Below are 288,358 nucleotides of genomic sequence, written 5' to 3' on the forward strand. Positions count from 1 at the left end.
ATGCTGCTAAGTACAGGTCCAGAAATGAGAAAGATAAACATGGTAGATGAGGAGTTTTGCACACTGACAAAGTGGATAGCACGAAAAGCAATAAAAAGCGCCTGGGCCATATTCCTGAATTATAATTTGTTTGATAAAATGCTAGAAGGACAGACATCTTGGCTAGGTGTATTCTATTTTATTCACTCTTCAAATAAAAGAGTCTTTCCAGCCCAGTGATATGTCATGGGATTGTACAAATTGGCATTTGCGGATATCAAAAGGATGCCTGCCACCTAGAGAGACACGGGAGTTTGCTGTCAGCTGCTGGCTGTCAGCGGCCTTTCTGATCTTGTTTCCATGGAAATTGACATTAGATCGGTGAGGGAGAGGGGAGAGTTATGGGTTGCATTTTTATTTCATTATTTCAAATAAGATGTTTGAATCCTTTACCTTCTTTGCACCCATCTGAAACCGGTTTCCCTGACAACGGCATCAGGGATGCTGCCCTCCCAAGAACTGAGAGCAAGAACTCTTACTTCGCTGGTCTCAGACGACAGCATTGAAGAGGACAATCAGCCCAGGCTGCAACTCCCTCAATCAGCAGAAGGGGGGGTCAAGAAGAAAAGGAATTGGAAGTGACCTGAAACTTTCTAAGAAGGTTAAAAGAAATACAAGGTTTCCTTTATTTCAAAAACTAGTCTTTCAAGTAAAACAAATACACAGGTAGCGAGGCCTGGCTCAGACCTTAAAAACTGCCATCATGTGGATAACTACCTAATCCAGCTGGTTCACACAGCTCCTCTCTCTGTGGCTTGGACCACTTGATTGTGTGCTGTCTAAGACATCATGCTCACTTTTCTTAGATAGAAAAAAGAAAGGAAAATTCCAGACAAGGGCTCATCAGGTCATTTTCTTTCCCCACCAATCAATGTTCTTCACACTGAGGGATTTGCTTTCCAGGAACTACGGTTGTTTTTCAAGGATTTTCACTGCAGAGGGTATGCTAAATGCAGAATGTGGTGGCACTACAATGGCTGTCTGCTTAAAAAAATAATACTATACAAGAAACCATAAGGGAAAGAAAAGAGTGGCCATTAAAGTAAACTATTAAGAATGGTTGCACTCTACATTCCAAATGTGAAGTTATGTATCAGGGCTATTACAATGGCAGAGAGCTGTGCAGTGGATTCAGTAGAATGGCCATGTAAATTGAAAAGCAAACTAATGTCTCTTAAAGCCTGGAAACCACAGAAGGAATTTGCTCCCAAGTGGAAAACTCCAGGCAATCAACCAATGAATCACTCACGCAAAGAATAAGAGCTTTGTCTTTCTCGACTGTCTTTTATGCAGGACATGGGTCACTTCACACAACATCAGAAGAAATCTAGAAGGGCACAGGCTTTGGCATAGGCCGTACTTGGGTGTTGATGGTTTCTATAATGAAAAGGGAAACAGTTTGTTCCTTTTCTTTAATTTTGCCGTATAAAACATTCTTAGGAAAGGCTATACCAAAAATGCTTGATAAATAGAAAACTCTTGATTGAGATGCTTGTGTCGGGTAGAGGTAACAAATTTTACTTCTACGTAAGCCAACAACAGAAATGGAAAATAGGCTTATGATATAGTCACACTCAATGATGTAGCAAGCCCATTCTTGTGATTAAATGCAAGGTAATAGTTCAAGAGAATAAAAAGAAAGTCCTATATATGGAGACTTTAATACAGTATTAGTTATTAGAGTTAAAATAACCATGCAAGGCCAAGCACAGTGGCTCGCGCCTGTAATCCCAGCACTTTGGGAGGCCAAGATGGGTGGATGTCTTGAACCCACGAGTTCAAGACCAGCTTGGCCAACATGGTAAAACCCTGTCTCTACTAAAAATACAAAAAACTTAGCCAGCCATGATGGTGTGCACCTTATAGTCCCAGCTACCCAGGAGGCTGACATGGGAGGATCACTTGAGCCTAGAAAGCTGAGGCTGCAATGAGCTGAGATTGTGCCACTGCACTCCAGCCTGGGTAACAGAGTGAGACCATCTCAAGGAAAAAACAAAACAAAACCATGCAAAATGGCAGTAGTCTAATAAATGGCATTGTATTATTTGATGGGGTCAATAAAAAGTACAGAAGACTATGCAGAAATAAAAGGGGAAATTTTGTGATAGCAAATGGAATGGGTGTTGTGCTTATATATGTATGCATGTATGAAGAAACAAATGTAAGGGAAATACACCAAAAATAGAAATACTAGGATGGAAGAGTTTTGTTTTTGTTTTTGTTTTGAAACAGGATCTCACTCTGTCACCCAGGCTGGAGTATGGTGGCGCAATCTTGGCTCACTGCAACTTCCACCTCCCAGGCACAAGCAATCCTCCCACCTCAGCCTCCTTAAGAGCTGGGACTACAGGTACCCACTACCACGTCCGGCTAATTTTTGTAGAGATGGGGTTTCACCATGGTGCCCAGGCTGGTCTCAAACTCCTGAGTTCAAGCAATCCGCCCACCTTGGCCTCCCAAAATGCTGGGATTACAGGCATGAGCCAAAAAACTATGCAGAAATAAAGGGGCAAAAATTTGTGATAGCTAGTGAGAGCAGAACACAAAATGGTGGTGTGTTTACACATGTCTGCATGCATCTACAAATAAATCTAAGGGAAATGCACCAAAAATAGAGATTTTTTGCCTGGCAGTTTTGTTTTTTAATGCTTTGTAGCCTTTTCCTCCAACAATATATAAAATAAGGCAGTAAACTCAATGTTTGGGCCCTTCTTGCCTCACTTTTGCAAGTGGATTTGCACGTTGGCCGTTGTTTACTTCATCAGTTCGTGGCATGTAAGGTGGGTCATTACCCTGGTTACTTCTCTAACTAGACTTAGCGTAAGGAAAACAGGATAAATAGTAGCATATCCTATTCACAGCAAAGGAAATGACCACTTACATCAAGAAATTGCTGTCATATCCAATTTATATTTTTTTATTTCCAGTTGTAACTAGATATGTAGTAAAGTCTCAAAAGACTTTACGATAGATAATAACATGCAGTTTTATCAGCACCAAAGAATGTTGTCCAAAAGAAACTTTTTAATACCTGTCTATTTATAACCATTTGAATATTTTCATTCTTATATTAAGAATTTTGATAAGTAGGTTGAATTTAGTATGAGTACTATTTTCTTATATATAACACAATGGCAAACATGTATTATAAATCATATTTTTGTCTTACCAATTTTAATATATGAGGGATTTTAGAAAAAAAAAAAAAAAAAAAAAAAAAAAAAAAGAATTGCTGAAAACCTAACAATTAACAGGAACATACAACAGATGGAAACTGTGCAAGCCTTAATAGAGCTCACTCATTTTGAGGGAAATTAATATAAGTAAGTATAGCCTTTAAATTGCAAGAGATAAATGCCACTTACACTTTAAGGGGTATTGAAACATGCATTTTCTTTCTATGGAAAATGGTCTGAACAATCACTGTTCTAGGATAATGAGGGATACTCTCAAAACCTAGTAACTTACTAGGTAACCCATTTAATCACACCATCAGCATCTTTTTTTAGAGTTGAGAGAAGCTATCCACAGATTGGGCAAACATAAGTTGATCATATCAGGACTCACACAAATGGGCTGTAGCCCTACAATCCAGGCATGCTGCAAAGCATTACAAGTTTCTTCAAACATCACCTTTTCCGAAGGTAACATTTGAATTTGGTTTTTTCCAGGAAAAGACACCAGTTCAGAAGGTCCTGGGTATCGAGGCCTGACTTCCCAGTCACCACCCATGCCCTTAAACAAACTAAACAAGAGTTGCTGACTGTGTTAGTTACGCTTTGTACAAGCTTTTGTTAAAGTCTACCCATTTATTCACCACTCAAGGCAGTCCCAAGTAACAACTAGCTGGGGAGGTCCAGTGGCCAGTCAAACTGGGCCCAATGTGGCAACTTCTCAAGGAAATACATGACTAGCCCCCATGTTAAATTCTCAAAATGCAGTCCCTTGTTTAATTCTGTTAACAGCTCTGTGAGGTATACACTTTTATTCCAATCTTGCAGCTGAAGATCCTGAGAAGGGCTGAGGAAGTCGCTCAAGGATATACAAAAAAGGTAACTTTGTATACCTGCCATCTGTGCCTGGTCTGGAGTTGATTACAAATGCAGTGTCCTTCTTAACACACCACAGTGCCCATGGCATATTACTCAGACAACTACAGAAGATCTTTTTAAATAATACTAATGCAGGAGTAGGTTATAGATCCCCGCTCTTACCTTATTAAGGTTTATCATCATGAGGGTTTCTAAATTACCCCTTTGCAGCAAGCAAATGGTAACAATGAAAAATAATTATCATGATCCTGGAAAACTACAGATTCTTAATATTGAAAATAGAACACACAAGTATATACGATAGAAACCGATCAAGAAAACTAGGCATTCACATTGTCTAAAAGAAGCTATCAAGAGTCTATGAAAGCTTTTCTAGGAATTGTTAACAGGACAGACATCCACTGTTCTTAAGGATGGTGTTAGACAGCCTATGAACTGACTTCAGGATCCTTTAGAAAATAACGAATGGAAGCGAGAACAAAACTAGATGGGAACATGAGATATTTATTGCCTATTGTTAGGAAATACTTTCTTAGAGTAAGAACATTAATGAGGTTGACCTGAGAAAAGCAGCCATTGCCATGCTTTACTAGAGACAGTATACACAAGCCCAATATTTCTGGAAAGCAATTTGGCAGTTTATAATAACAAAGATCTGAAATATCTTATCTTTTGATGTGGTAATTCAACTTCTTAGGATTAATTCCAAGGAAAGGAGCAGAAATTAGGAGAGAAAATTATATATGAACATTTTCTTTATAAGGATTATAATATCTTAATGTTTAAAATGGCCTACATACCTAACAAATGAGAAATAGGCAAATTATAATATACCCAACACTGTAAATTTTAAGTAATAAAAAAAAGTGAGAAGCAGGTTATAAAACCTCATGGACAAGACGGTAGAACAGAATTTAAACTTTGGAGTCTGAACATCTGAGTTAAAATGTAATGCCACAATCTGCTGTGTGATCTCAATCAAGTTAATCTCTGTGCCTTGGTTTCCTCATCTGTTAAATAAGCATGAACCCAGTAACGACCTCACTGGGCTTTTGTGAAGGTTCAGTGAGATAACACAAAGTGCTTACCTGTCCTTTGGTAAGTAGCAAACACATTATTAATCATCTGTATTATATTTGGCATGACTGGCATAAAAAAGAGTACTTCCAGCCGGGCGTGGTGGCTCACGCCTGTAATCCCAGTGCTTTGGGAGGCCAAGGTAGGTGGATCACTTGAGGTCAGGAGTTTGAGATCAGCCCGGCCAATATAGCGAAACCCCATCTCTACTAAAAATACAAAAATTAGCTGGGTGTGGTGGCACACTCCTGTAATCCCAGCTACTGGAAAGGCTGAGGCACGAGAATCACTTGAACCTGGGAGGCGGAGATTGCAGTGAGCCTAGATCATGCCACTGCAGTCTAGCCTGGGAGACAGAGTAAGACTTTGTCACAAAAAAAAAAAAAAAAAAAAAAAACAACAGCCAGGTGCAGTGGCTCGTGCCTCTAATCCCCGCACTTTGGGAGGCCGAGGCAGGCGGATCACGAGGTCAGGAGATGGAGAACATCCTGGCTAACACGGTGAAACCCCGTCTCTACTAAAAACACACACACACACACACACACAAAATTAGCCGGGCGTGGTGGCGGGCCCCTGTAGTCCCAGTGACTCGGGAGACTGAGGCAGGAGAATGGCATGAACCTGGGAGTCAGAGCTTGCAGTGAGTCGAGATCGCACCACTGCACTCCAGCCTGGGCGACAGAGCGAGACTCTCTCAAAAAAAAAAAAAAAAAAAAAAAAAAAAAAAAACCCAGAACAGTTTCTAGGTGAAACAATTACAGTGGGTTTTAATTTTCTTCTTTTCCAGATTGATAATCAGGTGTGTGAACTTTTTGATTTTCTTAAAAGTATCAATAAAAACAAAGCGTACTGTTTTTTATTATGTATATGAGCACATTCAGTAATTACATGCAAGAACATCTGGAAGCCCTTGGCACATTGCCTGGCATACAATAGTGCTTCCACTTGTTGGAATAGCACCATTGGGTGTTCTAACCAAGGGTCAGCAATGCCAAAGTGTAATTCACAACCAAGACTGCTGAGAGCTGCCTGCCCATCATTCCTGTTGGTTTCCTTAGGGCCATGCCTCACCACATCCCCTCTATCACCATCAGCAGATTCTTCCCCAGCTTCCCTCTTTGGAATAACTCCATCTTAGTCACCAGCCCAGTGACCACCCTGCTGAGGTCAAATGGTTGACTGAATCTAATATATGTTGAAGGACAACACTCTGTAAAGTCAGCAGCTTACTGTTTTACACAGTTATGTATTCCGGTTTTCAAGGAATGATTTCTAACTCTGCATCACCACTCCAGTTAAACACCATGTACATTCTTGTGGCCTCCACATTGGGTCCTTGCGATACGTCTTCCAAACCTTTGCAGACTCACACTGATTTATGTCTAAGCAAGAAGCAACATTTTTAAGAGCTCAGTTATTGTAGGGTTATCACGGTACTCTGCTTCAAAAGTTAGTTTTGGGCAAAGATACTAATCAAGAAAGAACTCAAAGAACAGATGTCAAGCAACTTCAAAACAGTAAGCCTTCCACTTTATTGCCATCTTCCTTTTAATCTTCAGCCTCAAACTCTCAAATACTGCGAGGGCTCCAGTCTTTAGGAAATTATTAATATGCTCTCACAGTTTATTAAATTGATGGCTCTGTTGAAAAGATTATGCCAGATCAGTAGTTCTCAAAGTGTGGTCCCCAGTCCAGCAGTCTCAGGACCACCTGGGAACTCACTTTAGAAATGCAAATTCTCGGGTTCCAACATGGCCTACTGAATCAGAAACTCTGAGACCGGGGTCCAGAAATCTGAATTTTAACTAGTGATGCTGATGCAGACAAACGTTTGACGACTTCTCCAGAAACGTGAACCTGATTAAGAACAAAATATTTAACTGTTTATTAAGTGCTGGTTTAAAATATGCAGGCAAAAAAGTTTTGGATATCTGGATAGTAAACTCCCCAGGTTAGAAAAAGACCCTTATAGGCCGGGCGCGGTGGCTCAAGCCTGTAATCCCAGCACTTTGGGAGGCCGAGACGGGCGGATCACGAGGTCAGGAGATCGAGACCATCCTGGCTAACACGGTGAAACCCCGTCTCTACTAAAAAATACAAAAAACTAGCCGGGCGCGGGGGCGGGCGCCTGTAGTCCCAGCTACTCGGGAGGCTGAGGCAGGAGAATGGCGTGAACCCGGGAGGCGGAGCTTGCAGTGAGCTGAGATCCGGCCACTGCACTCCAGCCTGGGCGGCAGAGCGAGACTCCGTCACAAAAAAAAAAAAAAAAAAAAAAAAAAAGAAAAAGACCCTTATATGAGCTTCATCTTGCTCAGGGAAGCCTGAAAGTGTGGTGATTTGATGATGTCACTGCCACGTGAAGAGCGGACATCCTTGAGACGTAAACAATCCACACACCCGAGCAGAGAGTATGAAATGTCACCACTCAACTTCCTCGCCATGGTGACAGAGGCAGCAGTCTCTTGATGGAATTAAACAACATGCTGAAATTAAGAATCTGATACCTTTCTCTGATCTGTTGGAAAATCTGGGTAAAGTCAAAACTATTAGCAAAAGTGCAATCAAAAAAATCCCCATATGGGCTGGGCATGGTGGCTCACTCCTGAAATCCCAGCACTTTGGGAGGCCAAGGGAGGAAGATTACCTTGGTCAGGAGTTCAAGACCAGCCTGGCCAATATGGTGAAACCCCACCTCTACAAAAAATATAATAAAAATAAAACTCCCTGTGTGAATGTTCTCAGCTTTGGGGCAGCTGCTATTTAGCAGTCATATCTTAAAAGAGGTGGTCCATCAAAATCCCATCAGCCACCACAAAAATTAGAATTTATGTCAAACCCCTACCCTACCACCTCACAAATAACAGAAACTTAATAAGTGGTAATTATATTGAGGCAATATTTTGTCCTTATTATAAAATAGGTGCTAGAAACATCTAGCTATGAAAAAAGTATTACAAAACCAATCTCACTAGGATTTTGATTTTTCAAGCCAATTCCATAGAAGAGTCACATGGTAGAAACGTACATGCAAGGTATGAGTAAAGACTGTGAGTGATTTTAAAAACCAAGATTAAATACATACGATTTGTTGGTAAAGAACGAGGAAAACAAATATTTGTACAAATTAGGTTATAAATTAGTGAACACAAACATATCTATACACCTAACATTACATAGGAGTTCTACTTAAGGGAACTGTGCAAATTATAAATCTTTAAAATGAAATGAGGAGGGAATTTGGAGAACTAGGGGGGAAAACAAAAGTCACAGCCCACTCAGCCGGGCGCGGCGGCTCACACTTGTAATCCCAGCACTTTGGGAGGCCGAGGCGGGCGGATCACAAGGTCAGGAGATAGAGACCATCCTGGCTAACACCGTGAAACCCTGTCTCTACTAAAAAACACAAAAAAATTAGCCAGGCGTGGCAGTGAGCACCTGTAGTCCCAGCTACTCAGGAGGCTGAGGCAGGAGAATGGAGTGAACCCGGGAGGCAGCAGTGAGCCAAGATCACACCACCGCACTCCAGCCTGGGCGACACAGCAAGACTTCGTCTCAAAAAAAAAAAAAAAAAAAAAAAAATTCACAGCCCACTCTACGAAATGTGAAAGAACACAGACAAGGCTCAGGGCAGAACCTGCATTTGGTCTGCCCTGTGAGGCCATGGGGACACAGCTTCCCTGACCCTTGGTTATATGAGGATAATGATAACCACCTTCTGACATTTTTCTATGCGAAATTGCCACATAGCTCTTGGCACATGGTGACCGAAGAATCTGAATTTGTTGAAACTTACTTTGTAACCCATATTCAGGGCAGAAGGTATATAAATATTTGGCTTACTGGGTCTCAACAATCACACGATTACAATCTCCTGAGGGACAGGAGTGGTGACTCCTACGGTCACAGCGTAGGAAGAAATTGCTCTCCCACTTGTACTCGCATTTGTGAGACAGTCGCCACTCACAACCCTGTTCTCATACCTACCGCCATCCTCCAGACCCTGAAAGGTAGACACAAGTTTTACTGCTCCCATTTTCCAAGTGGGAAACACTGAATTGTCCTGGCAATTTTCCTAAGACTCTAACCCTTCTGCAGCTGGGCTTGCACGAGTCATCTCCAGGACTCTTGCCACCAACACAGTCGGAGTCTTTTCCAAAGTCAAATAGAAGTGGTTTCATCAGATTCAAGACGATCTATGAGTTGATAAAGTTTCAGAAAAATCCCATTACAGAAAGAATGTCAGAAGTTTGGGAACTATAAAGTATGAGGGAAAATGAAGGGAGAAAATCCACTAACAGAAAACAGGAGTATCTCTTTAAGCCACACACATGCATCCCCCTTTTCCACAGGCATATGGCTGCAAAGCAAGACATCGCATTTCCAGTCTCCCTTGTGGCCACCAGGTGACAAACTCCCTGCCGATGGACTGGCAAATAAAAGTGATGGAACAAATTCTAGTCATCTGCTTAAAAGCACATCCCTTTCCCTGGACTTCTGCCCTTTCCCAGCCGCTGGCTGGAAGTGGTGGCAACTAGAGAGGCCTTACAGGTGCACAGCCGCATTGTGGCCTGGGTCCCTGGGTCGCAGGTGGGAGGGAGACAAACTCTTATGGTCTTTAAGCTACTTCATTGTTGGTATTAGAGAAAATAGGAAAGTAAGGTGGGGAGGGAGAGAGAACAGAAAAGATAAACAATCCATTAACAAGTCATCTGAGTCCATCAGACAGAAACCTATTTTGTTATACTAGGAAGGGATGATAGCAACATCAGCTTCAATAATTGGGGGTTTGCCATTCACTTAATGAGAAGTGAAAATATTTAACTCAGTACATAAACTTTTTTTTTTTTTTTTGGCAAAAAGCAAACAAAGTAATGTTTTTGAATATATAAAGAACAAGGTCTTGGTAACAAATGGAAAATATTAAGACAAACTGCCAACAACTCGCTGGATCATAAGAAAACAAGAACATTAAAAATTCCTTAGGTGCTATTTTTAAACAGCCAGGAACGCTGCCTTAAAATTATTAGCTATTATTTTATAAAATAATAGAAAATAATAGTATATAAAAAATGAGCCGTGTAGCTTTTCCAGAAGGAAACGTGGATGGTAACTTATTAAAAGCCCAGGGTTACAGATTTCATCTAATCAAATTAGTAAAAGCATGTCCACAAAGATAAAGACCAAAGATTAATGACAGATAATAATGGCTAGAGCTACAGGGAGGGCCTTAATGAGAAGAATGGGGAGAAGTGCTGGGTATGGTTGGCTTAACTAAATTTGTATAATAGACCAAATAAGTACTAATGAAGACAAAACCAGCTGGCTTTCCACGTTTTACAGGTGAATGAACTCTGCAGCTTTCTATGTATCATCGATCATAACACAAAACCCAAGTGAAGCTTGTGAAGAGAGAGAATACAGATTTGAAACGATTGGGGCCGGCATGTAGTTGGTCACGCCTTTAACCTAGCACTTTGGGAGACCAAGGCAGGAGGATCACTTGAGGCCAGGAGGTCGAGACCGGCCTGGGCAACAAAGTGAGACTCTGCCTCTACAAAAAATGAAAATTAAAAAAAAAAAAAAAAAAAAATTAGCCCGGCTATTCAGGAGGCTGAAGTGGGAGGATTGCTTAAGCCCAGGAGCTCAAGGCTGCAGTGAGATGTGATCATGCACTCCAACCTGGGTAACAAACAGAGTGTGAACCCAAATCTTTAAACAAAAAAAGAGAGGGAGAGAACGAAAGAAAGAAAAAGAGAAAGGGAAAGAGAAAGGGAAAAGAAAGAAAAGATTGGGCCTTCCTAGAAAAAGGAATATTTTGCCTTCCAATGAATCACCAGAAAAAAGCAGAGTTTTAATTTGTGACCTTGAATCACAACAGTATCATAACAAAAGAACAAATCTTGATGAAGTAATTTTACCTTCCTAAAGAAAACTGTCATTAGTAAACCTTCAATGACTCACAATTCCTAGTCTTGAGCTCCCAGTAACTCAGGCTTGTGAAGGATTAGGTTCTAATGCAACAGGAGCCTACCACCAAATATATTTATAAAATAAGCAGTGCAATTCAAAACTTCCTCTACAAATGTATAATCTTTGCTTACAAAACCCACATTGATGATCCCAAAGCTGTAATAAAAAACAATAAAGAAAGAAAAGGAAAACCACTTATTGGTACTAAAGCCTTTACTGTAATAAACCAAATATATTTACAATTTATACAAATGTTTAACCTTCAACAAAAATACAAAAAAACATTTCACAAGATGCAAAACCAGGAAACAAGTTCATTGGAGACACCACTGCTCTACAAACGACAGAAAGTGAGGTGAACTGCAAGGAATAGGAAAGGTAATCTCACACTTGGGCAAGGCGTGATCCCCAGATCACCCAGAAAGAAAGAATGGGCTGTCACGTGAGTCGGCCGATTCCGTTCCTCAATCCCACAACCCATGGCCCCTCTGTCTGCTTGGCCTTGGTGCTCCATTTGGTCTATGTCGACAGGTGACTTTCTGCTGATGGACTTGTCGCCTCCTCTTTGTAGACTCAAAGTAGTTTCGTGTCAAGGTTTGGAAACAGGTGTTTGTATGTTTTTTTCTCTTTTAAAGTTACAACTTTTCTATTTCTACAAATTCGAAACATTTTGGCCCAATTCAACTATCAACGTTAAACCACATCATGTTTTCAGTAGATGACTTCATAGACTGTAGCCTTCTTGTCCCCTGAGCCAGTGACTATGTACTTATCATCCACAGAGATGTCACAGCTAAGCACTGACGAGGACTCTTTGGACTGGAAGAGAAAACAATGAACACGTGTTTAATGTGGAACAACGGTACTCAGAGGCCCCGCTCCCTCTGAGGCGCCTTCACTCCTGGTTTCAAAGGCAACACTGTGGTGAAATTGTGGATCTAGGTGAGGAGCACTTACTCACCTGGAATATGCTGGCTCCATAGGGGGTCCGCCAAGCATTGAGGAGGTTATCTTTTCCAGTACTTACAAACCATTTACCTAGAATTAGCAAAGGAATATCTCGTTTTCACAAGGTTAAAATTCCTACTTATACAATTAGCAACTGGGACTGAATCAAACTAAGAACATTTTTAATGTATGAACTATCATGCCCTAAGGGACTGGTCCGTGACATGAACAGTGGTTTTAAATCTGGGCTCCTCAGTGATTTATCAGTGTGATCTTGGGTATAATCTAAGAGGTGTCAGCCTCCTTAGTCACTGGATACAGGACTAGTAGCATCATATCCAACACACGGTAACCCTCAAATATAGAATCAATAAAGAATGTCTTCTATTTTAGTCAGTCTTCCCATGATAAAATGGGACTAGACAGGATTAAACATCTAACTTAAGTAAAATGCCAGTCACATCATATAGCACGAAGAAAAATGCTCAATAAGTGATAGGCATCCATCCATCCATCCATCCATCCCCGTCCGTCCGTCCGTCCGTCCGTCCACCTCTGCATCCTGTGAACAGGTATCTGCCCATCTGCAGTGCACAAGAAGGGTCTCCACATGAACTTCTTCCGTCTTCAACCTCACTGTAGAGTGTAACTAAGTGTCTGGGTACACCTAAATATCCGCTTCTCTGACCCTGGATTCCTCATCACGGACAGCTCATGACTTCCACTGCCCCTGCCCCATTCTTCAGTAAATTCCCACCCACCCCTCTACAAAGTGGAAACTCATTGTCATCTCCCAACCCCCACTGAAACAAACCTGTGTCCAAACCTTGTATTAGGCAATCACATCATTGCCTGCTGACTTTTCTCAAATTAGCAAAACAAACTGAAACAGACATTGCTGTGCTCTGAAGGGCATATTAAAACAATGGAATTATTGCATCCAGCTGCTCAAAGAACAACACTGTTTCCAGATATGATCTCTACCATATTTTTTTAAGAAGCATTTTCCATTTGGGCCATCAACGACCGCCAGTTTCCTTTCGGCTGAACTCACCACAGTAAGCAAATTTCAGGGACAGCACGCAGCTCTCGTGCAGGTGCAACTGGTACTTGTCGGGCTTGTTCACGTGCAGCACCTCCACGTTGCTGCTCTCCATGCCCACTGCCAGCCACTCCCCTGTGGGGCAGTAGCCCAGGGAGAAGATCTGCAAGGAGCAGGACAGGTTCACTCATGATTCCGCCTGATACACTTAGGAAGGGAAGACGCAATGTGAAAGCGGGGGAAAGAGCAAGAATAGGTGGAGGTAATCATCCGAGTCCAGACTGTGGGGAGGGCCACAGGGCAAGTGATCTAACGCAGATGAACCAAGTGTCAAAACCTTTAGGAAACTGGAAACATTTGAACCCCTCTGTCCTTTGGGATAAAATTAAGAAATGATTCCTAATAATAATGGCATTCATATCTACATTTTAAAGCAGGCCTTACCTTTTCGAGACAGTAACTGAAATACAATCATATATCACCTATCGAGGCAGATGTGTTCTGAGAAATGTGTCGTTAGGTGACTTTATTTTGTTTTTTATTTATTTTTATATTTTTATTTTTTTATTTTTTTCGAGATGGAGTTTTGCTCTGTCGCCCAGGCCAGAGTGCAGTGGCACGATCTCAGCTCACTGCAACCCCTGCCTCCTGGGTTCAAGTGATTCTCCTGCCTCAGCCTCCTGACTAGCTGGGACTCCAGGCATGAGCCACCACGCCTGGCTAATTTTTGTATTTTTAGTAGAGACGGGGTTTCACCATATTGGCCAGGCTGGTCTCGAACTCCTGACCCCTGGATCCAACTACCTCTGCCTCCCAGAGTGCTGGGATTACAGGCATGAGCCACTGCGCCCAGTCTTTTAATTTCTTTATTTTTTGAGACGGAGTCTCGCTCTGTCACCCAGACTGGAGTGCAGTGACGAGATCTCGGCTCACTACAAGCTCTGCCTCCCACGTTCACGCCATTCTCCTGCCTCAGCCTCCTGAGTTGCTGGGACTACAGGCGCCCGCCACCACGCCCGGCTAATTTTTTGTATTTTTAGTAGAGACGGAGTTTCACCGTGTTAGCCAGGATGGTCTCGATCTCCTGACCTCGTGATCCGTCCGCCTCGGCATCCCAAAGTGTTGGGATTGTAGGCGTGAGCCACTGCGCCTGGCCTCATTAGGTTACTTTATTGTGTGAACTTCACAGAGTGCACTTACACACACCTAGATGGGGGAGCCTATCACTCGTAGGCTACAAGCCTGCACAGCAGCTACTGTACTGAGTACTGTAGGCAACTGTAGCATAATGGGAAGTATTTGTACACTCAGATATATCTAAACATTGAAAAGGTACAGAAAAATATGGTATTATAATCTTAAGGGATCACTGTCACATTTGAGGTCTGTCCTTGGCCAAAAGGTTATATGGTGCATGACTGTGCTTATGGATAAAATGATATGCTGTCTGGAATTTACTTTAAAATAATCCAGTGTTTGGGGATGGCGACAAGAGTTATCACACGGCCAAATAACGTAAAGCTGAGTGATGGGCATGTGGCGTTTATTGTACAATTCTCTGTACTCTCATAACTGCTTGGACATTTGCTGTACTCATATGTATTTGAGAATTTCTCTAAGAAGTTTAAAAAAAAACAAAAAAGGCAGACCAAAAATTGTATCCTACTTATGTTAGGAAAGAGGGAAAACAGCAAGACTCTAAGAAACTCAACAAAATGTTAACCAGAATATGAAATTTAGAAGTATATATGCTTGTTTTCTGTTTCTGTCCTAGTTTTCTGAGTAGGATTATTTTTATTACAAAACAAGGTAAAAAAAAAAAAAATTGCCAAGTCATGATCAAAGCAACAATTCTACCACCAGAAAGCATTTAAAACGGCAAACACTGTTTTTTCCAAAACAAGTCTACACTCAGACACTGGACATCAAAATACTTTTCACAATCTACAAAGCTGCCATTTATATATTATTTCAAAAGTCTGCAAATCTAGTCAGCCACGAGTTCATTTTTTAAAGGATGAGGAATAAAATGCATATCACTGAGGTATTTCTGCATTTTTTTAAGCTCTCTGGTGCAGGGGAAATAAATGAACTTTCAGAGGGGCTGTGACTTCTCTCCACTCCTAGTGACATTCTGCAGATTTCTCAAGCTCTATTTATTTGGGAATCAAAAAAATCATCTCCTACTCCTACATTAGATGGTGAGAATACGTGCCACCGATCAAACACTGCTGAAGGAAAACTATATATTCCTCACCGTACAAATCCCTTAAACAAACTCATATATAAATATAACAGCGAACACCCCTTAATCTACAGGATTCTAAAAACCACTCTAGGAGTTTTGGGGAAGGTAGTGGGGAGGGTCGTGAAGGAGGAGGTGGTGGTCGTTGTTTTTAAATTAGTTATCTCAAATTCGGCCCTGATCTGTTTGTTCAGCCACTAACATCCTAGGGTAAGCGGGGAGGGTATGAGGAGGAAGACACACCCCAGCACCTCCCAGACTCTGGGGCAAGCGGAAGTCACTCAGTCACCTGGGAGGTGAAGTCATGCTGCTGTAGCTGCCGCCCTTCGCGCAGGTCCCAGGACCTGACCGTGTTGTCCAAACCACCCGTCCAGAGCTTGGTGCCATCATTAGAAATGTCAATACAGCTGGCTCCGTCTGTGTGGCCCTGGAATTGCCTGATAAAACAAACCAGATTGAATAATGATTTCCTGCCAGAGCTCAAGGTAAACACTGTTGTGTTGTTAGTTTTGGACCCTGTGTGTGCATGTGTGTGTGTCATCCCACCAGTGTCTGCTGATGTGCAAGATCAAACTAACCTTCCCCCGAGGAGGAGGGGACACAGCACCTGCTGATTGTCTTTCCTTTTTTTTCACGATCCAAGTGCTAAAGAAATGGAATATGCCAGTGCAGGTCACTACCCAGAAGTTAAATACACTACTCTGACAAATCCATCTGCAAGGTACAATTCTTGCCAGCTCTGGAAAAGTGTTGAATTGTTAAATAGAAAATAAAAGACAAACACACAAAATCCCAATTGTATTCCTTATGGAAAGATAAAGGTCTGTTCTTTAATCGTGCAGGCCTGAATCCATGAGAGAAAGAAACGGGGACGTTACAAGCAGACTGGACAGAAGCATTGCTGTTTCCATGAGTGGATCAACACAGCAATGCTCTACGTGCCAACAGAGCATGAGCTCATGTATTTACTCAACCTTGCTTTCTGTTAGAAAGAGCCCTGCATTAGGAAATCTGGACTCCCAGAGACAAAGGGTCACGCATACCAGCCTCCTGACCTCAGAGGCATTGGGCAGAGACAGAGGTAATTGCCATGGGCACCTCAGAAAGACTCTGCCTCCAAGCTGAGCACAAGGTTGTTCTTTAAAGCAGAACCTTGTGCTTCATTCAAAAATCGCCACCAGAAACCATCAGCTAACAGGGATCTGCTGAGCACAGATGCTGTGCAAGGCAATGAGCAGAGCGGCTGAGGGGAGGTCATTGTAAGCCCCAGCAGGGATGGCGACCATCCTGGACTCAGTTCTGCATGCTGAGAGGGAGCTGGTGGGGGAGCAGCCAGAAAAGGTGAACAAAGTCTAGACCCACCCTCGGAACCAGGCGGGATCCAGTAAAGAACTGCGTGAGAATTTCAACACCGAGAGGAAAGTTTCCACGCTGCTTCTTCCTCCAGGATCCCCACACCTTATCATTCCCATAGAGCTCCAAACTTTTAACCTGAGCTTGGATTTTAAAGAGTGCAAGGGAAGGAAAAAGCACCACTACTGTCCTAAATTCTAAGCCAAGATGTGAACCATCACTTTAAACATCTTCTCTCTGCAAGCCATTCCCAACTTCTGCACTTTAGGATCCAGGCTTGGTCCTCTCTCCTCTACTGCGGCCGTGCAGGTGGACCTCAAGTGTTTCTGCTCGCTTCCCAGACATCCCCACAGAACACCCAGGCCTGGAGCAGTCGCTGCGCCTCTTGCTGAAAGTGTTGCTTTTCTTCCCTTCAAACCGCTCTGGAAATCCAGTGATCTCTTGACCCTCTGACTTCTTTGGACCTTTCTAACTCATTAAACGCTGTTCCTCCTTGACTGAAAACACCTTCCTCTGCTGACATATGGTACCTGACGGCTGCCTCCCATCCCGCTGCCCTCCCTCCATCCATATACTTCAGCATGACTCTCAGGCACATCCTATGACTGTTCAGAATGTGCTGGGTTACGATGGATACAAAGACATGCAATAGGCTGTGCATGGCCCTGTTACAGGCGGCAGCCACTAGCCACCAGTGGGCGGTCCAGAGATAGATTTGTAAGATGCTACCCCATCCTATCCAACAGGTATTTACTCCCCAGGAGCCGGCATGGAGCAAGGGATCACAGCACAGAGAAGACAGCAGAATGCCTGGGCCCCAGCTTGACTCCACCACATCCGACTGTGCAACCTGAAGCCAGTAACTTACCCTCTCTGAGCCTCAGGCACTTCATCTATAAAATGGGACAAATAGCAGGACAGTGTCATGAGGACTAAGTGGAGGAATATCTGAAAAGTGCTTGGAATTGATATTTTGAAAGTGCTACTTACGGAGTTTTAAAAAAAGAAAAAACAAGTCACTTTGCTAGGATAAAAGGTTGAGAGGGCGTTCGGCTCTGGCTCCATTATTCCGTTTTGCTCACCTACACTACTCAGCAAACGGAAGAGGAAAATAACTGCCGCACTGTCGCCCACACGCAGGGACCGGGCCCAGCTCAATGACACTTAATGGATTTCTACAGCGGAGGTTTGAAGAGAGTGAGCTGTCATGATGATTTCTGGAGCCCGTGCCTTCTCTGGGCAGCACAAGAGGGGACTTACCAAACAAGCCATGGACCCCAAACTGCACCATCCGCAGGGATGGCTTCCCAGTGAAGATGAAACAAGAGTAAAACACGTGCTTCATTTTACCTTTCATGTTTCATTCGTGCTTACTTTAAAAAGACTTTGTGAGAACAGTTCTGGTGTGAGCACTGACTTCTGAAGGGGGCATTTGGTGGGGGAGCTGAGGAGAGACACAAGGGTACCAGAACTGCAGCTGCTGCTAAGGGGACAGGGCCAATGCCAGGACGCGAGGCAAAACCCTGCGGGCTCCTGAGTGGAACCACCCCTGGGCAGGTCTCCTATTTCATTATTGAGATACTTTAAAACCATTTTGTGGGTGAAATTCATGGAATCTGCTCTTCTCATGTCTCCTTGTTGATTTTCTGTTATCTTTTATCAGTTGGCTCTTGTCTGCACCAAGTTCTAGCCAAAGCCCAAAACATCTAGTAGGAAGGGCCCTTTGTGCTGCCGTGTAATTCAGATTAGGCCACCCCTTGGCAAAAGCCAGAAATATTTTTTGAACAACTTTGGAGTCTGTATGCGGGCTGACATACAGACTATAGGATATACAGACTATCTATAAGGAGATAGAACGTCTCGGTGACCCCAGGCATGGTAGCAAGACTGTAAGCCCCCCAAAGGCAGCAACACGGTTGTCTTTGTTCCCCCATCATCTAACCCCATGCCTGGCATTCAAGAGGCTCTTACTGTGCAGGCTGCGGGCAGCCAGAGAGAAGCAGAGGTGATAGGCCCAGCTGCTCAAGAAGGGAACCCCTCCTTAGACGACCATCTTTGCTCACCTCACTAGTGTCTGGTTGTGCAGATCCCACACAGCGATGTTGCCGTCGCTGCAGCATGAGAAGCAGACCTTGGAATCGGGGCTGATGGCCAGGGCGTAGCAGGCGGGGGCCGAGGATGTCAGCTCCGCCTTGATGCGTGGGGTCGGAGCCGCCAGGTCCCAAATGGACAAAGTACTGGCTTCCCCTCCCACTATGAGAGTGCAGCCATCAGGTAGCAATTTACAGGAACGGATATAATTGTCTCTGTTCTGTAAAATAAACAGAATTCATTGCTACAATGAATTACCGAGCAATCATAGCACCATGTTCTCTAATGGCTGTCTTGGTTTTTTGAGTTAAAGAGTGACATTTCACGGACACTCTAACAGAGCAAGAGATCTCTAGTCAAGATTGGGGTCCAAGCACAACTGTCTCCTTCAAAACAGTAAACAAAACAAATTCACAGGAGCTTAGATAACTGTTTCTGGTGTCCTGCATCACAGAGCTGAAACTATCTAGGTATGAGGTCCAGGTGTACACACAGTTCCCTGAGAAGAAACCACTTTTCCAAGCTCGTTTATACATCTGCCTCATCACCCTGCATCATTTACTGCTTGGACACTGCAGGCCCCCGTCTATGTTTTGGTCTTCGTTATGCTGAGCACATTACTTCATTAGTCAGAGGGATTCTTGCTAATAACTTACCAAAGCTGCTTTCTCAAGTTGTCATGTGGCTGCTATTATATCTAAGCCCCTCAATGCAAAGGCCAAAGAACCTGATAAAAGCAGGCACCTTGCCATCAAAACCAACACATATGAAGGGGGTGGGGGTGGGGGGCCCTCATATGATCAACCCCTGAAAGATGCAGATATGGCTAAAGTTTGCTTAAGTGCTTTTCACGATGGACTGTCTTTCAAAGATTAAAGAAACCTTAGACACGTGACTTCAACAAAGGATATTCCCACTGCTATAGAATGTTGGGCCATATTTAAATATAAGTTTCATGAATGAAGACATTTTGAAGTTATTTGTTTTTTTAAAAAAGGCACTAATAACTACTCTAAACACAAGTCTGTGTTTCAAAAACACTGCCACTCAGCTTTCTGGAAACACTCTCTCCGGAATCCTTACAATTTTCCAGGCAGGCAGTGGTACACGGCACCATCTGCAACCGCAGAGCGCAGGCAGACCCCATGCCAGGGCATGGCAGGGCAGGGCAGTTCGGAGTCTGCTTAAGGCCAGCGGTATGTGCTCTGTAAATCCTGGGGTTATGGTTTAGAGACTGGAACATGTCCCAACATGTTTTATGTCCCTGAAAAATGCAAAATGGTATTCTCAGGCTCTGAGCGGACATGGCTTAGGAACTCTGGGAACGCATTCTCACCGCTCTATTTTGTTGATGGCTGGCCCCGGTCTTTGCAGTGACAGCCTTTAACACTTTCCTGAAGTGAAGGTCATAAAACCTAACCAGCTCTCTCAGGTCTCCCTTAAAAACACAGACCTTACCCTGTTCAGAATGGTTTTTATGCCATGTTATCAAATATTTACTATTCGGCCGGGCGCGGTGGCTCATGCCTGTAATCCCAGCACTTTAGGAGGCCGAGATGGGCGGATCACGAGGTCAGGAGATCGAGACCATCCTGGCTAACACGGTGAAACCCCGTCTCTACTAAAAATACAAAAAATTAGCCGGGCGAGGCGGCGGGCGCCTGTAGTCCCAGCTACTCGGGAGGCTGAGGCAGGAGAATGGCGTGAACCCGGGAGGCGGAGCTTGCAGTGAGCTGAGATCCGGCCACTGCACTCCAGCCTGGGCGATAGAAAGAGACTCCGTCTCAAAAAAAAAAAAAAAAAAAATTTACTATTCTATATTTATCTAAAGGCTATAGGGAAATTAAAAACTGAGTGGATGGCAGGGACCAGAGTCCAGGCCAAGTTGTGCTTTTGTCCATTAAATGGGAAACCCCCTTTTGTAATGTACATCCATACACAAGGAGAGCCTCTGTAAACCAGTGTAAAATATTTTATAAAAAGAAATCCATCAACTCTGGGATTTAGCCAGTGCAACAGCAACAAATGAAACCTTCGCATTTAAACGGGGGGCCGAGGGGGTTAAATACCCAACACAGGAAACAGAAGGGGCTTCTATTTCCTCATAATGGGAATAAAACCCAGGCCCACACAGCTATTTCCTTATTGAATCTCCAGGGAGAAATTGCCCTTGTGCACCAGTTCCTGTCCACTCACCAGACAGTCGAGCTGGGAGACAGGACTCTTATTGCCAGGGTGGCTGATGTCCCAGACCTTGACGCAGCCCTTCCCGCCTGTGTACACGTGTCTCGTGGGGTTGCTGATGGTCACCGCGCACACCACCTCCCCGTGGTTGAGGGTGTTGATCTGGCGAGCATGCCGGGGGATTCCGGGTCCGATGAGGGCGTCGGGGGGAAAAGGGACAGGCTGCATCTGACCGTCTGCGGTAACGTGGAAGGAGTACGCACTTTTGGAAAAACGAATGGAGAGAAGACAGAAAACACATTGACAGAGGAAGCAGTCATTACCTCGGCAACATGCTACGACTACGAAAACGATGAAAAAAAGGAAAGATTCTCTTGTATATTTTCCTTTCAAAACAATACAAGTTGAAGTATTTACTGATGGTGCAAATTTAAAATAATTAATAGCAGAAATCTAGCGTGTACCAAATGACATATACATAGAACTGTATTTAAAATTTTTTAAGGTATTTAAATCGTTCTTATCCATTCTATAAAGCATTCCCTCAAATCTCCTTATAAAACACTTAACGCGCTTCCAAATGAACATAAAATACCTCCTTCCATGTATCTTGTGTAATTTTATGATTTCTTAGTATAATTTTAAATGATTATTTTCCCTGCTAAAGATGAAGCCCTTAAGAACTAATAATAATTAAACAGAGTAGATAGTGTATTTTAATAGCAAAAACAACCCCCCCCACCCCAAAAAACAGCTTTCTAAAAATACCAGTTTATGGTTTGGACTTCAACTTTCTTTTGCTTAAGGAAGAGAAAATAAGAGATTATCTTATATGGCTTTAAACAGGATTTTAGGTTTCCTACTCAACAATCTTCCTTGCCTATGTTGGTCAGGAACGCCATTATATAAGGCAGCAAAGTGCCCAGCTAAAAAAACTACTCTTCCCCACTCTCCTTTAGCCCAGCGTGCCTCTGTTCTGACCAATAAGGTCTAAGAAGAAGCTGCTGGATGGCATTGAGGAAGTTCTGAACTTGAAAGAGAGGAGAGGGATGGGGAATATGGGAACTCTTCTGTAACTTTCCACTCTATTTTGCCTGGAACCCATAACTGCTCTAAAAAAATAAATAGGGAGGGAGCATACCTGCCCTCTTCTCTTCTTCCTTCCCACTGCCTGAGCTAAGAGGGATGACTGGTGCTCCTATGGCCCAGAGGTTGATTTCAAAGACAGAAATCAATTGCTGGATAGCAAAGATGTGGAACCAACCCAAATGTCCATCAATGATAGACTGGATAAAGAAAATGTTACACATATACACCATGGAATACTATACAGCCATAAAAAAAAAAAAAAGGATGAGTTCATGTCCTTTGCAGGGACATGGATGAAACTAGAAACCATCATTCTCAGCAAACTAACATAGGAACAGAAAACCAAACACCGTATGTTCTCACTCATAAGTGGGAGTTGAACAATGAGAACACATGGACACAGGGAGGGGAATATCACACACTGGGGCCTGTCAGGAGGTCGGGGGCTAGGGGAAGGATAGCATTAGGAGAAATACCTAACGTAGGTGATGGGTTGATGGGTGCAGCAAACCACCATGGCAGGTGTATACCTATGTAACAAACTTGCACATTCTGCACATGTATCCCAGAACTTAAAATGGAAGGAAGGAAGGGAGGGATGGAGGGGGGGGGGAGGGGAAGGGAAGGGAAGGGAGGGGAGGGGAGGGGAGGGGAGGGGAAGGGAAGGGGGGAGGGAGGGAGGGAGGGAGGGAGGGAGGGAAGGGAAGGAAGGGAAGGAAGGGAAGGGAAGGAAGGAAGGAAGGAAGGAAGGAAGGAAGGAAGGAAGGAAGGAAGGAAGGAAGGAAGGAAGGAAGGAAGGAATTAATTGCTGGGGGAGACAGAACAGAAAGACAGGATGCAGAGGCCCTGGTGACACTATGGGGCTGTCATACCTGCCCTGAGCCGCTGAGAGCCAGTGTCTTTTATGTGAGAGAGTAATAAACTTCCACATTATTTAAGCTACCATTTTCTTCCCCTGTTAAATACAAACAAACCTAATCCTGATTACCCACTTCTACTTCTACACCAAAATTCAAAGCATATTTTTTCCTCCAACGAATTTAATTTAAACTCCAAGAGCTAAGATCCTAGGGACATGATAAAACATAAACAAAGAAAAGACACTTTAGAGGATAGAAGAAAGAGAAGTGCTAATGTTTTCACTCTATGTCAACTGATAAAATGATGCACATTCGGCTGGGCGCGGCGGCTCACGCCTGTAATCCTAGCACTTTGGGAGGCAGAGGGGGGCGGATCACAAGGTCAGGAGTTCAAGACCAGCCTGACCAACATGGTGAAATCCCGTCTCTACTAAAAATACAAAAAATAGCTGGGCGTGGTGGCACATGCCTGTAATCCCAGCTACTTGGGAGGCTGAGGCAGGAGAATCACTTGAACCTGGGAAATGGAGGTTGCAGTGAGCCAAGATCACGCCACTGCACTCCACCCTGGGCGACAGAGCAAGACTCTGTCTAAAAAAAAAAAAGTATGCACATTCTACTTTGAAGACCACTATTTCCACTTTCTTAACTTGAAATCACTAGAAGCGCTAAAAGTTCAAACCATCAACAATAAGTGAAGTAGGCACTGCTTCCTCCTGCCAATAACCCTTGAAAAAGTGTGCCTTTCTGGAGCCTGTCATTGGCAGCTTTATACATAATGTAAACACCATGAGTACTAACACAGTGCTTAAATTTTCATTTTAATACAAACTCAAATTTTGTAAAGTAACTTAGCAAGCACAAAACTGAAAACGATTATGCCAGGTCTCTACCACCCTGCACTTAAAACCCACATACATTTGTTTGAAAATAAAATGCATGCTATTATCTTCCCTCCATAAAAGCAAAACATCAAACACATGAAGACTTTTAAACTTCCCCCCCACTCAACCACAGGACACAATCTCAATCTGTTACCTGTTGGCAAATTGGTACCAGTAACTAATAGTAAAATAGCTATTTGGCCCAAATCCTTAATGTTACTCTTAATTTTAATGAATAAGCACATATAATGGGAACCATGGAGACTGTCCTGGGAAATAAATACACGTATAAAAACAATATAGCTCTAGGGGCCGGGCGCGGTGGCTCAAGCCTGTAATCCCAGCACTTTGGGAGGCCGAGACGGGCGGATCACGAGGTCAGGAGATCGAGACCATCCTGGCTAACACGGTGAAACCCCGTCTCTACTAAAAAATACAAAAAACTAGCCAGGCGAGGTGGCGGGCGCCTGTAGTCCCAGCTACTGGGGAGGCTGAGGCAGGAGAATGGCGTAAACCCGGGAGGCGGAGCTTGCAGTGAGCTGAGATCCGGTCACTGCACTCCAGCCTGGGCGACAGAGCGAGACTCCGTCTCAAAAAAAAAAAAAAAAAAAAAAAAATATATATATATATATATATATATAGCTCTAAGCCCTCACATCACCAAACCACTCAATCTCATTTTTCATCCAACAGGATTATTTGGTGTCCTTAGCAATATATCGAGCCCACATCATAGTTAAACAGGAACCTATGCCGTTTATTATGGGATATTTGGATTAATAATCAAATAGCATTTTGTTGCCCTTAAAGATTGCCACAGAACTGTGAGAGTTTAAGTCTATTCATGTCCTACAAGAATTCTAGGCTTTGAAGAATGCTCAACGAACAACGTCCAGTAGCCAAGTTCTATGACTCAGAATCAGGCTCCATGCTCTGGGTCCAAAAACAACAACAAAAAAGCCAGGTGATACTGAAGAAATGACAAGTAAATTTCCATAAAATAAAACAACTGAGGTCTGGTGCTGTGGCTCGCTCTTGTAATCCCAGCACTTTGGGAGGCTGAGGCAGGCGGATCACGAGATCAGGAGATCAAGACCATCCTGGCTAACAGAGTGAAATCCCGTCTCTACTAAAAATACAAAAAAATTAGCTGAGTGTGGTGGCGGGCACCTGTAGTCCCAGCTACTCGGGAGGCTGAGGCAGGAGAATGGCGTGAACCCGGGAGGCAGAGCTTGCCCTGAGCCAAGATCGCACCACGGCACTCCAGCCTGGGCAACAGAGCAAGACTCCATTTCAAAAAAAATAATAAAATAATAATTTAAAAAATAAAAATAAAAGTAAAACAATTGAGTTGCACATGATTTATAAGGATGGTGGTTAAGGTGGGGAAACTGCTTCTCAAAGATCTCGGTGCTATGAGAGAAATAACACGTGAGGATTAGTGTCTCTCTGTGTACCACAAATCAAGCTGGGCGCCTCGAGGTAAGGCCGGGTTTCCCTCAGGCACCCTTTCAGCAATCCCACGTTTTTCAGCGAAAGGAAATTTTATCTTCCTTCAACCGGAAGCCTGCTTATCATAGAGTTAAATGTTCCCGATTAAATAGATGCACCGAGTAACAGACGGGAGATCTGTCTGATCTTTGGAAGACACCCACTTCTCTCCCAGGTGTCCTCTTCTTTAAAATGCACAGGAGGCCCGCGATCATCATACGGAGGCAATTTAAAATTGATTCACAATGCAGTGAGCTGCTGTCAGAAGCTGTGAACACTCATCCGTCCCAGGGGAAACCCATATGGATGTTAATACATCAGTCACAGGGGGCCCCGCAGGAAGCTGGTGCTGCCTGCTGGGCTGCGGAGCCAAATCAAATGAACACACCAGAGCAACGCAAAGGGCAGATGGGTCTTTAGGAGGGATCAACTGGAAGGAAAAAACCAGGGGAGGAAATTATTCACCTACAATAATAACAGAGCTTTTTCGATAAAAGGCCACACTGAGGGCTCATCGTGACAATGGTGAAGGGATCCCAGGAGGAAACTTAACTTTCTCTACTGGTTGAGGAACTAGAAAAGTAAAACCAATCAGAAAGAGGAATGTATAAACAGATAGTGAGTATTCATGAATATCGCTCACACCTGAATTCCGAATGCAGCCAGCTACAAAAGAACGGACATGGAAATGACTGCATTTCTAGAATTTCGAACACAGGCAAAATTTATCTGCAGTACTGAAAGTCAAGGTGGTAGTTAACCTTGGTGACTGCAAGGGGCATGGGACGGGTTTCTGGGCAATGATCCTGCTCTGTTCCTTGATCCAAGGGCTGGTTACACAGGTGGCTGCCTTTGGTGAAAAGTCGCTGAGCTAGACACATGGGATTCATGAACTTTCTGTATGTGTATGGTATTTCAATGTTTAAAGTTTAGATTCTTTTAGTTATTTAGAGGAAGTCGAGGGGAAGGCTCTTAACCAGTTAACACATTAGATTAGGTCCACAGCCAAATCAAGTGCCCAAACTTTGCTGTTAAATGAACCTCTCTCTGGGTCTCTGGCCACATCAACCGTGGTCTTGCCAATCAGCCAGCCTGCAGTCTAGAATGTGTCCGTTTCGTGATCCATAAGGCAGGAATAACAATAAAATATAGAGGTCGCAGGGGTTGCTGTAAGGATTAAAGTGGTAACAGCTGCAAAACACTTAACACCGCACTTGACCCCTGCAGTGAGTCTTCAGGAAATGACAGTATTGTTATCGAACCACCACGACTGAAAATGCCAAGTGAAGATACGTTGAATTGAGGGCTTTATCTCAACCAGTGGACAAGTATGTGGGTCAGGGAATGCGGAAAGGGAGGAAGACGCGGGGTGGGAAATCAGGAAAGCACAAGGGCAGTGACGAGGCAACGAAAAACACAAAATTCACAAATCATCCAAGGTGAGAGTGGAGGAAATGGCATTCAGCAAAGACTAGAACGAACGCCCAAAGAGTAGAGATGGACGTTTGGATAGAATTGTGGCAAACTGCAGGGCAGAAAGTCAGTCCTGGATCCCTCACTAGGGGCCACACAGAGAAGCCCACCCGCATCTCAGAAAGCCTCAGAACTGAGCCCCAGCCCCCACCTAGCTTTCTGAATCAAGCTCCTACAGATTAGGATCGTGTCTGATTCTGAAGTCTGGTGTCAGAATCAAAAAGAATAAAGCCCACTCGACTTCACAGATTCAAAAATTGAATGAAATAAAAACCCATTAAGAGCGAGGGGCTTTTCATTTACTGGGCACACAGCAGAGGTGAAGGAACTAAAAGCAGAGAGTCCCCACTGGGCTCCTTCGCGGCCGCGGTGAACTGGAAAACAAGACTGTGTTCCAAGGGCGCAGGTTGTTTTTTCCTAGCAGACCAGGCTCCTCTTAATAAAACTACGCTGTGCTCTGTGGTCAAAGGAAAACAGGTGTTTACAGGGTTGTTGGTTTGCTGGAAATAGGAACTGCAGTGGCAGCATCAAGTAAACAATAGTGAAGAACCACAGACCCCAGAGATGACGGCTGTGGTCAAGCCCCGCTGCCTATGGATTCGGCACTCTGGATGTGACATTGTTAGCTGTATTAACAAGGCTCAAAAATCCGATCGTGTCAAAAACCTTCATTCGCTCTTCAAGCTCTTTAGGGCTCATGAAGCCCTTTACAATTTAGTGTCAACAAGTCTTACTTCATGTGACCTTAAACTCCCGGCCACGTGGGACAACAGGCCAGTCCCCTAAAATATCACATGCTGTCACATCTCCAAGTTGCGCACAAACTTCCCTCCTGCTAGAACAGCACTGCCTCCCTCCCAAGTACACGCCGCTGCCTCCCTCCCTCTGACTGCCACAACCTCCCAAGTACACGCCGCTGCCTCCCTCCCTCTGACTGCCACAACCTCCCAAGTACATGCCGCTGCCTCCCTCCCTCCGACTGCCACGACCTCCCCAGCCTTGATGATTCTTTCCCAGGGTCCTAACCTTTCCTACTAACCTCTCTAAGAGTATTTCTCACACGGTGAACATTTCTGTCTTTCCCATTCCAGAGTTCTTCAGGGGTAGGCAGAGGATTTCACCGGCCGGCACTCTCCACAGATCAGAACACAAGTTGTCTACTGTTACCTAATCACTTATATATTGAGACAGGAAAAGTTGCCCTGGTAAGGAAAATCTGCTAAAACAAGGTGGGCATTCCTCTCTAAGGCCCTGGGTGATGCCAGCCAACTTTTCCCAGGCAATGTCTAGCAATTATACCAAATGTCACTAAGAGATGGTAACAGTTTTCCTAAGGGGCAAAGGCAGTCCCTACAGAGCTGACTTAGACCACAAAAAAGACAATGAAAGCAATGACAATAATGAAGTGAAATCCATAGCTTTACCCTAAGTCAGCTAAATCCAGTGGACACTGGGCCCTTCCCAAGCAAGCTGTGGCAGAAGCAACCACAGGTCACATGGAACAAGCTCCATCCTGCCTCCAGGCCCTGGAAAGCAGGACCCACATGGTCAAGTGCAAGAAGTCAGGAGGCACAAGCAATTGCTTCAGTTTAATGACTAGTAACCTGCGGGCACCATGCCTAACTAACTTGAGCCTCATTTCCCCATTTTTACAAAGCGCCCTGACAAAACTTAGCCTATAAACAGGACCACTGAGGTGTGAAGTAATGAAGCCACATGGGAAAGTACTTCAAGAAAACGAAGCGCAATATAGTCAACCTTTGCTTGCCACATCACAGGAGGGGCTCACTATCCCTTACTGTTTAGAGATGAGGGAAGGTGGCACAGGAGACTCTAAGTAACTCGCCCATAACTACCCAGCTAGCAAGCGGTAGAGCCAACTCCAACTCAGCCCAGCTGCAAAAGTGGAGCTGTTAATCTTTACCTTAGCTTCCACGTCAGCACTACCTGTGACGTTATCCCCTCAAGAGGGATAACGTGGGACCCACCAGGACAAAGACACTCACCCCACACATTGTGAGCAACATGAGGCATGTCCACATTGTGAGCGTGACTGTGGGGGCTGCGGGAACCAGGCTCCTTAAGGATAGAATGGATGAGAATAATGTAATTTATGATTCCGGAGGATACTCTTAGCCTGAAAACTAATAAAGGTGGTGGCTGAGGGGAATAGTGACATGGAGCTCATAAGAAAATCAGAGTCTTATTATTCTAAGATTTTAGAAGAAAGTATAATTTACCTGCTATAGGTAAAACCTCCCTCTGTCAAATTTTTTTAAGGGTCTGCACATCTAACCCATAACATCTACAAAATTTTTCCAGTTTGGCCATTCGCGTATTCTTCCAAATAGAAAATATGCAGAACGGGTATAATTTCTACCTTACTTAGAAGACAGCATTTCTATGTTAACGGAGGGCTTTATTACCAACTAACTTGTAAGTAGCAAACTTCAAAGCATTAGGTTGGGAGACTCTTTGTTTCCTTGTTTAGATGCATACACTCGATTTTCATTTATTTTTTTAAAGGCAAATACAAAACTTCTTAAAATGGATATGTAAAAGATTACAAGCAAAGAAAACAAGAAACAGATGACCTAAGTTGATAAACAAGGAGGTATTCCAGCCAAAGTCAACATTTAAGATTCTGAGTTCTAGGACCTAACTTTCTCTATCAATTATACATTTCCAAACTTCTCAGTGTGCTGGAGCAGGAACAAGGCTCCTCAATAGGACAAAGATACAAATGGAGAAACTCTTGGATGAAAAGTAAAACAAAAAGAGGCTTAATATATCGCTATTTCAAAGCTAAACTAAAACATTCCAGCAAAGGAACTATCACTACAGACAAAAACGAGCATCATCCAAGCAAGAAATATACACACTATATTTATATCCCATAAACCAAACGTCATTTCTGACAAGGTGAAGAGGGAGAGAGAGAAGTCCAGTGAGGAATTATTGTAGCTAAACACAACTGACATCAAAAGGAAGGTCCTCCCAGCTACTCAGGAGACTGGGTCAGGAGGATCCCCTGAGCTCAGGAGTTTGAGGTCACCCTGGACATCCCCATCTCATTTTTCTTTTTAAAAAGGACGGGCCTCACCTCAACTTAATCTCAAAAAATTAAACTACATATTCCTATATTATCAGAAGGTAGAAAAACAGAAACTAAACTAATACTAATATGGCAAAAATAAGGAACAGAATGGGCATGTTATTTTTAGCATTTAATAGATCCAAAAAAAAAAAAAAAACCTACCCAAATATCACTGTGATGGTCAACTTTATATGTCAACTTGATTAAATTGACTAAGGGACACCAGAGTGGCTGATAAAACTTTATTTCTAGGTGCGTCTCTGAGGCTAATTTCTAGAAGAAATTAGCATTTGAATAGGTAACCTGAGTAAAGAAGGTCCCCTCACCAATGCAGGTGGGCATCACTGAGGGCCTGGACAGGACAGAAAGTTAGAGGAGTAGCAAATGTGCCCTTTGCTTGAGCTGGAACATCTACCTGCTGCTGCTCTCGATCATCAGTGCTCCTGGTTCTCGAGCCTCAGCTTGGAGTAGAACTACACCGGCTTTCCCGGGCCTCCAGCTTGCAGACAATAAATCATGGGATTTCTCAGTCTACACAGTCATGTGAGTCAACCCCTCCAAATAACTCCTTCTCCATATCCATATCTATAGTTTATTCATTTTGTTTCTCTGGAGAACCCAGAGTAATACAACCCCGTCAAATAAAAAGAGGGCTGAATCAATGTTCAAGTCCACTAAATAAGCGAGCTGTGGAATCTAGACAAAAACAGAGAAACCAGAAGACCAGAAACAGAAAAAGTGGGGTGAAAGGGGGAAGCCCCTGGCCACTGAAACTTTTTCTTGGCGAAAAGCCTGGAAAGGGTCTCTAATCACTGCTGCAAATGTTTTCCTATGAGGCAATTTTACCCCAAATGTAGTTAAGATTTTTCTTTTCCCTTTAGGCTCTAAACCAAAAAGGTACTTTAAAGATTTATTTAAACACTAAACAAGTGGGTAGAAGATTTCTAAATTACATGTCTGGCATTAAAACACAGGGTGAAAGGACCCGTAACTACCCTAGACTCTTAAGCCAAACTATGATTAGCCTGAGTTATTACTGACCTCTAGGTGCTAATATATAAGGCAGGTAGAGCACAGCCCCCAGGTATTTTTAGGGAGAACAGCAGTGCTACAGTGCCAGAAAAAAAAAAAAGTCTAACTAAACTTTGGAATTTCTCTTACCAATGATCTCCAAAGAGCTCAGGGGAATAAATGTCCTAAAACCAAAAATGAATTCAAGTTATGCTGAACTAAACAATACCAATTAAATCCAGCCTTGAGGGTGTGAAAACAAGCTCAGGGTTACCTCTTATAAACCAACACTACTTAATAATTCGAAAATGCGAACCAAGGATCTCCTTGAGAAAAGAATGAATCACAGGGTCTTACATAATCCTGGACCTGTCTCCCACCTATTCAAGGCAATGAACATTTGTTTCCTGGGTGTCTGTGCTCAAGGGACAAGACTTCGGGAGCTTCCATCCTCCTGGGGAGGAAGTAGTTAGAAACACGGTCTGTACATGATTATAAGATGTTTCATGGTGCAACTGGAGGGGGACCAGAGATGGGAAGGCATCCATGAAGGCTTCATGAAGGAGGCAGCAACTCAAGCGGGCTTTGAAGGACAGAAAATACTTCAACAGGAAGAGACCAGTGAGAAGGGAAGCTGCTCCAGGGAGCAGGGGCTGGAGTCATCAGGGAACAGAGACTCATCCCATTGGGTTAGCACAGGATATAAAGCACACAGAACATGACACCGGAAAAGCAGGCTGGGGCGATATTACCCACGGGCCTTGAATGGCATGTCGGTTTATACAGGTCGAACATCCCGTATCCAAAATGCTTCAGAACCAGAAGTGTTCCCAATCTTGGATTAGACTTGGAGTTCTTGGAGTAGAACTACACCGGCTTCAGAATATTTACATAAACATAAATGAGTTATCTTGGGGATGGAACCCAATCTAAACACAAGATTCATTTCTGTTTCATACAGACCTTATGCACATAGCCTGAAGGTGATTTTAGTTTTCCCTTGGGGATGCCAAATAAACTGTGTGTTGTGTGTTTTGACTGCACCTTGTCACATGAGGTCAGGTGTGGAATTTTCCATGTGTGGCATCATGTCGGTACTCAAAAAGTTTCAGATTTTGAAGCATTTTGGATTTTGAATTTTTGAATTAAGATGCTGAATCTGTAACTTTTGAAGACCTCTGTGCAACACACGGCCCTGACAAGTGCTTTACAATAAAGAATAAACTGACAGCAATTTGGTGAGGAAGAAAGATAACCCTCATCTAGGACCTTACTGACAAAACGGGGCATGAGAAAGGTGAGAATTTTAACAAAGAATAAGACTGTTAAAAAAAACAAAAGTTAAATAGGGAAGAATCTAACACTAAAATTTGGGCTCAGATGTCAGAGGGAATGGGTATGATGCTTTAACAAAAAGAAGTTAGGGGAGACTGGAATGGGTATGAGAGAGGAGGGAAGGTGACCAGGGTGGTTGGGAAACCCTACTGAGATCTTGTCATCTTAACACTGGAAACAGGAGTGTGGAATGCTAGCACTGCAAGTCATCTTGCTCTGTTCCACTCTCACTGACAACCATGTGAAGCCACAGGGCCTCTGCACATGCTGGTCTCTCCACCTAGAGGTTCAGCCCCTGCCCCTGTTGGGTTAGTGCAGCTCTGAAAACCCTTCGGCAGGGAATCCCTGCTTGACCCTCCCCAGTGGGATCAGTCCCCCATGCCCTGTCACAGGCTTTCTAGAACAGTGCTCCTCTGTGATAGCTCTGTGGTAGCCTGGGGGTCTACAATTCTGCCTCTGATTTTGTGATTATTTAACTCATGTTCCCCTTGAAGGAGTTCGGGATATGCCACAACCAAATATGCCCCTTTGGTATACTGGTTATTTTGAGCTGAAAACACTTGAGAAATGAGAGATCCAGGAAAGACTTCCCGACCGCTTTCTATACAAACACAGGCCATACAATTTCCCAGGAGAAAGGTGCCCTCCCTCTACCAGAAACAGAAGAACAGCCTCATCACCAGAGTCTGGGAAGCAACACTAAAAGGGATGTGTACAAATAAACTTACCAAAACAACCTTTGTCTCCCACAAGTTTTCCGCCAATATATCTATCTCTTAGTTACCTAACCACAATTTACTGCCTCCATCCCAAAACTCTTTCTTGTCATGTCTTCACAAATTTGTCATTTCTTTGTATAAAAGTGATACAAGGCCAGGCGTGGTGGCTCATGCCTGTAATCCCAGCACTTTGGGAGGTCAAGGCAGGTGGATCACCTGAGGTTAGGAATTCAAGACCAGCTTGGCCAACATGGTGAAACCCCACCTCTACCCAAAAATACAAAAATTAGCCAGACATGGTAGTGTACGCTTGTAATTCCAGCTACTCGGGAGACTGAGGCAGGAGAATCGCTTGAACCTGGGAGGTAGAGGTTGCAGTGAGCCAAGATTGGGCCACTACACTCCAGTCTGAAAAGTGATACAAGCTGCCTGCTCTGGACACTTCTTTGGGTCTTCATTTCCTTGTGAAGACTCCCATGTACATCAAAATCCTTAGTAAGACTTGCGTGCATTTCTCCTGTTAATCTATCTTATATCAGTTTGATTCTCAGGCCCAGCTGCAGACTCAGAGGGCAAAGGAGAATTTTTCCTTCCCTGCACCCCATCCAAGGCTGTGAGCTCCCAGTGGGGCCCCTTATGCCTATGCAGGAGGTCTCAATAAAATCCGTGAAAGTGTGGATGGAAAGGAAGTGACAGGGTCTGGATCTTAGTGAGCAGATGATGTGGGAACCCGAAATCACAGCCCACAAGAGAGGGCTGAAGCGCCAGACAAATTCTAGCCAGAAGAGAAGCCTCAGGGTGGTGTGGGGGTCTCTCAACACTGAAGAGCTGCCATGGGGATGACGGATTAGCAGTGTGCTGTGTGGTCTCGGGGGGTAGGAAAAAGCCAGAATTGATGGGTCAAAGTTCCAGGGAGACAGATTCAGCTCAAGGGCTAGAAGAGTTTCCACAGAGCCATGGAAAATGCATTGCTCTGGGCAGCAGCGGGTCCCCTGTCCTTGGACAAACGACACGCACGGTCAGAGGCATATAGTCACTGCACAGGTTATCTTAGCAGGCTTGAACCATGCATGAGCATTTATACTAAAGGGATGTTAAAGTCCCTCCTGCCCCAACTGAACTCTTTTGGTGGTAACAGTCAGGAGGCACTCATCCATCTGCAAGCTCTCTCTCTCATCCCTCAAGCTCTCTCTCTGTGCGCGCCGCAGACTGTCCCTCCCCAGTTCCCTGGGAAACTTAATCCTTCCTGCACGTGCTTCAGCGTCAGCTTCATCCCACGGAAGTCTTTCTGACTCTAATTTTGGTCACTTATTTACATGTCTGCCTATCACCCACTGCTCTGCCTCAAGAGCACGTATCACAAGTTAAACTAGGATATTTACTCTTCTTTTAATGACATCATCAAGCCCCCACGGGCAGAGAAGGCTGAGAGCACCCTCTTTCCTGAAGCATGCCTGGCATCGCACATAAAGCCTGACAGTTCACACTCAGTCTATGAATGGCAACTGTGCCTTCTGTCTGCCTCACCCAAGCATTCTTTCCATGGGTATTTTTCAGAGAATTATTTGTATAACCTTTAACGCCTTGTTCACTCTACCCTGGACACACGAGTTTGTCCTCATTTCTCTTAAGTGCCTCAGACCAGCCCTACTCAACGTGTGGTCAGCAAACACTGGCTACTGTTTGCAGTGAGATGAGTGCAGTCATCAAGAGTGAGCACAGCAACCTGAGGACTTAGGGCTGTTGAGGCTTGTAACAACAAAAAATGGACTTGGATTTTGTATCTTTTTCTTCCTATTCACTTGTATTGTAGGTTACAAATGTCTCCATCTTTGATTTACTCAGGAAAAAAACTGGTCACCATAAATGGTTTGAGCAGCACTGCCTCAGGCAATATTACCTTACTAAATAGTAAGAACAGCAAGTTCTCTCATACTAATTAATAGATAAATATGGGCAGTCATATGTAGAAAGCTGAAACTGAATCCCTTCCTTACACCTTATACAAAAATTAATTCAAGATGGATTAAAATTTGAAATGTTAGACCTAAAACCATAAAAACCCTAGAAGAAAACCTAGGCAATACCATTCAGGACACAGGCATGGGTAAGGACTTCATGACTAAAACACCAAAAGCAATGGCAACAAAAGCCAAAATAGACAAATGGGATCTAATTAAACTAAAGAGCTTCTGCACAGCAAAAGAAACTACCATCAGAGTGAACAGGCAACCTACAGAATGGGAGAAAAATTTTGCAATCTACTCATCTGACAAAGGACTAATATCCAGAACCTACAAAGAACTTAAATTTACAAGAAAAAAAAAACAACCCCATCAAAAAGTGGGCAAAGGATATGAAGAGACACTTCTAAAAAGAAGACATTTATGCAGCCAACAGACACATGAAAAAATGCTCATCATCACTGGTCATCAGAGAAATGCCAATCAAAACCATAATGAGATACCATCTCACACCAGTTAGAATGGAGATCATTAAAAAGTCAGGAAACAACAGGTGCTGGAGAGTATGTGGAGAAATAGGAACGTTTTTACACTGTTGGTGGGAGTGTAAATTAGTTCAACCATTGTGCAAGAGAGTGTGGCAATTCCTCAAAGATCTAGAACTAGAAATACCATTTGACCCAACCATCCAATTACTGGGTATATACCCAAAGGATTATAAATCATGCTGCTATAAAGATACATGCACACATATGTTTATTGTAGCACTATTCACAATAGCAAAGACTTGGAACCAACCCAAATGTCCATCAGTGACAGACTGGATTAAGAAAATGTGGCACATATACACCATGGAATACTATGCAGCCATAAAAAAAGGATGAGTTCATGTTCCTTTGCAGGGACATGGATGAAGCTGGAAACCATCATTCTCAGCAAAGGACAGAAAACCAAACACCACATGTTTTCAATCATAGGTGGGAGCTGAACAATGAGAACACTTGGACACAGGGTGGGGAACATCACACACGGGGCCTGTCAGCAGGCTGGGGGCTGGGGGAGGGATAGCATTAGGAGAAATACCTACTGTAAATGATGAGTTGATGGGTGCAGCAAACCAACATGTCACATGTATACATATGTAACAAACCTGTACATTGTACACATATACCCTAGAACTTAAAGTATAATATATATGTTATATATATTATATATATATGTTATATATATATAAATTATATATATGTTATATATATATAAATTATATATATGTTATATATATATAAATTATATATATGTTATATATATATAAAAAATACATACACACATAGAGAGAGAAAGAGAGAAAGAGAGAGAGACACAGTAAGATTGTATATAGCCCAGACCCTGGCAACAATGGCAAAGCTCATTTTTCCTTCTGATATTAAGTCTATCTTCCTCACATAATATGGCTCAAACATGAAAGAGAATCCTAAAAAATATATTTTAGGCCAGGCACGGTGGCTCATGGCTGTAGTCGCAGCACTTTGGGAGGCCATGGCAGGAGGATCATTTGAGCCCAGGAATTCGAAACCAGCCTAGGCAACCCAGGGAGACCCAGTGTCTCTAAAAAATAATAATAATAAAATAAAATAAATTAATAAAGAGAGAGATTTTAATTATTTTAGAGAGAGCAATGATTGCTCAGATCCAAAGGCCAATGGCCATTTTGACCAAGATGAGAAAAGTACCCTGACATAGTCTCATAACATTGGCCACTGTGTCCACTGTCCTCGTCCTTAGGCACATTGTGATTCTAGTTTGCACGGCTTTGAACACAAAGAAATGCAAGGTGCTCACAAGCCAAGGACATCAATACTTAACTCTAATAAGCACGATGCTACTTCTATCTTACAACTGATCCTGTTAACACACACACACACACACACATAAGGAACAGGGTCCAATTTAACTGTGCCCACCTATCAGCCTTCCACCTTAGCATCACAGCTCACAGCTCTGCTCACCCGCCTTCCCTCACTGCATCTTCAGTTACACCCAAGGTGGGGGCTTAGCAGCTGAACACACACCCCGTACCTCTAACTCGTGAAGCTAACTTTCCCTAAGGGTCAACTGAACTTGGCCTTATTTCCCTATTATTCCACCAAAGGTTCATCAGTTACTGGTATTACTGCTTCTCATCACAACTTTACCGGTTTGCCCTTTATCCACTCACCAATCGGTAGAACACAACAGCTACAACGCCGCTGGCAACCACAGACAGGGAATGCTCACAAGTGCCCCAAGGACCTCCCAGGCTGGAAGCAGGGGGGCATTCCCAAATCCCCAAGAAAACACACCAGGTAGTAACTAGTCCATGGGTACTCAACTGGAAGAGAACTACCAGCTAAGTGAGCATTGAGCAATACTACCCCTCACTCCCTTCATTGGGCACAGATGTCATTTTAAATTCCTAACATCGCTACTGATTCCTAGTGTAGACGAAAACCTCATTTCATCATGAATCAAATTATTGTGAAAGAGATATTAAAATACATGAAAAGTAGTGCAATGGGAATCGCCTTTCCTAAAAAGCAGGTGACAGGTTAAGAAATTCAATTTTATCTCATGGTGGTGGTTTATTTGAAACAAGGCTCTTATCAAAACCATACCAAGGATGACAGGGCAGCTGAGTGGACTGTTCAAAATAATTCATCATGCTGGGCGTGGTGGCTCATGCCTGTAATCCAAGCACTTTGGGAGGCCAAGGCAGGAGGACTGTGTGAGGCCAAGAGTTTGAGACCAGCCTGGGCAACACAGGGAGACCCTGTCACTACAAAAATAAATTTAAAAATTGGCCAGGTATGGTGACAGACACCTATAGTCTTAGCTACTCAGGAAGCCAAGGCAGGAGGATTGCTGGAGCCCAGGAGGTCGAGGTTGCAGTGAGCTGCGATTGTGCCACTGCATTCCAGCCTGGGCAACAGAGCAAGACCCTGTTTCTAAAAATAAAAAACTCACTAATGTGACATGCAAGTGACGTACTGATAAAAGCTGAAAGCAACCACGTGAAGGCAAGGGTATGACAAAAACAAACTGAAGGCCTAAGACATGTAGCACCCGTACCTTTATTGAAAAAAAAAATCGGCTGGGCGCGGTGGCTCATGCCTGTAATCCCAGCACTTTGGGAGGTTGAGCCGGGTGGATCGCCTGAGGTCAGGAGTTCAAGACCAGCCTGACCAATATGATGAAATACCGTCTCTACTAAAAATACAAAAATGAGCCAGGCGTAGTGGCTTGCGCCTGTAATCCCAGCTGCTTGGGAGGCTGAGACAGGAGAACTGCTTGAACCCAGGAGGCAGAGGTTGCAGTGAGCAGAGATCACACCATTGCATTCCAGCCTGAGCAACAAGAGTGAAACTCCGTCTCAAAAAAGAAAAGAAAAGAAAAACAACTACATTTGTAAAGACCTGCCATTTTTTCTTTTCTTTTTGAGACAGAGTCTCCCTCTGTCGCCCAGGTTAGAGTGCAACGGCGTGATCTTCACTCACTGCAACCTCCGCCACCCAGGTTCAAGCGATTCTCCTGCCTCAGTCTCCCGAGCAGCTGGGATTACAGGCACATACCACCACACCCAGCGAATTTTTGTATTTTCAGTAGAGACGGGGTTTCGCTACGTTGGTCAGGCTGGTCTCGAAGCCCTGATCTCAGGTGATCCACCCACCTCAGCCTCCCAAAGTACTAGGATTACAGGCGTGGGCCACCGTGCCTGGCCTCTGCTATTTTCTATCTTAGAAGGCAGAGTTTTGCTGCAATTAAACAATTCTGCTGTTTAAAAAATTTGAGAACTTTAGGAATTCTTTGAAATCACACTTCTAATTACTAACATGATGAAAAGCAAGCAATTTTTAAAGTGACCCAGGAAGAATAGCCAACTGAGTTTTTTCAAATTCCAAAGCTTTTTGTGCACTGGACACAAAATGAACGTTAACTTTTCCTGCTTCCCCATGAAGCCACTTTGCTTTTTATAATTCTAGATCTCTCGGAGCACTCATCAAAACTCTACTTGGGAGTAAACCTGGGGTGCTGGCATGCAACACAACCTACCCTTCAAATAACTCTCGTTTCCACCAAAACAAGAAAAAGGTGGCACGGAGCTGGGTAAAGAGATGACACATTTTGAATGTCTAAGCCTGCAAGAGTTTGTGACAGCTGACTGCCCACAGCACAGCACAGCTGGGAATCTCCAGCAGCTGCCCTCTAACCAAATGGCAGAGCAGAGCAGTTTTCGGAGGGGTCAAGCGAAGAGGGCCAGTCACCTCCAGCGCTTTCCTCCCACCTCGTCCTCATCTCCAACAGTTTCTCTCTAGAAATAACTGAACTTAGGAGATCACCCCCAGGGAAAAGACAGAGGCATGACACCTACAAGTTGCCTATTTATAGAAAGTGTTAACACTCCTCAGGAAAAGATACCAGAAATCTCCTTGGAAACGCCCAAGCCTGTACTCCCTTTGGAATTCTAGTCTGCTAATACCAAAGACTGAGTAACCACCTTTAAAACAAAACCAAGGTCTTTGAGGTACTTACGGTTTCCCCCCTGGGATTCCTGCCAGGTTTGGAGGAATGGTAGGTACTCTCATGTGAGGGGGAGGATCAAACCCCACCTGGAAACAAAAATAAGGCATTGCAGACTCAGGTTATTGTAGCAGGCACTTTGTGAACATCAATACCTTTCATTAGAAACTCACAGATCCCCAAAGCAACTTCAATGGGAACAGTGACATGGCCTAGTGTTTTTCTTTTTAATTACTATGCAAGAGGTAATATAAGCACCTCTGAACGCCACAAGACCCACTTCCTTTTTGGGGGGTAGACAGGAGATATGATCTATTTGTGCACTGAGAACCACTTCCCCATGGTAAATACCTCCCTTAGACTTGCAAGCAAGTTCACAGAGCAATATGTTGTATTAGGATTTCTCAACCTCAGCACTATTGACATTTTGTGCCAAACAGTTCTTTTCTTTGTTGGGGGCCATCCTGCGCATTGCAGGATGTTGAACAGCATTCCTGGCCCCTACTGTTGATGTGCCAAGAGGAATCCACACCTGCCCCCTCCCACCCCCAGTTATGATAATCAAAAGTGTCTCCAGATATTATCAAATGTCCTCAAGGAAGAAAATCATCCCCAGTTGCGTACCACAGGTCTAATTTAATGCTTAAGCATTCATACATGGATTCCCTACTTTGTGCAGCACAAGGACAGCATCGAGTCTCTCAGCTGACCACCTTACTTTCAACACTTTTGCCCGCCACTGCACAGCCTCTCCTACAAGAGCAATATCAGGAAAAACCAATGAATCTTAACGTCAGCGCAAACTAGTGGAGGTAATGCTATGTGAAGAGGGGACAAGAGAGAAAGGTGCAGGGCATTTTCCAAACAGCCAAGAGAAATGATGGTGGGATTTTATACCCTTAATGCAATCAATGATGGCAGAGCCAATTCTACCCTTCAAATGCAGTTCTGTGTCTTCTTGGTCAAAAATTAGACCATTTGCACAGTGGCAAGAGGCAGGGCAAACGGGCCAGCCTGCCCCTGTGGTTCAGTCTGTCCAGAATTCTACCTGTTTACAGAGACCGCTGCTTATACATCAATCAGGCGATTGGGTTTAAAGTGTAGCACAGGCATAGAAAGAGAGAGCAATGGCTTCCCAGACATTTTTTCCTAAGGTTTAATGAGGAAAAAAGAGTTCAAGAAAATGAATGAAAAGGCTTCTGTGAACCACTTGAATCATTTCATCGCCTTCAAATAAAAAAAATCGACTTTGGTGGGAGAAAACCAGATGTCCCCTGAACCACTGAAGGAGCTTCTAAACACTGCCTTTTTCATCCACAAAAACAGTAAAACAAAAAAACGTTTGGCTCTCACTTAATGAAGCAGCGTGCTGATGAAAGCTGACAAGAGGAAGGCGAGTGTGCGGCTGGGACACTGGGCGTCTTTGTCTCCGAGGTGTGTGGGGCTGGCTGCTCCTGCCCATGCAGCGCAGAGAGGCCTGGCCCCAAACCTGACAGCGCTAAATGGAGCATGCAGCATTCCTACCCCAACCAGAGCCCACCCGACAGCGGCCTACCATGGGGGAGCGTCCGTAGGCCACCACGGCGGCCGCGGCAGCTGCGGCGCTCATCTGGGGTGACATGTTGTGTAAACTGGCATAGGCAGCGCCTGGGCTGGTCAGCTCGCCGTTCATGCCAGCGTGGGGGACCATCCCAAAAGGAGCAGGGTATGGACCAGGAACTGCCAGGGGTGTCCTCAAGCCAGCTGCTGAAAAGAAACACAAGCCACACATCACTCAACTGACCCACTCCATCAAACCTGACCAGCAAGTCTGGCCTCGTCATTTGTTAGTGTCACTCACAGGGAGAGAGAAAGAGGGAAGGCTTCTGGGGGAGGGGGGGGAAATCACCTCCAATTTTTATACACTGGATCCCTCCTTCCCCAGAGTGGAATTCATCTCCAGGAAAGAGAAGACTCCAGGGGAAGCACAACCCACACATTTTCTTATTCGTGTAAGTAGCAGCACCGGAAGCCAGGGGAATTAAGCGTATTACCATACCCAATTTACAGAGGGCAAACCAAGGCACAGACACCAAGTGTTTACCTGACTTAATCTCAAAAGAAGATTTTCTCGATAAAATCCAAGATTTCTCTTTCAGTCCGAACTTTCCATTCCCTGGTACCAATTCCAAATGAAAACCCAATCCTGGATTTACGTAAACCAAAGCACGGGTTTAGGAGGAAGATTCTGTTGCCTGTTTTCCTTTGGGCCCAGGCTGTTGCTTTTTTCCTTTCCCACCGGGGGATGTCAGGTTGCAAATTATGAGTTTTTTAAGGGCTGGAGTCACAGGGAAACCCTCCTAATTTCTACTGAAGGAAAGACCACTGATTCCTGAAGCCTCCCCTGGCAGAAAACCAACCAACTATAGTCTGCAAGGAGCGCGGTTGGGCCGGCCAAACCACTGTTTCAGCCAATATTAGCAAAGTCAGATGCACAATGCTAGTTAGGTAGGGAGGCTTGTGTTCAAAATAATTATCAGAAACTTTACTGAAGTCCCTAGGATTTGAATTATTTAAAAATAAAAGAAGGCTGGGCAAGGTGGCTCACGCCTGTAATCCCAGCACTTTGGGAGGCCGAGGCGGGCAGATCACCTGAGGTCAGAAGTTCGAGTCCAGCCTGGCCAACACGTTGAAACCCTGTCTCGGCCGGGCGCGGTGGCTCAAGCCTGTAATCCCAGCACTTTGGGAGGCCGAGACGGGCGGATCACGAGGTCAGGAGATCGAGACCATCCTGGCTAACACCGTGAAACCCCGTCTCTACTAAAAATACAAAAAACTAGCCGGGCGAGGTGGCGGGTGCCTGTAGTCCCAGCTACTCCGGAGGCTGAGGCAGGAGAATGGCGTAAACCCAGGAGGCGGAGCTTGCAGTGAGCTGAGATCCGGCCACTGCACTCCAGCCCGGGCTACAGAGCAAGACTCCGTCTCAAAAAAAAAAAAAAAAGAAACCCTGTCTCTACTAAAAATACAAAAATTAGCCAGGCGTGGTGGCAGGCTAATTTTTAAGCCCAGCTCTTTGGGAGGCTGAAGCAAGAGAATCGCTTGAACCCAGGAGGCAGAGGTTGCAGTGAGCTGAGATCACGCCATTACACTCCAGCCTGGGGGAACAAGAGCGAGACTTCGTCTCAAAGAAAAAAAAAAAGAAAAGCTGAATGTAAACAGTTGGAGACTGAACAGAGTGCAGCTGCTGAAACCCAAGGACAAACATCTGTTTCTTATCATGGCTTTTTCAGAGATAGGAAGGAGGGTGGCCCTAAGTACATTTCATATTTGTAGGGCAATTGCATCACAACATTAACAGACAGCAAATCAAGCTGGGAATGGGAGAAACCAAACAAAGCACAACAAGAGGCGATGCTCTACCCGCTTGGTTAACGAGGGGGTCTATGGCTGGAGGCTTGCCGAGGCCTGGACGGAGGCCTGGAGTGGCGCTGGTGCCCGGCGTTGGCATGTCGCTCCGAGGCGTTGGTGTGCTGGATTTCAGAACAGGCGTGCTGGCTTTTTCATGCTGGTGTCATTAAACAAATTAAATGAGTATTATTTTTAATCCAAGCCATATTACACAATTTATCACAACAGCAGCTGGGACACTGGGCACCTTCTAGCTACTCCCTCAGCCAATTTTCATAAATCCACACAATGTTGACAGCATTAACTTGTGAGCGAGAAATGTTGACCTTTCCTCTTCCTGCCAGAATTAAAACTCGAGCTAGAGACACAGAACATGATCACACTTCTTCCTCCGCAGATTTTATTTTAAAAGTATTTTCCATCGGGCTGTGGACTTTGGGTCGACGCCAAGTTAGAAAGATGACCACCCAGAGAATCTTTCCCAGGCACTCAGAAACACATGCCCCGGCCGCCAAGAAAGTCCAAGGAAGACCCCTTTTTGAGTGTCCTTTTTAGGTAGCCCTGGGGTTGAGACAAATGGTGAGAGAGAGTGGGGCCAATATCTCAGAGACAAAAGCCCCAGGGCTAGCCTTACCAATATGCCTAAAAAGAACAACGCTTTGGAGTTAAGTGCCACTGCCCACTTGCCTACATAACCGAAGTGGACCCATCAGTGCAGAGCAGAGACTGAACACCAGTAAGGGGCCTTTCAGAGTCCAGATGGTAACGGGGTTACAGGGCACCTTCTCTGGCTTTTCAACCTTTCATGTGCTTTACAACACAGTCCAAGAACCAATACAGTGTGGCAAAGAGCACAGGCTGAAGAGAGCTCTTTCTGACCTTGGATCATGAGCCACAGCTGTGTGGCCTTAAGTTATTCATTCTCTGCAACCGGTAAAACGAGATAATGCCTACAGGGACCAGGTAAGGATTAACTGCAGGGTTGTTATGAAATGTTATTGTTAAAAGATGACGCAGTCTACCAAGTTTGATTGAATGAATGACCACCAGTGGGTTCTGATGCACCAGTTCCTGGCTTCTCCTGGGGCCTCCTTTGTGCATCACTGATCTGACGAGCTCCATAAAATTGGGGCATGCTCTATGACATGCCCCGGTATGAGGGATCGGTCTACCAGGTAAATGGTCAGCCTAAGAAAATGAAGACTTAAGAATCTCGGAAGTTTGAGGCCAGGTGTGGTGGCTCACACCTGTAATCCCAGCACTTTGGGAGGCCGAGGCAGGCAGATTGCCTGAGGTCAGGAGTTCAAGATGAGCATGGCCAACATGAAACCCTGTAACAAGCCGAGATTGCACCACCACTGCACTCCAGCCTGGGTGACAGAGTGAGACTCCATCTCAAAAAAAAAAGGAAGAAGAAGAAGAAGGCAATGAACATGGATGCGTGTACACCCTCTCTAATGCGTGGTGGTACCAGGCGTGGTGATGGGCACCTGTAATCCCAGCTACTGGGGAAGCTGAAGCAGGAGAATTGGTTGAACCTGGGAGGCGGAGGTTGCAGTGTGCCGAGATCACACCACCACACTCCAGCCCGGAAAACAGAGTGAGATTCTGTCTTGGAAAAAAAAAAAAAAAAAAAAAAAAAAATCTCAGAAGTTTGAACCATTTGTCAACTGGGAAGTTTCAGAGAGCTGTGTGGCAAGGACATATCCCCCAAGTAAGAAGGCAATGAGGCTGGGAGTGGTGGCTCACCCGTGTAATCCCAGCACTTTGGGAGGCCCAAGTGGGTGGATCACCAGGTCAGGAGTTTGAAACCAGCCTGACCAAACGGCGAAACCCCATCTCTACTAAAAATACAAAAAAAAAAAAAAATAGCTGGGCATGGTGGCGCGTGCCTGTAATCCCAGCTACTCAGGAGGCTGAGGCAGGAGAATCGCTTGAACCCAGGAGGCAGGAGTTGCAGTGAGTCGAGATTGTACCACTGCACTCCAGCCTGGGTGACAGAGTGAGACTCTGTCTCAAAAAAGAAGCAGAAGGCGGCAATGAACACGGATGCGTGTCCACCCTCCCTAATCGTGGTCAAAAAGAGATGACTGAGAGGGGAAAAAGTAAACCCTGAATGATGACAAAGAACAGAAGGATGAGTTTCACTAGTAAACTCTTCAAAATACAACCCTCAAGCAGCAAAACCCCTACATTTCCAATACTTCAGGGTCCGCCAGTCCACAATGAGACATACACGGCCAAACAGGCAAGTGTCAGTTTTCTTTACCTACCAAGCTCATTTCTTTGGATTTCAAAGAAGTGGAACTTGCCGAGGAGGCCGTGGAAGCTGGGCTGCTAGAAGCATCCTTCTTTAGCAGGCGGTTTTTGTCGATTCCATTTTCCCGGGGCGAGTGGGCAGGGCTTGCTCGCGGAGAGGAAGGGTCCTCAACGAGCATAATCAAAAGTTTTCGTGATTTAGCTTGTAACAGACCGACCTTTCCCTTTCCACACTCATTCTCTAAATTTAAGGACAGTGCTGAAAGTCCTTCGGGTTGGGGGTGTACAAGGTGACCAACACCATGTTATAACGAGCAACACGGTCTCCACAAACATACCCGCAAACATGCCATAAAAAACAACCCCACAGTCATATCCCTCCTTGTGCCTCAGGCTTAAGAACTTTGCCTAGAGGGCATTGGAAGGAAAGGGGAGCCAGACATCCAACTTAGGCATTCAAAATATCTGCAGAAATATCTTTTTTTTAAAGGAAATAAAACTTTATGTCAGTTAGACCATTATTGCTCCATACATGAGCAACCATTAACTTCTTAATGCAAAAAGTTGCAAGAGGTCCCCCGCACTGAGGGGCTCTACTTCCTTCATTCACTGTTAGATTATTTTCATAACATTATTCAAATCATTCTGAAGACAAACTTTGATGAAAAAGAATGGTTACCTCATTAGACACATCCACAACTAAGTTGTCATCGCTTTTGTCACCATCACTGTCCTGGAAGAAAGAAACATTAACGCCATTTACTAAAAGCTAAGAATGGGTTTGGGGCACAGTTAGATTTCTTTCTATAGTTCTTAGTAGCAGACAGACAAAAAAACTACCTGGGACAGGCCTGCAGGCTCTCTATCAGTTTGTCAGCCCTAGTAATTATTATCATCTTCCCCCTCTTCTCATCTGACCTGGGGCTATGCAAAGCTTCAGGCAGGAATTCTGTAGCAGTAGCAAACCAACTATCCAATCACAACTTGTTTACAGGTGATGGCAAGTTGCAAATACTTGGCAGGTTGTAAGTGCTCAGTAAATGGTTGCAACAGCTGAATTTCTCTTGAGGGCTGAAATCTCTAATTTAAAATATGCATACCCTTATATCAGAGTCTTTCCATATGATTTCAAGGTAAAGCATTTTCCCATGGGATTACTAGTTAATGCAAAAAAAAACAAAAACAAAAAACAAAACGAATCCAGCAAAGCTAGCCAGTGGATGGAATAAGCAAACAAAACCCAATCTTTTTCTCTTAAGTAACAAAAAATTAAAAATTAACCTTTTTTGCAATCAGCTTGAAGTATTTTTGGAAAGATAATAGATGGCAATATTTGAAAGGCACTGGCATTCTGCAGTAAGGCTCTCATTGTCCCTTCATAAAGCTACAGTATTTACTAATCAGGGGAAACTCCAAGGTAGCACTGGGTTTGGAAAATATTCGGAAAAGCTGTTCAGCCGGGCATGGCGGCTCACGCCTGTAATCCCAGCACTTTGGGAGGCCAATGCGGGCAGGCAGACCACTTGAGGCCAGGAGTTCAAGACCAGCCTGGCCAACATGGTGAAACCCTGTCTCTACTAAAAATACAAAAATTAGCCGGGCGTGGTGGCGCATGCCTGCAGTCACAGCTATTCAGGCGGCTGACGCACAAGAATCGTTTGAACCCAGGAAGTGTAGGTTGCAGTGAGCTGAGATCATGCCGCTGCACTCTGGCCTGGCCAACAAAGCAAGACTGTCTCAAAAAAAATAAATAAAATAAAGCCTGTTCAATTTAATGATGTGGGCCGGATGCAGTGGTTCATGCTTATAATCCCAGCACTTTGGGAGGCTGAGGCGGGTGGATCACAAGGTCAGGAGCTTGAGACCAGCCCGACCAACATGGTGAAACCCCGTCTCTACTAAAAACACAAAAATTAGCTGGGTGTAGTGGTGTGCACCTGTAATCTCAGCTACTCAGGAGATTGAGGCAGGAGAAATCGCTTGAACCTGGGAGACGGAGGTTGCAGTGAGCCGAGACTATGCCACTGCACTCCAGCCTGGGTGACAAGAGCAAGACTCCATCTCAAAATAAAAAAAACAACAAAAACCAAAAAAACAATTCAATGATGCGATCACCCCCTCCATCAAGTTTGAGGCAGGCTGAAAAAGTCTACTTTCTTAGCCAAAATGTCTCATGTCCTTTAGAGCAGAGTAATACATTATACAATGTAGGTATATGGAAAAAGCAGGACATCTCAATGGGTTTGAATTCTTGGAAAGGAAGAGGTCCCGAATTTATGATCTAAACAATGCTTGTACTGATACTGTTGTCAATGAAGAATATAGAAATAATATCTGAAAAGTTATTAGTACAAACAAGTGCAAATATTATCCACATTGGCCTTCTGAAGTAGGCCCACAAATCTAGGCTGGAAAGTTTACCCTCAACTCTAAATTCAAGTCTTACATGATTTGTTTCCTAATCATACACAGAGCACTACATGTGGGAGACCCAATTTATTTTCTTCAATAGTGTGTTACAAGATATATTTTAGCCATGGTTACAGGGCACCATGCAATTCACCAGTAACAATTCAAATTACAACCAATGAGGAAGCCTGGGTAATCCTAAATAACAGTCTACTGAAATAAATATTTTCATACAATAAAGAACAAAACTAATACTAACGAAAATCTGTTTTCTCTTGGTAAAGCCCACAGCAAAGCACAAATGTTTCCAGGTATTAAGGGTGGTGGTGGTGAAAAAATATAAACTAAAAGAGTTTATCTTCTACAAAGAAAATTATTAAAATGGCTAATTTAGTACACAGACGGAACTAGCAAAAATAGCGAACAATTCCTTTATTACAATGGAACTCTGAAGTGAGTTTACTGTAATTTAAATCTTAGCTTTGTACTGGACCCTTCTGCAAAGGGTACTGCAAAGGACAGTACATGTCTGTCATCGGTGATCTAAGATCTGAGGACTTTGTCTCAGACTCTCCAACATACTCTCCACACACGGTCCCTAACCATTATCCAACCATTAGTACACACAGGTTACAAAACTACCATGCCAAGCTTTATGGATTCTAGAGCACTCATTACTAAATAACTTACTATACACAACAGCCTCATGAAGGGCAATTCAGAATTCTACATCGGCAAATATCTGCATGTCATAAACCTTCCAACTTGCTTCGTAACATCAGAATTCTACCTTAGCAAATATCTGCATGTCATAAACCTTCCAACTTGCTTAGTAACACTGAATGTCACAATGAAAGTACATGCATGGGACATCGGCTCTGGGCAACAGACAAGGGGAGAATGATATGTGCTAAAAAGTGTCGGGTTAGGATGGGGAGAACCAACCGCTTTGTTTCTTAGTATGTTATTAAAGCATGGTGCAAAGTGCGAACCAAATAGAGGATCTCTGGTAAAATAATCGAATACTGGAGCTGGGTTTGGGCATCTTAGCATAGTGTCAAAGAGCAGAGATACTAGAGCTGGCTCCAGCAAATCACTGGGATGTTATAAGAGTTAAATGAAATAATCCATGTAAAAATCACAAGGTACCTGGCACTAACTCCAGGTGGTGCTCAAAAAGATGTTACCTATCATCAGCTATAGGCTTGGGCAAGCCAGCAGCAGACACTATCGTCTATCTAGTGTTTAGAACTCCACATAGCCTGCACAGTTGACGCCTCTTCCTCCAAGGGCATCAGGGACATAGCCCCAATTCAGCAACTCTGCTTTCATACTGTTCCTGAGAATGCATCCATCCTGAAACAGACACTCGGGGACACACAGGCAACTCCAAGTCATACATCGGCTGCAATGTTTATAACCCTGAGACCAGAGCCAATGGCCATCTGGCTCGGTTTGGTTTCCTTTTGAATGTGGTTTTAGCTGGATCTGTGACAAGAGTCCCCACTCCATCAACCAGTAGAGTGATCTCATCTACAGAATTTAAACAAGATGCCTCTGGGATTTCTTCCATTTTCACCATGAACTTAGTTCACTAGAACGCTCACTGTGGAAAACGTTGAGCTCTGTCTTGAGAAGTAGTATGAGCCTGTATCATCAGAACAGCATCCACAAAGCTTCTGTGACACTACAATTTTTACTCTATTTTAGCAGGAGTGGCTGCTAAATTCACAGAGTCCAGGACAAAATGAAAAATGCAGAGACCTTATTCAAAAATTGAGAATGTAAAGATAGTGAGATCTGAGCATTACACCAAGAGAGGGCAGGGGCTGGGGGGACTCCTAAGAACAGCAGGGCCCTGAGCAACCACAGCGCACAAAGCCAGCCCTGCATTTTCATATTCCCTTTTGAGTAACAAAGGCAGGAAGTCCAAAGCGTAACACTGAGCCCGGCAGAAGCATAATTTACTGCCCCAAAGGGAAATAATATCCTACAATGTAAGAACCTCTCCTCTTTATGTTATTATTTTTAAGGACATGGAATTATCACTAAGATCTTAAGAGGATACTTGGATACTCACTTAGGTGAGCAGTAAGCAAACAAATGCTATTTCAAGTCCTTTAATTACTTACATAGTGGCTGGAGTCCTTATCATCCACCTTCCTTTTCTTGATGTCATTGGAAAATTCAGGCCCATTTCTGCGTTTATCTGTGCCTCTTAGACTGTCTGGGACCAGAAGGGAATTACTCTGCAAGACAAAAAAATTAATCAAAGATTTCTTCCCAAGCCTCTTTGTACACATGAAAACCCAACCTCGATGTGAGAACTATTTTTGAAAGGCGATACCTACACAGCCTTTCATTCCATTTAATTCATCTCATCTAAAGACTCTGATGGCAAACGTATCTACAGGTTTACACACTTAAAAAGGAGACCCTGACTTTGCAATTAAACCATCCAAAGCTAGGTGGATTCTTCAGGCCTCCTTGGAAATGTGCTTCTGTTCTATTTACTGTCGGAGAAATAGGAGCTTACTGTGTTGTATGTGGATGTGTTTTTATTCTTTCCCACTGCGACTTCCTGGTCAGGAATGCGAATGGCCTATGCGCAAATCTTGAGATTACTCTATTAGACATATTCTTTAACTGTAAGAGTCAATGTGTACCACTCTAAAAAGGCACAAAGGAAGCGGTGGGATTAACAGCATGGTTTCCTAAAAGGCAAATCACATTTTCCACAGCAACAATGAAGGAACTCTTTTGAATTCTTTTAATTTATTGTTGAAAATAAGACTTGGTGTTCCTCGCCAATAGCGCTGAAATTTAAGACCCAAGGGGGGAATTTCGGCCAGTGAATCTTCAATAGCAAGGCCAGCTCCCACACACAAAAGCAGGAACAAGGACTGATCTTTTCCACAAACCACACAGGATACTTTCATTCGCATATGCTGAGTAGGAACTGTTGACCCAAAGAAAACAGGCATTTTAGATATTTTGGGGTCACATGACATGATCTGACATCTCTTCAATTCCCATCTCCCCTCGGGCTAAAGCATCAGAACATGTTACAATGAGTTCTTTTAAGTGTGGGATTAGCATATGCAAGGGGGCAATTTGTTCAGTGATGTGTTACTGCCCTGAACAATGTTGAATGAGCTGTGCAAAAACCTCCTTTCACAAAGCCCAGATAACCCCAATCTCTGAAAGATGTTTGAGAACTAAGAGGGCGGTGTCCAGGGCCAACAGACAATTATGTTACCTTTCTCTGCCACAATTTAAAACAGAACGGGCTGGGGGATGCCTTTAAGTTAGACCACATCTAATCGACAGTATACAACAGGAGCAAATACTTTATGGTACCTTTTTAAAAGCCGTGAGTTTCATTCCTAACCAGCCAGAGGTAATCAGCCAGGTGGCCAGCCCTCAAAGCTCCCCCTGAAAACCACGGACCCCACCATGGGAGGGTTGTTCCCAGCTCAACCATATGCAGGAGGAAATCAAAACTGGGGACCAGAAGGCAATCCCAAGCCTCTTGGCCCTCCTCAGGGACCGACTCTAAAGGAGCTGGGCTCTTTTATTCATGACTGTTCAAGCTACACAAATGCCAGGAGGCTTAGATAAAAGCAGCTGGGAGGGACCAATGCAATTCAATATAGAGAAGCTCAAAGTAATATCTTTACCACAGTGTTTGGGGCTGAAAGGTGAGCCGGCTGGATCCCTGAACTAATTACCTAGATAAATGTCCGCTAAAAACTAACCCCTCCAACCCAGACCCACAGCCGACAGGGCTGCAGGAGACCTAACTCCTGCAAAGTGCTAACACGCCCTCTGAAAAGCTGGGCCGGAGCAGCAGCTGCTTGTTCACACATGGGAAACATGTTTAAATACACCTCTCTCTTCTAGTTTATTTCAGCCCCGAGGTCTCCTCCTCCAGACTCTGAGCAGCATCCAGGGCAGGGCTATGTCTTATTCAACTTTAAATCTGCCCAAGTGCCCAGCAAAATGGGGCATAGAGTCGGTGTGTGCTGACCAGTCTCTCCACAGTCTTCCAAGCTCTCCTGCTGTCATCAGCACTGCACGTCCAAGCCACAGGGCCATTCCAAGACAGCTTCTTAATGTCTTTTTTTTTTTTTTTTTTTTTTTTTTTTTTTTTTAACGATGTCAAGTGGTACTGTGAACGTAAAAGTAAACTACACTTCTGTTAGAAACAATACAATTTCGGCCGGGCGCGGTGGCTCACGCCTGTAATCCCAGCACTTTGGGAGGCCGAGGCGGGCGGATCACAAGGTCAGGAGATCGAGACCACGGTGAAACCCCGTCTCTACTAAAAATACAAAAAACTAGCCGGGCGCGGTGGCGGGCGCCTGTAGTCCCAGCTACTCGGGAGGCTGAGGCAGGAGAATGGCGTGAACCCGGGAGGCGGAGCTTGCAGTGAGCCGAGATCGCGCCACTGCACTCCAGCCTGGGCGACAGAGCGAGACTCCGTCTCAAAAAAAAAAAAAAAAAAAAAAAAAAGAAACAATACAATTTCTGTTAGAAACAATAACCTTTCTATGACTGGACGTTTGAGACTGTCAAGCTTTGAGGCCTCTGTGTCTACGTGTTCAAAGTTACTACTGTAATTTCCGCTTGAGCAGCTTAAATGAAGCTTATAGTCTGAATAGGTTTTGAAAAGCTCTGAAAGTTCCTCCAAATGTGGTGGACAGGGCTAGTAATTAGCAGCACTGCTTATCTGAAATGGACCCCATTAAACAGCAGACTTCAACAAGTTACAAAACAAGATGCCTCATCATACCTTTGATGCTGTAAAATTGACTCAAAACAAGGCAGCAGAGAGTGTGGGCTGGAAAGGCACAGGAAAACCACACTCAGACCCAGGGATCCCTGGCCCATGCAGCTGCCGGAGGCCCGGCCGGCTTTCTACCTAAAGGCTACCCCACCAAAAAGAGACCGCCTCCTTTTACTCTTGTTCCCGTGAACCCAGCTTTCTGTGTATAACTGCCCCTGACTTCTTCCAGCCCTGATGTTGCTTTCATTGTTGTTCTTGATATGAGCAAATAGTTCCAGCCTAATGAGATTCACTGGCAGCAACAGCAACCATTCTGGTTTTTAAACTACTGCCTGGGGGACCCTTACCTTCATGATTCCCTCACTCGTTCCCAGAAACCCAAAAGTGACTTGGTGGGTACTGCATTTTTTGAGGTATTTTTCCCTCACGCTGTGATTTCTCCTTGTGCACCCCCTACTGTGTGTTGCTTCTGGCTCCAGGGTAGAACACAGTCATTTTGATGGCCATTAAGAGCCACTTTATACATATTTTGAGAATTCAGAGATTAAACCTGGGTATTGACTAAATTGTCATTTTGATCCTCCAAAATTTCGAATGCTATGTTGTCTGGGTCCTCATCTAACAAATCGAGGCAACATTTATGAGGATACCATTTGCAAAAGAATGAAACAGAGGTTGCTTTGCATTACGCTATTTAAAAATGGTTATGAGGCCGGGGCGGTGGCTCATGCCTGTAATCTCAGCAATTTGGGAGGCCAAGGCGGGCAGATTGCCTGAGGACAGGAGTTCGAGACCAGCCTGGCCAACATGGTGAAACCCCATCTGTACTAAAAAAAAAAAAATTAGCCGGGTGTGGTAGCACACACCTGTAATCCCAGCTACTTAGGAGGCTGCGGCATAAGAATCGCTTGAACCCAGTAGGTGGAGGTTGCAATGAGCAGAGATTGTGCCACTGCACTCCAGCCTGGGTGACAAAGTGAGACTCTACCTCAAAAAAATAATAAAATGAAAAATCAAAAAAAAAAAAAATAGTCATGCATTCTAAACACAAAATAATTAGAAACAAACCTGAGAAGAGGCTAAAGCAACTGTCGAGACATTTTGTTCCTCCTCCTCCTCCTCCTGCTCCTTTAATCTGGAGGACTAGGATGTCCCAAGACAGAGGTAATTTGCCTGGGGCCAAGCGGCTCTGTCCACTACCTGCTGATTCCTATTACAGTCAAAGTGCCTCCTCTCTCAGAAGAGTGATTTTTAAACTCAAGTTTATATACATGGAACACTTGTACCCAAAAACTTATTTGAAATTCAGCCTGGCTCTTTAAACTACTGCACTTAACATTCTAATGTGACATAATACCTGACGCGTGGTTTCTCTGACCCACCTCCTAACCAACAGAATGCCTTGCTTTAATCAGGTTAGATGGCTTCCATACCAAAAATAGAAATGTGTAATTTTCAAATGAACATTTTAAAGTCTACTTTAAAATGAACTAGGAATAGTCCCAAATTCCTGCCGTGCCACTCAAAACCCAAAATTAACACTAAAAAAGGCCTCAGCAGAGAGTGACAAAGCAGTCCAGGTACACACAGGCTTCATGGGATGCCAATCACCGCGGGTAATCATCCTACAGACCTATTTGCCACTGTAGACACCTCTTCCTAAGTCTATATTTTGAAAGATTTTAATCTACCAAACAGGATTCATCAAGTAGAATTCATTTTTCAAATATTTATTTGCCAAATAAATATTTAATTGAGAATCAGCTTTTTGATCAACATGAGAACCAGTGTTACCATACTGACTGATATACTCTAATTCCAGCCAAGAAACCCAATGCTTTATTTCACCTTGCAGCTGGTAAAATTTAAATATCTGCCAGGATTTTTAAAGACTGTAAATGTTGGGCAGACTTCTATTACAAGTGTCCCAAGGACTGAGGTTTCTAGACTGCATGTAAGTTTTCCTTTATTTAAAAAAATTTTTTTAAGAAATAAACAAAATCTCCTTATTTATGTCTTCTACAGAAACTCAAAATAGGAGTTATACAGCCCACGGAGGACATTACAAACCTGGGCAAATCAGTTGAAAACATACTGTTCAAAACAAACTAAAATTCTAAAACCAAATAATTTTCTGCACCTACATGTGGCACACACTTACGGGTACAGGGTCAAGTAAAACATAAAGGGAGAAGCATATCTGAGAAGTCTAAAAGAAAAGATCCTCCTAGAATGCTCAGTATCAGATACATAAAGAGGGTTCAAAAATGGGCAGAACTGGCATAACTTTTATATAGAAAGTACATGACATGATTAGATGAGGTGCAAGAACAGAGAAACCATATACTCCACAAGAAGGGACACTCTCTCTCTCTCTCTCTCTCTCTCTCTCTCTCTCTCTCACGAAAATCTGGAATTCTGTGAGAATGCCAAATCTCAGAGGGCATCTTCACTGGCAACAAGCAAATTACTACTTATTAATATATGCTTCCTAAGGGTTACATCTAACTTGCACTAATAGGATGACAGAATAGAACGGCTATGACAGCAAAAGAGCTGGTCAGAAGAAATGAGGAATGACAGATCTTCCGATATTACAGCTTGTGTGCATTCTGAGACAAATTCTGAGCACAATTTCCTAACTGTGGGAACCATGTTTTATTAAACACACACCAGGATCTTTCCCTGCGGTAGCTCCATGGCCTCAGGGTAACTAGATAATTGGCAAAGTGTTCGAATTTCCTGGATGCAAGAGGCCAACATATGCTCTTAAAATAAAGCAAAAATAAACATTCCAACACAATTATGAAACCATACCTTCATATAAGAACTTACAATGTAAGCAGATGGGTTGACTGAACCTCAGAGAGCACCCAGTGGTGTCAAAAGAACATGTTAAGACTGGAACTCTGTATTCCTTTATCCTGACCATTCAGCACAAGTGATGTGTCTATTTCATGCTCCAAACACCCATTCAAGACAAAGGTAGCAAAGACCCAGCCACTTCAAAAAGGATAAAAACCAGTCTTTATAGTCTTGTTCCAATAATCTGACTTTTCTTCAGCAATTTAACACTAATGGTTGTTCACATCTACTAACATGTTCTGAAAAGTAACCCCAGAAACTATGGGGGGGAAAAAAAAAGCAACTTTAATAAAACGCTGCCCTGTCAATGCTACCAAACACTAGTTACAGAGGCCTTCATGCATCCTAAGACCTCCAAGCAACTCCTCTGCCAACAAGTTCAAACCCTGAAACCACCAGCAGCAAAACTGAAAGGAAAACCCATTCATGCACACAGCAAAAGCAAGACAGGTTTCCCTAGTGCAAAAATAAAGCACATTATTCAAATGGATTTCTTTAGCTGCCATGCTGATTCCCCTTGGGAACTTTCTCCTCCCCGCAGGAAAAGTGTTTGTGTCAGAGGTACAGATTGGAAACTCGTGACACCTCATTTATCCTCAGTTACACTAAGGCAGTAGGAACCTAATTTACTAGCACACTCCACACTGACAATTAACTTCTCGGTGAACATTAAAACAATTAGGTAACGACGCACCCCATCACATCTGTGTGCCTTCTCCATCTACACCTGGTATCAATTAAGCCATCACCCTGCGCCGTACTTTTTGCTACGGTCCAATTGGTCATTCACGTACTCTGCCCAAAACTTCAACTACTGCATTTTTAACCCATAAAACTAATGAGATCCCCACTTGTTAACAACATGACAAAGTTGAAAATCTGTCCACTGGCAATCACATCACATCTCACAACCCTGCCTGTGCAGCCCGTCTGAAGGGCACACATTGATGTTTCACACAGTTTAAATGCAAACTATGGGGAAGAACCAGTGCATTCCTGCACCTTGATTTTGCAACTCATCAAGTCAGGAGGACTCACAGAAAGGTAGCCATGCAGGTGACATACAGGGCCAGTTAATGTTGAGGATGGACAGGGTGCTAAAACCACGATGCCTTCGTCACCACCGTCTCATTTGTAGCTGGCCCTTCTACCCTCCTCCAGGCAAAGCAAAACAAACTCTGTAGCAGACAATAAATACAATTATTTAAAATTAATTTTTAAATAACCTCATGACACTGCCATTCCCCATCTCAGGACCTAATCACAGCAAAACCAAAACCTCTATGTCAAAGCATTTTTGAAAGCATGGTTTCTAAGAGCTGCTTACCTGTTTCTGTGCCTCTTTGCTCTCTAGCCCCTGTTGAGATAATTGCTAATGCAAGAAATGGCCCTGAAACTACAAAGCCATTAGGTCAGGACTTGACTAAGTCATCTTGTATCTGACAGCACTTACATTTATACCTCCTTATCTCAAAGATAAGGACACAGAATTTGTTGTCCACCTATGTTCCAGTGAGGAAATGATAAAAATGATTATAGGGACAAAAACAATCGCAGGTTTTCTAATTACAGAGCACAAACTCAAAAAAGAGGTTTTGGAGGCAAAAATTGTTCTCTCGCTTTTTGTTTTTTTTTTTTTTTTTTTTTAAAGATGCTCTATTTTCACTGTAATCACAGTGAGATAAAACCTGAACATTAATCCAGTCCACCAACGCCCCGATATCTACCTGACTTATTGCATCCAGTCAACAGACGCCTCTACCTGGTACAGGCTCCTGACAATCTAGAAACCACCAGGGCTTTCAAGGGTTCACCCTACTCACAGCAGTGTTGCCAACATTCTCAAAGAGGATCTATCTTTTTTAAGCAGAGTTTTAAACTTGGCCAGAAGGGAAACCTGCCCAGGAGACTGCTTAAGAAAACTTAAGCGTTTTCCATTGTGCCCAAAAATTGAAATTTTACGTGACTCATCTCAGTTTTAGCCTTTATTTCCAGGCAATCTCTTAAAATGTCAGGTCAAGATGAATTCATAAGTATTTAGGCAAAAACAGCACCTCCAAGGCTGTGTCTACTTTTGAGAAATTTGATTATCAGGAAACTGATCAAGTTAATAAGCAGCTGAGATCAGTTTCATGGTGCTGACGTGCTGAGAACCAACAGTAACTGCCACATTGGCACGCGGATCCTTATTTCCATAACTGCCTGTGTAATATGTACTTTAAAAAGGGAGAGAAAACCAAGGCTGGGTGCAGAGGCTCACGCCTGTCATCTCAGCACTTCAGGAGGCCAAGGTGGGAGGATCACTTGAAGCCAAGAGTTTGAGACCAGCCTAGGCAACATACTGAGACTCTGAGTGTACAAAAATTAAAAGAAAAATTGTTTTAATTAAAAAAATAAATAGGAGAGAAACCCAGAAGTAACTGCATTGAGAGTCATGAATGATGCATTTACTGTTGTCTTGCTACTCTGCCAACGGCAGTGGGAGGAGGGTATTCCCTAAGCACCTTCCATGCTGTCTGCTATCCTCCCACCTGAGGCCTCCTAACCCCCTCCCTATGAGGCAACCACTACGATCACCTCTTATAGATGGGACTAGGAAGGCACAAAAGAATGAAAAAGCCTTGCCTGTGTAGCCAGAATTCCACTCAGGTCTGCCTTTGTACAAAACTCACGTTCATTCTACCACCTGGTGCCACCACGGTTCCCATGGGCCTCTGGGAGTGAAGGTGATTTTTTTTCCCCAGAAAAAGACCAACAGTATTCTTTTCCAAAGTCCCACATCTTAACTCCTCCTTGCCTTCCATAATGTTGTCATTTTGAGAAAAAGTGACGTATGGGTGGTCCTAACTAGGATTTGGTCCTGCCTCTGACAATTAACTAGTCAAGAACAGCTAGAGAAGAGTAACAAGAAAGAAAAGAAAGAAACCACCTTATGTAAAACAAGGTGATGTTTGTCGTAATTATCTCTAGGTAAGCTCTAAATACAAACTCCTGGTGATTTTAGAAGTCAATTACAGAGTGACAACATGGTCCTTCAGATTACTAACTCTCAATCTCTGTTAACTAAGTAACTATGTGACCGGATGCATCCAGCCTCCTTGATAAAGGAGGTTTTTTTATGCTGCTGTGCCATATGACCTGAAAGACAGATGAGTGGTGCTTAGACTGTTCTGAGTCAGGAACCCCTTTTTGAGAATTTGACGAGTTATAATCTCTCCCCAGAATTCTGCAAATGAACACAGACCCACCACAATCTGCACATACTTATACAGTCCATCCATGAACGCCACTGCGTAGGTCTACAAACTGTCTGCTCTGGAGTCTCCCCCAGAGTCTCCTCCCTTTTCCAAACAGTGATCACACTGGCTAAGTATTTCAGTGCCTTACATTCAACAAATGTTTAACTGTGACATAAAAGGGATCGCTGCAAAATGAGAGCAAGTATACGCAGTACCTCAAACAGTACTTGGCCACATAGTCAGGGCTCAACAAATATTTGTTAAATGACTCAAAGTATTTAAAAGCATGACCTATTATACATTTTTTTAAACCATACAACTTGTTGTCAATTCTCTCTTTCAAGCAGATAAAAATAGCATTCCCTTCAGCCAAAATTTAATGTAATTTATCTTTAATTAAAATATCTCAAGTTATGTTTTTATTACTATTGAATGCTACTAAGAAACAATGGCCTTTTTTAGGTCATTTCATATTTCTCTGCTCAAGAACTGCACTTATGTAAGAAAAAACAGATATCAAAATTTTAAAACAGCCAAAAAAAAACCTTTAAACCAACGCAAAAACTCTATAAAGTTGCTAGCTTTATCATTCATCCCTTTCAGAAGTAAGAAACTTTAAGGTAGTTTCCATAAAAACTTTCACTCTTAGAACAGCCATGTGTCACTGAACAACAGGGATACTCTGTGAGAAAGGGATGTCAGGCAATTTCATCATTGTGCAAATATCAAATAGTGTGCTTACACAAACCTGGGTGGTACAGCCTACTACACACCTAAGCTACTGCTCCTAGACTACAAACCTGTACATGTTACTGTCCTGAATATTACAGGCAGCTACAACACAATGTAAGTATTTGTGTATCTAAACACACCTAAACATTGAAAAGGTACGGTGTTATGCTCTTACGGGACCACCATCATATATGCAATCCACTGTTGACGCAAGTGTTGTTATGCAGTGCACTGATTGCACTTCTGTTTTCTAGGCTTCACATTAAAACAGATTGCTTATTTAAGGCTCATTTGTTTTCCCACCATAAAATCTTTAACTAGCAAATTAATTTCTGCCACTAAAAATAAACTACCTACCAACCAGTTTTAGGCTCACAGATAAAAATTCATACACACCCACATTCCCTGTGGATCCCGTCAGTCTCTGATTTCTGCACTTGGTATAAATAATATGTTCAATATAGAAAGAAAAACAAGAAGAAAAAAAAAAAAAAACCAACAGTAAGGAGTTAGTCTTACTTATGGCCAAGGTTCTTAGACTTTGGTCCAAGGATCCCTTAAGGGTCCCAGAGACCCTCGAAAATCTATGAGGGCAGATTTTCTTCCTAAACTTCAACTAAATACCACAAAAGAGCAAATGCAGAAGAATCCAGCTGTCCTCTTTAAAACTAAATAAATAACAGGACATTCAAGACAGTTGTAGACATACCTAACAATGCCACTCTTCCCACTATAATTCTTTTTTGTTTCGGAAAAGTTATTTTTCACTAATAATGTTATTTGTATTAATACAATTTAAATTAAGTAGCTCTTCATCTGTTTAGGTGATTTAATTTTTTTTATTATTTCTTACCCAGTAAATATTGAAAATCAAAATATTAACCCAGTAAATATCAAAATATAACCCAGATAAAAAGTTATTCAGGGTCCTCAATAATTTTATTTCAAGGGTATCAAGATCATGAGGCCATAAGGCTTTGAAAATCACTGGCCTGTAGCAACTGCCCTTAACCTTTCACTGGATTAAAAAACAGCAGCAAACAGCAATTGGCTGACTTGATCTGCCAAGTAAAATTAGACTTTCTGATTCAAACCACTTTATTAAATAGATAAGTACTATAACATTTTAGGCACTAATAGTATGCATCATCTCATTATCCACTGCTTTTCATACTCATTTTTATACAAAGTTTGAAGAGCTATTTAATTTTACATAACTGTAGCAAAATCCCACTTATGTGGACAGTGAACAATTTAATGCCTCTCTATGGACTGAATTAAATGTTGAGGTTACAATTAGTGTAGTTTTCCCATTTTAATCATCATTGCCCAACAGTTTTCTGTAGTCATTAGGCAGGAAACACAGCATATATACTTGTTCTGAAAATATTCATTGAAATGATTAGAACTTGTCAAAAATTTGATATAAAAAAGGACACATGCCCAAAACACGTAAATCCACACTTGAACTAGAAAGTTGGTTGACTGCTAACCCTAACTTACAGACTTAAAAATAACCCACAATTGCCTGAAACTCAAGAACTGCTTCATACTTCTTGAAGGGGACAACCAAAAAGCCTCCCTCCAGCCACTCCAATGAACCCATGCATTAAGCACTCGCATATATTTTTTCAGTCAAAAATACCAACAAGAGGTTATCAGACACATTCGGAAATTCAGAAAGACACAGAGGTATAACATACATCTCTACTAGCTTAAGCATACAAACCTCTGCCTATTCACAGCCCTGGCATTTCAGAGAGGCACATACCACGTGGCACCACTTCCACAATTCCGATACCAGTGAGTTACAGAACTTTTGCTGAACCTCTCTCCAGTCTTGCGTCTTTTGGTAACTGTGTCACTCCCTCCTCCTCAGTTCTCTGGGCAAGGGCTTTGCTGCGTGTCTACATACCCCGAATTACAGATACGTGTCCCATAGTGCCTTACGTATATGGTATGCACTCAATGAACACAGCCATTTAAGGTGAAACAGGAGGACCGAGGAAAACATGTTAAACTGAAGTCCCAAAGCCAGAATAAGTTCACTAGATTTAAAACACATAACAGCCTAAAGGGCATGGGCTCTCCGCAAATTTCTTCTGTGATTTCATCCAGGGTTAGGTTTTTAAATCTGATACTCTACTGAACAGACATAAAAGATGACTATCTCGCTGGGCATGGTGATTCAAGCCTGCAATCCCAGCACTTTGGGAGGCTGAGGCGGGCGGATCACCTGAGGTCGGGAGTTCCAGATCAGCCTTACCAACATGGGGAAACTCCGTCTCTACTAAAAAGACAAAATTAGCTGGGTGTGGTGGCACATGCCTGTAATCCCAGCTGAGGCGGAAAAATCGCTTGAACCCAGGAGGCGGAGGTTGCAGTGAGCTGAGATAGTGCTACTGCACTCCAGCCTGGGTGACAGAGCGATATTCCATCTCAAAAAAAAAAAAAGGCTATCTTAGGAACCCTGGAATGGCAAAACAATAAGGCTTCCTCCATAAACCAGAGCCAGTTTACTTATCTGTACTTTGTGTGTAGAATATTTTATTTCCTACCTATAACTTTTTGTCCCCCCATCCCCTCCCAACATTTTCCGGAGAAACTTGTAGGACAAGAACTTTAAAACTAGCTACCCTTTCCTTCAACCATTCCCCACTCCTCCAAACACATCCAGATACATGAAATATACCAAGATCTGTCTCAAAGACAATTTTTAAAGTAGCTACTATTCTACACAGAACAGAGTTTAAAAAAAGAAAAGAAAAAAAAAAAAAACCCTGAACTTTTATCTTTCCCCCAAAACTTAGACCAAAAAAGTTATCAGAATTATTTAAATGTTCAGTATCCCATTTTTTTTTTTTTTTTTTTACCATATTAAACACGGTCAAAATACTGCTGTGTTCACAAAGAAGGAAAGGAGGCAAAACCTGCAGGATATCCCAGCTGAAAAGGGGCCGAATTCTCTCTATTTGCTACACAACATTTGAGGCGCACTTTAAGTACGGGTCTCCCCAGAGCTAACTGGCAGATGCATGTACGGATCACACATGCGCATGAAAAATGAGTGTGACTTAGACTGGTGAAAACACGAACTCTCTATGCACACAGCCCTGTCCGCTGAATTTCCTTCTTTTTAAGAGCTTACTGGTACGCTCAGTTCTTATGTCTAAAATAGATGTAAGATCAAGTTCACATTCCAAGGGCAATTATGCAAAGAAAACAAGATATGGAAACCTAGCAACTAAAATGCATTCGCAGAGGATAATGACTGGTTTAGGTAGAAATAGTATATTACTAAACAACTTCACAAAGGGATTGTGATCTCTTGCCTCTAAAACTGATTTAAGATATAAAAATGAATATTCTTTTAAACTACAGCCAACCCCAGACTTAGAATGCAACCATTAACACTTTTACAGTGAGGCGGAGGCATACATAGATCAAAGTATATTTCCAAGTAAGTAATCACAGCAAACAATGTTGCCTCCAAATTATGCCCCTCTTGTCTGATGCAAGTTTTATAAAAAGACAAGAGCAGAGCAAACAGTCATGTAAGAAAAAGAAATTTTAAAGGAAGAAAAAGTAGAAGAAAAAAGCCAGGTCACTGAAAGAGACAGGGAGAGTGTGCGTGTCTGTCTGTGCCCGTGTAGAGAAGTGTTGTCAGAAGGGGACAGTATGTGCATATGTGTGCGTGTGCAGCAGGCGTTTGAGTACTTACTGTGCCCGGCTCTCTGTCTGCTCCCGAGGTTACCAAGAAACGCACAGACATGCCCGTTCAGACACAGAGGCAAGAACAGAAATAAAAAAAAGGGGGGAATAATTAGAACACAAGCCCCAAACAGTTTTAAAAATGGCTTTTATTTATATAAGTCATTGCACATTCCTAATACAGTGATTTCCTGAAAATTACAGTATTTTGTAAACATAAGATTTACAGTTTAACCATACACAAAGCCTATTTTTTTATTTCTTGACAGAATAAATTACTTTTCTTCAAAAAATTAGTCAAGTGCAATTTTGCCCAATATTTAATGCATACTAGAATTAAAGCCTATGAAACTAAGTAGTAACAGATGCAATTATCAAACCTTTCATTTGAACACATTCACTTTCAAATTTAACTTCTTATTTCGCCCCATTTAACAACATTACTTTCTTTGAAAATTACCCAATTAAGCAGTTAACAGTTTTCCATAATATGGTACAGGCCACTGGCATTAACTAGGCAGTTGCCAAGATGTCAAGATGCCTGCAATCTAACGAGATCGAGACATCTACAGATGCCCACAGCAAACCCTGCAAACTTCCAGGGTGACCTGTGTTTCAGTGGAAAGCTTTGCGACAGTTCCTCTTATCTCATTGTTTGCTCTCTGTATAGGTTGGGGCTCTCTTTAGCGATGCACACAACTTTGCAGCACTGTAAGAGTATGAGGACAAAGTCCTAATCTGGCTTGCCCGGCCTCTCACCTCTGTGGTGCTCTGCATCGTGGTGCTTCTTGTCATCTTTTATTGCCAAGTGAGACTGCCCACTCAGAGCACTAGACAGCGCAAGAAGGCCGGCACTGCCCCCGAGGGGCGGGATTCCAGGAGGCTGAAGTCCCGAAGGGTGAGGCGTAAGGGGAACTGGGGGTCCGTGGCCATGAGAAAGATGCTGAGCTTGCAACTGCTGCTGCTGTTGGTGGTGGTGAGAGAGAAAAAGGAGGAGGAGGAGGTAGTGGTGACAGTGATGGCGATGGAGGCGGCATCCAGGGAAAAACAGACATGACAGGAGGGGAAGGAGGAAACAGAACAGGAGGTTCAACAAACACACAAAGGGAGCCAAGAAAGAGAGGGAGGAAAGGGGAAAAAAATGCGGTTAGTGCTTTCAGTTCATCAAAAGCTTTCACCTGCTCAATGACCTCTCCCACCTTCCCAAAATATAATCCTTACAACTACACTGTCACTTTCTGGTATCACTCACCCCAAGACAGGAGCTGTTTATTATTAAGCAAGGCTGGCTACATCAGTAAGTAAACAGGAGCTAGTTTTTTGTCTCTATGCGCCTCCAGGGAGGAGATCCAGCACGTCACTGAATCTAAGATGCCACGGATTTTCAGACTCATGCTGTTTTTGGAGAGTTTAAAATGGGGGTGGGGATGCATCCTACAATATAGTAGCCATACTCTCAACCTGTCACCAGGTAACTCCATTCCACCCTACGTCCTTGCATTGACTTACCACAGTAGTATGATGAGACAAACCAAAACACTATCACTAACGAACAGAATTTGGAAAGATGGGTGTCTCATGCACCACCCAGGCACTTGTGCCCCCTTATTCCATCAAGCCCTCTCAGTCCTGTGAGGAAGTATTGCAATTCCCATTTCCCAGAAGGAACAAAGTCTCAAAGGCATTCAGTAAATTGCTGAAACTCTCTCCCTAGGTGGGAGGGGACTGCAGTCAGTAGAGAAGCAACTCTTACAGCTGCTGTTTACCATAAGGCCACAGACAGGAGACATCTCGGGGAGCCAGGCTTGTGGCCACTGGAAGAAACATTAGAGACGAAACTTTGTATATGCTTTCCTTCCTACCAAGCTCCACGCCTCAAACCCACTCTTTGTACTTGACTCATGAAAATACTCAGACCTAGAATGGGTAGGACCATGGATGAGGAAAGCACTTATGTGTGGGACTCCAGCCAGTGAGCCAAGCCCCTGTTCCCAAATGCCTTTTCCATGATTGCACTTTGCCCCCATTGTTTAACCCATTCCAGAAGTTCTAAGTCAGTTCTCATTACACAGTAGCATTGCTCTTACACATTATATTTAAAAGCACATTGTATGAAATGAAAAAGTATCCAAGAAATGGCCCCTGCACCATGAATCTGACCACATTTCAGCTGTCCAACATAAAACTTATTTTTGATGAGGCAGTAAAAACGATTAAGGCTCAATTTCTAAGGTGTAATGTTAGAAAATTCTCCAGATTCTGATTTGTGCTCACTTCCCTGGGACTCAATTACTCATTTTATTTATTATCCCCTTGCGTGCACTGAATATATTAAATCTTCATGCCAGATCTTCAGTCATTTCTACCCAGCCCACTGACTTTTAACGGAATCCCAAACACACTTCCCAACCCCAAAAGTTAGAGAAAACACCATCGTAAAGCCAGAAATCAGTGTCTGTGGAAATTTTACAATGAATTTTCCAGCACTCCAATCTTTCTAAAAACGTTTAGGGTCAGGCACGGTGGCTCACTATATTCCTACAATCCCAACACTTTGGAGGCCAAGGCAGGAAGATTACTGTAGCCCAAGAGTTTGAGACTGGCCTGGGCGACATGGGGAAATTCCATCTCTATTTTAAAATAAATAAATAAAAACATCTAAGAGCCAGCCAACCATCTTTATAAACTTTCATTCTGTTCAAAGAGAGCATAGTTCTAATTAGAAGCAAAATGGGAAAGGGGGTGAGGTCAGAACAGGCAGCATTCATAGCATTCTTGGAAAGTATAAACTACTCATTCACCATTTGAGATCATAATAACAATTTCTTTATGCATAAAATCACCTTCCTGTCATTCCAAAGACACTAATTCTTGCTCTGTCACCTTTTAAGAGCTTGGCAATAGTGAGACATAAAACTGAAGAAGCTTGCAGTGGCATCACAGTCCACCAGGCATGCTCATTAGCACTTAATTAGGAACTAGACACCTGCCATAAGAAATGTGCTTGGAGAAGGATGAGGAACAGGTCTGCCCTACCAGCAATTACTATCATTACTTGGAGAGTAAGAGCTATGTCCGGCTTCTGGGGGAGAAATGCAATGATGCATACACAAGCAAGTGCAGCGGGTAATTAAGCACGGCACTAATTAAAAGAAGATGAGAGAGACTAAGCTGAGGGGAAGGAATCTAACCACAGGGTGGAGGACGCCACCCTCTCACCCTTCTCCCTGCTCCCCCTACTCCCCTAAAAATCTAGAATGCAGTCACCAGAAGATGACTTCAGAGCTGGGATTCTTACGTCAGACCAAACATACGCCGGTAATATTTAGATACTAAGAAAGTAAAGATTTCTGGCTAGGCACAGTGGCTCACCCCTGTAATCTCAATACTTTGGGAGCCCAAGGCGGGTGGATCACAAGGTCAGGAGCTCAAGACCAGCCTGGCCAAGATGCTGAAACCCTGTCTTTACTAAAAACACAAAAATTAGCCAGGCGTGGTGGCGGATGCCTGTAATTCCAGGTACTAGGGAGGCTGAGGCAGGAGAATCGCTTGAACCCAAGTGGCAGAGGTTGCAGTCAGCTGAGATCACACCACTGCACTCCAGCCTGGATGACAGAATGAGACTCCATCCCAAAAAAAAAAAAAAAAAAAAAAAAAAAAAAAAGATTTCCCCTCCCAAAATCCAAGCTAGCTTTCAGAAAGATGAACTGGGGAAGGTGGATCATGCCTGTAATCCCAGCGCTTTAGGAAGCTGAGACAGGTGGATCACTTGAGGTCAGGAGTTTGAGACCAGCCTGACCAACATGGTGAAACCCTGTCTCTACTAAAAATATACAAATTAGCTGGGCGTGGTGGTGCATGCCTGTAATCCCAGCTACCCGAAAGGCTGAGGTGGGAGAATCACTTGAACCTGGAAGGCGGAGGCTGTAGTGAGCTGAGATCATGCCACTGCACTCTAGCCTGGGTGACAAGAGTGAGACTCATTCTCCAAAAAAAAAAAAAAAAAACTGGGAGCAGATTCTGATATCTTACTGTGAAGAGGTGTTGGCTTACATAATGGGGCTTTGCCACAGCTGTGAAGTAAACCTTTGTGGTTAAACCCAACAGTTTGACTAATATATAGCAACAGCAACATTCAACAGCCTAACTGGCCATGGGTAACTTCCACCTCTACCCTAATCTGACCTTCTAGGTCCCCTGAACGAACAGCTCACTGTCTATTATTAGAGGTAACTGGGTTCTTCTATCCATTGCTTGGCTACAATGAAAGCTGCTTTTTTTTTTTTTTTTTTTTTTTTTTAAGCAAAATCCTATCAAATTGAAAGGAGTACTAAGTAACAATCAAATGGATCACAACTGCTGAAGATGTCGTGATTCTAGGAAATGTGGACATTCCACTTCATATTCAACTTCTTGTTTCTGCAGGGCAGTGCTCCTAGATAATATTTAAGTGTCCATCGTCTGGCACAAGCTTAGAACACATCTGAGGCAGTGAGGGTAGGTATCATGGTTCCCATTTCACAGATGATAACTGGCTCAAAGCCAACAGGCTTGCTACGGGGCTCAGAGGCAGAATGAGGGCTACAACCCTTTTGTTTCCTAGGACAACATTTCTCGTGTAACCCCAGCAGCTCAGTCATGTTCTCAAGAATAAGAAAGGGGGCAAAGTCGTTCTCTACTGAAGACTTCGCATTTCCCCCGCTGCTCAATTACCAGATGCTCTTGAGAACGTGCCATACTACGTACCCAGAGACAAATCCACCCTCACCAACAGGCCTAATGGCAGTGACGGGGGGAGTTTATGCTTAGACTGCATGAGTACCATCTCCTGTCCCCTCTTCTCAATGCCTGTCATATATCTTCAAAAGGATGCTATCCCTTGCCCCCAGCTCTCTTCCAAAGAAGTATGTCAAGAACAATCAAGCCTAACAGTGGTGGCTCTGGCTTTTCTCAGAAGTAGATTCTTAACATTATAAATGCAAAGTATCATTTCTAAGATAAAATATTTATTTGAATGAGTAGAGGGGCCAAATCTACAAGAGTAAAGCAGCTATCTCCAAAAGGACAGCCCCTCCTCGGTCCCATCTGTCTTTGGACGCCCATTTGCTCTCAACAAGGCTTACCTGAGACACTGGTACTTACCGCCTTCAACAAAAGGAAAAAGCATGGATGCTACTTGAACATATTTTAGGAAAAAGTGATACTGATATTACTATACAGCCAAAACCCAATAGCTCTGCCAATCAGGAGAATTTATGCACACTTTTTTTTTTTTTTTTTTTTTTTTGGACAGAGTCTTCACTGTCGCCCAGGCTGGAGTACAGTGGCGAAATCTCAGCTCCCTACAATCTCCTCCTTCTGGGCTCAAGCAATTCTCCTGCCTCAGCCACACAAGTACCTGGGATTCCAGGTACGCACCACCACGCCCAGCTAATTTTTGTATTTTTAGTAGAGATGAGGTTTCACCACATTGGCCAGGCTGATCTGGAACTCCTGACCTCAAGTGATCCGCCCACTTCGGCCCCCTAAAGTGCTGAGATTACAAGCGTGCGCCACCACACCCAGCCGATACATGCATGTTTTTTTAGGCAAAGTCTCACTCTGTCACTCAGGCTGGAGTGCAGCAGCACAATTATGGCTCACTGCAGCTCAAATGCCTGGGCTCAAGCAATCCTCCCACCTCAGCTTCCTAAGTACATACTTAGCTGGGACTACAAGTGTGCACCACTACACTTGGCTAATTTTTTTATAGAGATGGGGTCTCACCATGTTGCCCAGGCTGGTCTGGAACTCCTGTTTTCAAGCAATCCTCCCTCCTCAGCCTCCCAAAGTGCTGGGATTACAGGTGTGGGCCACTGTGCCCTGGCCACAGCTTGGCTAATTTTTTTATAGAGATGGGGTCTCACCATGTTGCCCAGGCTGGTCTAGAACTCCTGGCTTCAAGCAATCCTCCTGCCTTGGCCTTCCAAAGTGCTGGATTACAAGCGTAAGCTACCATAGCTGGCCTGCATCTGTCCTCTCTAACCAAAACCTGCCCCTATCATTTGGAAAACTGCAAGATGTTTTTTTCAACAAGACAGGAAGGATGAGGAAATTTATTCTTCTAAGCATTAGTTTATAGTAATTAGGAAATTTGTTTAAAAGTCAAAATGCTTGTAGATTTATACAACGTAGAACACACATGCAAAAGTTTGTAAAGTGATTAGAAAAAGGTTTTGTTTTGTTTTGTTTTGTTTTTTTTTTGAGACAGTCTCACTCTGTCGCCCAGGCTGGAGTATAGTGGTGTAATCTTGGCTCATTGCAACCTCCGCCTCCTGGGTTCAAGCTATTCTTGTGCCTCAGCCTCCGTAGTAGCTGGGATTACAGGTAAGCACCACCAAACCCAGCTAATTTTTGTATTTTTAGTAGAGATGGGGTTTTGCCATGTTGGCCAGGCTGGTCTCGAACTCCTGGCTTCGAGTGATCCACCCACCTCGGCCTCCCAAAGTGCTGGGATTACAGGCATGAACAACCAAGCCCAGCCGAGAAAAAGCATTTTTGATAATCAATGACAGTTTCTAGCAATATAGCTGGTTTCTCAGGCTATGATTCTAGACCACTGGTTCTCAAGCAGAACCAATTTTGACACCCCTCCCCTCCCTGCTTCAGGGACAGGTGGCCGTGTGTGGAGGTCACTGCGGGGAAGGGAAAAGGATGCTACTGGTGCATCTAGTGGGTGAAGGCCAAGGATGCTGTGAACGTCCTACAATGCACAGGACAGCCCCCACCACAGAGAATTATCCTGCCCAAAATGTCAACAGTGCTAAGGTTCACTAACTTGAATTTAGACCTAAGCTGAGATTCTGTGCCATTAATGAGAATTCATGCTCTTGTATGCTAAGTGACTTGCCAAATTCTTGTTTAAAAAATAAAAATACTATTCAACATTCAATCACATTCACTGTCCCTTCATCGCCATCTGAGTACCCTGTCATAACAGAAAAAAATGAACATCTGCTTTCTTAAGCTGATTCCACTAACGATTTCAAAAATTAAAGAAAAAAAAAAAGGCCGGGCGCGGTGGCTCAAGCCTGTAATCCCAGCACTTTGGGAGGCCGAGGCGGGCGGATCACGAGGTCAGGAGATCGAGACCATCCCGGCTAACATGGTGAAACCCCGTCTCTACTAAAAATACAAAAAACTAGCCAGGCGAGGTGGTGGGCGCCTGTAGTCCCAGCTACTCGGGAGGCTGAGGCAGGAGAATGGCATAAACCTAGGAGGCGGAGCTTGCAGTGAGCCGAGATTGCGCCACTGCACTCCAGCCTGGGTGACAGAGCAAGACTCCGTCTCAAAAAAAAAAAAAAAAAAGTCCTTGTATTTTACAAAGCAATTTGAGAAAGGACTACACTGGGAAATTTTACATACTGGTGATCTGCGGCCCTAAAGGGAATGACAAATGTTCAGATTTGGGGATAAAGAGATCAATGCACTTGCTCTAACTAAAATCATTTGAATAGGCTGAGAGTGAGACAAATAAAACAAATGCCAAACCCTGAGTTAATGATACTGAAAACCCACAAGGAATAAAGCCATCTCATCCATGTCAAACAACAGCCACGCATTGAGAATTTTAATTCACATTTTACTTAGTGCAGCTTGGGTCAATTATATTACTATAATGAAACTGACTTTGCTGTTTACATTCAGAGTATTATTGTAATGGTATAGTTTCTACACACAGTCACAGCACATGGCTTATCACCATGTTGTTGTAGCCTCTAACAACTGGGAAGGACACCCAGTATGAAAACACAGGCCAATGCCCACCTTCTCCTCACCGGATCCTAAGCTCCTTACCACCAACCATGGAATCAACTTTAATTTCTGAAACTTCACCTGCTTATAACCCTAAGAAAAACTATGTCATAAAAATCACAGACTTAACCCAACCCAAACTAAAACCATGCCCCTAAATGGCACCTCTGATGCTAAGAGTGACAGTAAGTGGCATTTATAGCACTCGGTATTTAAACACTTTTTTTAAAGGGGAAAAAAACGTGAAAAGGAGTGTTTGTTGACAGTTCTCTCCAAATCACTCTTCCTTGATTTCTGCTATTTTCCTGTTCTTTAAAACACTCAAATCCTATCTTGGGAGACAGCAAAAATAAAGAAAGAAAGAAGAAGAAAACTGGTATGCTACATAAACAAGTGGGCAAGAGCCGTCTGGCAGCAGAAAACATCAAGGACGCTACTGCAGGAGTTATCGCAATACCTCCCATTATGTGAATGGCCTCTCACGTAAAGAGGGGCAAGGGTGATAAACTGGGAGAAACTGCTTACAGGGCCAAGAATTCTCCAGCCACTCGAAGACAATAATAAAAACTAAAGTAACAATCCATTAAAGGCCCCATCTCAATGCAGGAGCACACAGAAAAGGATGCATGGGCAACCTAAGGAATGGGAGAAAATATTTGCAAACCATCTCTCAAATAAGAGGTTAACATCCAAAAAACTCAATAGTACGAAAATAAAAAAATAAGTATCCTAATTTAAAAATGGGCAAAGGACCTCCTAAACAGACATTTTTCAAAGAAGACATACAAATGGCCAACAGATAAACGAAAAAATGCTCAATATAATTAATCATGAAGGAAATGCAAATCAGAGCCACAATGAAATATCACCTCAGGCTGGGCGTAGTGGCTCACGCCTGTAACCCCAGCACTTTGGGAGGCCGAGGTGGGCAGATCACCTAAGGTGGGGAGTTCCAGACCAGCCCAACTAACATGGAGAAACCCAGTGTCTGTGAAAAATACAAAATTAGCTGGGCGTGGTGGCACATGCCTGCAATCCCAGCTACTCAGGAGGCTGAGGCAGGAGAATCGCTTGAACCTGGGAGGCGGAGGTTGCAGTGAGCAGAGATCACGCCATTGCACTCCAGCCTGGGCAACAAGAGCAAAGCTTCATCTCCAAAAAAAAAAAAAAAAAAAAAAAAAAAAAAAGAAAGAAATATCACCTCAAACCCATTGAGATGGCAGGTAACAGAAGACAAGATATGTGTTAGTGACGGTGTGGAGAAAAGGTAACCCTTGTACACTGTTCTTAGAATGTAAACTGGTACAGTCCTGATAGAAAACAACAGTATAGAAGTTTCTTAAAAAGTTAAAAATAGAACTACTTTCTCAAAAAGGTTAAGTATCCCTTTTCTGAAGTGCTTGGGACCAGCAATGTTTGGATTCTGGCTTTTTTTCAGATTTTTAAATATTTGCAATATTCTTACTGGCTGAGAATTAGAATTAGGGCTGCTCAATCTGTACATGATCCAGCAATCCCACTTCTGGGTATATATCTAAAGAAAATGAAATCAGGATCTATGTGCGGTGGCTTACACCTGCAATCCCAGCACTTTGGGAGGCCAAGGCGGGTGGATCATCTGAGGTCAGGAGTTCGAGACCAGCCTGGCCAACATGGTGAAACCACGTCTCTACTGAAAAAAAAAAAAAAAAAAAAAAAATTAGCCAGATGTGGTGGGCGCCTATAATCCCAGCTACTCAGGAGGCTGAGGCAGGAGAATTGCTTGAACCCAGGAGATGGAGGTTGCAGTGAGCCGACACAGTGCCACTGCACTCCAGCCTGGGTGACAGAGTGATTCTCCATCTAGAAAGAAAGAAAGAGAGAGAGAGAGAATGAAATCAGTATATCAGAGACAGAGAGAGAGAGAGAGAGAATGAAATCAGACAGAGAGAGAGAGAGAAAGAGAAAGAGAATGAAATCAGTATACCATACATCTGCACTCCATGACCACTGCAGCGCTATTCACGAGAGCCAAGATAATCAAACAACCCAAATGTCTGTTGATGGATGAACAGATAAAGAAAATGTGGTACATACAAACACAATGGAATACCATTCAGCCTTGAAAAAGAAGAAAATCCTACCACTTGTGACAACATGGGTAAATCTGCAGGACAGTAGGCTAAGCAAAATAGGCAGATTCAGAAAGACAAATAACGCATAATCTCCCTACTATGTGGAATCTAAGAGTACAACTCACAGAAGCAGAGAGTAGAATGGTGGCTGCCTGGAGGGGTAGGGGAAAATGAGGAGAGGTTGGTCAAAGGGTGCAAGGTTTCAGTTACCCAAGATAAAGAAGATCTGGATTTCCAAGGTACAGCACGGAGACTATAGTTAATAATACTGTATTGTATACTTGAAATTTGCTAAAATGGTACTTGGTACTTGGTGGGGTGTTTGTTGTTGTTGTTGTTGTTGTTTTGAGACGGAGTTTCGCTCTTGTTGCCCAGGCTGGAGTGCAGTGGCGCTATCTCGGCTCACCGCAACCTCTGCCTCCTGGGTTCAAGCGATTCTCCTGCCTCAGCCTCCCGAGTAGCTGGGATTACAGGCATGTGCCACCAGGCCAGGTTAATTTTGTCTTTTTAGTAGAGACGGGGTTTCCCCATGTTGGTCAGGCTGGTCTAGAACTCCCAACCTCAGGTGATCCGCCCACCTCAGCCTCCCAAAGTGCTGGGATTATAGGCGTGAGCCACCATGCCTGGCCTGTCTTTATTCTTTCTCCATTTCAGCTAATCCACACAGGCCAACTCTTCCTGCACGACCACTGCCTTGCTCATCCCATTTCCCCGGAAGGCCATTAAGGCTATGACAAGCCATGTGATGGTAAATCCACTACAAAAACTACGCGGGTTTTGGTTGAAAAGATGCTCAACATCATTAGCCATCAGGAAAATGCAAATAAAAAACAGGAGATGCTGCTTCACACCCACTAGGATGCATAGAATAAAAAAGATGGACAGTAAATGGCAGAGATCATATAGAGAAATTGGAATTCTCATACGCTATTGTAAGAATGCAACATGATGCAGCCGCTTTGGAAAATAGTTTGGCTGTTGCTCAAAAAGTGAATAAAGTTACCACAGACCCAGTAATTCTACTCCCAGAGACAAATCCAAGAGAAAACATGCCCACACAAAAACATGTACACAAATGTTCACAGCAGCCTTATTCATAATAGACAATCAGTGGAAATCACCTAAATGTCCATCAACTTATGAATGAATAAGCAACTGTGGTATATTGATGAAATGTTAATTGTCAATAAAAAGGACTAAAATACTGGTGCATACTACAACATGGATAAACCTTGAAAACATGAAGAAGCCAGGCATACAACGCTACGTATTATATGATTCCATTCATATGAAATGTCCAGAACAGGCAAATTCATAGAGATGGATAAGCACATTGGTAGTTGCCAGAGGTTAGGGGAAGAGGCATGAAGAATAAATGGTAATGAATATGGAGTTTCTTTATAGGGTGACAAAAACGTCCTAGAAAAATTTTATAGTCGTGATGTTGTACAGCAATGTGAATATGCTAAAACCCACTTAAGTATATGCTTTTAAAAAGGTGAATTTGGCCAGGTACAGTGACTCACGCCTGTAATCCCAGCACTTTGGGAGGCCGAGGCAGATGGATCACCTGAGATCAGGAGTTCAAGACCAGCCTGACCAACATGGAGAAACCCTGTCTATACTAAAAATACAAAATTAGCTGGGCATGGTGGTGCATGCCTGTAATCCCAGCTACTTGTGAGGGGAGGCTGAGGCAGAAGAATTGCTTGAACCCAGGAGGCAGAGGCTGTGGTGAGCCGAGATCCCAACATTGCACTCCAGCCTGGGAAACAAGAGAGAAACTCCGTCTCAAAAAAAAAAAAAAAAAAACATAATAATTTAATTGTAATTTTAAAATAACTAAAAGAGTGTCATTAGATTGTAACACAAAAGATAAATGCTTGCCGGGCGCAGGGGCTCACACCTATAATCCCAGCACTTTGAAAGGCCGAGATGGGCAGATCACCTAAGGTCAGGAGTTCCAGACCAGCCTGGCCAACATGGAGAAACGCCGTCTCTACCAAAAATACAAAATTAGCCAGGCATGGTGGCACATGCCTGTAATCCCAGCTACTCGGGAGGGTGAGGCAGGAGAATCACTTGAACCCAGGAGGCAGAGGTTGCAGTGAGCCGAGATCGTGCCATTGCACTCCAGCCTGGGCAACAAGAGCGAAACTCCGTCTCAAAAAAAAAAAAAAAAAAAAAAAGATAAATGCTTCAGGGGATAGATACCCTATTCTTTATGATGTGCTTATTAAACACTGTATGCCTGCATCAAAACATCTCCTGTACCTCATAAATATATACAGATAGTATGTACCCACAAAAATTAAAAATTTAAAAATACACAGCTGTAATTCCTATAATGGGGTACTCTATTTTCTATTCTGAAGCTTTTCTCCTCCTTCTGGAAAAAAGAAGAATATATAATGCTTTATTCCAGGGAATCAAGTAAAAATCACAGGAAACTATGTGGGTGGGTTGACAGGCGCAGCAATCACTGCACATGTTTACCTATGTAACAAACCTGCACATCCTGTGCATGTATCCCGAAACTTAAAATTAAATTAAAATTTTTTTAAAAAAAGGAAAGAAATACGTGGGGAAATTAAAAAGTAAATGCTTCAACACTTTTCTAATAACTACAAAGCGTGATGACGATAATCCGGACACTGAGGAAAAGTTCTGCATTTGTCAGGCACCTAGTTGTGCTCTCAGTAAAAACAGACAAACAAACTTAACCAAAGGAGAGATGGGCTTGGGAAGACTTCTTTGCAATATTGTTCTTTCCCTGTGGAAATTTAATAAAAGCGCTAGATTGTTGTAATTTAAGTAGAGAGTACGTCACTAAATACAAGTTAGTAGAGCTAGAAGATCCATGTTTGTTGTAGCTATTTAGTCTTCTCTCGGTAGCAGGCTATGCATTATTCTCCTAGGGAGAATTTGTTTTATAAAGAAACTTACGGCTGGGTTATTGATGGCTTTCCAGGGATTAACCGCATACTCATAAGAATAAGAGGCTAACCTCATCCTCTTAAACTTCACACACTACAATCCCATAGATAGCTGACAGCTACAGCCAAAGGAGAAAAATAATCCAACATTTTACTAATCCTTAAACCAATCATCTCATGCAACAGTGGAGAGCCCTTTAGGTCTACAACTCAATCTCTTAGGGATGGACAAGCTCCTTCTACAAATGTTTTAGGAGTTTGAATTCACAGCCATCCCCTACACGAAAACATCTAGCCAGACATCACAAAATACCCTAGACTTATTTTTAATTTTATACTAAGTTGTTTTAAAATATACAGAATCAGGTATTTGCCTATGGAGGAGGAACATAGAAATCTGATCAATAAACAGATTCCCATATAAGCCCCATATGCCTTGACCAAGGTTATGTTCATGAAAAATAAGTCAGACTACATCCAAGTAAGTGAGAAAGAAAAATCAGGTTGCCTAAACCCAAATTTCTTTTTTTCTTCTCTCTCTTGTACATAGGTTATATGTAAACAAACCCAAATTTCTTGATCTCCTAAAGTTCACAGGCATTACCACAGGAAACTGCTCAAATTGTCTTGCACCCAACTGTCCGCTTTGAGGCCACAAATAGAAACCTGTCATTTTGTGGAAGGGAAGGACAATCCCCACTGGTCATCCGGCCATCTCTTCTAACTCTCTTCCCTCCCAACTTTATCAGAATGAATCCTATAACCTCTCTGTGTCAACAGTGGCACTGTCTGCCTTCTTCCTCATGTTAGGTAAGGAAGTCAATGATGTCTTCACATTTTTGCTCTCAATTCTGTCTCCATCTGTTCCCCAAACTTAACTTTTTTCTTGTGGTTTTGAACTTCTAAGTTTGTACATCAAAAGCTAAATGGCCGTCCTTTTTCACTATTGTGTCCCTGTCATTCATGCACAACAACTTAATGGCAGGAGCAGAGCATCTGGCTGGGTCCAATCTCAAACACCCACATCCCTGTAACCACTAAACAAGACAAAGGGGTGAACTGCTGCTTGGCACAACCACCCCCGACCAGGGCTTGACCAACTGGACCTACGGATCTGCTACAAGCACTTAGGAAAACCAGGCAGACAAAACTGCAGTTCAAGGGGTCAGGATCACATGTTCATTGAAGACTGCCAGCCAGGGTCTTATCCCCACAAAAGCAGGGAAGGTAGAGACGGTATTACCATCCACGGATGGGGGACACTGTAGAGGTTAACTGACTATATGAGGTGATAAAGCTAATAGATGGCAGCTAAGCATCCTCCCCAAGTCCATCTGATCCCAAGGCCCATGCTTTGTCCAAGGCAACACAGTGTAAATATTCTTATGTGGATTACCAAAAACACCATGAAATGGAACAACAGGTGGTTAGAAATAAAACATACAACTGTGCCATTGTTTACTATTAATATTTTTTAAAATGTAATTGACTGATTCTTTTTTAACTTTTCAGTTAAAAAAACCACCATCTTTATGGCCAGGTACGGTGGCCCATACCTGTAATCCCAACACTTTAGAAGGCTGAGGCAGGTGGATCACCTGAGTTTGGGAGTTCAAGACCAGCCTGGCCAACATGGTGAAACCCTGTCTCTACTAAAAATACAAAAATCAGCTGGGCTTGGCGGTGCATGCCTGTAATCCCAGCTACTCGGGAGGCTGAGGCAGAAGAATTGCTTGAACATGGGAGGCAGAGGTTGCAGTGAGCAGAGATCATGCCACTGCACTCCAGCCTGAGTTACAGAGTAAAACTCTGTCTCCAAAAAAAACCCCAACCATCTTTAGCTCTTCTTTCACATGCCAAAAGAAAGAAAGAAAGAAAGAAAAAAAAAGCAACTATCTTTCTTTAGGAGAAGGGGAAAAACTGATAAGAATAATGGAATCCACTGGGGTTCTGGAAACCACCCCCTTACTGTGGAATGTGGGTTACCGGGTATACATAGGTGTCAAAAATCAAGCTGTGCATTTCACTATATTACAATTAGACATCAACTGAAAAAAACAAATCTATGTGTGTACAGATATGTATCTCTCTATATTATCCCTCGATTATCTGTGATGTTAAGAGAACACTAATTATTTGAAATCCCAATCCCAACTGAAATCAATTATTCAGTACCTATCAGAGCAGGCAGAAGAGAGCTTTTAGTTGCAAACTCCCCAAATAATAAAGTGGAGAAGTGGTCTTGAAGAGTCTTTCTATCAATTCCCCCTGCATTCAGGCAGCCATTAGCCATTCCACAAATAAGATGTTACAACGTTTAATAACCAATTTTGTTTTGACCATTCTTAGTAGAAATTTTAAAAAGCAAACAAAAATGTTGCTTATGCTTTAACAATGATCCTGATCTAAAAACTCAAGGTCTCAAATGAGTAAGTTCCCTTCTCACAATGCGACTTGTTTGCTAAGGCCTAAGTGAGCTATGTGTCAAACCAAATAAACCTTGTACAAATTTTGTACACCTTTGCACTATAAATTAGCCTTTTCATTGTGACAAGACTACAACACATTTAATAGCAAAAGAATTGGTAAGAAGCAAAATTCAAAAAGTAGGACCGTAGTTATTATTCTGCCAGTCACCAGATTTGCTGTCAAAGCTGTTTAAAAAAAGGTCTACAGAAATTTTTCAATAGTCTCTCCAGTATCAAATATCTAAGAAGCTTATTTTTCTTAAATACTGATACTCTATGTAAGTTGAAGGCAGGTGCTACGGTGAGAAAGAATTAAAATTCAGTATTTTCTGCCAGATAGGAGAACTACAATTTCTATGCTGGTGAGAAATGGGGACTCTGCTAATTCCCCCAACAAGCACAGACAAAATATAACCTCTCTCTGCCTCCTCAAAGAGCATCCGCAGGCCCAAGACACACCTCGAACTAACCTAGAAGGTGGATGTCCTTGAGAAGATTTACTTTTTCCAGGTTTGATAAGGAGAAGTATCTTTAGCCCTGTCAAGCAAGCAGTCAAGCTCCTTGATTGTACCTTAAAGGGAATGAGAATGTTTCGGCTCATTTGCATTTTAAAGGGTACTCTTTCATGATCTTTCACACTTGTAATAGATGTCTAAACCGTTAAATTACTATTTCTTTTCTTAGCCTGAAAGTGGATGCAGACTAAGAGCGTGGCCTCTCCCATTGTTCTTTACCCTAAGTCGGCCCCTGAACAATACTGACAGCTGCTATCAAACCAGGCTGCATTTACTCTGTGCAGCTGCTGCTTGTAGGAACAGACAGTCTCCCGGTACCTCCTCCCCTCTGGGGAGACAGGTTGACACACTGCATGTTCAATGAAGGGGTGCAAAGGTCCACTGAATTGTCAACCCAATTTTATGCTACTTCGATTTTCCAGGACGCACACAATTCCTTTCAAGCAAAAATCAAGCATATGCCACAGCATGAAACTTAAGGTGTGGGATAATTATTGATCACTACAAACTTGAAAAGAGCCTTCTGACATAAATTCATATACTAATCCAAAAATTACAATGATAAAAACCGCACATGCCAGTATGCCCAAGACACGCAATGGGCGTAAGTCTCGTTTGCATTGCGCCTGATTCACCACTTTGGTTTGTTGTTGCCAAGGCACCCAGAGCTAACCTGCCTTTATAATAACCTCCACAACATTTTTCCTGGACTAAAGCCATTTGTAAAATTAGAAATTCATTTGCCCTTCGAAAAAGATCTGCTATTTTTATTCTCCGGTTCAGCTCAAACTGGGTATTACCTATGAACATCTGGTTAATACGATTTCCTCCTTCCTAAAGTGTAGGTGCAAAGGAGATTCACGAGAGCTGGGCGGTGCCTTTGAGAATGTAAACATCAGAGTTTTACCATCAAGAAATTATATGTCGAAATTTAGAGTCTATCAGAAAACAAACATGTTCCACAAAGTTTAACTGGGTACTTGAGAACTGCTTTGCATATGTTTTCCTTTAATCAAAACAGGCTTTTCCATCCTCATTCATTTGGGTGAAAAAATTCTGTGCTTGAGCTACAAGTACAATTCACTATTAGTCTTTGCTAATCAAACACAGTACATGCGAAAGTACCAGTGAATATTTGATTTGATCTCTGAAATAAAGCAATTCATTACACAAGAAAAGGGTACAGAAGGCAGCAGACAAATGCAGATGTAATTGTGTTTTTTGTTGAATGTGATTAGAGAGCCCACTAAGTAACAGTCAAAAATGTGATACTGAAGGAGGGGGAAGGCAGTGCCTGGATCTGGGGGGAAAAGGAGGGAGAATTGTTTATGCAGAGCTAAGCTGTCAAGTGTAATAAAGCAGCTTGAATAAAATTTAAGCTGAAAATCCACTGAAGCTCCCCATTTCAGGGAGGAAAAAGCTATTAAAAGGAAATGAAGGTCACCCTCCTAGTTTATTTCACCTAATTGACTGCCAATAGCTTACCACAGACAACCCAACTGCAGATCTGCAATTGAGAAACTGATGAAAGGAGAGTTTTCAAGCTGAGGCTCGTTCTTTAATCCTCCTTGGCTCTTATGTTTTTTCTCCATCTCCAGTTGGGATGTAATTTTAAGCTCTGATGGATTAACTGGTTCCATTGTCTGTGGCCGTCATTGGACTATGGCACTCTTAATCCGTACAGCAGCATGTCTAATTATCATTACAAAGTGTCTGAGGGAACTATAAAGACCAGCAGGGCATCATCTCACAAGCAATTAACATAAATTGATAAATGAGTGATTTGAATCTGCTCAAGGCACTCACATATGAATAAAATCAGAAAGGATGGTCCCTTGTTTCAGCTCCTTCTTTGGCTTAGTCTGGAAGGGGAAGAACACATGAGAACCGTCCCAGGTCCTGCAGTAGGGGGCGGGGGATGAACTCATGCAGGGGATGGAATGCACAGTTCACCAGATTCATTAATGCAGAGCAAATGACTTGTGATTGACAACCAGTGGCCAGCACGGAGCACTAACTGAACTCAACAGAGGAGAGCAGAACCCGGGTGAAAGGCCAGGGAGCACTAGGGCAGACAATTAACACTTCTTCCACAGCAAGAAAGCGCTCTTTTCATTGGTTTGTCACTTAAAAATTCATGAAAGAGGCGCAAGAAAGAACAAGAGCCAACAGTTATGTAGGTTCGAATACCCCAGAAAGCAAAAGGCAAAAAGCAAGGATAACTAAATGAAACGATAATTCAGAGACCCATTTTGACCTCACTGTGATCTCACATTGTAAGAGAGAAATGAGGAAAGTATTTAAAATTCTAACCTAAAGCTTTTACTAGACTAATGAAGCAAGGGTGGTTTAGGTGTCACAGGATGAACTACATTTATTTTACCACTTAAAAGTAGATTTAAGGACGGGCAAGGGGGTGCCTGCCCTCAGACCCAGCTACTCAGGAGGATCAATTGAGTTCCAGGCCAGACTAGACAAAATATCAAGACCCCAGTCTGTTTAAAACGAATGTTTTTAATTAATAGATTTATTTTTTGTCCCCTCCTAAAATGTTTCTCCTGTCATCTTCCTTATGCTAAGCCCTCTTCCTCCATATACCTTAGCACACCCCAAGTCTCTTCCTCCCACCCTTATCAAATAGGTCAACGTTAAGCTACACAAATATACACACACACACACACATACATATATATAAAGCCATCAAATTAATAAGAAATGAAAGCTGGTTATACACACTGTAGGAGGTAGACCTGGTAGGCCACGTACCCCGATGATGGCATTCAACTCTGCCATGGTCACCTGTTTGGCACGTTCGACAGCCTGGGCCACCTGTTGTTGATGCTTTGAAAACAAGGAGAAGAAAGGGCATTAGCAACAGCCAAGAACTTCATTGTATACTCTAACAACAAAAAGTCAAATGCTGTGCGCAATGCAGGCTGAAGTAGAGGGGTTTAAACGCGGAATTTCTCAACCACACATTATTTTCAGAGAACACAGGGAAAAACTGAGAATGGCAGTGCCCTTTATTTCTAAACAACACCAGTCACTACTTCTGGCTGCAAATTTTGGCTTGGAATGGTAGAAAACAAAAAAGGACATAAAGAATGATAACATAGGACCTTAAAAAATAAATAGAACAGAATTTGGAAGATCGTCCTTCTTCACAGAAGAGGTTCACCATGATAAGTTTGGCCATAAGTTTACAGCAATTTTAAAATATTCATTTTACAGCCAGGCGCAGTGGCTCATGCCTGTAATCCCAGCACTTTGGGAGGCCAAGACGGGGTGAGCCCAGGAGTTCAAGACCAGCGTGGGCAACATGGTGAAACCTCTATTTTTAAAATAAACAAATAAAATACCCATTTTAATACCTAAAACTTTAACGTTAAATCTGTTGATCACTTATCTGATCAATCAACCTTGACCCCCCCCCCCGTCATTTTCAGAAACTCCTGGAATTCCTCTCTCTTTTACAGCCTTTTGATTCTTCACCCTCCACAAGGCAAAGGAAGGACTCCAGCCTCAGTTCAGAGATGGAAACTCACCCCACACCTCCCAACTCTCAACTCCACCCACAAATAAAAACAAAGCCATACATTTACTTTGGGAGGCATGAGAATGTAACATAGAGCCCTGGATCACTAAAGTCTAACAACTACTAATACATTCAAACGGCAGACAAATCTACTGTCATATCAGACAGACAAAGGTTATACTGGAAAAGGCTGTTACAACAATAACGAGATGGTGACCATCCAGCATGGAGCAACAGATGCCAACCAGGATACCCAGTATTCCAACTCCTGGGCCAATAAGCTTTCCACCCTGTGTGAAGACGCATTCATCCCATGCACACTTAGAACACATTACAGCATTTAGTAGCTTATATCCAAAAGGAAGGTAAACTTTTCAAGGCAAAGCTAAAATACAATAGTCCTGAGTCAATTTCATAGATTACTCATATGAAGAGATTTCCCCCCTCAAAGAATGTTAAGATTAAACTTCTATGACTTTGTAACTAAACAAAATAGCTTACACATGCATATGACTCAGTAAGTTAATGTATTTTGGACTATTATCATCCGCCCCTTCAAGGACAGTATTAAGACAACTGCCTTGATACGTAAGTACAAAAGAACTACCTGCTTCCCTAGTAAAGTCTACCTTGATGGAACCATTTTTAAAAGTCAGTATGAGAACAGCTTTCTATTTAAAAGATAAAAAGGACACCTGAATTTTCAGTAGCTCTCAAGCTTATGCTACTTAAAGAAAGCAAAACTGGCCGGGCGCGGTGGCTCACGCCTGTAATCCCAGCACTTTGGGAGGCCGAGGCGGACGGATCACGAGGTCAGGAAATCGAGACCATCCTGGCTAACACGGGGAAACCCCGTCTCTACTAAAAATACAAAAAACTAGCCGGGTGAGGTGGTGGGCGCCTGTAGTCCCAGCTACTCAGGAGGCTGAGGCAGGAGAATGGCATGAACCCGGGGGGCGGAGCTTGCAGTGAGCTGAGATCTGGCCACTGCACTCCAGCCTGGGCGACAGGGCGAGACTCCGTCTCAGAAAAAAAAAAAAAGAAAGCAAAACTATACATTGGATAGTCATTTTGCAGTTTTCCAGAGGAAAAAAAAAATTAATTTGGAGGTTGAGCTATTGTCACCATTTCCACAGTGTGCCCTCAGATGTGCTGGATAGACTAGCAGGGGATTTACACACTTCAGCTGTAACAGATGTTCTTCACACTTGTTCCTTGTGATAAAATTAACATCTTAAAACTAGCTAATTTGCAAACAGAGAAGCAACATAATTGCACTTTAACAGCTGAACGGTTTTACTTACTTCCTGAGACAGAAATGGGATGACTTGTGCACAAATCGTATTCAATCTCTTGGCGATTTCAGTCTATAAAGACAAAGCCATACAAACGTTTAGAATACTTCACAATCAGTTTAGAAAGGTAAAACTTCATACCTCTAACACTTTAGTCCTCCTCTCCCTCCCTTGCTCTGGAAAGGTGCATAAAAAGGTTTCCCCAGGTTATGTTACTAATACTTATCTTGAGATAAACAGTAGATATTAATCCCACTTGCAAAGTAAGCCACAACTGCACACTTTATTGGTCGCATAATAAGAGATAATGAGTAGTTTAATTTAATTGGAAAATCTAGGCGGTTTAAGGCTACATGATCATTTAATATGGTGACTATATATATATAAAATTTTTTTTTTTTTTTTGAGACGGAGTCTCACTCTGTCGCCCAGGCTGGAGTGCAGTAGTGTGATCTCGGCTCAATGCAAGCTCTGCCTCCTGGGTTACGCCATTCTCCTGCCTCAGCCTCCCAAGTAGCTGGGACTACAGGCGTCCACCACCACACCCGGCTAATTTTTTTTTTTTTTTTTTGTATTTTTAGTAGAGACCGGGTTTCACCATGTTAACCAGGATGGTCTTGATCTCCTGACCTCATGATCTGCCTGCCTCGGCCTCCCAACGTGCTGGGATTACAGGCGTGAGCCACTGAGCCTGGCCAAGTGTACTTTTTCAGTGACGGCACACCATGACACATTTATGTCATTATTGCAAGTTCATTCAAGCTGGTGTCAGAAGCCACGGCAGCCACAGCACTGTCAAAGCAGTCCAGCTTTCAAAGACAAGGCCTAAGGTGACAGAGCAGAAGAAAGATCTGCTGACCTCTTTCCCACTTGTCCCAGCTCATGTACAATTGAAACAGGATTTTATTGTTCACAGGCTTCCCTCAAACTTTCAACAAACCAAGAAAACATGACTAAAAACATTCCATTCTAGAGGGTGATGGTCAAGTCATGATATCCTGGGTGTTCTGAAAGTTTCGCCACAGTTCAGTGTCAAACTCAAAAGACTTCACCGACAGGGCCCAGGGGTCAGCTAAACAAAAAGGTGTCCTCAGTGTCTACAGCACAGGCTGGTTTAAAGAAGGCAGGAAAGGCCAGGTGCGGTGGCTCACACCTGTAATCACAGCACTTTCAGAGGCCAAGGCAGGTGGATTACAAGCTCAGGAGCTCAACACCAGCCTGGCCAAGACGGTGAAACCCCATCTCTACTAAAAATACAAAAATTAGCCGGGCACGATGGCGGGCACCTGTAATCCCAGCTACTCGGGAGGCTGAGGTAGAGAACTGCTTGAACCCAGGAGGTGCAGGCTGCAGTAAGCTGAGATCACGCCACTGCACTCCAGCTTATGCGAGAGGGAGACTCCATCTCAAAAAATATAAAAGTAAAGAAGGCTGGAAAAGCCTTTGCTCCGCTCCACATCCACAGCAGTCCTTCTGCTACAAGGGACAAAAACTGGCAAGAGAGGGAACAGAGGGTACTCTACTTCTAGCCCGGGGAGGATCCACCTGCAGCACCTCCAACACCCTACAGCAATGCAAAGCAGTTCTGCTCTCCTCTCTTTGGGAAGAACCAGTTCTGCTTTTTTAAAAAAGAAAAAAAAAAAAAAAAGTCATTTGTAAAGAGGCCCATCCTTGACCTTACTTATTTCATCATTTTGTCAATGTTTACTAAATGCCACCTATATTACTGAATTAAGCAATGAAAAGGATCACAAGAAAAAAATTTAAAAGCACACAGTCCATGACCTTGAGAAATAGAGAACGGAAAAAGACAAAGTAGAAACCCCAGGAACAAAGTTGAGCCTGCAGTGAGCTGAGATCGTGCCACTGTACTCCAGCCCAGGCGACACAGCAAGACCCTGTCTCAAAAAAAAAGGAAACAAAATCCCAGGAACTTTACAATCAAGCGTATAAAAAACAGCAGCCTTGTATCTTCTAAGATGATCTGAATTAACTAAACAAAGTCTTTGGTTTTATAAGATTGGATTTAGGCTGACCCAACCCAATTCTACCTGACCACCAATGAGACAAGGTTACAGACAGACCATGCCTTGGACAAAATGTACTAGGAGGGGAAATGACTGGTAAAGAGAGGAAGCCCATGCATGACCTTGCTTTAGAGAGCGAGGCAGATATATGCAAAAAGGGTGCAGCTGTACCAGGTACAAAAACAGAACTGGGTCAGCCCCACCCAGTTCATTTGATCACAGCCACCCACTCAAGCTACCTCAAGGTCATGGCTCTCCTCGAAAGCATGGGCAAGGCTTTCCTCTCCTTTGCAACAGGGTTCTGCACTCGTGTAAAGGAGTAGAGATGCCTTTAGTGGGTATCCTACATAGGTCCTTGCTCCCAACTCCCTACCTACCACATATTCCTGCAACATTCTGTACATTCCCCTTCTTGGAAATTCACACTTAAAGGTTTCCAATTTTAAAAATGATATATGCTCACTTTGAACTCATACACATGCACACAGATGTATATACAGAAATATAAAAGAAAGTCAAAATAACCCTGCGTTCATCATCCAAGGATAAGCATGGGTAACATATTGATGATTTTAGGGTACCATTATTCCAGGTTCTCACTTATGTGCACAGAAACCCACAGTGAGAGACACATTTTAATACCAAGGGGTTTCCGTTATATACCCTGCCTGTCTATAATTTGTTACTCAAACATGTGTCATGGACATCATCCCAGTCAATTTAGATTAACAAGTACCTTGAAATATTCCACCATATAAGCATAAAGATGTTTAAGTACTATTGACACCAGGGAATATTTGTTTCATTTAATTTTGCGCAATTAACGACTCTGTGTCAAATAACCCTCCACACAGATCTCTAAAAGGAATCCCTAGATGTGAAACTGCTGGGTCAAAGTGTATGCATATTTTAAGTTGCAATGCATGCTGCCAAACTGCCCAGCAGAAAAGCTGTACCAGGCCGGGTGCGGTGGCTCATGCCTGTAATCCCAGCACTTTGGGAGGCTGAGACGGGTGGATCACAAGGTCAGGAGATCAAGATCATCCTGGCTAACACGGTGAAACCCTGTCTCTACTAAAAATACAAAAAAATTAGCCAGGCTTGGTGGTGGGCGCCTGTAGTCCCAGCTACTCGGGAAGCTGAGGCAGGAGAATGGTGTGAACCTAGGAGGCGGAGCTTGCAGTGAGCCGAGATTGTGCCACTGCACTCCAGTCTGGGAGTCACAGTGAGACTCTGTCTCAAAAAAAAAAAAAAAAAAAAAAAAAAAAAAGCTGTACCAATTATTGCAAGTTCAGGAGGGTGCCTGCTCTCCCACCCAGTGTCAATATTGGGTTTTGTTGACCTTTCTTTAATCTTCATCCATCTAATGGATTAAAAAATGACCTCATTTTTATTTGCATTACTTGAATTCTTCCTCTAGTTAAACATCTTTTCATGTATTTATTGGTCCACTCTATGTTTCCCTTCTCCATTCTTCCATTGTTGTTTAATCATTTTTGTCTTTTGGTGGTGTTTCCTTGCATGAGACAAATATTAACCCTTTATCAGAGTTTGCTCAGCTTGCCACTTGTCTTTCAACCTTGCTTGATACGAATGTTTTGCTGTATAGAACTTTAAGTCTTTATGTTGTCAAACGAAAGCATTTTCTTCCTATGCTCCTGGCCTTTAGGTGAAGATTAGAACACACCAATATCATAAAAGCCATTCTTACTTTTCTTCTAGTGTGCTATGGCTGCATTTTTATACTTAACTATTTGATTTAGCTGGAATTTATTTTGGTTTAAGAAAAGATGCCCTCATCTTTATGATAATAACTATGTGTTACTACCTAGAATGGCGTCAAAGTAGACTTGAACATGGTCAGAGGACGGTTAAGATCGAGTCTGAATGAAATGAACTTGTAAACCTTTAATAATATTAAAGTTATCAAAAATAAAATAAAGAAAAGAAATACATACGAAAGCAAAGGCAATGATACAGTGGTCTCTCGCTATCAGTGGGGGATTGGTTCAGAATCCTCCATGGAAACCAAAATTCAAGGATGCTTAAGTCCTTTCTATAAAATGGTATAGTATTTGCATATAAGCTATGCACATCTACCCATACACTTTATATCATCTCCAGATTACTTACCTAATACAGTGTAAATCCTAGGTAAATGGTTGTTGTATTATTTAGGAAATGACAAGAAAAAAGTCTGTACATGTTCACTACAGACGTATTTTTTTTTTTTTTTTTTTTTGAGACAGAGTCTCGCTCTGTCGCCTAGGCTGGAGTGCAGTGGCACAATCTTGGCTCATTGCAACCTCCACCTCCCGGGTTCTAAGGAACTCTCCTGCCTCAGCCTCCCAAGTAGCTGGAATTACAGGCACCTGCAACCACACCCGGCTAATTTTTTGTATTTTTAGTAAAGACGGGGTTTCACCATGTTGAGCAGGCTGATTTTAAACTCCTGATCTCAAGTGATTCACCTGCCTCGGCCTCCCAAAGTGCTAGGATTTATAATCCTAGCATGAGCCACTGTGCCCGGCCGACGCAATGTTTTAAAAAAATATATATTTTCAAACGATAGTTAGTTGAATTCACAGACACGGAACCCACAGATACAAAGGGCCGACTGTACTATGTAAGTTGGGTTAGACTGGATAAGCCTGAAACAGGAGGAAGAAAAGTTAGAAATCAAAGCCCAACCTGATGAAAAACATCAAAAGCCATACCATATGTTCTGGAAATTCTACATAAATAGTCTGGAGAAGAAGCAAATAGGAGCAATAAAGGAGAGTGTTACCCGAGACTTCCCCTCCGTCTGCCAGGTCTCTAAACCCTGATCTTAAAACTATCCTGAGGAGCCAGCTTGACTTTTGAGTCAGAAAATCTAAATCCAAGTCTTGGACTGTTCTACTAACAAGCTGGTTTACCCCAGAAAATGCGCTGACGTCCTCTGAAATACCCTGGCTCCTCCACCTGCACAACCTACCTCCTGGCAGGTGAGGGTACAGAGCTTACCTGACAATGCTCTGTGAGTCCTAAAACATCACTAGCTCCCAAGAGGCTTCATGAACATCTTCCCTTCAAATAATCTGGATTGCAGTAGCATAAAAACTGGCAATAATTCTTGGTATTATCTCTTGCTTCAACAAAAGAGTATTCTGGTAAGATTCTTAATTTAGCACAAATTAACAAGTCTCGTAGTGACTTTATTTTAATGTATTTACTTACTTATTTTAGATGGAGTCTTGCTCTGTCACCAGGCTGGAGTGCAGTGGAGCCATCTCGGCTCACTGAAACCTCCGACTCCCTGGTTCAAGCAATTCTTCTGCCTCAGTCTCCCAAGTAGCTGGGATGACAGGCACGTGCCACCACGCCCGGCTAATTTTTCTGTTTTTAGTAGAGATGGCGTTTCACCATGTTGGTCAGGATGGTCTCGATCTCCTGACCTTGTGATCCGCCCGCCTCAGCCTCCCAAAGTGGTGAGATTACAGGCGTGAGCCACCGCACCCGGCCTCTCGTGACTCCTACCCATGCTATTACTGATCGGAGTGTGCCGGCAGATTAACCTGGGTATTTGACCATGCTGCCTTCCACCTCTTGCAAAGGCTAGACAGCTGCAGTGAAAAACTGAGGGCTAACTGTATTTCCCACCTAGAAATCATTTTCCTACCCAGTGATGAAGACTTATTTGGTACCTGCTAAGTCATAATGCTTATAAACTTTCCCTGTGCCTAGATTTTTGATACTGTATAAGGTAACAACAATAAATCTGCATTCAAGAGCTATCCACAAACCAAATCTGCATGAAACCCTCCACCCAGAAATGTACGCAGCAGGATGAAGGCTCCAGCAACAAGCCTTTCTGCATGGATGGCCACCGCCTACTGAGGCAGCAGGAAGCAGGAGTCCAAATTACCTGTCTACAACAGTCTTTCATTCTCCTTACCCATGCCAGCTCTCCTCGCTGATTTGCATATGGTAATACATTTAGCCCTCAGCATCTAAAAATTGGTTTTTAGATGATGGCAATCTACTTGGCAAACTACTACGTAAGGTGTTCTATGTTAAGTCACTTAAACCACTGGGTCCCTCCCAGGTCTCTTACTTAACAGGATTACCACCACTCTGCTTCAGAGTTTCATCAAAATTGAGTGAGCTGATGAGCTGGTATGCAAGCTAAGGTATACTATTCCACAGTGCTATACAAATATGAGAGCTCTTCCCAATCCTTCAAGGCCCGCCTCAAATTCACTGAGAAGCTGCCTTTCCCCCATAACACCAATAAACACACTCTTCTCTAGGTCCTTCAAGATCCTCCACAGCACTTACTGTCATTTGGTAAACTAAACCTGTGTGCTTAAAAATCACCATGTCATACAAAGAAAGCTTCCATACAGTTTCTTAACGGCTTTCTACATAAAAGCCTTCTCAACACAACAAGATGGGAAGCATTAGGAGAACACGACTCCTACTAAATACTGTGACACATTTCTTCGCTGTACCTCCCCTACTAAAACTGATGTAAGGGTACATATTTAATATACTTTCAGAGTCATGCCTCAATGAACTAAAACTTAAATCTCCATGCACCCCTAAATTCAATGGCCAAGGTGCACCCACATAAACAATTACTAAACAGTACTAGAGAAAGGCTGTTCACAAAAAAATAAAAACAAAATCATATGTTGGTAAGTATACAATTCATGTACATGTATGGTTTTATTTTTTTATTTTATTTTATGAGATGGAGTCTCTCTCTGTCGCCCAGGCTGGAGTGCAGTGGCGCCATCTCTGCTCACCGCAAGCTCCGCCTCCCGGGTTCACGCCATTCTCCTGCCTCAGCCTCCGGAGTAGCTGGGACTACATGTGTCCGCCACCAAGCCCAGCTAATTTTTTTGTATTTTTAATAGAGACAGGGTTTCACCGTGTTAGCCAGGATGGTCTTAATCTCCTGACCTCGTGATCCGCCCGTCTCGGCCTCCCAAAGCGCTGGGATTACAGGCTTGAGTCACCGCGCCCGGCCTTTTTTTTTTTTTTTTTTTTTGAGACAGAGTTTCGCCCTTGTTGCCCAGGCTGGAGTGCAACGGCGCGATCTTGGCTCTCCGCACCCTCCGCCTCCCGGGTTCAAGGGATTTTCCTGCCTCAACCTCACGAGTAGCTGGGATTACAGGCGTGTGCCACCATGCCCGGTTAATTTTGTATTTTTAGTAGAGACGGGGTTTCTGCATGTTGGTCAGGCTGGTCTCAAACTCCCGACCTCAGGTGATCCGCCCGCCTCGGCCTCCCAAAGTGCTGGGATTACAGGCGTGAGCCACCATGCCCAGCTACATGTATGTTTTAACTGAGCTGAAATATGGCCAAGGACCTCAGAGACCAGCAATCAATCAAACTCTAGTGTATTCTGCAAGACTTTTAAATTCAATACATGGCCGGGCATGGTGGCTCACGCCTGTAATCCCAGTACTTTGGGAGGCCAAGGCAGGTGGATCAGGAGGTCAGGTCAAGACCATCCTGGCTAACACGGTGAAACCCCACCTCTACTAAAAATACAAAAAAAAAAAAAAAAAAAGGTTATCCTGGCGTGGTGGCACGCGCCTGTAGTCCCAACTAGGTTATCCTGGCGTGGTGGCACGCGCCTGTAGCCCCAACTACTCGGAAGGCTGAGACAGGAGAATTGCTTGAACCCGGGAGGCCGAGGTTGCAGTGAGCTGAGATGGCGCCACTGCACTCCAGCCTGGCAGAGTGAGATTTGGTCTCAAAAATAAATAAATAAATAAATAAATAAATAAATAAATTAATTAATTCAAGATATGGTCTTCTAAATAGCTTAAGAGTTTAGGATTCTATAATTCCTAAAAGTCTCACCACCTTTTCCTACTTCTCACACTTTGTCTAATTGCAATGTGGAAGAGCCTACTCCTCAGCACCCGCACACTTCCCCACTACACATACAGTAGTGCAGCATAATGAGTGCTGTTTGAAGCTCAAAACAGGGCGAGGACTGCTTAAGAGTAATTGCCCATGGGCCTCAAAGCAATCCAATGGCACCTTGCCCAAAGTCAGCTTAGGGAGGGGAAACTCCACTAGCATTAAATTGCAAATTGATGGATCATAAAAAATGGTGCTTATGCTGAGGGCTGGCAAACTGATCTTCTGGTTTCTTTGAACCAAGCGGGAAGCCAAGATAAAAACACAGTGGAGTGTTGGTAAGAAGTGTCTGGCAACAGATACATGGGCAAGAACATGAAAACAAAGCACACAAAGGAAATAAACAGATAACCTCTAAATCCCTTCTGACTAGAAGTTTCTGAGTCTGTGAAATGACAACCTTAAATCCAAAAAAAAAAAAAAAAAATGTACACAGAAACCTCACCGGCAACCAAACAAAAATGTAAATTTTGTTGTAAGTCAGGTAGGTCATTCAGAAACGGTTAAGGCAGTTTTTAAAAAATTAACAAAATTCAATGATGATGCATCCTCAAGGAAACTGGAACAATCCTACGTTACTGATGACATTAAATTGGTAGCGCTGTCTTGGAAAGCAACTGGGCAATGTGTTTCAAGAGCATGAAATTATTCAAACCCTTTGGTAAGGCTTCCCACAGCTAAGAATTTATCCTAAGGAAATAGTTCAAATGAAAAGCATTCCATGCATGAAGCTGTTCACTGCAGCACTAGTTTCAAAGGGAAAAGAGAAAAAGCCAGGTAAAGATGTAACAGCAATTCAACACATCACAACCATCTGCCCAGTTTTTGAGAAAGTTAACATTTGCCCTCCTAATAAATCAGTTGTCTAATACTAAGAGAACAGTTAAATACACTACACACAACCCACAGGCATGGCGAGTAGCCATTAAAGTCATATTTGTGATAATGATGCTAAAATGACCAAGACATTCACTAGATGACGCAGGGGGGGAAGAAACAAAGACACGGTGTTAGTATTAGTATGCCTGTTTTTTTTGTTGTTTTGTTTTTTGTTTTTGTTTTTGTTTTTGTTTTTGTTTTAAGGGCCAGGCGCTGTGGCTCACACCTGTAATCCCAACACTTTGGGGGGCCAAGGTGGGCAGATCACCTGAGGTCAGGAGTTTCAGACCATCCTGACCAACACAGTGAAACCCTGTCTCTACTAAAAATACAAAAAAATTAGCCGGGCGTGGTGGTGCATGCCTGTAATCCCAGCTACCCGAGGAGCTGAGGTGGGAGAATAGCTTGAACCCAGGAGCTGGAGGTCGCAATGAGCCGAGATAGCAACATTACACTCCAGCTTGGGCAACAAAAGTGAAACTCCGTAACAAAAAAAAAAAAAAAAAAAATTAGGAATGTGGCCAAGCACCTTAAGTTGATATCCAAAATTAAAAGAGTAATTATGCTGAGGTGGTAGGGTTTTTAGTGACCTTTTTTTCCTCCCTCTAGTGACTTTGGAATCATTGCCCTTGACTTACTGTTTAAATGTTTGTTGTTGTTGTTGCTTTGAGTCAGGGTCTAATCCTGTTGCCCAGGCTGGAGTGCAGTGGCATGATCTCAGCTCACTGCAACCTCTGCCTCATGGGTTTAAGCAATTCTCTTGCCTCAGCTTCCCGAGTAGCTGGGACTACAGGCGTGCACCACCACATGCAGCTAATTTTTGCATTTTTAGTTGATGGGGGTTCACCATATTGGCCAGGCTGGTCTGGAACTCCTGACCTCAAATTATCCACACACCTCAGTCCCCCAAAGTGCTGGGATTACAGGCACAACAAGCCATTGCACCCGGCCAACTTACTGTTTACATTTATTACATCAGGAAGAGAGATAAGTACCGCCAGGCCCACCACGTTTGCGATCAACAGTGGCCCTGAGACACAACAATGCTGGCAAACCTGGAACCATTTGGGTACCCAGCCCTCTTAGAATCCTCAAATCACACGTGGAGAAACAGAGGTCTAAAGGAAATGATTTGTCCAAGATCATAAAACAAGATTAGAAGCCACATATTCCCTGCCTAGTTCTTTTTTTTTTTTTTTGAGACGGAGTCTCACCTCTGTCGCCAGGCACAGAAGTTAGGAAGTGGGAGATACTCACAACAAGAAAGAGCTGATGAACTCGGCCCTGTCTGCAAAGCAATGCAGCTGCTGAAAGGCCATACAGTCCAAACAGGGCTGCAGCAGCACAAGGCCAAGTCGGCATGATCCCTCAGCCAACAAAGGGACTACAGAAAGTGCCTCTCATCTGTCAATGACAGGGTCACCGTGCCCTTGCTACCCTAGCAGAGATCTCTGCATAGAATAGACAGTTTATAAGGGACCTCAATTATGAATTGCAAACCTTAAGTAAATGAGTTGTAGCCAAACTCCACTTTAATATTCTCCTCCACAGGCAGAAAGAATGATCCATCAACCCTAACATCAGACCATCTGGCCCACCGGTAGAACAAAATCCACAGCCGGGCGCGGTGGCTCACGCCTGTAATCCCAGCACTTTGGGAGGCCGAAGCGGGCGGATCACAAGGTCAGGAGATCGAGACCACGGTGAAACCCCGTCTCTACTAAAAATACAAAAAATTAGCCGGGCGCGGTGGCGGGCGCCTGTAGTCCCAGCTACTCAGGAGGCTGAGGCAGGAGAATGGCGTGAACCCGGGAGGCGGAGTTTGCAGTGAGCCGAAGTCGCGCCACTGCACTCCAGCCTGGGGGACACAGCGATACTCTGTCTCCAAAAAAAAAAAAAAAAAAAAAAAAAAAAAAAAAGAACAAAATCCACAAACACATCTCTAGTTCCCGAAGATGACATCTTATTTTTTATACCTAAAGAAAATTAGGAGCCAGGCATGGTGGCTCATGCCTATAATCCCACCATTTTGGGCGGGATGGATCACTTGAGGCCAGGAGTTTAAGACCAACTTGGGCAACACAGCAAGACAGTACCTCTACAAAAGAAAAAAAAAATTTAATTAGGGATGCATGCATAAAAACTGTGTGCCGAAAATGATACACACAAAACAGAGCAAATAATCTTCCAATACTCCCTTTCCCTTCATAGGAGAGGAAGAGTTCCTTTGCCAAGAGGCCTCCTTCAGGATATCTGCTACTCAAGAGTCAAGATTTCTCCCATCACAGTGCCTTGCTCACCAATAGCTCATGAAAAGGTAAATTCATCTTTAAATCTAATGTGTCTGAGTAGCTTTTGTTTAAAATGTAATTACGCCGATAAAATGACTAATCACATTTTCAGGAAATCCAAATTTTAAAAATGTGGGGAGGTCGGGCACAGTGGCTCACGCCTACAATCCCAGCACTTTTGGGGGGCCAAGGCAGGAGGATCCCTTGAGCCCAGGAGTTTGAGACCAGCCTGGGCAATATAGGGAAACTCAGTCTCTCTTTTAATTTAAAAAACAAAACAAACAAAAAAAAAAACCTTATAAAGGTTAGTGAGGCTATCAGTGGTTCCCAAACTCCAGCATACACTAGGATGGCCTTGTGCTTGTGTCATACACACATGACTAGGCCCACCTGCAGAGCTCCTGTTGTAGTCTAGGCCTGAGAATATTCATTTCTAACAAGTTCCCAGGTAATCCTGAGGCTCTTGGACTGGAGACCACACTTTGAGAAGCACTGCCATCTATTTCAACAGCATCTACTGCTTGGCACCTGCCAGGTGCTCTGATGCCCACTCTCTAATCTTCATGTGGTCACCAGGTGCCCCAGGAGAATAGGCTAAAAGGTTACAATAACTTGCCTAATGTCAGAACGAGACAGTGGAGAGGAGAGGTCAGGCCTGCCTCTCTCCAGAGCCTTGCAGCAATATGAGGGCTGCCCTCTCACACATTTTTACAAAACACTGAGGCAAGAACAGAAACCGGGGGTGTAGGAACACATTTGCCTTCTGTGGAAAACCTCGCACAATATTCATTTAAGTTATTCCACCCATGGCAATGTAATCTCGCCCCTTCTTCAAGCCTGTGATTAAAACAAAACAAAGAGTACCAGACGACAGAAACCCTTTAGTGGCTCAACTAATCAGAACACAAGTCACCAATTACTGGCAGATAATAACTTTTATGTTCCATCTCCCCCTCACTTGGCAGCTCCTGCAACATTCTAAATCTGAGCTCTCTCCAACTGGGCCCAGATACTATCCTTTCACTCCCCATCTTTCACACTCGCAGCTTCTCTGAAAACAAGGAGGGGTTAAAAGAAAGGAAGGAAGGGGGAAAAAAAAAAAAACAAAACACCATGCTGAAGGCTGCTCGGGCAGAGATAGCAACACTAATTGCTCCCATTCTCTAGCTCCTGGTGAGGCAGATTGCAGGGGCCTGCATCTCCGGAGAAAGCTCTCCTATCTTCGCAGCAGCTCTCAGCAGAGCAACTCAAGTGCCCTTAATTGTTTATGTTCTTAATGCAGAGCCTCTTGAATGCATTCATTTTTAATAGCAGGCTTGAGTGTGGGGCCCATCAAAGAATGACAAAGCAACTCTATTCATTGGTTCTCCTTCCTGCAATGATGGTCTTTTGATTTATTTGCAAATGACAAGCTTGCCAGGCCCCACTTGAGGGCTGCCCTCTTTTTTTTTTTTTTTTTTTTTTTTTAAGAATTCAGTTGCATTTTCCAAGATGAAGTTGAGTCTGCAATGCTGTTTGTGTAAATTTTTCCCCCTTCAGTTCCTTCTAATTAATGACTTAAATGTTTTGACCCAACTGTTGCCAAGCAGAGCATTTGGGCTTTAATTTGTCATTTTGGTAAAGATGCATCTTTGACAAAAGCATCACAGCTGTTTTAGTTCCTAAATAGCACATTTCCATTATTCAGAAACCCTTGTTATGGAGTTCAGAAAGGGCCTGTTCACAGGAAATTGTATTGACTTGTCCCAGGACGGAAAAAGGGCAGCTTTTGGTGGCCTTAAAGGAAAATGCACTCTGTGGTGGAGAAAGAAATCTTTCTCCAAACTCTGCAGAGTGAGTCACAGATCATCACCGTGAAGTCATCACCTACCCTCCTGGGGAAGAAAAACAAGCCTCTCCCTGGGCCACACCCCAGCAAGCCTACACCTTTAACTCTCTTCACAGATCTCAGTCATTAGAGCGCTCATAAGAAATGAGATAATACAACAGCAGGATTAGTGGGAGGAAAAGCAGACTATATCATCATCATCATCATTGGATGAAGGTTAAAATGACAATTGTGAAACGAAAATATGCCTGTATAGCCAGGCACGGTGGGTCACGCATGTAATCCCAGCACTCTGGGAGGCCAAGGCAGGCGGATCATGAGGTCAGGAGTTTGAGACCAGCCTGACTAACATGGTGAAACCCCGTCTCTACTAAAAATACAAAAATTAGCCAGGCGTGGTGGTGCACGCCTGTAATCCCAGCTACTCAGGAGACTGAGGCAGGAGAATCGCTTGAACCCGGGAGGCGGAGGTTGCAATGAGCCGAGATCATGCCACTGCACTCCAGCCTGGGCGACACAGCGAGACTGGTCTCAAAAAAAAATAAATAAATAAATAATAAAATAAAATATGCCTGTGTAAATAAAGACAAAAGCCTGAAGCACTGCTCACATCTGTCAGCACTTTTGAGAGCAAGGTAGGAGGCTTGCTGGAGACCAGGAGTTCAAGACCAGCCTGGGCAACATAGTAACACCTCATTTCTACATAAAAATTTAAAAAATTAGCTGGGTGTGGTGGTGTGGCCTATAGTCCTAGCTACTGGGGATGCTTAGGCAAAGGATCACTTGTTCGGAGTAATCCTTAGTTCAGAGTTTGGAGTTATGATTAAGCCACTGCACTCCAGCCTGGGCAACAGAGTGAGATAAAAATATGCAAAAATCAGGTAGGCACAGTGGCTCATACCTGTAATTCCTGTACTTCGGGAGGCCGAGGCAGGCAGATCATTTGAGGTCAGAAGGAGACCAGCCTGGCCAACATGGCTAAAAATACAAAAATTAGCTGGGTGTAGTGGTGCACACCAGAAATCCCAGCTACTCAGAAGGCTGAGGTACAAGAATGGCTTGAACCCCGAAGGCAGAAGTTGCAGTGAGCCGAGAGATCACTCCAGCCTGGGTGACAGAGAGAGACTGTCTCAAAAAAAAAAAAAAAAGCAAAAATCAAGTTACCTCTGAATGTTTCCCTAACACATTGAAATCTTCAGCCAACCTGGATGGTAGAAAAGGAACTTTCTGCACAAGGTTTCCATGGGCCATGGCTACAGCTGAATGACACACATACATGAGTAACGGCTGCCCCTCTACTTCCTGAGCAACTTCTTAGGGAAAGCAGCTCTCTGCAAGGAGGTCTAGGCCCCCAATCCACATAATAGCTCCAAGTTTGATAGATGTATCAAAGCTATTCCTGGCCCCTCAAACTCAGTGCTGAAACTTCAGCTGGAAAGTCTCAGCCCCTAAGCTGTATTCCTGCTCCCCCAAGCTGAGCTGCTGGGGAGAGGTGGTCCTTTGGGAAGGAAGATAAGGTTGCTGCCTTCCCGGATGGAACCTGGAATTATGTTTTTAATCAATATCATATGCCAAAAAACCTGCAGTGCTCCACAACTTACTCTCAAAGTAGTGAGGATACTCAGACCAGGCATGGTGGCTTCACACCTCTAACCCCAGCATTTTGGGAGGCCGAGGTGGGTGGATTGCCTGAGGCCAGGAATTTGAGAACAGCCTGGCCAACATGGTGAAACCCTGTCTCTACTAAAATTACAAAAATTAGCCGGGCGTGGTGGCACATGCCTATAATCCCAGCTACATCAGGAGGCTGAGGCACAAGAATTGCTTGAACCCAGGAGGCGGAGGTCGCAATGAGCCAAGATTGTGCCACTGCACTCCAGCAGCCTGGGCGACAGAACCAAGATTGCATCTTGGAAAAAAAAAAAGAAGGATGTGTAAAGGAAGCTGGAAGTTGTGGTGGGCAAGGGTAGGGTTTAAAATTTGGAGCCACTGAGGCAGAAAAATAACTTGTGAACAGTAAACAGTTAAGTTTTATTTTCTCAAAAGCATTATAGTCATGATTAAAATGAAATCTGAGATGCTGGCTAAATTTTTCAAAGCATAACCTTTGGAAAAGATTATTTTAAGTATTTAGAAGAGAGTAAGCAAAAGGATCCTAGATGACAGGTGCCATGGTATATGGATTCACAGAATATTGACTCAGCCATGCATGTGGAGGCAAACAGGAATAACATTTTAAATACAAATTACTTCTTTATCAAAAAAAAAAAAACCCAATCACTGCATCATTATACAATCCACAGAGGAATCTAAGAGAAAAATAATCACCATTCCTCCAAGATAACAATCAACCTACTTTCAGGATGGGAAAAAAAAGTGTCGTATGAGACAATCTATTCAGGGTTACAGGGACTGACCAAGAATATACATAATTAAAAGTATGCCAAAGAAAAAGCCCTTCATCCCCTTATGCTCAGTCATGTCAGTTTATAATTTTAAAATTATAAAGCCTTACAGTATTGTCTAAGACATACTAGGGAAGCATTAAATAAGAAGGAGAGAGGAACTGAAGATAATGGAAGCAAGAACAATTTATAAACCAGGGGCCACCAGAAGTTACCACTCCTGTAATTCACAAGTTATTTTACAAGTGGACAAATCAATTTATGTGCTCCTGTGTGTTTTTAGAAAACATCCTAGATATTCTTCCATTAATTATGTGGGTTCCAGGACATGTCAATTCTCGTTTCCCAGAGCACCAGAAACCAAATTTAACCCACGTATTCTGTTACACTGGTCTGCACTTGTGTGGTTCCCACAGGGCTGGGCTGGCTCAATAATGCTGCGCTCCTTCTGGAAGAACAGAATAGACTTCCTGCCATTTGGACTGTGAAACACAGTAATCCACCAGGGAATAAAGGTCAATGTTGCACTTTTGGTCATTACTGAATCATTTGAGATGATCTGTGGTGAGGATGAGAGGAAAATCGAAGGCTGTGAGAACGCTGCAAATGGCTTGCCCTCAGACCAATTTTCATCTCCATCTGTCTAATAGACATGTGGATAAAAAGCCCTCCCTCCTTCTGGGCCACTCGGCTGTTTTCAAATCCGTGGCACAAGCCAGGAACCAGTTAAACAATATATTAATGAGGGGAAATAACCTTCTAAGCCACAGACTAATGCTTATTCAGGTTTTAGATCATCAGCTGAAGTTTGGAACGCAATTTTCCAGTCTGCAAGCAGTACTGCAAAGTAGAAATTTTAACTAATACAGAGAATCATCTGCAGTGTAGGGGCATGTGCCAAAATCTCCTTACTTGTACATGCAAATATATGCATGCTTACACCTCCACCCCCCCTTCACCAAAAGATATGCACACAAAGAGGAACGGCAGTTCCAAAAATTGCGTGTTGCTGCTAAATAAATCTTTTTTTTTCCCCCAAGTGTCTAATTAAAGCTGCTTAATCATTATTAAGGCATTTCAATCCTTAGATACAAAATATTCTTGGGAACCCAGAGTCTAATCATCATTTAAGCTGTAGAATAAATAAATGTTAATATCCCCGACTTTATACCAATACTCCCCTTTGCTGGTTTGGCTGAGCTACTTTTTAAACATAGCGTTGTGCCACATATAAGTTTAGGCCCCCACAGTATATCAATGTCAAACAACATCGTGTCAAGCTAAGATTCAATTCAGGTAAGTGCCACTGCCAAATTTTCTTGTTCCCAGACGGGCTTTAAGATTATTTTATTGCTTAAAATTTAATTTGTTCCAACTCGTGTCTCCATGACAACGTTGGCCAACCCTGCAAATCATTTGGGTAATTGGATATCTTATCTTTCTATTGCTCTCAAATCGAATGATTCTGCTAGAATTGTAACAGCCAATCAAATTTACAGTCCTCCTGAGTAATAGACTGGGAAAAGTGGCCACATTCATCTCCTCTTTACAGCCATATTAACCAGTATGCGACAAACAGTAGAATCTGGTCTTCAAACTACACTCCAAATTATAAATGGTGTCAATACCAATATTCTCACAATGCAAAGTCTACACAAAAGCCCCTTCCTTTTTTTTTTTGAGGCAGAGTATGGCTCTGTCACCCAGGCTGGAGTGCAGTGGTACAGTCTCGGCTCACTGCAACCTCCGCCTCCCGGGTTCAAGTGATTCTTCTGCCTCAGCCTCCCAAGTAGCTGGGGTAACTACAGGCGCCCACCACTATGCTCAGCTAATTTTTGCATTTTTAGTAGAGACGGGGTTTCACCATATTGGCCAGGCTGCTCTCGAACTCCTGACCCTCCTGACCTTGTGATTCGCCCACCTCAGCCTCCCAAAGTGCTGGGATTACAGGCATGAGCCACCTTTTATACTGCTTTAATTTGAGAAGCAATAATTGTTACTCATTCCTTATTAACTTTGAGCAATTTTAGCACTTTGAGAGTTCCAGAAGCTAATCACAAAAAAAAAAAAATTAAAAATAACAACAACAAAAATCATAGCTTTTCTTGGGTATTTGATCTTGTGATAAAAACGATAACCCAAACAGTGGCTGCATAAGGTCAGTGATGCACTGACATTGATCTGTCTGGGGCCCTTTTGGTAGATAAGCCATACTTAATAAATTAGTCAAGAAATAAGGATGGGCTGGGCGCGGTGGCTCATGCCGGCAATCCCAGCACTTTGGGACGCCAAGATAGATGGATCACCTGAGGTGAGGAGTTCGAGACCAGCCTGACCAACATGGCAAAACTCCATCTCTACTAAAAATCCAAAATTAGCTGGGCATGGTGGCGAGCACCTGTAATCCCAGCTACTTGGGAGGCTGAGACAAGAGAATAGCTTGATCCTGGGAGGCAATGACTGCAGTGAGCTGAGATCACACCATTGCACTCCAGCCTGGGCAACAAAGTGAGACTCTGTCTCAAAACAAAAAAGAAATAAGGATGAGTACAGATTTAACAACCAGTTCAAAACCAATGTATTCTTAGGCTGGGCATGGTGACTAATGCCTGTAATCCTAGCACTTTGGAAGGCTGAAGAGGGCAGATCACTTGAGCCCTGGAGTTCAAGACTAGCCTGGGCAACATGGCGAAACTCTGTCTCTATTTAAGAAAAATGAAAAAAAAAAATCAACACTCAGAAAAATCCAGTCAGTATTTGAAACCTCCTTATGCTTCCATTTAATTCACAAATATCATAGCATCTAGGGTCGTCAATTATAAAATACAGATTTCTTACAAGATTCAAATGTCAGCAGCTCCCCTTCTAAGTTAGTGGTGTGACTTTGGCCTTTGGTCAGCTAAAAAGTACAGAAGTTGGATACATTTCAATGGTCCAATTCCAATCTCCTCAGTAGCTATGCAGAGACATTGGCTCTGAGGGAGCTCATGGCCCAGGCACTGTAAAAGAGCCAGCCCACTTACAAATGGAAAAGGTTCTGGGACCCAGGCCAACTGGCAGGCTAGGGGGTTGTCAAGAACCTAGTGCTTCCCCTACAGATCCTCAGGGTGTCAGGGCCACTTCTCAAGCGAAGCAGAAAGAGCCACGAACGCGGAGCTTCTCAGCACACCCAGATCAGAAAGCAGCCAACTTTGGAGCTTGTTTGAGAGCAGGTACTGGCACAACTTGTTTCAACTGTGCCCTGCTTTATCTCAAATACTTACAAAGACACACAAGAAGTTTCTATTGCATTGTGCTTGGGATGAAGAGTAAACAGCCTAAACTTCCAGTCTGACCAATCCCAATGGCTCTGCTTTTCTCCCTTGCAATAATTTTTTTTTTTTTTTTTTTTTTTGAGACAGAGTTTCACTCTTTTTGCCCAGGCTGGAGTGCGATGGAGCAATCTTAGCTCACTGCAACCTCCGCCTCCCAGGTTCAAGTGATTCTCCCACCTCGGCCTCTCAACAATTTTTTTTCTTTTTCTTTTTTTTTTTTTTGCTTCCCCAAATATGAGCACATAAGCAGCAGCTGTGAATGTTGACTGTCAACAAAAATCTCAAGCGCATGAAGTAGACAGAGAAAGATAGCACCACAACTACTCTACTCAAAACTTACACGCAGTACTTTACAGAGCAAAAAGAAAACTACATGCACACACTCCCCACAGGTGTACATACCCCTCATCGAAATGAAATTTTTCCTTTCTGTAACCAAGCAACAACTTGATCTTCTAATTCCATATACCCTGCTTGTTTTCAAAATGACAAATTCTCTAAGAGTTGGATTTTCCATGTTACATTAGAAAGAAAAACTCTGAAATATACCTCCTATTCCTTATTCTGCCAAAACTTGCTTTGATAGAATGAACCAAATCCTTTGTTGTTCTTCCATCCCTTTAAATGAAAAAACTCAACACAACTTTATTGTCACTGATAGTTATATTAATTACTTAAAGCTATTGTCTTTCAAGGACACATTCTGCTGTTTGGCCAAAGAAAGACATTTTACTTAGACAATAAAGACTGCCAACAAGGCCAGGCGCAGTGGCTCACGCCTGTAATCCCAGCACTTTGGGAGGCCGAGGCGGGCAGATCACTTGAGGTCAGGAGTTTGTGACCAGCCTGGCCAACATGATGAAACCCTGATTTTACTAAAAATTTAAAAATTAGCTGGGAGTGGTGGCACACACCTGTAATCCCAGCTACTTCGGAGGCTGAGGCAAGAGAATCGCTTGAACCTGGGAGGTGGAGGTTGCAGTGAACCAAGATCGTGCCATTGCCATTGCACTCCAGCCTGGGGGACAAGAGTGAGACTTCATCTCAAAAAAAAAAAAAGACTGCCAACAAGTTTTTTTTTTTTCTCCTTTTGAGCCTCAAGATAAATGCTTATGATCTTAGAAAGAAACAAATAAAACACTGTAATGGGAAAATCAGTTCAGAGGTAGGAAGGAAGCTGGGTTTGCAAAAACAAATGGAAGTGTCAATGAAGCATGACCTAGAAGTCCAACAGCAGGGGTAGAGTTTTAAAGGGACTGCTATTTGGATCACAGCTACCCCTCAGAGTACCCCCATGCCAGGAAACTACGCAACTGCTTCTGCATATGGTAACTCACTTAATCTTGGTAACTACCCTGTGGGGCAGGTGTCATCCCCTAATCCTACTTGCCTGTTTTCTCTTTTTCAAGGTGGAATAATTAGTATCCACACAAAGGGAGACTGGGAAGGTTGACAGGGGGCTCCTGGAGGAACAATGCCTAGGGCACATGGGAGCTCCATGGATGAGGTTATGACAACTCTAATATTCTGGAAGAGCTTACTGTAATAATAAACGCAAAAAGTCGACTTCTGAAAGCCAAAGGGCTGAGAAAGACAACTATGTGAGAATGGAGTGTGCACCTGTAGCTGCAGACTGCCTGGGGACTGGATGCCCTTTCTCCATCCGGTGGTCCATCCTTTATTCTCTCCATACCAGACCAAGATGCAGATCAATGTTAAGACCCTCTTTCCTAAACCAAAAGCAACCTTTTTATTTTCACTCACTAATCCATAGACGCCTTTCAAATGGCACAAATAACGGCGGCTGCATTTTGTTCCCTAAATCAATTTTCTCCCCAGCCATCAACTAGATGTTCCCACACAGAGAAAGAACAGCCCTTCCCTTCTAATTCAAAAATCCATACTGCCATTGCCCTTGCAAACTGCTAAACAAGCAGTATCGGCAAGTCACTTGTGTTCTGTAATATATTTACTGCAAATCCCAATGGCTTGCCTCCTAATGCAGTTTTCTATTGTGTCTGTGCGTGTCAATACACTGGCCGGCCACCGTACTTATAAGGAGCTCCAACCCGCTGTTTGCTCAAGGCATCAAGAGGGCACCGAGAGGGAACAAAGGCTGTACTCCTGAGGAGCAACCTGAAGGCCACAGCCTTGGAGGGCCTGGCTCCACACACTGGGGTCCTCAATGGGGTTTTGTTTCTGGTCCTTTACACCCCTTTACCACCCAAGGCCGCTGAGGCCAACTAAAAATCTGCGTCAGGACAATTCCATACACACAAAGTTCAAAATCAGAGTCCTTCTGCAGAATTATATCTACTTTCCTACCTATCGATGCTAACGATATTTCCCCCAGCAAATACACTGCTTACATCTTAAAGGTAAAGTATAAGTCAAGTTTCATTAAAGGGGTCAGAAGGAACGAAGAGAGGAGGGGACTTGGTAAAGGGAGTCCAGCTTTTCTGTGTTAAATAAAATCTCAAGTGACAGTTGAGAAAGAAAGCACCTAAAAACCATGTAACGGTGGATCATCTAATACAACCACACCAAAAGCACAAAGGGCAAGTCTAGGAGGAAAACCTTACAAAAACAGGTGAACTTGAGACCATCCTGGGCAACACAGTGAGACCTCATCTCTACTGAAATAAATAAATAAATAAATAAATAAATAAAATTTTTAAAAAGTACATGGAAATCCCTGCTTCATGTTATCAGTCTAAACCGAGGTCGGTAGCTAAAGAAAGGCCTGATCCTCTAGAGCAAGCCCTTCCAAGTTCACCATATTACTAATTTATTTATTGATGTTTGGGGAAGGAGGAGCCTATGGAAGCTATATGACAGGTAGATATTACAAAATTTTAATTTATAGACTCCAGGTATAATACAGGTGGGTATAATATGGGTATGCTGTGTATTTCTTTTATTCTGTAATTTGAAATTTTTCATAATAAAATGTTTGGGAGAATGGAAGATACTACGTAAAGACTTTAAGTAAATAATCAATGGTTATACTCATTATTACTAAGAAATCTGGTGACAAGTCAAGTTTAATGCCTTGAAAGAAGTTTGTAATGCAATTCGTCTACACTCTATTGGCAGCTGCAGTTCCAGCGACAGTAATGCCTGCAACATGCTCAATTCACACCAAACCTAGACCCCAGCAACATGCTAGTTTTGTTTATCTCTCTTTTTTAGTCCAAACCCAAACATATTACTATAATAAAACTCCTCCCTAAGAAGTCGCAGTGGTTATTGACTGCAGATCACTCTTCCAAAAGAAAAACTGAGCAAAATTGGTTAAATTAGGTTATTAGAACTGAACAGATTTCATTTTTAATTTTAGCATAAGCACTCACACTAGTTTTCTTTTTTCTTTTTTTTTTTTTTGAGACGGAGTCTCGCACTGTCGCCAGGCTGGAGTGCAGTTGGCGCAATCTCAGCTCACCACAACCTCCGACTCCCTGGTTCAAGTGATTTTCCTGCCTCAGCCTCCTAAGCACCTGGGATGACAGGTGCCCACCACCACGCCCAGCTAATTTTCATATTTTTAGTAGAGATGGAGTTTCACCATGTTGGCCAGGATGGTCTCGATCTCCTGACCTAGTGATCCGCCCGCCTCGGCCTCCCAAAGTGCTGGGATTACAGGCGTGAGCCACCACGCCAGGCGGACCCACACTAGTTTTCTTGATTTGAGTTTTTAATCTGAATTCCATGGACTTGCTGAAGGATCCTGAGATGCACACAAACAGCCAAAATTGTTGGGCAAAGCTATCCTGGGTATTTGTGTGTAAAAATGTGTGCAAACTTTTCTTGCGAAGTAGCTTTCACCTGATTTCCAAATGTTCAAGGTCCAAAACGGGTACAAGTACCAGTACACATAAGGAGTACCCAAAACACAATATAATCAATGCCTACTCCATATAACTCATTGGGAAGGGTAGATGGAAGTCTCTAACTCAGCTTCAAGCAGACTGCAGCCTAGTCGGAGTAAGCAAAGCAGCACATGAAAAATCATTGTTAAAGGACACTGAGCAAAACAAGTGCTGTGACAGCCTGCCACTGGGCAGTCCCTGGCCGCCTTGAAGTAAACAGGTGGTGGTGTTTGAACTGGGACTTGAAGGAGACTGAGGAAGGCCATGTGAAGGTTGATACAAAGGCCTGGACTTTTTATAAAGAAAACAGGAAAACTCAAAACATACTTTCGGCAAGAAAAGACCTGTTTGGCAGGATAAAAGGAAATGCAGGAAGAGAAAGAGGCAGTGGCCAAGACGGGAAGGGAAAGTACTCAGGGGCAGACACAGCAGGCTGTGAGGCACAAAGAGGTCATCAGAGGGGAAAGTCAAAATTTAAAAGAACACACATGCAGGATAGGATGGATGTAATCCCAAGACCCTGAAGACAATTCACATCTGCTATCTTTAAGATGCTCCCTTTCCAGGGCTGGAGTTCCCAGCGTGCAGCCGGGTTTGACATGTGGGCCAGCAGTCTCTGAGCAGTGGGGACATTGGGCAAGCCAATGGAATGTGCACTGAGAATAGGAACACTTCGTTTTACCACTGTTTAAAATGTCCATTTATTTTAAATGTATACAATACTGTAATACAACAATGTATGTACATAACACAAATATGGCCAGGTGTGGTGGCTCACGCCTATAATCCCAACACTTTGGGAGGCTAAAGTGGGCAGATCACTTTGGAGGATCCTAGAAAGCCAGGAGTTCGAGACCAGCCTGGACAACATGGAGAAACCCGCCCCCCCGCCCCCACCAAAATATAACAATTAGCTGGGTGTGGTGGCGGGCTGCCTGTAGTCCCAGGTACTCGGGAGGCTGAGGTAGGAGAATAGCTTGAACCTGGGAGCAGAAGTTGTAGTGAGCGGAGATTGCACCACTGCACTCACAGCCTGGGAGACAGAACGAGACTCTTGTCCCCCCCACCCGCCAAAAAAAAGAAAGACCTTACAAATATAAAGGAAACTACTCAGGCTGGACGTGGTGGCTCACGCCTGTAATCCCAGCACTTTGGGAGGCCGAGGCGGGCGGACCATGAGGTCAGGAGATCGAGGCCATCTTGGCTAACACGGTGAAACCCCGTCTCTACTAAAAACACAAAAAAATTAGCCAGCCTGGTGACAGGCGCCTATAGTCATAGCTACTGGGGAGGCTGAGGCAGGAGAATGGTGTGAACCCAGGAGGCGGAGCTTGCAGTGAGCCAACATGGCGCCACTGCACTCCAGCCTGGGCGACAGAGCGAGACTCCATCTCAAAAAAAAAAAGTAAGCAACTCAGGTAAATGCACTCAAGCTTTTTACCAAGAGGTTGTACATATACCTAGACTAGTATCGTAGACTAGTAACCAACTTAGATCAGTCATGGTGCTAATACCAAACCCAGTCTCATGGTACATGTATTTCAGCAGTTTGACAAACTGCAAGATTTGGACGTGCAAGTTCAAACACACCTACATTCTCAAAGACTGATTCCACTTCATCTAATGGAAAACAAATATCCATCAGTACACTGGGAATAGATTTCAGGGATGATGAGCAAGCTATATATACAACTCTATCCCTTCCAGTGTACAGTGGTGTACATCTAGCACACTTACTAGTTTTCTCTCTATTTGGAAGATGAAAAAGTTAATTCAGAGGACAGAATTTTCAGAATTTGTTTTTTCCTCCCAGCTTTTTCCTTATACCAAAAGTGACTTGTATCCTACCCTTTTTCTGCTAACGTATTTTGTGGTCAAAGAATGACTAAGTAGCAAATACTACTACAACAGAAACCAAAAAAAAAAAAAATAGCTGTTTTTTATACCTACAATGAGAGCAGCTTACAGGGGAGGGGATAAATAATTGTGTTCCCCATTATGATTTTTATATTGCTTCAAAGAAGGTAAATAGAATAAAATTTATTGTGTATTCTGAGATAGGGTCTTGCTTATGTCATCCAGTCTAGACTACAGAGGTGTGATCACAGCTCACTATAACCTCCCCACTCCTGGGATCAAAAGATCCTCCTGCCTCACTCAGCATTAGTACCAGCTAGTACTACAGGTCTGTACCACCAGGCCCAATTAATCTTGTTTTTAATCTTTTTCTGTAGAGAGAGGGTCTCGCTATGTTGGCCAGGCTGGTCTCTAACTCCTGGGCTCAAGTGATCCTCTTGAGCTGGGATTATAGGCATGAGCCATCGTGCCTGGCCTGCAACTTAGTAATTACTAAAAACTTAGGGGCTGGGAGCAGTGGCTCACGCCTGTTAATTCCAGCATTTGGGAGGCTGAGGCAGGTGGCTCACTTGAGACCACGAGTTCAAGACCAGCCTGGTCAACATGGCAAAACTCCGTCTATACTTAAAAAAAATACAAAAATTAGCTGGGTGTGGGGGCATGCGCCTGTAACCCCGGCTACTTGGAAGTCTGACACAGGGGAATCGCTTGAACCCACACACCTGTAATCTCGGCTACTCAGGGAGGTGGAGGTTGCAGTGAGCCGAGATCGAGTCACTGCACTCCAACCTGGACGACAGAGCAAGATCTCAAAGGGAAAAAAAAAAAAAATTAGGGGCTGGGACTGGTGTCTAACACCTGTAATTCCAACACTTTGGGAGGCTGAGGAAGGTGGATCACTTGAGGCCAGGAGTTTGAAACTAGCCTGGACAACATGGCGAAACCCCATCTCTACCAAAAAATAATTTTTAAAAAAATTAACCAGGTATGGTAATGTACGCCTGTAATCCCAGCTACTCCAGAGGCTGAGGCAGGAGAATCACTTGAACCCAGGAGGCAGAGGCTGCAGTGAACCGAGATCGTGCCACTGTACTCCAGTCTGGGTGACAGAGTAAGACTCTGTCTCCATTAAAAAAAAAAAAAAAAAAAAAAAGGAAAAAAACCTAAATGTTAAATAATGAAACATGTAATTTTGCTAAATCACAGGTTATTCAATAAAATCATGTATCAACACTTCCTGGATTTTCATTAAAAAATATTATGGTGACTGGGTAGTCAACAAACAGTAATTCAAAAAATTTTTCTTCCATGTTTTTCTTTTTTTTTCCCTTGGGGACCCTGCTCAGGAAGAAATACAAGCAGCAATTCTGAAATCATTCCTTTGCAAACCATTTTAGAAATCATACTTGTGTTAAATCAAGTGAATGGCAATACATGAATATCTTAATTTATGTTAAAATTTCAGTGCAAATTTATCTCATTTTTCAGATCAAACCACACCTCAGGGGGGAAAAAAAAAAATCAGAGAACCTCTCTCCCCCTGCCCACACCTGTGCACACTAGCTCCACTTAAAACACCACACCGATTTCACAGAGCAATCCGCTGGTGAGGAGTACTTTGAAGGTACAAATGCCTAATTTTGTCAAATAAGCCCACCGACAAAAACAGCTGTCTGAAATTTACTTAAAAACCACTATACTAAAGACCCTGCAGTAAAGGTACTAGTTGTGAGAATTTCCATTTTTAAAAATCAGAGGCAACAATAAGCAACAGGGAGTAGGAAACTGAATCAATCAAAGCTTTGAGGAAAGCCAGTAAGTTTCTCAGTTTCCTCCCATTTAATCCACTTCTGGAGACCACAAAAGGTTTAATAATGAAACAGCAAAGACTCAGATCCATGGAAACTTAAAATGGTTCCATGAGCTAGTAACTGAATATATTTTTAGTTTAACTACCACTCAAGATGATTTATTTAAATATTTACTAAAGAAGCAGATTTTCTTTCTGTTTCTTAATAAACACTATTTGGGAGAACATCTTAAGCCCTCTGGCGAAGGACGCTCCTCAATTTGCACTCACGAGGTGCTGGGTTCTGCGGCTGTATGCTGGGATGGCTCCCACCATGTGAGGGAACAGACAGACTTCTGTCTAATCTAACCCTCATTACACAGAGAGGGGAACTGAAGCCAGGGAACATGTTCACGACTTGCCCAGTCCCTAATGGAAATCCCCAGTTAAATGACTTCAATGAACTACAACGGAACCAAGTCGGAGCCTACAGTTCATGGCCACTCCCCACAAGACAGGTAACCAAAGGCAGAAAGACGGGGAGGCAAGGGAGGCGCTGTGGCCCTGCAATGGCCTGACTCTACCTCCTTACCTCATCCTACTCCCAACCCCCACTGTTGGATCCTGCTCTTACACAAAATTTGGATATTTTGTTCCTTGAAGATTTGGGGGGCATTCAGTTTGAATTTTCAAAATATTGATCATGATAACTGTTTTCTGATGGTGCCCTCTTAAAATCCATGCCCAGGGCCTCCCTTGCCTTACTCCAGTGCCAAGTCCAGGACAAAAACCAGCCGCTGCTGAAGGGTGGGGAAGCTGTTTGAGAGGTGAGAGATCAGTCCTGTTGGCTGATAAGAAACAAAGGCTTATCTTGCACCTCGGAATCTAGGCTCTACATGCACAGAGAGCTTTATCTCTTTTAACTTATGCTTGCAAAGAACAGGCCTGGCTAATGAAGTTAGGGACCACTCCAATCTTGATGACAGCTACCCTCTTTGTATAACAAGGTTATTAACACCTGCTGGAGCTTAACTCTAAGTGTCTATACTCTAGTCATTTCCCTGTGTGAGATGTTGACTTAGGGGGAAAAGAAATCTCAAAGTGAGAAACTATTAGACAAAAACACACGTGGTTTAAAAAAAAAAAAAAAACCACTAAGGTAAAATTTGCAAAGAGTAAAAGAATCACATCTAAGGAAATATCCCACAGTTGAGTCCCTAACAGTCCCATCTAAATACTTTTTTGAAAACCCACTAAAGAACAACGCATTATTCTAAGAGAAATTTTAAAGCACACATCAAAACTGTAAAAGCAGTTTCACTCCAAAATTTACATGGCCTGAGACGTTGCTTACTGAAATATCACATGGAGCTCTTTCCCCTTCCCAAACCAGGATTGCAGAATATATCATCCTTTCTTCAAGAGCTAATCCTTTCATTTATTTCTAAATGCTTCACCATCAGACGGGCACAGTGGTTCACGCCTGTAATCTCAGTACTTTGCGAAGCCAAGGCGGGCGGATCACTTTGAGGTCAGGAGTTCGAAACCAGCCTAGCCAACATAGTGAAACCCGGTCTCTACTAAAAATACAAAAATTAGCCAGGTGTGATGGTGGACTCCTATAATCCCAACTACTCGTGAGGCTGAGGCAGGAGAATCGCTTGAACCTGGGAGGCGGAGGTTGCAGTGAGCCAAGATTGGGCCACCATACTCCAGCCTGGGCAACAGAGTAAGACTCTGTCTCAAAACAAAAACAAAAACAAACTTCACCATCCTGGAGAGCCCAATGCTCTCACTCTGCCCACTCTTCAGAACCCAGGCACAGAGTGACTGAGCAAACTCCCTCCCCATCACTGCGCCTCCACCAGGATTCCTGACTTGTTTCTTCTTCAACGTACTTTAACCCGAGGACAGTACTGCTCAGTAGGATACAACTTTTTACCTACCCATGGCCTGTAACCCTCCTCTCCCCGAAAAGACCAGTCAGCAGCACTGCTGATTTTCCTAACTTTTAGAACATACATCCAGCCCTGACATGTCTTATAAATCATGAAGTTGATCAGCACAAAGACTGAGAACTGAAGAGGCAGGCACTAGGGAGACATGGTCCACCTCATCTTGCCGATGGCAGCATGAGGGGACAGGAAGAAGCACAGACAGGCCACGTGTGGTGGCTTATGCCTATAATCCTAGCACTTTGGGAGGTCAAGGCGGGTGGATCACTTGAGGTCAGGAGTTCGAAACCAGCCTGGCCAACATGGTGAAACCCTCACTCTACTAAAAATAAAAAAATAAAAAATAAAAAAAGTTAGCCGGGCATGGTAGCGAGCACCTGTAATCCCAGCTACTTGGGAGGCTGAGGCACAAGAATCGCTTGAACCCAGGAAGCAAAAGTTGCAGTAAGCAGAGATCGCACCACTGCACTCCAGCCTGGGGGACAGAGCGAGACTCCGTCTCAAAAAAAAAAAGGAAGAAGCAGCACAGACAACCCTGGAGGAGGCAACCCAACTCAAGTTTCAATAGATGCTTGGCCTTGAGCAAGTCCCAGGCTTTGAACACATGCCCACAGCTGTGGGTAGAGCAAAACACCTGCCCAATCCACGCCGGAGGATGCCTATGGAGGTCACAGAAGACAAATCACATTGAAAACTGTTCATTACTGTGCAAATTAAAGCCACCAATGACAATTTATAGCATGGCTTCATCAGCATGCTGAAGAGATACACGAGTGGGCTAAAATAAGGCTTATGTGTGCATTTACAGTACATCTTGTTCCCAAAAATATCAAATGAGGTAATATCAAGCCATATGACAGATAAAAACATTTAAAGATCACGCCACCACACACACTAGGCATAGCTAAGCAAACCACCAGGCTCACAACAACTAGTTGTTTTTTAATGCACCCTAATACTCTGATGGTATCAGAACTGCCTCAATTTTTCAGGAGACACTGTCTACCTCTACTGTATAGCGATATCCAGAGTTTACCCTCCACACAGATAAACACAGGCAGGCAGGGATCTATAAAAGGCTCTAAGAAAAAAATATTCTTAGTGCTACCATAAAAGATTTAAGTATCTATTACCATTCCTGTTTCAGTGCCTTTTCGGTAACCCGCCACAAATGGGAGCAGAGAAAGTTAAGGGGAAGGCTTATCAGGAAGTGTTGACACAACGTAAACACGGGCTGTGGGCACCACACCAGGGAAGGAAACCACAATTATACCATTCTTGATTTGGATGCACTTTCACTTTAAAACTTCCAGACGGGAAAGTCAGCAGTGAGATTTGACACTGAAATCTCTAGAACTCACTCCTTCGACAAACCCGTTGAAAGGTGGGAAGGGAGAGCGAGCGTCACACTGGAGACAAATCTTAACAGCATTAAAGCTCTCTGTACAGAAAGTTTCCCCTTCACTGCTTTTTTTTTTTTTTTTCAGTAACAAAGATGTTGTCAGAAATGACAATTTTTTGTGTCCCCTGATGATGCCTCGCTAGCATTTGGTTATAAGCCATAAAGCAGGAATAATTTCAGCCTGTCAGGAGTCTCGCTAATGCCCAGTTTCCCCCTAGAGAGAATTCCTGTCAAATCTAATGAGAGCTCCAAAGGCCCTCTCTACAATATAATGAGCACTTAGGCCATGCTGGTGATCAGGCAGCAAAAAGCATCAATTTGAGCCTGGCTACACCCTGGGGGCCAGACGTCACCAGTTTTAATAAGAATTATGATTACTAGCTGCACCAAATGCCTCCTCAGAACTTATTATTAATGTGTGACATTCAGAAGGATGTTTTTCAAATGTAAGGCCACTTTAAACTGAATTATAGCACTACTTTGCACACCACTCGAGTTAAGGGTCTGTCAGCATTTCCAATATCAACTAAATTTCAGGGGGCTCAATACCCTACTATGAGGAACATGGTGTCTCTCAGCTTTTCACGTTTTTCAAATTGCTAAGCCAATTATACACAGCATATTATTAATGCATACAGGCTCACGGACGGACAGCATATACCCACAAATGCCTCACGCTGTATAGAAACTCATTAGAAAACTATTCTCACACCATGCTGCTTCTGACCCACTTCACCCCTTCTCCCTACATGATAAAGAAGAGGTCATCCCGCCACATAACCTACAGGAACCCAGAAGAATTACACACCTCTTTTAGCTCCTCCAATAAACCCAGCACCAGCATATAGCATCACACCGAGGGGGTGTTTCCTTGTAAAAGAGTCAATGAGGTTATTAAATCCTTTGAGTTCACGGATTTAAGAAAAAGCTCAGTCTCCTCTTACTCTTCCATAATGTGTTATCCAAAAAAAAAGTGCCCTTCAGAGTAATTAAAAAAAAAAATTAAACAGCCTAGGCCAAGTTTATTTGCATAATTCACTTAAATGATGATAGACGTTAGCCATAGATCTTCTAGCCCATTTACTATCAACAAGTTACAAGTGCCTGAATAAGGCACTAGCCATTGAGAAACACACAAAAACAAAGGCACAAACCCAACATAAAGTAGGCTACCAACTTTGCAAATCATAGTAAAATCTGCATTTTTAAAAGGCCCAATTACATTACTAATAAAAGGCCCTGAACATCACAATCTCTTTCCAAACACATATCTGAGAACAGATCTAATGTACACGATGATAACTTAACATTATGAAATCTATGATGAATTAAAAATCAAAGAGTGCAGAGTTACAAAAGCAGAATTCAACTCTGAAACACACTTGCTTAATGAAAGTCTTTGAATATAAGGAAGATCTGAAGGCTGAACTAATCAATTTCTCCACTGTGCCCCAGCCGGTCAGCCATGCTCTTTAATTTAATGAAACAAGGGTTTGAGATGAAATAGCACATATACATCAAGTAAGAATTGTATTGTTGCACTTTGAAATGTGTCCAACTGTGCAACTTCATCTGATGATAATTTTTTAAGAGGCAATCGATTTCTAAAAGACTTATTGTACCAGCGTCTTGATGAAAAAGTGAATGTCAGCATATCTCCAGAATACTTACACCCTGCCATTAATGCTTTCTTTGGCAGACAATGACTACTCAATCGAGGGTCCTTTGGGCTGAGCAATCATTTAGCTTTTCTTCTCTTATGAGGTCCTTAGTGCCTTGTTCCAGCTCAATACTCTTTTTATACACCATTATAGTAGCCATAAGTGTGAATTTTATGGGAACTTGCAAACTCATAGTCATTGCTAGAGCTTTCCAGTCACTAATCTTTTCATGCTTTTAAAACCACTAGGACTGAAGCAACTCCCAACATATGCTCTGGCCATAAAAAGATGCTTTTTTCACATCCAAACCTGCAACAACTGAGAAATTTTTCAAAAATTTGTTTGCTAATAAGCCACTAATCCTGACTGTTGCTTCGAGCAGACCCAAAGCATAAGGAATACTCCACAGATAGTCATATACTTTGTTTACTATGATTAAAGAAACTCCTGAATACCCTTCTTTCCCCCTACAGGTCCACATATCCTTGCAAAACAGCACAAAAACATTAACTATTCTAAACTCCAACAACTCTATAAGATACCCAGCCCTTTCAAGAGGATAAATCTATACAGGTGGAAAAGTAAACTCAAGTCTCAATTCCTATCTGCCAATAAACAGGCTAGTTTATATTTCCAAAACACCTCTCTTTCTCCTAGTCATTTAAACACTCGTAATTATCAGGAAGCAACTCTTGCTGCAGAATACTACCATCAATCCACAGGACAGGAAACCAAGGCAGAAAAATAGCATACAAACCCCCACTCCTAGAGCCCACTACTGAGAACAAAGCCAGTATTATAAAATCATACGAACTGATTTCTCATTTCAGCTTGAAGTTCAACTAAAGCTTACCTGTTTATGCATTTCAATGTTTAATCCATATGACATTTCGTAATACTGTAAAGAGAAAAAAGAATCAAGCATTTCATTAACTCACGTTTTTTATACTCTGCTAACACGTTTGCTAATATCATACGAAAAGGGAAAAAGTCGACTCTTTGATACCTACCATCACATAGTGCCTCTGCATTTCTGTCTTTTCACTTGCCAGTTTCTCACATTCCAATTTAAGGCTATGAAAACAAAACAGGCAACTTAATGTAAACATTATGTCACTTGTTTTAACATCTGCCTCACATATTTGCACTTCAAGTAAAAACACAGACCAATTTGGAAAAGCCATAAACTATCTAGGTAAACACCCAAAAGCTTTGTCCTTGCATTTAATAGGGAAAAGGAATAATGTGAACAATACGAGGTGTCCATTCAGCTACCATTCTTCTTGGTGCCTATCTGGTTAGATGACAAGAATGCAAAAAATCTGTCAGAACCTCTAACTGATTCCTCCTCATGGTCATCTGCTCCCTACCTTCCTGCATCAGTTTCTCTGGACTCCACCAAAATCCGGCCCTTGCACAATCTTCACTCTTACGCATAGACTGTGCCATCTTTGCCAACTCAAACGGTCTCTAGGTTTGAAAATCCTATCTGTTAAGTTACTCCTACAATTGCTAGTCCCTTTCAAAACCTTTGGTTTTTAAATCCCTGCCAAAATATGTCAAGTAGCTACTGCAATAAAGTGGGTTGAAGTTCTCCCTGCTGGGTAAACACGGTGTGTGCAAGTATGCCTCAAGCTGCAGAGATATTATCTACAAGTAGACAAAAGGTCAATAATCAGAAAGCCCCTGACAAAGTAAGAAAATTCACACCCAAGCCACTTCGCCTCATCTGTGTGCTTTTTCTCAAGCATGACAAAACCAAAAAATGTCAATACAGTTATTTCTGAGTTAGAATCAGGTAAAACTTCATAGGAGCAAGGGAAAGAAACTAACCTTTCTGGGAAGTTCACTATTGGCAGAGTATCTTACAAAAATGTATAAGTCCTTTGGAGGCAAGCCTCATTACTCAGAGAAACTGAGGCTGAGATGGATATAAATGTGACTCCACTCTCCCATCCTACCCAAACCAACCTGAAATGACGCCAAAGCAGGTGAGCTTTCTTCTGCACACTATTATACCCACCTCCCTCACCATCGCCAATGATGGGCAATGTTAAAAGCATCTAGCCTTCTTTAATGAACTTTGCCTCAAAAACCCAATTTTCTAGTATGGCAAACAGCGATTTCAACATGGCTTTGCTTCCCTGAACCCACACTCCAGGACTGAGACATCGATTGAACCAATGTTTCAACTCAGTCTGTTGAAAAATAAATACATGAAGCGCAAATATTGACGATTCTCATGCAACTTCTAAAGACACGAAAAAGGACTCCCTGGAACAGCAGCAAACCAGCAAAAGGAAAACAATGGGAGGAGGAGGAGACAAGAGAAGAGGCGGCCCGGGAAGAACCAGGAAAGGGGGTAACTTGAATGACAGGTCTTAACTGAGACTCCACACGCCACCGCCTGGACGCAAGAACTAAGTACAGGCGCCGCCGCCACCCGGCTGGGCGACAAGGGGCACGGGGACGCCCGCGACCACTCGCCTGGAGCGGCCAGACACGCACCTGTGATACTGCGCCTGCAGGAACTGGAATTCCTCTTTAATCCGGTCCAGGGACTCCGGGATAGTGAACTTGAAGGGCTGGCCTGCAGCCTGGTGCGGCGTCTGGGGGCGACCAGCGAGGGGGACCGAGGGACGGGAATGCGGGCGGATGAATAAAGCAGTAAGTCAGAGAAGGAAAGAACGGGTGGGACATAAACAAAAAATAAAGTTAGAAGTGGCTGAAAATGAGGCCCCAAACTCGAGTTTGCCCTTCACTTGGGGGAGGGGGAAAGTGGACCCTCCCCGGGCCCCGGCTTCTAAAGAGGCTCGGAAGCTCTTCCCAGTCTCCAGGGCGGATCGCGTTAAGTGCGCCCGGGTCACCAGGCCAAAGGGAAGGGGGCTCCCCGGCGGCCCGGTTAGACCAGGCCAGATTGTCGGTGTCGCCGCCCCTTCCCCCACGGGGGCGATAATGACCCGGAGGACCAGAAGAGAAAAACAACTCCTTTACGCTCCCCATTCCCAGAGTCGCCAGGGCCACCTCCAGACGCACCGGAACCGGGGCCGCATTGACATGTAAATAGGCGAGACGAGAAACAAAGGGGGGGCGCCCTGCCCCCCTTGGGGAAGGTTGGGGGGATATGGCTACAGGAGAGAAACCCCAGCCTTCCCCAGCGCCCCTATCCGCTCAGTATAGACGTCAAGTAGGAAGGAGCCCAAAGGGAGGGAGAAAATTCAGAGTTTCAGTCCACTCCCCACCCCAAGAGGAGAGGGCCCCAGACCTCCCCAGCCTTATGCCGCGGAGGGCGAGAGGGTCCGCCGGGCCGCCGAAGCCACCCGTCTCCCTACCGCCCGGGAGAAGCGCCTCCCCAACGCTCCTGCTCCCCCACCACCCAGCCGCGCCTCACCGGGTGCCGGCTCTGCGGGAACATCGCTCTGGCGGCGGCCGGGGCTCTGTTCCCCGGCAACTCAATTCTCCGGTCAATTTCCAACTTTAATCCCGCCGAGAAAAATTAAGCCGGGAAGCCAGGCAGAAGCGGGGAGCGCGCTGGCCACGCACGCAGGCGCGCTCGGCCGGGCGCACCGGCCACTCGGCGCCCCCAGCTGCTCCTGCTCCCGCTCCCGTCGGTGCGGGCTCCCGCCCTCAGGGCCACATTGGTGGGCGCCCCAGGCCCAGCTGCTTCGAGAACCTGCGCGGAGACGCCGGGCGCTCGGGGACTGTGCGCGGGGGCAGCGCTCCAACCCCCCGGCCTCAGCCGCCGGGGCGGGGAGGCGGGGGCGCGGTGACTCCGACCGCACTCCCCTCGGCGATCCGCGTGCGCGGCGCCAGTCCTGGGCAAACAAATCCAGACGGGCTGCTTTTCTTTGCTCTTCTCCTGGTCCGCCTCCTCTTTGGGTTTTCCCCGAGGCGGCGGCGGGCGAGATGCAGGTGGCGAGGCGGCCCCCGCTAACCCCACACAAACAAACCCGACGCTTTCGGGGCGACTCCCGCAAGACTCGGCTGCGCCTTCGGCCAGGTGCTCGCAGGCTCCCGGGACGCAAAGGGGAGCGAGGTTGAGGAAGCGGCGGAGGCTCCTGGCCGGAGAGCGAGGGATGACTAGGCGGGGAAAGTGCGGAGGGCGCGCCGGGAGGCGACTCGGCACGCCCCGTGCGACCAACACTCGGTGTTCTCCGCCGTTGCACAAACCCTCCGGGACCGACGGGGCTACTCCACCGAGAGCAGTCCAGCAACTGCCCGCTGCTCCTCGAGCCCGAGGAGCATCAGGGCGCCGCGCCTCGCGCGCACTAGCCCTGCACGGCCGGCTCGGCCGCTCTGGACCCTTCTTCCGAGCCCCTTCTTCCTCGGTCTTCTTTCTTTCCTTCCTTTACCTTCTTCTGCTTCTCCGCAAAGGGCGCTCCAGCCCGCTGCAAAGTTCTCTCACCACCCGAGGGACGACATCCACGAGATGGTAGGGAAAACAGCAGGAGTGCGCTCCGCCAATCGGCCACCCTCCCCGGCGGGCAAACTCTGCGGGCGAGTCCGGAGTAGTCACAGCGGTGGGGCTAGCGGGGGTTTTGGTCGCCGCGGGACGACGGAGGTCCGGGCTGGTGGCGCGGGTCCCGCCCGGCCGTGCGAGGGTGGGGTGGCGCAGTCGGCTGCCTCCGGGACGCGGGGCACAGAGTACCCGCCGCTGCTGCTGCTGCTGCTGCTCCTGCAGCCGCCGCTCCCACCGCCGCCGCCGCCGCCCGCGCCTCTCGCGCCGGTTACATTAACACGCGGTTTCACACTCCGGAGCTAACCAGCGCCGGCCCCGCCCAGCCCCGCTCGGGCGGGGGGCGCGAGCTCCGAGCCGGCGGGGGACGTGGGCCCAGGAGGTGGGGGGGGGGGGGGGGCAGGAGGCCCTCATCAGCCAATCGCGTGCGCTGCACCCAACGTGGGGCGCTGACGCGCGCCTCCCCGGAGCCTATGGCAGCGCAGCGCCGGACTGGCCGTTCTCCCTCCTCAGTCCTCTCGCTTCCTTCTCCGCGGTCTCCTCGGTCTCCCCTCCCACCCCGGCCCCTCCTCCGCCAGCCGCGTCCTCCCGGGCTTGGTGAGGAACTGTTCCTGGAGGAGCCGCGGGACGGCAAAACCATCCAATGGGAAGAGGCGATTCGCGGAGATTGGCACTGAAGATGGGAAGGTCGGTGGGAAGGAGAGCGGCGGGGCTGGGCTGTCAATCAAAGTAACGTGGGGCTGGCTAGAGAGCGCGCAGGAGCGCGCTAGCGGGAGGGACTGGCGAGCGTGCAGCCGAGGAAGCTGGGGGCTCGAGTTAGCAAAAAATCCTGCCACTTGCTCACTTTTCCCTTTAATGAAAATCCTCAGATCTAAGTGAAAGTAACTCAAAGACTAGCTGCGTAGTTTCTTATTGGAGGCGGAGGGGGGGTTTTGGTAATTCGAGCAAATGTGTTTTTCAGTGCTGGACCCCCTTGTTTGATGCTACTCTGAAAGTGAGGCCACATTCAAAAATACATCTGACGTTTGTTTTTCCTTGAGCTGCCTTTTTACGGATGTACGAGAGGGAGTGGACTGTGCACTTAGTTGGAAATGCGTAAATGAGCAACGGCACGGTTGGCGTAGGTACACCAGCCGCAGAGACGACTATGATGTCCTCCCACCCCACCCACCTCCTTTGCACCCAAAGTGGTAGGATTTGGTTTTTATTGCAGGATTTCAAGCCACTTTTCAAAAAGATCGTCCTGCCCCGTTTGGCGGGAAGGATTCCCAGGGTGCTGCCAGAACAAGGCACGCGTGTCCGCAGATGAGACGCTTTGCCCGGGGCGTGAAATCCCAGGTCTTCGTCTTAAAAGTCCAGACTTCGCTGTTAGGAGAGGAGGGGAGCGGCTGAGGTTTTTAGGAGCCTCTCAGCTACAAGACCAAGAGTCTGTTTCCAATTCCTGGGAACAAAGAGAGACAATGTAATAAACCAGCACTGAGACTTGAAAAACCTGTCCCGCACACCCCACCCCCATAGTCTGGGTGGTACTCCTGAGCTGAGCTGTGTGAAGAGCTAAATGGGAAGAGTTAGGTAAATGACGTGGCTACGGTTCTTATGAAGTAGAACTTGAGTTAAAAGGGATTTTGAGATTGTAATAATCAAGACACGCTGTATAATTAATGCTGAGAGTCTTCGGTTTTTGTGTATGTCTCTAAATACACCCACAGCAGAAAACCGTCAGTATTGCTGCATTTATACTTTTGTTTGTAGAACAGTCCAGTGGAGCTACTTCCACATGAGCAGTGAGTGAATAATGCTGGTTTAGCCAAACGGTGGTAACTTTTTCTATAAGGGCACATCTTGGACAAGTATTTATCTTATGTTGGAAACTAGTTAAGTTTTTGGTATTAATAACCCCCACGTTCCCATTATTTTACTTTCAAGAGACTTATGGGAAGGAGCTTATTTAAAGAGACATACATTTTATTTAAAGATGTGCTTTTACAGAGATCTTTTTCTTGAAATAGTTTTAGAAGTTGTTTTAGATAATACATTTCACTGTTGGAGTTGTTTTAAAATATGTATGGGCCGGGCGCGGTGGCTCAAGCCTGTAATCCCAGCACTTTGGGAGGCCGAGGCGGGTGGATCACGAGGTCAGAAGATCGAGACCATCCTGGCTAACATGGTGAAACCCCGTCGAGACCATCCTGGCTAACATGGTGAAACCCCGTCTCTACTAAAAATACAAAAAACTAGCCGGGCGAGGTGGCGGGCGCCTGTAGTCCCAGCTACTTGGAGGCTGAGGCGGGAGAATGGTGTAAACCCGGGAGGTGGAGCTTGCAGTGAGCAGAGATCGCGCCACTGCACTCCAGCGTGGGCGACACAGCGAGACTCCGTCTCAAAAAAAAAAAATAAAATAAAATAAAATAAAAAATAAAATATGTATGATATTGATTTATCTATAATTGCATCACTCCCAAATATCAATTATAAATGAAAAATAAGAAAGCTATTTTAGCCTGTCTGTACGAAGCCATAGTAAATTCTTAAACAAGTTGGGCATTGTAGCTTTGTTGTGTTCTCATTAAGTACAGTTGGGAAGGCGGCTGTATTATTCATTTTGCTAACATGGAGAACAAAAAAGAAGAAAGCACTGCCTCACTTTCTTTGGTTAAATTTGGTGATGATGAGAGTTTTGCTCGACATACAGGACTTTTTGGAATCATAGGACCCCAGGCCTTTAGCAACCTGTTTTCCTTGAAATCATCTAATGTACGAGCCACATATTCCAGTCTGCAGCCAATTCATCCCTTATCAGCTCCAGGACTGGATAGAAAGTGCTTGGATGCCACAAGTATGCTTGTATACATGCTGTGACAACTGGAGCAACTGATACTCCTCCGCAGCTTACCCAGGCTTTACGTGCCTGTATCTTGAATAACTGGCACACTCTCATTAAGTTTAAACAGAGCCACTAAAATATGCTTTGAGACGGGGCAAAAGTGTTGCTACTTCTCCTTTCCCCACCCCGCTGCCCTCAAAATCAGTTCTAAGGCATCTTTAAATGTTCTCTAATGTATCTACTCACAGACAATGTGTCTGCTCACCATATTCCCAGTTTGCCATGAGTAAACACTGGAAATTCTCTTTTAACTAGTCTTTCCTTGCCAATAGAGTTTGAAAACACCAGGCCTTCTGATTTCCTTATAATGTAGTATCTAGTATCTACAGATCATTATGAATTTAAAATTGGAAGGCCTTTAATTGTGCGCATAAAAATGGTTGGTTTTGGTTTTTGAAGCCTTTTCTTCCCATTTAGAGCATCGTCTGTCAGAGTGGGAGAAGGCTCTGCCCTTTTCAAGGTCATATTTTCTCCATGATTGTCATGCTGTAATAATTATACTACAAAACTCTCATCAAACTGCATTACAAATGATGGTGTTTAAACAGTCAAGTAGCTTTAATCTTATGTTTTAAATAAATAATATATGTGCAGATTGCCTACAGCCTGTTTAAAAGAAAATAGTCCTCCTTATGAAATCTATAATTTTGGTCTTCCATTTAAAGCCTGTTAACCGTAATCTTCTTTACCTTTAACATTCGTATGTCAATGATGTTTTTATGTGAAATGTATGATGCTTCCACTGGAAATTTTCTCTGAAAAACACGGTACCCTTTTTATGCTCTGCAGAGAAACACAAAGATTGTCAGCTTGTTCATTTTCTTTTGATGTATATGTGGGTATATTCCCATTCATTTGTTGCTTATTATCAAATTTTCAACTCAGCAATAGCCTAAGTAATTGCAAAAGCTAGATGTTATCTAGTACAGATACTACACAAAATAGGAAAAGTTATGGATGCTGATTGTAGCAACTAGACATCTTTTAAATCTATTACTTTTTTATTTGAAATCATAATTGTAATTTTTTTTTTTTTTTTTTTGGAGACTGAGTCTCCCTCTGTCCCCCAGGCTGAAGTGCAATGGCGCCATCTCAGCTCACTGCAACCTCTGCCTCTTGGGTTCAAGATTCTCTTGCCTCGGCCTCCCCAGTAGCTGGGACTACAGGCATGTGCCACAACACCCGGCTATTTTTGTATTTTTAGTACAGACGGGGTTTTGCCATGTTGGCCAGGCTGGTCTCGAACTCCTGACCTCGTGATCTGCCCGCCTCAGCCTCCCAAAGTGCTGGGATTACAGGTGTGAGCCACCACGCCTGGCTAATAATTATAATTTTTAAAAGACCACTTTTGTTGTGTTCTCTTCATTTTAGCTGAGAATTATTGCTAATTTTCTCATTTCCTTTTTTTTTTTTTTTTTTTTTTTTTTTGAGTCAGAGTCTCTCTCTGTCACCCAGGTTGGAGTGCAGTGGTTGTGATCTCAGCTCATTGCAACCTCCACCTCCCAGGTTCAAGCGATTCATGTGCCTCAGTCTTCTGAGCAGCTGGGATAACAGGCATGCACCACCATGCCCGGCTAATTTTTGTATTTTTAGTGGAGACAGTGTTTCACCATGTTGGCCAGTCTGGTCTCGAACTTCTAACATCAGGTGATCCGACTGCCTTGGCCTCCCAAAGTGCCAGGATTACAGGCATGAGCCACCCTGCCCCACGTTTTCTTTTTCTTTTTTTTTTAATTGAGAGTTTTCTTAAACCTAAGAATGTAAGGTCCAGAAGAATTGTTCCCAGCATTGCTTTGTAATCTTTTTCTCCCCCACCCCTTTACCAAAGAAAAGGACAAGATGGACGTGGAGGTGGAGGGAAGAAGGCAGAGAAGGAAAAAAAAAATCAGTAGCAGATCCATGCAGCAGTAAAACCTCAAATAAAATCACTTCCAAAGAATCTCTTGCGGTTTCACACAATATGGTAAAATTAGAGATTGCAGGAAACCAACTAAATTAAACTGGGAGCATTTGAAGAGAAATGAGCAGACTTTATGAAAATGACACATTGACTGACCAGTATGCTTTTTTATCAACAATTTCTTTGTTAAGACGAAGATCAAAGGAACCTGCATATGTTTTCATTTTGTTCTAACTAGAAAATTACATCCAGATGTTTAATAGGCATTTGGTTGGTTTTTCAGCATTGATTAGATATGTTGGTTCTGTTTGCTTACAAGTGCAGCCGGATCATTAGCTAATGCAAAGAAATGTTTGCTGTGAGTTGCTAATTAGGGCTTTTGGAAACCCTCCATGCTCAAGAACAATTTGTACAGTGGCCAGAAGAACTTGTGGGACTTGGGGAAGTTGTTCTCCCTTCTCTGTCAGAGTGGGGAGAAGCAGACAGTCCTATTCCCTAATCTCCCTTTGCCTAGGGGGATTGCGATGAGATCCCCAAGGATTGGAGTGCAAATAAATTAGGAAGAGACCACACAGGCACTCCCAAACACGGAGAGATAAATGTGCTCTTTCTGGAACCACCACTGTGCGGTCTTTTGAGGTGGGGGGAGCGAACATCTAAAACGCTGGATATTAACATGTGGAAGATGCTTGGTGCTAATGTTATCAAATACACAGCATTTTTAAGTATACTTTAGAGACAGATGGGAAAGCCCTTTATGATAAACGAGTGTACTTGAATTCATTACTGTAGTACTTATAATTAAAAATGTCTCCTTTGCAATTTCAGTACTTTCACAGGATACGAGAGACCAAGCTTGGGAACTAGAAGGCTGGGGAGAGCGAAAGGAGTGAGGGAGAGGAATTTTGGAAGCCAGGGTGAGCCTGGGAGGAAATGCAGTGTTTACTTTCACAGCCCACCCATTCGTTTACCTTGTTAAAGCCCCAGAACTTGTACAAGATTAGCTATTCACTCAGTATTCAAATAAACTGTTTGGGAATTTGAGGAACCAGGCGGATAAACTTCTTAGCCCACCAATCACGTTTTTAAAAATGCTTGACTGTGTCTGAGGCCTGCAGAAGAACACCACCTCAGCTGTGGCCGAACTTCTGTTTATTTAAGTCTATATTTCGAGAAAGATGTCAGTCTAAAATAGCATGTGTTTATAAGCAATCATAGGAGTGCAGATATAAATCCCATTGTACCACGTTCTTCTGCCTATTAATGCCCCTTCTACTCCTAAGTCTGTTTATATCTCTCCCCCGCCGCCCCCCCGCAACGGAGTCTTGCTCTGTCACCCAGGCTGGAGTGTAGTGGTGTGATCTCGGCTCACTGCAACCTCCGCCTCCCAAGTTCAAGCAATTCTTCTGCCTCAGCCTCCCGAGTAGCTGGGATTACAGGCACCCACCACCACACCCGGCTAATTTTTGTAGTTTTTGTAGAGACGAGGTTTCACCGTGTTGGCCAGGCTGATCTCGAACTCCTGACCTCGTGATCTGCCTGCCTTGGCCTCCCAAAGTGCTGGGATTACAGGCGTGAGCCACCACACCCGACCAAGTCTGTTTACAAGTAATGCACATGTACGGCACACTCCTATGTGTTAATGTTACCTGATTAATTTGGGATTTTCACACTAATAGCATATATTCATGATTAGTTTCTTTGAAGTAGTTCAAGCAGAGAGCCTTTCTGCCAGAGCTTTCCCTGTCTACAAGCGAGATGCCCCAGAAAAGCAAGAACAGTATTTTGCGGCTTGATGAAACACTGCCTGGAGTTCAGACCATAATAAAAGATCTCAGTGAAGTTTGCCCTCCCCCTCTTTTCTTTTCTTTTCTTTTTTTTTTTTTTTTTTTTTTTTTTTTTGTGACGGAGTCTAGCTCTATTGCCCAGGCTGGAGTGCGGTGGTGCAGTGGCGCCATCTCGGCTCACTGCAACCTCAGCCTCCTGGATTCACACCATTCTCCTGCCTCAGCCTCCCAAGTTGCTGGGATTACAGGCGCCTGCCACCACGACCGGCTAATTTTATGTATTTTTAGTAGAGATGGGGTTTCACCATGTTAGCCAGGATGGTCTCGATCTCCTGAGCTCGTGATCTGCCCACCTCAGCCTCCCAAAGTGTTGGGATTATAGGCATGAGCCACTGCGCCCAACCTCCTTTTTATTAACCCGTTCTAAAGTCTGAGAAAAGTTGGGATCATACGCTTTTTTTAATTCATTTAGTTTAGCATTTAGCTCGACTGAAGCTGAAGAGCATTTGGTAGACAAAAGAAAAAAGTAAAGGAAGCACCTCTGATGCTCCTTCCTACATATTCACATAACAAGAGCGGACCTGGGCCCCTTAACATTCTCTGCTGAGCCGCCTTTGCTGCAGGCCCAGGACTTGCTGGGAAATCAACTTTACACCGAGACATCTTTCCTTTCCTTTAAACGCTTTCACTTTGGCAGTATCATTTAAATAACTTTTCTTCCTGAAGCTAGCCATATCATTGAAGGGTTAAAACTTGAGTTCAACTAATTGATGATCTCTAGATGTTCTTCACAGCTGAGGGCAGGTGAACTCTGGGGATGGGAGGGGACTAGAGTGCAAGATATTCCAGATACCTTCACGTTTCCAGAACGGAAGGTTTAAGTCTAGATGAGCAAGTTAAATGGAATAAATACAGAATGCTGGGACATTCTACAAGACAGCTAGCCTGAGCTATTTAAAAAGTTAATGTCAAGAGAGACAGAGAGGAGAGAAGTAGGGAAGGACTATTCCTTAAAAACAAAGATATATAATGAAAATGCAATGTGTAAATCTTTATTGGCTCTTGGATTAAAAAAAAAAAAAAAAACATGCAAGATGTCTTGGGCAACTTTAATTTGGACTGGATATTATAGATAGTATAGAATTAGGGTTGGCTTTTTTTGATGTTAGAGTATTGTGGTTATTTTGGAGGATGTTATTCTGAGAAGATAAATGGTGAAACATGCAACTTCAAATAACACCTACAACTGCAAATAAGAAGTGTATGTAGAGAGAGAAAAAGAAAGCGAATTTGGCAATGTGTTAACCATTACAGAATTTCAGGATAATGTCTATAGCTGTTCATTTTACTATTCTTTCAGTATTTCTATGTTTGAAAATTTTTCATGATGAAAAGTCTGGGAAAACAATTCTAGGTTCATTGTCTACATCTCTTTTTTTTTTTTCATGTATTATAATGGAATTCACTTCATAGTTAAAAGATTTACTTGTAATGTTTCTAATTAAAAAAAAAAAAAAAAGTATGAGGCGAGCCGCGGTACTCACGCCTGTAATCCCAGTACTTTGGGAGGCTGACGCTGGTGGATCACGAAGTCAGTTCAAGACCAGCCTGGCCAACATAGTGAAACCCTGTCACTACTAAAAATACAAAGAATTAGCCGGGTGTGGTGGCGGGTGCCTGTAATCCCAGCTACTCGGGAGGCTGAGGCAGGAGAATTGCTTGAACCCGGGAGGCAGAGGTTGCAGTGAACCAAGATTGTGCTACTGCACTCCAGCTTGGGTGACAGAGCGAGACTCCGTCTCAGGAAAAAAAAAATATATATATATATATATATATGAGAAAATGATTTTTTTCCCGATCATGGGAGAACTGTCATACTAATAACCAAAGTATTACCAGTGTTTTTGCTCTGGATCTTTTAGTAGTTTTATTATTTATGCTATTTTATTTTTGTTTGGTTTTCTTCAGGAGTCCCAAATGTCCATTAGTTACCAATTAATATAAAATGAAAATTTTTTTTTTTTTTTTTGAGACGGAGTCTTGCTCTGTAGCCCGGGCTGGAGTGCAGTGGCCGGATCTCAGCTCACTGCAAGCTCCGCCTCCCGGGTTTAGGCCATTCTCCTGCCTCAGCCTCCGGAGTAGCTGGGACTACAGGCGCCCGCCACCTCGCCCGGCTAGTTTTTTGTATTTTTAGTAGAGACGGGGTTTCACGGTGTTAGCCAGGATGGTCTCGATCTCCTGACCTCGTGATCCGCCCGTCTCGGCCTCCCAAAGTGCTGGGATTACAGGCTTGAGCCACCGCGCCCGGCGAAAATCTTTAAATACATTAGGGCATTACATTAACAATCCTCTAAAGCATTGTTTTATGATCCATAAATCTCAAAATCACCAGAAAATCTGTTATAAAATAAAGAGGAAAACTGTTTTATGTTAAGAATAAGGCAATAGCAAATAAATTTTAATTCCTTTATTCCTTTTCTTCTTTTTTTTTTTTCTTTTTCTTGAGGCTGAGTTTCACTCTTGTTGCCCAGGCTGGAGTGCAATGGTGCAATCTTGGCTCACTACAACCTCCACCTCCTGGATTCAAGTGATTCTCCTGCCTCATCCTCCCAAGTAGATGGGATTACAGGCATGCGCCACCACACCCAGCTAGTTTTCTATTTTTAGTAGAGATGGGGTTTCACCATGTTGGTCAGGCTTGTCTTGAACTCCCAACCTCAGATGATCCACCCGTCTTGGCCTCCTAAAGTACTGGGATTACAGGCGTGAGCCACCATGCCCGGCCTTTTTTTTTTTTTTTTTTGAGATGGAGTTTTGCTCTTGTTGCCCAGGCTGGAGTGCAATGGCGCCATCTCAGCTCACTGCAACCTCCTCCTCCCAGGTTCAAGTGATTCTCCTGCCTCAGCCTCCCGAGTAGCTGGGATTACAGGCATGCAGCACCACACCGGACTACTTTTGTATTTTTTTTTTTTTTTTTTTTGAGACGGAGTCTGCTCTGTCGCCCAGGCTGGAGTGCAGTGGCCGGATCTCAGCTCACTGCAAGCTCCACCTCCCGGGTTTACGCCATTCTCCTGCCTCAGCCTCCCGAGTAGCTGGGACTACAGGCGCCCGCCACCTCGCCCGGCTAGTTTTTTGTATTTTTTTTTTAGTAGAGACGGGGTTTCACCGTGTTAGCCAGGATGGTCTCGATCTCCTGACCTCGTGATCCGCCCGTCTCGGCCTCCCAAAGTGCTGGGATTACAGGCTTGAGCCACCGCGCCCGGCCTTACTTTTGTATTTTTAATAGAGACGGAGTTTCTCCATGTTGGTCAGGCTGGTCTCGAACCCCCAACCTCAGGTGATCTGCCTGCCTCAGCCTCCCAAAGTGCTGGGATTACAGGCATGAGCCACAGCACCCAGCCCCTTTATTTCTATTATGAATAGTTGTTTTGCTAGCCTTTTCATCATTTGACCTAGCAGTGAAACTTATAAATTGTTAGATTTTTAAATTTCCTTAATATTTTGAAATGTAATGCTGATGCAGATTATTGCTGTGTACCAAGCTTTAAATATTACTCATGAAAAGAAATGAAAATAGCACTAAATCTTGGACACTGAAGTTGCGCTCATGCAGAATCACAAGGGCACATATTTATGATGTGCTAATAAATAAATAGTTTTCCAGAAAAGTTGTGAAAACGACAAGGCATAATCTGAGAGGTGACAGTTGAGATATCCCGTCTATCAATTCTTTTTCCCTTTAATCATAGCTTTTTAGTATGTTGTGTTTTTCCTATCACCATTATGTTTATTGAAGGGAAAACTTTCTGTGACATTAGTAAACAGATTCTAGCGAGTGAACAGATTAAATCTTCAATTTGTGATGTAAAATTTGAGTGCCTAAAAGGAGAGGCAAATATGAAAATACTGGGAAACCAGGACTTTTCACACATGGTGATAAATCCATCCATCCAATACTTCGAGACACCATCCACATAGCTAATTATTATGTAAAACGAAACCATGAAAAGAACTGATGCTTCTCCATGACAGTAGATGCCCCAGGGGAACAGAATTCCCATCCTGGTTTCCCCTATTTGCAGCCTCCACACTTCAGAGGAACTAGCAAGTTACAATTGGCACTTGAAAAAGTGTTACAAAACACTGACAAGTATTAGGGAAACGTTGATTAATGTAAACAGCCTGCCTCAAGGAATGATACCTTTCTTAAGAAAACCAGTTTTCAATTCGCATTTGTATGTGCAGGTAAATGCAGTGAGTGTTTGAAGAGAAGTGATTTTTGCCTTTGCTGGAGAGAAGAGAGGATTATCATATTTACATCTTAACTTTCTGAAAATTTGAAAAAAGAATTGACAGACTGAAAGTCAATAGGCCCAAAAAATGAAGGAAATTCTGACATATGCTACAACATGGATGAACCTTGAGGACGTTATGCTAAGTTAAATAAGCCCGTCACCAAAAAACAAATGCCAAATGCTGCCACTTACATGAGGGGCCTATAGTAGCACGTTCTTGGAGGCAACAGTAGAATGGTGGTTGCCCAAGGCTGGGAGTAGGGGGTAAAGGAGAGTTCTTATTTAATGGTTATGGAGCTTCAGCTTTGCAGGGTGAAACAGTTCTGTGGATGGATGGCAGTGATGGTTGCACAACAACATAAATGCACTCGGTGGCACCGAACTGTATGCTTGAAAATGGGTAAGATGGCCAGGTGCAGTGGCTCACACCTGTAATCCAGCAATTTGGGAGGCCGAGGCAGGTGGATCCCTTGAGACCAGGAGGTGGAGACCAGCCTGGCCAACATGGCGAAAACCCGTCTCTACAAAAAAACGCAAAAATTAGCTGGGCATGGTCCCAGCTACACGGGAAGGCTGAGATGGGAGAATCGCTCAAGCCCAGGAGGCAGAGGTTGCAGTGAGCCCAGATTGCACTGCTGCATTCCAGCCTGAATGATAAAATGAGATTCTATCTTTAAAAAAAAAAATTAATAAGATGGTAAATTAGGCTGGGTGCAGTGGCTCCCACTTTGGGAGGCCGAGGTGGGCGGATCACAAGGTCAGGAGTTGTATACCAGCCTGGCCAACATAGTGAAACCCTGTCTCTACTAAAAATACAAATATTAGCCGGGCATGGTGGCACGTGCCTGTAGTCTCAGCTACTCAGGAGAATGAGGCAGGAGAATCGCTTGAACCCAGGGGACAGAGGTTGCAGTGAGCTGATATCGCGCCATTGCTCTCCAGCCTGGGCAACAAAAGCAAAACTCCATCTCAAAAAAAAAAAATAAAAAAAAAAAGTGAGATGGTAAATTTTATGTTATCTATATTTTACCACAATCTAAAAAAAAAAAAAAAAAAAAAAAAAAAAGTCAATGGGATTCCTTTTTCTCATGTACCAGTTTTATTTTAATTTGGATTCTCATCCTATTCATTTTCTATTTATTTATTTATTTTTGAGATGTAGCCTAGCTCTGTCACCCAGACTGTGCAGTGGCGCCATCTCGGCTCACTGCAACCTCCGCCTCCTGGGTTTAAGCAATTCTCCTGTCTCAGCCTCCTGAGTAGCTGGGATTACAGGCCCATGCCGCCACGCCCGGCTAATTTTTGTAGTTTTAATAGAGACGGGATTTCACCATGTTTGCCAAGCTGGTCTCGAACCGCAGACAAGTGATCCACCCAACTCGGCCTCCCAAAGTGCTGGGATTACAGGCATGAGCCACCACGCCCGGCCTGCATGACATTTTTAAAAGATTTGTTTTGTTTTGTTTTGGTTTTGTAGAGATAGGGTTTCTCTAAATTACCCAGGCTGATCTGAAACTCCTGGCTTCAAGTGGTCCTCCTGCCTCAGCTTCCCAAAGTGCTAGGTTTACAGCATGAGCTATCATGCCCAGCCCCTAGCCTATAATTTTTTATTAGGCACTGACTATGTGCCAGACGCTGTTCTAAGTAGTTTACATGTTAATATGACCTAATTTACTGTACACATCATTTCTATTAGGTAGGCACTGTTATCATCCCTATTTCACTGAACAGGAATCTGGGGCCCAGTACTTTCCTAGAGTCACAAGCAGGAGAGCTGGGTGTCCCATCCTGGTGCTCTAGAGAGCTCACTAGCAGCCAGTAGCCACAGCTGACTTCTTAGCTATTCTTCCAGTGCCATTTCTTCCTCTGTTCTCACATTCCCCATGGATCTACTGATAGAAAAATGTATATATGTACTTTCCCCACAAGCTTGGTAGGATTTCTCTTGGTACTTTTGAGGTGAAGTAGATACTTTAAGAATTCATATTCCTGCAAATAGAACTAACAGCTGCCTCAGGGCTCTAGAACTGTGTCTGCCAGTGGAAAAACATGGCCACCTTCAGTTGTGTGCTTTCTGAGAACACCCAATTCATGCCCTAAATTCCAGTTCCACAAAGAAAGGAAGGCTGATTTACAACTTTGTAAATGCTACAATTAAGGGGGGGTGGGGGGGAGAGCAGAAGATTATCTGTCATCTGTCCATGTATCTATTTATCTATCTATCTAAAGTTCTGCAATTAAAATGGTTTGGGATGATCTTGGTAATAGTAGACATGTAGTCTGAGTACTAGTGTCACATTTGGAAACATTTGGTCTGCTGAATGTCAATGGATGTGTTTCTAGCCTGCAATGCCCTCTTGAAATCAATAGCTTTAAAGATCTTTAACCATGAACTGTAGTAAGAAGTAAATTTTAGGCTGGCCGTGGTGGCTTACTCCTGTAATCCCAACACTTGGGGAGGCCGAGGCGGGCAGATCACCTGAGGTCAGGAGTTCAAGACCAGCCTGGCCAACATGGTGAAACCCTGTCTCTACAAAAAATACAAAAACTAGCCAGGCATGATGGCGGGTGCCTGTAATCCCAGATACTACGGAGGCTGAGGCAGGAAAATTGCTTGAACTGGGGAGGCGGGGGTTGCAGTGAGCCAAGATCACACCATTGCACTCCAGCCTGGGCGACAGAGCAAGACTCAGTCTCAGAAAAAAAGAAGTACATTTTAAACATCTCAAATGAACCTTGTGCACATATACACACAAATACAGGTTGCAACACACAATTTTAAAACATTCCTTTAAATTACGCTATAGGATTTTTCAATTTGATTATTAACCCTCTAGCTTGGAAAGCTATTGTCCTCAAAACCAGGTTCTCATGGAAAATGGCAACATAGTCTGCTCAATAATGTCAGAACAGATTTTTCTTTCCTTTATCCCTTTTGCAATGAGAAGTCGTAATCCCTGCCTTTGGTGAAGTTACCCTTAAATTCCAAATCAATAGGATTCAAAGCTCTTCAGAGAATTTCTGAGTAACTCTGTAGTCGCTCCCTTCCCTGCTGGCTCTTTTCTGCCTTGAGGCCCCCACCTGCACCCCCAATCTCAGCACCCCTCTCCTGTCTGCCACATCTGATGGCATCTCTCAGCTGCCTCCGTGCCCATCTACTCACCCCAAGCCTAGAGTGGTCCAAAAAAAGAGAACCAGGCTCGGAGACAGAGGGTCTTGAAAAGGAATTCCTCCCTACCCCTTACTAGATTGACCTTGGGCAAACAACTGCTGCTCTCTGGGCCTCAGTTTCCTCACTTATAAAATAAGGATAATAACACAGTCTCTCAAGGTGGTTTCTTGGACTGAAAGAGGAGAAGTGAGATACGGTAGTAAAGTAATTAACACAGTGTTTAACTTTGTGAACATTATTCCCTTTCCTTTTTTTGCCTGAGGCATGTTGAAGGCCCTGTCTGAGGTCAGCAGGTGCTGGGAAAATAACACCCTTACTAGAGATGCATCCTGGACAATCACAGGGCAGCATGGACTCCAAAAATAATGTTCTGTGAAACTTTAGTCCAATCACGGCCCAAAACTCCAGGGTCCAAGAAGGACATCATCATGGTATTTCTCGGGGGCAGGATAAATGGATCTCAGGGAAAGGCAGGAGCCAATGACCTTGAATACCCTCCCACCCCCTATCCATTCATAGACTGTTTCATACTCATGAAAAAACAGCACTAGAGGCTGGGCACGGTAGCTCATGCCTATAATCCCAGTACTTTGAGAGGCCGAGGTGGGTGGATCACTTGAGGTGAGGAGTTGGAGACCAGCCTGGCCAACAGGTGAAACCCCGCCTCTACTAAAAATACAAAAATTAGCTGAATGTGGTGGCGCATGCTTATAGTCCCAGCTACTTAGGAGGCTGAGGCCAGAGAACTGCTTGAACCCATGAGGTGGAGGTTGCAGTGAGCCAAGATCGCGCCACTGTACTCCAGCCAGGGCGACAAAGCCAAGACCTTGTCTCAAAAGAGAAAAGAAAGAAAAGAAAGAAACTAGAAATGCAAACTTTCAAACTTTGGGTGAGAGGGCAAGGAAAACAAAGAATGAACAGTATACATCAGCTATTTTTGGTGACTACTGCCCTGAGTTGCCCATTTACATAATATAATAAGAATGAAATGGTGCTAATCTGAGAGGTTAATGGAATCAGATCTCACATATGCTCTCCTTGAATGTCATGCCATCTCACCCAATGAATATTAAGTTGTATGTTAGAAAGAGCTTGAGAAACACATATAGAAATTAGGAAGTGAATTAGATATCAGCTGGATTCTTTTTAGGAATATGATCTGGTCTAGTATTCATTTTGAACTGGGAACTTTCCATTTTTCCTCCTGGAGATTTTCCTTTCACATCATCAATTTTATTAGTGATGGTTGAGGTCTCTCAAATCTGTGAATAAGGTTTAGTGAGAATTGATGAGCCCTGGTTAAATAAGAATTCTAATGGCTATGGGTTGCCGCTATGTGGTAGAAGTCAAACTCAATTATCTTTTCTTTTTTTTCTCTCTTTTTTTTTTTTTTTTTTTTTTTGAGATGAAGTCTATCTCTGTCACCTTGGCTGGAGTGCAGTGGCGGGATCTCAGCTCACTCCAGCCTCCGCCTCCCAATTCAAGCGATTCTCTTGCCTCAGCCTCTCAAGTACTTGGGATTACAGGCACGCACCACCACGCCCGGCTAATTTTTATATTTTTAGTAGAGATGGGTTTTCACCATGTTGGCCAGGCTGGTCTTGAACTCCTGGCCTCAAGTGATCCACCTGCCTCAGCCTCCCAAAGTGCTGGGATTATAGGTGTGAGCCACCACGCCTGGCCTAATCCAATTATCTTTTAATTCAACAATTCTCTGGGAGACTCCCTAGAACCTCTTCTATGTGTCTTTTTTCATTTGAAATCTTTCCTTTCAAATCAGGCCTACTTTAGAAAGACCAAAAAAAAAAAAAAAAATCAAAATACAAAACCTTCATTTGTGAAAAATGAAAGAAAAGGAGAAGGGATTTTTCTCTCTAGATTTAGCTTTTTTCAGTAAGGAAATATTGGACCATCAGGTAATCAATCTTGGCTACACAGTTCAAGCAAAAAACAAAACAAACAAAGCCATCGTTTGCTTAGCATTGCTGTATCCCTAGACAAATTCTACCAGCTTTTACATTGCTATTCCTCTCCTTCCCCATTGCAGCCGTTTAAGAAAAGTTCTACTTGGGAAGATAGAACAAAGCCTATCTTTATGCTCTAAGCAGTGCCTAGCACTCAGAGTTGGAGGAGGGAAGAGAAAGGAATAATGAACAAGGGGGAGGAGAAGGTGGTATTTAGTTTCTTCTTAAATTTCACTTACTAAGAATTCCCTCAGTGTCAAATGGGGAGGCATCTTTAGGATTTACAGTTTGTTAAATGTTATCCAATGTTTTCAGATACATTCTTTGGAATACATTCCTCTATTTTCAATATGCATATTCACATACTAATACATTAGCAGACATTAGGAACAGCATGGACTGGAAGGTCCATGATTGTACCAGGCTAGAACTAGGAAACTTTATTTATTTATTTTATTTTTATTTTTATTTTTATTTGAGACGGAGTCTCGCTCTGTCACCAGGCTGGAGTGCAGTGGCGTGATCTCAGCTCCACTGCAACCTCCACCTCCTGGGTTTAAGCAATTCTCCTGCCTGAGCCTCCTGAGTAGCTGGGATTACAGGCATGCACCACCATGCCCAGCCAATTTTTGTATTTTTAGTAGAGATGTCATTTCACCATGTTGGCCAGGATGGTCTCTATCTCTTGACCTTGTGATCTTCCCGCCTAGGCCTCCCAAAGTGCTGGGATTACAGACATGAACCACCACACCCAGCCTACTTTTTAAATACATATACAAGGTCTGCTCTGTCACCCAGACTGGAGTGCAGTGGCACAGTCATAGCTCACTGCAGCCTCGACCTCCTGGGTTCAAGCGATCCTCCCACTTCAGCCTCCCAAGTAGCAGGACCACAGGTGTGTACCACCAGGCCTGACTAATTTTTGTATTTTTTTTTTTTTTTTTTTTTTTTTTTTTTTAGACAGAGTCTCACTCTGTAGCACAGGCCTGAATGCAGTGGTACCATCTTGGCTCACTGCAACCTCTACCTCCAGGGTTCAAGCAATTCTCTTGCCTCAGCCTCCTGAGTAGCTGGGACTACGGGCATGTGCCACCACCCCTGGCTAATTTTTGTATTTTTAGTAGAGACGGGGTTTCACTATGTTGGCCAGGCTGGTCTTGAACTCCTGACCTTGTGATCTGCCCGCCTCAGCCTCCCAAAGTGCTGGGATTACAAGCGTGAGCCACCGCGCCCGGCTTAATTTTTGTATTTTTTGTAGAGACGGGGTTTCATCATGTTGCCAAGGCTGGTCTCAAACTCCTGAGCTCAAGCAATCCACCTGCCTTGGCCTCTCAAAATGCTGAGATTACAGGTGTAAGCCACCGTACCCGGCCTAATTTTTAAACTTTTTGGAGAGATGAAGTCTCACCATATTGCTCATGTTGGTCTTGAACTTCTGGGCTCAAGTGATCCTCGTCTTCAGCTTCCCAAAGTGGTGAGATTACCGATATGAGCCACTGCACCAGCCCTAGGAAGCTCTTTCATAAGGAGGGAATATTCTCTTCCCCATCATCCTTTTGGGTTGAAGATAGCAGCCAGGATGGTATTAGGGAAAGTTAGGAAGGTAGTGATGGTGGTGGTGGTGGCAGGTGGAAGGGATTAATGTTGAGAGTTGTTATTTGCGTTGCAAAAAGAGCCTGATGTTTTCCTTTTGTGAATACTATTATACTCATTTCTTGAAAAATATTCCGAAAGGATACTGCCTAGTTCTACAATCTCAACAGATAATTAATAAGAATCCCAAGTTGGAATTAGTTTCACTGAGTGTAGCTCAGAGGTCTGTATAGAAAAAAACCAGTTCTGCCGGGCGCGGTGGCTCAAGCCTGTAATCTTTCACAGGGGCGAGGTGGCGGGCGCCTGTAAGCTACTCCGGAGGAGGCAGGAGAATGGCCTAAACCCGGGAGGCGGAGCTTGCAGTGAGCTGAGATCCGGCCACTGCACTCCAGCCCGGGCTACAGAGCAAGACTCCGTCTCAAAAAAAAAAAAAAAAAAAAAAAAAAAAAAAAAAAAAAAAAAAAAAAAAAAAAAAAAAGAAAAAAACCAGTTCTTTCAAGTGCAGCCTCTTAAGTTGGCTTTGGGACCCAGAAAAGTGCACATAGTTTGCAGTTGGCCAGTGGCTAGATGGCTTCCAGCAAGCCTTTAAAATAAATAGAATAAATAGGCCATACCATCCTGAATGTGCCCGATCTCATCATAAAATAAATAGAATTTCTTTGGTGAAGCATTTTCTCCCCAAAAGCTATGACAACTCTTTTAGGGGCTAATGACCTTCTCATCAAAGTCCAGCTGTACACCTCTCATGGTCCTCCTAGAATTCAAACTCCTGGGCTGTTGGTCCTTAGTTGGTGTACATTGTCTCATCCCTTACTTATAAGATTTAGCTGCCCCATATCCACTTTCAAGGATGGGTGTGTGTGCGTTAATGGAAGTTAAAGTTTTCAAGCATAATCTGTTCCAGGTAACAAGTTATCAGCCAGTATTTATTTAGATCTACCAAAAAATACAGTTCTCTTCTAGGTATTGAGGACATAAGGAACTATTTACATAAATGTTACTTCTTATCTCAAAACATACAGGATAGCCGGAAATTCAAAACTCATACTTTAAATTATGAGTAATAGTAAAAGACTATCACAGAATATATGCTACGGGTCAAATAAGGGTTAGCTTCAGAGAGACCTGGATGAAGTGGTGGGGCCATGTGACTTGAAATGGTGTCATGAGTGTCACTGAGTCTTGACGCTGTGCTCCTGGAAGAGCACAACCAGATGAAGACTAATTTACCTGGTGGAAAATGGCTGTCCTATCTATGCAGTCTAAAATAGAAACCACGGATACATCATCACGAAACATAATCTGGCTGCTGTGCTAGGCCTAAGCAACTGTTTCTGAACTTTTCCAATAATACTTGTTTTCTACATATTAATTCTTTCCAAACACGTATTAGCACTAAAGGTATAAAAACTTATGGCATGAAAATTTAAATTTAAAATTTCTATTTGTTATCCTAATTTGGGCCCGGTGAGGTCGCTCATACTTGTAATCCCAACATTTTGAGAGGCCGAGGCTGGAGGATCACTTGAGACCAGGAGTTCAAGACCAGCCTGGGCAATAATAGAGTGAGACATTCATCTCTACAAAAAGAAAAAGAAAAAAAAAATTAGCTGAGAGTTTGGTGGCACACGCCTATATTTCTAGCTACTTGGGAGGCTAACACAGGAAGACGGCTTGAGCCCAGGAGTTCGAGGTTGCAGACAAAGTGAGACCCTGTCTCTAAAATTAAAGTATAAATAAATAAATAGAATACGAAGAGGTCAATCAGAAGATATTAGGATCTCTATGACGCAGGAGCACTAGAAAAGCCTAGGAAGGAAACTCTGTGTCTCTTGAGCTCACAGACAGTAGAAGCAACAGAGTATTAGCACATTTTAGATAAGTACAAGATTTGTCAAGTCAAACAATATATGGTCTGGTTCTTACCTAACATCTTTTTCTTCACTTCTAGTCCTTAAAGATGTTGAAACAGGCTCGGTGCGGTAGCTCACGCCGGTAACCCCAGCACTTTAGGAGGCCAAGGTGGGTAGACCACAAGGTGGGGAGGTCAAGACCAGCTTGGCCAAGGTGGTGAAACCCTGTTTCTAATAAAACAAAAATTAGCTGGGCGTGGTGGCGGCCACCTGTAATCCCAGCTAATCAGGAGGCTGAGGCAGAGAATTGTTTGAACCCTGGAGGTGGAGGTTGCAGTGAGCCAAGATCGTGCCACTGCACTCCAGCCTGGGCAACAGAGCTAGACTTCTTCTCAAAAAAAAAAAAAAAAAAAAGATATTGAAACAGCTTGAAGCAAGACCTGTTCTTTTTTTTTTTTTTTTTTTTTTTTTGTTTTTTTTTTTTTTTGAGACGGAGTCTCGCTCTGCTGCCCAGGCTGGAGTGCAATGGCCGGATTTCAGCTCACTGCAAGCTCCGCCTCCCGGGTTCACGCCATTCTCCTGCCTCAGCCTCCCGAGTAGTTGGGACTACAGGCGGCCGCCACCTCGCCCGGCTAGTTTTTGTATTTTTTAGTAGAGACGGGGTTTCACCGTGTTAGCCAGGATGGTCTCGATCTCCTGACCTCGTGATCCGCCCGTCTCGGCCTCCCAAAGTGCTGGGATTACAGGCTTGAGCCACCGTGCCCGGCCAAGACCTGTTCTTTCTAGGGCTCTCAGTCTCTTTTGGAGTTAGTTTCGGTGGGCTTTACCACCAAAAGGGAGAGGTAAACATGGCTGGAGGGTATGCCTGGCAGTAGATTTGGGAGAGGGAATTTCTTCTCCTGCACATCTAAAATGGTTCTAGGAGAGCCCGCTTTGCCGTCATACTTCTGTCCCCTTTGTACCTTCCTCTTGACTACTCCCTCACCACCCTGCATTCCCCTCAGTATACTAACCTGGGCCACATTTATCAGCGTGTGTCATTACTGTTCATTGAAGTTCAGAAACCACATTCCATTTTATTCTTTCTTACCTCCTGCCACCCCAAAGGATCAGGCTAGCCTTCCTTGTACATTCTGATGCTGCTTAGACTCAGGAAAGAAACAGAAGTGGAATGCCCTGCTCAGGAGTTCCGGCCTTGGCCATGTCTTCCCCTAAAAATCAACCAGAGTTGGCCGGGTGCAGTGGCTCATGCCTGTAATCCCAGCAGTTAGGGAGGCCGAGGTGGGCGTATCACTAGGTCAGAAGTTCGAGACCAGCCTGGCCAACATGGTGAAACCCTGTTTCTACTAAAAATACAAAAATTAGCCAGGCGTGGTGGTGGGCGCCTGTAATCTCAGTTACTCAGGAGGCTGAGGCAGGAGAATCACTTGAAACCGGAAGGCAGAGGTTGCAGTGAGCCTAGCTCAGGCCACTGCACTCTAGCCTGGGTGACAGTGTGAGACTCCATCTCAACACACACACACACACACACACACACACAAAATTAACCAGAGCTGCACTAATTTGGGGATGAGGTAGAAGTCGAGCTGTTTATGCACTTACCCAGCTAGTTCTTTATTCGCTCTCTGGCTCTAGTTCAGAATGTGTCTCTTCAGCAAAGATCCCCAGAGGACCAGGGAGGGGAATGACAGGAGCTGTGCGTCAGAACTGTTCTCTGAAGCTCTCACATTTGAGGACACTGTCAGCCAATGCTACTGCTTTAATATTAGCGACTGACACTAACAGGCGAAGGAGAGGCAAAGGAATACAGTCCTAACAGAGCCCAGCAGTGGACTGGCTGTACCTTTGTCAATATTGAATTAAGAGCCATAAAATATATCACCTTTCCTAATTTAATAATCCCACTGTTGGAACTGCATTCTGAGAAAACAGTTCAAATTAAGACAAGAGAATTCGAATGATACCTAGTGCCAATATCTTAGTATCTGAATGTCATTACCCATGAGAATGTACCCAGAGCTCCCTGAAGACATGGCTGATTCAGATCTGGGGCAAGGAAACGTCGTGGTGTGTGTCAGAAAGAAAAATGATACTTAGAGGAGGAAGAGTTTTGGGTAGAGAGGTGTTGAATTCTGTTTTGGATTGAGCTGTAGGTACCTGGGAGATGTACAGCTGGAGATGATCCGTGGGTACTATACAGATGTGGATGTGGATGTATACCTATGTATCGAATCAGATAATCAATGTTGAAAATTTTCTTGTGCCACCTTGCAGAAGACTTCTCTCTGATGCTTGGTGAAAATGCAGATTTATGGGTCCCACCTCAGAGGATGAGGCAATTGCATTTTACTTTATTTTATTTTATTTTTTGAGACAGAGTCTCACACTCTTCTCCAGGTTGGAGTGCAGTGGCGCGATCTCTGCTCACTACAAGCTCCGTCTCCCAGGTTCACACCATTCTCCCACCTCAGCCTCCCGAGTAGCTGGGACTACAGGCATGCACCACCACACCTGGTTAATTTTTCTATTTTTCATAGACACAGGATTTTGCTGTGTTGCCCAAGCTGGTCTCAAACTCCTGGGCTCAAGTGATCCTCCTGTCTCAGCCTCCCAGAGTGTTGGTTTTACAGGTGTAAGCCACCACACCTGGCCCTATTTATTTATTTTTAATGTTTAAAATTTTTAATTTTTAAAATTTGAGATGGGGTCTTGCTATGTTGCCCAGCTGGTCTCGAACTCCTGGGTTCCAGCGATTCGCCAGCCTTGGCCTCCCAAAGTGCTGGATTACAGGCTTGAGCCACCATACCCAGCCAGTACAGAATTTTGTAAGCTTAAAAGCAAAGGAAGAAAACAACGCATTTCCGGATTTGACTACATGAATGTTAAATACTTTGGCATGTCAAAAACACCATGAAAAAAATTAAAATGAAAAATTAGAGGGAAATCCTACAGCATATATGAGCAAGTAAAGTAGTATCATTAATACATGAAGTTTTTATAATCCATGCAAAAAACTACCGCTATTTCAGTAAAAAAAAAAAAATGTGCAAACACATGAATACGCAATTGCCAAAGAAAAAACAATTTTCTCTCTCTATATATAGAACATGAATATGAAATACTTATTAAAACAAAAATGGAATGTCATTTTTAGCTCCTCAAATTGGCAAATACTTGTACAAAAAAGTATGGTTCAGGGAATCAAGGAAATAAGCAAAATCATTCACTGTTAGTCGAAGTGAATTTCATATCACTTATCTTTCATTGTTGAGACAGGTTCTCACTCCCAGGCTGGAGTGTACTCCCAGGCTGGGATCTTGGCTCACTGCAGCCTGTACCTCCCTGGGCCCAGGTGATTCTCCCAACTCAGCCTCCATAGCTAAGACTACAGGTGTGCACTACCACACCGAGCTAATTTTTTGTATTTTTAGTGGAGGTAGGGTTTCCCCATGTTGCCCAGCTGGTCTCGAACTCCTGGGTTCCAGCGATTTGCCAGCCTTGGCCTCCCAAAGTGCTGGGATTACAGGCATGAGTCACAGTACCTGGCCTAGTATCACTGTTCTGAAAGACATGTGTAAGTAATACCAAAAATTTTAAAACATTCCTACCCTTTGAAAGCAATTCTGCTTCTGGGAGCTTATGTTTTACATTTATGTAAAAAAAAAAAAATTGTTCCAGGCCGGTTGTGGTGGCACGCACCTCTAATCCCAGCTACTGGGGAGGCTGAGGCACAAGAATCACTTGAACCTGGGAGGCAGTGGTTGCAATGAGCCGAGATGGTGCCACTGCGCTCCAGCCTGGGTGAAAGAGCAAGACTCTGTCTCAAAATATACATATATATAAAGGCTCGCTGGCCTTTGGCGACCTTGCACTTATACCGGTGCCAAGAAGTATGTGGAAGTGCGAACCACTGAGAGTTTCGCTGTTCTATGTTTTGACAGAGTTTTATATCTTCTCATCTGTAGATGTGCACTTTAATACAGACAGCTACATGATGAGCAGGTAATACTGACTCAAGGCTCCAGCGGCTCTGTTAGTTGAAATAGTACACATCTGTACCCTCTACTTCAGTTGTTCAAATGTCCTTATAAAAATAGTTATGAAAAAGTGGCTGTTCTCACAGGTACACAGGCAATCTTAAACATCAATGAGTTGGCTATTTTCCCCTTAGCCTGAGAATGGCAGCCAGTCACACTTTGGAAGTTAGGCCAGCAAATCTGGGAATGCTAATAGATTCAGAAACCTGGAGTGCTTTTATTCCCTTCACAGACTCATCTAGCAAAATGGATTGCTTTGCAATTGTGAAGAGGGAAAGAAAAAGAATAAGGAAGAAAAAAAGAATGTGTTGGCTTTGTGAGCCCTGGTTTGAGTATAGGATTTTTTTTTTTTTTGGATGAAAAGTGGGATCTTAATGGACGCTCACAGTTGGCTCAGGCAGCCTCTCAAAGCTCCCCCTTGTCAAACAGCACCCTAGATAGAAGGACCCATTGTTTTCTAACACTAAAGTTACCACGCTTCCCTTTATCCTTTCTTTTGTACTTTTTAGCGTTTGCTTAATCAGAATCTTTTAATCCCTAATGTGGTGACTCGGTGTAATTTATCTCATTAAGCCTCTCCTATTTTCTCCTGTTTACATGACTAATATTATTGTGTTTTATAGAGCTTATACCAACAAGCCACTCCTTTGTCCCATTGTTTCAGCTCCAGGCCAAAAACCAACAATGAAGTTTTATCTTTCCAATCTTGGACCTCACCTACTTGTCATTCAGATTGTATAGATTGCATGAAGAGCATGTTCCTTTGAAAACAAAGCAAGGATTCATTTTTATGACCTAAAAACAAACAATTACCTTTCTCAAAGGTCCTGGTCATCTCTTTTTATGAGTATAGACTGGCAAAGACTCACCTTAGAAGAGGAAAGAAGTATATACTTCCTTGTGGGCTGAAAGCCCAAAGTCCCCTAGCAATAATGCCCTGCTCCCTAACTTATATTTCTTTCCTGGAGCATAGAATATCGAGAAGCAGAGAATCTGAGCAGTGGAGGGCATCTGGCGAGGTTATCTCGTCCGAACCCCTGCCCTTCAGCAAGACCACACCCAAGCCAGACAGAGGAGAATCCATCTTGTTTTTCAACGCTTACAAAGCAGAGCCTTCTTTGAAAGTCCCATATTTGAAATATCGTGTCAGAAAATTTCTTTTCTAAAAACCCAGCCTAGTAAAAGCTTTTCGTGTCATTTTCTCAGTTACTCTTTTTCTTTTCTAGGCTGAAAACAACCAGTTACCATCCTCAGGGAATCAACAATTTAATGAGCAATAACTTCTGGTGAGGCCGTGGTTCTCAAACATTCGCCTGCCTCAGTGTCACCTGGAGGGCTTATGAAAGCACACATCGCTGCACACCCCCAGTTTCTGATCTCAGAGGTCCAATGAGGGCTCTAGAATTTGCATTTCTAGAGAGTTCCCAGGTGATGCTGATGCTGTTGGACTGGGGACCCCACTTTGAGAAGTGCTGCTATCAGGCCTAGTGCTAGGAAATCTGAAGGATAGAAATATGCAGATGCCTAAGAGCTGGGAATAAGTGGAGTTAACAAGTCAGCGGGTTAACCTCCATATGAAAGTGCCAAACGCCCATCGCATAAGCCCTTTGCTAGCTCAGGGTACAGTGTGGGAGGCCGACATGAACTGTAGTTTAGGATGTTAGCCATTCACACCAAGAACCGTGTGGGCATTGAAGGGGAGCACAGCTTCCTGCAGAACTGGAAGCATCAGGAACCATTCCTGGGTGGATTTGGTTTTGTTTTTGTTTTTTTGTTTTGTTTTTGTTTTGATTTCAGTTTTGCTCTTGTCACCGAGACTGGAGTGCAGTGGCATGATCTTGGCTCACTGCAACTTCCACCTCCTGGGTTCAAGCAATTCTCCTGCCTCAGCCTCCCAAATAGCTGGGATTGCAGCACATGCCACCCACCTCTGCCTCCCAAAGTGCTGAGATTACAGCTGTAAGACACTGAGCCCGGCCTCCTAGGTGGATTCTTTTATTTATTTATTTATTTTGCTTTTGGAGATTCCTCTTTGAAGGTTTTTTGTTTTGTTTTGTTTTATTATATTATACTTTAAGTTCTGGGATACATGTTCAAAATGTACAGGTTTGTTACATAGGTATACATGTGCCGTGGTGGTTTGCTGCACCCATCAACCCGTCATCTACATGATGTATTTCTCCTAATGCTATCCCTCCCCTAGCCCCCCAACCCTCTGACAGGCCCCAGTGTGTGATGTTCCCCTCCCTGTGTCCATGTGTTATCATTGTTCAGCTCCCACTTAGGAGTGAGAACATGTGGTGTTTGGTTTTCTGTTCCAGTGTTAGTTTGCTGATAATGATGGTTTCCAGCTTCATCCATGTCCCTGCAAATTACATGAACTCATCCTTTTTTGTGACTGCATAGTATTCCATGGTGTCTATGTGCTACATTTTCGTGGATTCTTCAAGAAGAGAAGGTTTCCAGACAAAGGGGAAGGGCAAGGCATGTGCTCTTCCAGCAGCGGAACAGCGTGGAACTGAGGAGGGGACGTGGAGTGTTCACAGAGCAGCAAGCCATGCAAGTGTCCCCAAGGGGAGCGTGCAAGTGAGGCAGTGAGGACAGAGTGCAGAGGCAGGCAGGGCAAGATCCAGAGGGCCTGGCAACGCAGGGGGAGGAGTCTGGGCGATAATTCTGAAGGTTCCTTTGACATCAAGGACAGAGGAAGCTTTGCTAAGACTCATATAAGGGGTCATCAGAGAAAAAAGGAGAAGTAGGAGCACAGCTCTCCCCAGACCTGTAGGTCCTCCACAGTAGGACTTATCTGCCAGGTTCACTCTGGTTTCCCGCTGGTATCAGGGCTCTGCTAGCCTCCTAGCCTAGGTGCAGGACTCGGCTTTCTCTTTCCTTTTAATTTTGTTGAATGATTTGGGAATTTCACAGAGGAAAATTTGTAAAGACACTGGGCAAACAGAACCAAAATGAACACGAAGGGAATACGGAAGTTGGGTCTAGAGATAAGGCTTCTAGCTCCACCTTTTGCGGGCTACATGACCTTGAGCGTGTTACTTAACTCCCTGTGCAGCAGTCTCTGTATTTAAATAGGGACCTTATCCCCTAACAAGATCCACAAGACCTTACAGGGCTTAGCACTCCCTGCTGTTTTCAGTCTGAGCTCACACTCACTGACTTTTTCTGCCCCAACTATATAAACCTTTTAATTAATTTATTTATTTATTTATTTATATTTTGAGACAGAATCTCACTCTGTCACCCAGCCTGGAGTGCAGTGGCAAGATCTCAGCTCACTGCAACCTCTGCCTCCTGAGTTCAAGTAATTATCTGGCTCAGCCTCGCAAGTAGCTGGAATTACAGGCACCCGCCACCGCGCTCAGCTAATTTTTGTATTTTTAGTAGAGATGGGGTTTCACCATCTTTGCCAGGCTGGTCTTGAACTCCTGACCTTGTGATCCACCCGCCCTCGGCCTCCCAAAATGTTGGGATTACAGGCATGAGCCACCGCACCAGGCTTATAAACCTCTTTTTTTTTTTTTTTTTTTTTTTTTTGAGACGGAGTTTCGCTCCTGTTGCCCAGGCTGGAGTGCAATGGCACGATCTCGGCTCACAGCAACCTCCGCCTCCCAGGTTCAAGCGATTCTCCTGCTTCAGCCTCCCTAGTAGCTGGGATTGCAGGTATGTGCCACCACGCCCAGCTAATTTTGTATTTTTAGTAGAGACAGGGTTTCTCCACGTTGGTCTCAAACTCCCAACCTCAGGTAATCTGCCTGCCTCGGCCTCCCAAAGTGCTGGGATTATAGGCGTGAGCCACCTCGCGCTGGCCCTATAAACCTCTTTTAACTTGGGTTTACTATGCTTCTTTCTGGCCCAGGCCTTTGCACAAGCTCTTTCCTTTGTCTGCAATAGTCTTACTCTCACCTCACTAATTAACTGCTACATTAGATCTAAGACCTGCTCCCTCAGGGAAACCTCTGATCTCCCTGAATAGGTTAAATCTCTCTGATTATAGTGTTTTTTAGTATCAGGAACTTCTACCTGATGTCACTTAATGATTGCTTTTTGTGTAATTATTTACTTAATGTTTGTCTCCTACTAGAACAGGGGTCAGCAAACTGTAGCCGGCTTTGGCCTGAAGCCTATTTTCATAAAAAAGTTTTATTGGCACGCAGCCACACCTACTTTTTTACATATTGTGTGTGGTTGCTTTTGCACTGCAGTGGCAGAGTTGAGTAGTTGCAGCAGAGGCCTTATGGCCCACAAAACCTAAAATACTTACAATCTGGTCCTTTACGGAAAAAAAATTTGTCAATCCCTGTATAATCTCCATGAAAGCAGGCACAAGGTCTATTTTTGCTTACTTGCTTATCCTCAGCATCTAGCATAGTGTCTGCCACATAAAAGATGCACAATATTTATTTTAAAAAAATGAATGCAAGATTTTTTAAATGACTATTTTGCCAGAGTGTTGAAAGAGTTAAATAAGAGACAGTATTATTTTTTAAAAACCAGCAACATATGCCTAGAACACAATAGGTGTTTAATAAAAAAAAGTTAGCAGTTTTTTGTTGTTGTTGTTGTTATTCTTAGCCTTTCCTTAGTCAGTGCTTTTTTTTTTTTTTTTTTTGAGACAGAGTCTTGCTCTGTCACCTAGGCTGGAGTGCAGTGCCACGATCTCAGCTCACTGCACCTCTGCCTCCTGGGTTCAAGCAATTCTCGTGTCTCAGCCTCCCTCCCGAGTAGCTGGGATTACAGGCACATGCCACCATGCCTGGCTAATTTTTGTATTTCTAGTAGAGATGGGGTTTTGCCATGTTGGCCAGGCTGGTCTCGAACTCCCGACCTCAGGTGATCCACCCGCCTTGTCCTCTCAAAGTGCTGGGATTACAGGCATGAGCCACCGCGCCCGACTGTCAGTGCTTTTTAGTCCTCTCTGTGGTACTAGACCTAAACTGTCCTGTGACCCTGGTGCACTCCTGTCCTCCATATCTTGTCCTCTGGCCTTGGTCTCCTGCAGGAGAAAGGCATTTCCATTTCTGTCTCCAGGACTCCTTCCTTGGACCCAGATTGTTAGCAATGTCTTCTCCACCTTTCCTAGAGATTTCCTTTTATGATGTGCAGTCTATTTGAAGCGTATTATTTGCAAGGCTTGTCATAGTGTTTGCGTGATACCCCTTTAACCTGTCCTTGGGGCTTTGCTTCACCAGGGTCATCTAAATGATGGCAGTTCCATCTTTCTTTATGGCCACCTCCTGCAGGGACAGCAGACAGCAGCTTGTGGTTGGTCAGGAGATGCTGGAAGACTGGAGGAGAGCTCCTGATGGGGCAGCGATGAGCAGAGGCTTGTGGACTGGACCTGTGTGGTTTCGTAGGTAAGAGAAGCGGGCAAAGGAGGGCAGGCTCAAAGCCCGACCTAGAAGCTGTTTAATCTGGAGTTGGCCCAGCTGGATGTAGAATCCAAAAGAAGGGAAGGTTTGGTAAAACTAGGGTCAGCGAACTGTCACCTGCAGGCCAAATCCAGCCTGCCTCCCATTTTTATATGACTTTTACGCTAAGCATGGTTTTTACCTTTTTATATGATTGGAGAAAAGAAGCAAAAGAAGAATAGTATTTTGTGACGCATAAAAATTTTAGGAAATTCAAATGTCAGTGTCCATCAATAAAGCTTTATTGGAACACAGTCCTGCCCATTCACTTATGACTATGGCTACTTTCATGTTACAACAGCAGAGTTGAGCAGTTGGCTACAGAGACCATATGGCCCATAAAGCCTGAAATATTTACTGTCTGGCTCTTTACAGAAAAAATTTACCAACCCCCAAGTTATACTATTAGCCTGAGCTTTGACCCAAGCCCATCAGAACACCTTCCCTGTTCAGTGTTGCGTGACCTCTGCAAACCCCACCAGGTCCCATCCTAGGAGCAGGAGGGAGAGAACAGGTTAATTAGATGGGTTAATTTGAAGAACTGTTCTTTCAAGAGGTGAGAAGGGATGAGATGAGAGAGTGCAATGCAGTTAAGACCATAGGCTGTGATTCAAATGTTGGTTTCACCACTTACAGCAGTGGGACTTTGAGCTAGTGTCTTAACCTCTCTGAGCAGCAGTTTCCATATAATAAAATGTGAATAATTATATGGTCAAAAATATAGTGTCGTTGTGAGGAGCAAATGAGCTACTGCATGCAACAATGTCTGGCATATGGTAGACACTCAATGCATATTCACTACTATTAATTACTATGATTAGATGGAGTACAGCAGTGGAAGAGTTGGCCTGGGAGAGGAAGAAGCTGTCTTTCCTCGAGCAGCATGTGGAGTAGAGTAAAAACAATAGGCATTCGAGATAAACAGACCTGGGATTAATTCCCTTTGTTAGTGATGCTGTGTGACTTTAGTGAAGTTGATTAACTTCTGAGCCTCAGTTTTCCCCTCTCTACAGAACTCAGATGTCAACGGGTGGGGGTGGGGGGCCTTCCTGCCCTTGAATTTAGGAAATGTACTTCCTTTACAGGTCTGCCTGTCACCATCTCAGGTGACACACACGTGGCTTTGTTTCACCCTATGCCAGAAAGCACATTCAACAATTTTCTTTCAGCATTTCATGAGCTTAGTAAATTTACTTGAGATTTTAAGAGAGATGCTTTTGAGGGTAGGGGCATATTGTGCCACCCAAAGCCTTTCTCTAAAGCTCCTGCTCTTTTCTTGCCTCTGCCCCTCCCCTCTTCTTTCTGAGTGAGGAGCCCACTGTCCCCTCACCCTGCCCATTCCACACACATTTCCTCATCTCTCTCCCCTCCCTCCACACTGTCCAAAGAGGCTGATCAAGGCATTTTCCCATGAAGATGATTCTCTCCCCAAGACAAATTCTTTTTTTTTTTTTTTTTTTTTTTTTTTTTTTGAGACAGAGTCTTGTTCTGCTTGCTCTGTCTCCAGGCTGGAGTGTGGACTGCAATTTCTACCTCCTGGCCTCAAGCTATTCTCATGGCTCAGCCTCTTGAGAAGCTGGGATTACAGGCGTGCACCACCACACCCGGCTAATTTTTTGTATTTTTAATAGAGACAGGGTTCCGCCATGTTGGCCAGGCTGGTCTCAAACTCTTGACCTCAAGTCATCCACCCTCCTTGGCCTCCCAAAGTGCTGGGATTACAGCCCCGAGCCACCACGCCTCGCCCCCAGGAGAAATTCTCATACCAGTTGCTAAAAGAATATTCCTCCATCCCCTAACAAGCAAAACAGGGATAATTATGCCTACCTCACAGGGTGTTTGTGGGAATTAAATGAGGTAATGTTTCTGCAAGCTGCTGGCACGCAGCAGGCAGTCAATAAATGTTAGCTCCCTCCTCCTTTGATTCTTCCTTTGTGACGTGAAGGAACAAAGAGAGATGTTGGGAGATATTTTGAGGTGGGGAGGAGGGTAGATAAAGCAGCCAGGAAGGTCATCTCCTTGACCATCACCCTCCGGTAAAGTGGAAGAGATTATTTGCCAAGAGCAACTGGAAGAGGTGGAGGGGCTCAGGGCGGAAGCTAGACAAGCCTGGTTTATCTTGGAGACCATCCAAAAGGGTTTAGTTACTAGAACAGCAGTTCCTCTACATAAATCCTTCAGGTTCTTGAAAAATGTTATTAAATCACTTCTGCATCATAAATAATCCTAATTTTATTACTCTGGCCTCTCAGGCCAAGGTGTGAGTCCTGCAAGGTCCCTCTCCTGCTGAGCTGCAGGCCCAGGCACACAGCTAAACGGGGCAGGAGCCCAGGCTCGGCTGAATAGGCTCCAGTGGCCTGGATCGTCTGCTGGCTTTCTCTGATGTTTTCCAAGCTGTTTCATTTTTTTTTTTTTTCTTTAAAAAAACTTTCTTAAAAAAATGTGGAATGCTTCACAGATTTGCATGTCATCCTTATGCAAGGGGCAGGTTAATCTCCTCTGTATTGTTCCAGTTTTAGTATACGTGCTGCCAAAGTGAGCACTCCAAATTCTTCTTAGTAATCTTCCTTGACGTGTAGGACTCCAAATGGGAGGTTTATTAGCAAGGTCCTGCGTGCAGAGGCATGGGAATTTGGGAATTCTGTTACTTGTCTATTTAGATATGTCTCTTGTCCTGTTTGTTTGTGTTAGTTAGCTTTTCTTTTTTTTAAAAACCACGGATTTTTTTTTTTTTTTTTCCCCGAGACAGAGTCTCACCCTGTCGCCCAGCTGGAGTGCAATGGCGCAATCTTGGCCCACTGTAACCTCCTCCTCCTGGGTTCAAACAATTCTCCTGCCTCAGCCTCCTGAGTAGCTGGCATTACAGGTGCCCGCCACTACGCCTGGCTAATTTTTTTTTTTTTTTTTTTTGTATTTTTAGTAGAGACAGGGTTTCACCGTATTGACCAGGCTGGTCTTCAACTCCTGACCTCATGATCTGCCCACCTTAGCCTCCCAAAGTGCTGGGATTACAGGTGTGAGCCACCGTGCCCAGCTAAACCACGGAATTTTTTTGAAAAAACTCCTTCCAAAAGAGTGGATGGATGGCTTTCGTCCATTCTGCTGTGGGCCAAGGATGTTTCTCCCCCATGTAAAAACAAATGGTTGTGATTATTCAATACCAAATTGTATCCTATACTTAAGAAGTCCCTGCTATTCTCCCCAGATGTCCTCATCTATATCTATATATCTTTTCTTTTCTTTCTTTCTTTTTTTTTTTTTTTTTTGAGAGGGAGTTTCGCTCTTGCTGCCCAGGCTGGGTGGAGTGCAATCTGGGCAGCAAGAGCGATCTCAGCTCACTGCAACCTCCTTCTCCTGGATTCAAGTGATTCTCCTGCCTCAGCCTCCCAAGTAGCTGGGATTACAGGCTCATGCTACCACAGCCAGCTAATTTTGTATTTTTAGTAGAGACAGGGTTTCTCCATGTTGGTCAGGCTGGTCTTGAACTCCTGACCTCGGGTGATCCACCTGCCTCATCCTCCCAAAGTGCTGGGATTACAGGCGTGAGCCACGGCACGCACATCTGGCCGTGTATCTTTTCATTTATCTTTTTTTTGTTTTATTTTGTTTTTGTTTTTGTTTTTTTTGAGACGGAGTCTCGCTCTGTCGCCCAGGCTGGAGTGCAGTGGCCGGATCTCAGCTCACTGCAAGCTCCGCCTTATGCCATTCTCCTGCCTCAGCCTCCTGAGTAGCTGGGACTGCAGGCGCCCGCCACCTCACCCGGCTAGTTTTTTGTATTTTTTAGTAGAGATGGGGTTTCACCGTGTTGGCCAGGATGGTCTTGATCTCCTGACCTCGTGATCCGCCTGTCTCGGCCTCCCAAAGTGCTGGGATTACAGGCATGAGCCACCGCACCCGCATCCGGCCCTGTATCTTTTCATTTATCTTTTTTTTTTTTTTTTTTTTTTTTTTAACGTTAGAGATGGGGTGTTGGCTGTATTGCCCAGGCTGGAGTGCAGTGGCTATACACAGACTCAATCATATCACTCTACAGCCTCAAACTCCTGGGCTCAAGCAATACTCCTGCCTTAGCCTCCTGAGGACTGCAGTTACTTGCTATTGCGCCGGGCTCTGTAATTTTTTAACCCAGAGATTTCACGTAGCTTTTCTTCCCAGAGCAAAGTAAGTTGAAAAGTAGCAACACCAGTCGGGCATGGTGGCTCACGCCTATAATCCCAACACTTTGGGAGGCCGAGGTGGGCGGATCATGAGGTCAGGAGTTTGAGAACAGCTTGGCCAACATGGACAAACCCCGTCTCTACTAAAGATACAAAAAATTAGCCGGGCATGGTGGTGCGCACCTGTAATCCCACTCTGAGACAGGAGAATTGCTTGAACCCAGGAGGCGGAGGTTGCAGTGAGCCAAGATCACGCCACTGCACTCCAACCTGGGCGACAAGGCGGGAGTGCGTCTCAAATAATAATAATAATTATATTTATTTATTTATTTATTTATTTTTTCAAAAGTAACAACACCTGTCTCTATTATGTGGCATTCTGGGCTTTAAAACACCCAAATAACTAGAGGTTAGGAAACATGGGTTCAATTCCTAGTTCCTCTCAGTCCACTGTATGTCTTCTGAAGGATTCTTTCTTTAAATGTTTTGGTTTTATGACTTAATGTTTTTCCCAAATATAAAAACTGTGTGTGTTCCTGTGTAAAACATGGAAGGCACCAAAAAATATAAAGAAAATGTAAACAAAAACCATACTTAAGTTCCACCCTCAGAAACTCCACTGTGAACATCTTGATACATTTCTCTAGGGTTTTGTTTTCTCTGCAAATGTGCTTACATAGTTACCAAATGTGATCCAATTGTAAACAGTTTTGAAGCCTGCTTTTCTACTTACGTTTATTTAATGAGCATTTCCTAGTCATTAAAAATTCTTCAAAAGCCTATTTCTGCACCATAACATATTTAATCATTCTCAGATTGTTCTACACTTAGGCCAGTTTTTCACTCCGTAAATAATACTGCAGTGATGCCCTTTGTACCTTGGATTTGCATATCTGAAAATTCCCTTAGAAGGTACTCCTAGAGGTAGGATTTCTAGTAAAATAGCATCCTGGACCTCACTTTAGTCATCACTGTTAAGTCAGCCCACAGTGTTTCATCTTGAGTCTGATAAAGTATGTAGTAACTAAAATAGAAAAAGGACTTGGTAATTTTTGCCTATATGGTGGTTTCATGGCATGCAGCTGGAGGACAAAATAATACAATGATGTTCATCGTAATTATGATTTGGAGCTAAAGGAGATAATAATAACAGCTAACATTTATTGGGTGGTTTATATGTGCTAAGCCCTGTTTTAACTGTTTTTCACATACTAACTCCTTTAATTTCATCACAACTCTAGAAGGCAGGTACTATTGTTATCCCCATTTTACAGATGGGGAAGCTGAGGCACAGAGAGACTAAATTACTTATGCAAGGTAAATGGCTGAGCCAGGACTCAAAGCCAAGCACTTTGGGTGCCAGCCCATGCTATTCACCATGCTGAATTCTGCCCAGAAACAATCAAGTGGGGAAGGATCCTTACCTCCCACATGCCGGGATACATGGCACAGGGCTGCTTAACCTGGGGGGAGACAGTCCCTCCCTGCGCACTGTGGAGTTCCTGCCTCCTCTACCCCTGCTCTTCCTTTTTTTTTTTTTTTTTTTTTTTGAGATGGAGTTTCGCTCTTGTTGCCCAGGCTGGAGTGCAATGGTGCGATCTCGGCTCACCACAACCTCCTCCTCCTCAGTTCAAGTGATTCTCCTGCCTCAGCCTCCCGAGTGATTCTCCTGACTCAGCCTCCCGAGTAGCTGGGATTACAGGCATGCACCACCACGCCCAGCTAATTTTGTATTTTTTTTTTAGTAGAGACAGGGTTTCTCCATCTTGGTCAGGCTGGTCTTGAAACTCCTGACCTCAGGTGATCTGCCCGTCTCGGCCTCCCAAAGTGCTGGGATTACAGGTGTGAGCCACTGCACCCAGTCTCTTCTTCTTCTTTTACCAGCTTCTTCTTCTTCTTCTTTTGTCCATGCCCTGCCGGGTATGGACAGGACAGAAGCCCAGCTGCAGAGCACCCAATTCTCTATCTGGAAGGGAAGAGGAATGCATATCAGGCTGTTCTCCGTTAGCTGCTTATTCAGGAAGGAAGGATGGAGGGAGAAAATGAATGCAAAAACACTGCTTTAGGACTTTGGTGTTGTGTTTTCTTTTCAGTTTTGTTTTCCACAGTTGTGAGAACATTAGCCTTGCCTATTTAGCAGTAGTATTTCCTTCGCATTTTTCACAAGTTCCTTTTCAAGACGTTCTCAGCTCATCCATTGATGCAGTGCTAGATGTGAACAGTAAAAATAGGAGTTATTAAGGACAACGGTGACAGTGAATTCTGAAGGAGGTGACTGTCGTTTTCGATACTGTCCATAGCAGATTACCCTGGTTACAAATGACCTCCAAACAGTTGTTCAGCTTGGACGCTCCATGCCCCATTGTATATAGAGAGAGTTTGGGGCTTAAGTTCTAATTAATGGCCATTTTCTCTTGTCCCACCTCCTAATGTTGACTTAAAACAATACCAGTGTCACACAAGACTACACAGGTTGTTTCTGTTTAGGTCAAGTAGACTGGCACCCTGGTGAAACACAACACAATATTCACAACAAAAAATAAACACAGCCTTCATCCTGCTTCCTCTTTTTTACCTTGCCAGGTTCCTCTGATGAGAACCCCACCAGAGACAATTTGCCTGTGTTCACGCACTGGCTCAAGACTGAAATTTGTAGAACTTCTAATAGCACCAGAAGTGAACTTGGGGAGAAATGAGCCACAGAACCTTTGGGAAATGCTACCAGCATAGAATCTTCCCAGGGGTTTAGGTCTCTGCAGTAGGGGACTCTGTACAGCCCGAAACATGCTTTAAGCATCCACTCTGCCCAGATTTGAGCATGGTGCCTGGCCCACAGAGATGCCCAATCAATGTAAACTGAATTGAAGTGAGTTCTGTTGAGTTGGAGTGGATGGGATAGTAAAAGGTAGAAAAAGGGATGCTCTCTTCTTTGATTTTTCAGATAGTCTAATAACAACAACAATAATAATAATTAATATCTATGAAGTTTTTACTATGGGACAGACCTGTTTTCAAGCACTTTATAAGCATTATTTTTAAAATTTATACAACATTCCCATGAAGTAGTTATTTTTAATATTTCCATTTTAGATAAGAAAGCTGAAGTTAAATCACTTTCCCAAGGTCATAATACTAGCATGCAGGCTAGGCAGGGTGGCTCACATCTGTAATTCCAGCACTTTGGGAGGTGAAGGCAGGAGGATTGCTTTAACCTAGGAGTTCAAGACCAGCCTGACCAACATAGTGAAACCTTGTCTCTACTAAAAATACAAAAATTAGCTGGGCATGGTGGCAGTCTCCTGTAATCCCAGCTACTCGGGGGGCTGAGGCAGAATTGCTTGAACCCAGTGAGAGGTGAAGCCAGCTGGACTTCCTGGGTCAAGTGGGGACTTGGAGAACTTTTCTGTCTAGCAAGAGGATTGTAAAACGCACCAATCGGCGCTCTGTAGCTAGCAAGAGGATTGTAAAATGCACCAATCACCACTCTGTAAAATGCACCAATCAGCAGGATCCCAAAAGTAGCCAATCACAGGGAGGATTGAAAAAAGGGCATTCTGATAGGACAGAAACAGAACATGGGAGGAGACAAATAAGGGAAAAAAGCTGGCCACCCCAGCCAGCAGCAGCAACCCACTGGGGTGGTCTTCCATGCTGTGGAAGCTTTGTCCTTTTGCTCTTCACAATTAACCTTGCAACCGCTCACTCTCTGGGTCTGCGCCATCTTTAAGAGCTGTAACATTCACCCCAAAGGTCTGTGGCTCAGTTCTTGAATTCAGTGAGACCACGAACCCACCGGCCGGAACCAATTCCAGACACACCAGGAGGCGGAGGTTGCAGTGAGCCAAGATCGCGCCATTGCACTCCAGCCTGGGCTACAGAGCGAGACTCCATCTCAAAAAAAAAAAAGTTTGAGACCCTGTCTCAAAAACAAAACAAAGGTCAGGCACGGTGGCTCACACCTGTAATCCCAGCACTTTGGGAGGCTAAGGTGGGCAGATCACCTGAGGTCGGGAGTTCGATACCAGCCTGACCAACATGGAGAAACCCTGTCTCTACTGAAAATACAAAATTAGCTGGGCGTGATCGCGCCTGCCTGTAATCCCGCTACTTGGGAGGCTGAGGGAGGAGAATCATTTGAACCTGGGAGGCAGAGGTTGCAGTGAACCGAGATTGCCCTATTGCACTCCAGCCTGGGCAACAAGAGCAAAACTCCATCTCAACAAAAAAAAAAAAAAAAAAAAAAAAAAAAAAAAAAAAAAACCTAGCATGCAGTAGAATTGGAGCCCAAACAGTCTGACTCTAGAGCCATTCACTATTCCACTGTCACTCAAATGGAGTATTTTAGGGGCCTGAGTTTTCTGAGAGGTTAGTATATCTATACAGTATCCTGAAGAAATGTTACGATGGAGTTTACACCCTAACAAACATGTATGTATTTATAGAAGATGTTATTTGTACTGTTAAATCATATGTATATATACCATATATTTTATCTATATTTCTACAAACTGATCAGCAACATGTGATAGTGACGCTGGTTTGAGCGATCTTTTATAATTAGTGAAGTATATTTAAACATGTATTGAAGGATAATATACCTACAGAAAAATGTACATATCATATGTGTATAGCTTCATGAGTTTTCACAAACTGGAATACACTCATTCATCCACCTCCCAGAAAAAGAAACAAAACATTCTCAGCACTCCAGAGATCCGGTCCAGTCTCTCCCTCCCCTGGGGGCAACCTCTATCCTGATTTCTGACACCACAGATTACTTAGCAATGGGAAATTCTAAAATCTTTTTCTTTTTTTCAGAGACTTGCTATGTTTCCCAGGCTGATCTTGAACTCTTGGCCTCAAGCCAGCCTCCTGCCTTGGCCTCCCAAAATGCTCGGATTACAGGCATAAGCCACCGTGCCCTGCCAGAAAATTTTTAGTGTGGGAAAATTGTCAAAGTTCATCAAGAAGCCTCAGTTTCGGCCGGGTGCGATGGCTCACGCCTGTAATCCCAGCACTTCGGGAGGCTGAGGGGGGCAGATCACTTGATGCCAGGAGTTTGAGACCAGCCTGGCCAACATGGTGAAACGCCAACTCTACTAAAAATACAAAAATTAGCTGGGCATGGTGGCGCGCGTCTGTAATCCCAAGTACTCGGGAGGCTGAGGCAGGAGAATCGCTTGAACCCGGGAGACAGAGGTTGCAGTGAGCCGAGATTGTGCCACTGCACACCAGCCTGGGCGACAGAGACTCTGTCTAAGGAAGGGAAGGGGAGGGGAGGGGAGGGGAGGGGAGAGGAGGGGAGGGGAGGGGAGGAAAGGGAGGAAAGGGAGGAAAGGGAGGAAAGGAAGGAAGGCAACTTCACATTATAAGATAAACCTCAAACAATAAATATAAGAAAAACAAGCGTTGAGTTCCGTTCCTTGAGGTTACATCTTTCGGATCCACTGCCTTCTTGTGGAGTTCCAGAAGTGCCCTTTCAAATAACTGTGAGAATGGGCTGGGAATGAGGAGGGGGTTGGCATACACTTGTCTAAGCATATTTGTAAATAAAGCAAAAAGCAATTTAAAGGGGAGTCTGTGGTAGGGTTTTGTTTTGTTTTTTGAGACGGAGTTTCACTCTTGTTGCCCAGGCTGGAGTGCAAAGGCGCAATCTCAGCTCACAACCTCTGCCTCCTGGGTTCAAGTGATTCTCCTGCCTCAGCTTCCCGAGTAGATGGGATTACAGGCATGTGCCACCATACCCGGCTAATTTTGTATTTTTAGTAGAGATGGGGTTTCTCCATATTGGTCAGGCTGATCACCGACCTCAGGTGATCTGCCCGCCTCGGCCTCCCAAAGTGCTGGGATTACAGGTGTGAGCCACCGTGCCTGGCTGTGGTAGGTTTTTACACATGAATAAGACTATCCAAAATGCCTTCTAATATTCAAGCATTGGATGTATTGCTATGTTTGCAAGCCTCTGAGCCCCCTTCTAAGAATTTTCACAGGGAGCTGGGCAGCTGGAGTGGCAGCCATGTTGGTACAATGTGGTCTTGCCCCCAGTGTCATCTGATTGGACCAGAAAGAGACATCTGACTCAGGCTGGCCAATTAGATCCTCTCTCCCAAGAATTTTTCACTGGAGAGAAAGGATGCAAGGTAGTATAGGCTGGTCTCTTAAACTAAGAGCATCCCAACTGAAGAGCTTTGGCTTTGCAGCAGTCAAGAAGAAACACACAACACCAGACTGCAGAGAGAAGGAAGGAAGTAGACATGCTGAGAGGCAGAGAGGAGGGCCGCAAAATAAGAGACAGGAGAAGACCATGGAGGCACAGAGAGGAGGACACTGGAGCTAAGTAGCTGACTTGATTTTTGCTGCTCTTCTGGTTTAGGTTCTCGTCAAGCCATCATGAGATCCAGCTGTGCGTCTTATTTTTGGGCTCCTCAGATGATTCTAGACCTTCATCCTATAATCTTCTTCAACATTCTGCGGATGCTAGCTAGAAGGGCATCTGTTACTTGCTGTTTCAGAAACAAGGGCTGCAAAATTCAGTGGCTTAAAACAAGAGCAACACTTACTTTTCTTACAGATCTGTAATCTGAACAAGGCTTAGCATGGACAGCTCATTTCCACTCCAACTTGGTTTCAGCTGACAGCTTGAAGGCTGACACTCGCACATGCCTGATTCTTGGGTTGCAAAGACTCAAGCAGTTGTGGCTGGAAGAGTTGTGGCTGTATAGGAACCTCTCTGTTTCTCTGTGGTCTCTTTATCATGGTAGCTTCAGGATAGATGGACTTTCCCATGGAGGCTAAGGGCTCCGAATGCACAGGTCCCAAGGAGAGAGCCAGGTGGAAGCCACATTGCCTTTTAGTACCCAGCCTCTGAAGCCATGCAATGTCATTTGATCTCATTCTATTTGTGGAAGCAGTTACAAAAATCCACCTTAGTTGAGGGACCCCATCTCTCAGTGAAGGAATGTCAACATCACATTTTTTTTTTTATGAGACGGAGTTTCGCTCTTGTTGCCCAGGCTGGAGTGCAGTGGTGCGATCTCAGCTCACTGCAACCTCCGCCTCCCGGGTTCAAGCGATTCTCCTGCCTCAGGCCTCCCAAGTAGCTGGGATTACAGGTTCCTGCTACCATGCCCTGCTCATTTTTTGTATTTTTAGTAGAGACGGGGTTTCACCGTGTTAGCCAGGATGGTCTCTATCTCCTGACCTCATGAGACCCGCCTCGGCCTCCCAAAGTGCTGGGATTATAGGCGTGAGCCACCGCGCCCGGCCAGGTGCTACACACTTTTAAACAACTAGATCTCATGATAACTCACTATCACAAGAAAAGCCCCCAGGGGATGGTGCTAAAGCATTCATGAGAAACTGCTCCCATAATCCAATCACCTCCTACCAGGTCCCACCTCCAACACTGGGGATTACAGTTTGACATGAAATTTGGGCAGGGACACAGATTCAAACCTTATCAAAGCATACCCTTTCTTGTTTGTATAAGAAACAAGAAATGAGGTTTCCCTCCAACTGGAGCCTTCTCAATCTCCTCATAAATAATCCAGCTTTTCAGGGTTCAAAATACTCCAGAGCTATAAAGTAGGGACTGCTGAAAGATGTATTAACTCCTCCAGGCCTCCAAGGTGCTATTTAAAATGTTATTGCTTCATATCCCGTAATAGATGCTGAAACCTTATTGATGGCCTTTCTCCTGATTGTTTGTATGTGGAGGTTGAAGGTTTGGAAATAAAGAGTTGGTGAACTAGAACAGGACACTGAATTAACTCTTTCAGCAAGGCTTAAAATAAAGGAGTTTAGTCATATAAACTCTAAAACCTAAAAGATACTGAAGCTTCCAGAATGAATCAGTAGCTAAGGCAGTGTTATTAGATGCAATAATTACTGGAGGGGTGAAAACCTTGTTGATGCTGACTGAGAACAGGTACATTTAATACTTCTTTTATAGCAACATTTCCAGTACTGTACTAATACGAATATTAACCTAGTGTCTGTGTATTAAAATATGCACATTCTGGTTATATAGAAGAAACTTCAAACTGCCATCTTTTTTTTATTAATAAAAGGTTAATCAGGTTTATGTTAACATCTTCAATTCATAGATTGGTCTGTTTGCAATAGGGAAAGAAATGAGACCATCAGTGGCTAGTTTAAAAAATTCTACCTATAATAATAAACAAATGTGCATGAATATAGAGGCAACCTGAATAGTAGGTATATTTTGGATCTGGTGTAACTAGATAAATGGGAAGAAAGCCCTGATTTGTAGCATTTGCCAAGCTATATGGTGCAAATATTTCTACCGTGGCTGACTTCTAGCTACCCACATGGCATCACAGAATGCAAAGTTGGGAGGAGGTACACCCAGTTGGTTCTGTGAGATGTATGAGCCAGTCCTACATCATTGTTTATAATTCTTGGAAAGCCAGTTGGGTGGTAGGTACTTGGATAAACCTCCTTATAATACTATAGGAAACAAGAGCAAATTTTATTGGCAAGGTCCATGGCAGAGTCATGTAATGTGCATTGAATCTCCGTTTACTCCCTGACAATTCTCATTGGCCAATGGAATGGGAGCAGAGATGAAAACATTTAAAAGTTGGGTTGCAACCCCTCAGCCCTCTCTTCCCTTACTACTGCCATCAAAGAGGTCGCATTCCCAATGGTGCAGATACAAGATGGTGGAACCCATGTCAACCTGGTTCCATGAATGTCTGTGTGGAGCCCAGTGCCCATTCACCTACATTGGGTATGTATGATGCTTCAGGTTGCTACTGCTGCCTAACAAGCCATCCCATACAAAATGGTTTAAAACAACAATTTGTTGTTACTTCTCCAATTTTGTGAGTTGGCTGGGCTCACCTGGGGAGTTCTTACTCACTTAGAGTCTGTCCTGTGGTTGTGGTCAGATGGTGACTGGGTCTGGGGTGTTTAGGAAGCTTGACTGGGATTGAACTAAAGATGCTTCTTTGCTTATGTCTGGCACTTTGGTGCTCCTCTGCATAGAGGTTCATTCTCTAGACATTTTATATCGTGAATGGCTCCAAATGCAATATCAGGAAGTGCCAGGATTTCTAAGGCACTGGGGAGAGCCACAGTGTCACTTCTGCCACACTTATTTCTGCACACTTCCTTGTTTAAAGTGAGTCATGGGATCATGCAGAGTCAGAGTAGGAGGTAACTTTCCAAGGGTGTGATTACCAGGAGGGAAGAGTCATTGGGAGCCCTTTTTGGAGACTAGCTACCACGTACCATGAGTAAGAAATAAACCTTTGTCATGTTAAACCACTTAGATTTCAGGGTTAATTTGTTCCCTTGGTAAAAACCTAGCCTAATCTGACTAATCCAATAACTGGTACTGTATTAGTGATGTTAAGCTAGAAAAAACAAACCCCCAAATATCTGTGGCTTAACACATAGTCCTCTGGGGATCTGATGACTCTCTAGGACTGCGGCCTTCTAATGGTGACTCAGGGGTCCACGCTGCTGGTCTTTTGTTGGTTCACCGTCCAGAACATGTGACTTCTACCTACCTGGGGCAGAGGAAAGAAATCCTGGGAGACTCATAGCTCTTCAGTACCTGTGGACCAGAACTAGTCATGTGCCCCCTCACTCCAGCTACAAGCAGGCTGAAAAATTGCGGGCAGCATGTGGGCATTTGGTGATTAGTAAATGTCTTAATCATAATATTATGTGGGATTCTTGGCCTCTTTTTTTCCTCCCTTCCCCTTATCTCATCCTCTGTAAGAAATTTAAAAGAAAGAAAGAGAGAGACAGAGAGAAGGAAGGAGGGAAAATAGGAGGGAGGGAGGAAGAAAGGAAGGAATGAAAGAGGCAGGAAGGGTGAAAAAATGGAAGGAAGAATACCAGAAGGAATTTGCTCTATAGGATGTAAAATGCAACCACTAAAACTACCAACAAAACAACACTATCAGCAGATACTGCTAAATAAAAACTATTAACAAAGAACTGTAATAGCAGAGGCTTTCACTGTGTTTTTAACCTGTTTCATTTTTCTTTTTAATCAGCGATGATAAGGAAACTAAACTGGATTAAGTGCTATCATCTTGGAGGTGCAAAGGCAAACAAGGAGAAAGAAGTGATTGAAGAGCACTTCAGAAAGCCTGGTACATTCAAATCAGCAGGGCTTGATTACTCGCATCCCAGGACACTTAAGGAATTGGCAAATATAATTGCAAGACCACCAGCCTTTATTTTAGAAAATGAAGGTTGGACAGAAGAAGGTCCTGACAAGTAGAATCAGCAGATGGAGTACCTGTTTTTTAAAACAGGGAAAAAGACAGCTGTAGTAATTATAGACTATTCAGCTTATCTTGGATACCTGGGAAGATACAAGAGCAAATCATCAAACAATCAATTTGCAACCACCTAGAAGAGCACAAGGTACTGGGTCGTAATCAACATGATTTTGTGAAGTGCAAATTATGCCACACCAATTTAATTTTATCTATGGTAGAGTGATGAGCCTGGCAGAAGAGGGCAAAGAAATATCTACAACCGGACTTCAATAAGGTTTTCTATTTTTATTTAAAATATTCCATTTCCTGGCATTTTCAGCATCAACCTTCTGAGAGGATGCTATCTGAACAGCAGTTGGGTAGGTATGACTGGGTAAAACACTCAAAATGGTAAAAACAAGGATTCTACTCCAGGCTGACATAGTTAGTAGTAGTTATTATTATTTTAATCAATTGATGTAGACAAAAGTGACAGTAGCGTGGTGAAGATGGCATTCTCCATCACTGATGAGACATATGACAGAAAATAGGCGATGTAAAAACCCATTTAAGAGGTCCAATAGCTAAGTAATATGAGATCCAGAAGTGGAGAACAGACAAAATGGCATAAGGGACATTACTAGAGAAATTATATAAGAAAATTTCCGAGAAAAGGACACATTTTTACATTAGAATAACCCTCTAAGTGCCAACAGTGATAAATGGGGAAGATAACCCACTTGGACATAATTTTGTAAAATTTTTAGAACTCTAAGAATAAACAAAAGTTTTTGAAAGCTTCCAGAAGGAAGAATTAGGCCACCTATAGAGGAATGAAAATTGAACAGCCAAATTCTCATTAACATCTCTGGCTGCTGGAAGATAATCGAGTAGTCCTTTTAGTTCTGGGGGAAATTAAATTTGAAACTAATTTACATATCCAGCCTACCTATCAATCAACTGTGAGGGTAGAATGTAGGTGTTTCATACAAACCAGGGCTTGTAAAGGACTCCTTTTTTAAGTTATTTGAGCATGTATTCCAGCAGGATGACGAAGTTATCCAAGAAAGATTAAGGCAAGGGATCTTTCTAACACAAGAAAGGAAAGTAGTGTGTGATTTAAAAAAAAAATTATCCAGGCCGGGCGCGGTGGCTCAAGCCTGTAATCCCAGCACTTTGGGAGGCCGAGACGGGCGGATCACGAGGTCAGGAGATCGAGACCATCCTGGCTAACACAGTGAAACCCCGTCTCTACTAAAAATACAAAAACTTAGCCGGGCGAGGTGGCAGGCGCCTGTAGTCCCAGCTACTCCGGAGGCTGAGGCAGGAGAATGGCGTGAACCCGGGAGGCGGAGCTTGCAGTGAGCTGAGATCCGGCCACTGCACTCCAGCCTGGGTGACAGAGCGAGACTCCGTCTCAAAAAAAAAAAAAAAAAAAAAAAAAAAAAAAAAAAATTACCCATTTTGAAGTAGGAGGACAAAGAGTTCCAAAGAGAAGGACTCTGGGGCAAAAGTATTGCATGCAGTCCATAGTGTTACTAGGAGAACAACAACAAAAGTTTTAGTATAGGCCTGGCGTGGTGGCTCACGCCTGTAATCCCAGCACTTTGGGAGGCTGAGACGGGCGGATCACGAGGTCAGGAGATCGAGACCATCCTGGCTAACATGGTGAAACCCCGTCTCTACTAAAAGTACAAAAAATTAGCCGGGTGCTGTGGCAGGCACCTGTAGTCCCAGCTACACGGGAGGCTGAGGCAGGAGAATGGCGTGAACCCAGGAGGCGGAGCTTGCAGTGAGCCGAGATCGCCCCACTGCACTCCAGCCTGGGCGACAGAGAAGGAGTCTGTCTCAAAAAAAAAAAAAAAAAGTTTTAGTATAAGATAAACTATATATTTAGTCAATAAAAAGATAGGAAATTAATAATTCCAGAAAAACCAAAAGCTAATTGAGTATGTTATGGCCCAATTTAGAAGAATAATGTATAATTTTCAGTAATTTAGGGAGTGTGAGAAAAAGACTAGTACATGGTGCTAAGACATTTTTCATTGAATATATGAAGGGTATGATAAACATATGAAGGGTATGATAAATATATGAAGGATATGACACTGCCCTCATAGAGAGGAAAATTGCATTCCTAATATGCTACCTAGTTCAGCAGTGCACAATATTGATGTAGTCTTACTAATGTAATTACTTTTTGTTGTCGTTGTTGTCTTAACTACAGTCACCATCCTGTACATTAGATCTCTAGAATGTATTCATCTTCTAAGTTAAAGTTCATCCTTTACACTCAAAGTAAGGACAAAGTAAGGAAGATCTTGGTTATGTTGCAAAAAAAGGCAAGCATTATTCTTCATAATATAAAAGTATAGGTAACAAAAGGTGGGAAATGGAAAGTTAAGGAAATATGGAGAGAAGGATAGTATCATAGATACCTGCAACTTCTATAATCTGAAGTCAGGATACTGACTCAAGTTTTTGGAATGAAAAATTGAGGTGTAACATACTATTTAAAGTTAAAGGGTAACCACAACAAAACTTAAAAATAATGACATAACTACCTAACACTGAAGGAATTGGAAAGAAGAAGAAAACATAAATGAGCTAGGTTCTTATCTTTTATACCTGCAGGCCATTAGATAACCAAGAAATTGGAAAGAAGAGTGATTTTTCCAAACACTTCATATATTCAAAGCATGCATAAGTCATGAGTAGTTTTTTTGTAGGCAGGTCTGTATGGTCATGGGGGTATAATCTCATAGCACAGGTGCAGACAATCTCTGTAGCATAGGGACACATTGTGTTAGGAATGATCTTGCAGCCATAGCATTTTTTCCATTTCATTATCCATACCCAGTTATAAGATTGTATTTGCAAACTTAAAGTTGTATTTGCTTTAATACTCTCTCAAATTTTCCCAGAATTATCTTTGATATTTCACAGAGTACTGTCTCCAAAATTTAATAGCTTGGTACATGGCCATGTGGCTTTATCTAGTGTTTTATTGTCTCTGACTTCTGTTCCAAAAGAATATATTTTCAAGATTGGGTTATTGTTCTCACTGAATTAAATGCTCACTGGAACTTGCTCCTTAGATGACCTTGTTATAGAATAAAAACTATTTAAAAATTATAACTCTAAAAATTAAAATAATAGGCCAGGGGTGGTGGCTCACGCCTGTAATCCCAGTACTTTGAGAAGTTGAGGTAGGAAGATCACTAGAGCCCAGGAGCTTGACACCAGCCTGGGCAACAAAGTAAGACCTCCTTTCTACAAAATATTATTATATTTTTTTAATTTGATGAACTTTTTTTTTGAGACAAGTTTCGCTCTTGTTGCCCAGGCTGGAGCACAATGGCGCGATCTCGGCTCACTGCAACCTCCGCCTCCCAGGTTCAAGCGATTCTCCTGCCTCAGCCTCCTGAGTAGCTGCCATTACAGGCATGCGCCACCATGCCTGGCTAATTTTTGTATTTTTAGTAGAAACGGGGTTTCACCATGTCGGTCAGGATAGTCTTGAACTCCTGACATGGTGATCCACCTGCCTCGGTCTCCCAAAGTGCTGGGATTACAGGCGTGAGCCACCCCACCGGGCCTATTTATTTATTTTTTGAGATAGAGTCTCGCTCCTGTCACCCAGGCTGGAGTGCACTGGTGCGATCTCGGCTCACTGCAACCTCTGCCTCCCAGGTTCAAGCATTTCTCCTGACTCAGCCTCCCAAGTAGCTAGAACTACAGGTGCCCACCACCACGCCTGGTTAATTTTTGTATTTTTAGTAGAAACAAGGTTTCACCATGTTGTCCAGGCTGGTCTTGAATTCCTGACCTCAGGTGATCCACCGGCCTCGGCCTACCAAAGTGTTAGGATTACAGGCATGAGCCACTGCACCCAGCCTAAAAAATTACTCTTGACTGGAGTTAAATAATTTCAAATTTTGCACAAAACTGGGACTTTCTTATTTTTAAAACTTTATTTATTTATTTATTTATTGAGATAGAGTCTTGCTATGTCACCCAGGCTGGAGTGCAGTGGCATGATCTCGGCTCATTACAAACTCTGTCTCCTGGGTTCAAGCAATTCTCCTGCCACAGTCTCCCAAGTAACTGGGACTACAGGTATGTGCCACCACACCTGGCTAGTTTTTGTATTTTTAGTAAAGACGGGATTTCACCACGTTAGCCAGGCTGGTCTTGAAATACTGACCTCAGGTGATCTGCCCACCTCCACCTCCCAAAGTGCTGGGATTATAAGCATGAGCCACTGCGTCTGGCCAATTTTTTTTTTTTTTTTTTTTTTTTGGACGGAGTCTCGCTCTGTTGCCAGGCTGGAGTGCAGTGGCATGATCTCAGCTCACTGCAACCTCTACCTCCCAGGTTCAAGAGATTCTCCTGCCTCAGCCTCCCAAGTAGCTGGGACTACAGGCACGCACCACTGCGTCTGGCTAGTTTTTGTATTTTTAGTAGAGACGGGGTTTCACCATGTTGACGGGGTTTCACCATGTTGGCCAGGATGGTCTTGATCTCTTGACCTCGTGATCCGCCCGCCTTGGCCTCCCAAAGTGCTGGGATTACAGGTGTGTGCCACCGCAGCCGGCCCATGTTTTTAATTAAAAAAAAATTTTTTTCAGAGATGGGGTCTCACCATGTTGCCCAGGCTGGTCTTAAACACCTGGGCTCAAGTGACCCTCCCACCTCAGCCTCCCAAAGTATTAGGATTACAGGTGTAAGTCACTGTGCCTGCCAAAGCTGGGACTTTCTTAATAGGCCGGTTATACTATTTCAAATATTCATTATTCTTTGTTTGTTTTTGAGACAGGGTCTTGCTCTTTTGCCCAGGCTGAGTGCAAGTGGTACGATCAGGGCTCACTGCAGCCTTGACCTCCCAGGCTCAAGTGATCCTCCCACCTCAGCCTTCCAAGTAGCTGGGACTACAAGCACACACCACCACGCCTAGCTAATTTTGTTTGTTTGTTTGTTTGTTTTTTGTAGAGACAGTGTCCCTCTGTGTTGCCCAGGCTGGTCTCGAACTCCTGCAGTCAAGCTATGCTCCCACCTCAGCCTCCCAAAATGCTGGGATTACAGGCGTGAGTCATATCACTCTTGAGAGCCTTGTTATTCCAACTTATGTAAAATATGAGCATATCATAAAAGGGCAGTATTTATTTTAAAAGTTTTGGGTGAGAGAGCCTCTTTACAACTAGAAAACTAAAAGCAGAAATGTTTAACAGAGCCTGGGCGCAGTGGCTCATGCCTGTAATCTCAGCACTTTGGGAGGTCGAGGAGGGCAGATCACCTGAGGTTGAGAGTTCAAGACCAGCCTGGCCAACATGGTGAAGCCCTGTCTCTACTAAAAATACAAAAACTAGCCAGGTGTGGTCGTGGGCACCTGTAGTCCCAGCTACTTGGGAGGCTTAGGCAGGAGCATCACTTGAACCCAGGAGGCAGAGGTTGCAGTGAGCCAAGATGCACCACTACACTCCAGCCTGGGCGACGGAGCAAGACTCCATCCAAAGAAAAAAAAAAAAACAAGAAATGTTTAACAGAAAGTCTCACACAAACCCACAGCTAACATCATACTGTATGGGGAAAACTTGAAACGTTTTCCTCTAAGATCTGGATCAAGACAAGGATGTCCACTTTCATCACTTTTATTCAACATAGTCCTAGAACTGCTAGCCAAAGTAATTAGGAAAGAGAAAGAAATAAAAGACATCCAAATTGGAAAGGAGGAAGTCAAAGTGTCCCTGTTTGCAGTTGACATGATATTATGTGTAGAAAACCCTAATGACTCCACCAAAAAAACGGTTAGAACCGATAAACCAATTTAGTAAAGTTGCAGGATGCAAAATTAACATACAAAAATCAGTAGTGTTTTTTTATACCAATAATGAACTATCCAAAAAAGAAATCAAGAAAATCCCATTTATAATAACTAATATATATAAATATATATAATCTAGGAATACATTTAACCAAGGAGGTAAAATATCTCTACAATGGAAACTATAAAACACTGATGAGTAGCCGGGCGCGGTGGCTCAAGCCTGTAATCCCAGCACTTTGGGAGGCCGAGACGGGCGGATCACGAGGTCAGGAGTTCGAGACCATCCTGGCTAACATGGTGAAACCCCGTCTCTACTAAAAAAATACAAAAAAAAACTAGCCAGGCGAGGTGGCGGGCGCCTGTAGTCCCGGCTACTCGGGAGGCTGAGGCAGGAGAATGGCGTAAAAACCCGGGAGGCAGAGCTCGCAGTGAGCTGAGATCCGGCCACTGCACTCCAGCCTGGGCGACACAGCGAGACTCCGTCTCAAAAAAAAAAAAAAAAAAAAAAAAAAAAAAAAAAAAAAAAAAAAAAACACTGATGAAAGAAATTGAAGAGAATACAAATAAATGGAAAGATATTCTGTGTTCTTGGACTGAAATAATTAATATTCTTAAAATGTACATACTACTCAAAATGATCTACAGATTCAGTGCAATCCCTGTCAAACTTTAAATGACATTCTTCACAAAAATAGAAAAAAATTAATTCTAAAATTTGTATGGAACCACAAAAGTTCCCAAATAGCCAAAGCATTCTTGAACAAAAAGAACAAAACTGGAGACATCACACTACCTGAGTTCAAAATATACTATACAAAGCTATGATAACCAAAATAGCATGGTATTGGCATAAAAATAGACACATAAGCTATAGACACACTATAAAAATGGCACTGAATAGGGAACACAGAAAGAAATCCACACACAGCCAGCTGATTTTCTGTGATGGTACTAAGAACATACATTGGAAAAAGAACAGTATCTTCAATAAATGATGTGGGGAGAACTGAATGTCCATATGCAGAAGAATGAAACTAGACACCTACCTCTCACCATATACAAAAATCAACTCAAAATGGACTAAAGACTTAAATGTAAGATCTGAAACTATAAAACTACTGGAAAAAAAAACATAAGGGAAATACTTCATGACATCGATCTGGGGAAAGATTTTTTGGATGAGAACTCAAAAGCACAGTTAGGCGCGGAGGCTCATGCCTGTAATCCCAGCACTCTGGGAGGCCAAGGTGGTGGATCACCTGAGGTCAGGAGTTCAAGACCAGCCTGGCCAACATGGCGAAACCCCATCTCTACTAAAAATACAAAATATTAGCCAGGCATGGTGGTGAGTGCCTGTAATCCCAGCTACTCGGGAGTCTGAGGCACAAGAATCGCTTGGATCCAGGAGGCAGAAGTTGCAGTTAGCCGAGATTGTACCATTGCACTCCAGCCTGGGTGACAGAGTGAGACTCCCTCTCAAAAAAAAAAAAAAAAGGCCTGCTGGTGCAATGACTCACACCTGTAATCCTAGCACTCTGGGAGGCTGAGACAGGCGGATCACGAGGTCAGGAGATTGAGACTATCCTGGCTAACATGGTGAAACCCCGCCTCTGCTAAAAGTACAAAAAATTAGCCGGGCGAGGTGGCGGGCGCCTGTGGTCCCAGCTACTCGGGAGGCTGAGGCAGAAGAATGGCGTGAACCCAGGAGGTGGAGCTTGCAGTTAGCTGAGATCACGCCACTGTACTCCAGCCTGGGCGACAGAGTGAGACTCAGAAAAAAAAAAAAAAAAAAAAAAAAAAGAAAGCACAAGCAACAAAAGTAAAAATGGACAAGTGGAATTACATCAAACCAAAAACCTTCTGCAGGGCAAAGGAAACAATCAACAGAGTGAAAAGACAACCCACAGAATGGGAGAAAATATTTACAAACTGCATCTGAGAAGGAGTTAATATCCAAAATAGATAAGGAATTTAACTCAATAGCAAAAAATAAATAATCCAATTTAAAAATGGGCAAAAGACCTTAATAGATGCTTTTCAAAAGAAGACACACAAATGGCCAATAGGAAAAGTGTAGGCCAGGCGTGGTGGCTCACGCCTGTAATCCCTGCACTTCAGTAGGCCAAGGCAGGCGGATCATGAGGTCAAGAGACTAAAACAATCCTGGCCAACATGGTGAAACCCCATCTCTACTAAAAATACAAAAAGTTAGCCGGGTGTGGTGGCGGGCACCTGTAGTCCCAGCTACTCAGGAGGCTGAGGCAGGAGAATGGCCTGAACCCGGGAGGCGGAGCTTGCAGTGAGCGGAGATCGCACTACTTACACTTTAGCCTGGGCTCCATCTGGAAAAAAAAAAAAAAAAAAAATTAGCCGGGAGTGGTGGTGGGCGCCTGTAGTCCCTGCTACTCGGGAGGCTGAGGCAGGAGAATTGCTTGAACCCGGGAGGCAGAGGTTGCAGTCAGCCAAGATCACACCACTGCACTCCAGCCTGGTGACAGAACAAGACTCTGTCTCAAAAAAAAAAAAAAAAAAGAAGAAGAAGGAAAGAAAGAGAGAGAGAGAGAGAGAGAAAGGAAAGAAGACTTCAAGGAAAATATTTGTTCTTGAGGAGCTAAGAAGATAACTAGATAAACATATGCAACTCTGTTTCTCTGTCTCTTGCAAACCCTTCTATGTAAGGGAACAACAATTCTTTTCAACATCCTTTAATGTATGCCACCTCTTGAACACACAATACCTAAGAAAATCTGTCCAGTTTTAAAATTCATGACAACGAGTGGTTTCTTAATTATGCAGGGAGAAACATTTTGAGGCTGTCTTTGTATCTTTGTATCTTTGGTGGTGATCATTTTTTTTCATTCCCATGACTGCAGGAATATTGATCTCAGCGTTACTTTGACCATTAATGAATTATGATGGCAATAAGCAAAGATGCGCACCTCTAGCCTCCAGGGAGCTTAATCTTCTGCTACAACGTTTGCATTTGTAAGTCAGCACCTGTGTAATCTATATTCTATTTGTTATTCTCCTTTAATTACATATTGGTAGTGGTCCATTTGCAGGCTGGGAGCAACCAACTGGAGCATCAAAAAGATTATTAAAATATTGACTTTAAATTAAAAGGCCAAAAAGAAACAAGACAGGGTTTGTTTCTACCCATTCCGTTATGATGGTTCAGGAACAATTATTTCCTTTCATCTCAAGTTTCAAGAATTGTGCAAGGAACTCCCAAATGCCCTTTACATTCATTCATTATTTATATCTTGCCCCACTTGCTGTGTTTCTTTGTATTATCTATGTAATCCATAGTTCAAATGTAAATTCAGATTTTCTCAATTGTTAAAATGATGTCCCAATAATTAATTATAAACGAATTTTTTCCCCAGATTAGGATCCAGTGTAGGATCATGCCTTGTACTGAGTTCCCATGTCTCCTTTGTTCCTTTAATATGGAGAAATTTCTCTGCCTTTCTTAGTTTTCTTAATTTGACTTTTTTTTTTTTTTTTCCTTTTGAGATGGAGTCTTGCTCTGTCGCTCAGGCTGGAGTGCAGTGGCGCAGTCTCGGCTCACTGCAACCTCCATCTCCTGAGTTCAAGCGATTCTCCTGCATCAGCTTCATGAAGAGCTGGGATTACAGGCATGCACCACCACACCCGGCTAATTTTTTGTATTTTTAGTAGAGATGGGGTTTCACCATCATAGTCAGGCTGGTCTTGAACTCCTGACTTCAGGTGATCCACCTGCCTTGCCCTCCCAAAGTGCTGGGATTACAGGCATGAGCCAAGATCATGCCATTGCACTCCAGCCTGGGCAACAAGAGTGAAACTCTGTCTCAAGAGAAAAAAAAAAAAATTGACCTGGATATTTTTTGCCTGGTCATGTATAGCTCTTTTTGGAATAAGAAAAGTCTTGCTATTTTATAAAAAATGAACTGTCTTTGGTTTGGTAGTGTGGCATAGAATATCTTAGAGGGGTAAGTTATCCATCATTCAGTTCTGGATATTTTCTAATTTCTTTTGTGATTTAGTCTTTATACCACAAAATATTTAAAACTGGGTCACTTAATTTGTGAATTTTTTTTTGTTTTGTTTTTTTGAGATGGAGTTTTGCTCTTGTTGCCCAGGCTGGAGTGCAATGGTGTGATCTCAGCTCACTGCAACCTCCATCTCCCAGCTTCAAGCAATTCTCCTGTCTCAGCCTCCCAAGTAGCTGAAATTACAGGCTCATGCCACCACGCCCGGCTAATTTTGTATTTTTAATAGAGATGGGGTTTCATCATATTGGTCAGACTGGTCTCGAACTCCTGACCTTAGGTGATCTGCCCACCTCGGCCTCCCAAAGTGCTGGGATTACAGGCATGAGCCACCATGCCAGACCAACTTGTGAATTTTCTAGTTACCTTTTTCCTAATGGTATCTATATTTCTTTTTTTCTTTCTTTCTTTCTTTTTTTTTAGAGACAGGGTGTCTCTCTGCTGCTCAGGCTGGAGCGCAGTGGTGCGATCACAGCTCACTGCAGCCTCGACTTCCTGGGCTCCAGTGACCCTCTCGCCTGAAACCGTACTCCCCCTCAAGCAGCTGAGACTACAGGTATGTACCACCACACCCAGCTAATTTTTATTTTTTGTGGAGACGGGATCTTGCTTTGTTGCCCAGGCTGGTCTTGAATTCCTGGCCTCACGCAACCCTCCCACCTCTGCCTCCCAATGCACTGGGAGCCACTGTGCCCAGCCCTGTATTTCTATTACAAGTGATGTTTTAGCATCATTCTGTGAAGCCCAGGGAACAGATTCTGTATGATTTCAGTCATGTGAAAGTTGTTCAGACTTGCTTTGTTGTCCAGCATACATGAGTTTTATAAATGTTCCAAATACACTTGAAAAGGAAATGTTTTCTGTGGTTGTTGGTGGGAGTGTTCCTCTTGTCAATTGTGTCAAGTTTATTGACCTTGTTCAAGCCTTCTGTATTGTTCATGATTTGCTTATTTTTTGCTTGTTTTGAGTGTTTGCTTATTCTATCATTTATTGAGAGAGGGGTGATAAAATCTCTCACTGAAAGTATGACTTCATTTCTTTCTTCAGTTTTTGCTGTATACATTTTGAGGCTAGGTTATTAGGGTGAATACAAATTTAGAATTCTTATATCTTCTGGTAAACTTAACCTTTATCTCATAATAAAGTTTTTCTATTTATCTCTAGCAATACTTTCTGCTTTAACCACTAATTTAATATTAATATAGCTACACCTTCTTTCTTCTGGTTAATACTTGCATCGATTTTGTTTGTTTGTTTGTTTTTGTTTTGTTTTTTTGAGACGGAGTCTCGCTCTGTCACCCAAGCTGGAGCGCAGTGGCGCCATCTCCGCTCACCACAACCTCCGCCCCCTGGGTTCCAGCGATTCTCCTGCCTCAACCTCCCCAGTAGCTGGAGCAGCTGGGATTACAGGCACTTGCCACCATGCCTGGCTAATTTTTGTATTTTTAGTAGAGACGGGGTTTCACCATGTTGGCCAGGCTGATCTTGAACTCCTAACCTCAGGTGATCCGCCTGCCTCAGCCTCCCAAAGTGCTGGGATTACAGGCATGAGGCACTGCGCCCGGCCCATCCTTATTTAACCCTTTGCCTTTTCCTAACCAATTACTTTCAATCATTTTGAACATTTTATATGGCTTTCCTTAATTTTTTAATATTTCCTTTACATATATTTTTGCTGATTTTTTTTTTTTTTTTTTTTTGAGACGGAGTCTCGCTCTGTCACCCAGGCTGGAGTGCAGTGGCCAGATCTCAGCTCACTGCAAGCTCCGCCTCCCGGGTTCACGCCATTCTCCTGCCTCAGCCTCCCGAGTAGCTGGGACTACAGGCGCCTGCCACCTCGCCCGGCTAAGTTTTTGTATTTTTAGTAGAGACGGGGTTTCACTGTGTTACCCAGGATGGTCTCGATCTCCTGACCTCGTGATCCGCCCGTCTCGGCCTCCCAAAGTGCTGGGATTACAGGCTTGAGCCACCGCGCCCGGCCTTTTTGCTGATTTTTAAAAATTAAATTATAGACATTGTGACTATTCGAACCAATATATCTCAAAAAATAATTCCCTAATATCATCTAACACCGAGCGCACATTCAGCTAACTCCAGTTGTTTATAACGTGACTTTTAGAACTGTGTGTGTCGGCTGGGGGCGGTGGCTCCCGCCTGTAATCCCAGCACTTTGGGAGGCCGAGGTGGGCGGATCATGAAGTCAGGAGTTCAAGATCAGCCTGGCCAATATGGTGAAACTCCATCTCTACTAAAAATACAAAAATTAGCCAGGCATGGTGGTGCACGCCTGTAGTCCCAGCTATTCCGGAGGCTAAGGCGGAGAACTGCTTGAACCCGGGAAGTGGAGGTTGCAGTGAGCCAAGATCATACCACTACACTCCACCCTGGGCGACAGAGTGAGACTCCATCTCAAAAAAAGAAAGAAAGAAAAAAGAACTGTGTGTCATTGCATTTAACTGTATGGCTCTTAGTCTTTTAAAATATAAAATAAGCTAACTTAATTGATAAATTGTTATATCAGGAGTGACCATAGGAAATGAAACAGATATTTTAAAAATCACTTTTAAAAATATATAAGGAATATATTCAGCACATCCCCTTTAAAAGAAAAATCAGAAAGATACAGAAAGTGGAAATAAGAAAAGAAATTTTTTATGGCTTTTACCAATTGTGAGCATGACTACCCTACTGATGCATTTATCTGTCTAGCTCCTTATCTGTCAATACTTTTACATGGTAAGACCATTCTGTATGTAATTCTGCATTTATGTAGGCAGTTTTATATCTTGCTTTGTATCTTCAAAATTAATATGATTGTAATTTTTTTTTAAGAGACAGCATCTCACTTTGTTGCCCAAGCTAGGCTGGAGTGCTGTGACATGATCATAGTTCACTATAGCCTCGAACTCCTAGATTTAAGTGATTCTCCTGCTTCAGCCTTCCAAGTAGTTGGAACTATAGGTGCATACCACTGCACCCAGCTCATAAAAAAAAAAAAAAAAATTTTTATAGAATGGGATCATACCACTGCACCCAGCTCATGAAAAAAAAAAAATTTTATAGCATGGGATCACTTGCATTGTTGCCCAGGCTGGTCTCAAACTCCTGGCCTCAAGCTATCCTCCCACCTCAGCCTCCCAAAGCACTGGGATTACAGGCGTGAACATTTAGAGTTTTTTCCAATTGTAATAGTTAATAAAAATGAACATATTTTTGAAGAAATTTTAGTCTGCTTCACATTATAGCCTAATCCTAGACTCTGAAAAGTGGAATTTCTCCTTCCTTCCTCCCTTCCTTCCCCCCTTCCCCCCTTCCTCCCTTCCTTCCTCCCTTCCTCCCTCCCTCCCTCCCTCCCTCCCTCCCTCCCTCCCTCCCTCCCTTCCTTCCTTCCTTCCTTCCTTCCTTCCTTCCTTCCTTCCTTCCTTCCTTCCTTCCTTCCTTTTTCTTTCTTTTTGAGACAAAGTTTTGCTTTTGTTGCCCAGGCTGGAGTGCAATGGTGCAATCTTGGCTCACTGCCACCTCCGCCTCCCAGGTTCAAGCAATTTTCCTGCTTCAGCCTCCTGAGTAGCTGGGATTACAGGTGCCCGCCACCACGCCCAGCTGATTTTTGTATTTTTAGTAGAGATGGGGTTTCACCATGTTGGCCAGGCTGGTCTCCGACTCCTGACCTCAGGTGATCCACCAGCCTCGGTCTCCCAAAGTGCTGGGATTACAGACGTGATCCACTGTGCCCAGCAATGAAATTTCTTAAAGCAAAGGCTTAACCTCTTTTAAGGCTTTCCGGAAAATTGTTCCAAACTTTTAAAATTCCAGTGAGCTAAAGTTTACTACATTGAGATTGATGTCCTCGTCATAGCAGACACAGCCTGCGAGGCTTCACGGATACTTGTTTTGGACACCTGTCGTGGAAGCTGAAGATGTCAGATACTTTCCCAGGATCTCTTGAAGCAGGGGCACTGCCCTGCGACCTGGGATAGACCAGTCTAACTGGCTCCCTCCAGACTGCGGCAGAGGCTGTTTATACAAAGAAGCACAATAGAGAATCCCTTTGGGGGATGCCTGTAGTGGCAGGAGCTGAGGGGTGCTGCATCTGATGCACAGAGCTGAGGTGGTGGCCATGAGGTCCAGCACTCAGCACTTGTGGCAGTGGTGTCCTCACCAGTAAGGGCTTGGGCATGATTTTGGCTCTGGCTGTGGCTGATTCTAGTTTTTCTTCTTCTTGCCCATTTACTGAGCCTGGTTGTCTAGCCTTTCCTGATCTTCTTTCAAGCCCCAGTATCCTTCAATAAATTACTTTTCTATTAAAACTAGTCAGTTTGATTCTATTGCTTGCAAAGAAGAATGTGATGAATCTTCTATACAGGGATTCTTCTTCTGTGTAGCAAGGCCCATTTCAAATAGCAGGAGACCTGGCGTGCTGAGGGAGTGCCAGGGCGATCCAGAGAGCTCAGTGTGGTCACGTGTCAGGGCCGGGAGTTGGAAGAGCCCAGGTCAGTGAACTGGGACAATATTGGAATCTGAAGGTAAAAATAGCTTCTTAAGAAGTTAACATCAGCCAGGCGCAGTGGCTCATGCCTGTAATCCCAGCACTTTGGGAGGCCGAAGCCAGTGGATAACAAGGTCAGGAGATCGAGACCATTCTGGCTAACACGGTAAAACCCCATCTCTACTAAAAATACAAAAAATTAGCCAGGCATGATGGCATGCGCCTGTGGTCTCAGCTACTTGGGAGGCTGAGGCAAGAGAATCACTTGATCCCAAGAGGCAGAGGTTGCAGTGAGCTGAGATTGGACCACTGCACTCTAGCCTGGGCGACAGAGCAAGACTCCATCTCAAAAAAAAAAAAAAAAAAAAAAAAAAAAGAAGAAGAAGTTAACATCTATGGCCAGCCACGCCTCCACAACTTTGGGAGGCTGAGGCAGGTGGATCACTTGAGGCCAGGAGTTTGAGACCAGCCTAGCCAACATGGTAAAACCCTATCTCTACTAAGAAGGCAAAATTATCTGGGCATGGTAGTGCATGCCTGTAGAACCAGCTACTTGGGAGGCTGAGGTAGGAGAATCGCTTGGACCCAGGAGGTAGAGGATGCAGTCAGCTGAGGTTGTACCACAGCACTCCAACCTGGACAATAGAATGAGAGTCTATCTCAAAAAAAAAAAAAAAAAGTTTGATTCTTGGGCATGCAGTCTGTATGGTAACAGAGTGATTTGGGGGCTGATTCAGGAGTCCAGCTCTTGTAAATGTGTTACTAGAAACCAGGTCTGGTAAGGTGCCTAAACATTAAGCGTCTGAATGGACAAGAAGCCAGGCAGCCTAGGTTGGAGACGGGTGTTGGGTCTGAGACTATACATGGGGCGGAGGGCAGTGGTAGATGGAGCTGTGCAGACGTGGAGTGGAAGCTAACAACCACCAGGGAAGGCCATGGCAAACACTTAGGAATTTCTTTTTGGCCATTTCTTCAGAACCAGTTTCCAAGTAATATGACAAAAGCAGCCTCATAATGTAAGAGGTAAACTCTGTTTCTGACCAAAAACAGTATTACTCAGTTTGATATCTTTCCCGTAGGGATGGGCTTTGGTAAATTTAGGCCATTTCAAAAATCCAGAAAACCAAGTGTGTAACCACTAGGGACATTTAAAAGAACATCGCCAGCTTTAAAGGCGATCTTTAGAATAGCTATTTATTTAGGCTTTATGTGTTTCCAAAGTTAACCAGTGTTTCACATCAGCTATCTTCTCTAACCCTCTCAACAACCTGAAAGGTAGGTATTAGTAACCCCATTTCATGGATGAAAGAACAGGCTGAGAAGTTAATTATCAGATTAGATTGTAAATGAGTGGTAAAGCAAGAATTCAAACCCAGATCTGCTTCACTTTTCTGTAGGCAGTGTTTAAGAAGGATCCAGAAATACTTCAAGCGATGCCAGTGGTAGTGTTGCCTCCTCAGAAGACTGCTTTCAGGGGAACAGTATACATCTGCCCTGTAAATTCTGGATGGTAAATGTGACAAAACTCTCTCCTTGACCCAGCTCTAGTGAGACTGCTCTAAGCCCTCTTCTCAACATGGCTCAAGCGTGGGCTTCAGTGTACATTTGGTTGGGCCTGCATTGCTCAGTTTTAGCAAGATTCCGGTTAAGTTAAAGAGAATCTCACACCTTTGATATCAGATTCTTCCATATCTGATCAAATTCCTCATCCCCTACCTTCAATATCTGATCATTCTGCCCTGTCTGCACCAAGAATCTCCCCTCACCCTTGGTGTCTCCTTTTAGTAATTTTCCATCCACCAGTCTCTCCCCACTCTTCAAGCCTACTCCTTGCTGTAACTCCCTACCCCTCCTTGTCTTATTTGCAGCTGAACTCTGTTCTACACTGAGGTCTCTTTTTCCTGATTGCAATAGTTCCTGAATAAAATCTGTTTTTACTGCTTATACACTGGCTAGCTCTGGTTTTCTTTACCAGAAGTCACAGTTAACACATGTGAAAACCCATTTGCAAAACAAATCCACAGGACTCAGTCCATGTGCTGTGAAGTCTTTGATCAAGGACTTAAAAACAATGAAAAGTAATAAACAGATCTGAATACAATTCAGGTAATAAAACACTTTCATTGGTTTTCATACTCAGCAAAAGTATTTTTACTGATTAAAAGATAAACAATCCTCACTCTACTAACTCAACGACACATTGAAACATTAGCCTAACTTGTGCACCTTTCAGCGAAGCTACTCTCTTTGCGTAGGCACAGCTCTTTCAGCCAAGGTACAGGAGAGCAAACCCACGCATGAATTCCTTTCATCTCAGGGCATTTCTTTCTGTGGTGTCTTTGTGAAGGAATGCACACTCACAACAGCCGAAAATCTAACTCTCTAGATTTCATTTAGCTAACATTAGGCCAGTCTTTGGACTGAAGGTAATGCCTACATATAGGAGGAAGGGAGAGGAATCTCTGAATTGCAACCCTTTTAGACTTCCTCCATGATGAAGCAGAGAGGGGAGGACTATTGTTTGGGAGATGTGTGTGGGAGGTGAAGATTTCAGATTTTCTTTAAAATAATAGTTGGCTGCACAGGCAGCAGCAAAGCCGACCTGTACATTGCGGGATTGTCTCTGTGTTAAGAGGTCTGGCCAAGCTGGGGGGCCTCAGCAGGGGATTGCTCAGTTGATCAAGTCTTAATTTGTCTTTTCCACTCTGGGTGGTGCTGTCTGTCCCTTTCATCTCCCAATCACCGACATAGGGGGAGATGTTGAGGGCAGTGCTGTGTTATCTTAAGGTTTCCTTCAAGAAAGCAAAACCAAACAAACAAGCAAACATGTTTTGCTTCCCAACTGTGCACCCCTTGGGGAGATTCAAAGGCTCTTCTGAACCAGACAGGTGCTGATGTCTCTGCTGCCATTTGGATGTGGGTTTGGCGAGGGTGGCAGGAGTGAAGGGAAAGCAGAGGGATCTCGATTGCCATTTCTTCCTGTTGCAGTTGCTTCAGACGGTTCAGCTTCCAGCCAGACAGTTCCTAATGGACCTGCACAGCATGCAAAAAAACCCTTCTTTGTAAAAATAACTCCTTTGATTTCTCCCAGCCTTGGGCCCTGTTTAGTTAGGGGCAATGACCAGGAGGCAAGTCGTTCCGGGCCTTGCTGGTAGAGTAAGGGGGAGATCGCCCATGGCTTCCCCAGCTGCACTGCCTGTGGAGCAAAGGGTTCAGAAGCAGAGAATTTTTAAAAATATAATAATAATAAAAAGAATGAAAGAAAGAAGCCCTCTTTGAAAATCCTTACTGTTTCCCACTGTCTCCTACAGCGATTGCCCTTTCATTAGTGTGGAAATCCAACAATGTGGAAATCGAGTTTTGGTTTTTTTTTTTTTTTTGCTTTGATATCAGCCTAACCCTTGAGGCTAAACTTGTGGTAAGCCACCTGTCCACGTTAGCTAAAATAAAGTTGTAGCTGGAATCACCACCTAGTCCTTTAGCTGTTGTACATTTTCATGTTTATCCTTTGAGGCCTGAGACAATAACCACATATTGCTTTATTATTCAGGATCCCCTGGGTTGCTGGCAACCGAAACCCGAACTGAATTTGTTTAAGAATAAGGGAGGAATATATTGGGAGAATATTGGGATATTTTAAGTAACTGAAGGAGGGGTCAAGAGGTCAATCTATGAGAAAGACAAGGAACCAGGCAGAAATTTAACAATAAAATGAAATAAAACCGGAACCGGGACTCCCAAGTGCCCCCTGGATTCCTTCTCTCTCTGTCTGCAGCTCTATCCCTCCTGGTATCCAGGGCTTTCTCTCTCATCGTAGATCTGAGTCTCACATACTGTGGGTTAAAACACCAAAGAGGGGCTGATTTTGTTTCTTTTTTTCTTTTCTCTTTTTTTTTGAGATGGAGTCTTGCTCTGTCGCCCAGGCTGGAGTGCAGTGGCGCCATCTCGGCTCACTGCAAGCTCCGCCTCCCGGGTTCACGCCATTCTCCTGCCTCAGCCTCCCGAGTAGCTGGGACTACAGGCGCCCACCACCGCGCCCCGCTAGTTTTTTGTATTTTTAGTAGACACGGGGTTTCACCGTGTTAGCCAGGACGGTCTCGATCTCCTGACCTTGTGATCCACCCACCTCGGCCTCCCAAAGCCCTGGGATTACAGGCGTGAGCCACCGCGCCCGGCCCTGATTTTGTTTCTTAATTCTAGATAGAAAAGTCTTGGGGAAGGCTCTGACTGTGTGGGCCCCAGCCGGGTCCAGGCAACTCTAGTTTGGTGGAGGCGGGGTCATATAAGAACATGGCCACACTCCCTCCATCCCGTGAACCACTTGTTTATAGGGCGGAAAGGAGCTATTCCAGAAAGGGGGCTTCTTTCTTGGAAGGATGGGTTCTAATCAAAGCAAGCAGCAGCCATTTACTAAACATACATAACATACTTGCATATTGACCTGAGAAATGTTTCTTAGGGATTTTGGCCATCTTGGTAATAATCAGAGTCTTGGTAAAAGTCAGAAATCAAAACCCTAATCAGATGCATCTACATGGCAAAAACTATAAGATTCTTTTGGTTTGTTTTTAACTCAAAACTCCAAAGAGGACAGAATATACTGAGAATGACTGGACCCATGCTCTAAAGCAAACTAAATACATAGCGGTTACACTCGTATTTATATGTACCATAGTGCACGGGACTTCAGTGAGTTCTTATATTCACCTCTAGTTTCTCCTCCCTACGGAAGCAGTGACCACAGCAGACTGAAGCAGCTAAGGGGGTTTTCTAGACTTACTTGGATTGAATTCTCTTTCGCATGCTCACTGTTGTTTTTTTCTTGCTTGATTTGGTCTGAGCTGAGATGTCCACTCTTTAGGGGAGGACTGTTATTTTGGAGACTTGCCTCCGTCCAGCTAGCTCACTGGACGGGCTGTGCTCACTGTGGCCTCCTGACCTGGATGAGTCGGTCAGCACGCTCTCAAGGGGTCCCGTCTCTTTCTGCATGGGTGGCTGTCTTTGCAAGAGCTGTGATGGTGGGTAAAATGTTCAAAGCCCCATAGGCAGGATGAAATGCACCATTGTCTATTTACTTAACTCAGTGGTGTCTGACGTAAGACCACAGAACACACCTTCTTTCCATGACCCATCTTGCCTGACCCTACCTGCTGGCACTATGTTGCCAGCAACCTGGATATTACTGTTAATTAATTCATGCCTAACATGCAGTGGCTTATACTTGGTATTACTGACTGTCTAAGAATAGGCACAGCCTGGAATTGGGAAGTGAAAACTGCAAAATGGCTGGGTGGAAAAAATGATGGGACAGAGAGCAGGCCTTTTGGTGTTTTCCCTGTAGTTATCTTTTACAGGTTAAATAAGATTAATATTCATGGTGAACCAAGAGCAATTAGCTACTTTGCATGTGTTACTGCTTCTTAGCCTATTCTAAACTCTGTTTTATGTATTTATTTTAAAGGACTTTGCCTTGATTAGGGCCAATCGTATAAGACCTTGTACTTTGCATATTTGCAATCATGTTTGCATGTTTGCATTTCTAAAGTTTTGAATTTCAAATCAGGCAATGAGTTTCAGCAAATATACTTCAGGTACACATGACCATAATCAGGACATGAGACTATACTACAATAAAATCCCCAAATGGCCTCTAGGGATAAAATATTTTATGTTTTCTATTTATAATAAAAATTTGGGGTGAGGGTTGGCTTTATTTTAAAAACAGAATAATTCAGAATATAATTTAAATGCAAAATTGCAAACTAGTATTTTTTTCTAATTATATTCAAAATCTGAACCCCCTGACAGGGGCAAGGGAAGGTTGGAATATTCTTATCCATAATGATGACGGAATAACAGGCCTTTCCCCTTTTCTTTCCTCTTCTTCCCTGGGACAGCAGTGCCCGCTGTCGCGCACCTATCACTTACGCTCATACTGTTTTCCAGGATACTTGGCCAAGGCATCTTCCAACATGTTCTAAGGTGGTTTCAGAAATAATTTTTATCAGATCATAGCTAATCTTTCTAACAGATCTATGAGGTAAACATCCCAGGCCCATTCGCTATAAATGTTAGTGCTCCGATTTTTATCCAGATTTTTTTGACTTTTAATCAAGGACCTTTTTCACTTCATTTATATTTCTCAAATTGAGAGCTGAAGATCCTTGAAAGTCTTCAGTCATATTCTCAAGGGGCCTTGAGTTCTCTATGAGAATTCAATTTTGTATTTTCATTTTGATGCTAATAATCAGGGACGATCAACATATTTTGGTTCATTTGGCTGATCAACTTAACAGAGAGCTTCCACATACTTTCGGGGCCTGCATTTTTATCTGTGTTTAAGATTTTCTTGGTGACAGGGAATGACAGTTTCTTTGTCAGAAAAATCATTGTAAATGATTAAAAACAAGACAAAACACACAGACATGTGAATGTTGTGTTCTCACCAAGTGAAGGCCCAATGACCTCATCACAGGATGTACAAAGGAAGGTTCTGCGTAACGTAAATAGAGACAAGCAGTGGAAGCATTGAGTCACTGCGAAGCATGAGGCCAGCGGGCTGAACTCAGGAGAGCCTGGGCAGGGAGCACCACTTTCACGCTGTTGAGGAGAGTGAGCATTCTGTATTTGTTCCATTAAATTAAAAGTATTCATTTGAATTGTATGGCTTTCCTACATTTGTTGACCTATAAGTTTGTTTTGGTTTTATTGTGGCATGATGTCTATACGCAAACATTCTTTATATCTAGTTTTAAGTTTACATATATTATAACGTTTTAATAAAAATCACTTAGGATGACATCAGAGGTCCATGAGAATGTCTTTTTTTAATTTTTTTTTTTTTTTTGAGACGGAGTCTCACGCTGTTGCCCAGGCTGGAGTGCAGTGGCGCGATCTCGGCTCACTGCAAGCTCCGCCTCCCGGGTTCCCACCATTCTCCTGCCTCAGCCTCCTGAGTAGCTGGGACTACAGGCGCCCGCCACCGTGCCCGGCTAATTTTTTGTATTTTTAGTAGAGACGGGGTTTCACTGTGGTCTCGATCTCCTGACCTTGTGATCCGCCCGCCTCGGCCTCCCAAAGTGCTGGGATTACAGGCTTGAGCCACCGCACCTGGCCGAGAATGTCTTTCCCCTAAAGACAGTCACACATTATTCCATCAGCACTCCATCATAGGCTAAGTTTCCAAAGAAGTTTTAGGAAAGAGGAAAGTATATTTGAGGTTTGTGTTTGTTTGTTTGTTTGGTTTGGTTTGATTTTTTACAGAGTTTCACTCTTGTTGCCCAGGCTGGAGTGCAATGGCGCAATCTTGGCTCACTGCAGCCTCCGCCTACTGGGTTCAAGTGATTCTTCTGCCCCAGCCTCCCAAGTAGGTGAATTTGGCCAGGTGCAGTGACTCATGCCTGTAATCCCAGCACTTTAGGAGGCCGAGGCAGATGGATCACCTGAGATCAGGAGTTCAAGACCAGCCTGACCAATGGGCGCGGTGGTGGGCACCTATAGTCCCAGCTACTCAGGAGGCTGAGGCAGGAGAATGGCATGAACCTGGGAGGCAGAGTTTGCAGTGAGCCAAGATGGCACCACTGCACTCCAGCCTGGGCGACAGAGTGAGACTCAGTCTCAACAACAGCAGCTGGGCACGGTGGCTCACGCCTATAATCCCAGCACTTTGGGAGGCCGAGGTGGGTGGATCACCTGAGGTCAAGAGTTCAAGACCAGCCTGGTCAACACAGCAAAACCCTGTCTCTACTAAAAATACAAAAATTAGTCGGGTATGGTGGCACATGCCTGTAATCCTAGTTACTTGGGAGGCTGAGGCAGGAGAATTGCTTGAACCCAGGAGGCAGAGGTTGCAGTGAGCTGAGATCATGCCATTGCACTCCAGCCTGGGCAATAAGAGTGAAACTCTGTCTCAAAACGACAACAACAACAACAGCAAAAGTCTATGAAAATGTGCCATTCAAGGCCAGGTATTGTGGTTCATGCCTATAATTCCAGCACTTTGGGAGGCCAACGCAGGCAGATTGCTTGAGCCTGGGAGTTCAAGACCAGCATGGCCAACATAGTGAAACATCGTCTCTACTGAAAATACAAAAGTTAGCTGAGTATGGTGGTGAGTGTCTGTGGTTCTAACTACTGGGGAGGCTGAGGCACGAGAATCGCTTGAACCCAGGAGGCAGAGATTGCAATGACCCAAGATTGTGCTACCGCACTCCAGCCTGGGCAACAGAGCTAGACCCTGTCACACACAGGCATGCACGCGCGCGTGCGTGTGCACGCGCGCACACACACACACACACACACACACACACGCCATTCAAACAGCAAAATCTGAAAGATTTTAACCAATTTATTTATTTTTTTGAAACTTTGTTTCACTCTTTCACCCAGCCCGGAGTGAAGTGACACAATCTCGGCTCACTGCAACTTCTGGCACCTGGGTTCAGGCTATTCTCCTGCCTCAGCCTCCTGAATAGCTGGGATTATAGGCACCCACCACCACGCCTGACTAACTTTTGTGTTTTTAATAGAGACGGGTTTCGCCATGTTGGCCAGGCTGGTCTCACACTCCTGACGTCACGTGATCCACCTGCCTTGGCTTCCCAAAGTGCTGGGATTATAGGCCTGAGCCACCACACCTGGCCTTTTTTTTTTTTTTTTTTTTTTTTTTTACCAACTTTTAAAATGTACCTTTAACTGACATTTTTTTTTCAGACCTGCATTCTTGTGATGATAAAAGGGGCCAGAACCAACTGTGCATTCTTTTAGAACCTCTTCTCCAGCTACCCGGGTGGCCAAAGGTGGGGAAGAGGGGACAGGAAGAGTCAGGGCATATGGGCCCTGAGAATCTTTTGGTTTCTGGCTCCACTTCTCTTTTGTAGGGTCTGCTGAGGCTTTGCTAGGCCGAGAGAGATACAAGCAAGGGGTTGGGGCTGTGGAGACTGGAATGGAATATAAATAAAAATCAATAATCATATGCCTAAAAGTGTTCCCTTCATGACCTTTCAGCCTTTGTCAAATCATTTTGGGGTTTTTTTTGTTTGTTTGTTTTATATCTTTTATATTTTGTAGAGATGGGGTCTCCCTATGTTGCCCAGGCTGGTCTCAAACTCCTGGGCTTAAATGACCCTCCCACCTTGGCCTCCCAAAGTGCTGGGATTATAGGTGTGAGCCACAGTTCCTGACTGGTCAAGGCATTTTGTATTGAAGATTTCCCTCTTAGACATAGACTGAATAATACCTAACACTTACACATGTAAAAGGATGGACTTGGGCATTTAATGCTCCTTACATGGCCAGTGATATGTAAGTCTAAAGAATTGTCTACTCCAGCTGAGTGCAGCGGCTCATGCCTGTAATCCCAGCACTTTGGGAGGCTGAGGCAGGCAGATCACCCAAGGTCAGGAGTTCAAGACCAGCCTGGCCAACATGGTGAAACCCCGTCTCTACTAAAAATACAAAAAAATTAGCCGGGCATAGTGGCAGGTGCCTGTAATCCCAGTTACTTGGGAGGCTGAGGCAGGAGAATCACTTGAACCCAGGAGCCAGAAGTTGCAGTGAGCCAAGACTGTGCCATTGCACTCCAACCTGGGCAACAAGAACGAATCTCCGTCTCAAAAAAAGAAAAAAAAAAAAAAAAGAGAATTGTCTACTCCATTTAGTGATTAGTAATATTTCAGTGGAAAAGACCTCAACTAAGGATAATTGTTTGGATAAAAATATTTCAATTCCCATAGCAAAAAAAAAAAAAAAAAAAAAATTCAATTCCACATTATATTGCTTCCCCGTTTAAATGAAAGTACAGAAATCCATTAATTCTGTAGCATATGCCCGAGAGCAGATAATAGTCCAAAGGGTGCCTTCTAAGGAAGAGTTGTTGGTTCTTTCATTCTTCCCATTATTGAGAAAACTGAAAAATGTTAGTCTGTAAGATGATTTTTTTTCCATTAGAAGAGAACGGAAGTAAATATCAGAAATGAGTAATATTTGTAGTCTCCAGAAAGGGGATGGCTTAGAAACTGGGATGAAGCAAGACTTACTCTTCATATCTGTACCTTTTGAATTTTGTAACAAGTAAATGCATTACTTATATAACAACGCATCTGTCAGTAGAACAACAACGAAAGGTGCACCTTATGTCTCCTGACACTGACAAGAGGTCCCATCTCTATGGTCTTTGCTCTTCAACCAGGTGATCCCTTCAACCAGGTGATCCCTTCAACCAGGTGAACACCACAAATCCCATTAATAGGGCTCTACAAAAAAACACAAAAATGAGCCAGGCATGGTGGCACATGCCTGTAATCCCAGCTACTTGGGAGGCTGAGCTGGGAAGACTGCTTGAACCCAGGAGGCAGAGGTTGCAGTGAGCTGAGATGGCACCACTGAACTCCAGCCTAGGTGACAGAGTGAATCCCTGTCTCAAAAACAAACAAACAAACAAGCAAAAAACTAGTTTCACCTGTTTCTTTCTATTTGCATAATGTGACTACTAGAAAGCTTAAAATTATACATGTGGCTCACAGTGTATTTCTCTTGGACAGCACTGTCTGGAATTTACTGTGAGCCCAATGTGTCCAAGGACCTAAAGCTACTAGAGTGTAGTTAGAATGTGAAGGGCAAAGGGGTTGTGGCAAGGACAGGCCTGGATATAGGAAGTGATCGCAGCAGGCATGATTGCCCTTGGAGGTCATTTCAAGGGTTCAGACCTTCCTAAGAGCATAGGAAACTACTGGGGAGATTTCCTCAGGGCAGTGATAAGAACAGACCTGCATTTTAAAAAACACTTGGCTTTTGTAGGAAATTCATAGTAATGACTGCTGCAATCACCTATAGCTGTTCTGTGCACTTAGACGAAAATCCAAATTCCTCATCTCAGCCTATAAGGCTGTTTGCATTGGACTCCAGCGTCCTGCTGCCACCTCATCAAATGCCATGACCTCCTATTGTCTCTCTAAAACAGGGCAGAATCTTTTCCATCTCAGGACCTTCTAACTTGTAAATTCCCTTTGCCTGGAATGCTTTTCCTTGGTTCATCTCAGAACTGGCTCTTTGTAATCAGAGGTATTTTTTTTCCAGCTTCTGTGTCACCTCCTCAGAGAAGCCTTCTCTCACCCCCCTTCCTAAAATATCCTCCTCCAGTTAATTATTTCCTTCATTGCACTTATCACTGTCTGAAATTATCTTAGGATTTATTCGTTTGCTTGTTTATTGCCTGTGTTTGCATATTAGGATATAAACTTCTGGAGAGCAAAGGCCTTGCTAGTCTAAATTGCTCTTTTATATGACGATGGGTGCTTTGAGGATGGAAGGGGTACAAGGAAACCTGTAGACCAAGTGCAGCAGAAGGCCCAGGATAGAACTCTAAGGAGGGTAAGTGTGCAGGAGGTGAATGACGGAGGGAGAGCAGGCGCTAGAGACTGAAGGACCATCCAGGCAGAAAGAGCTGCGTCCTGCCACGGAGGGCCATGGAAGAAAGGGTTTCAGGAAGGAGCTCTTGGTCAATAGCAGAAAGTGATGCCTAGAGAATAAGTATAGTGTCCACTGTCTACAGCGAGTTGGGGGCATTGGTAGCCTTGGGAGAAGTGTGTTCTGTGGAGTGATGGGGTGGAAGGCAGATGGCAGTGGAGCACAAGGAGGAGGTGGTGAAATAGAGGGGGTAGATGTACACACCTCCACTCCTCCATGACATGTGACAGTGGGAGATCCAGGGATGGGGCTGGAGTTGGATATGGGGCCTTTGGAGGATTTTTTTTTTTTTTTTAATCAAATGGGAGACAGTTGAGCTGTTGGGCTGAAGCTGGAAAAGTTAAAGGAAACGGAGAGATAGGAGATGATATGCAACCTCTGCTTCCTGGGTTCAAGTGATTCTCCTGCCTCAGCCTCCTGAGTAGCTGGGATTACAGGCGCGTGCCATCACGCCCAGCTAATGTTTGTATTTTTAGCACAGACAGGGTTTCACCATGTTGGCCAGGCTGGTCTTGAACTCCTGACCTCAAGTGATCCACCCACCTGGGCCTCCCAAAGTACTAGGATTACAGGTGTGAGCCACTGCACCCGGCCAGGATATTTACTCAACATTTGTGATTGGCAGACAAGGAACATGGTCCCATCTTCAGGAGGCTGCAGTGTGGTTAGAGTGGCAAGACATGGCAACAAAGGAGAATAACTCAGTGTGTGATAAGCCTACAGGAAATGAGTGCTGTAGTATTTCAGAGGAGAGCAAGATTAACTCCTGAAGCTGTGATCAAGGAAGTTTTCATGAGAAGTGGCATTTGATTTGGGACTTGAAAGCAGAGGAGCATTTTACTAGCTGGAAATCTAAGTGATAAAAGAAAATAAAGGAGAAGGAGAGTGCATTTCATGTAAATGGACTGGCATGAACAAATAAAGGAAATAATGTATTTTAATCAGTTTATCCTTTTGGCAAAGAAACAGAGACAATTTTTTTTTTTTTTTTTTTGGTCTATACTCTAATAAAACACAGCAATTTAGAGTAAGAAAGAGACTTCAGAGATTGTCTTATCAAATGTCCTTGTTTTTCTAGGTATGAAAACTCAGGTGCAGAAAGAAATAACTATTGAAAGTCACAAACTGGTAAGTGACAGAGTTGGGCTCTGGCTCACAAGTGTAGCTTCCACAATGACATAATTGTACAGGTTTTAAGCATACAATATATTTAGTAAAACTACATCAAATTTTGTTGATTTATATCAGAAGTGCAAGGGAGTGAAGACTAGATGAATTTTTAGATTTTTTTTAAAAAAGAAATATAGTTGTAATCCCAGTACTTTGGGAGGCTGAGGCAGGAGGATCACTTGAGCCCAGGAGTTCAAGACTAGCCTGGGCAAAAAGTGAGACTTCCTGTTTACAAACAAGCAAAAAATTAGCCAGGTGTGGTGGTGCACCTGTTGTCCCAGCTGCTTGGAAGGCTGAGGTGGGCAGAGCCCACTTAAGCCCACGTGGTTGAAGCTGCAGTGAGCCATATTCACGCCACTTCAGTCTCAATAACCAAGCGCGAACTTGTGTCAAAAAAGAAATACAGTTATGTAGTCATAATGATTACAGTTCCAGCAGAGTTTTGCTACACAGACGTGTCATTGCAACCTACATGAATGGAGAGACAAGAATGATTTGTTATTGAGAGATTAACGGATGACTTCCTGCTATTCACCAGACTTATCCTAGTCTCCTATGTCTTGGCCAAATTAAACCCCAATTGGCCAAAAGTGAAATTGAAAAAAAAATCCATGTTAACTCAAAGTATAAATTCACAAAAGAGTGGGAGAAAGATGATGAGAAGGTATTAGTTTCCTATGGCTGCTATAACAAGTTAGCACTTTGGGGGCTTCAAACAACACAGATTTATTATTTTATGGTTCTGAAAACCAGAAGTCCAACACAGGTCTCACTGGACTGAATCAAGTTTTGGCACAGTTGCATTCCTTTCTGGAGGCTGTAGAGGAGAATCTGTTTTCTGCCTTTTCTGACTTCTAAAGACTGCCCACTTTCCTTGGCTTGTGGCCAGTGACATTGCACCTCCCTCGGGGAACTTGATCACCCCCTGACCACAGCTGAAAAAGGTTCTCTGCTCTTAGGACTCATGCGATTAGACCGGGCGCAGTGGCTCACGTCTGTAATCCCAGCACTTTGGGGAACCGAGGCAGGCAGATCACTTGAGGCCAGGAGCTCAAGACCAGTCTGGCCAACGTGGCAAAATCCCGTCTCTACTTTAAAAACTACAAAAATTAACCAGGCAGGCCCCTATAATCCCAGCTATTCGGGAGGCCGAGGCATGAGAATTGCTTGAGTCGGGAGGCGGAAGTTGCAGTGAGCTGAGATCATGCCACTGCACTCCAGCCTGGGCAACAGAGCAAGACTCCCGTCTGAAAAAAAAAAAAGACTCATGTAATTATGTAATTGGATTCAGTAATTGGATAATTCAGGCTGCTCTCCTTATGTCAAAGTCCTTAGCCTTAAAATCTCATCCATAAGGTCCCTTTGTCATAGAAAGAACAATTTCACAGGCTGGCATTAGGATATGGACATATTTGGGGATCCATTATTATTTTGCTTAATACAAAGAAGAAGGAGGAGGAAAAGACATACTGTGAATTATTAGAGAGATGACTTATAAATAATTAGAAAAGAAAATAAGCATCGAGAGCCAGTATAAATTCATTAAATCATAGCAGATATTTTCTTATGTAACAGAGTTACTAGGCAAATAGATTTGGGGGATGCCAGAGACAAATTAATCCTCCAGTTTTTCTCTTAGGATGCACTTGTGGAAAGATAATAGCATTTGTGTAAGTTGTCAGTGCAGCAGGTCTATTCACAACTTATTAAACAACTGCTGAAAACTGGGAACAGGCATAAACCTGATGAAGGTCTCCTAGTGTGTCATGGGGCTGTCTGTCCTTGGTCTCTCTATTTGCAGCGTTATCAGTAACCAGGATGAAGACTTAAAGGTCGGGTGTATCCGATCTGCAGGTGACACAACAGTATTCAAATCTAAAGAAAATCTCAATACACTGGGAAGAGAAGATGAACACACATGAACTGTTACAATAACAAACGTGAAGTCTGAAATGTCAGGGAGAAGATCAGTTGAATAAAGGAAGGATGGGACTGAATTTGATGTCAGTTTCTGTGGAAAATTAAAAACAAGGCTGGGTGCGGTGGCTCACACCTGTAATCCCAGCACTTTGGGAGGCCGAAGTGGGCGGATCACCTGAGATCAGCAGTTCAAGACCAGCCTGGCCAACACAGTGAAACACCGTCTCTACTAAAAAATACAAAAAAATTACCCGAGCATGGTGATGGGCACCTGTAGTCTCAGCTACTTGGGAGGCTGAGGCAGGAGAATCACTTGAACTCAGGAGGCAGAGGTTCCAGTGAGCCAAGATCGCACCATTGCACTCCAGCCTGGGCGACAAAGAGAGACACTGTTTCAAAAGAAAAGCAATTGCTGTGTCTGTGAAAATAAAAATGATATTAAGGGCACCAATTAGCAATTTTTTTTTCTTTTTGAGATGAAGTGCAGTGGCGCTATCTCTACTCACTTCAACCTTTGCCCTCCGGGTTCAAGAGATTCTCGTGCTTCAGTCTCCCTAGTAGCTAGGACTATAGGCATGCACCCCTACGCTTGGCTAATTTTTGTAGTTTTAGTAGAGATGGAGTTTCACCATGCTGGCCAGGCTGGTCTTGAACTCCTGACCTCAAGTGATCTGCCCACCTCAGCCTCCCAAGGTGCTGGGTGTGAGCCAATGCGCCCAGCCCAATGGCAATTTTTTGAGCATCTACTATGTACCAAGTACTGTGCTAAGGGGCTTTACATGTCATATATTTTCACCCTTACCAAAAAATCTATAAGGAAATAATGATTATCTCTGTTTCACAGATGAAGTTAGGGTTCAGAGATGTGAAGCAACTTGTCCAAGATTACAAAATCATCTATCTATATGAACTTGGGTCTGACTCCAAAGACCATGCTCATATAGCAGAAAGACAGAAGTGTTTTCAAAGGCCAAGGAATTGTAGTTGCATTAGAAAAAGTCAGTATCCAGCCGGGTGCAGTGGCTTACGCCTATAATCCCAGCACTTTGGGAGGCCAAGGTGGGCAGATCACCTGAGGTCAGGAGTTCAAGACCAGCCTGGCCAGCATGGTGAAACCCCATCTCTACTAAAAATACAAGATTAGCCAGGTATGGTGGTGCGTGCCTGTAATCCCAGCTACTCAGCAGGCTGAGGCAGGAGAATCACTTGAACCCGGGAGGCGGAGGTTGCAGTGAGCCGAGATCGCACCATTGCATTCCAGCCTGGGCAACAAGAGTGAAACTCCGTCTAAGAGTAAAAAAAAAAAAAAAAAAAAAGTCAGTAACCAGGTCATTCTAGAAAATAGAAATAGAAATGTGATACATTTTCTATTTTGATCTCCTCACTTGAAGAGGGGCTTTGACAAACTTGAATGTGTTTAGGGGAGTGTGACCAGGGTTCTGAGTGTTTTAGATGCTAAATCATATGAGGAGTAATTGAGTGAACTTCGTATGTTTTGCCAAAAAATCTTGAGGTCAGGGTGGACAGCACAAAAACTTAATACTCCCTAAAAATATGTGAAGACAGAACCAAATTTTCTCTTCTGGAAGTAGTGCAGAGGCAATTTCAATTCAAGAGAACTTGATCATAATGATTTATGTCATGAAGTCACCATTCAAGGACAGGCTTAGTGTGAGTTTCTTGGAAGTAGCAACCAAAGTGCTTTCATCTTTGGAGTTAAATAAGTGGTGCTTGGCAAGAACAGGTGCTCAATTTGTGTCTGTTGAATGCATGAACAAGTGACTTTGTCGGGGACATTATACAAGATGTTAGCAAATGGAGAAGCAAGTTAGAAGAGGTGAACTTTAGAGTTATTTCGAAGTTCGGGATTTTTCTTTGATTTTAGATTGTTGACTTGAGATAAGTAGGGGAAACAAGCTCTAAGTCTGCTGCCTTTTTTTTTTTTTTTTTTTGCCTCATTGGTAAGTCAAAGCAAAATTCTAACGCCGTGATTGACACTGAGTTCTAATGACCTGAATATCAACATCAAAAGTATTTCATATTTGCATTACGAATAGGTCTCTTTCTAAACACGTTGACATTTTAACTGTTCCTTAAAAAAATTTTTTTTGGGGCCGGGCGCGGTGGCTCAAGCTTGTAATCCCAGCACTTTGGGAGGCCGAGACGGGCGGATCACAAGGTCAGGAGATCAAGACCATCCTGGCCAACATGGTGAAACCCCGTCTCTACTAAAAATACAAAAAAAACTAGCCGGGAGAGGTGGCGGGCGCCTGTAGTCCCAGCTACTTGGGAGGCTGAGTCAGGAGAATGGCGTGAACCCGGGAGGCGGAGCTTGCAGTGAGCTGAGATCCGGCCACTGCACTCCAGCCTGGGGGACAGAGCGAGACTCCATCTCAAAAAAAAAAAAAAAATTTTTTTTGGCTGGGCATGGTGGCTCATGCCTGTAATCCCAGCACTTTGGGAGGTTGAGGCGGGCGGATCACCAGGTCAGGAGATCGAGACCATCCTGGCTAACACAGTGAAACCCTGTCTCTACTAAAAATACAAAAAATTAGCCAGGCGAGGTGGCGGGCGCCTGTAGTCCCAGCTACTCAGGAGGCTGAGGCAGGAGAATAGCATGAACCCAGGAGGCGGAGCTTGCAGTGAGCCAAGATCGTACCACTGCACTCTAGCCTGGGCGACAGAGCAAAACTCCGTCTCAAAAAACAAAAAATAATTTTTTTTTAGAGACAGGGTCTCACTTTGTCACCCAGGCTAAAGTGCACTGTACCATCATAGCTCACTGCAGCCTCAAACTCCTGACCGCAATTGATCCTCCGGAATCACGAGATTACAGGCACAAGCTATTGTGCCCAGCTGACATTTTAATTGTTCTTGAGTTGCCCCCACTATTTTTTTTTTCTACATTCTTGCAGGGTTGATTGGCTAAATCATAGAAAAACAAATTAAATTTGTAATCTAGCCAATTTCCGTAAACAAGCTGGCAGTATAAGGGTCCTGAGGGGTTGTAGCTACGACAACAGCTGCCTAGAATGAAGTAGAATCTGTTTAGAGGGCTCATGTAGGAAGGGAGTCAGACATTGTGGAGCAGTAAAGATGACCAGGAGGATACAGACAGGGAAGGGGATATCACAGAACTGGCCCAGAGTCAGCGTGACCTACATTTTACAATCTGAAGAACTCCAATAAAGGCCACTGTCCAGCTTGAATATATTCAAAATAATGTTGAGGCCATATACATGTATGTCAAAATCCTATCTTTAATACAACCGAATATGTTAATATTACTTCTTTGTGGTTCCAATGGAGTAGACAGCTGAATTTCTCAGTATTTTTGCATATCTTTTGTGCTATGTTGATGCTCAGCTGTTGGACTCCATTAGTTGGATCCCATTAAGTTAGCAAGATTGCTATCCTTTTAGATCCCCACACACCAGTATTTTATACTCAGGTATTTGGAACCCCTGCTATTATTAACTCTTACAAAGTTTATTATAATATGAGACCATGTCACCACAGGCACTTAGAAGTGACTTATATGTAGAGTTATTTAGCCCTTTGGAATATGCCTCGTTGGAATTTAATCCTTAAGAATTTCCAAGTTGTTTGCCGTTATATTCATTCTAGCTATCAACCACTTCCTCCTTCGTCCTGGTGCCTGAAATTTCCACTTTTAGGGTTATTCTTTAGTTTTCAGATAACTCTGTTTACTTGGGAAGAGTAATCTACTAAGGCACCGTGATAGAGTTCGTTTATCAGATTAGTTTCCCTCTCTTTCCTAGCATCCTTTGTTTATCTCTCAGGGTCTCTTTAGGAAAATGATGGCATTTTCAAGCTGAATAATTGGGGAGATTTTATTTATTTACTTATTTATTTATTTATTATTTTTTGGGACGGAGTTTCACTCTTGTTGCCCAGGCTGAAGTGCAGTGGCACGATCTCGGCTCACCGCAACCTCTGCCTTCTGAGTTCAAGTGATTCTTCTGCCTCATCCTCTGGAGTAGCTGGGATTATAGGCATGTGCCACCATGCCTGGCTAATTTTGTATTTTTAGTAGAGACGGGGTTTCTCCATGTTGGTCAGGCTGGTCTCCAGCTCCCAACCTCAGGTGATCTGCCCGCCTCGGCCTCCCTAAGAGCTGGGATTACAGGCGTGAGCCACCGCGCCTGGCCGTAATTGGGGAGATTTTAATAAAAGAGTTATTTAAAAAGTATGTATGGCTTAGGAAAAGTAAGAAGGACTAGGACAGTACCCCTGGCTAGTATCAGCGAGGCTTCCTTACCACACCTGGCTCTGATAGGTAGGAAGGGCCATTGCTGGAACGGAACTTGGAGAGGTAGTTGGTAAAGGGATGAAGCAGAGAGTGAGCTGGAGAATAAATACCTGGATGTCATTCTCCTCTCTCCTTCTCTCTACTGGTAGTCTTTCTCATGAACTAAACCAAAGCAAAACCAGAGGGCAAGGAAGCCCATTGGCGTAGTCCATATAGGTCAGTCTCCTGGGGTGGGATGGACAGTGGATCTGGAGGGGGCAAAAAGAAGAAATCTAGCCCAACCTGTAACAAAGTTGATGTTCCCAGGGCACTGTGCTTGACCTCTTCCTTACACCAACTATTCCCCCATGCCATTTCTTCCTTTTTTTTTTAATTTTGAGATGGAGTTTTGCTCTTGTTGCCTAGGCTGGAGTGCAATGGCGCGATCTCAGCTCACACCATCCTCCTCCTCCCAGGTTCAAGCGATTCTCCTGCCTCAGCCTCCTGAGTAGCTGGGATTACAGGCATGTGCCACCATGCTTAGTTAATTTTGTATTTTTAGTAGAGAAAGGGTTTCTCCATGTTGGTCAGGCTGGTCTCAAGCTCCTGACCTCAGGTGATCCGCCTGCCTCAGCCTCCCAAAGTGCTGGGATTACAGGTGTGAGCCACCACGCTCGTCCTCACTATGCCATTTCTTTCTTTCTTTCTTTTCTTTCTTTCTTTCTTTTTCTTTCCTTCCTTCCCTCCCTCCCTCCCTCCCTCTCTCTCTTTCTTTTTTTCTTTCTTTCTTTCTTTCTCTCTTTCTTTCTTTCTTTCTTTCTTTCTCTTTCTTTCTTTCTTTCTTTCTTTCTTTCTTTTTCTTTCTTTCTTTCTTTCTTTCTTTCTTTCTCTTTCTTTCTTTCTTTCTTTCTTTCTTTCTTTCTTTCTTTCTTTCTTTCTTTCTTTCTTTCTTTCTTTCTTTCTTTCTTCTTTCCCTTCCTTCCTTCCTTCCTTCCTTCCTTCCTTCCTTCCTTCCTTCCTTCCTTCCTTCCTTCCTTCCTTTCACAGTCTTGCTCTGTCACCCAGGCTGGAGTGCAGTGGCGCAATCTCAGCTCACTGCAAGCTCAGCCTCCTGGATTCACACCATTCCCAGCCTCCCAAGTAGCTGGGACTACAGGCATCCGCCACCATGCCCAGCTCATCATACCATTTCATTTATGGTTTTTACTACTCCCCCAACTCCATATGCCAAAGTCCAAATAAATCCACCTGGTCTTTCCATATGCACTTCATCCTCAACGTGCCCTGAGCAAACTCATTAAAACTCATCGTCACTATGCCCTTTATCCAACCTGCTTCTCCTCTCATATTGTATCCTAGTTAAGATATCACTATCCTGGTGCCCAAATCAGAAATCCAAAAATTATTTCATACCATAACCTTTTCCTTAGCCCCAATATCCAATCATCAGTTCTGCTGATTTTATCTGTAAGCCATTTCTCCATATAGCTACTTTTTTGCCACTCCCACTTTTCTGGTTTAGGTCATCACTGCCTCTTATAACATGTCTCTTGGCCTCTAGTGAGTTCCCTCTTGAAACAGTTAGTCACATTGCTATCAGAGGGAACATTTAGAAATAAAATATATTTCATCCATTCATTTATTTGGAAGTGATGTTGTGCTAAGCATTGGACATTTGGGAATGAATAGATATGTTCTCAGCATTCAGTTGTATCTTGTGGTAGAGAGACAGAAGTACAGATTGATAGGTGCAATGACAGAATTATAAACAAGGCATTTAGCTTATAATAGGGGTAAAGGTGGTGGAGAAAGCAACACATACGTTAATCCCTGAACAACTAACAGGGGTTAACCAGGTGAAGAGAAGGAGAGGAGAGACAGCCAAGGAAAGAAATTTCAGACTATGTGGGCAAGCTGGTACAAGTTCTGGAGTGAGAGAGGGCATAAAGAGCTGGAGGAATTGAAAGTAATATATTGTGTGTGAAGCAGAAAGAGTGAAATCAGTATCAGATGATGAATTTTGTTGAGAACTTTGGACTTTATCTCAAAGATTATGGAGACCCCTGGAGGACTTTAGGTTGAAGCTTGATATGATCATATGTGTGCTTTGGAGGGATTGTTCTTGCAGTTATTTGGTGAATAGACTTGAAAGGGGATAAGACTAGAGGCAAATGAGCCAACTGTAAAGAGCTCTGATTGAACTAAAGAAGTGGCACTGGTTATGGAGTGATCAGAAATATATTAAAGTGAGATTATTTATAGGACACATTAAAAAAGACTGAATTTGGAGTGTAAAAGAGTGAAAGGAACCAAGACTGATGCTTAGGACCCTAGCTTGAGCAATTGGGTGGACAGTGCTAGTATTCACTAAGGTAGGAAATTTGGAAAGATGAGGTGTAGGAGAGTCAGGTGATGAACTTGATTTTGGACATGTTGAATTTGTGATTCCTATGAGCCATTTACATGGAGATGAGTTGGATGCTCATGTCTAGATTTTCAACTGTGATAGAAGATGAAAACTTCTCAAGGAATGCCTATTGAATGAAAATAGACTCCAGGAAGGACCAACATATAAAGCTTATTGGAGGAAAGAAAGAATAAGTGTTTAGTAAACTAGGAGGAAAAATTTTCAGTTCACTTTATCTACCGAATCAAGGCCAAGTTCTTAAGTTAAAACTTTCTCTTCAACTTCATCTCAGGCCCATTCCCAACTTAACATTTTAAGCTCTGTTAGTACCAAACTGCTGCTGATCCTCCATGTATATGGCATCTGTTTCTTGGATGTCTATTTACTGCTTGCTTTCAGTGTTTGCTTTGCCTGAAATACCTGTTCCTCCTCCTCCTCCTCCTTCTCTGTTCTCCTCTTCCTTCTCCTCCTCCTCCTCCTTCTCTCTTCTCCTCTTCCTTCTCCTCCTCCTCCTCCTCTTCCTCCTCCTCCTCTTCCTCCTCCTCCTTCTTCCTCTCCTTTCTACTTTCCTTTCTTCTCTCTTCTTTTTTTTGTAGCGACAAGGTCTCACTATGTTGCCTAGGCTGGTCTTGAACTCCTGGCCTGAAGTGATCCTCTCACCTTGGACTGCCAAAGTGCTGGCAGCACTGAGCCAAATCCCACATGTGAGCCACTGAACCTGGCCTGTTCTTCCTTCTTTATATGCTTACAAACCTTCAAAATTATCTCAAGATTATTCACTCCAGGAAGAACTTGAGCCTCATTGATTGAATTGGTGTACTTCTCCTCCCTTCCTATCGCTTTTTCTTTATGTGTCTATCCTAGCACTTCTCACACAGTATTGAATTCATCTATCCACCTGGCTCGTCATACAAATTGTTCCCTGAGTTCAAGGATCATGCTGCATGCTGGATTCCCCAGGAAGCTGCTTCTGAGATGGAGTTTAGTGACCAAAATATGTATGTGGGCCTTTAGGTCATCACCTGTGGAAAGGAAGACAAGGAAACAGGAATGGACCTAAGGTGAAGTGAAGCTCTGATGCAAACCTGACAACTGTCTCACCTGACACCGTGAAGAGCTCTGGAGCTGGAATGGCCTTTCGTTGTTCTGAATTAGTGTGAGGTAGCTAGGTCTTTACACCCCTGCCACCACCCATTATTGGGTATGGGCCAACCAGGAAGGGGCATGACCATGAGTGATGCAGCTCTGCAGCTGAAGCAGTACCTGAAGAGGCTGACAGCTGAGGGCCATCTGCTGACAGCGCTCCCTGCAGCTGGGCAGCACATCCTTTCTCAAAAGGGGATCAAGGCAGTTGCATCTCCATGTCCACCACGGACTATATATTTTTTCTTTGCATTCCTAGGGCCTCCCATGGTATATGGCACATAGTAGGCAACACTGGAGGTCTGTGGGGCAAATTCAGCTGGTAGATGAGTATTGTGTTTTCACCCACAAAGGGATTTCTAAAAATTAGTTGTCAACATTTAAAAATAAAAAGATTTCACATTGAAATGATCATATTTTCTAGCTTTTCTTGAAAAATCAAAACATCTGGCCAAAACTAGATCTTTTTCTGAGATGGAAACTGTAGACTGGAGCTGAGCCACGATTGTCCTCAGACAGGCTTGTGAGCTCAAGGTCTCCAGACACGCACCTTCCCCACTCCTTGAGGCATGGAACCCTGCCTGCTGCATGCATTTACGTTACCTGTTACCTGTAGTCCTTTGAGTTTGCCACCCCTATTAGTTATTAAAGAAATGTTTATTGAACTGAGCAAACATTAACATCACTGCATTACACTTCTCAAGGGATATTCATGTACATTCACTTATTTAATCCTTAAAACAACCCTGAAAACTAGGTGGTCTGATCACCCGCATTTTACAGATGAGGACACTGAATCCCAGAGTGGCTGTGATTGCCCAAGGTCTCTAGCTGGGAAAGTGGTAGGATTATGACTTGAAATAAAATAAAATAAAATGTTTTGATTTAAATCCTGTAATCCTCCCATTGTGACACCTGGGGGCCCTGGGCTGTTACTGCTAGAGGACAATTGGGTAGACCTAGGTTTTAACTAATCTTGGCTAGGTGGGAAGAAAAAATCTTCTTAACAAACTAAAAATACTCAGCAAGAAAGAAATTGAAATATTTCTAAGTTGGCAGCAATGACTGGAAAGGAGACTATTCTTTAAGGACCTTCTTTTTTTCCAGATGGTTTCAAAGGAATAAAAAACAATTAGAGCTGAAGGGAGAGTGGGAGACAAGACAAGGTTGGTGATCAAAGGGGAGAACTGTGTAGGAAAATAGCAACATGGCAGCATTTCACACATAGCCACACACACTGAAAATGTGTCAACAGCGCCAGGTCATTGGTAACTGCCAAGAATAAGACTGAAATAGATTGTTAAATGAGACACAGTATTGCCGAGGCTGAGTTGTTTGCCTTCCTCAAAAGGACAAAATTCTGAGAGGTGTAATGAAAGAAAATTTAACCAATTTACTAGAAATATGATGACTCCAGTGCCAGATATGGATTATACTTTTTTCATTACACTAAACTTGAATAGTTAAAAGACTTTGAAAATAACATTTTTCTTCTCTACATAATTTTATCTCTTTTCTTTCCTTTCCTTTTCTTTTCTTTTCCCTCCTTCCCTCCCTCCCTCTCTTTGTTTCTTTCCCTTTCTTTCTTTCTCTTTCTTTCTTTCTTTCTTTCTTTCTTTCTTTCTTTCTTTCTTTCTTTCTTTCTTTCTTTCTTTCTTTCTTTCTTTCTTTCTTTCTTTCTTTCTTTCTTTCTTTTTCTTCTTCTTTCTTTCTTTTTTCTTTTTGAGACAGGGTCTCGTTCTGTTGCCCAGGCTGGAATGCAGCAGCACAGTCACAGCTCACTGCAGCCTCTATCTCCTGGGCTCAAGCAATCCTCCCGACTCAGCCTCCAAAGTAGTTGGGACTACAGGTGCATGTTACCATGCCTGGCTAATTTTTTTATTATTTTATTTTGTGGAGATGGGGTCTCACTCTGTTACCCAGGCTGGTCTCCAGCTCCTGTGCTTAAGCAGTCCTCCTGCCTCGGCCTTTCAAAGCGCTTGGATTGCAGGTGTGCTCAATCCACCTAATTTTAAATAAAGGATTTTGTTTTTTAAAAAGACATTTCCTTTTTTTTTTTTTTTTTTTTTCAGGCGGAGTCTCGCTCTGCCGCCCAGGCTGGAGTGCAGTGGCGCGATCTCGGCTCACTGCAAGCTCCGCCTCCCGGGTTCCCGCCATTCTCCTGCCTCAGCCTCCCGAGTAGCTGGGACTACAGGCGCCGCCACCACGCCCGGCTAATTTTTTTTGTATTTTTAGTGGAGACGGGGTTTCATTGTGTTAGCCAGGATGGTCTCCATCTCCTGACCTCGTGATCCGCCCGTCTCAGCCTCCCAAAGTGCTGGGATTACAGGCTTGAGCCACCGCGCCCGGCCGACATTTCCTTTTTATTAGAAATAAAATTCTTGGCTCCATTCCTAAAAAAAAATTTTTTTTACAGATATATAATTGTACCTATTTATGGGGTACCAGTGATATTTTGATATATGCATTCAATGTGTAATGATCAAATTGGGATAATTGGGATAGCTCTTACCTCAAATAGATATCATTTCTTTGTGTTGGAAACATTCCAAATGTTCCAGCTATTGTGAAATATATAATACATTATTGATAACTATAGTCACCCTGCTGTGCTATTGAATACTAGAATGTATTCTATCTATATAACTATTTCTGTACACATTTACCAACTTCTCTTCATCCCATCCTTACACCTCTAAAAAACATGTTTTTTTTGGACAGGGTCTCACTATGTTGCCCAGGCTGGAGTGCAGTGGCACGATCTTGGCTTACTGCAGCCTCTACTTCCTGGGCTCAACCAATCCTTCCACCTCAGCCTCTTGAGTAGCTGGGACTTCAGGTGTGCACCACACCCGGCTAAGTTTTTGTAGAGACAAAGTTTCACCATGTTGCCCAGGCTGGTCTCAAACTTCTGGGCTCAAGTGATCTGCTATCCTTGGCCTCCCAAAGTGCTGGAATTACAGCTGTGTAATCCACTGTGCCTGGACTAAGAAACATTTTAAAGTTTAATTCGTATGATCACAGAATATTTATTTCAGATGGGAGAGATTTCAAGTATATGGATATAAAGATGAAGAATATAAAATTGTATAATCATAATTTCCATCATGTTGTATAAATCATATAATGAAGTCTCAGAGGTGACTTTACTACTTTGTAATTTGAATTCACATATAGATTTTTTAAAACTAGAGCTTGGAAACAGTTCTTGAAAACATGATTAATATGAGTTTTTGGTGGAGGATAGCACAACTATTAAGTGGAAAATTACTAATAGCAATTTCCTTAGGTTTCATTAGTTGATGTAAATATAATATAGTTAGATAAACTTTTACCACAGTGTAACTCTATCTATCTACCTGCCTACCTGCCTATTTATTTGCCTGCCTATATTTTAGGGATACATATTCTTATGGACTGAATTGTGTTCCCCGCCAGATTCATACATTGAGGCCCAAACCCCCAAAGTAACTGTATTGGAGATAAGGCCTATATGGAGGTGATTAAGGCTAAATGAGGTCATAAGGTGAATCCCTAATCTCACAGGACTGGGGTCCTTATAAAAACAGGGAGAGCTACCAGAGTGCTCTCTTTCTGTCTTCCTCAATGCCCACAGAGGAAAGGCCATGAGAGAACATAGCAGGAAGGCAGCTGTCTAAAAGCCAGAAGGAGAGGCCTTAACCCAAACCACCCTCCCGGCATCTTGATCTTCGGCTTCTAGCCTCCAGAGCTGTTGTTTCAGCTACCCACTATGTGGTATTTTGTGATGGCGACCTGAGCAGACATATATAGCAGAGGTGAGAAGACATGCATCGGGGTGATAAATACCACGTTAAGATAGGGCCTAACTCTAGGGCCAAGAGTGGGAATGAAACAGAAGACAGGTAAGCATGGGGACCCAAAACATTGCAGAGTTTTAAAGCTAAACATGATCCAGTTCCTACTAAAATTCTTCTTTTTTTTGGTAGGGGGGTGCAGACAGGATCTCACTCTGTTGCCCAGGCTGGGGTACAGTGGTGCAATCTCGGCTCACTGCAACCTCTACCTCCCAGTTTTGAGCGATTCTCCTTCCTCAGCCTCCTGAGTAGCTGGGATTACAGGCGTGTGCCACTACACCTGGCTATTTTTTGTATTTTTGTAGATATGGGGTTTTGCCATGTTGGCCAGGCTGGTCTCAAACTCCTGACCTTAAGCAATCCACCCGCCTCAGCCTTCCAAAGTGCTGGGGTTACAGGCATGAGCCACCACATCTGGCCTTAAAATTCTTCTTTAATCAAAACAACCAAAGTATACTTCGGCTCCTATATGAGAAATCGTATGAGGCCAGGTGCAGTGGCTCACACCTGTTATCCCAGCACTTTGAGAGGCTTAGGTAGGTGGATCACGAGGTCAGGAGTTCGAGACCAGCCTGGTCAATGTGATAAAACCCCGTTTCTACTAAAAATACAAAAATTAGCCGGGCATGGTGGCAGGCACCTGTAGTCCCAGTTACTTGGGAAGCTGAGGCAGAAGAATCGGTTGAACCCAGGAGGCAGAGGTTGCAGTGAGCCGAGATCATGCCACTGCATTCCAGCCTGTGCGACAGAGCAAGACTCCATCTCAAAACAACAACAAAACAAAACAAAACAAAACAAACCCCCCCCCAAAATGGAAATAGTATGAACAGGGACCCAGTGCAAGGAGAAACCAGTAAGGAGATGGTCACCTTAGTGCAGGTGAGATATTATGGTAGCCTGGACTAGGGTGCCAAGAATTCAGAGGTGAAAAGTAAACACATTCAAGATACATTTTGAAGGTAGAGTTGGGATGCTGATGGATTGGACGTGGAGTGTGAGGATAAGAGAAGAATAAAGGATGACACTAAAGTTTGGGGCCTGCACAATTGGTTGAATGGTATTTTGAAAGCAGAAAACTATGATAGAAAGAGTTCTGGTTTGCTCTGAAGTTTAAAATGCCTATGAGGCCACTCGGTTGATATACTAAGTTTGTAGTTTGATATACAAGTTCAGACACCAGTGGAGGGGTCAGAGACAGAAATACAACATATACCAATGAATCAACGATGACATTCATTATAAAACACAGCCTGGGGGCAGGCGCGGTGGCTCACGCCTGTAATCCCAACACCTTGGGAGACTGAGGCGGGCGGATCACGAGGTCAGGAGATCAAGACCATCCTGGCTAACACAGTGAAACCCCGTCTGTACCAAAAATACAAAAAAATTAACTGGGCATGGTGGCGGGTGACTGTAGTCCCAGCTACTCGGGAGGCTGAGGCCTGAGAATGGCGTGAACCCGGGAGGCGAGAGGCGGAGCTTGCAGTGAGCAGGGATCGCATCACTGCACTCCAGCCTGGGCACAAAAACCAAAACAAACAAAAACAACAAACAAACAAACAAAAACCCAGCCTGGGCAACATGGAGAAATTCCATCTCCACAAAAAATGCAAAAATTAGTTGGGCGTGGTGGCACATGCCTGGAGTCCCAGCTACTTGGGAGGCTGAGTCAGGAGGATTGCTTGAGCCTGCGAGGTAGAGGTTATAGTAAGCCAAAATCATGCCACTGCACTCCAGATTGGATGACAGAGTGAGACACTGTCAATAAATAAATAAATAAATAAATAAATAAAATAAATCCTAAATATCTCTGCACCTAACAACAGAGTTCCAAAATATATTATAAATTCAGAGGAGTAATAGACAAATCCATTTAATATAGAGAACTTGAAACATCTCTTTAACTAATTAACAGAAAATGTGGACAGAAAACCAACAAATATACAGAACACCTGAGCAACCAGTTCCCATTTATAGAACACCTCACACAACAGCAAAATACACTCTTTTCAATTGCACCTTGAGTATTCACCAAGATATACTATAAATGTATGTTTTCTGTTCATAACAGAATTAAACTAGAAACTAATAATAAAGATACCTGGAAAACCATCAAATATTTGCAAATAAAAATATACTAAATAATTTATGTGTCAAAGAAGACACCTACTAGGAAGTTATACAATATTTTTAACTGAGCCAGGCATGGTTGCTTGCACCTGTGATCCCAGCTACTTGAGAGGCTGAGGCAGGAAGATCACTTGAGGCCAGGAGTTCGAGACCAATCTGGGCAGTGTAGTGAGACCCCATCTACAAAAACCAAAAAATTAGCTGGATGTGGTGGCATGTGCCTGTGTTCCCAGCTACTTGGGAGGCTGAGGCAGGAGGATTGCTTGAGCCCAGGAGTTGAAGGCTGCAGTGAGCTATGATTGCACCACTGCACTCCAGCCTGGGTGACATAGTGAAGTCCCATCTCTAAAAAAAAAGAAGAAAGGTCTCAAGTCAGTAATCTGTTTTCACCTAAAAAAACTAAGAAAGGCCACTGTACTCTCACATAATAGCAATAAACAACAGGAAACAAAAATCAAAATTAGTACCATTTACAATACCTAAAAAATGGAAAGAAAAAAATATTTGGATATAAAGTTACCAGGATCTGTATGTGGAAAACTACAAAACAGTGATGAAATAAAGAAATATTATTTTCGCTGGGCATGGTGGCTCATGCCTGTAATCCCTGCATTTTGGGAGGCTGAGGCAGGCGGATCACTTGAGGTCAGGAGTTCAAGACCAACCTGGGCAACCTGGTGAAACCCTATCTCTACTAAAATACAAAAATTAGCCGGGCGTGGTGGTGTGTGCCTGTAATCCCAGCTACTCTGGAGGCTGAGGCAGGAGAATTGCTTGAGCCTGGGAAGCGGAAGTTGCAGTGAGCCGAGATCACACCACTGCACTCCAGCCTGGGTGACAGAGCTAGACTCCGTCTCCAAAAAAAAAAAAAAAAAAAAAAAAAAGGAAGAAAGGAAAAGAAATATTATTTTCATAATTGAAAAATTCAATATAGTTAAGATGTCAGTTCCCTCCAGTTTGATGTATAGATTTGATGCTGTTCCAACCAAAATCCCAGCAGGGGTTTTGTATCTATTGACAAACTGATTTTAAAATTTATATGGATAGCTGGACGTGGTGGTTCACGCCTATAATTCTAGCACTTTGGTTGCCAAGGTGGGCAGATCACTTGAGGCCAGGAGTTTGAGACCAGCCTGGCCAACATGGTGAAACCCTGTGTCTTCTAAAAATATAAAAAATTAGCCAAGCATGGTGGTGCTTGCCTGAAATCTCAGCTATTCAGGAGGCTGAGGCAGGAGAATCTCTTGAACCTAGGAGGCGGAGGTTGCAGTGAGCCGAGATTGAGCCATTACACTCCAGCCTGGGCAATATACTCAGACCCTGTCTCAAAAAAAAAAAAAAAAAAAAAAAAGTATAATGGAAAGGCAAAAATGTGGAATATCCAATACAATTTTGAAAATGAGCAAAGTTGAGGGACTCATACTACCTGATCTCAGGCCTTGGAATAAAGCTACAGTCATCAAGACAATGAAATACGGGTGAGCAGACAGACACACAGTTCAATAAAATGGAGTAGAGACTTCATATAGATTCACAAAAATATGATTTGGAAAAAGTACAAAGCCAATTCAATAGAGAATGAATACTGTCTTCAAAAACTGGTGTTTGAACAATTGGGCATCCATGTGCAAAAAAAAGAAAGAAAATAATGAACCTTGACCTATACTTCACAGTTTAGACAAAATTACCCCACAATGGATAATAGACTTCAATGTAAAACGTAAAGGTTTTGAAAAAAATCTAGGAAAAAAATCTTAATGGCCTTGAGTTGGCAAAGATTTTCTACATATGCTACCATAAGCAAGATTTATATGAGAAAAATGGATAAATTAGACTACCATAATTAAAATTTTTGACTTTGTCCAAGTTGCTGTTAAGAGGATAAAAAGACAAGTCACAGGGTGGGAAAAAATATCCACACATCATATATTTGACAAAGGGTTTGAACTTAAAACATATAAAGAACTCTCAAAACTCAACTATAAGCCAAAAAAAAAGCCAATTGGGCGCAGTGGCTCACGCCCGTAATCCCAGCACTTTGGGAGGCCGAGGCGGGTGGATCACCTGAGGTCAGGAGTTCAAGACCAGGGTGGTCAACATGGTGAAACCCCATATTTACTAAAAATACAAAAATTAGCCGGGATTGTGGCACACGCCTATAGTCCCAGCTACTCGGGAGGCTGAGGCACAAGAGTTGCTTGAACCTGGGAGGTTGAGGTTGCAATGGGCAGAGATCACTCCACTGCACTCCAGCCTAGGTGAGAGCAAGACTGTCCAAAAAAAAAAAAAAAAAAAAAGGGAAAGGAAGGGAGAAAACGAGAGAGAGAGAGAGAAAGAAAGAAAGGAGGGAGGGAGGGATGAAGGAAGGAAAGAAAGAGAGGAAAGAAAGAAAGAAAGAAAGAAAGAAAGAAAGAAAGAAAGAAAGAAAGAAAGAAAGAAAGAAAGAAAGAAAGGAAAGGAAAGAAAAGAAAGAGAAAGAAGGAAAGAAAGAAAGAAAAAGAAAGAAGAAAGAAAGAAAGAAAAAGAAAGAAAGAAAGAAAGAAAGAGAAAGAAAGAAGAGACAGGCAAATTTCAACAATTACTTTACCAAAGGAAACACATAGATGCTATATTAGTTCATTTTCACACTGCTATAAGGATGCTACCTGAGACTGGGTAATTTGTGAAGAAAAGAGGCTTAATTGACTCACTGTTCCACATGGCTGGGGAGGCCTCAGGAAATTTACAATCATGGTGAAAGGTGAAGGGGAAGCAAGGCATGTCTTACACGGTGGCAGGAGAGAGGCAAACAAAGAACTGCTAAACATTTTTAAAACCATCAGCTCTCGTGACAACTCCCTCACTATCATGAGAACAGTGCGGAGGAAACCACCCCCATGATCCAATCACCTCCCATCAGGTCTCTCTCCTGACATGTGAGATTACAATTCGAGATGAGATTTGGGTGGGGACACAGAGCCAAACCATATCAGATGGCAAGTAAGTGCATCGAAAAATTCTCAACATCATTAGGCAGTCGCTGTTAGGAAAAGGCAAATTATAATCACAGTGAGATATACTCTACATGTATTAGAATAACTAAAATAAAAAACAGACAAGTGACAATACCAAGTCTTGATGAAGTTGCATAACAACTGGAATTCTCTTATTGCTATGGGAATGCAAAATGGTACAGCCATTCTGAAAAAGTTTTACAGTTTCTTATAAAATTAAACATATATTTACCATATGATTCAGCCATACCACTCTTGGCTGTTTATCCTAGAGAATTATAAGCTTATGTTCACACAAAAAGTTGTACAAGAATGTTTATAGCAGCTTTATTTGTATTTGCCCCAAAGTGAAGTGAAACAACCCAAATGTTCTTTTTTTTTTTAAGACGGAGTTTCACTCTTATTGCCCAAGCTGGAGTGCAATGGCGCTATCTCCCCTTACCACAACTTCCACCTCCCCGGTTCAAGCGATTCTCCTGCTTCAGCTTCCCGAGTAGCTGGGATTACAGGAATGCGCCACCACAACTGGCTAATTTTGTATTTTCAGTAGAGACTGGGTTTCTCCATGTTGGCAGGCTTGTCTCGAACTCCCGACCTCAGGTGATCCACCAGCCTCAGCCTCCCAAAATCCTACTGGGATTACAGGCATGAGTCACCATGCCCGGCCCAAATGTTCTCTAATGAGCAAATGGATAGCCAAACTTTGGTACCTTCATGCAGTAGAATATTACTCAGCGATAGAAAGAACAAACTTTGATACATGCAACAACATGGATGAATTTCAAAGTCATTATGCTAAGTGAAAAAAGCCAAATTCCAGAGTTTGCATACCGTGTGATTCCATTTATATGTCATTCTGTATAAGCTGAAGATACAGAGTTGGAGAACTGACCAGTTGTTTTCCGTGGTTGGTTGTGTGCGTGTGTGTGGACGTGGAGGGGTGTTTGACTAAAAACAGTCTGAGGAAGTTTGGGGAAGTAATGGAACTCTTTTGTGCCTTGATTATGGTTTTGGTTATATGTCTTGTCAACCTGAAATAATCAAAAGGATCAGAATCCAGTTTTTAAAAGTTTATTCGAGAGAAAAGCTGGGAATGGCCCTCCAGGAGATATGGACATCAGAGAAGTGGGGGTCAGTGCTCCATAATTAAAACTTAACATTGGCCAGGCACAATGGCTCACGCCTGTAATCCCAGCACTTTGGGAGGCCGAGGCTGGTGGATCATGAGGTCAGGAGTTCGAGACCAGCCTGACCAACATGGTGAAACCCCATCTCTACTAAAAATACAAAAATTAGCCAGGCATGGTGGCAGGCACCTGTAATCCCAGCTACTTGGGAGGCTGAGACAGGAGAATCGCTTGAACCTGGGAGGCGAAGGTTGCAATGAGCTGGGATCGCACCACTGCACTCTAACCTGGGCGACAGAGCAAGACTCCATCGCAAAAACAAAAAATTATGTTAATAAATAAAACTTAACGTCTTTCACATATAGGCCAAAAGCAAAGAAATTTAGTAGGATTACAATTTTTTTATATAAGGCTGGTTTATGAGTGACAACAATTTAGTTACAGTTTTTTTTTAATATGGCTTTTTTTCCTTCCTATTGAAAAGCACATATTTAACATTCCATCCTAGACAACGTGACAGTCACGAAGTCTTTATGTAAGAAAGGAAAGAAGAAAATTAGTCTATAATAAAGATCAACAGTGAAGAGAAATGAGGTATCCCCTGGTGCACTTAAGTCATTCACAACATTTTACAAAACAATGTATGTAAGGAAAAAGGCTCATCTATAATTAAAGAAACAAAGGTTACAGCTGCCCAAGTTATAACTGTCTGTTTACATGACTCTGGTCCCATAAACACATTCCCTTTAGGTTCAAAATATTACCAGCTTAGATTTTTGAATTACTTATTTTCACAGTCCCTATGCGTTTGTCAGAACTCTTAGAACTATATATCAAAAAAGTAAATTTTATTGTATCTAAATTAAAAATAGAGTTGTAAATAGTAAAAAGATGGCTTTAGGTTGAAAATCACACAAATGCAGTAAGCTTGGAGGAGAGGATCTAATCCCTGTGCCGCTTGACCTAGTGGAAACTACAATTCTTTTAGAAAAGAATGTAGATACCTAATCAAGTGCATGGTGTTGGCAGGACTATATAGTAGGGGAACATGAAAGGGTCTGGGCTGGAGAAAGCAATGAATAGTTAGAGAGGACAGTTAAGGAAGATTCAAATGTGTGAAAGGGATACAAGTGGCCTGCTTGAGTTCTTGAGTTCTTCTTGAATTGCCCAAATTGGGTTTACTTGTATTGGTGATATGTGGCTAGTTCTCTTGGTCAAGAATAGAGTAAGTGGAGGCCAGGTGTGGTGGCTCATGCCTGTAATTCCAGCACTTTGGGAGGCGAAGATGGGCAGATCACGAGGTCAGAAGATTGAGACCATCCTGGCTAACGTGGTGAAACCTCGTCTCTACTAAAAATACAAAAAATTAACCGGGCGTGGTGGCGCACGCCTGTAGTCCCAGCTACTTAGGAGGCTGAGGCAGGAGAATTGTTTGAGTCCAGGAGGCAGAGGTTGCAGTGAGCCGAGATTGCATCACTGCACTCCAGTCTGGCAACAGAGTGAGACCCTGTCTCAAAAAAAAAAAAAAAAAAAAAAAAAAAAAAAAAAAAAAAAAATTAGCTGGGCGTGGTGGCGGGAGCCTGTAGTCCCAGGTACTTGGGAGGCTGACACAGGAGAATAGTGTGAACCCAGGAGGTGGAGCTTGCAGTGAGCCGAGATAGCACCACTTCCCTCCAGCCTGGGTGACAGTACAACACTCCATCTCAAAAAAACAAACAAACAAAAACAACAATAACAACAACAACAAAACAAATAATAGACTAAGTGGAATAAAAGTTTCTCTGAAGTTCTAACGTTGCATAACCACACCCTTGTCCCCTCTTCCTTGTTCATGAGTAACGGAGGATGGGTCCATCAGGCAAGAGTCTCTGGTATTTTTTTTTTTTTTTTTTTTTTTTTTTTGAGATGGAGTTTCGCTCTTGTTGCCCAGGCTGGAGTGCAATGCCATAATCTCAGCTCACCGCAACCTTCACCTCCCAGGTTCAAGCGATTCTCCTGCCTCAGACTCCCGAGTAGCTGGGATTACAGGAATGAGCCACCATGCCCAGCTAATTTTGTATTTTTAGTAGAGACGAGGTTTCTCCATGTTGGTCAGGCTGGTCTCAAACTCCCGACCTCAGGTCATCCACTGGCCTCAGCCTCCCAAAGAGTTGGGGTTACAGGCGTGAGCCATTGTGCCCTGTGAGTCTCTGGTATTTTGTTTTGTTTTTGAGACAGAGTCTAGCTCTGTCACACAGGCTGGAGTACAGTGGTGCGATCTCTGCTGGCTGCAAGCTCTGCCTCCCGGGTGCATGCCATTCTCCTGCCTCAGTCTCCCAAGTAGCTGGGACTACAGGTGCCTGCCACCACGCCTGGCTAATTTTTTTTTTTTTTTTTTTTTTTTTTTGCATTTTTAGTAGAGACGGGGTTTAACCGTGTTAGCCAGGATGGTCTCGATCTCCTGACCTCGTGATCTACTTGCCTCAGCGTCCCAAAGTGCTGGGATTACAGTCTTGAGCCACCGCATCCGGTCCAAGTCTCTGGTATTTTTATACCAAGATCTCTTTTGGACTTTTAGCCACTTTTAATACTGTGCACCCCATTGGAACGTTTGCAAATTAATACACTTATTCATTAGGGGCACATTAAACTATAGCAAACAAATAAACAAAAAACCCCAAACCCAGTTATCCACTTTTTCAGTTAAAATTAGTTAGAACCAAAAGTATATGTTAAATTTTAAAAACACACCCCAAATTATGAACGCAAGTATTAAAAGATAAATGAAATAAAAATCAAGCAACCTTACTAGGCTCTCATATAGGCCCTCCTTCATAAATATACAACTTACGGCTTTTGATCACAAATCCTTTAAGGAAGGAATACTGGTTTTCCAAAATCCTATGGAGGGAGAAATGAAGCTAAAAATGAGTGTTCTCAAAAAATAACAAATACGGCCAGGCACGGTGGCTCACGCCTGTAATCCCAGCACTTTGGGAGGCCAAGGCAGGCAGATCATGAGGTCAGGAGATCAAGACAATCCTGGCTAACACGTTGAAACCCCATCTGTACTAAAAAATACAAAAAATTGGCTGGGCATGGTGGTGAGCGCCTGTAGTCCCCACTACTTGGGAGGCTGAGGCAGGAGAATAGTGTGAACCCAGGAGGCGGAGCTTGCAGTGAGCCGAGATCACCCCACTGCACTCCAGCCTGGGCGACAGAGTGATTTCTCCACCTCAAAAAAAGAAAAAATGAAATCATCAAGTGAAATTCATGTATTTATAAAGAATATTTATTGATTTCCCACCTAATACTATTAGTTCAGTTTCCAGTTTTTCTTCCTGACAGGAAAAGCAGCTATTCTGGGTTGTCGATGCAATTCCTTTGCAGTGCAGTGCTTAGTAATTGGCAAAGTTGGTGGTAAGATGGACATTCTTTTGTGAAAGTTAAGGAACCTGATGTTGACACACACATTTTATCTTTTTTTAAAAAAGAAGATCTCACTCTATTGCCCAGGCTGGAGTATAGTACTGTGATACACTCCAGCCTGGCCAATAGAGCTTGGAGGTTATAGCTTGCTGTAACCTCAAACTCCTGCACTCAAGCAATCCTGCTGCCTCAGCCTCCTGAGTAGCTGGGACTACAGGCATGTGTTATCATGACTAACTAATTTTTTTAAATTGTTTTATAAAGACCAAGTCTTGCTTTGTTGCCCACGCTGGTCTTGAACTCCTGGCTTCTAATGATCCTTCTACCTTGGGCTCTCAAAGCATTGGGATTACAGACATGAGCCACTGCACCTGGTCATGTTTTTAACTAGAGGGTGGAATGTGTAAACAGCGTTGAGTATGACCCAGCTTTTTCTAATGCAGTACTTTCATGTTTGTTTTTATATACAGGTGCATTTATAGGTGGTCCAACCTTCCCCATTCACCTCATGGAGTAAGGGTGGCTGATATCTGCTGTGTGCTCCACCCCTCTGCTTTCATGCCTTTACTCCCCACTGCCAGAATCCTTTTAAATGTAGTGCTGCAGGCAGCCAACAGCAACCACTCAGTGTATTAGTTTTCCAGGGCTGCCATAACGAAATACCATAGACTGGGAGGCTTAAACAACAGAGATTTATTTTTCGCAGCTCTGGAGGCTGGAAGTCCAAGCGCAAGATGTTGGCAGTTTTGATTTCTCCTAAGGCCTCTCCTTGGCTTTTAGATGGCTGCTTTCTGGCTCTGTCTTCACACAGCCATTTCTCTGGGCTCACATATCCCTGGTGTCTCTCTTCCTCTTCTTACAAGGGACACCAGTTAGATTGGATTAGGGCCCACCCTAATTGCCTCTTTTACTTAAATCATCTTTTTAAAAGACCTTTTTTTCAAATACAGTCACATTCTCGGGTATGAGGGGTTAGAGCTTTATCATACGAGTTTTGGAGTGTCACAATTCAGTCCCTAGCACTCAGATATAATCTATTTGCTATCTCTGCCATAAGCGAAGATACCCTACTTAAAAGGAAATAGCCTGAAAATGTTTGTCAACCTCCTGACTAAAGTTCATTGCTTTGAGCATGAGAGTTCATTGCATAATCTCATCTTCAGGCAGCCTCCTAAGCTTTTAGGGCAGTGCAGGGGGAGGTATCCAGTGTAAGCAACACTCCCCTAAAGGATACAGCAGGATAGTCTAGAAAGAGGTTCTCACTGGAATTGGTGTCCAGGCATTGCTGCTACCTGAGACAACCAAGGCCAACAGCCAAGTGGGGACTGCCCCTAAACACTGAGTCAGCGTCAGTGCACTTGGGAGGGTTCTTCTACCTCCTTAGCCTGGAGGAAAGCCAGGACTGTAAAACCTAAAGAATTTGAGCCACAATGATTCTATGTTACTGGAAAATATTGCAGTTACATTTGCACACACATGCTCATAGATTAGAAAGGTATTTCGCAACAATCTTCTAACATTGTCACTGGAGAGCAACAGTAATTCCTTATCACTTAAGACCAATACTCACAGGTTGAAAGCTAGGAACACTCCCAATATTCTATATGTAAGAGTCAAGGAAATTTCACTGAGAAAAGTGAGGAAGGGACATGCAAGGGTTACAGATGGGCATTCAGCAAACAAACTTACATGTTTCTCAGGATTGGTGCATTCTCTGGGATTATGCAACAGATACTGGCTGAAAACACTGTTCCTGGACCGGAGCAGTGATTATGCTCTGGCTACTTACTCTTACTTTTTTCTAGGTAATACATAATATTCTTTTTTTCCTTTTTGGTGGGTGGGGGTATGACAAGGTCTTGATATGTTGCCCAGGCTGGTTTCAAACTCCTAGGCTCAAGTGACCCTTCCACTTTAGCCTCCCAAGTAGCTGGGATTAGAAACACATACCATCATGCCCAGCTTATTCTTTAATTTGAGATGCACATTTTAGCATGTCTGCCGTTGGACTTCAGTCTCGCAATAAATATAAAACGTAATGTGTTCTTTCTCTTCCTTCTCTTCATCCTCTTTTCCCTTCTTTTTTTTCTCCTCCTGGAAAACCCTTATTAAAGAGCAGCTGCATTTTACAGTTGGCGTCTTGGAATTGAGGTAATGCACTTCCAATTTGTTTGAAGTCTAGGTTGAATAAGTCTTTAATAGTGTCTCCGTTTAGTTTTCCCCATTTGGTGGCAGAGTAGACATTAATAATTTGCCCTCCAAAACTGGAAGGCACCTCCATGGGTCTGTGCACTGACGTCCTCTTCTATCTCAGATCTTAGTGGGACTCCTACCAGAGCTGTGTCCTGATAAAGCCCTGGGAGGGCTAAGCCTGACCAAGGCCACGTGACGCTCAGGCAAGTGCCACCTTCCAGAAATGAACACAATGTCTTTGATGGCAAGGCGATGGCAAGGCGATGTAATCTCTCTTTGCTCCAAGTCTATGCAAATTTAGGCTTCATTTCAGAGAAACCTCTGTTTTGCAAAGTAAGGTACTGTTGTGTGTGTGTGTGTGTGTGTGTGTGTAATCTCCAACACAAAAAGTAAAAGCCACCATCTTATGGTAAGTTAGAATAAAAGAACCATTAGCTCTTAAATCACTGGAATACATTAAAGACTAATTACATCAAGAATAGTCTAGAAGTTAGTCTTCTGGAACAATCTGCTTCATAGATTAGCATGAGAGCTCATTTGCATATATGCTATAGACACATTTAAAAGAGAGAGTGTGTGTATGTGTATATATAGCATATATGGCATATATAGCATTTTCAAGAGAGTAAACATCATGCTAATTCCTGTGGCAAAAGACAATTTCAGTGTTTTTGCAACATTTGACAATCGTTTCATCTTTGTAATACCATCTAAATTAGCATTTTTAAAAATCCCATATATTACTTAACAGAAAAGGCCTGAGTGGTATCAAAAGAGACTGGAGGCAAATTAAGTTTCCTTTTGTCCAACTTTGTGTCACTTCCTGCCTCCATAAATAGGGAAAGCAAAATATCTGTGCTTCTTATTCATGTACATCTGCCAAACCAATTAACACCTCCTGAATGTTATCTTAATTGCATTTATTAACATAACATTAACATAGCAGGGAGATAACATTCAGGAGGTATTAATTGGTTTGGCAGGCACTCTTGAATGGGGAGCACTGAGAAAGGCCCTTCTCAGTATCTTACTTTTCATTTTTTTAAATTTTTGTGGAGAAGAGGAAATGAGATTATGCTGAAAGAGAGAAAATATATCTTAACCGAAATGGTCGCGACATTCCTTGATTCTGCCTCTTTGTCAGCTTAGCCAGTTGCTCTCTGCAACAGAGTCTCTGTGTAGTCTGGTTAAGATGGCTTCAGTTACGCTTCTTGGGGAGGCACCAGACTACAGTGGTGAATATTTACAGCATTTCAACGGCCTTACAAATAATGCAAATACGTTCCGCTGATGAGAATTGAATAGGGCTCCTGCCCTTATAGAATCAGAGAACTATAGAATGTTATAACTAGATTCATCCATTCATTAACTCATTCATTAGGCATTATTGAGCTTCTAGTTCAGTCCAGGGACTGTAAACTGCTGGTGGAAAGAGATAAACAGGATTCAACACCTGGCTCAAGAAGTCCAGCTGGCACAGGAATTGGACATGAGGACAATAATTGCATGTGTTTGGCATTGGTAGATGCCTGCTACATATTGATTGAGTGGATGAATTAATGAAATGTGATTATTTTGTTTCTATCCGATGGTGGTATAGAGGGTGGTGAGTGTGGGTTGTAGGGATATGTGTATAAGAAGACAAAAACTGAAGACAAAGAGATGATTGTGAAAACATTTGAAATCATCAGGGGCAGAACTAAGACAGAAACCTTAGGCATGAAGTACAGGGGGTAGATAAAGAAGTCCACATGGGGCCGGGCGCGGTGGCTCACGCCTCTAATCCCAGCACTTTGGGAGGCTGAGGCAGGCGGATCACGAGATCAGGAGATCAAGACCATCCTGGCTAACACGGTGAAACCCTGTCTCTACTAAAAACACACACAAAAAATTAGCCGGCCTGGTGACAAGCCCTGTAGTCCCAGCTACTAGGGAGGCTGAGGCAGGAGAATGGCGTGAGCCCGGGAGACGGAGCTTGTAGTGAGCGGAGATCGCTCCACTGCGCTCCAGCCTGGGCGACAGAGCAAGACTCCGTCCCCAAAAAAAAAAAAAAAAAAAAAAAAAAAGGTCCACATGGTAAAAACAGCTACTAACATTTGTTGAGGATTTTCTTTGGGCCAGGTAGTGTTCTTAGCATTTTATACGAATTTAATTTTCTCAACCACCATATAGGGCGGACCTGTTATTACACCCATTTTAAAGATAAGGCAATTGAGCCAGGTGCGGTAGCTCACGCCTATAATCCCAGCACTTTGAGAGGCCAAGGGGGGCAGATCACATAAGGTCGGGAGTTCGAGACCAACCTGACCAACATGGTGAAACCCCGTCTCTACTAAAAATACAAAAAATTAGCTGGGCGCAGTGACGGGCGCCTGTGATCCCAACTACTCGGGAGGCTGAGGCAGGAGAATAGCTTGAACCCGGGAGGCAGAGGTTGCAGTGAGCCGAGATCGCGCCATTGCACTCCAACCTGGGCAATATAGCAAAACTCCGTCTCAAAAACAAACAAACAAAAACAAAAAACAAAGATGAGGCAATTGAATATGGTAGTCTGAATACTGCTGCCCTCATCCCCCAGGCTTCCACACCCTAATACCAGAACCTGTGAATATATTGCATTATATAGCAGAAGGAACTTCACAGATGTGATTAAGAATTCTGACTGGGTGCAGTGGCTCACGCCTGTAATCCCAGCACTTTGGGAGGTGGGCAGATCACAAGGTCAGGAGATCGAGACCGTCCTGGCCAACATGGTGAAACCCCGTCTCTACTAAAAATACAAACATTAGCCAGGCGTGGTGGCGGGCGCCTGTAGTCCCAGCTACTCGGGAGACTGAGGCAGGAGAATGGTGTCAACCCGGGAGGCGGAGCTTGCAGTAAGCCGAGATGGCGCCACTGTACTCCAGCCTGGATGACAGAGCGAGACCTCCCTCTCATAAAAATAAAAAAGAATTCTGAGACAAGGATATTATCCTGGATTATTCCTGTGTGCCTGATGTAATCATAGGGCCTCTATATGAGGCGGCAGGAGGATCGGTGTGAGAGCGAGACTATATAAGGACAAAAGCAGAGATCAGAGAGGAGAGAAGATGCCACACAGCTGGCTTTGAAGATGAAGGGGCCTTGAGCCCAGGAACGAGGTGGCTTCTAGAGGGGCTTTCCCTGGACACTTTGTGTAATGAGACTCATCCCAGTTACCCTGTTCACTTTCTCTCCCTTCGTTTCTTTTCTTTTCTTGTCTTCTTTCTTTTCTTTTCTCTTTTCTTTTCTTTCTTCCTTCCTTCCTTTCTTCTTTCTTTCTTTTTTTTTTTTTTCAGAGTTTCCCTCAGTTGCCCAGGCTGGAGTGCAGTGATGCAATTTTAGCTCACTGCAACCTCCGCCGCCCGGACTCAACCGTTCTGGTGCCTCAGCCTCCCAAGTAGCTGGGATTACAGGCGCACGCCACCATGCCTGGCTAATTTTTGTATTTTTAGTAGAGATGGGGTTTCACCATGTTGGCCAGGCTGGTCTCGAACGCCTGACCTCAGGTGATTCCCCCAACCTTCTCCTCCCAAAGTTCTGGGAGTACAGGCATGAACCACCACACCCAGCCTCACTTCCTTTAGAGTGCTTATCTCTATGGGAAACTACTTTGTTTAATTGTATGATGATGATGTTGATTATTATGTTTTAAAGTTTCCCTCGTTAGATTATAATTTCGAAGAAGGCTATTTCTGTATTGTCTGCCTTTGACCCAGTGCCTGACATAAAAAAATGTGCTCAATAAATGTTTACTAAAAGAATACAGGAAGGGAAGAAGTTCTCAAACTTGCTCAGGGTGGCATATTTCCTGGCTGTCAGGGTGTCCTCTGAGGATGTTGAGATATCGAAATACAGACTTATGCGGTGGCTCACGCCTCTAATCCTATCACTTTGTGAGGCTGGGGCAGGCGGATTGCCTGAGCTCAGGAGTGCGAAACCAGCCTGGACAACACGGTGAAACCCCATCTCTACTAGAAATACACAAAAATCAGCCAGGCGTGGCGGCATGTGCCTGTAGTCCCAGCTACTTGGGAGGCTGAGGCAGGAGAATTGCTTGAAACCAGGAGATGGAGGTTGCAGTGAGCTGAGATCACACCACTGCACTCCAGCCTTTGTGACAGAGTGAGACTCCATCTCCAAAAAAAAAAAAAAAAGGAAAGAAATACAGACCTATAATTACCCTGTGGCATGGATTTGTGGCATGGAGGTGCACTGCTCTGATTCCCCTTCATTGAGGAATGTATTGGCTCAGCTGCTGGAAGCATGGTCCGCAGACAGTCTTTAGTTATCAGGGATTATCTCAACTGCAGAAAACTGCCTTGCCCAAGTACACCATTCTTGGGATGGCCCACACACAGTGGGTGGTTGAGATGGGTATAGAGGCCTGGCCATTTCAGTCTAGCATGGGACAACCCTGACAGACTGTTTTTAGCTCCAGAGCTCCTTGTGGGGTTGTCCAAGGCTGTCATTGGCCCACACTGCCTTTGACCTCTGCCTCACCCAGTACTGCTTCCACTGCCTTTCCACAGATGTTGATCCCAAGGACTCTCCTTAATAAATATCCTGTACATTAAACTCTGTCTTAGAGTCTGCTTCCTACAGACCCCAATCTTGAACACTCACTAAGCATAGAATTTTATCTTGAGCTAGATAATTGTAAACAAGCAGAAACAGAATACAAAACTTAAGAAACATGCATGGAAGAGTTTAAGATTAAGGAAATCCTATCCATTAATTATTATAATTTCACTGATGTGGAAAAAGACAGCTATCATTAAAGACATCGCGGGGCATGGTGGCCCATGCCTGTAATCCCAGCACTTTGGGAGGCCGAAGCAGGTGGATTACCTGAGGTCAGGAGTTTGAGACCAGCCTGACCAACATGGAGAAAACCTGTCTCTACTAAAAATACAAAATTAGCTGGGTGTGGTGGCACATGCCTGTAATCCCAGCTACTTGGGAGGATGAGGCAGGAGAATCGTCTGAACCCGGGAGGCAGAGGTTGTGGTGAGCTGAGATTGTGGCATTGCACTCCAGCCTGGGCAACAAGAGTGAAACTCTGTCTAAAAAAAGAAAAAAAGACTCATCAGTGGAAGCCTTTAACACACTGATGTCCCCCCAGCAACATGGCTTGACAGCTGGCAATTTTGATTTTCAGGAGACTGTTCTCCGCCAGAATTTAACATGTCATCTTTCCCTCTAATCTGATCTCCTTGCTGGGCTTTCTGTGCCCATGAATGACACCAACATCATTTCAGCTGATCAGGCCCAACCCTGGGAGTTGTCCTTCAGACCTCCCACCTCCCTCTCCTGTGTTCCCTAGTCACAACACACTGTCTCCTAAGTATCTCCTGAACTTGTCTCTCTGATCCATGACCATCATTATTCTTAATTCAAGCCACCCATTCTTCCTCTCTTGGCTTAATGAACAACTCTCTTGTTCTCTTGTTTTGTCTCTTTCCAATTTGTTTTTTTCTGTGCTGGGATGGTCATTGCCCAGCTGAAAATTCTTTGAGTACCTATTCATTCACACTAGTGAAGTATAACCCCCTAACAAGACATCCAAAGCCCTCTCTAATCAGTTTTTCCCTATTTCTAGATATACCTCTGATATGTCCTTGTTAACCTTGCCCCCTCTCCACTGCCTCCTTTGTTTTGGTTCTGATAAAATTCTCCAAAATATCCATGCTTGTGCAGAGTCCCGTTATGGCCTGTATTCTCGCTGGGGCTCCAGTCTTCAATTTTGCCATCATCCCTTCTTCCTAGTCTTAGCCATACTGAATAACATGCAGTTCCTCAATATGCCTTGTCTTTGTTTGCCTTTGGGCCTTTGCACATGTTGTTACCTCTGTCTGTACCATTTTCCCCTTCTCTGCCCACCCACTTCCCCAGCCTTCTTCACCATGTTGATTTCTTACTACTGTCACCCTTCTTTGATTCCATGAGGATAGACTTGGTGCCCCTGCTCCTATGTGCTCTTATAGCACTCTGTGCTTGGTTCTTTTGATAACAGTTGTACTATGTGTAACTGCCTGTAAACCTGGCTGTCTCAAATACTAGATGAAACTCATTTATTTATTTATTTATTTACTTATTTATTTATTTTTGAGACAGTGTCTCACTCTGTTGCCCAGGCTGGAGTGCAATGATGCGATCTCGGCTCACTGCAACCTCTGCCTCCCAGGTTCAAGTGATTCTCCTGCCTCAGCTTCCCAAGTAGCTGGGATTACAGGTGCCTGCCATCGCACCAGACTAATTTTTGTGTTTTTAATAGAGACAGGGTTTCACCATGCTGGCCAGGCTGGTCTCGATCTCCCGGCCTCAGGCGATCTGCCTGCCTTGGCCTCCCAAAGCACTGGGATTACAGACATGAGCCACCGCACCTGGAAAACTCCTTATTCATAGCAGTGCCCCAGCATTAACACAGTGCCTAGCACAGAGAAGGTACTTGGGAAACATTTGTTGATGAATGAATAAATGAATGTGTAACAAGTCTCGTGAAAACCCTAATACATAGGCAGAGTAGACATTTTGTGGCCACGTTTTAGAAATATGGGAATTGAGGTTGACTTAGCCAAGCATATATTGCATTTGGGTTTTCTGATTGCAAATCTAGATCTACTTACGATAAATATCTCCGTTTTTCATTCATTCCACATTATAGTATCCCACAGTTACCTGAAAGTTTGCTCTGTGTCGGGCTTTTTTATAGGTACTCCATGGTCTTTCTTATAGTGCTTACATTCTTATAGTGCTTACATTCTTGAAGGAAAGATTGACAATAAACAAAGGCTGACAAGTAACAAAATAATTTTGGGTAGAGGTAGGTTCTATAAAAGAAGTATGGATAAGGTGATGTGACAGAGTGGATGAATATGGGTGAAGGTGGTTCTTCAGAAATGGGGTCCATTGGAGGAAGTAGCAGTTGAGCTGAGATCTGAATGAAGAGAAGGAACCACCCATGAGACAAGCCAAGGAAGAACCTTCCTAGCAAAGGGAAGAGCATGTGCAAAGCCCGGAAATAGAGAACTCAGTGTGCTCAAGGATCAGAAAGAAGGCCAGAATGTTCAGATCACGTAAGCTAATAGATCTGTTCCCCATTATTTGGAGAAAGTGAAGGAAAATGTGGTCAGAGATAGCACTGGTCTAGATCATCTTCCTGGCTGGTAGATCCTAGCCAGGAATTTTTTTTTTTTCTTTTCCAAAATGAAATGAGAAGCCAGTGAAGGATTTAAAGCAGGGACTGACAGTTACTTAATCCAGAATATGATAGAGTCAGAGTCCTAATGATATAGGAGAACTTGATGATTAGAGTTTCAGAAAATAAAATCCCATGTAATTGGGAAAATGGAGTCTAGTGTGATAAAAGCGCTGGAAGCAGTGTGGACCTGGTGACCATTTTCCCTTGAGAATTATAGGTACTTTTAAAAGCCACAATTATGGTTTTGACCAATACCTTCGTGCAAATAAATTCCAAGTCTGAATTTCCAGCCTATTTCCAATTTCCTGCTGGACAGATCTTCCACAATGTCCTGAAATTCATGTCTAAAGGCAGATCTATTTGCTTGCCCACCTACTCTAAGGTTCAGTCGTATGCTCTACCTTTTTTAGTGATTTACTCAAGTTACAGGCATCCTAAATGACAATCCAATTACAGAAGCCCAGATGATCACCATGTCCTGCTTCTTCTGCCACCTAAATATTTCTCAGATTTCTTCATTATCTCTGCTCTCTTCAGGTTATCATCAGCTATTACCAGGACTTTTGTAGCAATCTTCTACCTTATCACCAGCTTTCTTTACTCCAACCCCTACTACCAGAACTAATCTTATTTTTTATTAAAAATGCTAGCCTTTTAATGTTTTATCTCCACTGCAAAAGTAGTAACTTCATTATTGTTAAATAGCCAAAATTCTGTCACCCAATGAAAACCCAATGTGCATTCTCCTAGATCTTTCTTCTATGATTATACAGATATACACAACTTTGTTCTATTTTTATTTTAGCAAAAATTGGATTTAAATATAATTCTGTTTGGTAATCTGCATTTTTATTTAATAGAGCATGGGTATTTTTCTAAATGAGTAAACATGCTACATCAATTTTGGTGGCTTGAAATTATTTCATTATATGAGTGTACTGTAAGTTATGTATATGATTTTCTTTTGATAGATGATATGGTTTGGCTGTGTCTCCACCCAAATCTCATCTTGAATTGTAGCTCCCATAATTCCCATGTGCTGTGGGAGGGACCTGGTGGGAGATAATGGAATTATGGGGGCGGTTTCCCCCATACTGTTTTTGTGATAGTGAATAATTCTCACGAGATCTAATGATTTTATAAAGGGTTTCTCTTTTCTCTTGGTTCTCATTCTCTCTTTTGCCTGTCACCATGTATCTTTCGCCTTCCGCCATGATTGTGAGGACGCCTCAGCCACATGGAACTGTGAATCCATTAAACCTCTTTTTCTTTATAAATTATCCAGTCTTGGGTATGTCTTTATCAGCTGCGTGAACACGGACTAATACAATAGCCATTCAGGTTATTTTGCTTTTATGAATGATGTGTTCAATATTTTTCTAGATTTACCTACATATATCTCCATCTTTCTGTTTCTTAGGAAAAATTTACTTAAAATGCAATTTTTTGGCACATAAATACAACTTTAATAAGAAAATATTTCATATCTGTTTACTAATCTCTCCATGTAAAATGGAATTCTTGATCACATACAACTTCTTTTAATATTTTTGTAGTTTTGTGATTTATAATTAAGTTTTAAATTTTTTATTTAGAAAACTTTGGCATGAGGTATGAATTCATGGTCTGAACTTCGTTTTTCCTAACATGTTTGACCAGCTTTCTCAATGTTATTTGTAGTTAAATGCAATCTTTTTCCAATGATTTTGAAGTGCCGACTCTGTCATACACTAAATACTTATATATATCTTGGGCTTCTTTCTGGGCTTTCTATTCTAGTCTATCAGCCTGGCTGCAAATTTAAACAAAAATGCCTTGTTGTTTTAAATGTAGTAGCTTTATTTGGTAGGCCAAGTCCTCCTGTTTTGCTCCTCCCCTTTAATTTATCTATTTATTTATTTATCTTCTGGCAGAGGATTTCCAATGTTTCTTTCCCCACATTTTATTTTCAAATATAATTTATATCATTTTATTTTTTTTAAAAGAAAACAAACGTACTGAGATTTTTATGTTGATTGTAATAAATTTATACATTATTTTGGATGAGTTCGGCATCAGCAGAACTATCTTTTTTTTTTTTTTTTTTTGAGACGGAGTTTCGCTCTTGTTGCCCAGGCTGGAGTGCAATGGCACGATCTCGGCTCACTGAAACCTCCGCCCCCGGGTTCAAGTGATTCTCCTGCCTCAGCCTCGCAAGTAGTTGGGCTTACAGGCACCCACCACCACACCCGGCTAATTTTTTGTATTTTTTAGTAGAGACGGGGTTTCACCATGTTGGCCAGGCTGGTCTCAAACTCCTGACCTCAGGTGATCCACCCACCTCGGTCTCCCAAAGTGCTGGGATTACAGGCGTGAGCCACTGCACCCGGCCCAGAACTATCTTTCTAAAATAAACCAAGTTCACTTATATTCTGCTTAAAAACCTGTTTAACTCCTACTAAAGGAAAACTGTCTCTTGGCATGGCATTTAACACCTTACATATTTTGACCTCTGCATACCTTTTTTTTTTTGTCCTTCAAAGACTTAGAAAATAAGGTGAATTCTTTAGATTACAATACTTCAAATAATATGGAGTCATTATTATTATTATTAGAATTTCAAATTTGGGGAAGGGGGTTGGGTGGTAGAGAATGCATTGGCAGATTGAAGATGTGATTTGGAAATCTGTACTTACCTCATTTGCAGCTGGAGCTGGAGCCAAGGGCCCTAGGCTTGATTGCATTTTGGCCTATAAATACACCCAGTGGAAGAACATCAGTGCTAACCTACAAGCATTCCAAGAATATGTGCATGATCAAGGCTATCTTTCTTTTAAGTCTTGGGAAAACTGTGACTTTCTAAAAGTCTGGCTCCTGCCTCTTGACGTTGAAGAAGAAAATTCCACTAACTGCAAAATAAACAATTTGGCTGCTTTGTGTTTAGTTTGCAGCATAATCTCCAAACCCTGGCCCCAGTAAGTTTCTGTTGGCTCTTTTATTCCTCCTCACCCTTCCTTGTTCTCCGCGTGTTTCCCTCTTCTCCGCCATGTACAAATCTGGTGGTGGAGATCTGGGTCAGTGATAGTGAATGCTTAAGAAGGAAATGAGAGGGAACAGGGATTAACGTCAAGAAAATGAAACTTGGCAATGTTAAAACGTGCTGAGAAAATTAACTTTTTTAAATTAAAAATTTATTTAAAATTTTAAAAAATTATTTTAAATTAATTCATTCTCTAACTGTTGTTTGAGACATTGATAACATGTAAAAATTCAAACACAAACATTATTGTAGAATGCGGACTATGATTTTTTCAGACAGCCAGCTAGGATCCCAATACTCACGCGGTACTGTTTATATATACCATATTAGCTGAAAAAATCTCATAAACATTCAGTCACAGTATTTAAGAATTGGATTTTTTGGTTATCTCGCTAACACTGAGGTGTAAAAATGACCCCTTCATTGACTCTAACATTGGGAGAAGAGAAATTGGCATGGGTCTTCCAACTCCAGAGTTTTCATTTTGGTCAATGGCTTCAGGTTTCCTTCCAAACAGTCTCATTGGTGAGATGCTAAAGCGTATGCAGTAGATTAGCTTGTGGTTTTGTTTTGTTTTTTGTTTTTTTTTTTACCATTATTTCTTGACCTCTCCTTTACTGAAGTTGATATTAAGCAATAAAGTATTGAAAAAATGAACAGAACAAAAATAGGACTTGAAGGTAGGTACAATTTATAGATGGGATTATCACCACTGAATGATTTTTTTTTTTTTCCTTTTGAGTTGAAGGTTCGCTCTTGTTGCCCAGGCTGGAGTGCAATGGCACGGACTTGGCTCACTGCAGCCTCTGCCTCCCGGGTTCAAGCAATTCTCCTGCCTCAGCCTCCGGATTACAGGTGTGTGCCACCACGGCCAGCTAATTTTTGTATTTTTAGTAGAGACGGGGTTTCACCATGTTAGCCAGGCTGGTCTAGAACTCCTGGCCTCGTGTGATCTGTCTGCCTCGGCCTCCCAAAGTGCTGGGATTATAGGCAAGAGCCACCGCGCTCGACCACCACTGAATGATTAAAAAGCTTGGCATCATAGTCCATATAAGTTGAAATTGAATTGCCATAAGGCAAAATTATGCCAAAAAGTTTCTAGACCAATGTATGTTTTTTTATTTCCAATGTATGTTGTTTTCAGGATGTCATTTGTGTGTTTGTGCAAAGACAATATCCCTACTTTATGACTATTTTTAAAATGAAGCTGCAAAACTGTCACTATTAACTGCTAGAGGAATTGACAAATTTTTGAGAATCATTTTTCAAAAGTCCAGAATAGCTATTTCAAACTAGTAAAAACGTGGTCATAATGTAACAATAATTAAACGTAAAAACAACAAGGGAAATGCAGAAGACATGTATGTACACTTTTCATCCTAAGAAATGTTACAGGCCGGGCGCGGTGGCTCACGCCTATAATCCCAGCACTTTGGGAGGCCGAGGTGGGTGGGTCACCTGAGGTCAAGAGGTTGAGACCAGCTGTAATCCCAGCTGCTCCAGAGGCTGAGGCTGGAGAATTGCTTGAACCTGGGGGTGGAGGTTGTAGTGAGCTGAGATCGTGCTACTGTACTCCAGCCTGGGTGACAGAGCAAGATGCTTTCGAAAGAAGAAAGAAAGAGAGAGAGAGAGAGAGAGAGAAAGAAAGAAAGAGAGAGGAAGGGAAAGAAAGAAAAAGGAAGGAAGGAAGGAAGGAAGGAAGGAAGGAAGGAAGGAAGGAAGGAAGGAAGGAAGGAAGGAAGAGAGGAGAGGAGAGGAGGGGAGGAGAGGGAAGGGAAGGGGGAGGGAGGGGGAGATTGAGAGAAAGAAAGAAAAAAGAAAGAAAGAGAGGGAGGGAGGGCAGAGAGAGAGAGAGAGAAGGAAAGAAAAGAAAGAAAAAAGAAAGAAGGAAAGAAAAGAAAGAAAGAAGGAAAGAAAGAAAGAAAGAAAGAAAGAAAGAAAGAAAGAAAGAAAGAAAGAAAGAAAGAAAGAAAAAGAAAGAAAGAAAGAAAGAAAGAAAGAAAGAAAGAAAGAAAGAAAGAAAGAAAGAAAAAAAAAAAAAGAAAAGAAAAAGAAAGAAAGGTTACAAATGCACCATCAGCCTGGTTTCTCCTTTTGAGTGCAGAAGCTTAGTCATCTAAGCAGGAATTTTCTTAAAAAATCAACCAAGCTACTCACCTCTCCCAAGATCTGATCATGAATTATAGAGCTGAGATTCAAGGACACTAATTGCCCATGCAGCCCTGCAGGGAGTTGAACTAAGCTCGGTTGGAGGTCACAGCAGGGCAGCAGAGGACAGAGGTAATGAGATGTCTGGGCAGTAGGGCATTGGATCATTGGCTGCTCATCTGAGGAATCCTGGTGTATGGATGAGGACCAGAATCTGAAAAATAATGAGGCAGATATGACTCATTGGTTCAACTTGAAGCAGAATAGTGAAAGACAAGGAAGGGGACCAAAAAATAACTCAAGATGGTAGGAGACGTCAAGATGAAAAGCAATCTTTACAGGGGCATTGTCTTACCGGGGCTAAGAGTTAGAAATGAGCCTTGATCTGCTATTTGTCCACTTACTTGAAGGGAATTTCTGAGGCCTCACATAGTAGTACCAGTGCATGCACACACACATTAATGAGTTACATCCTTTGCATAGGGAAGAAGCAAAGTTATCAAACATTCTAGAACTTACATTCAAATACAGAGACAGACTTCTGGAGTTTTTTTCTATTAATAAAAGAACACTTCAAATATACAAAGAAGTAGAGAGGGAAAACATACTGAACCTCATGTTACCACTGCCCAGCTTCAACGATTGTCAACATTTACCTTTTCTTCCTTAAATACAGGTGTGCTTGGGAAGATTTTTTTCTTTTTTTTTTGAGAATATGGTCTCGCTATATTGCCCAAGCAGGTCTCAAACTCCTGGGCTCAAGCTATCCTCCTACCTCTGCCTCCCCCAGAGCTGGGATTCCAGGTGTGAGCCACTGCGCCCAGCGATTTTTTCTTTTTTTGATGAAGACAGTTGGCATAAGGAGAAGAGACCTGGAAGGTAAAGCTAGTTTGAAGAGGGGGAAGCAGAAACCAACATTGTCAGCACGGCTTCCTAAATCCCTCCGGTGTGACATTATTATAGCATTACCTGCATTACTTGGTAAATGAAAGGCATTAACTCCGTGAATAATCAGGTAATCAAAAACTAGTTACTGCTTTGACTTTTTATTGTAGGTTCTTCAGCCACTTACATTTAAAATTTTTTAATATATTATTATTTTAAACACACATCATTATTTTAATTATATCCAATTAAATATACCTGCATCTCCTCAGCATGCATCATTATGTACTTTACTAAAAAGCACTTTGAATCAAATTGCATACCAACGTTCTTTATTATAATTTATGTGCACATGTCTGCAGCAGATTTATACATTTTAGAGATTAATTATCAAGAATTTTATTTAGAGTTTTAATAAATGTGAAAGTTAACTTGAATTTCAATGTACTCTGGTATTTAGAATTCTATAATCTTATTCTATTGTCCTGTAAGGCACCATTTTGTTTTTCTTTCTGAGAAGAATATGCTGCAGGTACATGACTAGCAGAAGTTATTATGGTTACCAAAACCATTTGTGCCCAGATTCTTAAGTTATTCATCTCTTTTGTGTCTGCTGAAATTCACAGTCTTTTTAGATTCTGCCAAATAGTGGCCCAAAAGGTTTCCCAAGACTCAGTCCCAATCACATGAAAATAATATTACTAGGTTAAGAAATATAAAAGATATAGCCCTTAGTGATTGCTTCTCATTCTAGTTGAAGGATTTTAGCTCCTTTTACCCACGGATCTGTAACTTTTTATATCTGCTCTTGCGTCACTCAGAAGGCCTAAGAAATTTGCTCTACACATGTCTGACACATGAGAGAGTGGCACGAAGATCTTTAAAATAAAATTTGTCATACAGTATTTGTACTTTAGCCAGCTTTCTGCCATCAGCTGCCACCCCATCCCACTGGCTGTTTGCAACAAATGGATCCACTAAATAAACTCCCAAAGGAAAGACCTAATCTCTTGCAGTGCTGGAGGCAACCAGTTGGTTCAGTTTGACGCGAATGTCTTGATTGGTTCCCATACCCTAGATCCTAAATCCTTGGATTGAATCTATGACTTGAATACTTGCCTCTTCCACAACCCATATCCTCTGGTTTTGGCATATTTCCTTACTTCCTCCAGTATTTAAACAAAAGCATTTCTGTATAGCTTCTGGATTAACTCATCTGTCAGACCCTGGCATCTCTTGTTTTCTCCAAGGTGGACTGGCTGTTATCAGAGAAGCTCTGTGCAGTCCCCTACTCTGCCTTTAAATGGAGTTTAGGAGTTCAGAATTGGGTTACTTTATGACCTGGGGTAAATCAGTTAGATCCTCTTAGTCTCAGTTTCACCATTTATACATGTCTTAGGTGGTTCAGGATGCTATAACAAAATACTATAAACTGGGTGGCAGAAATTTACTTCTCACAGTTCTGGAGGCTGGGAAGTCCTAGATCAAAGCACTGATAGATTTGTTGTCTGATGATGGTCTGTTTTCTGGCTCATAGATAGTGCCTTCTCACTGTTATGACATGGCAGAAGGGGCCAGGGAACTCTCTGGGGGGTCCCTTTCATAATGTCACTAATCTCACCGTCCATCCTCATGACCTTAATCACCTCCCAAAGGCCTTACCCTCAAATACCATCACATTGGGGATCTCATTTCAACATACGAATTTTGGGGAGACCTACACATTTAGTCTATAGTATTACAACCAGGAGATTTGGGACTAGGTCATCTCTAATAGTTCTTTCATTGTTAACATTCTGTTTTGTTTATGATTTTTGCCTAATTCTTAAATATTACACAGTTAATATATGATTACATTCTCATTGTAAAAGGTGTTTTTCTTTTTGTTTTTAAGTCAGAGTCTCACTCTATTGCCCAGGCTGGAGGGCAATGGCATGATCTCAGGTCACTGCAACCTCTGCCTCCCGGATTCAAGCAATTCTCCTGCCTCAGCCTCCTGAGTAGCTGGGATTACAGGCACCCGCCACCACACCCGGCTAATTTTTGTATTTTTAGTAGAGACAGGGTTTCACCATATTGACCAGGCTGGTTTCGAACTCCTGACCTCATGATCCACCCGCCTCGGACTCCCAAAGTGTTGGGATTACAGGCGTGAGCCACCACCTGGCTGTAAAAATTTTAAATAGCACACCAGTATACAAGTGTACAGAAAATGGCTGTACCCTTCAGCTTCTCTGTCTTTCCCACCCCTCCTTCCACAGCCAAAGATAACTACTTACATGAACATTCCTTGATTAATTTGTGTAATAAAATTTTGTCATGCAAACTTGCTTCTTTGTGACCTTTCAGCTGCTATGATTTGTGCATTTTATTCTGGATGCTGTTAGTCATTTAAGAGGCTGGGCTTGTGAGGAATGGTGTGGATGATCTCAAAAGCAAAAGCCTTCAGCAGAAGATCTGAAACATGAACAATGAATTATTCTCCTTGGTTTGAATAAGAGTCTGTGAAGTTAGTTCTTTACCTTTTGAATGACAAGAAAATTGGAGAGGAAGGAGGTGGTAGTGAGAAGAGTGAGGGAGAAAAAGAGTGTTCTCTGTCATTTTATAGATTTCAGTGTGTAAAACTGGTCTTTCAGAGATTTTCTTTCTTCACTATAGCTTATGAAGCTTATGTGGTTAATTTTTTTTTTGGGATTTTGTTTTGTGACTTCAGTGAGTAATTTGTCCATTGACTAGAGCAATTGAGGACATAGATTTTGGTTAAATTCTATATAGATAGACACAATATTTCTTTAGAAAAATGTTCTCTCTTAAGACGATAAAATATGACAATTTCTACTGCCAAATTATTGTATTAACAGCAGGGTACTTAAGAGCAAAATTTAAAGAAATACAAATGCATTTTTATGATCTGGTTCCTTTGTTACTAGCATTACCTATTATCAATAGCTAACTATTTGAACAACACTACTATTGTAGAGAACAATTGTTTTTTTTTTTAATTTTTTTTGAGATGGAGTCTCACTCTGTTGCCCAGGCTGGAGTGCAATGGCGCGATCTTGGCTCACTGCAACCTCTGCCTCCCAGGTTCAAACAATTCTCCTGCCTCAGCCTCCCAAGTAGCTGGGACAACAGGCGCCTGCCACCACGCCTGGATAATTTTTGTATTTTTAGTAGAGACGGGTTTTGCCACTTCAGCCAGGCTGATCTAGAACTCCTGACCTCAGGTGATCCACCCACTTTGGCCTCCCAAAGCGCTGGGATTACAGGCGTGAGCCCTTCCAGAGTGAACATAGTTCCCAGGCTTTGAGAACATGATTAGCAGGCACATGAAGCTCCTGCAGTTTCCTTCCTACTGCTAATCTCTTCACTGTTAATAGGTGGTACTTAGAACTCATTTTACATTTATAAGGGTGAATTCCATTTTCAGTTTCGGTTTCTTCCTTTCTTTGCCCCATGTAAAATTAGAAGAATGGTGAAAAGGCTGGCAGGGTGGCTCATGCCTGTAATCCCAGCACTTTGGGAGGCTGAGGTGGGCAGATCACGAGGTCAGGAGTTTGAGACCATCCTGGCCAACATGGTAAAACCCTGTCTCTACTAAAATTATAAAAATTAGCTGGATGTGGTGGCAGGTGCCTGTAATCCGAGCTACTTGGGAGGCTGAGGCAGGAGAATTGCTTGAACCCGGGAGGTGGAGGTTGCCGTGTGGCGAGATCACATCACTGAATTACAGCCTAGGTGACAGACCAAGACTCTGTCTCGGAAAAAAAAAAAAAGAAGAAGAAGGGGGTGGGGGGAAAGGCAATTCTCTTATGTATTAAACACCAACCTCAATAATATTAGGTTGGTGCAAAACTAGGGGTGGTTTACTTTCAATGGCAAAAACTGCGATTACTTTTGCACCAATATCAATATATTTTGCAAGGAGAAAAATTGAGCACATTTTCTTCTCACTGTTTTTGAAACCAGTGACTAGGTGCAGAAAGCTAGAATACTAACAATTATACATTCCTTACAGCAACTAATTTTGTACTTCAAATTCTATACCCAACCAAACTTGTGTTCCAGTGGGAGGACAAAATGTGCTTTGGGATATGACCACAGACCTTCTTCAAAAGTAATCTTCAAAACGCATTGCTGTAAAACAACAAGAAAAATAAATTTTATAAGTTTTATATACTTTATAAGTTTTATATACTATGTTTTTTTGTTTGTTTGTTTAGTTTTTTTTGTTTTTTTTTTTTTTCCCCTGAGACTGAACTCTTGCTCTGTCATTCAGGCTGGAGTGCAGAGACCCGATCTTGGCTCACTACAACCTCTGCCTCCCAGGTTCAAGGGATTCCCATGCATCAGCCTCTCAAGTAAGCTGGGATTATAGGCGTGCGCCACAATGTCCAGCTAATTTTTGCATTTTAGTAGAGATGGAGTTTCACCATGTTGGCCAGGCTGGTCTCGAACTCCTGAACTCAGGTGATCTGCCTGCTTCGCCTCCCAAAGTGCTAAGATTACAGGCGTGAACCACGACACCCAGACACATGTATTTTATGAATAAAGCAATGGGAGAGATGTGGGTCGAAAAACGTTAAAAACATAGGTGAGTCTAAAGAACTATTGATGCATAATATAGAAATAATTGTTAACATGGAACTAGAATTTCAACCTGTAAGTAGAAGATATGGGAGTACAGAGATTAGAGAACAGGAAACAGAAGTGGAGTCAGAATTAAAATCTTTAAAATTCATGCCTTAATCAAGATGACAATGGAGGTTCTGATTATTTCTAGACATTGATAAGATATAGATATTTAAATGTGAGTATTAAAATGTAAAGGCAATTCTTAAGAAGAATAGAAAAGGATACAGTTTTTAAAAAAAATTTAGAAAAGAAGAAAAAACAGAACAACAACTAGATTAATCAAACAAAAGACAGAGAATATAAAGAGACAGAATGCAAAATGATGATAAATAAAAACATACAAATAAATGGTGGAAGGCTGGCCACAGTGGCTCACACCTGTAATCCCAGCACTTTGCAAGGCCAAGGTGGGCGGATCACCTGGGGTCAGGAGTTCAAGACCAGCCTGACCAACATGGAGAAACCCCGTCTCTACTAAAAACACAAAATTAACCAGGCATGGTGACACTCCCCTGTAATCCCAGCTACTCAGGAGGCTGAGGCAGGAGAATCTCTTGAACCCGGGAGGCGGAGGTTGCGGTGAGCCGATCGTGCCGTTGCACTCCAGCCTGGGCAACAGGAGCGAAACTCTGCCTCAAAAATAAATAAATAAATGGTGAGAAATAAGTCGAACATATAAGTACTTGCATTAAATGTCAATGGTTTATATCCTTCCTGTAAGCATCAGACTTTCAGACTGGCTAAAGAAAAAAAAATCCAAATTTATACTGTTAAAATATGTGACACTCCAAAGCAAAATAATACAAAAGATTTGACAGAACAGCAATAGTCATGAAATTGTGTGCAGGACTAAGTTATAAAATACAATCCCAAAAAACAAAACAAAAAAACCCCACAAAAACGGAAATGCAAAGAGAAGTTTGTAAACTCACAGTTATAGTGGGAAAACTTCTTTTATTCTTTTTTGATCAGAGTTTCACTCTTGTTGCCCACGCTGGAGTGCAATGGCGCAATCTTGGCTCACTGCAACCTCCGCCTACTGGGTTCGAGCGATTCTCCTGCCTCAGCCTCCCGAGTAGCTGGGATTACAGGCATGTGCCACCACGTCCAGCTAATTTTGTAGTTTTAGCAGAGATGTGGTTTCTCCATGTTGGTCAGGCTGGTCTTGAACTCCTGACCTTAGGTGAAACACCCACCTTGGCCTCCCAAAGTGCTGGGATTACAGGTGTGAGCCACCTTGCCTGGTCTATAGTGGGAAAACTTAATACAACTTTCTCAGAAACTAATAAATCTAGGAGTCAGAATTTTTTTTTTTTTTTTTTTTTTTTTTTGAGGCAAAGTCTCGCTCTGTTGCCCAGGCTGGAGTGCAGTGGCGCAGTCTTGGTTCACTGCACGTTCTCCCTCCTGGGTTCATGCCATTCTCCTGCGACAGCCTCTCAAGTAGCTGGGACTACAGACACCCGCCACAACGCCCAGCTAATTTTTTGTGTTTTTAGTAGAGAAGGGGTTTCACTGTGTTAGTCAGGATGGTCTCGATCTCCTGACCTTGTGATCTGCCTGCCTCAGCCTCCCAAAGTACTGGGATTACAGGCGTGAGCCACCGCACCCGGCCAGGAGTCAGAATTCTAAAACACATTTAATAGTCCTGATACAAAGCATGAAATATATATTTTATGTATTTATGAAATTCAAATTCACATTCTTTTCTTTTTTTTTTTTTGAGGCAGAATCTCTCTCTGTTGTCCTGGCTGGAGCACAGTAGTGCGATCTTGGCTTACTGCAAGCTCTGCCTCCAGGGTTCATGCCATACTCCTGCCTCAGCCTCCCAAGTAGATGGGACTACAGGCGCTTGCCACCACGCCTGGCTAATTTTTTTTTGTATTTTTTAGTAGAGATGGGGTTTCAATATGTTATCCAGGATGGTCTCGATCTCCTGACCTCGTGATCCACCTGCCTCGGCCTCCCAAAGTGCTAGGATTACAGGTGTGAGCCACCATGCCCAGCCCATTATTTTTAATCTATGGCACATTTACAAAATTTGATCATGTGTTAGTTCACTAGGAAAATCTCTATAAAACCCAAATAGCAGAAATCATAGTCCATATCTCTGAACAAAATACAGTAAAATTAAATAGTAACAACAAAAAAAGAATTCTCCAGCCCTAATTAATCCATTTAGAAAAAAATACATACTATTGGGCTGGGCGTGGTGGTTCATACCTGTAATCCCAGCACTTCGGGAGGCCAAGGCAGGCGGATCACCTGAGGTCACGAGTTCAAGACCAGCCTGGCCAACATGGCAAAACCCCATCTCTACTAAAAATACAAAAAATTAGCCGGGTGTGGTGGTTTGCGCCTGTTGTCCCAGCTACTTGGGAGGCTGAAGCAGGAAAATAGCTTGAACCTGGGAGGCGGAGGTTGCAGTGAGCCAAGATCGTGCCACTGCATTCCAGCCTGGGCAATGGAGTGAGATTCTGCCTCAAAAACAAAAAACAAAAAACAAAAACCCCCATACTATTCTAAAGAATTTTTAGATTAAAGAGGAAAGAAACTGGCCAGGCACAGAGTCTCACGCCTGTAATCCCAGCACTTTGGGAGTCTGAGGCGGGCCAATCACAAGGTCAGGAGATTAAGACCATCCTGGCCAACATGGTGAAACCCCGTCTCTACTAAAAATACAAAAATTAGCCAGGTGTGGTGGCGTACGCCTGTAATCCCAGCTACTCGGGAGGCCGAGGCAGGAGAATAGCTTGAACCAGGGAGCCGGAGGTTGCAGTGAGCCGAGATCACACCACCATCCTCCAGCAAGGCGACAGAGCAAGACTCTGTCTCATAAAGAAAAAAAAAAGAGGAAAGAAACCATTAACCATTAATAAATAAATAAAAATTGGAAACTTTACCAATCAACACTTGATTGTGACTAAAGCAGCACTTCAAGTAAATTTTACACTCTCAGTTCGTTTATTAGAATCTAATAAAGGTTTTTTTTTTTTTTTTTTAAACTAATAAGAGAAGAAGCAGTAAAACAAGCCCAAAGAAAGCACAAGAATGGAGATAACTGAATTAAGGATAGAGAAACAGAAAAAAACACAACAGTGAACTTTATCTACGAAACCCAAAGCTACTTTTCCAAAGTGGTGTATGAAGTAGGCAAAACCTTTGGTTAGACTGATCAAGAGAAAGTTGGGTTGGTGGCTCATGCACAAAATCCTAGCACCTGGGAGGCCAAACCAGGTGGATGGTGTGAGCCCGGGGGTTCAAGACCAGCCTGGGCAACATGGTGAAACCCTGTTCTGTACAAAAAAAAAAGATTTAGTCAGGCGAGGTGGTATGTACCTCTGGTTCCAGCTACTCCAGAGGCTGAGGTGGGAGGATCACTTGAACTCGGGAAGCTGAGGCTGCAGTGAACTATGTTTGTGCCACTGCACTCCGGTCTGGATGACAGAGTGAGACCCTGTCTCAAAACCAAACCAAAACAAAAAACTAAAAATATGCAAATACACTTTGGAAATAGAGGACTTAACTACAGATTCGGAGGAAGTTAAAAAAATTATTTAAATACAGGGTCTTTTACCTTAAAATAACAAATTCAAAATTTATTTGAAAAGGGTAATTTTTCTAGGAAAATATAAATTACAAATAATATTTCAAGAGGTGGTAGAAAATCTAAAGAGAAAAATAAGCATAGAAGAAGAAATTTACACAGTAATAGTAATAATAATAAAAACTACTCTGAAAAGATACAAGGCCTGGACAGTTTCATGGGCTTTAAAAATCTTCAGACTTTAAGAACTAGTTAATCCCTGCTGCAAATAAATAGATGGAAATCACCCCTACTCAGCTATCATTCTATCAACTATCATTCAGTCCAACTTTTTCTTGATCAGTCTCACCAAAGGTTTTGCCTACTTCATACACCACTTCAGAAAAGTAGCTTTGGGTTTCATAGATAAAGTTCATTGTTTTTTGTTTTTTCTGTTTCTGGTATCACTTCATTGATACCAGAAGTGACAACGACTTCACATACACACAAAATGGCCACTAAAGGCCAATCTACCTTGTAAGTATAAATACAGAACTCCAAGGAAAATATTATCAAATTGAATTCATTATTACCAACTAGTATTAAATGCAGGAATGCAATGATAATTGGACACTAGGAAATCTGTTCATGTATTTTACTATATCATAAAGTTAAAGGGCCGGGCACGGTGACTTACGCCTGTAATCCTAGCACTTTGGGAGGCTGAGGTAGGCGGATCACGAGGTCAGGAGTTGGAGACCAGCCTGGCCAACATGGTGAAACCCCATCTCTACTAAAAATACAAAAATTATCTGGGCGTGGTGGCAGGTGCCTGTAATCCCAGATACTCAGGAGGCTGAGGCAGGAGAATCGCTTGAACCCAGGAGACAGAGCTTGCAGTGAGCCAAGATTATGCCAATAGCTATACTCCAGCCTGGGTGACAGAGCGAGACTCCACCTCAAAAAAAAAAAAAAAGAGAAAAATCATTTGTTCATCCTGATAGTATTAAAAGCAGTTGATATATATCAACACCCATTTGTGATTTAAAGTAATCATAATAAAATAACTTCTAACATAGAGAAGAAAACTTTATTAACTCGGTAAAATGTGAAAGAGTTATTGATCTGAAGAGAAACCAAAGTTGTTGTTTGTTTTTTTTCTGAGACAGGATCTTGCTCTGTCACCACCTCCTGGATTCAATAAATCCTCCTGCCTTAGACTCCCAAGTAACTGGGATTACAGGTGTGCGCCACCACACCTGGCTAATTTTTGTATTTCTAGTAGAGATGGATGTTTTGCTATGTTGGCCAGGGTGGTCTTGAACTCTGGACCTCAAGTCATCCGCCCACCTTGGCCTCCCAACGTGCTGGGATTACAGGCATGAACCACAGCGTCTGGCCAATACATAGTCCTTTTTTTCTTGTTTTTGTTTTTTGAGACAGAATTTCACTCTTTCACTCAGGCTGGAGATGGGAGTGCAGCGGCACAGTCTTGGCTCACTGCAACCTTCGCCTTCCGGTTTCAAGCGATTCTCTAGCCTTGGCCTCCCGAGTAGTTGGGGTTACAGGTGCCCGCCATCACACCCCGCTAATTTTTTTTTTTTCAGTAGAGACGGGATTTCACCATGTTGGCCAGGCTGGTCTCAAACTCCTGACCTTGTGATCCGCCTGCCTCGGCCTCCTAAAGTGCTGGGATTATAGGCACGAGCCACTGCGCCCAGCCTATAAATAGTCTTAATAGCAGTACCTATTAAAATTAAAGCTGGATATTTCTTTCAACTCAGAATTACTTTCAACAAAGTAATACACACATGAATGTTTATGGCATTGTTGCCCATGATGGCCCCAAACTGGAAATAACCTCAGAGTCCTGAGGTTAGAAGAATTCATAATAATTTATGGAGCATCTACACACATAATATTAGAGGAAAAAATAAAGGGGCAAAACCATGTGTAAAGGTTTTTTGTGTTCTTCTTCTTGTTGTTGTTTTGTTTTTGTTTTTTAGACAGAGTTTCACTCTTGTTGTCTAGGTTGGAGTGCAATGGCACAATCTCAGCTCACGGCAACCTCCGCTTCCTGAGTTCAAGCGATTCTCTTGCCTCAGCCTCCCAACTAACAGGGATTACAGTTGCCTGCCATTATGCCCAGCTAATTTTTGTATTTTTAGTAGAGACGGGTTTCACCATGTTGGTCAGGCTGGTCTTGAACTCCTGACATCAGGTGATCTACCTGCCTCGGCCTCCCAAAGTGCTGGGATTACAGGAGTGAGCCACTGCGCCTGGCCTAAAGTTTGACCTCATCTATATTATATGTTAAACAAAACTAAACTACATATTACATGCCAAACTGTAAATCGATTATCCTGTGGATTTGGGAAAAAAGGATTGTTACGGAGGGAAGATGTACTTTCATTGCTGATGTTAATATAAACTTGTGAATAATTTGAAATGCATTCTTTGTTGTATTTTGAAAAGCCTCTATCTCCTTTCATATTTCTAATTATAAAGGGGAAAAGTCATGATTCCACCAGTTTATAATGGATATATTTTGTAGATGACGTTCCATTACAAAACAGAAACACTGTATTTTTATTATGTGTTATGCTAATTATTTTTTCACTCAGTAATATTTATTGGTGCTCAATTTGTGCATTAAACACTCTATGGCTGAGAGTGGGCATGTTCTCATTCCAGCATTGCTTTGGTTGATTTGCCTGAAGGCCTGCATGCCTCATGACAAAGCCTAGGAAGAGGCGTAGAGCATCTTCCTCCAGTACTTTTGTGCATCTCCCTAGTGTACTGAACAGAGATTCCTTGGTGATGGTGGCTAGGCCAGTGCTATTTTGTGTGTGGCAGAGGAAAAAGTCACTGGGACCAAGAACTTCTCTGAATTTCACATGTAAGGGATCACATTTGGAATATTTGCCCTTCCGTGTTTACAAGATCTGTTTTTCACAGAAGAAAGTCAAATTATCTGAAATAACTTTCCCTGCAACTAGCTGTGTTGGTGGCTATTCATGCTTTATATTCTTCCCTGGAATAGTAACGAATGTAAACTGACCAGTGTACAAACCTATTTCTCTCTCTCTTAAAAGATAGGTATTTTACATGCCCATTTTATATTTTCAGTTATATCCTTTTCTGCCCATAGTCCTTTTTTTTTTCTTTTTTTTTTTTTTTGAGAGAGATTCTCCCTCTGTCACACAGGCTGGAGTGCAGTGGCACTATCTCGGCTTACTGCAGCCTCTGCCTCCGGGGTTCAAACAATTCTCCTGCTTCAGCCTCCTGAGTAGTTCGGACAACAGGTGTGTACCACCATGCCCAGCTAATTTTTGTGTTTTTAGTAGAGATGGGTTTCGCCATGTTGGCCAGGCTGCTCTAGAGCTCATGGCCTCATGTGATCCATCTGCCTTGGCCTCCCAAAGTGTTGGGACTATAGGAGTGAACCCACGCGCCTGGCTGCTGCCCAGTCTTAAACCAAATAGGAATTTAACTTCAGATCCTGACAATTCGAATACATGCAACTTCTAATAAAACACCTCTCTGCTGTTCTTTCCCTCTGCATCCTTGAGTTCGAGCAGAGAAGTGACACAGAAAATGGGATGCACTGGGAGTCAGAAGACTGAGGTTTGAGGCCTGCCTTCCGGAACCTTTTGCAAGTCTCTTCTAGGCTTCACTTTGTGTCAGCTGTCAAATGGAGAGGATGGGGAAAATTGGGGAGGTGGGTGTAGGTGATAAAGAAGAAAGGGTTTTGAAAGGCATAAAACATCAGATCAGCATGAGACTTCATACAAGCCCCTTTCTCTTCTTGTGCACACACAGTCACACACACACACACACACACACACACACACACACAGCCACAGCTGCATGCACGCTCTTTGGGTTTCTTTTTATCTTTCACCTGTGTTCCCTTTAAAAGTAGGCATTTGAATCCCTCCAAGCACAGCCAGCTCTGTCATTTGTCACATGCACCCATTGATCTCCCTGGTACCTGAGGCCTTGAATTGACTTAGTTCTCCCTTTTAGGCAGTACCTGTTTTCTCCCAGAAGAGCATTTAGCTTAGTGTTAAAAGCACAGTGTGTTCCCTCTTTGTTAACTTAACCTCTGTGTTGTTTTTTCAAAATCAGATTTGAAAGAACAGGGACCCTAGAAAGCCTGTGATATGTAAATATTTAGCCAGGCAGATAGGGATAGTAAGCATTTTCTCTCTTAACACAAAACATGATTTTATTTGCTAAAGCAGTAATCTTGTTTGATAATCCATCAGTTTATTATCAGCTATGTGGTGAGACATAATGCTACAGGGAGATAATCAAGAACCTTGCCTGACACTACAGGGTTGATTACAGTGCCTAGAGAAGAGAGAGGCTGCTGGAGAGGATTATGTTAAACATAGCCTTTCTATTTACAGTTGATTTCCTCCGAGCGCTTTAACCATTCTGCTCCCAGCCTAAGTAAGTAGGTCATCTGAAAACCTTCAGGGAAGAGTCTTTGCAGGTGTGAAAGAATGAGGCATGTCTCTTGACCAACCCCCATTAAGACATTGTTTCATGCTCAATGCATTTCTGAATTGAAAAAAGAGATATAGTGGTGCTTCCTTGAAAACACCAAAACCAAAGAATAACAGGAAACCAAAGAACCAAAAGCACCAAGTGGTGCTTCATTAAACAAACCAAAACCAAAGAACAACAGGAAAGTCCAGGCTGAAAACAGAACAGGAAATCCTTCTACCCCTCAGGTAACACTGGGACTCCAGCTCTAAGTATTAGGTCCAAGAAGCTGCGTTAGTAAAATGAAATTTGAATATGACATTGATTGAGAGCATTCTCTAAGGCTGTAATCAATCTGTGGTTTCTGAACCAATGGCAACACACATGTAGGGCATCCTCAGAGCTTCTCCTGGTCAGGGCAGTTGGAATGCACGATCCCAGAGGCAGAATTCACATGTATTGTAACGAGAGTGGTGCCATTGGATTACTGCAAGAAGGTGGCACTACTTCCATTCCTTAGTGGGGGGGTAGAAGACCATTTTTTTGCAACTCTTTTTTTTTTTCTTTTGAGATGGAGTCTCGCTCTGTCACCAGGTTGGAGTGCAGTGGCGCAATCTCAGCTCACTGCAACCTCTGCCTCCCGGGTTCAAGCTATTCTCCTGCCTCAGCCTCTGGAGTAGCTGGGACTACAGGCATGCACCACCACGCCCAGCTAATATTTGTATTTTCAGTAGAGACGGGGTTTCACCATGTTGGCCAGGATGGTCTCTATCTCTCGACCTTGTGATCCGCCCACCTCGGTCTCCCAAAGTGCTGGGATTACAGGCGTGAGCCACTGCACCCAGCCTTTTTTGCAACTCTTATCCATGTCTACCCCATTCTTCTCTTTCTTGAAATTTATCTCCTCAGAATTACCCACTATGCAAAATGTGCCCACCACCCACTGCTAATTCAGCCTTCAAGTCACAGGCCTGTGGTTACCTGACTGATTTCTGGCCACTGAAAATAGAGGCTGCAGTACTCTGCAATTAAAGTGCCTTCAGGTACGTTATCTCACTGGTTCTGCATGACCTTGGGCAAGTTTCTTATCTTAGTATGCCTGCCCTCAGTGGTAAAATGAGGATAACAATATTATCTACTTCATACGGTGATTGGGAAGATAATAATAATACAAGTATACTAATTCTAATAGTTAGAACAGCATCTGGCACATAGCAAAGATGTAGTAAGTCTTAGTCATTATTATTATTGTTGTTTCCTTCCATTCTTCCCTCATCAAATATTAATCATCTTCTCTCTGATGAGCATTAGGCTAAGCCTCAGGGCTGAGTCAGAGATGTCCGTGTTCCCAGGAACTCACTGTCTGTGAAGGCATAGGCCATCAGCTAACTACAGGAGATGTCATGGTGTCATATAATCCCACATGATAAGTTTGATGCCCATGGTTAGCTGGGAAGGCCTCATGGAGGAGACCAGGCATTGGAGTTGAACACTGGAGATCAAGAAGTGTTTACCAGGCCAAAAGTCAAGGGATGTGCACATCGGCAGAGTAATCAGTATGCATGAAATGAGGGGAATGCGAAGTTGTATTATTTTTCTCTGGTTGCCTATAACAAAAGACCACAGATGGGATTGCTTAGAAAACAGAAGCGTGGCCAGGCGCGGTGGCTCATGCCTGTAATCCCAGCACTTTGGGAGGCTGAGGTGGGTGGATCACCAGGTCAGGAGATCAAGACCATCCTGGCTAATATGGTGAAACCCCGTCTCTACTAAACATGCAAAAAATTAGCCAGGCGTGGTGGTGGGCGCCTGTAGTCCCAGCTACTCAGGAGGCTGAGGCAGAAGAATGGTGTAACCCAGGAGGCAGAGCTTGCATTGAGCCGAGATCGCACCACTGAACTCCAGCCTGGGCGACAGAGCAACACCCCATCTCAAAAAAAAAAAAAAAAAAAAAAGAAAACAGAAACGTAAGGCCGGGAGTGGTGGCTCACGCCTGTAATTCCAGCACTTTGGGAGACCAAGGTGGGTGGATCACTTGAGGTCAGGAGTTCGAGACCAGCCTGGCCAACATAGTGAAACCCCCTCTCTACTAAAAATACAAAGAAGTTAGCCAGTGGCGGTGTGCCCCTGTATTCCCAGCTACTCGGAGGCCCAGGCAAAAGAATCGCTTGAATCCAAGAGGTGGAGGTTGCAGTGAGCTGAGGTTGTGCTACTGCACTCCAGCCTGGGCGACACAGCAAGACTCTGTCCCCCCCCAAAAAAAAAAATTAAAAAAGAAAAAAAAGAGCCTGGGTTCGGTCGCTCACGCCTGTAATCCTAGCACTTTGGGAGGCCGAGGAGGGCAGATTGCCTGAGCTCAGGAATTCGAGACCAGCCTGGGCAACACGGTGAAACTCCATCTCTACTAAAATACAAAAAAAGAAGGTCAGGCATGGTGGCTCACGTCTGTAATCCCAACACTTTGGGAGGCTGAGGTGGGCGGATCACAAGGTCGGGAAATCGAGACCATCCTGGCTAACATAGTGAAACCCCATCTCTACTAAAAATGGCGGGCGCCTGTAGTCCCAGCTACTCGGGAGGCTATGGCAGGAGAATGGCGCGAACCCCGGAGGCAGAGGTCACAGTGAGGCAAGATCATGCCACCGCACTCCAGCCTGGCGCCAGAGTGCGACTCCGTCTCTACAAAATAAATAAATAAATAAATAAAATGAAAAAAAAAAAAAAAAGAAAACAGAAATGTATTTCCTCACAGTTCTGGAAGCTGGAAGTCAGAGAACAAGGTGTTGGCAGGATTGGTTTTCTGAGGCTCTGTCCTGGGCTTCTAGATGGCCACCTTCTCGCTGTGTCCTCACGTGCTCTTGCCTCACATCCCTGGTGTCTTAATCTCTTCTTGTAAGGACAGCAGTCGGATTGAATTAGGCCCACCTATGTGATCTCATTTTACCTCAGCGGACTCTTTAAAGGGACTTTCTCCAAATACATTCTGAGGTACTGGGGGGTGGAGGATTTCGGCATACGTTTTTGTGGGATACAGTTCAGCCCATAACAGAAGCATCTGTGAAGGAGGGCCAGGGTCAGGTCGTGTGCATGCGTGTTCTGGGATGAAGCCAGAACGCCGGCATTCTGCATCTTGAAAGGCCTGGCCTCTCATCAGGCTGAGGAGGATACTGGGGAATGGACACCACCACCATATGTAGGCTCTGCTGGCCCCACAGGCTGCCGCGTGAGGGGCAGACTACAAGGAGCCACCCTGTACTCTGTCTGATGAGATACGGATTTGAATTCGAGTTCTCTTCCACCACACCCCAGGGTCTCCATAGCAGTTTAGGGGAGGCAAGGATTCCCCAGTAGCAAGAGTGTCCATAAGAACACGGACGTGTATGGTTGTAGGGGGCAGGTGGGTGGGGCAATGGAGGCAGCAACAGCTCATCGTTTGCCTGCGGGAGCAGCCCCTGTTGCCGTGTGAAGTCAGTGGACGGCTTTCCAGGCGGAAGGACTGCAGCTCAAGCAAGTGAAGAAGCACCAGATGACGGGATGAAGCCAGCTCTGGTGTTTTCTTTTTGCCCAGAAGCCCCCTCAAATGTTCCTAACATAATCACATCTCTTACTACTGTATTGTGTAAATGAGAGAACAGCCTCCCTTTCGTTCTCCTGCCAGGTAGAAGCACACAGCAGCTCCTGGCTGTTGACAGTCAGAGAATGAGATAATTACCCTTCTCCATTTTTAGATTCCTGCTCAAACTCAAGCATTTTGGTGCAAAAAGAGACCACGCGTTGGGAGGAACAGCCTTGTTTGGTGTGGCTCCCATTTGGTTCGGAGGCCTGAGACAGAGGCGCCCTGCTCTGCTTTTACTCGTTTCTGATAAGGCTCCTTGAGCAGGTCACTTCCTCTACCACTTGGGCTTCTCCTTTGCACAATGGGGATAATCATGTATAAATGAACAGGATAGTGGTGAGGATTCACCAAGAGCCCTTTGCAGTCATTGAAGCGCTATGCAAATGTTAGTCCTGGGGATTAAAAAAAAAAAAAAAGATTCACCTTACTAGAAAGAGACAAGGTGTTCGCATTTTGTAATTTTGGTGACTTGCCGCCTCACTAGAAAAAAACGAGCATTTTTGATTCTCAGCACGGCTCTGTCGTTGCATGTGAGGCATTCGGAAAACCCTGCTTGTCGGGTACAGCTCTGTAAAGTGGGAAGTGGTTTCTCTCGCCTTCAACTCTTCTTCTCAGAGAAGCTGTAAGGATTAATTGGGTGGTGTCCGTGCTGTCTGCCAGGAAGATAGAAAGTGTGAAGTATCATCTGGATGGGTTTGGTAAGCACTAGATTCCCTCTCCTCTGCTTATGACAAACAGAGTGACAGCCCAGCGCTGTGTTTACGCAAGTTAACATGTATGTTCCTTGACATAAGGAAGTGCTCTAATCATGAAATACAGCTTGCATGTCATTTGGTTTTGAGATGTTATTGAGTACTACTAATCTTGACATATTTTGGTTGGCACCACATTCTTGGTATAGTGGGTTAGCGGTTGAATAGTTTGCAGACTTTGTGAAATAAAATCCTCATTTAATGGTTTAGTTTGGCTGCATTTCGAAAATATACAAAAACATAACGTGCTTTTATTTTATAGGGAATTTTTTTTCAACTTGTGGCTTTGGGTTTTTTTTTTGTTTTTTTTTTTTTTTTTTTTTTTTCCTTTTCCTCACTGCCCTTTCTTTTCTCTCTTCCCTGTCTCTTTGTCTCTGTCTCTCTTTTTAATGTTCCAGTTGCAGCAGCCTAGGAGGAAAGCAGCAGAGAAAGATGAGCTTGTGACCCGACTGAGCTGCAGGCAGAAGAATGTTCTTTCTACTGCTCCAGGTCAAGAATGTGTTTACACCCTGGCTTAATGGTCTGCACTTTTGCATCTGAGTGCAGGACTTCAGGACCACTGAAGGCCACCACGCGGTGGAATGAAGCTCTTTAGCAGAAGCACCTGGATTAAACGTGCAACCAGACCAGTCCACACCAGCCCCCCAAGTCACTGAACTCAATGACATCATGCCCAGGCAGGGAAAGTCAACAGGCCTCTGGCCCGGGTCCCCTCCACTCCTCTCATTTCTTCTGCCTCTCGCTGTTCTTAACCCAGGGACAATATTTAGAAAGCAGAGCGGGTTCAGGCAGCCCTCTCAATTACTTTGGCTGGAACCTTCCTGAGTACATTTGGCTATCTCTTTGTGATGTAAACAGGGGCATTCACAGTTGGCAGGGGATGCTCTTTCTGTTTTAATTACACACGGCATAATTATAGTCCCGGGGTCTGGAAACAGCACAAAGTTCTTTGGAAAACTTCATAGGGATTTTTCTGTTATGACATAGTTTATCAGGAGAAAAAAAAGTAAGGCAAAAGACATTTCCAAAGAGGAACTAATAACACTATTTATGCTAGCGTTCCATTCCATAATAAGTAGATCACAAAATCGGAGTAGACATTTTTTTCTGGAGGCGGGGGTGGAGTTTCAAAATTTTGGACTCATGGACAGTGGTGGCAAAATCTAGATAAATACTAATGCATGGATGTGGGTGGAGAAGGATATACATGTAAATTTTTTTTACTTAGGAAAGCAATAAGAAGGCATCCAGCTGTATCTGAGGGAATTTGCACGTACCCTGGACCCTGAGGATATGGAAAAAGATCCTACCATAGTCATAGTCATCTGGCCTAAACCTGAGTCATAAAATTCTCTCTGCCCCCAGATGTGCAGTATGAGGGCACTTTGTTACTCTGCTGATGTAGTGAGAACTCGCAGAACTGCCACGGTAATGGAGAGTACAGTGACAGAGATGAGGAGACAGGCCTGTTTCTCTGTTATGAAACATGTTTTTATAGGTAATTCTGATGTACAGTAGGTATTAAATAGAGCAACGAAAAGATGTTTTATTTTAGATTAGTGCTAGAGTGATATTTTCCCCATGGCACTAATAATCCAGCTGCTTTCTAAAGCCTATTTCCTCTCCCAGTTTCTCATAGACTCCCAGCACTGTTTTGGCAGAAGGGTAAGCCATTGCTTTGAAATGTCTGCCTTTGAAAAGGAGAAGCTCAACTTTATATATTATGCATTTTATATTTAGACAAGAGGGACATGGTGCATTTTTTTTTTTTCTGTTGGGGAAGAAGATATTAAATAAGTTCTGTTTTTGCAATGTAGAGATAGGAATATATATAGGGGGTAAAAATATTTCAAGAATGGCTTTTTGTAATTTTTTTTTTTTAAGACAGAGTCTTGCTCGGTTACCCCAGCTGGAGTGTAGTGGCACGATCTCGGCTCACGGCAACCTCCACCTCCCAGGTTTAAGCGATCCTCCTGCCTCAGCTCCCCAGTAGCTGGGATTACAGGCATGTGCCACCATGCCCAGCTAATGTTTGTATTTTTAGTAGAGATAGGGTTTTGCCATGTTGGCCAGGCTGGTCTCGAACTCCTGACCTCAGGTGATCCACCTGCCTCGGCCTCCCAAAGTGTTAAGATTACAGGCGTAAGCCACTGCGCCCAGCCTTGAGTGATCATTTAAGACACCCCGGTATGCATGCATGCTGCTTGAAATCCAGGGGACACACCATGTCAGCCCAGCCTCTCTGCTGTCTGTATCACGCAGGACTCACAAACCTAGTTTAATTGTATGCTTCTTACATATTTCAAGGCGGACACAGGAACAACAATAAGAGGCCTATTGTTGAAACCACATCGTTTTCATCACAGTGAAAAAAAAAATAAGGTCATTGCAGGTTTGGAGCATGGTTAGGTTTGAGCCTACCCACAGTATTTTATTCATGTTAAAATATAAAGAGATGAGAAACGTATTGAACGAGAGGACAGAAGCTAATTTATTTCTGGGCCTTCCCACTCTACGATATCCTCCCACCCACTTTTAGCTGGAGGGTGAGTCCTCTCCGCCAACCCCTCTCCCCCTCCACCTTTGGGTTTTTTTTTTTTTTTTTTTTTTTTTTTCAATTTGTTAAGATGCTGAAATCTGCTTTGTGTGATTTATGAAGGAACTTGAAGCGATTAGTTTCACAGTGCATGAAAATTCCTCAGGTTCGGGGGGATGGCCAATCTGTTACACTGTTTGCCGTGGACTGGATGGGAACTTGAGCAGCTCGGAGCCATAAGGAGATTGTGTTGAGTTATTAAACACTTGTGGTAAAGCTGCTTATTGTTAATTCCCCGATGTCCTGCTGAAGCGATAGGATAAAATCAGATCGGATTAGATCAAAGAGCCTGGGAGCCAGCCTTTGGAGCAGATTCATTTAATCAATAAAGAGACCTCCTGAGAGACAGGGAGAGAATGGGCAGCGCTGGTGGCTCCGGGATTAAGACCGGGTTCGGGGAGTTGTGGGAAAGAAACAACATTTTATACATAGATATTTCCTCCTTTTTTTTTAGAGGTGTAATTCTCTTCTCAAATATTTTAGCCACACTCACCAAAGGGTATAAACATTTCTTTAAGATTTCATGACTCCAATCCTCCATTGCTACAAAAATGCCCTATAAGTCAGGAAGTTAGAAAAAAAAAAAAGAACTTCTGTTCCATAAAAGGTATTTCAACAAAAGCAATTTAGGCTTAAGTGATTTCCCAAGAAACATTAATCCCTTATGAGTCAATCTGCAAAATTTCCTATTGTCCTTTTGTGAGGAGAAATAATAAAGAACCACCAAAAGGCCAAAGTCTAGCTCCACCCAGCTCTTTGTATTCTCCTCACTGCCCACCTCCCAGCCCCCGACAGTAATTATAAAGCATTGTGTATTAAGAGGTATGATGTGGCTTCCTTCATCCATGATTAACACTTACACCAATGCATATTCATTCATCTCTTAGCCCTACCAAACCCTGCTAAAATGAGGACTTGCCAATAAGGAAGTGACACCCATTAGAAAGTTAACCACGGAAAATGAGAGAAAAAATGAAGGATAGAGCAAATTAAGGATGCGAGTCCCTCAATGGTTATTGGCCTTAATGGTGTTATAAAAATGATGTCGGCTTTTACCAGGAATAATTTATATTCTGAATTAAATAAGGATATGTATCTATAAATCCATTCTATAAAACTTAATTTTCCATCTAGATATGCTGATTACTTCGGGCTCGGCATACCTTTACCGGTTGTTAATTACTGCGGGATGGTTTAACACTATTTTCCAAATCAGCATGCATGCATAAAATGACTGCAATCCAATTTGACACATTATTAGTGATGATTATTGTCATAGATAAATTAGATTGAACAGAAAATAACCTTCATCCTTAGCATGTTTTAGCTCTCAGAATTAATGTGATTTGGTGAACACATATAAATAAAAATCTGATGAGTCCCTGCTGACTGCAGGGCCTGTTGGTGCTGAAGTGTATCAATTTCATGCAGATGATGAATTCCTTAAGCATTCAATGATAATCATGCTTGATTTGACAAGACTTTCTCATGCTATTTTAGGGCCTTAATTTTCTGTGAAGTTCTGTCAAGTGCTCATCAAGCACCCACTTATCTCTGTATCTTAACCTGGCAGCCAATCACAAGGTTGCCTAACAGTACAGCTACGGAGTGCCAGCCCATTAATATTCGGATCACGTGACTGTCCAAGGAGAGAAACCAATCAATGGCTGATTAACATTCAGGTCACATGACTCCGGAGGAGAGTAAATGAGTTACACAGTAAGACATCAAACAAATTTTCATCTTGAAAGAGTGATTGCTTTTTCTGCTGCTGTGATGTTTGTCAAATTCGCTCTAGCCTTGTCCAATTAAGCTCCATGAGCTGAATTAATAATGAAGAGATGTAAGAACTGAGCCAGCGTGAGCGCTGCGATCTGTGCCACGAAATAAGAACTGCTAAAAAAAAAAAAAAAAAAAAAAAAAAAAATTCCTCCAATGATTGAAAAATCACATCTGGATAACTGGAATAATTGCTTTTGCAATCTTGATGCTGTTTTGTAATCTCCAGTGCAAAGTGTGAACTGGAGTATGCTGGGACATGGCACTGAGCTGGCGTTGTACTTCAAAGATGAATGTGGTATTGAGTTTAGAATGATTTTAAAGGTATTACACAAATACATGTTAATTGGATTATTGTTTGTGACCATGGTAATGAATTTCATTTGCACACTCAATTATGCTCTGGGGCTTTCTGGAGGTATGACCTTTCAAGATTTTTTAAACTGGCCGAGCGCGATGGCTCACGCCTGTAATCCCAGCACTTTGGGAGGCCGAGGTGGGCGGATCACAAGGTCAGGAGATCGAGACCATCCTGGCTAACACGGTGAAACCCCGTCTCTACTAAAAATACAAAAAATTAGCCGAGCGTGGTGGTGGGCGCCTATAGTCCCAGCTACTCAGGAGGCTGAGGCAGGAGAATGGCGTGAACCAGGGAGGTGGAGCTTGCAGTGAGCCGAGATCACACCACTGCATTCCAGCCTGGGCGACAGACTCCATCTCAAAAAAAAAAAAAAAAAAAAAAAAAAAAAAAAAAAAAAAAAAAAAAAAAAAAAAAGGTTTTTTAAACTGTCAGAAGAGGGGAAGGAAATTATTCTCTATTCTTGTATCCTGGGTGAAGAAAAGACTGAACTAAGTCCTCAGAGAGAATTTGAGTGTTGGTGTGGGTGTGTGGGTGTATGCTTCTCATTTTAACATTCAGAGGTTGATAAGTTAAATTCACTGAATTATTTCAAAATGCACATGTGAACCCAATGAAAATTTTCAGAAAAAGGCAGATGCTCTCTTGCTGTTGATAGCCAGTGACAGCTTTCTCGTTGTTTCAGGGAAAGTTCTATTCAATCACAAAGTCAATTGCATTTCAGCACAGATGCGCTACTAAATTCAGGTGACATGTTTAGAACAGAGACCCTATGACTAATAAAGCTTTCATTCCTTCCCTGAAGGGAGTGAGACTTGACTAATGGTTTATTGGAATTATCAAAGAGTGTCAAATCCCACTTAATAAGTTCCAGCATGAAATTAGCTAAATTCCCAAAGGCCTTTCTAAAACAATATAGTCAAATAAAAGGTGTTGGGCGTGCTGGAAAGAGTGTTAAAACCAGTTACTTGGAAGTGATGAGAAATAAATCTAACTGTAGGCAGGAGGCAATGTTTATGTATACAGTTAATAACCTTCTTAATGGGACTTCTTGGCTTGGTGATTCCCGGATGGGGAGGAAAGTGAGATGTGGAGCACAGGGTAGGCAAAGGGCCATAAGTCAATTCCCAGCACTGTTAGTCAAGGATGGAAATTGCAAAGAGAGAAGCAATGAATTTAAAAGCCCCAGCAAGCCGAGAGAGTGGAGGGAGAAGATGAACTGTGCATTTGGGGGAGGAGGGAATGAAGGTGGAAGGGGAATGGTTGCGAGTCCACAGTGGACCGTCATAAAGTAATTAAAGCCGATTTAGTCGAGAGAACAAGGAGCTCCATCATTTTTTCAGCGCTGTCTTCTTAGAATGAGTGAGGCCTAAAGGAGAGCATAGTATAGAAGTGGTTTTATTCAAAAAAGCTAAAGTTGAGACCCCAGCCACTAAGACTCAAATGGAAGTTTCAGATTCTTGTGAAAACGCAGTCCTGAGTTGGTATGAGAAGACCTGAGGTGCCCAAGGTAATGTAAGTTGAATGAACGTGCTTTTCCTCCATATTTTACCTCTGACTCCCTTTGCAGTGAAGTGGCAGCCTGGAGCTCTACTTACATGCAGCTCACACGCCATGGAGCCCCTTCCTACAAGCACCCCCACTTCCTGGCACTTGAGAGGCACGGAATGGAAGGTGGCTCCACGTTGTCCTCATCAGTCGGCTTTAGAAGGCCCTGAATAAAAGAGTATTCCACTTTCTGCATAACTTTACATAATTAATAGTTTTCCATGCAAACTATTGTTTGCCGTAATTGTTGTTTCAACAGCTGTTTTCATTAAATTGTAAAGCCCGCTGTGTCTAATCCTTTGAGCCTCACTATTGATAACAAGAACAGCTCTGAAGCTTGCTCTGGAGGAGGGTTCCCTGCCAAGCTGCAAAACCGTCATGAAGTTACTTGAAAAATAAGGCCTACAGTGGGACTGGTTGTGTAGCTAATCCATTAGGCTTTTCAAAAGAGCCATGCTCTGTCCCCTTATGGCTAAATTGACCCAACAACCAATCAATGCCTTTATTTGCTGAGTGGCTGCTCCCGAAGGGTCTTACAGCTGGGTCCAAGTCGTAATCAAAGCCTCCATCAGTACTGGGGCCCTGATGACATAAATGGCCCAACTTTCAACGCAGCTGGCCCGAGTCCAGTCACACCATTTTGAAGATACAAAGAGGCTGTGTTGCGCGGTGGAATTCATTTTCTTGTTTACTTCCTCCCGAAACAAGAGCATCATCAGCGCGCTCAGTGCATCGGATCAGACCACGGAGTTGTTGACAGAAGCTTGGCGAGGCCTGCCAGCTTTCCACATGAAACGCTGGCTTTCTTCTCATACACCCCCTACCGTTTGTGTCTCTGCCAATTGTGGCACGTCAGAGCGGCCATTGAGATAATGACCGTGAAGTCTCATGATACACTTTGATGAAGTGTAACATTTTTTAAAGGATTTTTGTCTGTGCCAAAATGATCGAGGCAGCTGACTAAAAATCACCCCATCAAAATCAGGACTGATGAACAGCAGGCGGAGGCAGGAGTCTCCCCAGAGAAGATGGGGGGATTTCGCAGCCAAAGTGTCTTTCTTTCCATGTCTGTGTGCACCACAGATCCCTTTATAAAAAAGTTGTCTTTGTTTCAAATGAATATATGTCAGTTGCTGATGCTTCAGCCTCCAACATTTTTTAATTCTTCTTTTTTTTTTCCTATCAAACCCCAGAAGATGCAGGGACTGATTCCTTTCTGACAGGTCCTTACTAATGACTTAGAACATAATGTTATTGTTAATAACTCCATCTGGGTTGGGAAAAGTATTCCAGAGCTCATCAGTGCAATAGCAGAGGTTTTCAGTCGGAAGCCGACTCTAGATTCGTGTCCACGTAACTTTTCATTTCTCTAGTTTAGCAGGAATTCAGAGTAGGATACACGAAGTGGTTCTCAGCCAGGAAAAAAACAAAATTAAGCTGGTAAAACATAGACAAAGATTCTGAGCTTCTTTGGGAGAAAAATCATGTGTTTCATTTACTGCCCGGTCCATCACGACTACCATTTATTGAACACCTGCTGAGTGCGGTGAGTGATAGGTGATAGTACCAGGTGATTTGGATATTCACATAGTGTGCCTGACCTGCAGGACAACTCCATTTCACAAGTGAGGAAACCAAGGCCCAAATGAGGAGCCTGAGTTGGGGCAATGTTAAGTGACTTGGCCAAGCCCAAACCAAAGAGCTGGAAGTGGGAAGGCAGGTCTGACCCGTGCACTTCCTTACAAGATGTGATCCCTTTCTATCTGTGGTTTGCTGTTTCCATTGTGCACCTGATATGGCTTATTAAATGGTGCTCAGTGGGAGAAAACAATTTGTGGTTGAACTGGTAAAGGCAATGAATCAAATGAATTTACAGTCTGCCACTCTGACCTCTTAGCTTTCTCGAAGGAAGACATTAGCTATGTGGCATCCTTTCATAGGAGTTAACAAAGGTAGGCTCAGAAACCAGGTGTGAGTATGAAAGAAGCAGCAGTGAGGTTTCGGCTACCCTCTCTCCATCTGTAGTTTACCTTCTTACTCAAGGTTAAAGCTTGGGACAGTTCTTACCCTTGGGAGGAAACGGGAGCTGTGAACTCTAGGACTTCGCTGAATGTCATAATTAAAGAGATACCTGTACTTAAGTAAGTTTATGCAGAAACCACAAGTGGAAACCACAAGGGGGTTACGGGTCAGTTGCCTTTAGAATCTTTGCTTCTATATAAGAATATGCATGCACATATATATTCTTGGCTACAGGACTATGTGTCAGAGTGGGGCAGAGGGTGGTAAATTAGGGGAAGAGTGAAGGTAAAGGAAGTCGGGGTAGCTAGCTTAATCATGATAAAAAACACTTGTATTTGCATGTGCAAATAAGATTCCCTTGGGCTTCTTTTAAATGCCTTCATACTGTTTCCTAAGTACAGTCAAATAAAAGGTGACAGAAACTCAGACAACAGAACAAAAGAACCAAGCTAATTTTGTGCACACATTGCAAGCAGTAAACTGCAGAGCTTCACTACCCTCTTTCTAAAGAAAGCATATTTCAGGAGTCAAGATGGGTTCATCCCCAGTTTGCATTTAGATTTTGTTTTACTAATTATTTGGGTTTTAAAAAGGAATGGTGTCCCAAATCCAAGTTTTGCAGACAAGGTTAGGCAGCCAAATTTATATACCTGAGACACTGTGAAAGAAAAAGGACAACAGTCTCTGTGGAGTTGGCGGACGTGTGACTAAGGCTTCTCATCACATAGAAGCCAGGAAGGAGCTACATAGATCCATTTGCACAGGAAAACTTGTCTAATGGACTCAGAGATTTTCTGAGAGTTCTTTCAGCCTCGCTTCTATGCCAAAGTATGGGCATATGCATTTTATAACGGGAGAGTATTCTATTGGGAGAATCCATCACAAACTACCTCATTTCAAACAGAAAGCACCAAGACTCCAAAGGCAAAGAAGCTCTTTCTTTCTTGCAGGAGCTCCTGAGTGAGGGACCCACACAAACCCATTTAACTTTAAAGAAAACTTCTACGATCTGTTTCAGCCTGTTTTCTTACCCTCACTTTGCTCATTTGTAGAATGATGGGTTTATATTCTCTAAATGCCCCCCAGCACCAAACGTTTCTAAATTTTAAACATTCATTAAGTATAGACTGATGCCTTTCATTTCCACTGTTTCTAAGAGGATCAGGAAACTAACTGAATCAGTCGAAATTGACAAATAAAAAGATCTATTTGCTACTTTCCCAATATGCTGTACTTCTGAACCTTTGCTCAAGTCTGTGTTTCTCAGAGTGCAGTCCCTGGACCCAGCCATCAGCATCACCTGAAATGTAAATTCTCAGGCTTCGCCCCAGACTTACTGAATTCTTCTCCCTCTCAGCCCGGCCACCACGTGAACAAGCCCAGCCGTCCTGCTAGAGAGGTTCTGGGGTGAGGCTGCGAGGAGAGGCGCCTTGATTTGAAGCCTTAAGAATGACCCTGAGCTAGAACCACTCAGTTAAGCTGCGTCTCCATTCCTGAGCCACAGAAACTGTGAGATGATAAATCTTTATTGCTCTAAGTTGCTAAATTTGGGGGTAATTTGTTATGCGCCAATAGATAACTAAATACACAGGGCTTGCATGTTTTTGTATTCTCTAAAGCTCATAATGGGATGCTTTGCTCATAATAGGAGTTTATTATATGATTGCTGGAATTGAAGGAATTTTGCTTTGAGAAATTTTCAGGAGTCATTTCTCGGTTTAAAAGGGATGTATTCACTGTAGGTTCCAGGGAAAAGATGACTGAATAAGTTACAGGAAAATGACAAAAAGGGTGGGGGTTGGAGGAACACAGAATGAAAGGAAGAAGGGAAAACATGGTAAGTTTGAGGGAAACTGTCTATTAGGCTTCTCCACTCTTTGAGTTTTCCTGCAGTTTCTCCAACTTATAAAATAAGGGAGTTTTTTTTTTTTTTTTTTAAAGAGACAGAGTCTCGCTTTATCACCCAGGCTGGAGTGCCGTGGTGTGATCCTAACTTACTGCAGCCTGGAACTTTTGGGTTCAAGCAATCTTCCCACCTCAGCCTTCTGCCTCAGCCTCCCGAATAGCTGGAACTACAGTGCCACCAAGCCCATAATTTTTGTAGAGACAGGGGTCTTGCTTTGTTGCCCAGGCTGGTCTGAAAATCCTGGCCTCAAGCAATCCTCATGTCTTGGCCTCCCAAAATGTTGGGATTACAGGTGTGAGCCACCACACCTGGCAAGAGACTTTTTATGTTACCACTTTAAGAGGAATCAGGCCCAACTACCCAAATAAATATCTTCGGTGCAATAGAGGAAGTCCAAAAGTTCCAAACTGCCAGCCAGAGTCCACCATTTGAAGATAAAGGGTGACACTCAAGAGGCTGAGCCTGGATTTAGCTGAGACAAGTATCTGAATGACCATCCCTCACTTCTAGTCTTTCCTGCCACTACATTCATACCTTTGTTTTAAATTTGGACCAATAAAAATTGTGTATATTCAGCCAGGCGTGGTGGCTCATGCCTGTAATCCCAGCACTTTGGGAGGCCGAGGTGGGCGAATCACTTGAGGTCAGGAGTTCGAAACCAGCCTGGCCCACATGGTGAAACCCCGTCTCTACTAAAAATACAAAACAGCCGGGCATGGTGGTGTGTGTTGTAATCCCAACTACTTGGGAGGCTGAGGCAGGAGAACTACTTGAACCCAGGAGGTGGAGGTTGCAGTGAGCCGAGATTGCACCACTGCATTCCAGCCTGGGCGCCAGAGCAAGACTCTGTCTAAAAAAAAAAAAAAAAAAAAGAAAAAAAGTTGGGTATGTTTATACAATTTGTGTAATGGTGTACAACATCATGTTTTGAAATATGTATGCACTGTGAAGTCATGCATCTCTTTTTCTCAACATCCTAACAGTCACATTTTCTCCTCGTCAGTTCCAGAAATTGTCATGAATAATCTGGAAGGTAAAACAACATCCTCTGGATTTTTGAGTAGCTGGAAGTTGGCCTGCCTTATTTGATGCATGTGCCCCTCTTGCCTAGCTCAGTGTCACCTCAAGTTTCTTTCTTTCTTTCCTTCCTTCCTTCCTTTGTCTCCTTCCTTCCTTCCTTCCTTCCTTCCTTCCTTCCTTCCTTCCTTCCTTCCTTCCTTCCTTTCTTTTCTTTTCTTTTCTTTTTTTTTTAATTTTGAGACAGTGTCTCGCTCTGTCACCCAGGCTGGAGTGCAGTGATGTGATCTCAGCTCACTGCAACCTCTGTCTCCCGGGTTCAAGTGATTCTCCTGCCTCAGCCTCCAGAGTAGCTGGGATTACAGGCACCTGCCGTCATGCCTGGCTACTTTTTTGTACTTTTGTAGAAACAGGGTTTCACCATGTTGCCCAGCCTGGTCTTGAACTCCTGACCTCAGGCGATCCACCCACGTCGGTCTCCCAAAGTGCTGGGATTACAGGCAGGAACCACCGTGCCCAGCCTCTCCTCAAGTTTCTTTCCCTTTCTTGTCTAAAGGAGGGCTGAACATGCCTGGGAGGAAAGAGGGGTGTTGAAGACAGGTGAGCAGCCTATCTGCTGGTATAGCCACAGCAGCTTGTCCACACAGTGTTTGGCATGGTACTTATTCTACCCTTCAGGACAATGATTTCTTGGTACTTCTGAATGCTGCTGCAGGCTCGTGCAACCACACACACACACACACACACACACACACACACACACACACGCACTGTGTATGTATGTGTAATGCACTCCTCTGAAAAACTCCAATCTCAGACAGAATGCAGCCAGCTGAAACCAGCAGTGGAACATCCTTCTCCGGATACCTCAGGACATAAATGGAGACTGACTTTCTGGGAGATTGCTTGGCTGGGTGGAGAATGAAGACTTTAATTTCAAACCATCTTGTTTGCAGTTTCCTTGAGAAAAAAATCTTGATTTGGATGACACTCAGTATGATATGATTTATTTGGTGTAAGTGCAAGAATTTTTCTCTTCATTTTAATTTTCTCATTTCCTGAACATAGGGCCTTTTTTTGAGATTTTTTTTTTCTTTCCACTGTTGTTGACATATTTGGTTTCATTTTTAAGAGCAAAAAATTATTTAGGAGAAAGGCTCAATTAAGTTTTATAGGGATATTAGTTTAGTGATTACTTGTGTTACTTAACTAAAGAAAACCCAAATAAAACTACAGAGCTATGATTTCAAGGCACAGCACTTCAGAATAAGCGTCAGACAAAATTGTTTCTTGTTGTGATCTGGGGAGTGGCCTACGAAAGTTGTTTTGAGTTTGGAGGAATTTTGAAGTTGTTGTTTTATGCAAATTATGATCTTTCTGAAGAGATCCTCCAGGCTCCACATTCTGTAATTTCTTTTCTTTTTTTCTTTTCTTTTCTTTTCTTTTTTTTTGAGATGGAGTTTCACTCTTGTCACCCAGGCTGGAGTGCAGTGGTGCAATCTCTGCTCACTCCAACCTCCACCTCCTGGGTTCAAGCAATTCTCATGGCTCAGCCTCCCTGGGATTACAGGCATGTGCCACCACGCCCAGCTGATTTTTTTGTATTTTTACTAGAGACAGGGTTTTACCATGTTGGCCAGGCTGGTCTCAAACTCCTGACCTCAGGTGATCCGCCCGCCTTGGCCCCCAAAGTGCTGGGATTACAGGCGTGAGCCGCTGTGCTTGGCCATATCTGTAATTTCTTACTTGTCCCTTTCTCCACATGCCTGCCTCACCCTTCCCAGGAAATGTTATTTTCTGCGGTGTGTTGGGTAGAAATGGCCATCTCCTCTCCCTGAGTCTGGGGCTGTCCCCAACGAGAGGGGCATGACTTTTCTGACTCTGAGATGATGAATGCTCCAGGGCTACCAGTGCACAAAGTTCAGCTGAGTGAGTGAGTTGATGAAATGGATGATCACGCGTGGCCGGTTTCTCTCTTTGATTCTCAGTGGATCTGAGTCATGCTGTATCTCCATGGATGTGAGTTAGGATCAATGACTATTGCTCTGCAAACCTCTCTCCTTCCTTACGGGCTTATCAAAGACTACATTTTGAGGGAAGGAATAAAAACTTATGTTGACCTCTGGTCCAAGTAGTGATTGCTCAGCATATGGGCCAGATATGAGAAACAGTATCTTGATGCCTCTCCCACTCTGGCACCCATGTCTCCACTGGCTGAGCAATCCAAGCCCGGACCTTATCCCATACCCTAGTGAATGCTGCTGCTCCGTGGGCTCATTCTAGCTCCCCAGATGGCTTGTTGTAACCTAATCTTGTCCTGCAGTTTCCAAACTTCTCTATGACCCAACCTTGATCCATTTGGTCTTGGAAATGCTGGGATGGGTTCTGCTCTTCCCCATCCCAGACGTCTACTTTTTTTTTTTTTTTTTTAGACGGAGTCTTGCTCTATTGCTCAGGTTGGAGTGCAGCAGTGGTGCGATCTCGGCTCATTGCAACCTCCGCCTCCCAGGTTCAAGCAATTCTCCTGTCTCAGCCTCCGGAGTAGCTGAGGTGCACGCCACCCATACCTGGCTAATTTTTGTATTTTTAGTAGAGATGGGGTTTCACCATATTGGTCAGGCTGGTCTCGAACTCCTGACCTCACGTGATCCACCCGCCTCAGCCTCCCAAAGTGCTGGGATTACAGGCATGAGCCACCATGCTGGCCCCATCCCAGACTTCTTCCAGCTGTGGAAGATGCTGAGCCCAGGCACGGGCCAAACAACGGCAGAGCTCAGCGACAGCACTGAAGGAGCACTCCATCCTCCTCCCTCTGTTTATACTTTTGTCAACATGGACGATGTTTGCCAGGGTAGAAAAGCCACACATTCTTGGTATAATTGATGGGGCACTGTCAAGCCAACAGTATAAGTGGTTTATTTTGAAGGAGGTTATTACTGGCCACAAAACTTCAAGTCAGCTGTTTGCTGGGAACCCTCGTGAAGGAAGCCCCTGTTTTGGTGTCCACCCTCAAAAACATCTCACAGGGGGCTTACTGTACTTTTGCACCCAGCCACATTTAATCCATTTATAAGACCCCTTTGTCTGAGATGCCTTACCAGAGGAAATTAATGTAGGACATTGCAGACAGCTTTTAAGAATGTCTTTTCTATAGCACTGTGTAGTTCTGAGAGCAAAGTGGGTTATTTCCCCCCACATTGTTATGACTTGACATCTCCGATGTGGAATGTTTCCAGCCAGTTATGATAAGAAAGGGCTGGACTTTTTACTCTTGTGGAAACCACAGCAGAAGAAAGCCATTATATGATCTATTCACTTACTCTCCTGTAAATATAAATGCATTTAAGAAATGGGTCCTCATTGGGGGAGGTGAGGTGGCAGCACTTAAAAGTCAGGCAATGAAAAATGGAAAGTTTGCCCGGATGCGGTGGCTCACGCCTGTAATCTCAGCACTTTGGGAGGCCGAGGCGGGCGGCTCACCTGAGGTCAGGAGTTTGAGACCAGCCTGACTAACATGGAGAAACTCTGTCTCTACTGAACATACAAAATTAGCTGGGTGTAGTGGTGCATGCCTGTAATTCCAGCTACTCAGGAGACTGAGGCAGAAGAATCACTTGAACCTGGGAGATGGAGGTTGCAGTGAGCCGAGATAGCCCACTATACTCCAGCCTGGGCAACAAGAGTGAAACTCAGTCTCAAAAAAGAAAAAAAAAGAAAAAGAAAAATGGAAAGTTCAAGATCACAATGGTTACCATGTGGACAGCAGAAGATAAACATGTGCCTCACAAGGAGGAAGATCTATTTAACAAACCTATCCCCATGTGAAAGGTCCTTAGTCTTTTGGTTTTTGCTGTTTTCATTTCACAGCAGGTCAGCGAGCGTGTCCTTACTGCTTGGCCCCAGTTCAAATCCTGGTGTTAGTGCTTTGGCTTTGAAGTCAGATGACCTGGGGTCAAGTCAGTGCCTTGCCGCTGGGTGACTGCGTGGCCTTGGGCAAGCTATTTGCTCAACTTTCTGTTTCTGCATCTATACAAAGTGAATAAGACTGAAACCTTCCCTTCATAAGGCTGCTGAAGGCCAGGCATGGTAGCTCACGCCTATAATCCGAGCACTTTAGGGGATCGAGGTGGAAGGATCACTTGAGTCCAGGAGTTTGAGTTCAGCCTGGCAAACACAGCCAGACCCCATTTCTACAAAAAAGTTAAAAATTAGCTGGGTGTGGTGGCATGTGCCTGTAGTCCCAGCTACTCGGGAGGCTGAAGTGGGAGGATCTCTATGTCCAGGAGTTTGAGGCCATAGTGAACCATGATCCACTGCACTCCAGCCTGCATGACAGAGTGAGATCCTGTCTCAAAAACAAGAAAAAAAGGCTCTTCTAGAGGACTAAGTGAGGTAAAGGAAACGTGTAACTGGGATATAATGGGCATGCAGCCCTGGGAAGCTCTTGCCACCAGAGCACCAAGCACGCACCTCTTAAAACAGAAATATTTGGGCTGGGCGTGGTGGCTCATGCCTTGTAATCCCAGCACTTTGGGAGGCCAAGGCAGATGGATAACCTGAGGTTGGGAGTTCGAGACCACGCTGACCAACGTGGAGAAACCCCGTCTCTACTAAAAATACAAAATTAGCTGGGCATGGTGGCACATGCCTGTAATCCCAGCTACTCGGGAGGCTGAGGCTGGGAATTGCTTGAACCCAGGAGGTGGAGGTTGCCATGAGCCAAGATCGTGCCATCATAGTCCAGCCTGCGCAACAAAAGCGAAACTCCGTCTCAAAAAAAAAAAAAAAAAAAAAAAAACCCTGAAATATTCAAATGCTCAAATGATAAGGGCCAGGGTTTTTTGTTTTTGCTTGTTTGTTTCTTTGCCAAAGTCACCTACATTTTATCATTTACATTTATAGGCAAATTATTTAGAAAATAAAGAGAATACATTTGGAAGACGAGAAGCGGTATCTCATTAAAGCATAGGTGGCCAGCATAGTAAATGGAGATCATAGAGGCAATGCTTGTTGCTCACCAAGCAGAAAGACGTAAGATCTGGGTATCAGACAAAATCTGCACTCCGAGAGCTGTTCTCTGTAGTCAGCCAGAGACAGCTCAGGGTCCCCCTCAATCTGTAGGTGCAAGAGTGCTTTCCCCACCACCATTGATCTTCTTTCCCTTGTTCTGATTTTGTGATCATTAGTCAACTTCTGATTAAGGTAACTCATCTTTCCCAATACTTTTGCCTGAAACCTCCTTCAGCCACTGTCCTTTACCCCAATCAACTCGTATTCATCCTTTAAGATGTCCTCTTTGCTGGGCACGGTGGCTCACACCGGTAATCCCAGCACTTTGGGAAGCTGAAGCACGAGGATCGCTTGAGTCCAGGAGTCCGAGACTAGCCTGGACAACATGGCAAGACCTTGTCTCTACAAATTTTTTTTTTTTTTTTTAATTTGCTAGGTGTGGTGGTATGTACCTGTGGTCCCAGCTACTCAGGAGGCTGAGGTAAGAGGATCACTTGAGCCCAGGAGGTCGAGGCTTGCAGTGAGCCATGACCACACTACTGCACTCTAGCCTGGGCAACAGAGTAAGACTCTGTCTCAAAAAGAAAAACAAAAACAAAAACAAAAAAAGATGTCCTATTTTAAAAAGATTCATTTGTCTGCTATTTTCTTAACTCTTTTTTTTTTTTTTTTTTTTGAGACAAAGTCTCAGTCTGTTGCCCAGGCTAGAGTGCAGTGGCGTGTTCTCAGCTCACTGCAACCTCTGCTTCCTGGGTTCAAGTGATTCTCCTGCCTCAGCCTCCTGAGTAGCTGGGATTACAGGCGCTCACCAGAACGCCTGGCTAATTTTTGTATTTTTAGGAAAGACGGGGTTTCACCATGTTGGTCAGGCTGGTCTCGAACTCCTGACCTCGTAATCTGCCTGCATCGGCCTCCCAAAGTGCTGGGATTACAGGCGTGAGCCACTGCACCCGGCCTCCTTTCTTAACTCTTTTATACTAAATTATAATTTGAGAAAATTACCTGGCTTTTTCATGAAATTGTGAGCTTGACAAGAGTGATGGTGTTATAGTCTCACTATGAAGAGTTCCTTCTTCCCCAGGTGTCACATCTAGTCTGAAGGAAGCACTGAATACATCCTTGAGGACTGGATATTGAATAAATACATAAAGTGAGTGAAGAGCAATTTGTGGGTCAATCAGTGTTAGACAGTGTGTTGGAGTAGAGTATTATGGGCCGAATTGTGTCCCTCAAAATTCATGTATTACAGTCCTAACCCCCAAGTACCTCAGAATGTGAGTGTTTTTGGAGACAGGGTCTTTAAAGAGGTGATGAAGTTAAAATGAGGTCATTGTTAGGGTGGGCCTTCATCTAGTCTCACTGCCGTCCTAATAACAAGAGATACCATATGTTTGCCCATTCTTGCATTCCTATAAAGGAATATCTGAGACTGGATAGTTTATTTATTTATTATTATTATTATTTTGAGATGGAATCTCACTCTGTCGCCCAGGCTGGAGTGCAGAGGACTGATCTCGGCTCACTGCAAACTCCGCCTCCCGGGTTCAAGTAATTCTCCTGCCTCAGCCTCCCAAGTAGCTGGGATTACAAGCATGTGCCACCACACCCGGCTAATTTTTTTTTTTTTTGTATTTAGCAGAGACAGGGTTTCACCATGTTGGTCAGGCTGGTCTCCAACTCACGACCTCAGGTGATCCATCCGCCTCGGCCTCTCAATGTGCTGGGATTACAGGACTGTGTCACCGCACATGGTGAGGCTGGATAATTCATAAAGAAAAGAGGTTTAATTGATTTATGGTTCTGCAGGCTGTAGGAGAAGCATGGCTTCTGGTAAGACCTCAAGAAGCTTTTACTCATGGTAGAAGGCAACTTGGGAGCTTACAGGTTACATAGTAAAAACAGGGGCAAGACAGAGAGTGTTGTGGGGGAAAGATGCCACACACACTTCTTAAGGAGCAGATCATGCAAGAACTCACTACCGTGACGACAGCACCAAGCCATGAAGGACCCCACCCCTATGATCCAAACACCTCCAACTAGGCCCCCACTCCAGCACTGGAGATTACAATTCAACATGAGGTTTGGGTGGGGAGAAATATCAAAAATGTATCCCACTAGAAGATTCAAGCACAAAGGCCGGGTGCGGTGGCTCACGCCTGTAATCCCAGCACCCTGGGAGGCCCAGCGGGCAGATCACGAGGTCAGGAGATCGAGACCATCCTGGCTAACACGTGAAACCCCGTCTCTACTAAAAATACAAAAATCAGCCAGGCGTGGTGGCGGGTGCCTGTAGTCCCAGCTACTCGGGAGGCTGAGGCAGGAGAATGGCGGGAACCCGGGAGGCGGAGCTTGCAGTGAGCTAAGATGGCGCCACCGCACTCCAGCCTGGGCGACAGAGCGAGACTAGGTCTCAAAAAAAAAAAAAAAAAAAAAAAAAAAAAAAGATTCAAGCACACAAAGAGGCACCAGGGAATCGCAGGCCCAGGGAACAAGCCGTGTGAGGACACAGGTGGATGGTGGCCATCTTCAAGCCAAGGAGAGAAGTCTCAGGAGAAATCATACCTGCCCACACCTTGATCTTGGACTACTAGCCGCCATCACTGTGAGAAAATAAATTTCGGTTATTTAAGCCACCCTGTTTGTGGCATTTTGTTATGATAGCCCTAGCAAACTAATACAGAATAATGTGAATGAGCTATTTCTGAGCAAAACGTCAATGTATTTTAAAGCTAATGTGAGCTGAGAGTGGTGGCTCACGCCTGTAATCCCAGCAGTTTGCGTGGCTGAGGCAGGTGCATCACTTGAGGTCAGGAGTTCAAGACCAGCCTGGCTAACATGGTAAAACCCTGTTACTGCTGAAAACACAAAAAATTAGTCTGGCGTTGTGGTGCACGCCTGTAATCCCATTTATTTGGGAGGCTGGTGCAGGAGAATGGCTTTAACCTGGGAGGTGGAGGTTGCAGTGAGCAGATATTACACAACTGAACTCCAGCTTGGGCAACAGAGTGAGATGCTGTCTCAAAGAAAAAAAAAGAAAAAACAGAATGTGAAAGGAAGACTTAAGAGGAAGCTACTTAATATTAACTAAACAGCAATAATAAGAAGTCACCATTATTGAGTGGCTACTATCTGCTGACATTCTTCAAAGTGGCTGAAGTACATTATTTAATTTTTACAATAATTCCATGAGGTAGTTATTATCATCTCTATTTTATAAATGAGGAGGAAAGTGAGGTTTGGGTGGGTTGAGTAAAATCTCACAGATCTCACAGGCACTGAGTAGTGGGCTGGGACCTGAATACAGGTCTGATTCCAAAGCTCATGTGCATATTCCGCCATATTGCCAAATTACATCCATCACAGGGAGCAGTCCCGAACAGCATCATAGAATTTGACTGGCCTCTGAGGCATGTTTTCTCAAAAGCATTAAGCTTCAAAGGAACATGTCTTCAGAGATACATGGAAATATTATAGCTGAGAAGATTCTGAAAGTTTGCTGATAGATGAAATTACATATTTGGGAACTTGCAAAGAATTTTTTATGGAGACAAAATTGATTTTGCAGTAGGCAATAACTGAGTAAAGCAAACAGGTACAAATGTGAGACTTGCCAGAAAATTGTAAAAGATTCAGCCTAAAACATTCCCAATTAATTTGTATGCGATGAGCTCAAGCTCTGTATGACTCGTCAGCAAATAAACCAGTGTCCATTTGCAGAGATGCTAAGTTGCCAGCATTCTCCTATAAGTGAATTGCAGAAAATGGGCTTGATTCTAGATCATTTCATTTAAGGCTTAGTTCTTTTATGCCACAGGGTTAAACTTAATAAACAAATAAAAAGATTTAAAAAATTTTTTTCACACTAAGAATTTTCTCACCAAAGGCATTTTAAAAGGCTTTTTAAAAATGTGTATTTATTAATGAAAATATGCTGCTTAGTTACACCACTGATTACTGTCTTTTACTGATTCCAAAGTCTAGGAGGAGTCTATTAACTGGAAACTCAATACAATTCAGAAAATAAACCGCGACACAATCCTGGAAAATAAAATACTTTGCCACAAAAGCTTTTGACCCCTTATCATTCCTTTAGTGTTCTCTAACTTTCTTGAACACTGGGTTTGTGTGGACTATTGCTTTCATACATATCTACAGTTTTTAGCACCAGTTAAACTAAACTGAATTCTCATCTTCTCGGAATTAGCCCAAGTATTGATCAGTTTCCTTTGAAGTCAGTTCTAGCTCTGCTTTTGGAATAGCAGAGGAGAATCAAGATTATTTTCCAGGTTTTCTTGACCATGGTTGCTCTTGGCATATCTTAATGTGTAGCATCTGCCCTTTCGGTTCTAAATTTACTCCATAAGCCAAAAGTTTGACTAGCTTAAAATCTGTATGTAATACAGCAACATGTGATTTCAACCTGTAAAGACAAAAGAGTACCCTTTATCCTCTACTGTCCTAATTTCTTTGGAGGGAAAGATGAATTAATTGCAAGAAGGGGAGGTGTGTTGCCTGTAATTATGTGGTATGTGTAAGAAAAGGCCAGCTCAAGTGAAAGAATACAGCTTCTTTTATAAAACAAGATCTGACTTGGGTGTATAAAAGCAACACTGGGAATCAGACCAGAAAAAGATATCAACCCAGATGTCACTAAGTTTCATTATGAAAGTAACAATAGCATGAAATCACTTTTTTAAAAATTCAGAAACAACCTACACTTATTCTCAGTTAGAACTCATTATTGGTCCCTGGTTGAACTTCAGAAAGATTTAAGCTGAAAGAAACTAAATGTTCAGAATGCACCAGCAAAATTCTCCTTAATTTAATGATGGGAAAAGAATATAATCAGTAGAAGGTTAGATGTAGCATCAACTCTTTTTTTTTTTTGAGACGGAGTCTCACTCTGTCACCCAGGCTGGAGTGCAGTGGCACGATCTCGGCTCACTGCAACCTCTTCCTCCCAGGTTCAAGCAATTTTCCTGCCTCAGCCTCCAGAGTAGCTGGGATTATGGGTACCCACCACCATGCCTGGCTAATTTTTGTATTTTTAGTAGAGATGGGGTTTCACCATGTTGGCCAGGCTGGTCTTGAACTCCTGACCTCAGGTGGCCTCAGCCTCCCAAAGTGCTGGGATTACAGGCGTGAGCCACCACTCCCCGCTAAGCACCAAATCTTAAAAAAAAAAAAAATCTGCTCAAAGACCACATATTTTCATATCGCATGGGACTAGGTATAACACTGACTTCTTTCAACAGTATTGGGTAAATATTTGACCTCCAATGTCATTATGGTTAATGTATATTCTAGACCTCACAGGACATTAGGACAGAAGACAAGCTTTCTGATTGTCTCTTTAAAAGTCTTTGTTTGCTTGGGAACGACTGGTAATATACTGTATCCTTAACTTGGTGCAGTTCAAATCCTAGCTGTTCAATAGGTAAAACAATAATGATCTCATCCTTTTGATCATGTAATTAAATGTGATTTGTAAATCAGTACATAATAATAATAACAACTTTGAGTTAATTATTAACTCTCAGAAAATACTCTCATCAATAACCTTCAGGGCTAATATCATTCCTTTATTTAATTATGGAAAGATTGAGATATGGGTGCTGCACATCCTTGAATGTCCCATACAATCAAAGTTGATTACAATGACACTAATATTTCCATAACTCATGTCTTTCTTGCAATTCCCTATAAGGATAAAACAAATTCCCCTATGTTAAATTACTCATTTTGATAACTATGTGAGAAGATGATGCACAGATGGTATTTCTGAGAATGGCATCAAAGCATTTAAAATGCTGATTGGCAACATATCGCATATTTATATATGAGTGGAAAGTCATCTTTTGACTATATTAATGCTGCAAAAATAAACACACTTTGGTCTCTGATGCAGAGTTTTAAGTTCTCATGGCAATATCTGTTCACTTTGCTTACCAGGTACAATAATAGAGTCGACATTTTTATCAGTCAGCTGCATTTATTCGACACCCACCGTGTGTTCAGCATCAGGTGCTTTGGAGCCTTGGCGAGAAAGACATTCAAGGACTTTATAGTTTAATGGGGGAGAAGAAAAAACGCAAATGTGTACATGTAAACAAGCAGGGTTGGAGATGTCTAAACACACACACCATCCTGAGCATCTGTGCAAAGATACAGGCGGAAAAGACAAAGGGTGCGTGTGTAGAGTGAGTGAAGCAGCTGAGGTGAGGTGAGTCTTGTTTTGTCTAGGCTGTGTTGGAGTTGGAACAGAGTTTGTTTTCCATTTCTTAAAAAATTGAGGAATCATATACATTCACGAACAGATTTTTTTTTTTTTTTTTTAGACAGAGTCTCGCTTTGTTGCCCAGGCTGGAGTGCAGTGGCGAGATCTCAGCTCACTGCAAGCTCCGTCTCCCGGGTTCACACCATTCTCCTGCCTCAGCCTCCCGAGTAGCTGGGACTACAGGCGCCCGCCACCTCGCCCGGCTAATTTTTTTGTATTTTTAGTAGAGATGGAGTTGCACCATATTAGCCAGGATGGTCTCGATCTCCTGACCTTGTGATCCGCCCACCTTGGCCTCCCAAAGTGCTGGGATTACAGGCGTGAGCTACCGCTCCCCGCCACGAACGGAATTTTTCATTCAATTTTTGGTGCAGCTGGAGGAGCTCTATGGGATTTGAAGTGAGAGAAGTATATTTCTAGTGGAGAGAAGTGTCCATGCAGTGGTTCCCAAAATGTGGTCCATACCAGTGGCATCAGCATCCTCTGGGCGCTTGATGGAAATGCAGATTATCAGGCCCCACCTCAGATCTACTGAGTCTGAAACTCCAGGAGTGGGGCCTGGCGATCTGTGTTTTGGCAGACCTGCCAGGGGATTCTGATGCTTAAGTGTGAGAAGCGCTGCTCTATGAGATGGCTGTGAGTCTGGAGCAGGGGCAGTATTCCTTTGAAATGACAGGTCCAGAGGTCACCTGATGCCCATAGGAGGCATTCTACAAGACAAAAGCAGTTGGTGAGGCGGGGGCAGTTGTGAAGACCTCAAAGCTCACCACCAGAATCTTCAAGAGGCTACACTGAGCCCTCCGAAATGTGAAATGTTTACGTTAGAGCCACTATACTGACTTAATGTCTTCAGAGAATACTAACTTTTGCATTTCCTGACTTTTATGAGCATGTTGAGTGTTGTAATTCCACGAGGCTTTTAAATGTAATTTCCTTTGCTTTTAAGGAAAAGATGAGATGGTGGGGAGGGGATTTAGAGGGGATGGGTGGTTAGTAGTGAGAGGGTAAAAATAGGAAAAAGATTTTCAAGAAAAATTCTTTAAAGACATTGCTGCAAAGCCTATATGCCTGGACTGAAACACAATAGAATAATAATAGTTATACAAGCTAATATTTATATAGCTCTTATTATGTGCCAGGCATATTCCAAAGTATTTAGGAACATGGTCATTAGTGTTCTTAAAAGCCATCTGTGCATCATCTTCTCACATAGTTATCAAAATGAGTAATTTAACATAGGGGAATTTGTTTGATCTTTATAGGGAAAGGCAAGAAAGACATGACTTATAGAAACACAATTCATTAATCCCCACAACCACTTCTGAGGTAGAACCTATTATTCTCATGTTAAAAAATAAGGAAACTGTTGCACAGAGAGGTTAAGAAACTTGCTAAAGGTCACGCAGCTAGAGCTGGTACTAGAGGTCTGGCTTGCAGGCTGTGGTTTTTATTTTATTTTATTTATTATTTATTTTTTTGAGATGGAGTCTTGCTGTGTCCCCCAGGCCAGAGTGCAGTGGCACAATCTTGGCTTACTGCAAGCTCCGTCTCCCGGGTTCACGCCATTCTCCTGCCTCAGCCTTCCGAGTAGCTAGGACTACAGCCACCTGCCATCGGCTGATTTTTTGTACTTTTAGTAGATACGGGGTTTCACCGTGTTAACCAGGATGGTCTCGATCTCCTAACCTTGTGATCCACCCATCTGGGCCTCCCAAAGTGCTGGGATTACAGGCATGAGCCACCGCACCCAGCCAACTATTTTATTTTTTATTTTTTACTTTATTTTATTTATTTATTTTTACCTGGGATGGAGTCTTGCTCTGTAGCCCAGAGTTGGAGTTCTATGGCATGATCTCGGCTCACTGCAACCTCCACCTCCCGGGTTCAAGCAATTCTCCTGCCACAGCCTCCTGAGTAGCTGGGATTACAGGCGTGCGCCACCACGCCCAGCTAATTTTTGTATTTTTAGTAGAGATGGGGTTTCACCGTGTTGGCCAGGCTGGTTTCAAACTCCTGACCTCGTGATCCGCCTGCCTCGGCCTCTCAAAGTGCTGGGATTACAGGCATGAGCCACCGCGCCCAGTCACAGGCTATGTTTTTAACTATGACGCTATGTTATTCTGCAAGAACTAAGACATTGGAAGACAACTATTTCTATTTTGAAAGAGTGACTCATTGTTCTAAGTTGTTTGGCATTTGAGTATTAAGCTTCAGGGCCCGATGACTTTCTTATTTAATTTTCTGGTTGGCCAGCAGAGTATTTCCTGGGTCTACCCAGTTCTCACAGAAAGTAGCTGAGGCTGACTTCTGGGCAGGGTAAATCAGTTACAAAATAAAGGTTAGGCTGAGTGCCCATAGCAAAGCTAGAAAAGGCTCTGGAGTGATTTCCCCTCAGCCCAGAGCAGTTTAGCTTGGACTCAGCAGTCCCTGCAGGTTTCGGGGGCTCCTACAAGGCTTGAGTCCCCCTCAGAGTGCATGCAGAGCAAGTTTCCCAGGGTGGAGGGAATTAGGGGTGAGAAAAAAAGAAGACACAGTTTGTTGACACCATCTTGTCTTCAATGAGTCATTCTCAGGACAAAGCGTCATCACCATTTATGGGTGAAGAGCATGGCCTTCCGGGTCAGACAAAAGCTTGAGTCTGAGTCCCAATTCTTTCACTTATTAGATGTGGGAACTTACTGCTTTTCCTCATTTTCCTCTCTTATAAAATGCAGGCAACATTAGTCCTTGCCTTGGTGGTATTGAGAGGATTAAATAAACAATACACTTAAAGTTCTTAAAGCAATGTGTGGCATGCAACGCAAGCTCTAGATAAGTGTTAGTTCTTCTTGTATTGACCTCCTGCTGCACACGTGGCACCATTCTACAAGCTTTCAGAACAGTAATGACCACCTACCCCTATTTCTCACAACAACCCTATGACTTAGGTATCTCCTGTTTCGCAGGGGTGTTCACTGGCCCAAGGTGACTCGAGCAGAGAAGGGCTCAGCCAGGCTTTAGCAGAGATGGGCCTGAGCCTGCGGCTCGGCAGCACTGCTGTCCCCTCTCCCGCAGGCAGACATGCACCCCCACTGGATTGCAATAATTGTGTACGGGGTCCTGGGGAAACCGCTACTGAGTTACTGCTTTGTTCACCAGTTTTAAAGCTGGATTTGAAGCAGCTTTTAATCACTTTGCTCATAAATGTTCACTGCTCAATGGGAGTCCTCCCCATAGGTTGTCTTACGGATGCATCAGCATAAGGAATGTTTGATGGGGCCTGCAATTTGCTTGTCATTTTCTGCCCACGTGAGTGATTGATAAGTGCTTTGAGTAACATCTGAGACTTCCTTTTAGGGAATACATGTAGACGAGCAGTCACATTCCCTGACACCTCTCACACCTTCAGCTGTGCTGTCACCAACACACTGACATCAGAAGCTGGGGCCTCTGCTCATGGTGCACATAGGAAGGGACAGCTGGTCCAGGTCAGCAGAGAGGGAACATATGTCAGGGTCCACTATGAACTCTGACCTCTCTGCCCTCTGGCCCGGAGGACAGTCTCACGGCTAGGTTGCTGTCATTGTCATTCCTAGGTACACCATTCAACATCATGTGGCTGCAAATTTAAGTTGCTGTTTTCTGTTTAGTCACACGACAGGTTTGAACTTCTTTAGCAAATTGATTTCCCTTCCTGGTGTGTTATAGCAGACATTCCAGACGAGACAGGGCAGTATTTCAGACCCCAAAATAGTTGCCCTCAATGTGTTGTGAGAGACTGAAAGTCAAAGGGCATATTAATAGGTGAGTAGTTCATATCTGTGCATGTTTTACTGCTATTTGCACTGTAAATTTTTTTTTTTTTTTGAGACTGAGTTTCACTCTATCGCGCAGGCTGGAGTGCAGTGGCGCTATCTTGGTTCACTGCAGCCTCTGCCTCCTGGGTTCAAGTGATTCTGCCTCAGCCTCCCAAGTAGCTGGGTCTACAGGCACCTGCCACCATGCTTGGCTACCTTTTTTTTTTGTTTGTTATTTTTAGTAGAGACGGAGTTTTGCCTTGTTGGCCAGGCTGGTCTCAAACTCCTGACCTCAGGTGATCCACCCGCCTCAGCCTCCCAAAGTGCTGGGATTGCAGGCGTAAGCCACCGTGCCCGGCCTACAGTAGATCTTTTGACTTTGTAATATTTACTTTAACATACACTGTAGGCCGGGCACGGTGGCTTACGCCTGCAATCCCAGCACTTTGGGAGGCTGAGGCGGGTGGATCACCTGAGGTCAAGAGTTTGAGACCAGCCTGGCCAATATGGTGAAACTCCGTCTCTACTAAAAAATAAAAAACCACGCTGTATACCAAAAAAACAAAGAAGCAACAAGCAAAACCCACAGTATCAATGACTACATAAACCTAGAAACAGACTGTATTTGACTTCTAGGTATTAAGTTGAAACACATAAAACTGAGAATCTTTAGTATTTTTGACCTATAAGAACAGACTATCTCTTGGGCAACAGTGGAGTTAAAATTAGGTGAGAAAAGAAAATATTCACCGCAACCTCTGCCTCCAGGGTTCAAGCAATTCTCCTGCCTCAGCGTCCCGAGTAGCTGGGATTACAGGCATTCACTATCACGCCTGGCTAATTTTGTATTTTTAGTAGAGACGGGGTTTCTCCATGTTGGTCATGCTTGTCTCAAACCCCCGATCTCGGGTGATCCGCCCACCTTGGCCTCCCAAAGTGCTGGGATTACCGGCGAGAGCCACCGCGAGATGTTCCAAACTAGATAGATAATCTTTTTTGAGGATCTATGGAGAAGACCCTCAATTTGAGACAGGTATCTTACATATTTCTCTAAGGCCTGTTTAAGCTTAGCATTAAACAGAAACATTCCTGAGTTTCTGCATCCCAGGGGATTTTAGTGAACATACACAGGATGTTTCATGCCCTTCATGTTTCTACCCAGTAGAAAAAAATAAAATCAATTTGTAGCTTGGACCAGAAACAGGAGGTGATTCTTTTTACCATCAGCCTTAAAAATATCTTTCTCCTTGTGGTGTGTAAAGGGGACTTTGGCATACACCATCACCCTCCTCAGAGGACGCCAAGCAGCTACAGAGGGTTGTGGATGGAGGGAGAACATTTTCTGAGCAGTTACTAAGCAAGTCAGGTAAGAGCATTTTGCAGAAAGCATTGGAGAGAAGCAAAGTCTCTGTGGCATTGTCATGGCCATGTCTATATTCTCAAGCAAAATGCATCAACAAGGACTAAAGTCAGTTCTTCAAATGGTAATACGATTCCCATTCAAGGAAGAGACATGATGCCAATTGGTAACATTTTCAAAATACCAGTAATACTCCTCCGGCGGTTCTAAATGCATTAAGTGTGTTAATCCTGAAAATGCTCTGAGTTTAGTACCTCTTACAAGAGATGATAAAACTGAGGCACAGTGGAGATTTAAAGGTTGTAGGTCCACACAGAAATGGATTAGGAAAAGCTGGGTATCACAGGGAGAAGAGAAACCTACCAAGGAACCCAAGGTTTTTTTTTTTTTTTTTTTTTTTGAGACAGTCTCACTCTGTCACCCAGGCTGTAGTGTAGTGGTACAATCTCGGCTCACACTACAACCTCTGCCTCCTGGGTTCAAGTGATTGTCCTGCCTCAGCCTCCCAAAAAGATGAGACTACAGGCGTGCACCACCATGTCCAGCTAATTTTTGTATTTTTAGTAGTAATAGGGTTTTACCATGTTGGCCAGGCTGGTCTTGAACTCCTGGTTTCAAGTGATCTGCCGGCCTCACCTCCCAAAGTGCTGGAATTACAGGCATGAGCCACCACGCCTGTTAGGATTCTTTTAATTGGAAATAGTGCATAATCCCACTATGATTTACTTAATAGAAAAATATTACTATATATTAGTTAATTAAATATATTATACACACAAGTAGTTCATTCTCAGCTATTCTGTTTGTTGCCTTCATAAATCCTAAGATAACGAGTCTTTCCAAGTATTGTTAGAGATAGAGAACTGGTCCGATTGGGCTGCACCTGATATTGCGGTTTACTTGCAGGGTTTGGTGTTTTACTGACCTGAGTTAAGACCCCAGCTCCTGTATTCATCAGCCGTGTGACCCAAGTAAATTGCCTAGTAACTTTAACGATACCTACTTCACAGAGCTGCTGGGAGATTTAAATGAGATCATATGTCTAAAGTAGTTAGTACAGTACCTAACACATGGTAAACGCTTAATAAACAGTGACAAAAACAGCGATTTCTGGAGTCACTCAACAAGGTAAACCGCGTCCTTTCACAGCGCTCCCTTTGCCAGGTTTAACAGGTGTGACACTCTATAAACTTGCTCCCCAAGGCACTGCAGTAGACCCAACAAATAGAAAGATATTTAAAGTAATGAACTTGTTCATTATCTTGCCAATTTTATGGGCCAGTCCAACAGGATCTGCCCCAAACATAGAAATGCAGTGATAAAGGCAGTGCCACTAAGCTCATTTTTTTTTTTTTTTTTGCTGGGGTAGTTCTTCCCATAAGATGCCTCCAACAGACTTCCCTTTGCCCCATTTGCTTTTTCCACTTCTGTGCATGAAACCAGAGCTATGTGTATTTTCATTTCCAGTGTTCTCATATGTTGATCTTTTTCATCTACTAAAAAATAGTGAGCTTGAAAAGTTCAATTAAAATGAAACATAAATATTTTCTTTCTTACTGTGTCATTAAAAACTCTCTCCCACTCCCCAACGTTACTTGGCACCCACCCAAAGAAAATATTTTCCCCGTTAGGCCCCCAGTGTTTAAAGCATGGAGGAAACAGGTCTGGTTAGTCTGTCTGGACAGGATCCTCACATGGGGAGAAGAGCGGAGATTTCAAAGGAGTGGAAAACAGAGTACAAAGTAGAAAAGTAAGCAGAGGGAAAAAGGATGGTGACTGAAAACTAAAAGAGAGAGAGAGAAAATGATTTCATAGAACCAGTCTAGGATGGACAATTTCTGTAAGATTGTATCTTATCTTGGGTTTCTACATCTAAGTGTAAAGCTTACTGTTAGGTGATGACCCCGTCCAGAAGAGAATCTAATATAACATTATCCCTGGTTATTTCTGGTCAATTCCAACATTCTTCAATACAGCTGGTAGTTCAGATTTATGTTAACAGGGGATAGATCATCTTCAACAACAGCAGTGGCACAAATATTTATTAAGCATTTACTATGTGCTATGAAGTTAACAAGGATTAGTTTCTTTACAATCCCAATTTCAAAGATAGGAAACCTGAGTTTAGGGAGGTTCCAGCTAGTAGTTGACTGAGGCTGGATTCAAACCGTAGCAGTTGGACTCCAGAGCTTGTGCCCTCTATCCTATTCCACAGGACACACCAAGTTTTTGGACACCTTTTCAAAATTCTTCTTACTACAGCTCCTCTTGCTCCCGCTCCTCTTCTTCCTCTCTGTCATCCTCCTCCTTTTTCTCTTCTGCCTTCCTCTCTTTACATGGATCCTGCCCAGAGATTCAGGTTCTATTTTGTAAGTGGTGCATCATCCAATTTTATTTCCTATCACAGAACTAATGTATTCCAACCAGTCCTTTTTCCAATAGTTGCTAATCCAGCAAAATCAGTATCAGTCACCACAGAAAATTCAAATATAGGGAACTGCTCCATCTAGAGTTTCATTTTGCAAATAAGTTATTTGTTGTTTCCACTTAGTGCTCTTCCTCTCTTCCTCCCTTTCCAAGATGACTTTGCCTTGTCTAAACATTCGGCTTTCTATTCCAGGTTAAGCCAAAAATAAACCAATCTATGGTGGGCATGCTCAGTGAGTGGTTTCCTGTAGATATCTGAGGGCAGCACATTCCTTTTCATCTTCTCTTTTCTAAACAAATATATCTCGATTTCAATCTTTTTTCCTAGGGAAATAGTCTTTCCTTTTTCTTCCCATACTCTGAGCTCTTTTTTCTCTTTGTTTTCTGCGTTTAGCTGCTTCAATTTCTGTCCTGCTGATGTTAAAACAATGTAGTCAAAACTGAGGTGAGAACAGCCTATTACTTTATGTTGAGCTTGTTTTAATCAGACCACTCTTACTTTGAAGTGGAAATATCTTACCCCAAAATGTGACACAGAGGCAGCCGAAGTACAGAAAAGAGATTCTCTGATCTTCATCCATTGGGGTGATTGACACAGTTTTTCACTTTCACAATCCAATTCCAAATAAGATAAATCCTTAACCCTTAAAAGCAGCGATCGCTGAAACCCTTTAAAGTGGTTAGGCAAGAACGGTCCCAGAGCAGATTATATTCTTGTGTTATGTATGGTCATAATATCTCTTCCGTTATAAAGTATAATATATTGCATTTGCTGGCTGTGTGATTTTGAGTAACCTCTATGTGGCTCAGTTTCCTCATCTATGAAGTGGGGAGAATAAAAATAACTATAGGGTTGTCATAAGAAAGAAATTAGTATATGTATGTATGGTGTATATATATATTAGAACAGTACCTAACATTGGAAGTGAAATATGTGTTACCTACTGTTATCATTCACTTCAAATTCTGGCCGTCATTCTTATTTTAGCAGTATCAGTTTGCCACTCTTATTTATTCATTCATCATTCCTTCTGTCCCTCCTTCCTTCCAAATGTATTTATTTAGTACCTAATATGTGCCAGGCACTGTGCTGGGCTCTGGGATGCGGTGGTAAGCAAAAATAGAATCCTTGCCTTCATGGAGCTCACAGTCTAGTGGGGAGACCAAGCAGAAGTCAAATGATCATGTGAGATCATGTAAATACCCTGTGAAGCATTCCCATGAAGAATTCATGAGCTGGCTGATGGTGCAAAGGAGTTTACAACATGGGGTTCTGGATTAAGCAGGAAGCAGAGGTTCTTCCTCAAGTGCTCCTGAGGAGTTGATATAAGTTAAGAGCTTAGGGGTGAGGAGAAGATGAGCTGGCAAAGTGAGGAGGGAAGAGTGCTCCAGGTGGGGGAATCTGGGCAGTGAGATGCAAAAGGAAGAGGGAAAGAGCGGCCACACAGATAACGCAGAGCTCTCTGGGCCAATTCAACTAGTTAAAGTCATCAGAGCAGCCGGGCGCAGTGACTTATGCCTGTAATCCCAGCATTTGTGGAGGCCGAGGAAGGAGAATCACCTGAGGTCCGGAGTTCAAGACCAGCCTGACCAGCATGGTGAAAACCGGTCTCTACTAAACAGAAACAAAATTAGCCGGACGTTGTGGCACATGCCTGTAATCCCAGCTTCTTGGGAGGCTGAGGCAGGAGAATCTCTTGAACCCAGTAGGCAGAGGTTGCAGTGAGCCGAGATTGTGCCATTGCACTCCAGCCTGGGCAACAGAGTGAAACTCCGTCTCAAAAAAAAAAATAATAATAAATAATAGGCCGGGCGCAGTGGCTCAAGCCTGCAATCCCAGCACTTTGGGAGGCCGAGATGGGCGGATCACGAGGTCAGGAGATCGAGACCATCCTGGCTAACACGGTGAAACCCCGTCTCTACTAAGAAATACAAAAAATAGCCGGGCGAGGTGGCAGCGCCTGTAGTCCCAGCTACTCGGGAGGCTGAGGCCGGAGAATGGCGTGAACCCAGGAGGCGGAGCTTGCAGTGAGCTGAGATCCGGCCACTGCACTCCAGCCTGGGCTACAGAGCGAGACTCCGTCTCAAAAAAAATAAATAAATAAAATAAAAAATAAATAAATAATAAAAATAAACTCTTCATAGCAATGGGAGCCTGCAAACAATTTTAAGCTAGGTTTTATTTTTATTTTTATTTTTTGAGATAGAGTTTTGCTCTGTCACCCAGGCTGGAGTGCAGTTAGCTTACTGCAACCTCTGCTTCCCAGGTTCAAGTGATTCTCCTGCCTCAGCCTCCCAAGTAGCTGGGATTACAGGCGTGGGCCACTGTGCCCAGCTGATTTTTGTATTTTTAGTAGAGATGAGGTTTCACCATGTTGTCCAGGCTGGTCTTGAACTCCTGACTTCAGGTGATCCTGCCGCTCTGGCCTCCCAAAGTGCTGGGATTACAGGCGTGAGCCACTGCGCCTGGCCTTAAGTTAGGTTTTGTGTGTGTGTGTGTGTGTGTGTGTGTGTGTGTGTGTGGTAGGGGTGGCAGTGGTATTCAGATTTTAGTAGCTTTATGTGAGTTTCCGAAAGACTACTGTGGCTGCAGTGTGAAGAATGGTTCAGAAGAGCTAATCAGGATGCTGAGAGACTGCTGAGAAAGCTGTTGCAGTAATCTACCGGAGACATGTTGACAGCATGGCCGTGCTGGCAATGGCCAAGGTAGAGTGGTGAGGATGGAGGCGAATGGCATTTAGCAAATAAAATTCATACCGTTTGGAGATGGATGAAGTTGGGAATGGGGCAGAGAGGGCTGGGTGCCATGGGTGACTTCATTAATTCTAGTGAGGTTGAATGTCTTTCCTTTTGTTCCCCTTGAGTGCCCTTACCTCCTAGGTCCATAAGCTGACGTGTGGAATCTCTTACAGAGCTGAAATAATCAGTGTTACACAGAACGTTTGAGCAACACTGCTTGGGCATGCTAATTAGCCAAAATAAAAGAAGGAAGTTGACCTTCAACCCTTGTCTTTGTTTTTTTTTCCAGCTGCAGAAGTCATTTTCAGTTGTTCTCTGACTCCAGTAAACAACAATTCCTGTTGCCTTATCCCTTTGATGGCTGGTTCCACTTCTATATTTTCACTTGGACATGATTCTCACTGACAGTAGAAAGTTCGGCACCAAGACCTACAGCTGTGAAAATACTTGCTCCTCTTCAGAACTATTAGTACTCCTAGGAATCATGTCGCAGTGCCAACCACTTGCTGGTCCTGAAGTGACCCTGTTATTTTGGGAGGTAGTAAAGGAAATGATATTTTTAAAACCTCAAGTGGCACTCTCTTTGGACACTGAAAGGTGTGTAAGTGATAAAACGCTCACTCTGCTGAAGGAGTAGGGGAGCACACAGGTGCTGGAGGCTCTCTAGTGTCTCTATTTGTGGCTGCAAAATACCGCTGAGCTCACTGAAATAACCCAGGACCAAAGTGTTCTCTTCTGTTGAATAATTAGACAACGTAAGTGGTCAGTTTAGAAAAGCTAGCTCTCTTCTTCTGTATGTGTTTTAGGATCTTTATTACAAACAAAACACAATCCTTGGGCAGATTTAAGAGCATAGGAAAAAGACTGCTAGATTTTGACTGTGAACAGAACCTATGTTTTATTATTTTTTGTATCCCAAGCATACCACGGTGCTTCTCATTTAGTAGGTGCCCCCAAAATATTGGTTGGATAAAAGATTCGTTGACGTTTTCTTTTCTTTTCTTTTTTTCTTTTTTCTTTTTTTGAGACGGAGTCTTGCTTTGTCATCCAGGCTGGAGTGCAATGGCCCGATCTTAGCTCACTGCAACCTCTGCCTTCAGGGTTCAAGCAATTCTCCTGCCTCAGCCTCCTGAGTAGCTGGGATTACAGGCACATGCCACCACGCTTGGCTAATTTTTGTATTCTTAGTAGAGATGGGTTTCACCGTGTTGGCCAGGCTGGTCTTGAACTCCTGACCTCAGGTGATCCACCAGCCTTGGTCTCCCAAAGTATTGGGATTACAGGCGTGAGCCACTGTGCCCGGCCGCTCGTTAATGCTTTCATGGAGTATTATTTCTATGGTGTGGTGAGTTGAGCATTTTTGTTTTTTTGTTTTTTTTGAAATGGAGTTTCACTCTTGTTGCCCAGGCTGGAGTGCAGTGGCATGATCATGGCTCACTGTAACCTCCACCTCCCGGGTTCAAGTGATCCTCCTGCCTCAGCTGCCTGAGTAGCTGGGACTACAGGCGCCACCACGCCCAGCTAATTTTTTGTATTTTTAGTAGGGACAGTGTTTCACCATGTTGGCCAGGTTGGTCTTGAACTCCTGACCTCAGGTGATCCACCCACCTTGGCCTCCCAAACTGCTGGGATTACAGGTGTGAGCCACCGCACTCGGTCAGAGTTGAGCGTCTTTTGTTCTACTTGGTAGAGACAATCACTTCCTGTGCTCTTTATTTTGACCATTATTTAGCTACAATGATGTTCTAAAATGAAATAATAAATCATTGTGAGTGCCATTTTGCATGTACAGATACATACACTCGCTGACCAGGTGCAGACAGAGATGATCTGCCTGGAAGATGCTTTTGCAACTGAAATGAGGTTAGTGATGTGGGAGGAAGGGAAAGTAAGACAAAACTCACAACTCAATTTCTAGACAGGATTGCTATTTAAAAAATAAATTTTAAGTGCTTCTTGCATACCCAGCATAGGCACTGGGGGATTTACTGGTGATCTGTGATTTGTAATTACCCAGAATATGGTCCAATGGTCCCTTGTTCTTTGAAGCAATTGGCCCGTTCTCTTGACTGCTGCTCTGTACTTTCCCACTCTCAGCTCTCTCGTCAGGGCCCCATTCCTTGTGGTCTGTTGGAACAGTCTCTTTCCACTTCATTCTTAATTTCTCCTTGTTGCTGGATTACTGTATGTTAGTGCCTCTCAAATTGTGGTCCCCAGACCAGCACATTAGCATCATCTGGAAATGTATTAGAAATGCGAATTCCTGGCTGGGCACAGTGGCTCATGCCTGTAATCCCAGCACTTTGGGAGGCCGAGGCGGGCAGCTCACCTGAGGTCAGAGTTCGAGAGCAGCCTGGCCAACACGGTGAAACCCCGTCTCTACTAAAAACACAAAAAAATTAGCCAGGCGTGGTGGCGTGCGCCTGTAGTCTCAGCTACTTGTGAGGCTGAGGCAGGAGAATCACTTGAACCTGGGAGGCAGAGGTGGCAGTGAGACAAGATCATGCCACTGTGCTGTAGCTTAGGTGACAAAGTGAGACTGCCTCTCAAAATATAATATAATATAATATAATATAATATAATATAATATAATATAATATATAAAATAAAAATAAAATAAAAAAAAAAATGCAAATTCCTGAACCCTACCCTGGACCTACTAGAGAAGACACTAGGAGGCCTTAGCAGTTTTGTTTTAATAAGTAAGTGATTTTGATGCACTTTCAAATTTGAGAACTACTAGCATATATAAAGCTCATTCTAAGTCTATCAGCTCTGTTCAACAACTTTTGTCTTTTTTTTCCCCAAAACCTGTCTGAGTGTTGTTTTTATATCCCTCTATTCAATGCTTTCTACTATAGAACACCAGCTGATGTCTCCCTAAACATGTAAGTGTATCTCTCACTGCACAATTAAAATAGAATACTTGTTTTCCCTCTCTTATTTCTTCTTGTAGAAACCATACTCATTCTTGAGAGCTCATTAAAAGCTTAACATTTATCTAAGTAATTCATACATGTGGTTTTAAAGTCAACTGATATTAAAGGGTCTATGAAGAAACACAGCAGGCCTTACCTGACCTCTGAACCACGCTTTTCTATTAGCCAGGGGAAGTAACTTTGCTCTTTGCTATTTTCAGTTTTTCCTACAATGACCTTTATTTATATAACTAACCTGCAAACACCTCTAATTAAAAATAATTAAACATTTTATCTACTAACTTTTATGTTTATCGACTGATTTTTGCTATGGTAGTCTATTAGTCACAGTTTTCTAAAGGGACAGAGCTCTATACAATTTGAAAAAATAAAGTTTTAGGTAGATAAAATCTGATAGACACCTTATTTCTCCTCTTGACTCTTCCCAGTATATCTTCTGTTAAATCTTGATCTTGTGCCAAGTTTATCCTTTTCAGGGAGTGTTTTCAGATACTGCTCTCTTCCCTGCCATGATAGTGCTTTGCTTCTCTCTTTTAATGCACGACAGTCCTATCTTGTATTACAGCAGTGTTTGAAAATGTCCATTTCCTACCCCAGCTAGGTTAGAAGAGCTAAAGAAATCTAACTTGTGTTTCATTTTCTCTGCATCCTCCCAAGGCCAACCACAGGACCTGGGACATAGTATAGTCACGTGTTGCATAATGATGGGGGTATGCTCTGAGAAGTGCATCCTTAGACAGTTTCAGTATTGTGCAAACATCATAGAGTGTATTTGCTCAAACCTAGGGGTAGAGCGTACTACACACCTAGGCTATATGGGACAGTCTATTGCTTCTAAGCTACAAACCTGTACAGCACATTACTGTACTGAACACTGTAGGCAAGTGTAGCACGATGGTATTTGCATATCTAAACATATCCAAACATTAAAAAGGTGCAGTAAAAATATAGTATGAAAGACAAAAATGATACATTTGTATAGGGCACAAATGATACCTTGAATAGAGCTTATAGGGCTGGAAGTGGCTTTGGGTGAGTGAGTGGGGTGAGTGGTGAGGGAATGTGAGGGCCTAGGATATTCACTCGTGTACACTACTGTGGACTTCTTAAACACTGTACACTTAGGCTACAGTGAACTTATTAAAATATTTTTTCTTCAATAATAAATAAACCTTAGCTTACTATAACTTTTTTAACTTTGTGAACTTTTAAATTTTTTTTTTTTTTTTTTTGAGACGGAGTCTCACTCTGTCACCCAGGCTTGAGTGCAGTGGCGCGATCTTGGCTCACTGCAAGCTCCGCCTCCCAGGTTCACGCCGTTCTCCTGCCTCAGCCTCCCGAGTAGCTGGGACTACAGGCACCCACCACTGTGCCCCGCTAGTTTTTTTGTATTTTTAGTAGAGACAGGGTTTCACCGTGTTAGCCAGGATGGTCTTGATCTCCTGACCTCTTGATCCGCCCGCCTTGGCCTCCCAAAGTGCTGGGATTACAGGCGTGAGCCACTGCGCCTGGCTGAACTTTTAAATTTTTAAAAAACCTTTTGACTCTTGTAATAACTCTTAGCTTAAAACAAACACATTGTACAGCTAGACAACAAATATCTTCTTTATGTTCTTATCCTGTAAGCTTTCTCTATTTTAAAAAATTTAATTTTTTTTAACTTCTTAAACTTTTTTCTTAAAAACTAAGACACAAACTCACACATTAGCCTAGGCCTACAGAGGGTGAGGATCATCAATATCACTGTCTTCCACCTCCACATCTTGCCCCACTTGGAAGGTCTTTAGGGGCAATAGCACACATGAAGCTGTCATCTCCTATGATAACAATGTCTTCTGCTGGGATACCTCCTGAAGGATCTGCCTGAGGCTGTTTTACAGTTAGCTCTTTTTCTCTCTTTTTTTTTTTTTTTTTTTTGAAACTGCATCACTGGCAACTTTTTTTTAATAAGTAGAAAAGTACAGTTTAAAAATAACAATAAAAGTATAGTATAGTAAATACATAAAGCGGTAACACAGTCATTTATTATTGTTATCAAGTATTATATACTGTACATAATTGTATGTGCTAGACTTTTAAACCACTGGCAGCACAGTAGGTGTGTTTATACCAGCATCGTGAGTAATGAGTTGTACTATGATGATGTTACAATAGCTATGACATTAGGAGGTGATAGGAATTTTTCATCTCCATTATAACCTCATGAGACCACCAATGTATATGTGGTCTGTCATTGCCTGAAACATTGTTATGCAGTGTATGAGTGTACACGCTAAGTAAATGTGGCAGATTTCACAACACAGTAAAATACATTTGTCCAACTTTGAAGCTTGGTGCTGTTACATCAGTACTAAGAATATGGCTTTTCTTTCCAATGTGGTTTTCCAACACTAGTGCAGGGAATAGTAAACCTGGAGTCAGGAGACTTGAGACACACCAGTCTTCTTGGTGACTTCTTCTAAGACCTTCCGTGAGGTGCCTGATGGCTTTGTCCATTTTTTCTTTTTCTTTTTGAGACGGAGTCTCACTCTTATCGCCCAGGCTGGAGTGTAATGGTGCAATCTCGGCTCACTGCAAGCTCCGCTTCCCAGGTTAATGCAATTCTCCTGCCTCAGCCTCCCGAGTAGCTGGGACTACAGGAGCCCACCACCATGCCCAGCTAATTTTTTGTATTTTTAGTACAGATGGGGTTTTACCAAGTTAGCCAGGATGGTCTCAATCTTCTGACCTTGTGATCCGCCTGCCTCAGCCTCCCAAAGTGCTGGAATGACAGGTGTGAGCCACCGCACCTGGCTCATGTTTTCTTTTCTTTTCTTTTTATGTTGAAATCGAGTTTCGCTTTTATTGCCCAGGCTGGAGTGCAATGGTGCGATCTCTGCTCACTGCAACTTCCGCCTCCCAAGTTCAACGATTCTTCTGCCTCAGCCTCCCAAGTAGCTGGGTTTACAGGCTCCCACCACCACACCCAGCTAATTTTTGTGTTTTTAGTAGAGACGGGTTTTGCCATGTTGACCAGACTGGTCTCGAACTCCTGATCTCAGGGGATCCATCTGCCTCGACCTCTCAAAGTGCTGGGATTACAGGTGTGAGCCACGGTGCTTGACTCATTTTTTTCATCAATAAAATGATGGGTTAGGCTGGGCATGGTGGCTCACACCTGTAATCCCAGCACTTTGGGAGGCCAAGGCAGGCAGATCCCCTGAGGTCAGGAGTTCAAGACCAGCCTGGCCAACATGGCGAAACCCTGTCTCTACTAAAAATACAAAAAATTAGCTGGACATGGTGGTGCACACCTGTAATCCCACCTACTCGGGAGTTTGAGGTAGGAGAATCGCTTGAACCCGAGAGGCAGAGATTGCAGTGAGCCGAGATCGCATGATTGCACTCCAGCCTGGGTAACAGAGCAAGACTCCATCTCAAAAAACAAAACAAAACAAAAAAACAACAAAAAAAGATGGGCTGTAGTGAGGAACAATTGCAACAACACATGTTATAAAGCTTATGTTGATTCCTTATATTTAAAACAAAAAGACAAACCACTTTTTGTTGTTGCACATAAGGGTACAAAAAACATTAACAATAACTTTTAAATAGAAAAGTTCAGTTTTAGATTATCTAGAGGTTCTTTCTTCCAAGATCAGCTTAAGAGTTTTTGGGTGAAATTGTATTCTCATTGTCTGAAATTTGAAGCAAGAAAATTCAAACATTTAGTCTCGTTTGCCTATTCTTACTTGTTGATGAGAAATCAGCATTACTGCCAACCTTTCAGGCTTTGAAGGGATTTTAAACTTTATCTTGATTTGATGGTTAAAAAAAAAAAAGTAACCAAAGGCACGTTTTCTAAGCCCTTGTCTGGCCCTACCCATTAGAAAGTGTGAGCTACTGTTCTATCGAAACTAATTAAACCTTAAATGTATAACCAACTCTCAATTACCAAGGTTAATGGGACTACATGCATACATAATTATATCTTACATTTATACAGTGCTTTTAACTTCTTCAAAGCACTTTTCACTGAATTGCATATATAAAACAGATGGGGTTTTTTTTTTGGAAATTCACAAATAAGGCAAAAAAATCTTGGAATCAATAATTTCAACTTTGTACCTTTTCTAAGCTATTAGAGTTAGTGAAATTGTATAATAGGACTTTCATTGCCCTACTCTCTTCTTCAGCCCTCTCAATTAAAGGCAAGAAATTACCGAAAGATCTGGAGCAAGAAGGAAAGGAAAGCCAAGGACCTGAGCCATCCATGAACTAGATCATTAGCTCCAGGGTAATTAAGAGTAATTGACTGTAGGTGTGACTCTATCCAGAAAAGCCAGAAAGAGACAAAAGGGCATAGGAAATGCTGTGTGAATAACAGTATTTACAGGACTCTTATTGTCATTCATTCAACAAGCATTATTGAGCACCTACTGTATGCCAGACATAGCTCTCAACAAAGAAGACAGGTGCAGAAGTGAACAACTCAGGCAAGGATGCCACCATCACTGAGATGATCTTTTTTTTTTTTTTGAGACGGAGTCTTGCCTTGTTGCAGGGCTGAAGTGCAGTGGTGTGATCTCAGCTCATTGGAACCTCCGCCTCCCGGATTACAGTGATTCTCCTGCCTCAGCTTCCCAAGTAGCTGGGATTACAGGCTCGTGCCACCATGCCCAGTTAATTTTTGTATTTTTAGTAGAGACAGGGTTTCACCATGTTGGCCAGGCTGGTCTCCATCTCTTGACCTTGTGATCCGCCTGCTGGGATTACAGGCATAAGCCGCCATGCTCAGCCCTAGATGATCTTAAATGGTGAAAACAAATAATAAACAAGAACATTAATACACAAACAAGATAATTCCAGGTGACTCTAAGCACTGTGATGTCCATACAGCACAGCGATAGTGCCTATGGGAGGGGATGCTATTTTAGATAGGGAACCAGGGAAGGCCTCTCCAAGGAGGTGATATTTGAGCTGCAACCTACAAGGGGAGAAGGAGCCGGCCTGAGAAGTTTTACTAACCAGAACCATGGAATGAATTTGCTGGCCACATATGCTGTAGGGAGTACAAAGCCGGCCCCAAGTCTGTGGTTATTCATTTTGTGTCCTTCTGTCAATATTCCTAAAACCTCTCCAGGACCCCTGATTTATTGCCTCTACAATGGGCGTTGCTAATACAGATCACCTTGACAGGGGTGCTCTGAGGAATAATAGGTAAACAATTGTGAGGAGCTATATAAATGCTAAATAATGATCACAGTAATAACCTTTTATTCAAGTCAGTACTGTGATAGGCAGCTCACACTCGGATGCTTTGGCAAATGTGGAAATCGATACGGCTGCTCCCTGAGCACACCAGCGCCATCCTTTAAAATAGAAAAAATAAATGAGCCGATGATCATGATATTCAAAGTGGTTAGTGATCAAGTAACTGTCTTGAGAGAAAGCTGGTGTGTGAAGTATAAAATGGGAGTAGCAACATAATGGCACATTGCAGCACAGAGCAGCTAGAGGATAACTGGGAAATGCAACTGGATGCTCGCTGGGGCACACGCTGCCCGCTCCAGGATGGGTATTTTACCCTCATCAGGACAGGCGCTGCCACCACCAAAAGCACTGGCAGACAGAAAGTGGGATGAGAAAGAGCCGGATCAGCAACATCTTTGCCAGCAGCCCCATCTGGCCCTCTTGGCCTTGGTAAACCTCCCTGGGGGGAGAACTAAGAAGCTGGTACCAAGGGCCCTCCCTTGGAAGGGCACCAAGGAGGGAAGGAGGGAGGGAGGGGAGGGGAGGGGAGGGGAGGGGAGGGGAGGGGAGGGGGGAATGAGCATTGCATTTTTTGTTTTCTAGAACAGAATATCTGAAATATCCCAATGCCTGGAGAGGCTTCTGCAGTCTTCATAGCAGAGCTTCCCTACACAATTGCAGATAGGAATCCATCCTTCTAGTTGTTCCTCCTTTCCCTGAAACCCCCCTTCCTTCCTTTTCTCTAAATCTCTCCTCCCCCCAACATTATATTAACACTATAAAATTATAATTTTTGTGTGTCATACTATCTCTTTGACATAAATATTGATGTGCCTGAACATTCTTTCCTGACTCCCACCCCACATCAGCGGCCATATAGGGGCACATACACGTGCACTCACACGTACATGCAGACACGCACAGCCCTCCTTTGTTAAACCCTGGCTCAGTTATTACAGAATGCTTGTGGAGTATAGGCCATATAGCAGAAAAATTTAAATTATAGTTGCTTCTTGTCTGAAAAGCAGAAAGAAAGATAACAATTGTAAAAGCAGATATTGGCCAGGCTCGGTGGCTCATGCCTGTAATCCCAGCACTTTGGGAGGGTGAGGTGGGCAGATCACAAGGTCAGGAGTTCAAGACCAGCCTGGCCAATATGGTGAAACCCCATCTCTACCAAAAATACAAAACTTAGCCAGGTGTGGTGGTGGGTGCCTGTAGTCCCAGCTACAGGAGGCGGGAGAATCGCGTGAACCTGGGAGGTGGAGGTTGCAGTGAGCTGAGATGGCACCACTGCACTCCAGCCTGGGCAACAGAGTGAGACTCCATCTCAAAAAAAAAAAAAAAAAAAAAAAGCAGATATTTATTTTAAGGCTAATATCTGACACTGAATACTTTGCTGCATATTGACTGATGCTCCATAGTGACTGATGTTCCATAGTGACTGACAGTCAGTTTTCCATGGTGGGACAGGTAGACTGCATATGCTCTCTGAGGTGCTATGAGATCCCAGTGCATATTTAACCTTTTGAGGCTTGGCTAGAAATGAGGGGGGTAAAAAAGAATATGGCAAGATAATCTTAGTCTACAGGAAGTTATGGTTTAAATTTGAGTGAGGCAGGATCAAGATCCTTGAAAAAGTCTAATTGATTTTAACCAAATAGGATAATATTCAAATGTTAGATATTCTGTGATACTGTATTTAAAGTACTTGGGGCCAGTATGCTATATGCAGTGGTCCCCGACATTTTTGGCACCCGGGACCAGTTTTGTGGAAGACAATTTTAGCATGGATCAAGGGGTGGGGAGGATGATTTTGGGATGAAGCTGTTCCACCTCAGATTATCAGGCATTTGTTAGATTCTCATAGAGCTGCAACCTCGATCTCTCACATGAACAGTTCATGGTAGGGTTCGTGCTGTTGTGAGAATCTAGTCTCAAATTCTACAATTAGCAGTGCCCATTGTAGAGGTAATAAATCAGGGGTCCTGGAGCGGTTTTAGACATACTGACAGAGGACACAAAATAAATAGCCACTGATCTGGGGCTGGCTTTGGCCTCCCTGCTGAGGCCACCACTGATCTGCCAGGAGACGGAGCTCATGCTGTAATGCTTGCCGGCCGGCTGCTCACTTCCTGCTGTGCGACCCACTTCCTAACAGGCCACGGACTGGTACAGGTCCCCCGCTGGGGGAGGACCCACGTG

The 288,358-nt window shown here is 43.3% G+C and overlaps 1 protein-coding gene, 1 long non-coding RNA gene and 1 other non-coding gene across 11 annotated transcripts; 1 reads left to right on the forward strand and 2 right to left on the reverse strand.

The window, feature by feature from the left end:
- Positions 1-11,333: 11,333 nt before the first annotated feature.
- TLE1 (TLE family member 1, transcriptional corepressor) lies at positions 11,334-119,560 on the reverse strand. 7 transcript variants are annotated; one of them, XM_050761985.1, is made up of 21 exons: positions 118,114-118,197; positions 117,231-117,331; positions 115,733-115,796; positions 115,576-115,620; positions 83,536-83,598; positions 81,463-81,537; positions 63,629-63,833; positions 62,880-62,896; positions 49,666-49,782; positions 45,804-45,857; positions 45,139-45,291; positions 42,878-43,022; positions 41,562-41,663; positions 41,034-41,224; positions 39,491-39,567; positions 21,014-21,263; positions 18,790-19,037; positions 15,663-15,810; positions 13,141-13,291; positions 12,100-12,176; positions 11,334-11,957 (listed from the first exon to the last, which is right to left on the reverse strand). In XM_050761985.1, exons 1-21 carry the CDS (start codon positions 118,135-118,137, stop codon positions 11,850-11,852), a joined length of 2,415 nt encoding a protein of 804 aa, XP_050617942.1. In that variant the 5' UTR covers positions 118,138-118,197; the 3' UTR covers positions 11,334-11,849. The 7 variants fall into 7 exon arrangements, with proteins under 7 accessions (XP_050617942.1, XP_050617941.1, XP_050617940.1 ...); XM_050761984.1 differs by having other exon boundaries at positions 41,034-41,221; positions 81,433-81,537; XM_050761983.1 differs by having other exon boundaries at positions 81,433-81,537.
- Positions 119,561-119,738: 178 nt separating this feature from the next.
- On the forward strand, positions 119,739-178,765 carry LOC126937175 (uncharacterized). Of its 3 annotated transcripts, XR_007719675.1 has the most exons (5): positions 119,767-119,865; positions 162,272-162,861; positions 171,182-171,293; positions 172,766-172,898; positions 178,226-178,765. It is a non-coding gene; the product is annotated as an uncharacterized LOC126937175 (long non-coding RNA). The 3 variants fall into 3 exon arrangements; XR_007719674.1 differs by lacking the exon at positions 178,226-178,765 and having other exon boundaries at positions 119,739-119,865; positions 172,766-173,418; XR_007719673.1 differs by lacking the exons at positions 119,767-119,865; positions 178,226-178,765 and adding an exon at positions 147,866-148,029 and having other exon boundaries at positions 172,766-173,418.
- On the reverse strand, positions 150,520-150,626 carry LOC126938230 (U6 spliceosomal RNA). Its single transcript, XR_007720041.1, has one exon. It is a non-coding gene; the product is annotated as a U6 spliceosomal RNA (small nuclear RNA).
- Positions 178,766-288,358: the final 109,593 nt, after the last annotated feature.

This window comes from Macaca thibetana, chromosome 15 (assembly GCF_024542745.1).
Source record: "Macaca thibetana thibetana isolate TM-01 chromosome 15, ASM2454274v1, whole genome shotgun sequence".
Lineage (NCBI taxonomy): Eukaryota > Metazoa > Chordata > Mammalia > Primates > Cercopithecidae > Macaca > Macaca thibetana.

Bases quoted from the DNA above. Each gene is read 5' to 3' on its own strand.
- TLE1 (XM_050761983.1), bottom strand. From the start codon at position 118,137: ATGTTCCCGCAGAGCCGGCACCCG. The intron at 41,225-41,561 runs GTAAACACTTGG...GTTTCTTTTCAG, and splicing joins TTCTTTTGAGATTAAGTCAG to CAGCTGGCTTGAGGACACCC. The intron at 13,292-15,662 runs GTGACTGAGTGA...TGCTCCTTGCAG, and splicing joins AGCATGACTTCACCTCCCAG to ATCTTCTCCCTGGGCTACTG.